The following is a 232,561-nucleotide window of genomic DNA, read 5'->3' on the forward strand; positions in this document are numbered from 1 at the left end:
AGAGTCTTCTCCAACACCACAGTTTGAATGCATCAATTCTTTGGTACTCAGCCTTCTTTATGGTCCAACTCTCACATCTGTATGTGATTACTGGAGAAATCTTAGCTTTGACTATACAGAACTTTGTCATCAACCACAAACAAGTTTCAATAAATTAAGAAGACTGAAGTCATATCAAGCATCTTTACTGACCACAACAGTATAAGACCAGACATCAGCTACAAGGAAAAAATTGGAAAAAAACACAAACACGTGGAGTGTAAACAACATGGTACTAAACAACCAATGGGTCACCGAAAAAATAAAAGAGAACATTTTAAAGTATCTGGAAACAAATGAAAATAAAAATTTGTTGTTGTTCAGTCGCTAAGTTGTGTCTGACTTTTGCAACCCTATGGACTGCAGCAGGCCAGGCTCCCGTCTTTCACTATCTCCCAGAGTTTGCTCAGACTCATGTCCATTGAGTTGGTGATGCTATTCAACCATCTCATCCTCTTTCGTGCCCTTCTCCTCCTGCCTTCAATCTTTCCCAGCACCAGGGTCTTTTCCAATGAGTCAGTTCTTCACATCAGGTGGCCAAAGTATTGGAGTTTCAGCTTTAGCATCGGTCCTTCCAATGAATATTCAGGACTGATTTCCTTTAGGATTGACTGGTTTGATCTCCTTGCAGTCCAAGGGACTCTCAACAGTCTTCTCCTGCACCACAATTAGAAAACATTGATTCTTCGGTGCTCAGCTTTCGTTATGGTCCAGCTCTCACATCTATACATGACTACTAGAAAAACCATAGCCTTGACTAGATGGACCTTTGTCAGCAAAGTGATGTCTCTGCTTTTAATATGTTGTCTAGTTTTGTCACAGTTTTTCTCCCAAGGAGCAAGTGTCTTTCAATTTCATGACTGCAGTCACCATCTGCAGTGATTTTGGAGCCCGAGAAAATAAAGTCTGTCACTGTTTCCACCTTTTCCCCTTCTATTTGCCATGAATTGATGGGACTGGATGCCATGATCTAATTTTTTTGAATGCTGAGTTTTAAAATGAAAATACAACGAAATACAATGATTCAAAAATTTATATCTACTTATCAGGAGTACGTCAAGGCTGTATATTGTCACCCTGCTTATTTAACTTATATGCAGAGTACATCATGAGAAATGCTGGGCTGGAAGAAGCACAAGCTGGCATCAAGATTGCCGGGAGAAATATCAATAACCTCAGATATGCAGATGACACCACCCTTATGGCAGAAAGTGAAGAGCTAAAAAGCCTCTTGATGAAAGTGAAAGAGGAGAGTGAACAAGTTGGCTTAAAGCTCAACATTCAGAAAACGAAGATCATGGCACCTGGTCCCATCACTTCATGGCAAATGGATGGGGAAACAGTGGAAACAGTGTTAGACTTTATTTTTGGGGGCTCCAAAATCACTGCAGATGGTGATTGCAGCCATGAAATTAAAAGATGCTTACTCCTTGGAAGGAAAGTTATGACCAACCTAGATAGCATATTCAAAAGCAGAGACATTACTTTGCCAACAAAGGTCCATCTGGTCAAGGCTATGGTTTTTCCAGTGGTCATGTATGGATGTGAGAGTTGGACTGTGAATAAAGCTGAGTGCCGAAGAATTGGTGCTTTTGAACTGTGGTGTTGGAGAAGACTCGAAGAATCCCTTGGACTGCAAGGAGATCCAACCAGTCCATTCTGAAGGAGATCAGTCCTGGGTGTTCTTTGGAAGGAATGATGCTAAAGCTGAAACTCCAGTACTTTGGCCACCTCATGTGAAGAGTTGACTCATTGGAAAAGACTCTGATGCTGGGAGGGATTGGGGGCAGGAGCAGAAGGGGATGACAGAGGATGAGATGGCTGGATGGCATCACCAACTCGATGGACGTGGGTTTGGGTGAACTCCGGGAGTTGGTGAGGGACAGGGAGGCCTGGCGTGCTTCGATGCATGGGGTCGCAAAGAGTCGGACACGACCGAGCGACTGAACTGAACTGATCTACTATATATCTACCCATCTTGCTTACTCTATATCTACTTACTTATCTACCTACAATGGAATATTACTCAGTCATAAAAAAGAATAAAATCTTGCCATTTTTCAACAACATGGATGGGTCCAAAGAGTAGTATGCTAAATGAAGTAAGTCAGACACAGAAAGGCACATACCTGATTTCACTCACATGTATAATCTAAAAAACAAAACAAATTAACAAATATAATGAAACAAAAGCAGACACAGATACAGAGAACAAACTGGTGGTTGCCAGAGGGGAGGTGGATAGGTGAACGAGTGTAATAGGTGAGGGGGATTAAAAAGTACAAACTTCCAGTTATAAAATTAATAAGTTTTGGGGGTGTAAAGTACAGCATAGGGAATATAGTTAATAATAATAATATTGTAATAACTTTACTAGTGACATGTGGAAATAATATTTATTATGGTGATCATTTTGTAATATATATTGAATCACTATGTTGCACACCTTATATTACTATAACATTGTAAATCAATTATATTAATACTTCAATTTTAATAAAGGATGCTTCCTGGGGCTATAGATATTTGAAAGCTTTAGTGAAGCAGGATGATCCTCTTCCTGGAAAGTGCGTTCACATGGCTATTGGCAAGAGATCTCTGATCCTCACTGGTTATTAGTGAAGAGCCTAAGTTCCTTACCATCTGGGTCTAACCTTTTGGGTACTTGAGTGTCCTCATGGCATGGTAGCTGGCTTCTTTCAGAGTGAGTAGACCAAGAGAGAAACTGTAATGCCTTTTAGACCTTGTCTTGGAAGTCACACATCATTACTTCTGTCATCATGTATTTGTCAGAAGCAAGAAACTAAGTTTATCTCACACACAAGGGCAGAGGAATTAGACTTCACTCTCTGAAGGGAGGAGTGTCAAAGAATTTGTGGACATATTTTGAAAACCATCACACCATGTGATATAGTCTAAAAAAACTGGTGACATTCGTGGCTTCTGGGCAAAAGCTTTAAGAGCCACTGAGTGGTTTGCCTGCTTCTTTTCCCTCATACATAAAACTGGCAATATTTCAGTTAGAAGACCTGGATCCTGGAGTAAAGATGATGTGAAGCAGAGCTTTTATTGCTCACTGTCAAGTATGTTAGGCATGGTACAAAGTACTTAACAAGTAGTATCACAATAATTATTTACAGCAATGGTAAATATTATTATCCACAATTTTAGAAGAAATAGCACTATCATATTTCAACTTTTCCTGATATTCTTGACATGATTCACTTTGCCATATCTATTTTTTTCTTTTACTGAAAGCACTTTTCACCTTCTAAGAAACTGTATTGTTTACAGTTTATATCATTTTGTTTATTGTCTGTCTTGCTGTTGTTGTTCAGTCGCTTAGTCATGTCCGACTCTTCGTGATCCCATAAGACTGCAGCACTCCAGGCTTCCCTATACTTCATTATCTCCCAGAGTTTTCTCAAACTCATATCCATTGAGTTGATGATGCTATTCAACCATCTCATCCTCTGTTGCCCCCTTCTCTTCCTCCCCTCAATCTTTCCCAGAATCAGGGTCTTTTCCAGTAAGTCAGTTCTTCACGTTAGGTGGCCAAAGTATTGGAGCTTCAGCATCAGTCCTTCCAATGAGTATTCAGGGTTGATTTCCTTTAGGATTGACTGATCTGATCTTCATCTTCTCCAGCACCACAGTTCTGTCTAGCCTTACAAAAATGTAAGTTCCACAAGGACAGGGAGGGGAATTCCCTGGTGGTCCAGTGGTTAGGACTCCACACTTGCACTGTAGGGGGCATCAGTTGGATCCCTGACTGGGGAACTAAGATCTCCTAAGACCAAAAAAACAAAACAAAAGAAAGAAACAAGGTCAGGGGTCTTTTTTTTGTTCACTGATGTATCCCAATGTAAAGAACAGTGCCTGAATATAAATACTTACTGAAGGTTGATCCTCAGTCCCAATTCTCTCCCTGGACACTGTTCTAGTTTGTCTACATATTTTCTAATGGTAATACTCCAATTGAGGTCTGATAAGCATAGGCTGTTTCTTACTAGTTGTGCTCTCAGAAGCTAACCATATTTCTAGGATCTCACTGAAGTCTCCAATAAATCTATTGATTATGATCAATATTCTCATGCTATTCTCTGCGATGGGTTTTAAGTTGTGACAAATGACCAAAGATAGGCTCATTCTACTGGAAATTTCTATATTATCTTGGGTCTCTCTTTATCACCCTTGTGTGTGTGTGTGTGTGTGTGTGTGAGCCACCCTTATCCCTTCAAAATCACAAAATATCTGTCCTATTTTTATTCCTCTAGTGTTCTAAAATGGCTTTTTGTGCATTTCTTCCTAGGTAACATTTGTGCATTTTAACAAACACCTTGATCCCAGATTGTTGAGCTAGTGGTCAGAAGTTTAGAAAACACGGCAAGTCAAATGAGGAAGTTATTAATGGGCAACCAGGCCACCGTGGAAGCGACAGAATTGTTGCTGCCTGGCATTCACAATCATTCTCAGGGAATGTGCAGTAAAAGTTTACAAACATGTTTCTAAATGTCATAAAACATACTTTTAAGAAATTCAATCTCTTTCACTCAATTAAAAAATTTAAACTAACAGAGAAACATTAAAAGCAAAACTTTTTGTTCTTAGCCCATAAAACTCAGGAACAGAATCTGTTCTTTCTCCAAAAACAAATGCAATAACTTAAATCTGTCTGCAAAAGGAACAAAAGGTAGAGAAACTGTGTTCTGTTCACTGACAGCCCTTAATAATTATTATGTGTGGGACAATCTTATGGTCTTACCTGAGGCTATACCAAGGAACAAAGCAACAGGAAAACAACATAGAAGTGAAGTCAATGTGGTGGCATAAAGAGAAGAAATGATCAGAAGATTGAAGAGCTTAAATCCTATTTCTTCTTTGCTACTATCTAAATCTATAATGTGTACAAACTGCTTCACTTCTCTGGATCTCAATTTATCTGTAAGATGTTAAGATTAGAAAAGATGGCTTAGAAAGTCTTCTGGCTTTTTAATACTAACAAAAAGAGGTATATACAAATTTTCTAGTATGGAAGAAAAGGACCAGTGGTGTGCTGGTAAATGCTGATAAAAAAACAAACATTTAATAATAACTGGCTCTCCAGTGGAAAAAAAAAAAACAACCCTTTGTTTCGTTATGCAACAGAACAGTGGTGGGAATACTTCTACCGTGGTCAGTTTTCAAGTTACCAATGGTTTATTAGCCTATTAGCAAAATTCCTAAAAATTTAATAATTAGCATTTAGAATCTAGTTAAGAGCAGCTCTAACACACCACTAATGTGAGAGTTGGACCATAAAGAAAGCTGAGCACCGAAGAACTGATGCTTTCAAACTGTGGTGCTGGAGAAGACTCAGCAAGGAGATCAAACCAGTCAATCCTAAAGGAAATCAACTCTGAATATTCATTGGAAGAACTGAAGCTGAAGCTTCAATACTTTGGCCACCTAACGCGAAGAGCCAACTCATTGGAAAAGAGCTGATGCTGAGAAAGATTGAGGGCAGGAGAAGGAGGCAACAGAGGATGAGATGGTTAGACAGCAACACCAATCTAACGGACATGAATTTGAGCAAACTCTGGGAGACAGTGAAGGAAAGGGAAGCCTGGAGTGCTGCACTTTACGGGGTTGCAAACAGCTGGATACAACTTAGCAACTGAACAACAACACAGGACTAAATAGGACTCAATTTATTCTTTTGCCTATTCATTCATTCAGCAACAATCACTGAGCATTTATTATGTGCAAGGCATTAAACTAAATGGAATACAAAGCTGTGTAAAATCTGGATCTCATCCCAAGAGGTTTAGATTCTAGTAAACAGGAAATGAACACAGACAACTGTATTGCTACAGAGAACATGACAAATAACATAAAGAAAGCAGGAATAAGTAAAGTACTACTAAGGGTCAGCAGAAAAAGAGACTATTCATATTGAGGTTATTGACTGGAAGAGACCTTGAGGAAGAAAAAGAGATTTCTCAAAAAGAAAAAAGACTATTTAAAGGTATTTTTTGTTTGTTTGTTCATTTAAAAGACTTTTATAGGGAATTCTCGTGGTTTCGAGGTTCCACTGCAGGGAAGTGGAACTAAGATCCCACATGCCACGCAGTACAGCCCGGGGTTGGGAAGTGGGGGAAGAGTTATCTAACAGAAGAGAAGTAACACTATGTTGGGAAATCAAGAACCAGATAAATCCTTAAAGGAAGCTAAAAATAAGAGTCTAAGAAGTGATTCTACATGTGGGAGGGCAATAAAAGCTACCAGGTCAGATGGCTCCACCAAGAGCAATCTTATGCTGGAATGAGTTTAACACCATCGAAAGGGAATTGGAGTACAATTTAGGAAGGGAGCTATTAAGAGAGCTTAGAATAATTTCAAAGGAATCCAACTTTTAAAGTTTTACAGTTTTATAAACTATGATTTTTCAGTTTAGAATTTCATTCTATAGTTCTTAAAAATGTACTGCCAGTAATCACCAGGAAATCAAGGACAGTAAGGAGTCTAGAGATAACTAAAGGCGGCCCAAACTTTACATGTAGGGAAAAGTGATTCCCAGAAATTATAGCCCAGTTAGTTAGACTTTAATTCTCTGCCGCATTCTAAAACTAAACAGATAATTTATGAACACCTGGAGAAAGGTAAACTAGAGTAATGAGCATGAGTTAACTAAAACAAGTCAGACCAAATGAGTTACATTTCTTGATATGGGTGGCAAACAATTAGATGAAGTATATCCTCCTATAGATATGATGCATCCTTATGTCAGGTTCATATTTGACAGATTATCTCATAGTAACAGTGGTGATACAAAGGAGAAATAATTGCTACCTAAGGATTAAAATTAGTTGAATTTGCAGTTGCCTGAACAGTTGTTGATGGAAGGATTGTGTGAACTTAAACAAAGGTCTATAGTAATGAACCACACTTGGCTTTTCTCCTTCAACATTTTTATCAACAAACTAGAGAAACACATATAATCTATGCCTACAAAATTAATGTATAACATGAAGACAGGAGATGCTACTAAAATGATGAATTACCGGAACCAGACTGGAAAAAAAATCTTCAAAGGCTGAAATAGCACTATGATACAACTACTATCAAAAGGGAGGGGGAGTTGTCATATTTAAAGGAGGTATAATATCTGGGAACTGATCAGCTCATACCTGGAAGTGATATTTAGTTACTTAATCTCTTTGAGCTCATTATCTCACTTGTAAAATGGGGCTAAGTACCTATTTCACAAGATTAGGAAAATAATATACTAAGGAGCTTAGAAGTGTTCAAAAGAAAGCATTCAATATATATTAGCTATAATATGTGTGCATCCTTAGATGCTCAGTCGTGTATGACTTTGTGACCCCCATGGACTGTAGTCCACCAGGCTCCTCTGTCCATGGGATTTTCTAGGCAAGAGTACTGAAGTGGGTTGCCATCTCTTCCTCCAGGGAAGGATCCCCTTTGATCCTCCAGGGATCAAACCCATGTTTCCTGCGGCTCCTGCATTGGCAGGTGGATTCTTTACCACTGAGACACCTAGGAAGCCAGTTAGCTATAATAATATAGCTTTAATTGAAAAAGTATGCTCAAAATTCTCCAAGCCATGCTTCAGCAGTACGTGAACCATGAACTTCCTGATGTTCAAGCTGGTTTTAGAAAAGGCAGAGGAACCAGAGATCAAATTGCCAACATCCACCGGATCATCAAAAAAGCAAGAGAGTTCCAGGAAAACATCTATTTCTGCTTTATTGACTATGCCAAAGCCTTTGACTGTGTAGATCACAATAAACTGTGGAAAATTCTTCAAGAGATGGGAATCCCAGACCACCTGACCTGCCTCTTGAGAAACCTATATGCAGGTCAGGAAGCAACAGTTAGAACTGGCCATGGACCAACAGACTGGTTCCAAATAGGAAAAGGAGTACGTCAAGGCTGTATATTGTCACCCTGCTTATTTAACTTCTATGCAGAATACATCATCAGAAACGCTGGGCTGGAAGAAGCACAAGCTGGAATCAAGATTGCCGGGAGAAATATCAATAACCTCAGATATGCAGATGACACCACCCTTATGGCAGAAAGTGAAGAGCTAAAAAGCCTCTTGATGAAAGTGAAAGAGGAGAGTGAAAAAGTTGGCTTAAAGCTCAACATTCAGAAAACGAAGATCATGGCACCTGGTCCCATCACTTCATGGCAAATAGATGGGGAAACAGTGGAAACAGTGGCAGACTATTTTTCTGGGCTCCAAAATCACTGCAGATGGTGACTGTAGCCATGAAATTAAAAGACGCTTACTCCTTGGAAGGAAAGTTATGACCAACCTAGATAGCATATTCAAAAGCAGAGATATTACTTTGCCAACAAAGGTCCGTCTAATCAAGGCTATGGTTTTTCCAGTGGTCATGTATGGATGTGAGAGTTGGACTGTGAATAAAGCTGAGTGCCAAAGAATTGATGCTTTTGAAGTGTGGTGTTGGAGAAGACTCTTGAGAGCCCCTTGGACTGCAAGGAGATCCAACCAGTCCATTCTGAAGGAGATCAGTCCTGGGTGTTCTTTGGAAGGAATGATGCTAAGGCTGAAACTCCAACAGTTTGGCCACCTCATGCGAAGAGTTGACTCATTGGAAAAGACCCTGATGCTGGGAGGGACTAGGGGCAGGAGGAGAAGGGGACGACAGAGGATGAGATGGCTGGATGGCATCACCAACTCGATGGACGTGGGTTTGGGTGAACTCCGGGAGTTGGTGAGGGACAGGGAGGCCTGGCGTGCTGCGATGCATGGGGTTGCAAAGAGTCGGACACGACTGAGCGACTGAACTGAAAACAGACAAATGGTTACTTTTATAAATTCAAGATCCATTATCTAGTGGGCATTTTTATTTTCCTAAAGTGTATTTTAATTTACCAAAGGTTAGCTAAAGTTCTAATATTTTAGGTATTATTGAACGATTGAGTCTCACTGTACTTTTCAAGATCATAAAGTCTTTTTATATCTCTCTCACTAGGCTTCATCTTTCTATGTTACAATTTTATTTGTCTAGATGAGTCAAAAATTGTTTTGTTAATACTCATAAGAACATGGATATGAGTAAGAACAGTAGTTAAGTTTGCCAAATCTTTGGGGGTACTCCAGTGTTTTAGTTAAAAATCTTTCCTTTTTATAAAAATACAAACCATTATGGGAATTCCTGGTGGTCCAGTGGTTAAGACTCCACGCTTTCAATGCAGGAGGCACGGGTTTGATCCCTGGTCAGGGAACTAAGATCCTACATGCCATCCCACATGATGTGCAGCATGGTCAAAAATTTAAAAAACAACAACAACAAAATACATATATATATATATCATTAAGGAACTCTTTCTTTGGAATAAGAAAAAAGACAGACTGTTCTGCTTTTACTTTATTGTTTAGGTCCAACTTAAGCCTAAATTTAACAATTAAAATATAATTTTCCTGAAATATATGGGACTTTTTGTCTTTTCTAAACAGGGAATTACAGGACGAACATTTAATGACAAACATTCTCCTCACAACACCAGTCAATAAATTTCTGACAACACTGATTTGGTGCCTATTAGAGGGAGAGAATAACAACAATAGAATGTGGGAAATTTCAGAAGCAAAAATATAGTTGGTACTTTTAAAGTTCTTATAATTTAATAGAGGAGACTGAATAATCCTTAATAAATACACTGGGGCATACTTACTATTAGAGGGATTTAACATGAAGTGATTCTTCTTGAACATTTTCCATTGTAATTTAGCTTTTGGAGTAAACAAAAGAAATGGGAGGGCTAGAAACAAGATATTCCTAGGGTCACAGAGCCAGCAAATCATAGAAAGGGGATTTAAACCTAGGTCTCCTAATTCCACACATGAGACAGTCTCACAGCATTAATCTTGAGGATACATCTTTTTGAAATGTTATATGACATTCATTTTCAGAATTAAAAAAAAAAAAAAAGCCAGTAAGACTGATTAGAACTCAGAGGATAGTAATGCTCCAGCATTCCACTTAATTTTTCTCATTTTGGGAGAAGGAAGCACCTGTGATGGAGAAGGCAATGGCACCCCACTCCAGTACTCTTGCCTGGAAAATCCCATGGACAGAGGAGCCTGGTAGGCTGCAGTCCATGGGGTCGCTAAGAGTTGGACACGGCTGAGCGACTTCACTTTCACTTTTCACTTTCATGCATTGGAGAAGGAAATGGCAACCCACTCCAGTGTTCTTGCCTGGAGAATCCCAGGGACGGGGGAGCCTGGTGGGTTGCTGTCTATAGTGTTGCACAGAGTCGGACACGACTGAAGTGACTTAGCAGCAGCAGCAGCAGCTCCTGTGACACCACAAACTAAAGGTGTGACACTTTTAAAAACTGGTCTAAATAATTAGGGTTTTATTCTTCTCAAATATCTGGGGTAATTACTTTCTAGTATTCTTCCAGGACTTCTCTATAAAGAAAATTCATAATGTCATTTCATATCATAGGTCTGGATAGACACTAAAGATTTTCTCTCTTTCCTTCTCTACCTTTGATATTTTTGATGTTTATCAAGGTAATACATGCAAATATTTTAAGTCTTTGGTTAAAAAGAAAAGTCTTGTGGAACTACAAGGCTCATAACAAAACACAACGGAGTATATTTTAACACACTTACAGTCTTAAAAAAGTGGTGGCCTCACCAAAGCTTGAGATACCCTCCCAAACTTATTTGCTGGCTTTTTTTTTTCCACGTTTACCAACATTTTCCCAAATTAAGTATTTTTACTGCTACTTCTTGATTTGTAAATTTTTAACAGTACCTAATAGAAAAGATAAAGATCTTAAAGATCCAACACTACGTTTTTCCTCCCTTCAGCCTCTCAATATTGTTATATCACAATATTTTAAATTAAATCAGTGTTTCATGTTAACCTTATTATGACTCTTGTGTGTTTTCCTTCTGGATCAATTAACTGGATTATAATTACATTTCCTTTCTTATGCAACTTTTTGTCTTACAATTAATAGTTGCCTCCGTTTTCTGTTTGACAAAATTTCTGCATCATTATCACTGTCTCAGACCCTCCAACAGAAAAGTAAAAATGAATTATTTTGAACTCAACCATGGAAAAACTCCCGTGGAGCACTCCTTCCTTCAGTCTGGACTATCTCTCACTAGGTCTGCTCTATACAATTGTCATCTTAGAATTTCCTTTTGTCTTTCCTAGGGTGATCCCCTTTCCTAAAACCTGTTATCTTTGTCATTGTTTCAGTAGAGCACATCCTCCAGTAGTGCCCCAGGAAAAGTGGGGGTTAGTAAATTTTTTATTGCATGCAAGAAAAGTATCTTTAATTGTCCCTCACATTTGATTAATAACATGATTTAGTATAGAATTTTAGGCTGAAAATAATTTTCTCTCAGAATTTTGAAAGTGCTGTTTCACTGTTTTCTAACTACTACTGTCAGTATTAAAAAATACACTATTCTCATTACCTGCTCTTTTATTATGAATAATCCATTCCCCTTTCCCCACTCCCTCTTTATCTCCTGTCAACAAGATTTTTGGATCTTCTCTTTAACCCTTGTGTTTAGAAATTTCATGACAATGTGACATAGTACTTTTGATTTTTTTTCCCTTCATTATGCTGGGCACTCAGCAGTCTCTGTCAATCTGGAAACTCACATCCTTCAGTTATCAGAGATGTTGTAATTTCTTTGATAATTTCCATCCCTTCATTTCTTCTCCATTCCTAAAACTCCAGTTAGCCTAGTGTTGGATTTTATGGATTCATTCTCCAATTGTTTTAATTTCTTTTTGTTCTATTTTTCTGAGAGATTTCCTCAATTTTATATATTAATACTTCTATTAATTATTTTTGCTACTTAAAAACTTTCCCAGAGCTATTATTCTCTGCTCCTTTTTAGGGGAGGAGCATCCTGTCTTTGCTTGATAGATGCGCTATTTTACACTATCAGAGGCAGAAGATGCCTATTGTTTTCAAAAAATATCCTTCTGCTTTCCATATTGCCTGTTTTCCATTTTGATTTGCTGCTCTTTCTTGGTGAAGGTTTATCTCAGCTATCTGGTGATCCTTTGCTGTCCTTTCATATTTAAAAGTGTGTCATTACAAAGGTATTGGGAAGGTCTATGTTAACTGGAAGAGTCTGTCAGTTGGTGGGTTTCATTGCAGGTTAATAAAGTAGGGATACATGTTTTGTTGGGAGACCCTCAAGTATCATTCTTCATAGATACTTCTTCTGGGATTATTCAATTTCAGGTTTCTCTCAAAACTAATTCTCAGCTATCCTGCCTGGAGAATATAAGCCTTGGTGTCAGCATCCTTGGAGTGAAATAGAGCAAGAGGGCTGGGCAAGTTTTATCATTCAGCATGTAGGTATCCCTCTGATCTCTGTTTTCAGTGTGGTATTCCTCCTGCCCCAGCCTCCTCAGCTGTGATCTTTAACCGCTATCCCGGTCTGGAGATTTTCAAACTCAATTTTTCACAGAATAAACCAGGGAGATAGAGGAGTAATTGCCTAACTGAGCAGGATGAGGAAGGGGCCTCATAGTCAAACTTCTTAAATAGACTTTCGGCCAATCCTCCACTTTTAGACCACTGCATGTCTCTGATGCTACAGTACCTTTCATTCCTGGTGTCTCAGTGTTCTGCAATGAGAACCTGCTTGCCTCTTGTTAGTATACCCCTCCCAAATATTTGGAATTCTGTTTCCTCAGCTCAACCTTCCAACTTCCAAAGTGCTGTTGATATCCCTCATCTGCTGTCATCTTTCTTATTCCCTTTCTTTGTGGACTGATAACATTAAAAATATTAACTCATCATTTTAGTGAATGGGGGAGAGAAAAGGGATGAAGACATGTTTAATCTGTTCTTGTACATTGAGAATTGCAGGACTGACAAGATGCTCACTCTTTTGCTCCCATAAAAAAATGTCAGAACCAGAAAACTCAGAGATAAAATTCTGCTCTCATGAAGGTGATACGGAAAAAATATGGGTCTGAGAACTGTAGTATCTATTCTCAAGTCCTGGTATTATTATTTATTGATTGGTTGATGTTGATGTTGGTTAAGTTACAAATGTTTCACCATCTATAAACTGGTGATAATCGTCCCTATTACAGCCTATCTTACTTGCAATGACTAAGGTAAGATAACTGATATAAATGGATGAATATACATCAAATATGTAACATTTATCATTAACTTGGCATAGTCAAATATATTTTGAGAGACAGGCAGTGTAACAGAGTAGAAAGAGTATGGGCTTCAGAGTCAATACAGACCTAGATTTGATTGCATCTCTGTCATTCATTGTGTGATCTTGGGTAAGTAACTTAACCTCTCAGCTTTGTTTTCCCTGTTTATAAAATGAGTATGATATTATGAACCTGACAACACTGTAATGAGGATTAAATGAGATAATGCATGTAACATGGGCTTCCCAGGTGGCACTAGTGGTAACGAACTTGCCTGCCAATGCAGGAGACGCAAGAGATGTGGGTTCAATCCCTGGGTTGGGAAGATCCTCTGGAGAAGGAAATGGCAACCCACTCCAGTATTCTTGCCTGGAGAAGTCCATGGACAGAGGAGCCTGGTGGGCTACAGTCCATGGGGTTGCAAAGAGTTGGACATGACTGAGCAACTAACACACAGTGCTAAACCACATTAGTAATTAGGATCTGAAGTCATCAATAGTCCTCATAAAAGCTTTTTATTTGCTTTTTTCCCAGGACCAAATTATCGGGTGAGCAGCCCAAGTTGAAAGAGCCCAGCATACATATTCTTTGAAGTGGCAATAGGTTATTACTGAGACCTCTTTAAGAATATTTTGTTATGAAGTAAGACATAAAATTTGTAATGAATATTAAAGGAGATCAGGGACTTTGGAACACTGGAACTACTACTCAAAAAATTATTTTAAGAGTTATAGTTTTTTTTCTTTCTATTTGATTCTGACATAAACCCAGAAGCTTGGAAGGCTTTATCATCCTGTTTAAAGATGAAAAAATCAAGGCATGAGTGAAAAAGCGACTTGCTCAAGGTTCATTAGTCATCAAAGAACAATCAGGAACTCCAACCTTGGACTTTTGACTCCCTACTCAGGGCTTTTTTAAAAAAGAAGTTCTAGTTAAATACACATAAAATTTACCATCTTAATATCTTTTGTGTACAATTAAGTACATTCACCTCTTTGTGCAACTAATCTCCGGAACTCTTTTCATCCTGCAAAACTGAAACTCTATACCCACTAAACAATTCCCATTCTCCCTCATTCCCCAGACTCTGGCAACCACCATTCTACTTTCTATGAATTTGACTACGCTAGGTGCTACATATAAATTTTTATCTTTTTGTGACTGGCTTATTTCACTTATATAATGTCCTCAAGGTTCATCCATGGTACAGCATGTCAGAATTTCCTTCTTTTTAAGGCTGAATAATATTCCATTACATGTATATACCACATTTTGTTTGTTTATTCATGAACGGACATCTAGGTTGCCTGGCTCTTTTGGCTATTGTGAATAATGCTGCTATTGATTCCTGGGTCCGGACGATTCCCTGGAGGAGGGCATGGCAACCCACTCCAGTATTCTTGCCTGGAGAATCCTATGAACAGAGGAGCCTGGCAGGCTACAGTCCATAGGTTACAAAGAGTTGGACACAACTGAAGCAATTGAGCACAGCACAGCACACACTGGAATACAAATATCTCTTTGTGACTCTGATTTCAATTATTTTGGATATATACCCACAATTGTATTGCTGTACCATATGATAATACTATTTTCGATTTCTTGAGGAACCACCATATTGTTTTGGAGAACAGCTATACATAGTGGCTACGCCATTTTACACTTTAACCAAAAGCACACAAGGGTTCCAATTTCTCCACATTCTTGTTAACACTCATCATTTTCTTTTTTTTTCCCCTAATTGCTATTCCAGTGGGTGCAAGGTGGTAAATCACTGTGGTTTTCGTAAGAGTTTTGAAGTCTTCTGTAGAGATGCCAACACACTAAGTAACCCCAAGTCACATTACAACCCAATTTACAGCATTAATATCCTACTAGATAGTGAAGAGGAACTCAAAAGCCTCTTGATGAAAGTGAAAGAGGAGAGTGAAAAAGTTGGCTTAAAGCTCAACATTCAGAAAACGAAGATCATGGCATCCGGTCCCACCACTTCATGGGAAATAGATGGGGAAACAGTGGAAACAGTGTCAGACTTTATTTTTCTGGGCTCCAAAATCACTACAGATGGTGACTGCAGCCATGATATTAAAGGACGCTTACTCCTTGGAAGGAAAGTTATGACCAACCTAGATAGTATATTCAAAAGCAGAGACATTACTTTGCCAACAAAGTTTCGTCTAGTCAAGGCTATGGTTTTTCCTGTGGTCATGTATGGATGTGAGAGTTGGACTGTGAAGAAGGCTGAGCGCCGAAGAATTGATGCTTCTGAAGTGTGGTGTTGGAGAAGATTCTTGAGAGTCCCTTGGACTGCAAGGAGATCCAACCAGTCCATTCTGAAGGAGATCAGCCCTGGGATTTCTTTGGAAGGAATGATGCTAAAGCTGAAACTCCAGTACTTTGGCCACCTCATGTGAAGGGTAGACTCATTGGAAAAGACTCTGATGCTGGGAGGGATTGGGGGCAGGAGGAGAAGGGGACGACAGAGGCTGAGATGGCTGGATGGCATCACTGACTCGATGGACGTGAGTCTGGGTGAACTCCAGAAGTTGGTGATGGACAGGGGCCTGGCATGCTGCGATTCATGGGGTCGCAAAGAGTAGGACATGACTGAGCGACTGATCTGATCTGAGATTTAAAACACTGTAGGAGGCAACAGTACAGTCATTGCCCTCAAGGATTTTATCATCTAGCTGGAAAGATTATAAAATTATTTATATGCAGTTAAAAATAAACAGCAGTGCAAACAGCACAGTCTACATGTGTGTGCTCAGTCGCTCTGTCATGTCTGCCCCTTTTGTGACCCCTTGAACTGTAACCTGCCAGGCTCCTTCTGTCAATGGAATTTTCAAGGCAAGAATACTGGAGTGGGCTGCCATTTCCTTTCTCCAGGGGACCTTTCCAACCCAGGGATTGAACCCACATCTCCTCTATCTCCTCCACTGGCAGGCAGATTTTTACCACGGTGCCACTTGGGAAGTCCATAGTCTATATGAGTATTATCATGAAAATAGAGAAGGGTAAAATTATAATAGGTTGGGGGGATTAGAAAAGGCTTTGAAGAGCACCTCAAACATTTTAAAACAGAGGGTTTAAATTATTTGAGAGATATTTTATATTATTATTTCATTTTTTAATTTATGCATTCTTTCAACAAACATTTATTGTGCTGCACAATAGGGCTATTGTGCAGGAATAGGTTTCCTTTAAAACACAACATCTAAGCTGAATCTTCGCTTCCCCAGTGGCTCAGTGGTAAGGAATTGCCTGCAATGCATGAGTTGTGGATTCGATCTCTAGGTCGGGGAGGTCCCCTGTAGAAAGGAAATGGCAACCTACCCCAGTATTCTTGCCTGGGAAATCCTAATCCATGGGGTTGCAAGAGAGTCAGACATGACTGGGCAACTAAACAAGTTGAATCTTAAAGGTTGGCAGGAGGAGTTAATCAGATGGGAAGAGAAGGGATGAACATTCCTAGTCAGGAGGACAGCATGTTCAAGGAACATTAAGGGATTTAGTGTAGCTGCACCTTAAAATACATGATTGCTATTGTTGTTCAGTTGCTAAGCCATGTCCCACTCTTTGCAATCCCATGGATTGCAGCATGCCAGACTTCCCTGTCCTTCACTATCTCCCTGAGTTTGCTCAAACCCATGTTTGTTGAGTTGGTGATGCCATCCAACCATTTCATCTTCTGTCACTCCCTCCTCCTCTTGCCCTCAATCTTTCCCAGCATCAGGGTCTTTTCCAATGAGTCAGCTCTTTGCATCAGGTGGCCAAAGTATTGAAACTTCAGCATCCGTTCTTCCACTGAATATTCGGAGTTGATCTTCTTTAGGATTGACAGGTTTAATCTCTTTGTTGTCCAAGGGACTCAAGAATCTCCTCCAACACCACAGTTTGAAAGCCTCAATTCTTCAACACTCAGCCTTCTTTATGATCCAACTCTCACAATTCATGATGAGGAATAGTAAGAAGGATAGTGAGTAGAGAGATGAGGGGAGCTGAATAGGTAGACTGTGAACAAATATTATACTGAAGGTAACAGAGAATTTACAGGTTTCTAGGAAGGGGAGAAGCATGATTAGTTTTTTTTTGTTTTTTTAAGGAAACTCTGAAAGCTTCCCTGGTGGGTCAGACCATAAAGAACCTGCCTGCAATGCAGGACACTGGGGTTTGACTCCTGGGTCGAGAAGATCCCTGGAGAAGGGAATGGCAACCCACTCCAGTGTCCTTGTTTGGAGAATCCCATAGACAGAGGAGCCTGTCAGACTACAATCCTTGGGTTCCCAAAGAGTTGGACACAACTGAGCAACTAACATTTTCACTTTCTGCAGGGTATTAGGTTGGTGCAAAGGTAATTGCGGTATTTGCATTGTTGAACTGTGCTGTTTGATATTGGAATACTTTCTTAAATAAATGTGGATATGTTATATATCATTTTAATGCACATATCTTGCTTTATGTTTTTTTGCTAATAAATTATTTGCTGTTTATTTTGTATTTATTTTAGACTAAGGAAATGATGTTAGACAAAAAGCTAATTCAACTGATTTTCTTATTCCAGTTCAAAATGGGTCATAAAGCAGCAGAGACAACTTGCAACATCAACAACACATTTGGCCAGGGAAGTGCTAATGAATGTACAGTGCAACGGTGGTTCAAGAAGTTTTGCAAAGGAGATGAGAGCCTTGAAGATGAGGAGTGTAGTGGCCAGCCATCAGAAATTGACAATGACAACTGAGAGCCATCACTGAAGCTAATCCTGACAACTACATGAGAAGCTGACGAAGAACTCAACATCAACCATTTTAATGTCATGCAGCTTTTGAAGCAAATTGGAAAGGTGAAAAAGCTCCCTAAATGTGAGCCTCAATGAGCTGACCAAAAATAAAAAAAATCATCATTTTGAAGTGTCATTTCCCCTTATTTTATGCAACAACAAATCATTTCTTGATTGGACTGTAACAGATGATGAGAAGTGGATTTTATACAACTGGCAATGACCAGCTCAGTGCCTGGACAGAGAAGCAGCTCCAAAGCACTTCCCAAAGCCAAACTAATACCAAAAAAAGGTAATGGTCACTGTTTGGTGGTCTGCTGCCCGTCTGATCCACTACAGCTTTCTGAATCCTGGCAAAACCATTACATCAGAAGTATGCTTAGCAAATCGAAGAGATGCACCAAAAACTGCAAGGCCTGCAGGTGGCTTTGACCAACAGAATGGGCCCAATTCTTCTCCATGACAACACCCAACCACACATTGCACAACCAATGCTTCAAAAGTTGAACAAATTGCGCTACAAAGTTTTGCCTCATCCACCATATTCACCTGACCTCTAGCCAACCAACTACTACTTCTTCAAGCATCTCAACAACTTTTTGCAGGGAAAATGCCTTCCAAGAGTTTGTCAAATCCCGAAGCATGGATTTTTATGCTACAGGAGTAGACAAACTTATTTCTCATTGGCAAAAATGTGTTTCAGACAATGAATTTTAAATCATTATAACTAGGCTCAAACACATCTTTATTAAACAAAATAGGAACCATTATAATCAACACATTTTATCCAACGAGAAATAAGTTTGTTTACTCCTGTAGTGTAAAAAATCCATGCTTCGGGATTCAACAAACACTTGGAAAGCATCTTACCTGCAAAAAGTTGAAGAGATGCTTGAAGTGATAGTAATTGGCTAGAGGTCAGATGAATATGGAGGGTGAGGAAAAACTTTGTTAAACACTGTTGTAGGTTTTGGGGACATAGCTGTGATGAACAATTTCCTGCCTCCACAGAGTTACATTCTAGCATGGAATATATTTTTTCAGGGACTAAAATATTTGTGTTTGCTGCCCAGAGCATTCCCTTCCCCGTATAAATGTTTTAGGGAATCTCTAAGTTGGTACTCAAAACATTGTGCATTCAATGATCAGAAAAAAAGAAGTGGATGGTTTTAAGGTACATTTCATTCAGGTGCCAGGTAAACCCTAAGAAGTTATCTATGCTCCAGAACAAGTGTACTTTAGAAAAGTATATTGACTAGCTTAACAATGTTCTTTGCACTTATAATTTCTCTATCCTGAACTTTGCTAGATGGAAAAACATGGCCAAATCCTGGCAGATTTCTTTTTCTGGATTCCAAGAGAACCATTTCAATTCTTATACATTCTTTCAGAGATATGGTAATATTATTGATTTTAATTATATAAGGTTCAGTCATTTTTACCATATATGATTAAATAAAGGCTCTAATTTCAACTATCTCACTGTAAAAATTGTGTTAAAATTTTGGATACTATTGGATTTTCATCCATAAATTCAATAAATATTCACCAAATATTTAAGTGCCCATAATGAACCTGGCACTCTGCTAAGTGCCAGGGATTTCAGAGTGAATTAGATTTTTTACCTACCTCAAGCACTACAATACTTATCTTTCACTACATTCTGGGAGCAAAGTGAGATTATTAAATCACAAGTAAAAAACCAACCAATAAATCAAACAAATTGTGGTAAGTGTTATGAAGGAAAAACGCAAGCTGCAATATCCAAGAAGAGATGACAATCACCCGTACCAGGCTAGTGGCAGTGGAGACAGAACTGGTTGACTCAGATTTTGGACACTGACTCAATAAGACTTGATAACGAATTGGATGAAGTGATGAAAGGAACTGAGTTAACTCCTGGGTTTCCAACTTAAGCAACTGGGTAGAGAGCAGTGCCTTGTTAATTGAAATGAGGAAGATTTGCAGTGGGAAATACTTAAGTTGTTATAAACACAGTAACTCTGAGACCTCTGTGAGACAAGCAAATGTAAAGAAATATGCACTTGGACCATGAGGCTAGAATTGAGAGGTTTGGGTTGGAAATAATGGATTTGAGAATCACTGACATAATGATGATATTTGGAGCCAGTATTTTCATTAGACTAGATTTCTAAATCTGTGACACAATATCTCATAAGTCATTTCTATGTATGATTAAATAATCAAGAATTCATTTCTGTTAGTGTAGTTCCTGAAGGATAAACTATGTAAGATTTCTTTGGGTGAGGGCACGGTGCTCACAATACCGTCTAATACATCAACCCCAAAATAGATTTGAGTTACTAAATGCTTTTCATTACTATCTCAGTGACTTTCTCTTTACTCATCAAAGCTAACTTGTAAAAGTCCCATGTAATGAATGAAAAGAACTGAATAGGTCTAGATTTCTCTATGGATTAGACTTTCTATCTTAATTATGTTTTCCGTAATTTAAACATCACCTACAAGGATATATGGGCTTACTTAAGAAGACAGAGTACTGAACTAAAGATCATGAGATCTGGGTTCTGTTCAAGTACTGTCGTGATTTAATTTTAAGTCATAGCCTCTATAGGCCTGCTATTTTATGGGTCAAGAGAAGAGACTAAGAAATATTTTAAAGCCTATGAAAACATAAATTTGGTATACAATTGAAGCCTTATCATCAATAGCTTACTACTGGGAAGTTGGAGATCTGGGGTGGTGCTGAGCATCAAGAATGGCTCAGAGTGAAGATTCCAGTAGGCTGTTCTGGATTTCTCACTACTTTTCTGTAGACTTCGTAATTTAGCTTCTGTATCTATAAAATGGAAGAATCATGATTTCCCTCACCATTATGACAGAAAAATTAATAAATGTCTATGTTTCACAATAAACTGTGGAAAATTCTGAAAGAGATGGGAATACTAGACCACCTGACCTGCCTCTTGAGAAATCTGTATGCAGGTCAGGAAGCAAAGGTTAGAACTGGACATGGACCAACAGACTGGTTCCAAATAGGAAAAGGAGTACGTCAAGGCTGTATATTGTCACCCTGCTTATTTAACTTTTATGCAGAGTACATCATGAGAAATGCTGGGCTGGAAGAAGCACAAGCTGGAATCAAGATTGCCAGTAGAAATATCAATAACCTCAGATAGGCAGATGACACAACCCTTATGGCAGAAAGTGAAGAAGAACTAAGGAGCCTCTTGATGAAAGTGAAAGAGGAGAGTGAAAAAGTTGGCTTAAAGCTCAACACTCAGAAAACGAAGATCATGGCATCTGGTCCCATCACTTCATGGGAAATAGATGGGGAAACAGTGTAAACAGTAGCTGACTTTATTTTGGGGGGCTCCAAAATCACTGCAGATGGTGATTGCAGCCATGAAATTAAAAGATGCTTACTCCTTAAAAGGAAAGTTATGACCAAGATAGATAGTATATTCAAAAGCAGAGACATTACTTTGCCAACAAAGGTCCATCTAGTCGAAGCTATGGTTTTTCCAGTGGTCATGTATGGATGTGAGTTGGACTATAAAGAAAGCTGAGTGCCGAAGAATAGATGCTTTTGAACTGTGGTGTTGGAGAAGACTCTTGAGAGTCCCTTGGACTGCAAGGAGATCCAACCAGTCCATCCTAAAGGAGATCAGTCCTGAGTGTTCATTGGAAGGACTGATGTTGAAGCTGAAACCCCAATCCTTCGGGCACCTCATGCGAAGAGCTGACTCCTTTGAAAAGACCCTGATGCTGGGAAAGATTGAGGGCAGGAGGAGAAGGGGACAACAAGATGAGATGGTTGGATGGCATCACCGACTCAATGGACATGGGTTTGGGTGAACTCCAGGAGTTGGTGATGGACATGGAGGCCTGGCGTGCTGCAATTCATGGGGTTGCAAAGAGTCAGACACGACTGAGCGACTGAAATGAACTGAACTGAACTGAAGTTTTACAGATTCCTGGATAAAAGAGGTTAGGAAAATACAAATTACTGTTGTGTTGATGTACTTTTTAGCTTAATCTAAGCAGGATCTATCTCTTGGAAAACCTGGAAACACTTAGCTATCACTGCTTTCTGACTTCTGCTTGCTTCCCAGGGATTCTTGACTTTCCCTAGAAAACAAACTATTACCTTGAGGGTAGCCTGAAATCTCTGAAGAAAGTCTCTTGCAAACAGCCAGTTCAGAGAGGTCATATCTGGTACCAGGCTGTAACAGAAAAATCTTTTCACAAAAATGGTCAACACTATTTGCTAAGCAGACCAGCATTTTCCAAACAGGGAACGGCAGTACAATAAGGGCTCATTAAAACTTTGTGCGCCTTTGTTAATGTGAACCAACTTCGTTGGCCAAACTAAGTAACTTAAGAGTGATTGCCTATGAGCTCCTCTCTACCTCTCCCTAATTTCTCTTATTTTTTCCCACTTGTCTTTTGTCTCAGATCTTCATTCTCCTACTTGAATGGACTTTTCAGAAACTTTGGTCTTCTCTATTGTTTCCTTCTCTCCTCTTCAAGGTCTGCTCGCTCAAAATGATTTGGGGACTGTCATGCCCCAAATATCTTTTACCTCTCAGAGACCAAGAGAATATAAATGGTATTCAACAATGGCTTTCAACCAGAGGTGATTTGGTAATGTCTAGAGACATTGTTCGGAGAAGGCGATGGCACCCCACTCCAGTACTTTTGCCTGGAAAATCCCATGGACGGAGGAGCCTGGTAGGCTGCAGTCCATGGGGTCGCTAAGAGTCGGACACGACTGAGTGACTTCACTTTGACTTTTCACTTTCATGCATTGGAGAAGGAAATGGCAACCCACTCACTCCAGTGTTCTTGCCTGGAGAATCCCAGGGACGGGGGAGCCTGGTGGGCTGCCGTCTATGGGGTCGCACAGAGTCGGACACGACTGAAGTGACTTAGCAGAGACATTGTTGGTTTTTACAATCATGGGAAGGGTGCCACTGGCATCTAGTAGACACTGGTCAGGGATACTGCTAAACATTCTACACTGCACAAAAAACAGCCCACAACAACAAAGAATGGCCTAACACACTGATGGTGTTGCTACTGAGAAATCCTGATATGCAGATTATCAGTAGCTGAAAAGGAAGAGGCAGTGCAGCCTCCTTAGGATACAGATTCTCAAGGTGGTAAAGCAACAGCCACTGACATCAGATTGCCTAGACTTGGATCATTCTCACTGATCCTTGGCTCCTTGGAGGCAGGAGCCTTATTTTACCTACCATGCTTAAATTACGGACTAGTATGCAATGGAGAGTGCTAACCAATTGTGGATTGTCTCACATAGTTGTTTTGAGGCCTCAAGAAGGGAACATATTCTAAGTGATATGAAGCACAGTGAGAGGGAGAAAAGCAGCTCCTGAATAGGGGGAGCTAGGCTAGTGTTATCAACTAGGATATGCTGCCCTATTGAAAACAATTTCAGAAAACACCAACATCAGACAAAGCCACTCTATGACCATGATGGATCAAGACAAAAACAAAACCACCTCCATAAACTTACTAACAAACGAACAAGAACAGTGACCCAACCACACACACCCACACCCACACCTCACACACACACACAAAGACCAAATATCCCCCTATCCTGGCTGAGGGACTGCAGCTTCTTAACCAATCACAGCTTTAGCCACTCTCGGTTCTTCTCCCTTTTTCAGGTAAGAATTACTAAAATACCCATCAGAATTACCTTCATCTCCTTCTTAACAGCATCCAATCCAAAGAGAAGGCCTGCTTCCTGGAACCCTCCCCGATTACCTAATACAAGCTCCAACCCTGTAAATTCTTTCCAGCACCCTCTTCCTGACATGCCCCCTGCACCTCAGGCTGTGCCTCCACTCCTTACAAGGAGACAATAAGCCCAGCTTTGTTCAACACGACGAGTGTTCTAGGTGGTCTTCGGCTAGGGAGCACTGACGATAGTGAGAGCCCCAAAGGCTAACTGCTTCTATTATGCCTCAAGGGGAATTGCACCCACGCATTGGAAGTCTTTACAAACAAGGATTTTGAGGTTTCCGGACAGAATGCCTCTTGCCAGGCCGTTTCTCCTCATGAGACGTCTCCTTTCCCGTCTACAGGGAGGAGGTTTTTGGTTTCCGACCTCCCAAAGTGAAATCCAGCCTGTTGGGTTAGATTTCTGAAGTAAAACCCCTCAGTGAGGTGAGCGCCTCCGCTTCCAACTTTGAATTACTCAAACACTAGCATACCCCACGGGGACACGGTGGAGGTGGTAGCAGAGAAATTAAAGCCCCAGAGAGTTCATATTACTGAATGCCTCACCCACCTCACTAACTCAGGAGAAACCGCCCCGAATTCAGCTTGGGTTCCCTGCTCCTCCAAAAGCGGAGGTAAGAACAGCCACCGGCAAAACCAAACCCTTCCGGGCCGGCTTCCTTAGCGTCGCGCACGCGCAGGGGCCGCTGGGCAATCGCCGCGCTAGCGCCTGCCTCTTCCGGGTGGACTACAAGTCCCAGCTTGCCGGCACACGGTGTCGCCTGGTAACTCGCGCCAGTCGGAGCGCGCTAGGTCGGCTTCTCCGCGCGCCTGCGCATTGGCGGTCTCTGCGCAGGCGCATTTATAACGCTTGGGCGGAGAGGGCGGGGTGTCGTTCCCTTTCGCTGATGCAAGAGCCTAGTGCGGTGTTGGGAGAAGTGTCGGCAGGAGCAGTACTGAAGCCGGGGCCTGGGGCTGACCCGTCAGAGTTTCGTCCGTGCCGAGCCCACTCGAGCCGCAGCCATGTCCGGGGACGAGGTGAGGGCCTGAGACTGGCACTATGTCTAGGGACCAAGGCAGCGAGCCAGACCCACCCCAGTATGGGAGACTGGGCCTGCGGCCTAGCGGCCGGCCGCCGCCATGTGGGGCAGCCGGGCCTAGGCGACCCGGAGCGGTAGAGCCGGCGAGGGCTCCGGAGCCCTGGCTTGGCGGTTTCCCGGCTCTCCTCAGGGCGGCGGCGCTGATGCCGGCGTCCTCCCGTGGCCGGCGTTTCCGGAATGGAGAGCACGTAGAGTTGCCCTCCAGAAGAGGGCTTGAATCCCCGGTTCATGCCCCAACTGAACGAGACTGGGGCCGGCGACTCCTGCATTCCTTTCGATTTGACTCTGCAGCTCCAACTCTCCCTCGCTGGGTGCTGGTGGTACTGAGAGGAGCGTCTCTCGGCTCTAGTAGAGCGACCGCGTTTCAAACTTTTGCAGGCTGGCTTGTCCTGCCCGGCATCCACTTTTGTTCTTATCTAGAGCTTTTTTTTTTTTTTAAGAGGGGAGAGGGGGGAGAAGGCAAGAAGAAAACATCCTTCAGTCTGAAAAAGTGATTAACCTGGGAAAGTTTTAGGGCGGGAGTCCCTGAGTCTGCCTTAGCATAGCTCTCAGCGACGTCAGCGGGAAGTCCGGGCTGCAAAGCTCCCTCGGTCTTTTCCCACTGTCTTGCTTGTACCTCAGCAAATTTCCTCAAGTCCCTTTTTGGTCATGTTTATCGCAGTTTATTTAAATCCAAACGGCCTAAAATGACATTTGACTTTTAAGTACGAGCCATAGGTATTGAACTTCCGCTGGAAAACTCCCTTAAGTTTTTGATTAATTTCTGTAAACATTCGAGTGATTGGCCAGCAGGGCCTTGGAGAGCAGAGAAAAATTCGAAGCTTTTTTGAGCTTTGTCATTTGAGGTGGGTCCTGAAAATGCTTTAAATTTCTTCAAGTAGTGGAAGGGATTCAGGGCAAGGACGTAGAATATTATCCAACTTGGTTAGAGTTAATTCCTTAAAATATAGGTAGTGGCTAGTTCATGGAGGAGTTTGAAGACAAATTAAGGGATTTGGGATTATATTCTGGAGGCGATTCCAAGCTCTTAGTTCTCAGAAATGAGAATACTGAGGCTTCTAGAGAGTTGTGTGATTGATGCCCGTGATCAAATAGTAAGTGACCGAGCCAGTAGTATTTAGAATTCCAAATCTCCGTTTGGTGCCTAGGAGACTCTGAGGAAGGAAACTGAGTCTGAGGGAAGTATGCGATTCCTGCTTTGGAGGTCATGGTTAGACGTTGCTGTCCACCATTGTCTTTCAAAAGTTCTGAGAGGCGTTGTGTCAGGTTTGTTTTGTTTCTACTCATTTTCTAAGCTTTCCATTACCTTTAACAAGTAAACATCTGTATAGCACAGAGTTCTCTGGGGTACTATTCTGTGTTTTATATGGTAAAGTGCTCACAAGTGTTGTAAGAGATCTACTACTAGTTGGTACAGGAGGTAGAAATAGAGCATTAACAGCAGTTTGGAGGGCTGGAGGGTTCAGTTTTAGCGGTGGGATTAGATGTTGAAAGAAGTGGAATATTACTGAAGGGTGAAAAGGATTTTGACAAGCAGAGATGGCAAAACCAGCATTCCAGCAGAGGACTTTGAAAGCCAATAAAGTATTTAAAAAGCTTTGCATTTCTCAGATCTACCAGTCCGTTTTGTAAACTGGAAATTACTGCCCAGGGAAGTTAAGTCGTCCAACATCACAGAGCAAGTTAGTGGAACTAGAATCCCACCTTTGCCTTCCACTCTGAAGGTATGTGCAGGTTCTGGTTCCTCTAATCCTGTTGGATAGAGAAGTTTTCCTAGGCCAATCCTTAACTTCTGGCTGCTTTACAGGCTTGTAAGGATCAAGTGAAAAATCGGTAGGTGGAAATGATAAACTGTTAGGGATGTCCTACAGCAGAAGTAGTCTTGCATGGTAGCCAGGATAGAGCATTGAAGAATCTACTAATAAAAAGTAATTTATTTCTTTTTTCACATTTCCTGTTTTTCTTTTAATTTTTTAATGTATAGTTGCCATAAACTGCACACTGCCTTTCAAACCTGGCAAGTAAGCCCAAAACTCAAATAGCATAATCTCTTTTATTTATTTTTTTTTTTCTGTTAAACAATGATTTTATTGCTTTAGTACAATACACAAATTTATGCAACCAGGGCAGAGGCTGTGGATGACTTGTATTTCCAATTAGGGGGTAGGACTCGTTTGGTCTTGTAGTATCGAGCCAACCGGTGAATACGGCTCTCAATCAGAATCAGACGGAATTTAGCATCTTTATCCTTTCTGTTCCTCTCAAGATGCTTCCGAACAGCAACAGCTTTCTTAATTAAATGATAGAGATCCTCAGGGAGATCAGGAGCAAGTCCTTTGGACTTAAGAATTCTCAAGATTTTGTTGCCTGTCACAAAACGTACTTGTGCAACACCATGAGAGTCTCTCAGGATCACACCGATCTGTGAGGGAGTCAGGCCCTTCTTGGCCAGTTTGTAGATCTGCTCCTTCACGTCGTCAGAAGTGAGCTTCAGCCAGGTGGGGACGCTGCGGCGGTAGGGCAGAGCCGACTGGGACAGGCCCTTCCCAGGAGCGTGCATGCGACCCATGATGGCGGCGGTGTGGTAGCAAAAGGGAGCATAATCTCTTTTAAACTGACCTCTGAAAAGCAGTATTCTAGAAATAGGAGTGCTGCCATGTGAGGAAAGTTCCCTGATCTGCAGGCATCAAAGTGCTGTCAGTAGCTAAGATTATTGCTTATTACTGGGCCCCATTCACAAAGTATCTGAATACTGGGTTTTCACACAACATGGTAAGGTGTTTTACAAAAGAAACTGAATGAAAAATGGAATGTGTATTGTATGAAGTATACAAAACACAGAAGAACAAAATACAAATAAAAATCTCCCAGAATCCTATCACCCAGAGATGACCACACAGCATTTGTTCTGCTCACCTTGCCTCTCGGGGTTCTTTTGCAGCTCCTACCTTCTTGCGGTGGTGCCTTCTAGGCCTTAAAATCTCCCAGAATCCTATCACCCAGAGATGACCACACAGCATTTGTTCTGCTCACCTTGCCTCTCTGGGTTCTTTTGCAGCTCCTACCTTCTTGCGGTGGTGCCTTCTAGGCCTTAAAGTTATCTTGAGTAAGGTATGATAGATGTGAGTAGGCTTCCAATTTGCTGAAGCACTTTAGTCTGTTGGTAATTTTTGCTGGTATCCCTTTTCCTCACCTTCGTCAACCCAACCCAGTATGGGAAGTTAAAAAGAGAAAACATTTGAAGACTTTATTGTAGACTTAAAAAGATATCTCAAAAGAGTCTGATTTTCGTTAAGCACGCTGTGAGCAACTATTTGCTTCTCAGATCCCAACTAGTCTCATAAAACATCTGGACTGTGATACTTTGTTAAATCAGATATAAAAGTCTTAAAAAAAAAACACACATATAAGTCAAGACTGACCTTGTGGTTTGAGGGAGGTCTACTTTGGGTACTGTTTAGGAATCCCTGGTTTCCATATTTTTAAACTCTAGTTTTGCTGAGTGGTGTGAATAAAATGAAGGGATGAGTATATGTCTTCAGCATCCAGAGACAGTAATTGGGAGAGATGTTAATTACGTCAGTGTATAATTCTTGAATATTTATAACCCTTTTCAAGGCTACAACCACAATGTTTCCCTGTGGACCTATATGAATGTTTTTCAAAGGATAACAGCAGTGGATGTCCCTCTTATCTTTGGTCTGTTTTACTGAATAATAGTTAAAAGATAATTAATATTCTAGGCAAACTTGATACTGAAAAAAAAAATGCAGTAAATGGCATGTAAGGCCTGCCAGACAACCGGATTTATCGTGCTTGGAGTGTTATCTGTCCTTTTGCCAAATCTCCATATTTCAGGAATGAGGATGAACTATAGCTTCTTCCTTGGAATGATTACAACACAGTATTTAGGGTGACCCAAGACCAAGTAGGTCAGCAGTGGGGAACTCCTTCCTCCTGACTCTTCTGTTTACTACTCTTTTAAGTTTGCCAAACTATGCTCCTCAGACTGACTGCTTTCTAGAATTAATCATTTATACAGTTAGAGCATTCTTAAGGTAGGAGGGGATAACTTTGAAATGAGGCTGTATCAATTTCCAAAACATCTTGCAGATCCTTCTTTATTGGGTGAGGATGATACTACACCACTCTCCCTTATTACAGACCATAGTTTGGTTTCAGTGTAGCTCAGTTTCCTTAATGTACTTGGGACATAAAGGATTTTAAGTTAATTACAATCAATTTGGGAAATTTTTTTGAGTTTCATGATATGTCTTAAAGATTAGATCACCCTGGGTTGATGGATTTTGGTGATAGGAAGCAAGACATACCATGCTTTGTCAACTCTAAAGCATTATATATAAATTGTATAACAATTGCTAACATTTATTGAGTACTTTTTTACCAGGTACTGTGCCAAGTGTTTTATGTATATTTACCTTTTTGTGCTGTGCTTAGTCGCTCAGTCATGTCTGACTTTTTGCCACCCCATGGACTGCCGCCTAAAGTGGCCCCTGTCCAAGAGATTCTCCAGGGAAAAATACTGGAGGGTGTTGCCATGCCCTCCTCCAGGGGATCTTCCCAACCCAGGTGGATTCTTTACCGTCTGAGCCCCCAGGGAAGCCTGTTTACCTTTTTAGGTTTGGTTTTGGTTCTGCTACTGATCTCCACTTTACAGTTGAGGTGTGGAGAGGGCAAGAACTTATCTGGGGTAACAAAAGAAAAAACCAGAATTAGGATTTGAATTCAGTCAGTTAGGTTCTGGACTTAACGCTTTTAAACATTTTCTTTTAATGTTCTAGAAGAACAAAGCAGAGTAAAAGGTTGTATAGAAGTTTCTTTCACTCAGATAGGGATTTGTTATATGAAGGATTGATGATGGATTTCTTTAAAAGTTTGAATTTCAGGATAAAAAAACATTTTTAAGTTTATTTTAAATTCAGGTCAGGTCTCCTGGTGTAGCAACCCAGGTTACCAAACTTAAAACATGTATGACTTGTCTGGGCTTTGGTTTTCTCATTCATAAAGCAAGGGACGAAGCTTAGGTTGTTATAACGCTAAGCTCCCTTTCCTAAATTCTATTATCTTGTGATAATTTATAAATTAAAAAACAGTACATGTGTTTTTTAAGAGTATGCCTTTTGAGACTGCAGCACGCTTGTTACATGAGCATCATTAAAAATAATCACATGGTCCCGGTTTCTTTTCTTCTTATCTTTTAATAAACAGATGATTTTTGATCCTACTATGAGCAAGAAGAAAAAGAAGAAGAAGAAGCCTTTTATGTTAGATGAGGAAGGGGATGCCCAGACAGAAGAAACCCAGCCCTCAGAAACAAAAGAAGTGGAGCCAGAGCCAACTGAGGACAAAGATGTAGAAGCTGATGAAGAAGACAGTAGGAAAAAAGGTAAGTGGTGAACATGAGAGAGTCAATATTGTTCTGAAAGACCTCGTTCTCTTCCATTGGTGTTTTGAATTTTGTGCACACGATGACCCTCGCAGCCTGAGAGGCTGTTACAGTGAGGCTGAGGCCATGAACAGTCTGGGCACATGGGACCTTGCCAGATTTCTTTTAGACTTGTTTCAGGGAAGATTCCACCAAATCCACAGGACAAAGATGATAAAACTTTGTCACTCCAAGGCTGGTTTTCCAATCTAGCCTGTCCAGAAGTCTCTTCCAGTTTTTTTTTTCCTGTCCCTCTTCCAGTTTTAACGGTGGTTGTATTTGAGTGTAGGCAGAAAGAAATAGGACCAAGATAGATAGTTTTATGTCTTAACAAGTTTGAAAATATATAGAAGACATTAAAATTACAGCCAGCATTAGTTACTCACTCTTGTGCTCTAACATAAACACCATTTAAATGATTTAGTAAACATGTTTATGTTTGTTGAATAGAAGACACTGTACTAGGGGTAGAGAAAACTGACATTTATTGAGCATCTGCCATGTGCTAAGCATCTTGTAAATGTTTAAAACAAAGTTGGAAGATAAATCATTCTTTTAATAAGAATTAATTATGAATTCATAAATAGCTCCTTGAAAAACTTTGTAATAGAGGTATTTAAAAATATTCCTAGTGTACAGTAGGGCAGAACAAATGGAAAACTTATTGAACCAAACCTATTTTTACTCATTAGTGGTGGATAAAATTTCATTTTGTTCATATTGTAGTCTCATTTTAATGAACGTGAAATACTTTATAAGGCCTTTTGTTGGTTGATTGAATAACTTGTTGGACTAGGCACAATAGGTGAGAAAGGCATAATCCCTTGGTATCTCATTGGGAGATAGACAAGCAGCAAGTAAACACCTCTATTGGAATGACAGAAGGTACTATTATCAAGCACCTACAGGATACCTAACCCAGTAAGGGGATAGGAAAGATAGGCTTAGAGAAGACTTCTTGGTGGAAGTAACTTCTAACAAAGATCCTGTGAGATGAAGGTAAGAGCTATGGGAGAGGGCCCATAGGAAGGCTTGAAGGTGAGAGAGCACACACACTGCACTAAGCAGGGGAGGTAGTTCGGTTGAGCTGGAACTAGGGATTAAGGTGGAATATGAGAGACTAGGCAGAAGTTGATTAAGCTGGAGAGCCTTGGAAAAGTATGTTAGAACCCTGACTTTGTTTTGGGAACAATGAGGCATCATATGGTCAGCTACTATATAAATAGTCCCTACATGGTCCCCGATTCGATCCCTGGATCTGGAAGATCCCCTGGAGTAGGAAATGACACCCTGCTGTAGTATTCTTGCCTGGAAAATTCCATGGGCAGAGGAGCCTGGCGGGCTGCAGTCCATGGCATCACAAAGAGTTAGATAAGACTAAGTGACTGAGCACAGTATATGGTCCCCTAGCCAGGTAATTTCCTACAAAGCTTTGAGTTGACCTGCCATTGCGTTTTTAGAACCATAACCTTTGTAGTTGTAGAGGAATTACTGTGCTAATTAATACCAGTCTCTCTAATTCTGGTGACTTGATTAATAGATAAACATTTGGTTTAACTCAACGCTCTGCCTTTGCTATTTGCTAATAATTGATAATCTCAATTATCTTTTAGATGCTTCTGATGATCTAGATGATTTGAATTTCTTTAATCAGAAGAAAAAGAAGAAAAAATCAAAAAAGATATTTGATATTGATGAAGCTGAAGAAGGTATAAAGGTAGTATTGCTTTCTTATTGAAGGTAAAATTTGACCTCTTGAAAGGTTGCTAATGGCTGATGTTTCTCCCTCTGTGTCTCATCTCTTACTAGTTTTGCTTTTTTAATTAAGGATTTAGTCACTACTGTTAAGGTCGTTTTCTTGGCATTGTGTCTGACTAGATATTTTAAAGGAATTATGGTTCAAAGGAATGTAAATTTAGCTTTTACACATTGTATTGTGTGCCATTAAGATGATTACAAAATGCCACTTATCATTAATCATACTGAGATTGGCTGAGGAGAGATATTTCTGTGAGATCCTGTAGAACAAATATCCCTATGATTTCTTCTGTTAAACTTTCGGTAGCATGTTGAGGATACACAGATTTATGTGTATACCTCTGAGCAGCAAAGAATGAACCCTGGCCTGTGGTGGCTGGTGGCTGATTTTATGGCCTGTTCTCCTACAGGAGATCCAGAGCAGTCAGGCTGGTTTTATGGAATTCTCTGATCTTGTGGGGACTTGAGGCCCTGTAGTTGCCTTATTACTGGATTGATTTCTAAAATAATTATCTCAGAGTTACTTTGAATAAGGAGTAGAAAGATGGGTGGCTAAGTAGGTGAATAGGAGGATGGGTGGAGGAAGGAGCTGAAAGTCTGTTCTTTAATGATTTGTTAATTTAGTAGATAAGTATTAGTGAAGACAGTGAGTCAGGTATTGTGTGCTAATTGTTAGGGTACTAAAACGAGTAAGATACTTTCCGTTTTCAGAGGTTCGGGGATAATTTGGAGTTCTTTAGAACAAGATGATTTTACCTGGATTTATCCTATTCTCTCCTTGTTTGGAGATTCTCTTCTTTTCCTACTACTGTAGGGAAATTGATAAAGAGAAATGTTCAGATTATACTGAATAAATGAAGTATAAATGTCCCGGGTAACCAGGTGACACGTTAGAGATATGCCACAGAAAGTCTTGGTTAACAAATTTCTCTAGTAACTTTTGTCCTGAAGAGTCACTTATAAGCTCTAATTTTAGTGCTTGGATACTTTTTACTCTGCTCTAAAGTCATAACAAGAAGTTTCAAGTATCCTTATCAGGCAAGACATGGACATTAACTTGAGGCTGAAGTGTTCTTAAGATTTGAATTTTCAGACCACCATGGGGCTTTTGAAAAATCTTGAAAAATACTTTGTGCTATTCTCTACCTTTCACTGGGTCTTAGCCTCCAGGTTAGAAATAGAGCTTACTGGGATAAAATTATTAATATAGGACTAGAAGCTGACTGGTGTGTGCTAACTTAGATTTAGCCTGTCTGAGTTTCTCATTTACTGATTGTCGTCTTACAGACTAGGTTAATACCTGGTTTCTTGTCTGGTGTATCCAGCTGATAAACATGGGCTGATTGGTCTTTGATGGTCAGATGTGGCACTGAGACAACACAGCTGGATTTGGCATTTTAAGGCTGCATTTTATTCCTGGCTATTTGAGCTTTTTTGCTCATTAGATTTCTAAAATTGCTATAGCAAGGTTTACAGAGTAGCACAAAAGTAGATATTGATAAGTAATGTTGACAGCACACTTCAGGTTGGATACACTGATATAAGTAGGTGAGATTAGAAGGCTGGAACTAAAACTAGCCCTTTCTGCTCTTCTAGGGTTTTTGTGTCTCATTTCAAGGTTGTGTCTGGTTTACAGGCACATGACTATAGCAGCTAATCTTGGGATCAAGCTTTACCTTCTCTCTGTCCATTCATCATGTGACCCTAATTCTCCATGGGTTCTGCCTTTTCCCTCTTTCATGATTTCATCTGTTGAAGTGTTGCCCAAAGACCTCCTTATACAGCCTAGTGCCAGGCTGGCAGTGGTATAAGAAAAAAAATATTTGGTCTTTTCCACTGGTCCTGGCATACAGTTCCTAAGACTCTTGGAATCTCTGGATCTGAGTTTGATCACCAAGAGCCAGTGATTTCATCAATGATGCCTACAGAATGAAGCCTCCATAAAAATCTCATGGGTGGGCTCAGTAAAAAAAATCCTTGGGGGACAGTTTTGGAGAGCTTCAGTGCTGGTGACCACATTGGGATGTTGAGAGTGGTATACCTGGAGAGAGCATGGAAGCACTACACTTCTGCCTCCCTGTTGTTGCTCTATGCATGTTCTCCATTTGGCTGTTTCCAGGTGTATCCTTTATATATTGTGTATATATGTGTCAAGTATAATAAGGTAAGTGTTTTCCTGAGTTGTTTGAGCCCTTCTAGCAAGTGATTGAGTTAGGGGTGTCTGGGAACCCCTGAACTTTAAGTAGGACATATGTGTGGGAAACTTGGGGACTCTGTACTTGAAATTGGCCTCCGAAATGAAACCAGTCTTATGGGACTGAGCCCTTAAATCCATGGAGTTTGTCACTAACTGGATAGTGTCAGAACTACATTGATTTGTATGTTATATAGTTAGTGTCAGAGTTGGAAAATTCGTGTGGAAAAACATCACATATTTGGTGTCAGGAGGAAAAGGCGCTCCTACTAACTGCATCAGAATACTTAGAAACTTACTTAAAATATTCCTGAACCCCATGCCTGCTGAAGATTGTCAGTGAGATATAAGATTCCTTGTTAAGTGTCTTAAAATTTTTCCAGTTTAAATGATACTCTGAACCAGTTTGGTTTACCTGTGAGAGAGATTTCTGATCTATAACTTCAGTTTTGAATATGTAATACTTTTTTCCCCCAAAGCCATGTCAGCCTGTATCATTTAAAAATAAAAATAATAATTCTAGTAGCAAAATGTTGACTCTTATCTCACTTTCTTAGGACCTTAAGATTGAAAGTGATGTTCAGGAACCAGCTGAACCAGAGGAAGATCTTGACATTATGCTTGGCAATAAAAAGAAGAAAAAGAAGGTTGTCAAGTTCCCTGATGAGGATGAAGTACTAGAGAAAGATGAAGGTAATATTGGTGAGCTTAACAGCTCATTTCTAGGTTCACACAAACCTTTGGCCTAGTCTCTTTCATGAATGGGTTCCTTATTTATTTTTTCTTGGCCCCTTATTTCCACTACCAAGTAATGGAAGCTAAAAGGAAACAGAATCTAACTTGATAATGAAAGTTTAAAAGATGTCATGGGGAAGAACTTGACAGTTGTGATTACATTATAACATACTGATTCAGACAATTACTGTAACTGGATTTAATTTTTTTTTTTTTTACTGTTTTGTTAAAAGTGCTGTTTATTAGCTTCGAAGTGCTATAACTACTTCAGAGAATTTAGTACAGTCAGCAGATGGGTTTTTATGGATGTGTTTGTTTCTTAAGTGCTTCAAAACAGACATTTTTTCCTCTAATTATCCTAGTGCATTATTTGGTTTGTTAAATCAAGAAACAGTTCAGTGTGTCTGTATTACCACAAATTCCTAATTAGAGAGGTCTTTATTAAGGATGATTTATGAAAGTTGTAACATCTCCCTAAGGAATATGGGGTTATTTGAGAGCCTCGATGCCTTTATGATTGAGACTGTTATGAATGCAGTTGTGGGAGGGAAGACAAATGTCCTAAAGCTTTCAGTTCTCTAGATCTGCTTCTCCCTTCCCCTTTTTGTTCTTGTATCAGGCCCTACCCCTCATTCTTACAGTCTTTGTTATCTGTAGCTTTAGAAGATGAAGACAGCAAAAAAGATGATGGTATCTCATTCAGTAACCAGACAGGCCCTGCTTGGGCAGGCTCAGAAAGAGACTACACATATGAAGAGGTAAGACAAATTCTGTTGTGAAAGGGGGCTAAACTGTTCACTAGAACTCAAAAGCAGGATAAATGTCCCCTGAATTGAAAGGGCCATTGAAGTACAGGTTGATAATGAAACAGACCCAGAGAGGTCACACAGCCAATGCACAGCACTGCCTGATGCCCACGTATGGGGCAGGCAGTCATTATAGTATCATCAGAATCCATGAACTTCTAAGATCATTGGAGCCCCCCTGGAGGGGGACAGTAGAGAAAGGAAGTGTTAAAAGGGGCCAAGCTAGTCTGGAGTTTGTTTGTTCTGGGTCGTCTGAATTTTACTTTTCCAGGTACCACATATTTTCTCACAGTAACAGTAGAATTAGTAGGAGCTTGTTCGTTCCTTTAACTTTGAATATGGAACTGTTGCGCTTTCATAACGGACCAGTTGCTGTTCAGGGTTGAGAATTATTTTCAGGGAGCTCCCAGAACATGTGATGAATGTGTACATTTGATAAGAAGTAAAGTTTGTTCTTAAAGGAAATGCACAAGTTACGCAAGTGGGAACTGTATACTCCTGCTATTAATAAGACTGTACATGAATACCACTTTATCTCTCTAGCTACTGAATCGAGTGTTCAACATCATGAGGGAAAAGAATCCAGATATGGTGGCTGGAGAGAAAAGGAAATTTGTCATGAAACCACCACAGGTCGTTCGAGTAGGAACCAAGAAAACTTCTTTTGTCAACTTTACAGACATCTGTAAACTGTAAGTTGGTTAATGTGGAGTCTCCATCCCAAATGCCAGGTTCTCAGTGGAGTGGATGTTAAATATCCTTAATGTGGACGTTATTGCCGGTAGGAGACAGTGCACAGGTCAGGGCTGGGTTGAGCAAGGTCACAGTTCAAGTCCGTCAGTTCTTTCAATTCATAGGTCTTAAGGCTTGATTTATTAGGCATCTAAAAGTAAGGGAAGGCAACTCATGCTGACTTATGAGATGATTCTAACCAGATGGAGTGAAGAGTCAGGAGACTGAGTGTAGTCCTTAGAAAGAAGCCTGGGAAGCCCAGGGAGATGGAAAAGCTCATCAGGCTGGAGTGGGCCTGCCAAGCAAGTACAAGCAGTGAGCTTTGGGAAGGCAGCTACATTTAATGTTCTGCTTCCTTGGTTATTGCCAAGACACAGGTGACGAGATTTCCACTTCATTAATTACCATCACATTCCATGCCTGTCATACCCCCATGTCACTGTCTGGGCCTGGCTCTTCTCAGACTTCCTCAGCTACACCTTTTTTGGCAGGTTCCTTAGGACAACTGACCTTATCTCCTGTTTGTTCTTTAATTTCGTAAGTAATATAGGCTTGTCAGTAAAAGGGAAAGAAAGTGAAGTTGCTTAGTCGTGTCCGACTCTTTGCAACCCCATGGACTGTAGCCCACCAGCTTCCTCCGTCCTTGGGATTTTCCAGGCAAGAGTACTGGAGTGGGGTGCCATTTCCTTCTCCAGGGAATCTTCTTGACCCAGGGATTGAACCCAGGTCTCCCACATTGTAGGCAGACACTTTACCATCTGAGCCACCAGGGAAGTCAAAATAAAGAAAATGTAATCACTAAAAATTCCCTGACCAGAGTAACCACTTGTTTTCGTTGCTTATAGGCATAACTTAAAAAGTTTTAGACTTTTTTTTTTTTGCTGGTGGTAATAGTATTTCTATCTATAGAAATTAGAAAATGAGAAAATACAGACCTGCCAAAGAAAATGAGAACTCATCTGTTTTAAGTCCATCATTAAGAGATAGGTAATCATAGTTTAGTATTTTTATGTTTAGCTACTTTTTTTTTCTTAATATTTATTTGGCTATACCAGCTCTTAGTTGCAGCACTTGGGATCTTTAGTTGCAGTGTGTGAACTCTTAGGTGTGGCATGTGGAATCTGCTTCTCTGACTAGGGATTGGATGTGGGCCCCCTGCATTGTGATGCAGAGTCTTAGCCACTGGATCACCAGGGAAGCCCCCTCTTTAGCTACTTTTAAGCATCTAAATATTTTTTAATAAATTGGTATCATACTGGTTTTTAACATATTTTTCTCAATATATAATGAACTTTTTACCCATATCATTAAATAATCTTTACAAATGTTTTTAAGAGTTATACAACATATTCTGACAGTTCCTTGGTTGAACATGGTTGCTCCCAATTTTTCAATATCAGGCAGAGCTTCACGGAACAATCCTGATATGAACAATCCTGATACGTGTATCTTGGCAGAACTCAGAATAGAGCCTTAGGGTGAAAATTCCCAAAGAGGAATTGCCTAGTCAAAAGGAATGGACACTGTTTATAGCAAACATTGGCAAGTTGCTTTCCAGCAAGTTTATACCAGTTTATACTCCCACTAGCAATATAGGTACCTACCAGTTTTATTATATTTCACCGACCCTTACTCATTACATTTGGAGGAAAAAGCTTTTTAAAATTACAATAGTAGTACCTAGTTATTGGAACAAACTCAAACAGTGCCAAGTGAATAGAATTAAAAAGTGTACTGAGTGGCATTACTCTGGTTTGCTTTTTTTCGCTTTATGTGCTTTTTCATTTTATGCTTTTTTATTATTTAGAGACCTATATTTTAAAAGCAGGATAGAATGGATGTACCATAATTTAACCACTTTCCAGTTGGTGACTATTTTAGCTGTTTTAAATTTCTGTTGTTGGGCTGCCATGAAATACTTCCCTTTTTAAAAATAAATTCCAAACAGGAAATATATAGGAATTTGCATAACAGACACCCAAGTATTCATTGCCTTGATTTGGTGTGTTTTGACCTCTTGATACTTTAACTTCAGATCCTTTTACTTCTTTAAAAAGAGGGCTTTACAATTACAATTTAAGGCCATCTTTATATATCTTTCTGATCTCTTTTACTTTCCTTCCTAGAAAAAGATCTTATCCTTTAAAGTTGGTATTTACCTTTCCTGTCCATGTCTATAGACATTTACCAGTGTGTATATACTTGTAAATAAAATGTAATATTGTTTTATGGGCTTTAAAATGTAAACAAATGGTATCATATATATCTTCATTTCAGAGTTTGATGAACTGTGCTAAAATTCACCTAACAGCTGAGTAATTACAAAACAGTGAAGAGAGTGAGGTTTTTAGAAGTTTTGTTAGATTTCCATGAAAGATACGGCTTATATTATTCCACTTTCTTTTTAGATTACATCGTCAGCCTAAACATCTCCTTGCATTTTTATTGGCTGAATTGGGTACAAGGTAAGAAACTATATTCACGTTTGTATACAGTTACTTACAGTATTAATGGACATTTTATAAGAACTTCTTTTAACTTGAAAAGATATGTAATACACTTAGGGAAAAAAACATCCACCTGATTGTCAGAAGAACTTTTAGGGCAGTGAAGGAGGGAAACTTGTTCATTTCTATGGGAGAGGTTGGCTACTTGGGAATAGGAAAACAGTCCACAGTGGCTCATATGTGAACAGGCCTGTTAGGTATACCAAAGTGAGTCGAATGTCCCTTTAAAAATAAGTAATGTAATAATGAATATGACTAACATGTTGAGCGTCCATTGTGTGCCAGACTCTTTTGGATACCGTCTCAATCTTTACAACAGTTCTGTGGACTGTTAGAAAGTAGTGTTACTCCATCTTAACACATTTGGAAACAGGTTTGGTGAAGTGAGGTTGTATAGGTGGTCACATAAAGAAAAAAGAAAAAGTGTTAGTCATTCAGTTATGCCCGACTCTTTGCAACCCACGAAGCCTGCCAGGCTCCTCTGTCCATGGGATTCTCCAGGCAAGAATACTGGAGTGCATTGCCATTTCCTTCTCCAGGGGATCTCCCTGATCCAGGGATTGAACCTGGGTCTCCTGCATTGCAGGCAGATTCTTTACCATCTGAGCCACTAGGTCACATAGCTAGTTAGTTGCAGTCAAGATGTAAACTCAGGTCTATGTTTCTTGGGAGCTTTTAACTCTTAAAAGCCTTAATCTTGTGCCTTGTTGGTAGTACAGAGGTAATTAAGGGGTTCTCGTCTCTTCCTATCTAGAAACTCATTTTGTTGGAACTGGCTGTATTTGCTATGGAGTTCAGGAGTAATTTGCTTGACCAGTGGTAGATATGTGGGCTGTGTTGTGGGAGAATTGTATTTTAAATGTAAATTTGTTACAAACTTAAAATTACATAAACTGATGGAGCAAAAGGTAGCAGTGTTTTTCCTACTTCTCAGAATAATTACAGTTTTTGTGGAGGTGAGGTAAATTATAACAAGTTGTAACCAGTGAATTTATAGTCAGTGAGCTAATTATAGGGCTATCAAGAAAACTGAATTTCTTTTGACAGTAAATGAAAAAGATTTTCTGTGTCAAGCACTAGAATCACCGTTGCCTGGAAATTAAGGGTTGCTGTTCATGGAGGATGATAATAAACTCTTACAGTTAGAGGAGAATCATAGGAGAGGTTCTTGGAAAAGTCAATTTAATAGTAAGATAAGGAATAGATTTAATGCTGCTTGGCTGAATTTTTGTTTACTTTCTGATTTGTAATTTCTTTTTTTCTTTTCACATTTTTGTATGGCTGAAATTCCAAAGCTTCTTAATTTTGATGAAACCCAATTATCAGTGTGTTTATTTGGTCACTTGTGCTTTTCAGTGTCATACTTAAGAAAATATTGACTAACAGATGGTCATGAAGATTTACGTCTGTGTTTTCTTCTAAGATGACTACAATTTTAGCTCTTATGTTTAGGTCAACGATTTATTTTGCAGCTGTTTTTTGGTATGTTAAAAGTTAAAAGTGTCAAAGTTGTTTCTTTTGCGTATAAATAGATAACCTAGTTGATCTCGCACCATTTGTTGAGAAAACTATCCTCTGTTCCAATGAATTACCTTGACACTACTTCAAAAATCAATTGACAATAAAATAAGGGTTTATTTTTGGACTCTTAATTTTTTTCATTGATGTACATGAGCACTGTGGCTTTGCAATATATTTCAATCTCAGAAAACATGAGTCCTCCAACTTTCTCCTTTTTCATCATTATTTTGGCTAGTCTCAGTCCTGTGCATTTCCATATAAATTTTTTTTTTTTTTTTACATCAACTTTTTTTTTAAATGATGTCTAGCCCAGAGCCTTGCTTTCTCAAAAGTATTACTTGTCAACAACTGCTTTAAAAAAAGTTTCTCTTTAAGCATCATTGATAATATGAGGCCTGTGATTTCAACTGTACTTTTGGGGGAGGGGTTGAAATTGCTTTATAGATACAACTCACACATTTTAAAATGTATAATCCAGTAGTTTCTAATTTGTTCACATAGTTAACCATCACCACAATTTTAGAACATCTTCATGAACTATATGCAACTGATCAAAAGATTTGGTCTTAGAATTTTTAAGGATATCTGTAGCTCTTTTCATAGTTTTTATATTTATAGTGCACCTTACTGCTTTGCATGTGGTATGCAGTCAACAAAAGTGTGATTGTCCTTTGTTGAGTGAATGGGTCATCACACAGTTAAGTTTGTTTTTGTTTTTTTTTTCCCTCCAATGGCTGAGTCCAGCTCTCTGTGACCCCATGGACTGCAGCATGCCAGGCTTCCCTGTCCATCACTATCTCCCAGAACTCAGTGTCCACTGAGTCAGTGATATTATCCAACCAATCTTATCCTCTGTCACTCCCTTCTCCTCCCCTCACTCTTTCCCAGCATCAGGGTCTTTTCCATTGCGTTGGCTTTGCACATCAGGTAGCCAAAGGATTGGAGCTTCAGCATTAGTCCTTCCAATGAATATTTGGGGTTGATTTCCTTTACGATTGGTGTGATCTCCTTGCAGTCCAAGGGACTCTCACGAGTCTTCTCCAGCACTACAATTTGAAAGTATCAATTCTTCAGCACTCAGCCTTCTTTATGGTATAACTGTCACATCCGTAACAAGATTACTGGAAAAACCATAGCTTTTAACTAGACAGACCTTTGTCTGCAAAGTGATGTATTTGCTTTTTAATATACTATCTAGGGTTGGTCATAGCTTTCCTTCCAGGGAACAAGCATCTTTTAATTTCATGGCTGCAGTCACTCTGCAGTAATTTTGGAGCCCAAAAAGATAAAATCTGTCCCTGTTTCCACTTTTACCCCATCTGTTTGCATGAAGTGATGGGGCCAGAGGCCGTATCATCTTACTTTTTTTCATGTTGAGTTCCATGCCAGCTTTTTCACTCTGCTTTTTGACCCTCATCAAGAGGCTTTTTAGTTCCTCTTCACTTTCTGCCATAAGGGTGGTGTCATGTGCATATCGGGAGAAGGCAATGGCAACCCACTCTAGTGTTCTTGCCTGGAGAATCCCAGGGACGGCGGGGCCTGGTGGGCTGTCGTCTATGGGGTTGCACAGAGTCAGACACGACTGAAGCGACTTAGCAGCAGCAGCAGCAGCATGTGCATGTCAGGCTATTGATACTTCTCCTGGCACTCTTGATTCCAGCTTGTGATTTATCCAGCCTGGCATTTCATATGATGTACTCTGCATGTAAGTTAAATAAGCAGAGTGACAACATATAGCCTTGACAATAGTCCTTTCCCAATTTTCAACCAGTCTGGTTTTAGACTTAATTACAAATCATTTGTTGCGGAAGATGTAATTAAAAATTGAATTTAATGTTAGGAAATAAGGGTAAGTCATTAGGCACCAACTACTTAAATTTTGAGAAACCAGGTAGTATTGCCCCTGTAACTTACCTGTGTCATTGAATATATTTTAGTATTTAAAATATTTGAATATTTAATATTATAAAAATATTTAAAATGTTTGATTGGTATTTGATTCCTTATAGGAAAAAGCAGTAATAGATACTTTTTGTTTTCTTTCATAGTGGTTCTATAGATGGTAATAATCAACTTGTAATTAAAGGAAGATTCCAACAGAAACAGATAGAAAATGTTTTGAGAAGATATATCAGTAAGTCTGTAATTTTTAACACATCACTCTGAAATGTTCCCATTGGGCTGAAATACTCTGGGTGACAGCCATTGGTTTTTAATGAAGCTAGACAGGCTGGCCTTAGAAGATAAGGGAAAATGATAGTGGTGGGGAACTGGGGTGGGAGGTGGCTCTTGGTAGCCAGTTGGGGGTCAGGGAGTGGGATTTGGATTTCCTTGATCAGACCCAGCTGATCAAGGCTGCTGGTTGGTTCTAGGCTGGAAGGCCAAGTCAAAGAAATCTATCTGCATTCAGACCTGATCTGACCTAGTTCTCTTACCTTCCTAATCACTTAAAATTGGCAGATCTGTTCCCACCTAAGAAAGCTATTAAGTTCTCTCGACTGAGTGCGTTTCCTATAGACAAAGCCAGGAGTAGGCATCTGGAACGTGTCACTGCTTCTTTGGACATGTGGAGCCTTTTTTCAACCCATGGTTAAGTTTGTGAACTATTACATCAGATAGCTTGTTTTTTTCTTACCTCTAGAATAGCTGGGTGTAGCTAAGATAAGCTTTCAGCTTGGGTTCCAATGTGGGATTGCAGAGTTCAGTAGAAGCATTTTAGAGGAAAGAAAACCTCAGGTAAAAAAAACCGGTGGCTACCAGGTAATTCTGTGTGTTGTTTCTCCTCAGAGGAATACGTCACCTGTCACACGTGCCGATCACCAGACACAATCCTGCAAAAGGACACCCGACTCTATTTCTTACAGTGCGAAACTTGTCATTCTCGATGCTCTGTTGCCAGCATCAAAACTGGCTTCCAGGCTGTCACAGGCAAGCGAGCACAGCTCCGTGCCAAAGCTAACTAATTTGCTAATCACCACTGATTTTGCAAAGTGTGTTGTGGAGATTTGGCTGGACAGGTTTACCATCAGAGTGGATATACCACTGTATTAAAAACAAGATAGAAAAGCTGCCAAGTTCTTTGGCGTGTGGCTGGTTGGTCTGAAATTCTTGCAAGATGCCGTTGCTGAAGCTGTTGACATACTCATTGCCTACTCTAACAACTGTCAGAGAAACATGATGGGGTAAGGCGGTGCTTTTTTAAAATCGTTCATAGACTTCTGTAAAATGCAAGATAAATTAAAGTTATTATAACAGTGATTCTTTCAATTTGGTTTGTCCTTCAGTTTTCTTTTCTATTAAAAAATTATGCTTAATGAATTCAGCACAACAAGTTTGTGCCTGGGCAGCTCTGGTGAGGTCTCTCTATGCTTGTCCTGAGAATCTTAAGCTGGGTAGTCATTTTCCTTCTCAGTTTCTTGGGATGCCTGAAGTAGACACAGCTTCACATGATGGTTGGAACATGAGATCTGGGAGGACAGTCTGTTTTTGGTGTCCAGGAAACAATTATATAGACTTGAATTCTTTTTCATTATGTGGGGATTGTTGCCACTACCTCACAGCTGAGTCCTCCGTCTGTTACCATATGAGGAAATACAGGGTGCTAAGTACCTTCCTTAGAATTTTCCTTATTGGCCACTAAGAGAATCTTAGAGATACAGCCTTTGAGTATGTCTTAGAACTTGCTGGCACACCAAGAATAACCCTAGTCGGGCATCTGTTGGTGAGAAAGTGGTGTGGCTTATGCAGTAGAGAGAACTCTTGACAGTCCAAACCATGATGCTAGAGGACACTTTTGTTTTTCCTCAACTTGGGCTCTGGATTTGAAAAATGGCCCACCACAAATGTTTTTTTCTATTTTCTGTATTAAAGTAGATTTTGAATGTGATCATGAGAAACCAAGAGGTGATTCTGATTGTGTTCCACTTCTGGGGCCTCCTTCTGGTTCTGCCTTCTGTGGTTTTGGCCAAAAAGGTATTTCCCCCTGAGCACAAGAGAAAAGATCCTCTTAAATACCTGCTGTGATCTGCCTTGCACTTGCTGAGGGTAAGGGCATAATGCTGCTCCTTCCTCTTTCTTATTGCCAGACTATTCCAGGAGCAGTCACTCAGCCTTGAGTGTCTTGACCATGTTGTGTTTAATCACTGTGACCCAAAGTATAGGCGAAGTGTTGTAAGGTGCCTTGGTCAAGAAGTGATAGAGGGGGCAGAGCACTCTCCCTCAACCCAGTAGGTCTTGAGGGGACTACACACTGGCTGAGCTGCCAACACTGCCCTGATGAACTCAACTGCTGTTTATTTCCTCTTCCTTCTTTTGTATCTATATCCACACAATTCCCAATGTCAGCTGTTATTGCGTGAATAAACCAAGGATCAGTGCCTCTCGTGTAATTAGCGCTTTTGTGCCTATGTATGTGTGTTTTGTTCTTTAGTTGGGAGACATGGGATTTTACAGTTTGGTGACAGATTGGCAGTTTTAACCCCAGTTCTCAAGTCCATTCTCCAAAACAGATTCTCCAGACAGATTGAGACTTCAAGATAGTCCTGTTGAGGTACTATTTGGTCAAAATTGGACTGACTGTAGCAAACCCATTCAAAATGACTAGTTACCCTAGGTTAGCATTCCCAGTAGCATCAGCCTGTCTTCTGTCTACTGTACTATCTCAGACCAGCCATAGCTCAGCTGGAAGGAATCTTCTATGGAGGGACAAAGCAAAGGCCATTGAGGGTTTCCGATCAAGAGCAATGTTCTAGTTTTAAGGGAATCAGACCACCATTTCCAAAGTGTCTTCAGAAACTGTTAAAGGGTGTTCCTAATTATGCTGGGGGTTGTGGGGGGGCGTTTTTTGAGACCAGATAAACATGTTCCATGACAAAAGTGAGTCTTTTGTATGTGGATGTGCATTTTCACAAGCATATAAATATGCAGTTACATCTCTTGAATTCATACCTGCCCGCAGTCCTATCTACAGAAAAGTTTAAACTTTCCCTAAGATCTCCTGGCTCTTCACAGGTCCCTGCCCACTTCAAGTAAACAACTGTTTTACCCTCAGGCCACCATAAGTGCTGAGAGCAGAGTTTACATGTTCCTTGATATATTCCCATACCTAGAGCAAGCAGGACTTAGATTGTGGGTAGTAAGTCAGGTTTTTTTAGCTCCCTTCCCCCCAAACATGTTGTAGACTAAGTGTTTAGAAAAAAATGCTGGGCTGGGCAGCCTGGAAGTATGAGGCCCCAGTTCTGACCTGGTCTCCGAAGTGCATATTTGAACAGAACATCAGACTTCACGGTGTGTTTTTATATGTCAGTCTTTATAGCATGTGGTAGTGTTTATCTAAGATGAATTTATAATTTCAGAGTTTTAATTCCCATAATCCTATCACCATAGAATCTTTTCATATCAAGAACATTTTCCAAGTTAGTACAGTATTTTTAAAAACTGCATTAAGAATCTATTCATGGTATGCCATAGTTTATTGTCAATACCCTAAATGTTAGGTTTTTATAATGCTGAGTACAGGCCTTGAACAGTCTGGACTGGCAGCCTTCTATCATTCATTATATCCTGTATTCTCATCTAGAAAATGAGAAAATGCCTACCTCAGAGATGATGAAATATTATATTTAAAGTGCTTAACCCAGGCCTGCCTGCCTTGCACTGTGCACGATCTTCCTTCTGTACTCCCCTCAGGCTGAATTACCCTGGTCAGAGGGGAGGAGACGCAATGGCTGATAGTACTTGTGAGCGATCCCCTTTCCTGAAGAGAGATGCTCTGCCTTTGCCCTGCCAAGTGTGCAAATCCTGAAGACTATAGGTATTACTTTCTTATTTTTATGGTGACAGTAGCCTTTGACCTTGTGAAAAACGGCTCTGCTTTGAGACAGGGTGGCTACCTGTCTCCAGGAGCATCACACTCTCCCAAAGGTTTGCAACAACAGAGGCATAGTCCTTCAAGCTTTGTCCCATTAATGGTGGTGCTCTCCAAAGAAAGGACCGAACACTTGCTGGGTCTCCTGTGATTGCTGTGGGTCCTATCCCTGCAAACCTTCCCTGGTAACAGATACTTAAGAACCTTCTAATTACTGCCCCTTGCTTTAAGCGTGGCTTCTGTTTTAAACAGTATTTGAAACCACTGGAGAACCAGCTGTTCTAAAGGATAAGTATTAACGGATATTCTTACTGAATGTCACCATTTTAATGGGCACTTTTAAAAATTATATTCATTGTACAGATTTTCATGAACTTTAAAATGAGCCAGGAACCGTTCAAATGGAAGCCAAAATATTACATGAGATATTAGCCGAACCTAATATGCTGGGAAACAACTTCACTATCATTAACTGTTTTGGCCTCAAGAGTTATGACTGCTTCACTTTTCAGTCCCAGCTAACTATGACAGATGTCTCTCAAAGGGCCCAGATCTGGGCTTTTTTTTTTTTTTTTCTTCTGCACTATACAGCTTGTGGGATTAGTTTCCTGACCAGAGACTAAACCTAGGTTTTAGCAGTGAAAGTGCCAAGTCCTAACCACTGGATTGCCAGGGAATTCCCTTTGTGTTCTTCCTAAATAATCATTTATGTAATACATAGATAGTACTGCCTAAGTACTATCCCTAATTTGTGTGAGGTCCTGTTCTAGGAACCTTTGAACTGTAGTGTTGAAGACTCTTGAGAGTCCCTTGGACTGCAAGGAGATCCAATCAGTCCATCCTAAAGGAGATCAGTCCTGGGTGTTTATTGGAAGAATTGATGTTGATGCTGAAGCTCCAATACTTTAGCCACCTTATGCGAAGAACTGACTTACTGGAAAAGACCCTGATGCTGGGAAAGATTGAAGGCAGGAGGAGAAGGGGGTGACAGAGGATGAGATGGTTGGATGGCATCACTGAAACAACGGACATGAATTTAAGCAAACTCAGGAGATAGTGATGGACAGGGAAGCCTGGTGTGCTGCAGTCCATGGGGTCATAAAAAGTCAGACATGACTGAATGATTGGACTGAACTGAAAGAGCAGACTGATGGAAAGTGAAAGACTAGTTAGGTTATTGTAAAAGTCTTTAAGAGATAAAAGGGGCTTTAACCTACTAAGGGAGTGGGACAAAAAACAAGTTAGAGCTAAGACATACCTTGGAAAAAACTAACACGATGCTGACATGAGCAACAGGGTAAACAAATACACCATTCTCCAAGATGCAGGATTCATGAAAATAAAGACGTCGTGTGTGTGTCTCAGTCATGTCCAACTTTGCAACCCCATGGACTATAATAGCCCGCCAGGCTCCTCTGTCCATGGAATTTTCCAGGCAACGATACTGGAGCAGGTTGGTTGCCATTTACCTACTCCAGGGATCTTCCCAACCCAAGAATGGAAACCTGAGTCTCTTGTGTCTCCTGCATTGGCAGGTGGATTCTTTACCACTGCACCACCTGGCAAGCCCAAAGATGGGGAGGGCAGGGCTCAACTGAGGTCCTTGTGGACATCAAAGTGCAGCTATCAGCTGGGTCTCTGTGTATGGCCCCCGGCACTCCTGGGGAAGATTGAGTTAAGAGGTAGAGATGGTGGAGGCATGAATGTAAAGTCTGAAGCCATGGGTTTGGTGAGCCAGGAACTCATACAGAAAAATGATGAACATGCCAGCGTAAGAGGAAGAGTCAATAAAGGAAATTGAGTATGTAGAGGAGGAGAGCTGGAAGAGGCTTGTCACATGAATCGGGAGAGGAATTTCAAAGTTCACACTACATCCACCTAAAAAGTGGCTGTGGAGATTAACTAAGGGTAAATGTGCCTTTTAGATTAATAACAGACCCTCAGAGTGGTTTACTGTTGTTATATAATAATTACTTATGAAGACTATGGCTACAGGTAGAGGGATTTTGATTTACCCAAAGCCAATCAATGGCCCAAATGGGATTCAAACTCAGAACAGCTGGCTCAGAATCTTTTGCTGTTCTATTTGGATTTTTGTGGTTTTATCAGATGGCCCACTGCATATACAGTGTCCTTATGGGGCTTCCCTGGTGGCTCAGACGGTAAAGAATCTGCCTGCAATGTGGGAGACCTGGGTTGGGAGGATCCCCTGGAAGAGGACATGGCAACCCACTCTTCTTGCCTGGAGATCCCCACGGACAGAGGAGCCTGGCGGGCTACAGCCTGTGGGGTCGCAAAGAGTCGGACACGACTGAGCGACCAGGCACAGCACATGGGACAAGATACGACCTGGCCGGGGTGGGCTAACACCTGACACTCACAGACCCATTCTTCAATTCCTTGCCCATAAAAAACATGACCAAACTATCATATTACTACTTCCTAATAGTCTTTAAAAACTCCTCCAAATCCTCATAAAGCACTCTAGCAGCTGCTACTGAATGTTTTGAATTGACAAGTGAAATGAAGCCTGAGGTAGGTTAAAAACAAATTACGGTCATAAAGAGGAATTTGGGTTTAGCCATACAATCTGTGTTAGCCAATGGAATGTTACAAGCATGACACAAGCAAGGAGCTTGATGAGCACCTACATATCAGTGCTTACCTGTCTTGCTGGCTAGATACTAGGAGTATGTGGCCCCCACTGTGCAACCACTTGACAAGTGTGTGGTTATCTGGGACCAATCAGTTTTCAGTAATCTGCCAGCTCACTTCAGCCACATGAGAGCCCAGATGAGATAGGCAGAACAATCACCCAGCTGGTTCAGAGCCCAAATCGCCAAGCTACAGAATCAGACGCAAATTAATGTTCACTAATCACCAACTCGATGGACATGAGTTTGAGTAAACTTCTGGAATTGGTGGTCAGGGAGGCCTAGCGTTCTGCGATTCATGGGGTCGCAGAGAGTCAGACACAACTGAGTGACTTGAACTTAACTGAAAGGTGCTAAATTTCAGAGTGGTTTGTTACACAAATGAAATAAGGCCCACTTACTGTCTAGGCCAACCCCTCACACAGATGAACAAACGGAGACCCGGCAAAGAAAAAGAAATGCTAGGGTCACAAATCTTACTGGCAGCAGTACAGTGGGGAGAGTCTTAGTTCCCAGTCCAGGAAACCCACTAGCAGTAGGAATCTACTAGGATCACAACTCATACTTTAAAATCTTGAAAATATCTAGAGAATGTCAGTCCTTTGGGCAGAATCAGGTATCACGTTTCTTCATGATCTTTTGTTTTTCAAAGGTTGGAAAGAAAAATGAAACCTACGGAGCTCTCCTGGTCCCAGACAGGGAAGGACAGGCCTGTGTGTGCAGGGTTTTGTGGATGCGAACCTCCGGACTCAAGGGCCCAAGTCTGGGCGTTTTTAGTGGCTGAAGTAGTTCTGGGGCTTTTCTGGGCTGCCAGGTTAGGGAATCCCATTCCCACTCATGTCCAGGGTATTTCCTGGTCCCAGGGTGATTAAACAGGGCCTCTGGGTAGGGAAGATGCTTCCAACCCTGCCAAGGGTTTTCTCTGCTTTTCTGGTGGCCTCTACACCTGGCATATTAAGCAAGCACGTGGCCCCTGCTGTTCTACCTGTCCCCCCAGCTCTGAAAAGTGAGTGCCTCAGTCTAGCATACTGAGTAGGCCCTGTGCAATCTAGAAGTGTTATATACAGTACAATGGACACACAGCACTAAGCTTTGGGGACACAGGAACATGGAGTCAGTCTTTGTGTCATGTTCACCAGGCACCAAAACCCCTTTAGACTCTGCCCAAGTCCCAGTCCAGGGCAGCACTTCCCTGCCTTGAACAGAGGGACATGTGCAGGGGGGTCAGCAAGAGCTGGGCTTGACCTTCTGGGTGCAAGGACAGACTGCAGGTTTAGGGACCGGAGTACTATGCTGCACCAAGGGCCCTTCAAGGGTAGAGGCGCTCCCTGCGACCCTTTCCTCTGGACACCCTCTTCATCTCTCCAGACTGACCAATTCCTCAGGGTTACTTCTCAGTCCAGGTTTGGATCTCTGACTCATAGCCTCAGCTACTATCCTCTCTCCTCTTGCTGCCCAAGATCCCTGTGAAAAATCAAGTGTCCTAAACCAGGACACAGAAGAGGAGAAAGGGGTGAACTGTAGAACCATTTTAGAGCTGGGAAAGACCAGACTTACTGAGACTGAGGCCTGAACCTACCACTGCCTGACCAAGAGGATCAAAAATCGTTTGGTACTTCAACCATGAAGGTGCTCTTGAGCGCACTGACACATTTGACCCTCCCCAACAACACTACTGGTCATTTTAATCCCCATTTTAGCCAGGGACACTACCACCCAGGAAGATCAGTATTTGGCACCCTGGACAATGCTCTCTGGCAGGGAGGAGTGAAGGGGAGAACAGAAGGGCATGTAGCAGACCTGCTTTCTGGTTGGACAGGAGGCCCAGGGTTCCTTCACAAAAAAACACAACCATCCCATCTCAGAGCAAGTTGGGATCCAATCTCTTTATTGTCAAGGTCCCCTCCCTGTGGGCCCCACCCCCCTCCAAACCTATAGAAAAACCCCAAGCCTGGGAATGTCCTGGGGAGGGGAGGCGAGTATAGGGAGACTGTGCTCTGCCCTCTGGCCTGGGCAGTACCAACAGGGAGGGTACGTGAGGAAGGGATGCTGATAACTCCACCTGCAGAGAATGCGCCACTGGCTGATACACGTGAGGGAGGTGGTGCCTGCTGCCAGCTCTCCTCTGGGACCCGCTGGGGGTGCTATCCAGGGGTGGGTGCCCAGCTTGAGGCCTGGTACAGTGTACGCCTTTCTCCTGCTGGTGGCCATCGCTCCTGTCAGACTGAGAGAGACAAGAGAGAACGAAGGCTGAGAGGAAGAGCCCCTTTGTGCTTTAGGTAACAAGGTCCGGGAAGACGAGAGAGTGCAATGGCGCTTGCTGTTTGCAGACACAGGTATGCCTGTGCCCTCGCTCTGGCTTCCTAACCTTCTGGCCATGAAACCTTGGGTGACTCTCCTCCTTCCCTAGGCCTCCATGTCCTCACATGAGTCCCCAGCACCTCTCCTTCAAACTGGTTGAACAAGGTACAACTTAGCCTCCCAGGTAAAACAAACCACGAAGACTGCCTAAACTTCAAGGTGTGGTGGAGCACATATAGACTCACAGCACGAGTGTGTCCTTCATAAAGATACCTACACATAGGGACTCACAGCACGAGTGTGTCCTGCATAAGGATACCTCTGTTGTTTAAGACCTTCCTCCACCCAAGTCTGTCATACCCTGGAAAGGGTCCCCAAAGGAATGGGGCAGAGCTGGTGTGGCCTGGCTTCCCTCTAGTGTGGGGCAAAGCAGGGTGATAAATACCAACCAGAGGGTGAGCTTTGAGGCCACACAGCAATAGGTTAGAATCTAGGCTCCACCAGTGACCACCTTGGGATCTTGTGGGCTATGGGCTTTGTCTCCCTGCCCTCTGCAGTGTCAGCTTCTACATCCATTACACTGGCACAGTCACAACCCTGTGGGGCTGGGACACACAGGACATTTCCTCCCGACAGGATCCAACCCCAGCCTCTAAGTCTGGCATAATCATCACCCTCTGAGGACGAGCAGCTCCCTGTCCCTACTGGGCGGAGTTGGGACTGCAGCTGCAGGAGACTGGCCTGCACACACCAAGGATGGCAGGCGTTCTGCCTCTGCTGAAGGTGCTCCCTTAGATGCTTTGCCCTCAGTCCTCAACAGGCTCGGCTACACATCACCTCTTCCACCGCACCCCTCTTTTGCCCCCTGCCTCTCCAGTCCCTGTCATTCTGCTCACACTGGGTGGTAACAGTCTGTTTTCCTCCACTAGACTCAGAGCGCTTATAAGTGGGGACAGGCAATGCGGCTGGGCATGTGCTGAGGGAACTCCTGTTGGGCAGACCTGGCTAGCCCAACCATGATTCCTGCTCCACAACCCACCAAGCCCCACCACAAATGGGCATGGCGGGATGGCGGGAGACCAGAGAGCCTTCATTGATGGACACAGTACTACCCTGCCAGGTCTACTTCATGGCAGGCCCTCTACTTCACCCTTCCCCACCAGGACCCCCATACCTGCTTACTGCAAGGCCCCATCCTCCACGTCTGTGTCCTGGCTGTGCTCCTGAAAGGAGGAGACAACAAGGACCACACATCACTCACGGCAAGTCTGTCCTGCCCTGGGGCCCAGAGCATATGTGGAGGCCACATTCGGAAAGGGGGAGGGGCAGTCAAAGGGAATAACTAGAGAACCAGTTTGAATAAATAAGGCTGCCTCGGGATTCCAACAGGACAGTCTTGAAGGCCCCTCAGGAGAGAAAGGACCAGTCAAGGAAGTTCTAGGCGTGGCAGGGGACACATTCTCCATAGAAAGATCTTCTCAGACTGGAGCAGACTGAAAGCCTAGTAGACTGCTGAGCTCCCCATCTTAGGAACATCTAAGCCTTCATTAGGACCTTTATGGAGACTATGCTTCAAAAGAGTAAAATGGGGTCTCTGGCTAGGTTCAAATAAGAAGAGACAGGCTGGGCACAAAGACCTTTCTCTCCACTGTTATGTCCACAAAACCCATCTATCCTCATACCAAGACCCAGCCACATGAAGACCCACTGACGTCCAGGCTCCAATCCTGGCTCCACCCTCATTAGTCACAAAGCCCTGGGACAAGCTACTTGACTCCTCTGAGTCTCAGCTTCTTCATGGGGTAAATGTAACAAGAGTAATACTTTGAACAGTTCAGGGCTACTGTTCAGGTCAAATGAAGTTAAAAACTGTGAACTACAGGGCCTGGTGTTCACTAAGTATGAGGTAGATGAGTAGCAGGCACACCTCGCCTTCAGAATCTGGGCGACCTTTCCACTTAAGATGAGCTCCTTGCCTCAATCTGAAGAATTCCAATACCAAACAGGAAGCTTGCTCGCCCTGTCTTGAGACAGCCTGTGTCAAGCTCAGGCAACAATGGCTTTTAGAAAATCCTCAGGTGGAGCAGACCCCTGCACTGCGTGTGGCTTCCCCAGGCAATCCCCCTTCTCCTGTTCCTGGAATTCTGCAGACCATGAGCCCTTGACTCTTCTCTTCTTCAACTCATGTGGAAGATGGAGTCTAGAATGGGCCTTGGGATAGAGAGAGGTCCACCACAGTCCTCTGTGGGGTTTCTCATTGACAGCTGAAAGAGCTAAGTACTCTCTGTTCATTTCCCCCCCTTTCTCACAGGATTAGAACCCCTGGCAAGGAAGGAGGGAGCTCACAGGGCAGCCAAGCAGTCAAGAGGTGCCCCCCCACTCCCTGCAGCCCTCCTGCAACCAGAGGTACACAAACCAGCCCCAGCCACCCCCCAAGGCAGGCCCTCACCAGCTCTTCCTCGCTGTGCGTTAGCAGCCCCTCCTCATCGCCATCGTCTCGAGCCTGCGCTTCTCCCTGGGGCGTGCCTGCCTCGGAAGCTGTGTCTTCCGGGGGGGCCGGCGGCCGGCTGCTGCCACCAGTACCGCTGCTGCCGCTGCCACCACCACTGCCGCTGCCACTGCTACTCTCGCCCTTTTTTTTGCCATCTTCAGGGGAAGGGATGAGGAAGGGAGAATAAAACTCAACCGGGGGCACCTGCCCAGGGTAGCACCTTGGTAGAACCAAGGCCTCAACAAGGTGGGTCCAGGTGGGATCAGAGGCCACAGCCCCTTCTCTGCCCCGTGCACCATCCTCCCCATCCTGCCCTGTGACCCTGCTCACTGATCTGGGCAAGGACCCTTGGAAGCTGACCTGGATTGGCCTTTTGCTCCTCGGCAATCTGCTCCAAGCGCCCCAGCAGGGCGTCAATGTTGGACTTGATCTGGGTCAGCTCTGTCTTGATGGTCTGCAGCTCACTGCTCTTTACTGAGAGTGGAGGGAAGTACAGGGATGTCAACTGAGGGCTGGGAGCTTGACGCTAACACTAGACCTTAGCCCCATTCTGTCAAGCAGGAAGATAGGCCAATGGCAGAAACAGTCCTCGTCCATGGTCTTTTTCTCGCCAGGGAGAGGCCAGAGCTGCCTGTGGCACCCTGAGACTTTCTGAAGGCCATTCCTACAGTGACCGGCCTGGATTTCCTCCCCACCCCCATGAAAGGGACAGGGATGGATAAAATGGAGGTGTGTGGTGTGTACCTCTGTGTGCACCTGAGCAAGAATGTTTCTCTGCTTATATTATAGGATGGTATCTGTCTTTCAAGGTGTATAAATGTGAGTGCTTTACAATCAGATTTCCTGAGTGCCTGACCACATGTGCACACCAGAATGACTGTGGAGTAGCGAGCCTGTGTGGACCTGTCCTTGTCCTGACTAAAAGATGACACCATTTCCTCACTGAACTGCAAGTCACAGCACTGGACACAGCCCCACCTCCACAAATGTCAGTCTTTTCCTCTTAGAAATGCATGAAAATACTCACTTGGTTGTATTAGAGCAGCAGAACTGTGGGAGATTTGTTCCTTTATCTATTTTCCAATGTAAAAAAATGCGATTCTATTATTTTTCTAATGACAAAATGAAAATTATCTAGGAAGAAGATAGAGTCACTCACACTTGATCTTGGCTGTGCCGGTGGTGATGGCTGTGGAGCGGGCAAAGAGCTTGACAGGTATGGTGGTTTTGACACGTCGGACCAAGGGGACGGTGACCCGGGGTCGCTTCACAGGGACTGCTCTGGGCACCGGCACTGGTGACAGGCGGCCCCGATAGTCGAAGAGCCTGTGAGAGCAAATGGGCCAGAGGCTGCAGCATGGCCTGTGGCCAGCAGGGGGCACTGTGGCCTTAGACCAACGCATGTAGGGCTGGTGAAGGGCTGGGCAGCCTGCACTGCATACCTTTGCCTGCTCCCAGTTAAGTCCTGAGGGTGAAAACAAGGCCTTTCTGGACCTCAACAGCTACTGGAATCCTTACGACATCCACCTTTCCTACCATCCAGGCTGAGTAAGGGTAGGGGAGGTGACAGGGGTTTACAGCCCCATTCAACAGAGGAACAAACTGAGAACTGCCCCCAGACAGACTTCCTAGATCACCCTAAGGCCTGCTCTACTACTTGACTTGCCTTCTGCTCAGTCAACTGCACCCTAAGCTCTGGTCACAGTTTGCAAATCTCCCTAAAGCAGTACAAATGCCCAGCTGGACAGAGGTGTAGGAGTGGGAGTCAATTCCTCAGCCTGCCCGAGCCTCAGTTCTCCCACATGCCTAGTGAGGATGACCACCCCAAATTCTGTCCTCCCACATCCCCACAAGACTGCTGTGAGGATAGAACATGACAGAACTTAGTTTAAAACACACATGTTAGAACGTGTGATAGGTGAAAGGCCATCGAGTGTCTATGACCTCAGAGGCATGAGGCTGGACTCCAAGCCCCTTTCCTCATTCTGGGCTTCAAATCACCATATCCTTCTCACTCCACTTAGGAGATGGAGGGGCTGGAGGCCCAAGGGAGTATCAAGGTTGAGCAGCTCAGTCAGACCCTCTGTCCCAGACAGTATGCCGCCCCCCAACGCCATCACCCAGCCCTTTCCAGGAGGAGCCTTTTCCAGCCTCAGAAGCTCCGTAGGCTGAGTAGGGGTTTCTCCCACCACTGCTGCTCCTACCACCTCCCTGCAGGATCACTGTTCTGATGACAGCCAGGAAACCTGCCGACAGGATGTAATGCAATGACCCATGTCTGGGTAACTCCTTTGTTTAGGGAGCTTCTGCCCTGGGGTGACAATGGCTGGAGATGGAGAGTCTCTGGGAATGGATCCAGTCCCAGACCCTGCATTTCTGCCCCTAAGGGGAGGGGGCGGCTCTGGCCTTGGTCAGAATCTCTGAACCACAGAATCCCAGAGCTGGAAGAGCCCTGAGGGATCACTTGATGCAAGCCCATTTCAGACTGGGAGGGGATGTGCCCAAAGTCATGTAATTCATTCAGTGGCAGAGCTGAGATTAGCACCCAGGTCTTCTGACTCCTAGGCAAGAGCACTTTCTACCACACTGCACTGTCTCCTGAATCCTCTCACAGGTGAGAAAAGTGAGGCTCAGAGAGGTTCTGTTCTTCCTGGACAGCCTGGGGAAGGCTGAGAGGGTGGGAGGGAGACAGAGAAGTGGAAGGAGAAGTTTGTGCCAGCCCCCACCATGATTTCAACAAGAATGTGGCTGGTGCCATGGAGGGTTGGGGTCTGGGTGGGTTTGGGGGTAGGTCTAGCCTACCAGGCACTAATTCAGAATTCCCAAGAAGGGCTGGCCTCCTGGGTATAAATACAAGGCTAAGTGGCTCAGGCTGAGTTCTGAGGTACCTTCAGCTGGCTGGGCACTCAGGGAGTTAATAAGGAAACTGCACAGCAGTGTGAGGGCTCAAATTCCCTGCACCTGGTTCTGTACTCCCACTTGCTACATTTATATGTCCCTTGGCTGTACAGTCCCATCAAGTCTCACCCCAGATCAGGAGGAGGAGGGGCAGTCAGAGGGCTAGGAGACAGCGTGGGCCGGGGAGAGCTCTGGCCTGGGCACCTACACAACTGGACCCTAGTCCCAGCTCTGCCACCAATTTGTGGAGCACCCCTGGGAAGATGACTATCCACAACTCTGGGCCTCAGTTCCCACTTGGAGGACTGAGTGGGCTGCACCAGCAATCTCTCAGAACCCTTCCAGCTTGGCTGCTTCATGCCTGGGCACGCCCCTCCCCCGCTCACCTGTCGTAGAAGTCGTCCCGGTAGTAATCATAGTCAAAGCTGTAGCCACTGGGGAGACAAAGGGGAGAGGGCCGGGGCTTAGAGATGGCCACTCAGCCCACTCTCCACAGGCCCTCATCTCCAAACACCTCCCCAAATTCTAGGCTTGGCATCCCATTACCACCAAATCTCCCTCTGTGGAAAGAGGGACCAATCCCACCTAGACAGAGACAGACAGACAAGACAGAGCGCCCCACCTGTATATGGCAGATGCTGCTCTCTTTAGTCCCTTGGGTCTGTTGGGCTTCGGTTCTCCAGCCATGTTGATGTCTGTATGGAGGGAAGAGGCAGAGTCAGATGCTGATATATTGTCAGTGCCCGTACACCCATCACCCCCATGGACATGTACACCAATATAAGTGTTTACACAAGATGCACATGGACTGTACTCCCTAACATGGACAACAGAGGTCTCCACAAATAGACTCATACATTACATACACATAACATGTTCATATACATTCAGACACATGCAGGCTTACAATCATACATGCATACACACAATGTACATCAAATTATATGCATTCCCAAGCTCTCTCACATAAGCACAGACACCACACACACACACCCTCACACATATGTTCACGTATCCAGGAAATAAGATCACACACTCAACTTCATTCACACTTGGCTCCAGCATCCCATATGTAACTGCCCATATGCAAATAAGCCGGTGCACATTCACACCAACCTTTCACTGAACATCTTTATGCCTAGAGTAGAGTTCAACAAATCTCAGGAACTCAATAAACACTTGGTAAATGAATATACGTACATCTGAACCACAGCAAAGAAGAACCACACCAAAGAGGTCACAGGGTAATTGCAAGTAATGTTTGCTCTAAAACAGTATCATATTATGTGCAGTCTGATCCAGACATGGACCATGGCTGTCTTTATTGGAATCAGCCATTTTTAAAAAGTGAGTTAAACCTCACTGAGCACTAAGGGTGGCATGCAATATTGAATAATTACAAGGCTCCACACTGAAGTACATTCTGATACTTGAAAAAAAGCTGGCTGGGCACTACATATATACCCGGAAAGTAAGGAGTGCGTCCACATATGTTCTCCACGTGACTAGTTGCATCCACAAACCACATATTCAGCAATACACATATACATATCCCTTCTCAAACATACACAAATACACAGAAGTAAGTGAACATATACAAACGCTATACATGCTTCCAATGTAGCCACATCACACGCTTGTAACACCAAGACCAAGCTTCACCTTATGCTCCCCTCCTCCTGGCTCTCAGAACAGGTTCTAACCCAAGCCAAAAGCAGCCCAATGTAAGAAGCTGTGCTAGTCCACTCTCCCCTTTCTCTGGAGAATCTGCATTTTTTAAGTGGAACCCTTTCACTGTGAAAACAGGGACAGAAGTGTTCACCTGAAACTTCTAAAATTCTCCATACAGGCACTGCCATAACTTAAATATAATTAATTTATTAACTATTTAAGTTAAAACATCTCAGACAGGGGTAGTGGGTTATGGGGGACAAGACAGAAAATGGGATAAGAGGGGAGCTAAAGAACGCGGGTCAGCACCTGCCCAGGAGAAATCCCGGGGCAGGGCCATGAAGAGATGCTTACCCAGGGTCTGGCCGGCCAGCACTCGCCCATTCTCTCCCACCACAGCTGCCCGGGCATGGCGCTCATTGGCATATTGGACAAAGGCATAGCCCTTGTGCACAGAACAGCCGGCCACACGGCCATACTTGGAGAAGATGGTCTCCACGTCTGACTTCTTCACCACAGCTGTGTTGAGGTTTCCAATGAAAACCCGAGAGTTGATGGATTTGGGGTCATTCTTATTGGTTACGTTGCTCGTCTGGATCTTCAAGGACATGTTGGCCACCTGAAGAAAGCAAGCCACTGTGAGGCTAGGATCTGAACTGGGTTCATGGGCTGCTCATGACCCACAACCTGGCTACACTGGATGGCTTTGTTCCTTCCTATGCACATGCCCCAGCACATCCAACCTCCCCATCTGTGCTTGTTTCACTGGCTGGTGACCTCATACAGGTGCTTTACCTATGTTCTATTATATGGTGCTGATGTGATGAGCAGAACCGGGACATTTTACATGGGAGGAAATGCAGTCAGGGGTCACAATGCCAGTGAATAACAGGACAGGAATTTGAACCCTGACTGCTTGACTCAATTCTTCTTTTTAAATTAAGGTTACACATTGGTTTATAACATTACAAAAATGTCATATTGACTTCAATTCTTTCAAACCCACTCCTTCTTTAAGGCTAATTTTGAATGTTGCCCCTTGCAGGATCTAAATTTGAAGATCTCCCACAGTTTTTCTTCTGTTCCTTCAATGCAGAACCACACCAAAGAGGTCACAGGGTAATTGCAAGTAATGTTTGCTCTAAAACAGTATCATATTATGTGCAGTCTGATCCAGACATGGACCATGGCTGTCTTTATTGGAATCAGCCATTTTTAAAAACAGAGTTAAACCTCACTGAGCACTAAGGGTGGCATGCAATATTGAATAATTACACAACTCCATAAGTGATATCATTATCATTCATATTTTACAAAAACAGACTCCAGCAAGTTCATTAACCTGCCAGGAATAGGCATTCAAACCTAGGTCACTGGTCCATAAAGTCCATCTGTATCAAATTTATCACTCTCCTTCCCAGTGTTAAATCCAAGTTAAATACAGTTGAACCAATTATGGGTTTCAACTGCATGGGTCCATTTTTATGTAAATGTTTTTCAATAGTAAATATTACAGTACTGCCCATGGCTCATGGTTCCCGTGGTTGGTTGAATCCACAGGTGTGGAAGAACTGTGGATATGGAGGAGGCAGACTGTAAATTATACACAAATTAAACCCTGTACTGTTTAAGGGTTGACTGTACTACAGTAAGTCGGCACATTTATCTGAGAATTGTTTTTAACAAATTAATTTTTGGAGTTATCCATTTTACACTTACTATTCAGATTCTGTTCTCTTTGCTTACAGATGATACTTTCTCTGCCCTTTGCTCTCTACACTCAGGCAATGTTTTTTATCCCAAAGGGTTGTACAAATCTCTCCTACTCCCCTTTCTGGACAGGTTAGAATCTAGGCACAGGCTCCAAAAGGGAAAAGGAGGTTCAGTTCCAGTAGGAAAGGCCTTGGCATTTATATTCCTGGCCCAGTGTTCTGCTCACTGGCATGGGTTGGTGCAACTCCCTTTTGGAACACTCCTATCTTGAATTTGACCCTAAAACTATTGGATAAAGTGCTGAGCCCCAGTAGCTGTTACCCAAGCTGGTGGGGATTCTTCTGTCCTTTCTCTTCTCTGTGCCAAGGATCAGACCAATGAAACTGTGAGCACCGGTCAGATATTTAGCAAATTTTCCGGCGGGCTATGAAGGGGATTCCTTGGCACATTTTTCCCACTGCTTTTTCCTCCTGCCCTTCAGCTCTCTCCCGGGACTCAAGCCCGGCCGAAACTCAGGCTCTGGTGTCTCATTGCAAAAATTCATTGAGAGACAAAGCGTAAGAGGTAGATTTGTTAGGATCCAGAGAGAAGCCACTCTTCAGGGTGTGAACCATTGCCGAGGGCAAGGGCTGGGGCCATGGTATTAGGCCTGGCTAGCAATGGCACCCCACTCCAGTACTCTTGCCTGGAAAATCCCATGGACGGAGGAGCCTGGTAGGCTGCAGTCCATGGGGTCGCTAAGAGTCAGACACGACTGAGCGACTTCACTTTCACTTTTCACTTTCATGCATTGGAGAAGGAAATGGCAACCCACTCCAGTGTTCTTGCCTGGAGAATCTCAGGGACGGGCGAGCCTGGTGGGCTGCTGTCTTTGGGGTCGCACAGAGTCGGACACGACTGAAGTGACTTAGCAGTAGCAGTAGCTAAAGAACCACCAACCAGTGTGCATAAGTCAGCTTAAACTAACCATAAACACCTGCCTATTTACTTAATATTTGGGGGGAAGAGGGAACTTCTTTTTAGTGAATTAGAGAGGCGCTGAGTATAAGCTGGGAGATCTGTATCTTTTGTCCCACTAGGGTAAAAAGGCCCTTTCTCCTTAATCCTCCCAGCTTAAAAGTTGGCACTTTCTGACCAGCAGATGGCACTGTTTGCAAGGAAACCGCAAGCTGGGCTTCAGAGATTCTGGAGAAGAACCTGCTCCTACAGTAGTTCTTAACAGTAGCAAGGATATGCTGGGGTCAAGAGTGCATCATCACAGGGAAAGATGATGGGCTGAGACGGCACTGCTACTGATGAAGAGCCTGGTGCCAGCTTTGGAACTAGCCTGGAAGGACAGACTCTTTTGTTACTCAGTTTGCCTTTGCATCCAATCATCAATATTTATCAACCTAACCAGTGAGGGACACATAAAGAGATTACCCACGAAAACACTTAACATACTGTTTGCATGAAGAAGGAAATGCTCAATGTATGTGGGTTCCACCTCACGGTTCTCTGACAATCCCTCTCCTACCTGGATGACAAGCCAGGTTCAAGGTTCAAAGGTTAACTCCTTGCGCATCCATGAGTATATAAGAACAAGGCTCCTCCGTGAGCATCAGATAACTCTCCTCGTTGGTTCAGCTCAAAGTCATGAAGTTTTGGTCCAGGGAGATGCCACCTGCTTTTGGCTGGAGGGAGCCAACCAGGTCAGGTGTTTGAACCAAGATAGAAAGAAAAGAAGCGGGGATGACAGTTCAGAGGTCTACTGGTGACTGCTGCTGCTGCCAGTTACCTGGCAGGGACATGACCATCACTGGGTCCCCTCGGACTTCTCCCTGTTCAGCAGTGTTAATGACCTCTACCGCTACTGAACAGGAAACACTGTTGCGCACCTGTGCTTGATGCTATAGCGGGATCAGCATTCATCCCTTGGCTGGTGAGCCAAGTCCTCTGGGTTTGGCTCTACCCGGTCTTTGCTCTCATCACCTAGGGTTTGGGACAATGTATACAGAAGGACTTTACAAACTCTGAAGTTCTTTATATGAAAAATTTACTCTGACTAGTTGGAACATCTCTGTTCTACTAACACAGCCATTTGGAGGCTCATCCTAGATGAGAGTCAAGGTCAGACTGGAACACATTCTGTACAATGCCAAGGAGAAGAGGTCAGAAGCAGTATCAAATGGGGGTCAGTTTTCTGATCCACACAGAAGAGACAGGGAATGTACATATGTGGCTGCTCTGCAAAGTCAAGGAGAAATGTCTGCCTGAAGCATGTTCCAGGCTGTATTCCCAATCTGCTTTCAAGGTCTGCACATTCTTCAGAGGGCAGGCTGTGCTGCTGTTGTGCATAATCTCAAGGGGCAGGTACCTTTGGAGGTTCAGAGGAATGGAGTTGGGGGTGCAAAATGAAAAAAAAGTGTGCTGAGACTAGCTCTCCTGGAACTGCTAGGTTCAGGTACAAAATCCCAAATTCAGATATGGTCTTCCAGGGTGTTATGAACATAGCAATTTGTTAACCTCATTTATAAGTTATAACCTTTGAATGTTTAGACACATCGTACGTGGATCTCCATCTGTACTCCTGTTCTACCTTTCAAATGTGAGAGGCAAGCCTGACAAAGTTGCACAGTAAATGCTCAATAAATGTTAGGAGGAAGCAGTGACGATGATATCCCAGAAGGTGGTGAGAAGGGCTCACGGTGGCCCTTAAACAGGGGCAAAGACGAGGGGGAGACTACATGAGGCTGAGGTTCTCAGGCACCTTTTTCTAGCCTAGGACATAAACACCCTGGTCCACACACCAATATCCCCAACTCAATCCTCTCCACACAATTCTATCTTGGCTCTTCCAGGCTTCCCACTAAGTTAAGAGTGGGAGCCCTAGAAAATACCGACATCCTATTCAGCAGAAGCTGCTTGACTTGATAAGCTATTTCACCCCCTGGGCCAAGCTCTGCTTCACAGATTAGCTGTGTAATTGAAAGCAAGGTGTTTGCAGTCCCAGAGGCCCCATGCTTAGCGATGAGCTAAGGAGAGGTGGGGAGAGGGATTGTTCTTGGAGGTGGGGGGGTGGGGGTCAGGTCGGAGGGGTTGGGGATGGATTCAAGAACCCACCTTGTTCCCAGAGACTTCTGCAATGTCAGATTAGCAGGGACTTTAATGAGCATGGAGCATATGCCCTTATTCTGAGGAAGAGAGGGGAATGGACTTGACCAGGATGCCACAGCCAGTGAGCAGCAGGGCCAAGAACCCCATGGGTCCCTCTGACTCTAAGTCTTGGGTTCTCATATTTCATTGTTCCTTCTGGGCTGCTGACAGACAAGCCCCCAGGATAATGAGGAGCTTGGAAGAGACAATATAGAAATGCTATGTTTGAGAAAACTGCAGACTGGCTCCCAAATAAACATCTTCACTTTACCTGCTGAAACAACTGCTGCATAAAAGCTGGGCCCTTAAGCTAATTAAAACCCACCAGGAACACAGGCTTTGAAATGCAATTTACAGCTCAAAGAGACGGGCTCACTCCTCTAGGCTAATAAGAATAGAGGAAATTTGGCAAAAAACAAATCGTTTTTCCCAGATGAAACATTTCAGATGGAAGCTGTATTGTGGAAGAGTCAAGCCTAAAGGTGGTAAAGTGCCAGAGCTTTCCAAAGGCAGAAGCCCTAAAAAGCACCTGCACCCCTGAACTCGTAACTGAGCCACCCAGAGGGGCATCACATTAAGAATAGCCTCTAATTACTGACTGCAAGCTGTCAAGAGACTTTACATATCTCACCTTACTTAACTCTCACAACAGCCCTATGAGGAGGTCATTTAGATAAGGAAAGGAAGCTCAGAGAGACAAAGTAACTGGTGAACAGAACAAAACCAGACCTGCACCCAGGTCTGACTCCAAAAAACCTGTGCAGAGAGATGTCTTGGGTACTGATTCCCATGGTGAGAATGTCACCCTGAGCCAGTCACTGTCTCCTTGGTCCTTACCCCTTTCCCTTTTCTACTACAATGCCTCCCCATCTGCATAGGATTTTAGTGAAGAAAGCTAGTTTCTATTCTTGGTCCTGACACTGTTAGTCCTACTTTATAGATGGAAAAGCTGAGGATCACCAAAGATACATGACTTACTTAAGTCCCCCTGTTGGTGAAGGGAGTAGCTAGAGACTTGAATCCAGGCTTCCTGTGACACTCTACCTGCCACTGTCTCTACTGGCCTAAGCACTCTCTGGCTCTGCCTTACTGAGCCTCTCAATGCTGCTTATCAGGACCTAGCCTTCAGCCGGACCTCTAAGGCACACAACCATAGGAACAGTCCCTTCCCCAACTCTATAAATCCTCCTCAGCACTGGATCTCCGCTGCTCGTGGTCCTTACCTCCGCCATACCCCCCCGACCCTCCTCCACTGCTCACCCCCATCCACCCAGTGCTACTTACAGCCTCTGTCTGGGCCAGTTCTGCTGGACAGCTCCAGCCTTATTCCCAAGCCTGGAGATGAGTGGTCACACCAGCCTGTGGCCAGACCTCTACCCTTAGATAAACCTGGAGACATCTGGGTGACTCTGGAGGAAAGCAGCTATCAGTGATGGGGAGACTATTTCTGGAGAAAGCCAAGCAATTGTACTGATCAGTACCCAGGACCTCCTTGGTCCAGAGCCTCCTTGGTTACCAGGCAGCTACGGATGACAGAACATCTATTAATCTCATTAAACTCACCAGGCCTCAGCTCATTATCACTGCCCAAATGATCATTACTGGCCAGACAGGACTAATTTTCCAAGGAGTGCTCTTTAGTTCCTGACTATTCCCACTCCCACGAGAAACCCTAGCTCCCATCAAGCTGAACACTGAGGGCTCCTGGGATGGGAGGGAGTGTAAGGGGTCTAGGTTACATGTCCACGAGGCTTGGCTCTGCTGCTCAGTCATGTAACCTGCAACAAGTCATGAGATTTCTCGGAACCTTGTCATCCTTATTCTAAAAACAGAAATAATCTTTTTCCTGATTACCTTTCAAATTCAATATGATGTGAAAGTTCTCTATTGCCTCTGTAACATACTGTAGACAAATAGGGGATTACACTTATTTCTATTATTACCAAACTCCTAACCCCTTCACTAGGTGCTGGGAAACAGTGCCCACCGGCCTTGTCCTCTACTTGCTTTTTAAGAAAAACTTCTCTCTAGGTACCTGTTCCTTGACCATTTCCTAAAACAAAACACTGCACACGAAACAGTAGAAACAGCACAGGCTCTGCAATCAGAGAGGACTGAGTTCCAACTGTAGCCTTACCACTTACAAGAGATAAACTTAGTGATGTCCTTTATCCTCCCTGGGCCTCAGATTCCTCAACTGCAAAATGGGAATTGTACCCATCTCCCAGGATTAGACCAATATGTGGCAAGTGCCCAGTATAACGGCTGTGACCAGGAGATATTTACATAAGAAATTCAAATGCCCAATGTCCTGTGCAGAGATGCATTAGCCTGGCAGTCTGGATCCTCCACATTCCAGCTCTAAAGCCTGATACCCACGTTGTCTCCCAATGCTCCAACTCTTAACATGCCTGAGAATAAGATAGTCAGAGGTAAAGGCCATGCTCGCTCCCCTGTCCTAGTATCTTGGACCAAACCTAGAAACTTTGTAAGAGTGCCCCCTTCCCTATGACTGCATGGGCCTGGGAGAGGAAAGAACACTGGTGGGAGGAGTTCCAGGCCTTGCTGAACCACTGACTCACCTCTGAGTCCCACCATGAGGTCTCTAGTCTTACACTCTGTATGAGCATCTCTTAGGCAGTGAAGGGAGACCTCAAAGCAGAAACAGAAGGTAGAGCTGGGGCTTCAGCCATCTCTCCCCACAGTGTGGTCTGAGTATGAACACCCCCCTCCCCCCATCTTGTACTCCCACCCCTGCCTATGGCCTTAGGCTGAGGTTTGGCATTTGAGACAAGCAGCTCTTACTTAGAGCTATGGAGAGAAAGGCAACAAAGAGTGGGGAGGCACAAACTTGGCCCCCCAATCCCGAGTTAAGAGTTGGGAAGCTACAAATGATTGTCAACTTTTTTACTTTTGCCAAAGAGGTCATTCTCTCCACCCCACAATAGGAAGACTGGCCCTGCCTTTGTGGCTGATGTGCCATATGACTGTGAGTTTGGGAGCATGTGACCACAAAGGGCCCTTCCATGGTTTATCATTACCAATATTTGCTGAGCACCTACCACATGCCAGGTATTGTACTCCGTCTTCTGCTGAGGTAGGTGGTGGCTTATATTGTGTCCATTTCACAAATGAGTAAGGGCTGGAGCTTGGCCCTTTACAAGCTAGGAAATGGCAGAGCTGAGACCGGTCTGTGTAAGACGAGAGCTAATGTTCTCAACCTTGGCCCAGAATGGCTTTCTGTAAGCGTGCACTGTACCTACCAAGACATCAGTTTCTATCACCTTCTGATCCTTTGGGGAGAAACTCATGAAGCCTTGTTGAGGATGCGCATACTCTCAAGTCCAAGAGCCAATAAGCACTCACTGTGAGCCTGGGGGATGGATTCCTCCCCCTCCTCACACCTTAGGGGCCGACTCCTCATAGTGATAATGTGGCAAGATTAGTCACTGCTTGCTGTTGGTTGATTATAGCTATTCTTTTCTGTAAATGAAGTTTAAAAGTCATCAAAGGGTTTGTCAGCTGTGACTTATGAGCCTCTTTCCCGCAGGGACGTCAGGCAGTGACAAATGCCCCTCTCATTCTGCCATCCATTACAAGGCGGAAGGTGCCATGTTCCAATTACTGGAGACCCCGACGAAGTCCATGGAAAACCCTGCTCCAGGCTGCAGCCATTACTCAGACCTGGCAGGACTGCCAGCATGGCTGCCCTAGGCCCAGACTTCACAGGCTAAGAATGGAAGAAGAGCAGGTTCCTGACTTTGTGAGTCAGCCCCCCTACTTCATACTTGTGTTACCCCTGGTGGGTTTATCCTAGACACATTTCAAAAAATCATGTGGGCTGTCTCAAAGTACCCAGAATCAAGACTGCCTGAGATAGACAGACATGAGGAAATAAGGTCATGCTGCTGGTGGAGTAGGTAGGAAATATGATGCTCAAGTGGAAGGGGACAAAACAGCTCTGATGTTCAGAGTAGAGACTAAAAAAACCTTTGAGATCATCTAATACAATCAATTGCCTCAGTACTCAATGCCCATTCTATGCTAAGTTCTGTTCAGCTAAATGCTGGGGAGCCAAAAATGAATAAAACATAGTCCCTACCACTGAGGGCTCAGTTCAGTTCAGTTGCTCAGTCATGTCCAAATCTTTGTGACCCCATGAATTGCAGCATGCCAGGCCTCCCCGTCCATCACCAACTCCCGGAGTCCACCCAAACCCATGTCCATCGAGTCAGTGATGCCATCCAACCATCTCATCCTCTGTTGTCCCCTTCTCCTCCTGCCCTCAATCTTTCCCAGCATCAGGGTCTTTTCAAATGATCTCCTTTAGGATGGACTGGTTGGATCTCCTTGCAGTCCAAGGGACTCCCGAGAGTCTTCTCCAACACCACAGTTCAAAAGCATCAATTCTTCGGCGCTCAGCTTTCTTTATAGTCCAACTCTCACATCCATACTTGACCACTGGAAAAACCATAGCCTTGACTAGACGGACCTTTGCTGGCTAAGTAATGTCTCTGCTTTTGAATATGCTGTCTAGGTTGGTCATAACTTTCCTTCCAAGGAGTAAGCGTCTTTTAATTTCATGGCTGCAATCACCATCTGCAGTGATTTTGGAGCCCAAAAAAATAAAGTCAGCCACTGTTTCCCTATCTATTTCCCATGAAGTGATGGGACCAGATGCCATGATCTTAGTTTTCTGAATGTTGAGCTTTAGACCAATTTGTTCACTCTCCTCTTTCACTTTCATCAAGAGGCTCTTTAGTTCTTCTTCACTTTCTGCCATAAGGGTGGTATCATCTGCCTATCTGAGGTTATTGATAGTTCTCCCAGCAATCTTGATTCCAGCTTATGCTTCCTCCAGCCCAGCATTTCTCATGATGTACTCTGCATATAAGTTAAATAAGTAGGGTGACGATATACAGCCTTGACGTACTCCCTACCACTGAGGGTAGATGAGATAATTAAGGTTTAAAGAAGTGACTTGACCAAGGTCACAAAATAAGTTAGCGTCAGTGATGGAATGAGAAAGCAGGTCTCCAGGGAAGTCGAGAAAGTGGAATGACAGGGCGCCCTCCTGCATGCCAGGCTCTTTGCATAGAACATGGCATAACAGTCAAGAGTGCTAGCTCCCATTCACATCCCAACTACACACTTACTACAGAGTTGGACTTCTGACAAGTCCTCAACCTATCCAAGTCCCAGAAAAATTAGGATGATAACAAAACTTAGCTGAGTGTTGTGGTGAGAATTAAGTAAGATAATCCATGTACAGTGCACAGTGGCAGGCACATAATAAGTATCCAAGATATTATTTAACGTCCAGTAGCTCAAAACAATTTGAGGTAGGCATTATTAATCTGATTTTACAGACAATTAGACTGAAGCTCTATTTCACTTTGACACACTAAGCCAGTACTTCTCAAAACTACTTGTGGTAAAGAATCTGTTTTCTGTTGTTTGGCTTTTTAAACTCCCAATCCATTACAGGCCAATACATTTGTAAAATACGACAAAAATGTCAAATTACTGTAAAGTCTCTAAGCACTTAGTCTCAATTTCTGTACTCATCACAAAGAGGTAAGTTTGCAAACTAGCATTCATCTATTCACTGGGCTACAATCTGAATAGCACAGCTCTAAGCCACGCTCTGCAGTCCATGGGGTCGCAGAGAGTCGGACACAACTGAGTGACTGAACTGAAGCTCACCCAGCTCTGTCAAACTCTATAAAAAGCAAACCAAAACAAAGTATAGTTTATTTCATTTTTTTTGAGTCCTTTACGCTGATTTCTTACAAAGTTTGGTGTTACGCTAATTTACAAAAAACTATTCTGATCTTTTTTTTCTTTTTTCTCAAGAGAGAAGAGGGTAAGCAGACCAGGGACGAGTTCAAGGATTTGCCACCAAATATTTCAGGAGGTGATTTATCTTGGTCATCTGCTCCAGGTCATACTATATCCTGCAAGCCAAGATGATCTAGGCTTACTGAGGACTAACACCCTTCCTGAAGCCTGGTGATCTGAAAGGCAGGTCTATTCCTGAAGAGACTAGTACTCTAAGACCCTCTTGCCCCACACTAGAGGACATGAAGAAACCAGCCAGGAAGCGGAAGCATGTTGTAACTCTTCTTTTTGGTACTTCTAGTTTTCAGTCTTTTATCATGGCTTCTCTCTCCTTCTAGGGAGTTTCTTGACAGCAAGATGGATATCAGGTTCACAGTTCACTCCCTGAGGATCCACATGATGTACTGAAGACCCTGAGTGCTGCAACTAAGACCCGATGCAGCCAGATAGACGTAACCAGACAGGACAGAAAACAGTGAAGTATACTTTTAAAAAAGTCATAGGGTATTATCAGTTTTTAAATGCTGCTTGCCTGTGGAGTCCCAGGTCCCCAAACCCACTTCCAATAGCTGTGTGAACTTGAGAAGGCCCGTCAGTTCTCTGAGGTTTAAGACTAATCGTCGTTAAAATGGGAATAAAACTTCTTGCCTTGCCCACCTGCAATCCAGGCTGTTTAGCAGGTCAAAAGAGATAACATATGGGAGGACACTGTTACCTGAGATTGTTACAAAAATGTGGACAGGAATATTACCTGGGATGGACAGTTCCTGCACATCTTCCTAGACGGAGGTATTCTGGCAGTGAGCCAGCTGGCTGGAAGCAGGCGGTGGATAGTGCACAATTTGGCACTGCAGCCAAGCACTGTGCCCCTCAGGTGTAAGGGCAGTTGATTAAAATCCTTTCATGTGGAATCAATATTTTTCTCATTACCACAATCCTTCTCCTTGAGAACACCTAATGCCATCCCTCACAGCCTCGCAAAGGCTTGATCCAGCCAATAGCGTATGCATTTGACATAATAAATATATATTATTTTCCCACATTCAGACAGGAAAAGAAAGCTGACCTCTCTCCAGGGTGCTGATCTAAACTTAACTCAGGGCTCTAAGCACCATCCCACAGTGCTTTATGTTTGACCCTAAAAGGACCACTGAGAATGATGCCACTCTGTCCCTCTGGTAACATTAATTTCATAAATATTACTAGGCTCTGCCTCTTAAGTGAACCACTGAGCAAGCCTGTCCCTGTCTGTTTAAGACCCTTCAGCAGCTTCCCACCACCAAGAATCAAGCCCAACTCCTTCAACGTGGTTTACAAGTCCCTTCACTAAAGGTTACGAAATCCATACACAACAATCCTCTAAGAGGTTATAAGCCACACCCACTTTACAAATGAGCAAACCCTAGTGCACAAAGACAAAAGCAGTTGCCTAAGGTGACATACTGAGCAAGATGGTATGAACTGACTTCTTCCCTAAGGGCTAGGTACCAGATTCCAAAGTATAGACTCGAATTCACAATCATCTTTTCTTGGACTAGTCTATGTGATGCAGTATGGGGATGGGACATTTATTGCCCAGGCAAACCCTTTCATTTCCGCTTCCTTTGTTGGAAAATGCCAATCTGAACTCTCACTCTCACAGCATGATTGATAAACTTGGCATAATGACCAAAATGTTCATTTTCTTGTAATATGGTACACATTTGCATAACTAAGTTCTGGAGGCCACGAGTATAAAAGTAAACCAACGGATCACAACATCTTGGGGGTCGGGATGGGGGAGGCCAGCCCTGCAACCAACAAGCATAACATGCCCAATACCTAATGAACTTCTTCTAATTTATTCAACTGATGACAGAAGCAGCTGTGGTGTCTATGGTTTTTTTCCCTCCATCACCCTCTTAGAATTCACTAACCCTTTCTGGCCCTCTTTCCCCTCACTAAACAAGTTTCTACACTGCAATAGCTAGTTTACAAAAAAAAAATTTCCCCAAAACTTTTGCAGATGTCTCAGCTGCAGGATCAACAGCAGGGGCTCTAGACAGAGACAGACAAGGATCACTTATTTACTTACTATGTACTATGCGACTTTGGACAAGTCATGAAACTCCTCGAGCCTATGTTCTTTATTTTTCACTAGGCGTATAATGGCATGTACTTCTTCCCTCCACATACTGAATCACTTCCTGATTCTCACATTAAAACCAAGCCCTGCTGATTTGGCCCCCTGAATATTTTAAAAATGCAGCCCTTCTCTGTCCATTCATATTAGCATTCAAATTCACCCTCCACACAGTCACAATATCACTACATGATTCCATTGCCTGAAATCAAAGTTTTGCTTTATTATTTCAAAATTTCTGGTCATTAATTTTGGTGTCTGTTCTTTATTTTTTGAATTATCATAAGTAAATCACCTAAACCCCAACTCCTCTATAGAACATAACTACTGTTAGCATCCAGGTATATTTCCTTCCAGTGCTTTTTCTTATGTATTATATTTGGATTACATAGTTAGGTCATTCATTCAGTTCTGTAACATAATTCTTTCAATTAGCATTATCACACATTATATATAACATATTTGCTTTACTGCTGCAGTTTTCAATAAGCACAATTTTTTAAATATTATCATTTTTAATAACCTACTATTTTCCCATGAGTGGATTTCTCATAGTTTAGACTGGTCATAGTTCAGGTGGTCATTTAAGCTTCTTCCAATTTCTCACTATTATAAATAACAGCATCTGAGGGAAAGTTCATTCTGTATATTGGATTATTTCCTAAGGACAGAGTCTCAGAAATGGAATTACTAGGTCAAAATGTACAAACATTTTTATGGTCCAAAGTGCTGTCCCAATTTACACTGCTATCACCAATGAATGCCACTTTCATGGCAACTTTACCAGAATCATACACTGTATTAGTGTGGGGGCGGGGGTGGTGGTGCAGGGAGCAGGTGGTAGTTAACAGGGAAAACAAATCTTCATTGTTGTTTTCATGTATACATAAAAATAACAGTCTCCCACGATTATTACACCAAGTTTTGAATCTACAGAATTTTGATTGCCCCAAAGAAGTTATTGTAGGTTCTTAAGCAGAGCAATAATATGCTGAAAATTTATTTACTCATTTATCAAAAAATCATTTACTGAGCACCTGTTTCTGTCAGACACTGTACAAAGTATAGAAATGAACAAAGTATAATCCCTGCCTCCAAATGAATTCACAGTCTACACAGTCCAGTGGTAAGGATATCAGGAAAACCAGAAACTATGTTTCATCTCTTTCATCTTCATAAGAGCTATGACAGGAATATGTGGGAACTCAGAGGCATGTAACTTACCAAAGGGACAGGGTGGAAGGAAAAGAAAGAAGTCATCAAAAAGTTCTGATCTCATCCACAGTCAAGTTGATGTTAGCCCGCAAGAGAAGACTCTACACACGGACATCACTAGATGCTCAACACCGAAATCAGATTGATTATATTCTTTGCAGCCAAAGATGGAGAAGCTCTATACAGTCAGTAAAAACAAGACCAGGAGCTGACTGTGGCTCAGATCATGAACTCCTTATTGCCAAATTCAGACTGAAATTGAAGAAAGTAGGGAAAACCACTAGACCATTCAGGTATGACCTAAATCAAATCCCTTACGATTATACGGTGGAAGTGAGAAATAGATTTAAGGGACTAGATCTGATAGATAGAGTGCCTGATGAACTATGGACGGAGCTTCGTGACATTGTACAGGAGACAGGGATCAAGACCATCCCCAAGAAAAAGAAATGCAGAAAAGCAAAATGGCTGTCTGGGGAGGCCTTTCAAGTAGCTGTGAAAAGCAGAGAAGCAAAAAGCAAAGGAGAAAAGGAAAGATATGAGCATATGAATGCAGAGTTCCAAAGAATAGCAAAAGGAGATAAGAAAGCCTTCTCAGTGATCAATGCAAAGAAATAGAGGAAAAAAACAGAATGGGAGAGACTAGAGATCTCTTCAAGAAAATTAGAGATACCAAGGGAACATTTCATGCAAAGATGGGCTCAATAAAGGACAGAAATGGTATGGACCTAACAGAAGCAGAAGGTATTAAGAAGAGGTGGCAAGAATACACAAAAGAACTGTACAAAAAAGATCTTCACGACCCAGATAATCACTATGGTGTGATCACTCAGAGCCAGACATCCCGGAATGTGAAGTCAAGTGGGCCTTAGAAAGCATCACTATGAACAAAGCTAGTGGAGATGATGGAATTCCAGTTGAGCTCTTTCAAATCCTGAAAGATGATGCTGTGAAAGTGCTGCACTCAACATGCCAACAAATGTGGAAAACTCAGCAGTGGCCACAGGACTGGAAAAGGTCAGTTTTCATTCCAATCCCAAAGAAAAACAATGCCAAAGAATGCTCAAACTACTGCACAATTGCACTCATCTCACACGCTAGTAAAATAATGCTCAAAATTCTACAAGCCAGGCTTCAGCAATACATGAACCATGAACTTGCAGATGTTCAAGCTGGTTTTAGAAAAGGCAGAGGAACCAGAGACCAAACTGCCAACATCCACCGGATCACGGAAAAAGCAAGAGAGTTCCAGAAAAACATCTATTTCTGATTTACTGACTATGCCAAAGCCTTTGACTATGTGAATCACAATAAACTATGGAAAATTCTTCAAGAGATGGGAATCCCAGACCACCTGACCTGCCTCTTGAGAAACCTATTTGCAGGTCAGGAAGCAACAGTTAGAACTGGACATAGACCAACAGACTGGTTCCAAATAGGAAAAGGAGTACGTCAAGGCTGTATATTGTCACCCTGCTTATGCAGAGTACATCATGAGAAACACTGGGCTGGAGGAAGCACAAGCTGGAATCAAGACTGCTGAGAGAAATATCAATAACCTCAGATATGCAGATGACACCACCCTTAACGGCAGAAAGTGAAGAGGAACTAAAAAGCCTCTTGATGAAAGTGAAAGAGGAGAGTGTACAAGTTGACTTAAAGCTCAACATTCAGAAAACTAAGATCATGGCATCTGGTCCCATCACTTCATGGGAAATAGATGGGGAAACAGTGGAAACAGTGTCAGACTTTATTTTCGGGGGCTCCAAAATCACTGCAGATGGTGATTGCAGCCATGAAATTAAAAGACGCTTACTCCTTGGAAGTTATGACCAACCTAGAAAGCATATTCAAAAGCAGAGACATTACTTTGCCAACAAAGGTCCACCTAGTCAAGGCTATGGTTTTTCCAGTGGTCATGTATGGATTTGAGAGTTGAACTGTGAAGAAAGCTGAGTGCCGAAGAATTGATGCTTTTGAACTGTGGTGTTGGAGAAGACTCTTGAGAGTCCCTTGGACTGCAAGGAGATCCAACCAGTCCATCCTAAAGGAGATCGGTCCTGAGTATTCATCGGAAGGACTGATGCTGAAGCTGAAACTCCAATATTTTGGCCACCTCATGCGAAGAGTTGACTCATTGGAAAAGACCCTGATGCTGGGAGGGATTGGGGGATGACAGAGGATGAGATGGCTGGATGGCATCACCAACTTGATGGACATGAGTTTGAGTACACTCCGGGTGTTGGTGATGGACAGGGAAGCCTGGCATGCTGCAATTCATGGGGTCGCAAAGAGTCGGACACGACTGAGCGACTGAACTGAACTGAAGATGAGAGAAAACAGAAAAGAGGAAATAGCATAAGCAAAGTTGTGGAAGCTGGACAGTGCTTCCATATGGAGTGAATAATAATATGCATCATGGTTTGGCTAGAGTGTAGAATCTAAGACTGGATGTTGCAAGAGGTGACAGCAGAGAACCTAGAAGAGGTCAGATCAGAAAGCCGTTGTGGGCTGTTGAGGAGCTTAGGCATCATGGTAGTCATGACCCAGTCCTATGGCACGTGTAGGAGAGTGCTCAATAAGAAGGCACTCTAAGTCCCCACAGGTATTGAGAGTCTGAACAACACAAGTCAACTCTTAATCAGAGCATCCCATCTCTGTTAACTCCTTTTGTCTCATATGTTTGTCTTCTCTTGCCAAGCAGTGCAGAACTTCTAGGGTATTTTTCACATCACCTGAGCACATTACATTGCTAGGCACATGGCAGGGCTCCAACAATGCTCACAGATCAACTCACTGGAGGCAGCTCGTGAAATAATATACATACTCATGAAACCCTTACTGCCCTGGCATAGCGCCTGCCAATCTCAGAAGCTCAGTCACTGCCTCTCCTGGCAGATGTACTGCCTCAGAAAGCTATCTCCCCTCTTCTTGCTCATTCTGCTAAAAAAAAAAAAAAAAAATGTGCCTGGGTACAAGAAACTATGGGCTTCCCTGGTGTCTCAGATGGCAAAGAATCTGCCTACAATGCAGGAGACCTGGGTTCCATCCCTGGGTTGGGAAGATCCCCTGGAGGAGGGTATGGCCACCCCCTCCAGTATTCTTGCCTAGAGAATCCCCATGGACAGAGGAGCCTGGTGGGCTACCCAGTGGGGTTTCAAAGAGTCAGACACAACTGAGCGACTAAGCACAGCATAAGAAACTACAGAGTATGTGATAACTAATGAGCATATTGGGTGGCCATCGGGGAGCTCTGAGGGACATAAATCCTTCCCCACAGTATATTCCTCAAGCCAAGGACTCCCTCAGCCCTACTGGCAGTCTAGGTGTGCTACCACAACCCCCCCACCACCATAAAAATAAAATAGGTTTTTCCAATTGAATGTGTTAGAAGTCTCCTTTGAATAGCTGCTGACTTTCTCTAAGGTGTTACTACTTTCTACATTAATAACATCTGCTTTAATGATGACAAGGATATTAACAGGATGATTATTTCAACAATTAATAAAATAGCCATTCATTCATGCCCTGCTCATAGTGGCATGAGCCAGGGGCAAGAGGGTCTGATGTGCTGCCTAAGATCCACCTGAGGAGGCAGTGTTTAAATCATCTGTTTCTGTGTCATCTTCCCTCCCAGGCTGTGAGTTCCTGCATGGCAGGAACCACAATCTATTTAATATCAGCATCCCTCTGGCCTTTCAGCATAGACCCTGGCCCAGAGTGGTTGCTCAGGGAATATCTGCTGATGGGAATTCCATGTACCACTGTACCCGTTCCCTTCCTCATTCATGCTTGTTAAGAAACAAAGAAACAGGCAGTACAGATAATGAAGACAGAAGACTTGGGAGACAGAAAGGAGACATCTTTGCAAAAGCCCAATCCACTCCAGCCTTTAGGAAAGGCTGTTTTACAATATAATAAATGATCATTATGATCTATTAATTGTTTATTTTTGTGGTAGATGCATTACTAAGTATTATACTTCTCATTCTTACAACCCTTTGAAGTAAGAATTTTTTTTTTTGAGGTAAGAATTTTATCAAGGTCCCAATGGCCCTTTCTGAACTTTTCTTTTAGAGCTCCTGGGTTCAAACCCCAGCTCTGCCATGTATCAGCAGTATCATGCTGGGTAACTGTCTTAATTCCTGTGCCTTAGCTTTCTCATTTATAAAATGGGAATAGTATCAAAGTACCTTCCCCATAGGGTTGTGAGAATTTGGTCAGGTAATATACCTGCAAGTGGAGCATTCAGGAATTTTCTAAATGAAATTACTGTTACCACTGGTCCCATTTAATAGATGGCTTCAAATATCACACTCTTAACATTTAGTGAGATTAAGAGAGAGAGACTACTTCATCAATAAAGCAGGACCAGAACCAATTTCTGATTTGGTGACGGAATCTGGGGCCAGAAGGGTTTTCTGTACACAAAGTCACTGGTGTCATGCCCTTGATGAAAACTCTTCAGGACAGCCTTTGTTTTCCATCCCCCCTCCTCTGTATCCTGATACGGACATTCTACAGACCTCTGTTGCAGCAACATTTGCTGCACCTTTGTATTTACCTTCCTGTCTTTCTCCATTAGACTCTGAACTCCTAGAAGGCAGAGACTCTGTTATTAATCTTTGCAATCCCAGCCTCCAGCACTACCCAGACAACCAGTAGATGCTCAGTGAATTTCTGCTAACAGGTGACAGAATCCTAGGTGGGCACTGCTTCAGTCAATGGTTTCCCAGTGTTCCTGACAAAGCAGCTCCTTAAGAGTGAACTGTGTATTTGATGTTCACAGGTCGAACCCAAGTCCCTCATCTGTCAGTAGGGCAGAAGGATAAGCAAAACAGTGATGAGACAGAAAACAAAGGAGGGACAGAGTGAGAAGCTGGGGACCAGAGGTGTCTTTGTTCAGCAGACTCCAAGGAGGGGTTCAAAAGAGAGGCTGAATCTCCGGGCCAGAAACTGCTGAAATTGAAGCTCTCTGGGGTGGGGAGGAGGCAGAGGGTCCTCACCAAGTACAGAGCAACAACAGCTAGAAACTGCCATCCTTGTCAGAAATCAACACAGCAAGGGAGACCCAGTCCACACTCTAAATTATCTGCTGACCCTGAGATGAGCCCAACCACTGGGCCCCACTAGGCTGGCTTCATGGAAAGACTACTGGGCAAAGAGTCTACTAATGTTTAATCCTTGGGAAAGTACTAATTTTTCTATTAATAAATATTTTAGGATCTACTATATGTCACGATTGCACTAGGCACCTGTAATACAATAAAGGTTTGTCACTAATTTGCTGTCAGACCCTGGACAAGTCACTACCCCTTTCTCTGAGCCTCAGTGTCCTCATTAGACATGTGGAAGATAACTTCTATATCAGATTGTTCTGAGTATCAGATGTGTTTTTGAAAAGTTTACTGCACAACTTTGCAAAGGTAAAGGTGGTATTTTTTACTAGAAGGCTTAGTAAATGCAAGGATAGCCCTCACCAAATAAATGCCAGACAACTCTTTCTGCCAGGTTCTGGACAGAAACTAGCAGCACATTCCTAACCACTGAATGCCATGGAAGATGGTGATGAAAGAACAGAAATTTGACACATTCTCTTCAAATTCCTCTCAGGATCTTTCCCATAATCACTGGTGTCAGTATTCATCACAGGGAACTACACTACGGGCCTCTTGGATAAGTCCCTTGGTTGCAACTGAAACTTAATAAAACAAGAACAGACTTAAAATTTTGTGGGTCGGCACCTTTCCAGACCCTGAGCTAAAATTACCTGATCTCTGGTCTTTCAACTGTTTGGAAACATTTGGCAGCCATTAAGCCTGTTGTTTCCGCATTTTCCTGCTTACTGGCACAAACACATCAAAACAGAAAGCTTGATGCTCTAACAATGCTCTGTGATTAGTGGTTTGCAGAATCCTCTGTAATTGTATGATTTGCTGGCTAGAAGAGGAAGAGCAATGGAGTACAAATGGTGGTGTGGCCCAAGAGAGGTTCAGGCACCCTGAACTCTAGTTTTGGTTCTACTGTGGACTGGCTCTGTAAACCTGGCTGAGACCTTAAGTGCCTGATCCAAAAAATGGAGAACCGAACCAGACTAGTGGTACACGAACTCTTTCATGAAAAACTAGTGCTCTTCAAGATGTTAAGGGCTCCCAGGTCAAATAAAAACAGGAAACTTAGCCTCCTCCATCCCTTCCTCCCCACCCACCCCAGTCACACGCACACTAAGGCTCTGAGAAGTCAAAAGTAAAGAAATGCACTTTGCATTATCCAGTCTGACTTTTCTGAGATTATTAACATATCTTCTGAGGAAGACACACCAGAACAGATCTCTAGGGTCTCTGTCAGCTCTAACCCACTGTGATTTGTATTAGAAGTACTCAGCCAGTGCCTGGAGCACCCCTGCTTCCCACTAATTCAGTTTTCTTAACCCAGTGAGGCACTTAAATGATACTCTGGCTTACAGAAATGTATTATATGTAGCTCATTTTACTGTCGAGTACTAATTTTCAATGATTCAGAATACAAGACACTTAAAACACTAAGATGGGAAACCTGCAGTTGCTAAGGTCCTAATACTTGTTCCATACTGTGTTGGCATTTTTCTATACATTATATATTTTAATTCTTAGGAGATAAATACTGTAAACCTGATAATATCCTCTTATCACAGAGAAGAAAACTGAGGCTCGAGGAAATTAAGGAGCTTGCACAAGATCATTCAGTTAGAATGTGATGAACACCAGATTTCAAACCTAGGACTACGTGGCTCCAAAATCTTGGTTCTGTTTGGGGCTCTGCCACCATGAGCACCAGGCAATTGACCACTAATCTTCCCTAACCTTCCCTGGTCACAACTGTCAAAGGAATCCTTGCACTGCTGCCCTCAAAGAGTTGCTCTAACACTCACAGGCAATAATAGATATGAAAGCACTCTGTAATATATAAAGATATTAATATATAAGGGGCAGGTGAAATATTGTGAACAAATGTTGATATTTCCTTTCATGATTTTCTGAGGTAATTGAGGTTCTTGCAGGCTTTCCATCATGAAGTCAATCGTCCTTACTCCACCTTATAGTCCTGCTCCCTCAAAATAGTGTTCCTTAGACTTTTCCAGTTAGGATTTCAGATAAACAGAAAACATGTCAATTTCTCAGTACTGATTACTCTTTAAGCTATTTGTCAGTCACACTAAGCAGCCAATCTGCTTAAGGAGCTGGAAGTAAAAACAGCAGAGAGGGTGGGGAGTGTTGGGAGATCTGTAGATAAAGGCGATGCCAGATTCCCCGTAAAACGTCAAACATGCCTGGGAAATAGGTCCAAAGAATCATTTGGGACAGATCATAGAATCCTTTGCATGAAATCTATCCAGAAGATCAGTAAGGATGTTGTACACAGAGGGAGGAAGGGGCAGGATTAGCCAGCTTCACTTGTTCTGGGATGGAAAATACCTTGGCAGGGACCTGAGCATAGACAGCAGTAGATGGGTGCAGGGCTCTTCACTCATCCTCTAGCCCAGAATGCGATCACACCCTTATAATCCACAATGCTGTGGCCATCTGCTCCCTTCAGCTTCTGGTGGAATAAGGCCAAAAACAACAGCAAAGCATTCTTGGAACCAGGCCTTGGCTGGGGACAGATAAATAAATAGCAAAAGTCCCTGCTCTTAGAGGAAGGCACTGCATCAAGATAGTTTGAGCCTAACCAGAGGTTCTCTCGTAAAATAAAATTTCTGGCTCATAGGGTATATTCAAGAATTGTGTGAAATGAATGAATCAGAGGAGCTTTCTTCTATGACTTAGGAGCACCTGTGGTGTCCATCCTCATTCTGGCATGAATAATTCAGTGACTCTGGGTAAAATGTTTCATTTCTGTGGGCCTCAGTTTACACACCTGTAAAGCAGGTTCTGTCTACCCCACAAATTGCCTTTTGTAGCCAATGACATAGTAGCTAAGACAGCACTCTGTAAATGGCATGAGATGGAATAGTGGGAGCCAATAAGAACATTGGAACATGTCATTTTAAAAGTTCAGAGCCCAATCTGAGGAAGACTTGAAATAAGCTCTTTTTCTTTCTTCCCAGCCAATTTAAGTCGCTTTTTCTCATAGTGAAGTCATTCTTTGCATTTCAAGTGAAGGGAAAGGGAAACCAGGCTTACAAGTATGGAACAGAAAAGCTGCCAATTTTCTACTGTTCAATATCTGTTCAGAGCCACTGTACTACAAAAGAGAGCACAAGATCTGGGTTTCTAATCCCTACCTTTTCTTAATCAAAAGCTATAAAACCATAAACAAGCCTCAACCTCTTTCAGCCTTAAGTTTTCTCATCTGTAAATTGCCGAGAAATTTCCCAAGTTATAAGGTTACGGTTAAGATTCAATTAATGATGAAAGAGTGTTTTGTAACTCACAAATACCACACAAACACCAGTCATTACAGAGCTGTCTTCCCATCAGCTCATTAGCAACACAGGACAATGGTTATCACTAAATTGACAGGTGAGATCATCAAACTCAGAGAAAATCCTGATGGTAACACAGCTCAACTCTGACTTCCTCCAACAAAGGTAATTACTCCTTTCATTTATTATAGGAGTTATTTATTAGTTTGTTAGCCTCATTAAACTAACAGATCTCAGGGGATACAGCTACATATATTTTATGCATTTTTGTATCTCAGTGTCCAACACTGGCACACCAAAAAGACGCTAAATAAATACTGGCAGCAGAAACACATCTAGAACATCCAGGACTCCTAATTCCAGGTATAGAGTTCTAAGAGAAAGTGACTCCAACCTCATAGGGTGACTCATCTTCTCATCCCTTCTTCAATTCCTCCACCCTAACAAGACTTTCCATTACTGAAGAGTCTCCCAGCCTCTGTAGGCAGTGATCCCTCAGGCTTGATTACTCTTCATATGTTTTTTTGCCAAGCTAATTCCTATTCACCCCTCAGATATGGAGGCCTTTCTAGTCACCCATAATACTGGTTCAGGTATTCCCTCTCCACCCCTCTTCCCACCCCCCATCTGTTTTATCATAGAATCCTGGCACATAATATGTATCTGTTGATGGCTGAATGAATGAAATACTGGATCTAGAAATCCAAAGGTGATGCAGGGGAAAGACTCCTGGCCTGGAAGTCAGGAGGATTGAGTGTTTCTAATTCTAGCTCCATCACTGCTGTGGTTCAGTGATTTCAGGCAAGCCCCTCTTCTTCTGTGGACCATCTATGAATGAGCTACTATCTATGAATGATCTCAAAAGGTCCTCTCAGAACTGACAATAGATGAGACTTAGACTCATGCTAGGTCCTAATGGTGAGAAACCTCTGAGGCCAGCTGTGTCCTCCAGAGTACGGGAGGCCCCATATCCACACCCCATGAGCAGCACCAGCAAAGTATATGAACTGTACTGTCAGCAGCCTCCCAGCCTGTTGGTTTACTTAATTCCTCCTGATGAAGTGCCAAGAATAAATCGTAGGTGAGCAGCAGAGCATTTTAATGAGTCCAGAGCCTAATGAATCTTTTCCTTCCTGTGTCAATTAGAATTTCAAAGCTAGGATCCCCAAGGACCAATTTATTGGGAACAGAGAGAAGCCTTTTGTTCATCAGCTGCTGCCTGAGCTACTTGCCCTGGCCCTGTATGTCTGCTGTGTAACAATCTTGCTTACTCATAGATATGCCACCTGGTGAGACAGACTGCCTCATATTTCTGGGGTCTGAACTTGAGGAAGGAAAGGAGAAGTCAAGTCGACTTCTGGGGGTGAGTGGGGAGGTAGTGAGGGAATCAGAGCAGCACTGACTTGAATGTCACATCCCAAGGATACTGGTCTTCAAAGAGCTAACAGCAGTAGATCAACTTGCTATTCATCCAACTAAGTATCAGGTATTGTGTGAGACCTATTTGTCTAAGGTATTTTTGAATCCTCACAACAACCCCCAAAGTAGGTATCAAAGGCACTATTTTCTTTTTCTGGCCATGCCGTGAGGCTTGTAGGATGGGATCTCAGCTCCCTGACCAGGGACTGAACCCAGGCCATGGCAGTGGAAGCCAAGAATCCTCACCACTAGGCAACCAAGGAATTCCCTCAACAACACTATTTTACAGACAGAGGCACTGGCTCTAAGAATTTTAAAGAACTATAGAACTAGTTGAAGAACTAGACAAGGAACACAATCAGTAGTTGGCAGACAGGGATTTGAACTCACATTTGTGCAAATCCGGAGACTGGGCTCTTTCTATCAAATCACAGCAACCTTGCCAGAGGGCTGGCAGGGCCAGCGGCTGATGTCCTGAATGGCAGAGATGGCCTGTGGGCAGCCAGTCAGGTCATGTTGGACACTTACCACCAACACACTTGTCTTTTTCCAGGGCACAAGCAAGAGTGCCTGTGCACTGCTGGTTCTTCCACTCAGTGGCGCTGGCAACCTCACTTATTCCCAGAACACAATCCAAATCAATTCACCATTGACACTAACCCCAGACTCCTATCCCAGAAATTTTTTTTTTTTTGGTCTGTGCTGGGTCTTTTTTGCTGCAGGGGGGTTTTCTCTAGTTGCTATGAGCAGGGTTTACTCTCTAGGTGCAGTGCAGTGGCTTCTCATTGCGGTAGCTTCTCTTGTTGCATAGCAGGGGCTTTACAGCGTTTGGGCTCAGTAGTTACAGCTCACAGGCTCGAGTAGTTGTGGCACATGGGTTTAGTTGTCCCATGGCAACTAAGTGCTTTGGCAGGCAGATTCTTAACCACTGGACCACCAGGGAAGTCCCCAGAAATCGTTTGACTTACGAGGAGTTGCCAATCCTTGATTTAATACCCTCCAGGTACCCAGTTGTCTTGCCTCTCATACTGTCCTCTTCAAATCACACAGGGCCAGCCCAGTTGCCACTGCAAGTCATCAACAGCAGCATACTCCAGGGTGAGAAAGTAAACAAGTCAAGTTTCCAAATGGTTATGAAATGGAATTTTAGGACTCTGGTGGGAAAAACACTTAAGAGTGAGGTCAAGACAGTTTGTCCAAATTTACACAGCTAGAAAATAGCAACAACTGTAACACAGGCATATACTGAAACTTAACGCGGTATCTGTATCTGCAAAGAGCAAGAATAATACAGAAAAAATGAGATCAGTGACTTAAAAATATTTTTAAAATTTTAATTTCAAGATAAACCCCCATTTTACAGATAAGAAAATTGCTCTCTGAGGTCAACTAACTTATCCAATAGAGAAAGAGCTAAATGAGGGAGAGGAGAATAAAGGAATTAAATGGGATCCAAGTTAACCTTGGATAAATAGCTGCAGGGGAGCAGGGAGGCAAGGGAAGGGAGGCTGTACCAGGAAAGTTACCATTCTGGCCTTGCTACTAACTTGCTACATGTCCCTGAATATTAGCCTCATTTTCCCATAGGCCAAATGGACCTCAGGGTCCTGTATCTGGCCTCAGCTGTCCCCTCTCCAACCTTACCCCTAAGGGGCCAAAAACCAAAACATCAAAGAGAAGCAATATTGTAACAAATTCAATAAAGACTTTAAAAAATGGTCCATATTCAAAAAAAAAATCTTAAATAAAAAAGTAGCAGGCACTTGTTGAATGGACCAATGTATGAACTACTGATCTCTAAGGTCTCTTTCAATCTTGGCACCCTATGATTAACTTATGAGCTTAGAGAACTCAGAAGCTCGAAATTCAAGCCTGGATGAACTTAAGTGTAACCTGTCCTTTTGGCTCCAATTTTTGATATCTGCTTTGCCTCACAGGGTCTTCAAAAATCATCTCCAAATGTAACAATCACATCCTAACACACAACTACACTCATGCACAGATAGACAACTATATGTCACTGAATTCAACAATGCTAGGTATGAAACACAGAATTTCCTTAATGTGGAAAATGAGGCCTTACAGTTTAGTCTCAACTTACTTTGATAACTTTAACCCTAACCACACTCCATTCCTGAAAGGCTATGCTCTGGCTACACTGGACTGATTACTCTTCTCTAAGACATACATGGAGGCTTCTATAACTTTGGCCCTCACTGGTCTCTTCGCTTGGAAGCTATAGACTACCCTTCTCAACTGCCAAATACTTCATCTTTCAAGATTATCAAATATCTCATCTTTGAAATGCAACTCAAATATCATCTCTTTTGTGAAGCCTTTCTTGATCAGGAGGGCAGGGCAGTTAGTCCCCATATTCCCAAAGCATTCCACACGCTTCCATTATAGTGATCATCACTGCCACCTACTTACTTTACCTACCTGTTCTCCTTGATCAGCTATGGGTTCCAAAGGTCTTGACCATGTTGTTTGCCTTCTCCTTATCCCTAAGGACCTATCCCTGTGCCTGGCACAAATGCTTATCATATTGAAGGCTAACATGGCACCAAAACTAACACTTCTTAACCTTCACTGGCAGACTGGATCAGGTCAGTCTTCCTTCATATTGTCCTGAAGTTGTGCAATACTTCCCTAATACTTCTACCCATTAATATGAACTCTTATGGGACTGGAGAAGAAGCTGAAAGGAAAGAAGAGAAATACTATTTAAAGAGCCTTGAATGTCATGCTAAGGAGACTGGATTTTATTTCAGAGGTTTTATGAGCAGGAAACTGATAGGAAAAAGATATGTATCTTAAAACCTATGGAGCAAAAAAGGAAGTTATATTTCAGGGGCCAACATTGGAGGTAGGTTACCCCCGGGGCCACTGGGATGCAAAGAGGTCACAGAGTTCCACCTGGAGGAAGTTTGTTTTGAGCAGAGTTTTACTCAGAAAAAGGAAGTTATATTTCACTAGCAAAGACAAGTTTGTTGTTGTTGAGTCGTTAAGTTGTATCCCACCCTTTTGTGACCACATGGACTGTAGCCCGCCAGGCTTCTCTGTCTGTGGGATATTCCAGGCAAGAACACTGGAGTGGGTTGCCATTTCCTTCTCCAGGGGAACTTTCTGACCCACGCAGTAGGTACCAAGTCTACTCCACTGGCAGGTGGATTCGTTACCACTGAGCCACGAGGGAACCCAGGGAGGCAAATTAGTTAACAATTAAAAAGTCAGTGAGAGAGGATTAAAATCTGGCCTTGGATGATAGCACTGGGGATGAGAAAAGCATAACAGCTGACACAAAAACTCATAATGAAAGCCGGTGCCTACTTTGCCCGAGTAAAACTCTGCTCAAAACAAACTTCCTCCGGGTGGAACTCCGTGACCTCTTTGCATCCAAGATGGTCCCAGGGGTAACCAGAAACAGGGAAAAAAGTCTCCATGACTGGGTGAAGGGGAAGAAGCAAGTCTAAGATTAGCAAAGGTCAAACTCCAAGCCAGTGACCAAGGTTGTAGGAGACAGGTTAAGGTCCTGCTGATGGCTGCCAGCTGCAGAAGCTTCAGGAAAGAAGTTGGGTCTGTGCCCTGAGCAGAAAGATGCCTTCCTGAGTTGGAAGAGCTCTGACCAGCTTTAATGCCAGAGACTCTGATCATGTTCAGCGGTGTTTTGTTAAGGAAAATTATTCAAAAACTGGAAGTAAGACAAAAAGAAAACTGTGTGACCCTTACAGTCATGTTAGGACTTCTTTTAGTATGCATCTGAGAGTCACACGATACTCTTGGAGAAGAGAATTTTGTTGGACTTACTGTTCACAAATAGGGCCCAATGCCAAGTTACAGGTTAATGTATAGAAAACTGAGAAAGTGCAATTTTTTTAAGTATAGAAGACAACATGAAATGTTACGTTTTCATTAGGACATTAATTTTGGATCTCATTTAGTAACCTCATTTTAATCCTTCTTCCACTACCAACATAAATCCAGTTTCTCAGCAATTCTCGTTCTGCTAGTTCCCACAATGAGTTAAAGACAACTTGACACACGCTCACCACGTGGATGAGAATTATGCCCTGACATGGTACACACATCCACAGGCCTGCCCACCTATCTCATAGGAATCAGATGCCAGGAGGCAAAAGACACCTGACATCTAGGTACAGAATGTTAGTGAAAGGGAACATGTGTTCACTTATGAAATGACATGAAGTTCAGTGTTGCAAAGAGGGCACAAGGCTGAGCGTAAGACCTGCCACTAATTCACTGTGTAACCTTGGGCCTATTACTGCCCTGTGCTGGGCCTCAATTTCACAATTATAAAATGGGAAAGCTGACCGAGGTCAGTGTTGTTTTATTGCAACCCTGCAGGTTGATGTCAGATGCCTAAGGCTGTTTCTGAGGAGGGTAAGGGGGAGGCTGGACCAGTGGCCTCTGGGGCCACCATTGCCACTTCTAACAGAGCAGCTCTGTTTGAGACATTGAACTATGTGTTTAAATAAAGGACTTCTCAAAAAAACTGGCAACTGTTAAGATCTCTTCCTACTGGCCATAAAATCCCATCATTTTATGGCAAATGATCTTGGGGAAAATATCTCCTGTCTTAGCCTACACTTAAAAACGTATCATTTAGAAGAGGGTCTCATTAAGAAGGCCCTAGCAGCTGAGTAGGAAGGAGTGAGGCAGGGGACCAGTGGGCAGAGGAGGGCTCTCAGAAAAGGGCAGAGACTAAAGACCTCCTCCTTTTGCAAATGAAGACTGATGGGGACCCAAGGCCACAGACAAGAACTCTTTCAGGAGGGCTTAGACTCACTGACCTTATCAAGACTAAGGATGTGGACTCTAGCCCCTGACTCTGCCAAATAAAGGAAGATGCCTTCAGTTTCCTTATACAAGGAAGGAAGGATCTCTATAAGTAAGGCACTTTGTAAACTGAAAAGTGATGACAGGTTTCAAGACCTATTAGAGCAATCTTCCTAACTCTTTTATATATGTATGCCTCTGCCTCCTCTCTTGCCAGGTCCCTGAAGGAAGCTCATCACACTTGAGATACTCACACCCCCTGCATTTCAGAGTTGGGCATACAAGGGGCTCATTACTTGAGTATTCCACTCATTCCACTTTGAAAATGACAAGGACACTTCTTACTAGAGAATCCACATTCCATGTTGAAGATGGAAACCTGGCCTCTCACTTAGTGATTGGACCTCTGGGCCACACACTTGGATCCTAGAGAACTTGGTAGAGTACCTTGCCTCTACCTGAGGCAAAGTAGAGCAGAAGAAATTAATGGGAAAATGCACTGAAGGCATGGAGATATTCCCAATTGCCAATTTCTAAAGCCACCGAATCCCCTTTTCTGGGCACTCATGAACACTTTACCCTCCTGGAAAGGCAGAGGCCAGAGGCAGTATGATACTCAGGAAAGAGCTTACTGTACTAAACGCATGGGGTCTATGGAGGCAGGAGGACCTGAGTTCAAACACCAGCTCTTTCACGGACTAGGTAGATGACCTCTGACAAGTTCATTTACTTCACTGAGCCTCAGCTTTTCCTTCTGGGGCTATTAATAACTTAAGGAGTTACTAAGATTAACAAAGATAGTTTTAATGTAAAGCACCTATCACAATACCTGGCACATAGTAGGCACTCAATACACATGACCTCCTTCAAGAGGGAAAGAACCAATAGCAAAAGATGACTGAAGAGATTCACATGACAGGTGGGGGTAGGGGGAACCTAGGGGCCAAACCCCAGCCAGCAGCAGATCAGAGCTGTGAGTGGCTCAGAATGGGAATGGGCTGATTTGGAGAGTCTGTTGTGCTATTCTAAGAGCATCTGGATCCTGTATCAGCCAAAGCAAATCAAACAGGAGTACTTGTGAAGAGCTTGTTTCTAAAACAAGTGCAGGCTGTGTTATTGACACACACCCCAGGGGAACTGAGAAGACTGTTGGCAGAGATGTTAAGAAAGCTGACATGCTTTCAGTTCCAATCTTTGCTACTACATACGTAGCTGACCTTGGCTCTAGAGGACAAGAAAACTCTGGACAAGAGACAGAGATTCTGGCCTGAGCTTGACTCTGAGCAGGTGATATCATCTCTCAGGCCTGTTTGTTTCTTTTCCAAATAATAACAATTCTTTATGTGCCTACTCTCTTATCACTATCCTCATTTTCAGATGCTGATACTATGGCTCAGAGAGATTAAGTTAATTACTGGCAGGAATTTGAAGTCAAAGTCTGCTGTCAAAGCCAGCATGCAGGATATCAGTTGCCCAACAAGAGATCAAACTCATGCCCCCTGCATTGGGAATGTGGCCTCTCAACCACTGAACTGTCAGGGAAGTCCCTTAGTAGTCTTTCTACTCTATTGCATCATCTTTCAGTGTTAAATGAGGGGGTCAGACCAGGTGGACCAAGGCATTTCTGGACTTGAAAGTTGTATGATTCATAGTGGCTTGAAACAGTGGTTTCAAGAGCATTCTAAATATTACTCTAGTGCTAGCCTGGCAAGTTAAGAAGCCTTCTGTAAATGAAATCCTCAACACCCAGGGCACAAGCTGGATACAAACTAACATGAGAGCCAGAAGAGAGCAGATGATGAAATTTTAGGAAGCCCTAAAAGGCCCTTGGAGAATACACCGCCTAATTCATTTTACAGATGGGGATATGGAGGCTAAAAAAAGAGAAACAGCTTCACGGCAACACCCAGAAAGCAGGTAACAGACCATAAGCTGGGCTCTGTGTCTCATGGTCTCTCTCATACTTGATAACAACTCAGTCTCCAACCTTCTAGGCCATTCTGATTTTATCATTGTTTTCTTCACCCTCCCCACTTCCCCCAAATGTTGAGAGATAGGCTACTGCCCCTGCAGGCAACTCCCAGACACTTCTCATCATACTCAGATAATGACTAACTGTCCCTGTTGAAGCCTTAAGCAGGACTGAAGGTGAGCCTCCCCTTTTGCCCCACCCCCGACTCCTTTTTTGAACCACAGACCAAGTGTCTTTGGAGGCACAGAACTGGAAGAGATACACCACCAATTATAGAACACCTTTCTGCTTTATTCCCTCTTTTTGGAGCTGAGGAAACTAAGGTACAGAGATATTAAATACTTCCCAAGGTTGAGTTAGTAGAAATATAAGAACCTGGGTCACAATACTCACTTTCTACTACAATATGACACAACACATAATATCAGAATGTATTTCAACCACCAGTGGCTTGAACACCAATCCAAGCCAGGCGTTTTTTTCATCATCTCCTATTAGCACCACAATAACTGTATAGGCATTCCTCCCATTTTGCAGAAGAGAAAACTACAGCTCAGAGAGGTTAGTCACATAGGAAATGAATGTCCCAGCAAATTCAAATCTTTGGCTTTATAGCTTCCTCTCTTTCCCCAGCAGCATGTAGCCTGAGATTTTCAGATTTACAATGGTGGGAAAGATGCAGTTAATTAAATTTCCTGAAGACCAGTTATAACGTAGATAACATTGTCTCTTGCCCTAAGCACTTAAGTAAAATAACTCTTGACATATTATGCTAACTGGGGGCATGGGGAGGGAGATGAAGGTAGAGGGTTAACAGTAGAGACCCAGATAACACAAAATAATGGATAGTTTAAAAGAAGCAATTTCTGCTTTTGTGTTAATGTGATCTTTTGTAGAATACTTTAGGGGCTTTTTTCCGCATCTGCCCCATTAAGTCGTAAGTCCCTTTTTTCCATGTCCTACTCATCTCATGATTCCGGCATCACATCTGCTGATGGACCTTGGCTTCCTGATTTATGATTTCCCAGCTTGAGTTTTTGATCTCTTGGCCTTATTTTTAAGCTCAGATCCTACCTCTCTGCCACAGTCAATGGCCTTAAAATTTCCCTCTAGTAGCTGCCAGTCCCTCCTCTGTCAAGTTTGTTGCTCCAGCGGGACAGAAAGATCCTCTTTAATCTTCATGAAAATTGGGGAAGGAGGGGAACACAGGGCCTAACGGGACCCAGAGTCTTTTGCATACTACTCCTTCCCTCTAAGTGAGCTTGACCTTCCTGTTTCCTATGACAGTAACCCTCAAGAAAGCCAGCTGCCTCTGGAACCAAAGTAATAAAATGTGGGCAAAATTCCTGAATGGGGAGAGAAGAGATATAGCTTCATCTAAGCTGAACTGCGCTCAGGGCTTCACTCAAGAGTTTCTCCACAGAAACCCCTGGAAGCCATTGGATAATTACACTGGCAGACAATGAACCCCCGCTTTACATTAAGCTGCAAAATCCACTTTGGTCAACTGTTCATGACCCACACCTTGAAGGGCAATAGTGTACTGCCACTGCTCCTGCCCCTTCTCAGACTGTTCCAGTCCCTAGGACCATAATTACTAACATTAACAGTCCCTTACATGCATATAGTATCTAACAGTTTCATACAGCACTTATTTGAAATGCATCTTTCACGGCTGCTGGATAGAAACTGTTATTTCATGTCTACAGATGAGGACGTGAGAAATAGATTCAAGGGATTGGATCTGATAGACAGAGTGCCTGATGAACTATGGATAGAGGTTCGTGACACTGTACAGGAGACAGGGATCAAGACCATCCCCAAGTAAAAGAAATGCAAAAAAGCAAAATAGCTGTCTGAAGAGGCGATACAAATAGCTGTGAAAAGAAGAGAAATGAAAAGCAAAGGAGAAAAGGAAAGATACACCCATTTGAATGCAGAGTTCCAAAGAATAATAGCAAGGAGAGATAAGAAAGCTTTCCTCAGTGATCAATGCAAAGAAATAGAAGAAAACAATAGAATGGGAATGACTAGAGATCTCTTCAAGAAAATAAGAGATACCAAGGGAACATTTCATGCAAAGATGGGCTCAATAAAGGACAGTAATAGTACAGACCTAACAGAAGCAGAAGATATTAAGAAGTGGCAAGAATACACAGAAGAACTGTACAAAAAACATCTTCCCAACCCAGATAATCATGATGGTATGATAACTCACCCAGAGTCAGACATCCTGGAATGCGAAGTCAAGTGGGCCTTAGGAAGCATCATTATGAACAAAGCTAGTGGAGGTGATGGAATTCCAGTTGAGCTGTTTCAAATCCTAAAAGACGATGCTATGATGCTGTGAAAATGCTGCACTCAATAATGCCAGCAAATTTAGAAAACTCAGCAGTGGCCACAAGACTGGAAAAGGTCAGTTTTCATTCCAATCCCAAAGAAAGGCAATGCCAAAGAATGCTCAAACTACCGCACAATTGTACTCATCTCATATGCTAGTTAAGTAATGCTCAAAATTCTCCAAGCAGGCTTCAACAATACGTGAACCGTGAACTTGCAGATGTTCAAGCTGGTTTCAGAAAAGGCAGAGGAACCAGAGATCAAATTGCCAACATCCACTGGATCATCAAAAAAGCAAGAGAGTTCCAGAAAAAACATCTATTTCTGCTTTATTGACTATGCCAAAGCCTTTGACTCTGTGGATCACCATAATCTGTGGAAAATTCTTCAAGAGATGGGAATCCCAGAACACCTGACCTTCCTCTTGAGAAATCTGCATGCAGGTCAGGAAGCAACAGTTAGGACTAGACATGAACCAACAGACTGGTTCCAAATAGGAAAAGGAGTATGTCAAGACTGTATATTGTCACCGTGCTTATTTAACTTATATGTAGAGTACATCATGAGAAACACTGAGCTGGAGGAAGCACAAGCTGGAATCAAGATTGCCGGGAGAAATATCAATAACCTCACATATGCAGATGACAGCACCCTTATGGCAGAAAGTGAAGAGAAACTAAAGAGCCTCTTGATCAAAGTCAAAGAGGAGAGTAAAAAAGTTGACTTAAAGCTCAACATTCAGAAAACGAAGATCATGGCATCTGGTCCCATCACTTCATGGGAAATAGATAGGGAAACAGTAGCTGACTTTATTTTTCTGGGCTCCAGAACCACTGCAGATGGTGACTGCAGCCATGAAATTAAAAGATGCTTACTCCTTGGAAGGAAAGTTATGACCAACCTGGACAGCATTAAAAAGCAAAGACACTACTTTGCCAACAAAGGTCCGTCTAGTCAAGGCTATGGTTTTTCCAGTAGTCACGTATGGATGTGCGAGTTGGACTATATAAAGAAAGCTGAGCACCAAAGAACTGATGCTTTTGAACTGTGGTGTTGGAGAAGACTCTTCAGAGTCCCTTGGACTGCAAGGAGATCTGACCAGTCAATCCTAAAGGAAATCAGTCCTGAGTATTCATTGGAAGAACTGACGTTGAAGCTGAAAACTCCAATACTTTGGCCACCTGATGTGAAAAAAACTGACTCATTTGAAAAGACCCTGATGCTGGGAAAAATTGAAGCCAGGAGGAGAAGGGGACGACAGAGGATGAGATGGTTGGATGGCATCACCGACTCAACAGACATGAGTTTGAGTAAACTCCGGGAGTTGGTGATGGACAGGGAAGCCTGGACCCCACTCCAGTACTCTTGCCTGGAAAATCCCATGGACAGAGGGGCCTGGAGGGCTGCAGTCCATGGGGTCGCTAGGAGTCGGACACAACTGAGCAACTTCACTTTGTTTTTTCACTTTCATGCACTGGAGAAGGAAATGGCAACCCACTCCAGTGTTCTTGCCTGGAGAATCCCAGGGACGGGGGAGCCTGGTGGGCTGCCATCTATGGGGTCGCACAGAGTCGGACAGGACTGAAGCAACTTAGCAGCAGCAGCAGGGAAGCCTGGCATGCTGCAGGCCATGGGGTCGCAAAGAGTTGGACACGACTGAGCGACTCAACTGAACTGAACTGGACATTGAGGAAACTTTTAAGGGCCACAAATAAGTACCCTCATTTTTAATCGTACTTATTTGGTATCTGCCTTTAAGCCTTGTATCTTTGATGCAATCAAATTTCTGCTTAGAATCTCAGTCATTAACAGAAACCTGGTAAGGCTTCCAAAGCCATCTGTCTCTGAAGTCTGTGAGGTGGGCCGTGGTCTCCTCTAGCTCTGTATCAGGCAAAATCTCCTAGGAAAGTGAAGAAAGCTTGGTTTTCCACGTATCACATCACTACCGAGTAAACTGTCCCCATCTAAGGCCTGCCCCAGCCAGCATGGGGGCACACACCCTTTGTATGAGGGTGAGGGATCTCAGGCCCACCCACACAAATCTCAGGTGGTGGTGGGGCACCTGGGGCAGGCAGGATCCAGGCTGCTGTGTGCTATGGGTCAAGCCCTAGACCCCTTCTTCCTACTGGTGGCGCAACACTGTGGACCACCTGTCTCCCCCACTGTGTCTGAGTCAGGCCCTCCCTGAAGCTCCAGATAGTTCTCCAGAGACTACTACTGAGGAGCATGTGACAGTCTGCAGGTCAGTCATGCCTGAAGAAGAGTTTCATTTCGGATGCGAGTGCCTTAAAAAAGTAACTTAAGACTTGAGAAACTAGAAAAAGAACAAACTAAATCCAAAGCAAGCTAAAGTTAGGAAAAACAAATATTAAAGTAAGAGATCAGTGGAACAGAAAAACAATGAAACCAAAAGCTGGTTCTTTGAAAACAATCAACAAAATTAAACCTTCAGTAAGGCTGACCAAGAGAAAAACAGAGAAAATACAAATTGCCAAAATCAGAAATGAAAAAAGGGTTATCACCTTCTAGAGTTAAAAAAGATTATAAGGCAATACTATGAACAACTTTAAGCCACAAAATTAAACAACTTAGATGAAGGGGACAAATTCCTAGACACACACAAATTATCGACACAAAAGAAAAAAAACAACAACAGTACATCTGAGTAGACCTATCATGAGAATTTTTGAATTAGTAATTAAGAATCTTCCAGCAGAGAAAAGTTCAGGTCCACATGGCTTATTCTATCAAACATTTAAAATCAAAGACTTCCCTGGTTGTTCAGTGGTTAAGAATCTGCCTGTCAATGCAGGGAACTTGAGTTCAGCACCTGGTTCAGAAAGATTCCACGTGCCTCAGGGCCACTAAGCCCATAAGCCTTAACTACTGAGCCCAGGTGCCTAGAGCCCGTGCTCCAGAAGGAGAGAAGCCCATGCACCACAACTAGAGAAAGACCAAGTGCAGCGACAAAGGTCCAGCGCAGCCGAGAATAATTAAAGTAAGAAATATGTTTCTAAAAAATTCAAACAAGAAATCACAATCCTTCACAAACTCTCCCAGAAAACAGAGGGAAGACTCTCCAGCCTAAGAGACCAGTATTACCCTGACACCAAAACCAAAGACATAACGAGAAAACCAGTGACCGACATCTCTCATGAATACAGGCAAAAATCTTCAACAAAATATTAGTAAACCAAATCAAGACCATACAAAAAGGATTATACACTATAGCCAAGTGGGATTCATTCCAGGAATGATGTTGGTTTAATATCCAAAAATCAATTATCATAGTGCCATGTTAGTAGAATAAAGGATAAAAAACCACACAAACAAAATTCAACATCCATCCATAATAAAACCTCTGAAAAAAGTAGAAATAGAGAACTTACTTAGCCTGATAAATAGAAGTCTACCAAAAAGCCCTTCAGCAAACATCATACTTACTGGTATCACACTTAAGTACTCAGAAAGACTGAATCCCTTCTCTTTAAAACTGGGAACAAGGTAAGAGTGTGTTTTCACCAATTCTGTTCAACAACATATTGGAGGTCCTGGCCGATACAATCATGCAGAGGGATTTTTTTTTTTTTTAATGGATGTTAGATTATGTCATTCACCTACTCAAAAATGTCCAGCAGCTTCCTGTTTCGCTGAGAATAAAGCCCCACGTGATCTGAGTCCTTGTCTACCCTTGTGACTTCTCCATAATCCACTCCTCCTATTGCTCAATTCATCTCTAGCTACACTGGCCTCCTTTGTTCCTCAAAACATTAAGCATGCTCCTGTTTCAGGGCCTCCAAACTTACTGAACTCTATGCCTGGCATGTTATTCCCCAAGATATACACACAGTTCACGCTACTGCATTTTGTACATATTTCTGTACAGATTTTATTTTCTCACGGAGGCCTTCTCTCATCACATGGTCCCTCCCTATTCCCTTTTCCTGCTTTATTTTTCTTCATACATATTCATTTGTTTATATTCCACTAGAATTTAGGCTACAGGAGAGAAAACTATTTTCTTCACTGCTACATTTCAAACACTTGAAACTGTGCCTGGCACATAGTGGACACTCAATAAATAGGCACTGAATGAATGGATATCTTTAAAAGGAAAAGACATTCATATTCAAGAGAATGAATAAAGGCAGGGTTGGGGCCGGGGGGTGGAGGGAACAACTGTCCCAAGAGGCTGGGAAGGACTGAGGTTTTAGGCCACGGCTGAAGAGTCAGTGCAGAATAATAGAAAAAACTTGGCTTTTTAGAACCAGATTCTTCTAAATTCTAAGTTTATTAGCTCTTCCAGTCACTGCCTGTGTGTCCCTCTCTGCTGCTGCTGCTAAGTCGCTTCAGTCGTGTCAGACTCTCTGCGACCCCACAGACGGCAGCCCACCAGGCTCCCCCGTCCCTGGGATTCTCCAGGCAAGAACACTGGAGTGGGTGTGTCCCTCTCTAAGTCTCTATAATTTATAAAATGAGAATATCACCACCTACCTTTCAAGGTGTGATGAAAACAAAATCAATTTATGTAGAGCATTCAATATAGCATCTGATACTATAGCAGACACTGCAAATAATTAAACATTCTTTGATACTACTGGCCTTCAAGAACTACCTTAAAAATTACCTAGCCCTACCTTACTGAAGTGTACAGATGTCTACAGGGCTATTGCCCTTAAAGTATGGCCTTCATACCCATTTTAACTTTTCTGCCTTATCATTCTTCTTTTATATCTCCCTTACAGTTGGCTTTCAGCTCTCACCTCTGCTGCTGCTAATATAGCAGCTCCTCCTCCCCTTTATATGCCCTGTACTTAATCTTCTGGGGGTTCAGAAACCAGATTGTTAAGCTTGTTACAACACATAAAAATAGGAATAAATTAGCACTGTGCAAGGTATGACACATGCTTTGCTACATTTTTTTTTTAGCTGGATTCTGGAAAATTGAGGATGTTAGATAAATAAGCTATTATATGTGTATTAGTATATTACACAGTTTTTTACATGGAACCATTCATATTTTCAGAGAAGGCAATGGCACCCCACTCCAGTACTCTTGCCTGGAAAATTCCATGGATGGAGGAGCCTGGAAGGCTGCAGTCCATGGGGTCGCTGAGGGTCGGACACGACTGAGCAACTTCACTTTCACTTTTCACTTTCATGCACTGGAGAAGGAAATGGCAACCCACTCCAGTGTTCTTGTCTGGAGGATCCCAGGGACGGGGGAGCCTGGTAGGTTGCCGTCTATGGGGTCGCACAGAGTCTGACACGACTGAAGCGACTTAGCAGCAGCATTCGTATTTTACAAGAATCAACAATGGAACTACTTCGCAGGGCAGCTGTCATAAGAACAATAAAATCCAAGCTTGATGCCCAGGCCATGTAAAGGCCAGAAGCTAAAGAACATTAGATTAACCAAGACAAAAAGAGATGACAGCAAGTGTCTGGAGATTTAGAAAAGGAGGGAAGGTTGGTCAAAGCAGATTTCCAGGAGCCTCAGGTGGGGGGCACAGATCCCTCTGTGCACCCTCAGGCGGGCAGCGGGAAGAAAAGAATGTCCCTTACTACAGAATACGAAGAGAGTATGAAGACCTCTATCACTGGCCAAGGACAAGAGAAATGGTGGGAAAAGTGAAATGATCACGGCCTCTGATAGGATATAAGGCTACAGTATACATGAGTTTTTCACTAACAGTAGTGAGGGGTGGCAGTAGGTGGGGAACCCAGGGCCAAAATAGGAATAGCCCTCCTGGTCTAAGATAACAGAAGGTAACAAAGCAACATCACAGTGGAAGCAGTCAGTGAATACAGACACATGCTGTGGATGGACTCCTGAAAACAACCATAATATCTGTACTGGCAGTGGACTTGGAGCCAGGCTGTGAGAGTGCATTTAAACCTGTACTCCGCAGACTACACACTGCAAATGATGGCTGCCAATGCTGCCTGGTTCTGTCTCTGTGCCCTGGAAAGACTGAATTTGTGGAACTTTTCAACTTTTTTCTGGTAGGGCATGCAGCAGGAGGAGAGGAAGAAAAGGGCATGGGAGAAAATTTACAGTGTGGATTTCCAAGGCAAAACCTTCCCTTTTGCCTTTGGGGAGCAGGGTGGCTAAAGGTCAGGGACTGAGATGCCAGAGACACCTGTAACGCTTTCTTCTCACTTCTCTCACTTCAGTTTTTACAATTCGCAAAGCTTTCCAACTTGCATTTCCCATTTGATTCTCTATAACACCCTATATGGTTGATATACACAAAATAAACATGTGAAGGTACATGGAGGCACTCTAACAACTTAAAAATAGGCAAACAGATTATCCAAAGGTTAACTATTGAGAGAGACAATAAATCCCCAGGTTTTCTAACTACAAGTCAGCTCACCAGGTCCCTGTCTATGCTAGCCCAAGTGCTCATGGGGTCCCAAGTGTTACAGATGTTTTCTTCTCCATCCACTCATATTTAAGCCTGGGTCTCCACCTGCTTGGAGGCTCTTCCTTCCAGCCTCTTGGCCCACCTCACTAAAAATGTCCTTGCTCAGAAGGGACCCCCACCTCTTGCCTGCCTTGCTGGGCCTTTCAAATAACTAGGCCTCCTTCCTGAACCCCTAAGAAGGTCTGTCTTCTTGAATTTTATAAGAAAAATCATGATTCCAAGGAAATTAGCAGTCCAAGGAAAGCATGCCAAGTCAGAGAGAATGGTATTCACAGACTGACCTGGATTCTAAGATCAGCTTTATGGATTTCCAGGCGTAAACCCTGTGTATATTACTTCAGTTTCCTAAGCCTCAATTTCCTCATCTATAAAATGGGATTTTATATAGTATAAATGAGATCCATAACACAACTGATTCTTAATATGTTGATTTCCCATCCTATTTCACCATCTGCAGTCTTCCTTCTAAATTTTGTTGGACTTTCCCTTCACAAAGCCCCACTCTAACTCTCCATCCCCAGCTCCACTGATGATCCATATTCTGCAGGACTGATAAAAACCACAGGATTTCCCAAAACCGAGTCTGGGCTTGGTAGGTCACACTCAAGACTGAAATCAGAAAAGTCTATGAAGGACTATGAAGTCATGTTAAGAGAGTTTGTGGGAGAATGGGTTTAGCCAGGTCCAGGATACCACGCAGCAGAAAGTAGCAGGCAGAAGCCAGAAGGAATTGAGCGTGCTTTTGCTTTATTCATGGCAAGTGATCCCAGACTGTCTGCCTATGACAGTCTCTTAGGCATGGAGTAGGAGAGTAATTACCTGTAAGTTATCTGTACTAAGGGTAAAAATAAGCCCCAAACTAGTCACTCTGTATCTTGGCCCAAGCTTGCCCAGGTACCCTCACTCACCAGTATCAAGGCTGAGCTCAGCCGGCAAGTTCTTCTTTTGTGTTACAGGGTCAGCACCAACTGCCTCAGGGAAGAGGGCTCACCTAGAACAGAGAGAAGTCAGTCAGGGTCTTGCTCAAAACAGGCCTGAGCTTAGGTCAATGCATGCATTTGAAGTTCCTGCCCTTACAGGTCTTGCAACCTAGCAAAAAACAGGTTAATAAACAGTTTTAGGTTGTGCTAAGGGCTATAAAGAAAAATAAAGCAGAGCAAGGAAAGAAAGAACGACTATGAGTGAAATGAGGTCTATTTTAGATAAAAGTCAAGGAAGACTTCTCCAAGAAGCAGTCACTAGACAGAGACCCAAGTAAGGGGGTGAGATCTGCAAAGATCAGAGGAAGAGAGCTTCAGAAAGGGGAAATAAACACAAAAGCCCTGAGGCAATAATGGGCAAGAGGAAGCTTGTTACACTACGAACAAGAAAGTCTACAGAACTAGAATGTAGTGATGGAAAGAAAGAGGTTCCCCTCCAGGCTTCCAAAACCTAGAACCCAGATGGGGGAAACTTCCAAGCACTATGAGGCTGACTTCAGTTTTCTCCACTTACCCCGTCCTCTGTTGGGACAGAGAAACTCCTATATATTACTTGGAATGTGGGGTAGAAATGACTGGGGTAAAGAGAATAGTAGCACAGTGCCAAGCCTTGTTGTAAACACTTTGGTTATATTAACTCATTAAATCTTTACAAACTCTTGTAAGGTTGGTGTGATATTACATTCTTCACTTTTTCTAAGGGAAAACAGATACAGAGATGATAAGTAAATTTGCCCCATGTCACACAGCTAATAGATGGCAGACTTGGGACTTCAACCTGAGTTCAACCTCCAGGGCTTGCCTTCTTAATCACACATTATACCACTTCTCAAAAAACAGAAGAAAAAAGACAGAAAACGCATGCTCTAGTCCTGGCTGACATGACTCAGAGCCCTCATTTATACCCGACCCTGGGATACTCTCCATTTACTTGCAGTCCAGGCTTTTTACTAAACACCAGTTGACTCCTGAGTCCTTCAGCCAGGTAGTTCCAGAGGATTCTGTGAGCACAAAGCTATGAAAATCACCACCACCACAACAGTCATTTAACTGCCATTAACATTTAACGCACACTTTGAAATCATCTAGGTACTGGGTTAAGCACTTTACATGTACTATTTTATTTCCAAGAAGGAATGACAGCCATTCCAAGAAGGATTGCTTCAGGATCTCATTATCTCCTGCCTGCACTGCTGGAATATTTCTTAGAATTTACTGACATTACAAGGACAGGCTGTTAAGAGTAGCCTCTTCCCTGGTCTCTCTTTCACTAGTCTTCCCCCACGCCTTCTACTCCGATCTATTGGAGCCCACACTTTCCCCTGCTCAAAAAAATGGCATGGCTCCCAATCACCTCAGCCTTGCTCTCTAGACTCTTACACCACGGGTCTGGTCATCATTTACGACTGTGGGCCTTCCAGTTACCATATTTTATCCATGTTGTTGTCTCACCTGGAATGACTCTCTTCATTTATTCATATTCAAATTCATCTTAATCTTCAAGGCCTATCAAGTAGGTGAAGTTATCCTGAACCCTTCCTCTCCTCTCTGTTGTGTTCTTGAAAATACCTCTGGCTGTGACTACAATCAAAGCTCTGTCCTCACCATCCACTAAGGCTTCAGAACAGTTCCTCTGTTTTTCTTCCGTGTAAACATTACTACTGCTTCTAGACGATGAAGACCTAGTCAGTTAAGATTTCTGTTCAAATTTCTACTACTCTTACTATGGATCTATCTCCTAACAAGAGACCTGAGTTTTAATCTGAGCCTCAGATTCCTTAATTACAAAATCGAGATACAATTCCCATCCTGTCTACAACACAAGGATTTAAGAATCAATGTGATACTGTAACAGGAGAGGAAAGGGGAAGAGTGAAGGTGGGAGACCCAGACAAATCTTTAACAGCTCTTTCTGTCAGCTGCAAATCCTCCCGTCTTCTATCCAATCAATCAAAAAACAATTCCTGGGTCTAGTCAGCCACAGTTTCAACTCTGGGTTGGAGATTATAGCAGATGCAGGGTTGAAAGAGAACAAATCTTATCCTTGGGCTCCTAGGAGTCCAGGGCAAGACTGTGTCAACTTCCTACAAATATACTAAGAATATTAGGCAGGCTATGGAAAACAGTATGCAGGTTCTTAAAAACTAAAACACAGTTACTGTATGATCCCACTCCTGGGCATATATCCAGAGAAAACTCTTAATTCAAAAAGATACACACTCCCCAATGTCCATAGCAGCACTATTTACAACAGCCAAGACATGAAAGGTGTGGCTTGTATACACACACACACACGGGAACTTTTTTTTATTTTTTGCTTTTCCTGTTATTTTTTTAAAAATCCAAAATAGGTCAAAAAGAACAATCATTAGAACTTCCCTGGTGACACACTGGGTAAGAATCCACCTGCCAATGCAGATGACACAGGCTAGATCCCTGGTCTGGGAAGATCCAACATGCCATGGAGCACCTAAGCCGGTGCACCACAACTACTGAGCCTGTGAGCTGCAACAAGAGAAGCCACCACAATGAGAAGCCCAGGCACCACAAAGAAGAGTAGCCCCTGCTCACTGCAACTAGAGAGTCTGCATGCAGCAACGAAGACACAGCACAATCAAAAAAAAAAAAAAAAAAAACCATCAAGGATACAGGTGCCAGACATAAGGCCAAAGGGTAGATAAGAAAGTATGCCTTCTTCAGAAAGTTTGGAAGACTTGTGTTTTAAAAGCTGGATCTAACATAAATAGCTAGCTGAGTTTTCCATTGATCCAGCTTCCACTGCCCTACCTCCCAACATGGCACAACTGACTTGCCTTGAAGGCCTCGGTTGAAGAACTCCATATACACACAGCCTAGTACAGCAGTACTCAGGTAACTGGAAAGATCTCATCCCACTATGGTCTCATTCCAGACCTGTCTTCATTGTGTGAGTTCTGTCACCTCTTGAAAATATGCCTATGTCACCACAAGACAACACTGAATCTTTACAATGATTAATAAAACCACAATAGAATATTCAGATCAGATCAGATCAGATCAGTCGCTCAGTCGGGTCCGACTCTTTGCGACCCCATGAATCTCGGCACACCCAGCCTCCCTGTCCATCACCAACTCCCGGAGTTCACCCAGACTCATGTCCATCGAGTCAGTGATGCCATCCAGCCATCTCATCCTCTGTCGTCCCCTTCTCCTCCTGACCCCAATCCCTCCCAGCATCAGTCTTTTCCAATGAGTCAACTCTTCGCATGAGGTGGCCAAAGTACTGGAGTTTCAGTTTTAGCATCATTCCTTCCAAACAAATCCCTGGGCTGATCTCCTTCAGAATGGACTGGTTGGATCTCCTTGCAGTCCAAGGGACTCTCAAGAGTCTTCTCCAACACCACAGTTCAAAAGCATCAATTCTTCGGCGCTCAGCCTTCTTCACAGTCCAACTCTCACATCCATACATGACCACTGGAAAAACCATAGCCTTGACTAGACGAACCTTTGTTGGCAAAGCAATGTCTCTGCTTTTGAATATGCTATCTAGGTTGGTCATAACTTTCCTTCCAAGGAGTAAGCGTCTTTTAATTTCATGGCTGCAGTCACCATCTGTAGTGATTTACTCAGCCATAAAAAAGAATGAAACAGTACCATCTGCAGCAACATGGATGAACCCAGATTATCATACTAGGTGAAATAAGCCAGAAAGAAAAATACTGTATGATACCACTTATATGTAGAATCTAAAATATGATGCAAATGAATATTTGCAAAATAGAAATAGATTCACAGACAAAGAAAACAAACTTATGGTTACCAAAGGGGAAGGGGGGATGTGAGAAGAATAGGAGTTTGGGATTAGCAGATACAAACTATATATAAAATAAACAAGGTCCTATTGTATAACATAGGAACCTATATTCAATATCCTACAATAAATCATATTGGAAAAGAATACAAAAAATACACATTCATATAACTGAATCACTTTGTTGTACAACAGAAACTAATACAAAATAACACAACCTTATAAATCAAATATAAATCAAATCTTTAAAAAAAAAAAAGAATATTACACACAACCTAACAGTTTCAAGAGTGCTATGTATTGTAAAAGTGGTGGGGGGCGGGGGGTGGTGTGGGAATCAGTCTGACTAGAAGTGGCCTCAGAAGCTTCATTTGAGCAACGGCTTAGGCCAGGCCTTGATGCAGGGTGACAGAAAGACCTGGGCTACTGCTGGACTAGGTGTTATGTTGGCAACCCTCCTGATCCTAATACCCTGTGAAACAAGTGATTCAAGTGAAGTAAGCACTTTATAGCAAAGGTAACTGAATATGGGTCTTCCCTGGTGGCTCAGTGGTAAAGAATCCGCCTGCCAGTGCAGGAGACACAGGTTCAACCCCTAGGTTAGGAAGATCCCCTGGAGAAGGAACCCACTCCAGTATTCTTGCCTTCTTGCCTGGGAGATCTCATGGACAGAGGAGCCTGGCAGGCTACAGGCCATGGGGTCACAAAAGAGCTAGACAAAATTTAGTGACTAAAACTGAAGATGGGTGAGGAGGCTAAGTGTACCATTCAGTCAAATAGCTGGTAAGCAGCAGAGCTAGGATTTGAACCTAGGTCTGCTTTACTTTACACCAAAGTCTATGTGCCTGCTTCATGATCTGCCTTACTCATGTAGCAACATGAAAGGAAGACCAGATAAACTCTGGAGCTCTTTCTACCTCAAAATCCAATGATTTGAATGGGGGTAGGGGGAGGGGAAGAACTATACAAAAAGATCTTCACAACCCAGATAATCACGATGGTGTGATCACTCACCTAGAGTCAAGCCATCCTGGAATGTGAAGTCAAATGGGCCTTAGGAAGCATCGCTACGAACAAAGCTAGTAGACGTGATGGAATTCCAGTGGAGCTATTTCAAATCCTGAAAGATGATGCTGTGAAAGTGCTGCACTCAATATGCCAGCAAATTTGGAAAACTCAGGAGTGGCCACAAGACTGGGAAAGGTCAGTCTTCATTCCAATCCCTAAGAAAAGCAATGCCAAAGAATGCTCAAACTACCGCACAATTGCACTCATCTCATATGCTTGTAAAGTAATGCTCAAAATTCTCCAGGCCAGGCTTCAGCAACATGTGAACCGTGAACTTGCAGATGTTCAAGCTGGTTTTAGAAAAGGCAGAGGAACCAGAGATCAAATTGACAACATCTGCTGCATCATCCGGAGAAGGCAATGGCACCCCACTCCAGTACTTTTGCCTGGAAAATCCCATGGATGGAGGGGCCTGGTAGGCTGCAGTCCATGGGGTCGCCAAGAGTCGGACACAACTAAGCGACTTCACTTTCACTTTTCACTTTCATGCTTTGGAGAATGGCAACCCACTCTAGTGTTCTTGCCTGGAGAATCCCAGGGACGGGGGAGCCTGGTGGGCTGCCGTCTATGGGGTCACATAGAGTCGGACACGACTGAAGTGACTTAGCAGCAGCAGCAGCAGCTGGATCAAGAGAGTTCCAGAAAAAACATCTATTTCTGCTTTATTGACTATGCCAAAGCCTTTGACTGGGTGGATCACCATAAACTGTGGAAAATTCTTCAAGAGATGGGAATACCAGACCACCTGACCTTCCTCTTGAGAAATCTGTACGCAGGTCAGGAAGCAACAGTTAGGACTGGACATGCAACAACAGACTGGTTCCAAATAGGGAAAGGAGTACATCAAGACTGTATATTGTCACCCTGCTTATTTAACTTACATGCAGAATAGTACATCATGAGAAACACTGGGCTGGAGGAAGCACAAGCTGAAATCAAGATTGCCGGGAGAAATACCAATAACCTCAGATATGCAGATACCACCACCCTTATGGCAGAAAGTGAAGAAGAACTAAAGAGCCTCTTGATGACAGTGAAAGAGGAGAGTGAAAAAGTTGGCTTAAAGCTCAACATTCAGAAAACTAAGATCATGGCATCTGGTCCCATCACCTCATGGCAAATAGATGGGGAAACAGCAGAAACAGTGGCTAACTTTATTTTAGGGGGACTCTAAAATCACTGCAGATGGTGACTGGAGCCATGAAATTAAAAGACGCTCACTCCTTGGAAGGAAAGTTATGACCAACCTAGACAGCATATTAAAAAGCAGAGACATTACTTCGCCAGCAAAGGTCCGTCTAGTTAAGGCTATGGTTTTTCCAGTGGTCATGTATGGATGTGAGAGTTGGACTGTGAAAAAAGCTGAGCGCCGAAGAATTGATGCTTTTGAACTGTGGTGTTGGAGAAGACTCTTGAGAGTCCCTTGGACTGCAAGGAGATCCGACCAGTCCATTCTGAAGGAGATCAGTCCTGGGTGTTCATTGGAAGGACTGATGTTGAAGCTGAAACTCCAATACTTTGGCCACCTGATGCGGGGAGCTAACTCATTTCAAAAGACCCCGATGCTGGGAAAGATTGAGGGTGGGAGGAGAAGGGAATGACAGAGAATGAGATGGTTGGATGACATCACCGACTCAATGGACATGGGTTTGGGTGGACTCCGGGAATTGGTGATGGACAAGGAGGCCTGGTGTGCTGTGGTTCATGGGGTCACAAAGAGTCGGACACGACTAAGCGACTGAACTGAACTGAACTGACCCCATGGACTGTAGCCTGCCAGGCTCCTCTGTCTGTGTAATTCTCCAGGCCAGAATACTGAAGGGAGCAGCCATTCCCTTCTCCAGGGTATCTCCCAGATCCAGAGATCAAACCCGGGTCTCTTGCACTGTCAGCAGATTCTTTACCGTCTAACCCACCAGAGAAGCCCCAATGATACATAATAAGTAATAGCAAAAGTACATTTTTCCTTTCTCTTAAGTCTTTTTTATTGTTTGATTCATCTTTTGTGGTACTTAGATGGAAAAAAAAATACCTATCATTGAGTCACTTATGCCAGGCCCAGTAGTCTTGTACAGGTGTGAGAGTTGGGCCATAAAGAAGGCTTGAGTGCCAAAGAATTAATGCTTTCAAGTTGTGGTGCTAGGGAAGACTCTTCAGAGTTCCTTGGACAGCAAGGAGATCAAACCAGTCAATCCTAAAGGAAATCAACCCTGAATATTCACTGAAAGGACTGATGCTAAAGCTGAAACTCCAATACTTCAGCCACCTGATGCAAAGAGCTGATTTATTGAAAAAGACCCTGATGCTGGGAAAGACTAAAGGCAGAAGGAGAAGGGGAGGGCAGAGAATGAGATAGTTAGATAGCATCATTGACTCAATGGACATGAATCTGAGCAAACTTTGGGAGACAGTGGACAGAGGAGCCTGGCATGCTGCAGTCCACAGGGCTGCAAAGAGTCAAACATGACTTAGTGACTGAACAACATCCCTACAGAATCCCTGCTGTTTAGAGTACAGCAAACTCCAGGGAATACAGGAAGACTGAAAAGGTGTTTCTGAAGTGACATCTTCCTCGGGATAGAGGAAGGAAAATGGAAGCTAGTTCTCTAGGCCTCCAGGGTGACAACCAAGGCACTAGTGAGCAGTCACAGGACACAATCATAGCGTAACAGCTCCAGGTCCAGTCAGGCAGGGCTCTCCTGTAGGGAGTCTCAGGCCCATTTCTGCTACCATCAGCACGTGAAGGTGCGCAGCTGCCCAGACAGCAAGGAGTATGAGACTGGCCACAGAGCAAACAGTTTTTGTCCCAGGAGCCACATCTGCCAATCTATTTTAGTTCTGTTCAGCCTGCTCCCTAACATCTTGGCCTCAAAACTCTAACTGCCTCAATCTTTGTGAGGTCAGCTCTTCCCAGCCTGGACCAAACCCCAAGGTCTTGCAGTTCCAAACTCCTTCCAAAGACAAGAATACCTGACCTTGACTCTGACTGGCTCTCTTGTGTGTTGCCTATGCCCCGGTATAATAAACCAACTGGCTGTGTTGCTGTGGGGGTTAAAAAGATGACCTCACAACATAATAAAAATGCAGCCAAGTCACAAAATGGCTCAGTAAAACCCTCTTCTACTCCCCAATAAAGACAGGTGTCAGGATGCACAGCATATCACAAAGAGAGGCCTGGGAGGGCAGCTGCTTTCTTAATGACAGGTGACGTTAGGGCTCTCGAGCCCAATTCATGTCCATGTATGAGAACACTATACATGCCATAAATAGATGAAACTCAATCCAGGCAGTCTCTAGGCTCCCTGGAGGAATGTCCAGAGAATACGACAGACATGCGAGACAATCATTCTTGCCTCTGCTTTTCTGGGCAGCTAACAGCATCTCTCCCTCCTCAGTCGAAGCTGTCTCCAGTTTTCCCCTTTTCCTTCCCCGAAAAACCAACCCTGCAGGAATCATCAAGGGAGGCACAAGTAATTACTGTTTTCTTTTCTCCATGCTAATGAGACAGTTGGATGGCTCCCCTTCCCCCTCCGGAGCTGGAAGCGAGAATCTAAGGCTTTACAATCTGTAACCGACAAACCAAAGCTGGGGCCAGAGAGTGCGCTGCAAATGAATGGTATAGAAGATGGCCTTTTGTCCCTGATGAGACCACAGCTGGAAGAGGCCCCACCATTTTACAGAAGGGGTGTTAAGACCAGAATGAGGAGAGAGCTGTCCAAAGTGGTGGAAGGCAAGCAGGCAGTGGCAAGCCCCAAATCAGTCTCCTTACTTCTAACCAGAGCACTTCCCACATCATTCGGACTTCCTATAGTCCGAATGTGGAACCTGGAAATGCACATTTCAAGTTCACACATAAGTTTCCAAATAGGTATTTAGAAAGCAATGACAATGCTCTGCAGAAGTGGATTCAGCCCCAGGACTGGGGCTCTGGGGTGGAAGGCCAGGACCTCAGAGACAATGCCAATTGTACCCCAAATCTTAAGCCACAAGTAGATGGTCAGGCAAAAACACAATCTGTGAATTTTAGTTGAGATTCAGTGTAGTTACATGAAGACTGCAGTTACATGAAGATACCAAGGATGGGGTCAGAACTAACTTTAAGAATGAATTTCAGGCCTGATGGATAAAGGACCACTTTAAAGGAACACTAGGACCTCAGTCAGCTAGTCCAATCCTCGTATTTGACAGATGAAGAAATCACATCTAGCACTATTGGAGGCATCACAGGCAAAGACCCAGGGTGAAGCAGCAGACTGAAAGATGCTATGGCTCAAAGCTAGCCATGACCTGCCTCCTAGCCATGGTCAGAAAAAAAGAAAGACAGGGCCTCCGGGGAAAAAGCCAGCATTCGCAAAGGCTGTGGTGAGAAGAAAATGGTTCAAGTTTTTAAACTGGAATAATCTACAAAATCGTAACAAAATTTTTAATTTTGTTTTTAACCTGAAGACAATCTCCTGTCAGTCTCTAAAACCTCTTCCCTTCTCTCTCACTTCTATCCTAGCTCTATCACCTCAGGTTGGATTCAGCAACTCAAATTCAGCCCTCAAATAATTCTGACTCCTGGCAAGAAATACTTAATTCCCATCCCCTACCCATAGGGCCTGGACATCAACCCTTCCTCCCTGCTCTCCTAGGCAGCATGGAAACAGCAAGCATACAGATCTGGGTTTGAGCCCTGGATCTGGCCATCTAAACTGGGTATCCTTAGGCGTTATTAGTTAACTGCCTTCCTGAGCTTTGATATCTGTTTTTTCCACCATTCTCCCCTACTTGGGGAGAGGGAATATTTAGGTATTCCTCTGTATCCTCAATAAGTCAGTCACTGTCTACTAAATGATCCTCTAAAACTCAGTTCCCACATCTGTAAAATGCTATCTGTGATAATATCACCTATCTCCGAGTTATGAAAAAGAACAACAACAAAAAATGTAAATTGCCTGGATCAGTGCCTTGCCCTTATTCCTCTACTCTATCAAGGATGTCAGGGCCAAATGTTTGCCTGTACTGAACTAGATGACCCATCCTCGAGACACCATGCCTCACTGAACCCTAGGGTCAGCTGGACCTGACCTCCAGTGTCTATTCCACTCCAGTAATTAGACTGAGTGCCAGTTACCGAAACTTTGTCAATAAACACAGCTAATGATATGACTATTCTCCTCATAGTCAAAGGCAGTGAATTTGAAGCAAATGAGGTGTGTACTTACACAAATACTCCAGACTGAAAGAAGGGTACACAGGATAAAAGGGAAAAAAAGGGAAAAGACTGTGATCCTAAGGTGGAGTCTTACAGAAGAAAGTCCAGATCCTAAGAGGTGGCTAAAGTCATCTGAAGGGCCAGAGACCAAAACAAATTGGCTGAGGTCACAGAGAAAGCCAAAGGGAGAAAGGAGTTTGGAACCCACCACTGCAGTCTCCCATCTAGTGATTTTTCCTGTCCTCCAGGGTAGACACACATAGTCCTAGGAAAAAGGGAGTGAGGCACTGGGGGCTCAGGGTAGTGGCAGGGAGAACATAAGAGATGCCAAGTGGTACTTATGTCGTTTCCTGCTTTGAAAGATGACTGACTAAGAAATAAATCAATTCAGCCTTTTGTTTTGCAGGGACCTAATATACTCTGGAAGTTGAAGGGTAGAAATATCTGGCCAGAACAAATGCCAGCAGTTAGGGAAGGGGAAGGGCACAGTATGCCCTCGAACTATCATGAGCCCCTCTCCCACAACCTCCGCCCACCTGTCCCCAACTTCACAACTCAAACTATAAACTATGTTCCAAGTTTTCTAGGATATCTGTCTTTCTCAGACATAACCTAGGGGGTGAAGCATAGATAAGTAGCAGAATAAGAGTTCTGTGTCATGAGGAAAAACCTGATTGGTTCTTTTGTTTCATTCAGCACATTCACCTAAACTTTTGGGAAAGTTAAGTGATTTGCCCAAGGTCACAGCTAATAAGGGCAAATCAGGACTTACTCATGTCCTGTGTCCTTTGTGACATCGTGACCTTCAGAAAATTTGACTCTTACAAAGTTGTGAGAGGTAGGTAGGGCAGGTGTTCTCTGTTAAATCATACTGTCTCAGCTTCTGCTGTCTCATTTGACACCTCCAATTCATTTCAGGCTTACTCCTGATATTTATCTCCTCTTACGAACTTTCATAATTACTTTCTAACTCAAAGATCAGCAAACTTTCTGTATAGGGCCAGCAGTCTCTGTAGTATTTGACTCTGCCACAAGGTAATATGAAAGCAGTCATAGATGAACAAATGAGTGTGGCTGTGTTCCAGTATAACTTCATGGAAAGAGGCAGCAGACTGATTCAGCCCATAGGCCATAGTTTACTTGACCTCTGTTCTAACTAATCTACTGTCTCCAATCACCCTCTCAATCCACCACACATACTCCTATCACAGTCCTATAGCCCCAACGGACTCCCTTTACCTACAGGATAGTTTAAACCCTAATCTCATACTCTTTCGTACCCTTCCCTGTTCACTATATTCCAATCACAGCAGACTGTCACCTAGCAACTTCCTATCTTCCATCACGCTATTCCCTAAAACCTGCAATGCCCCTCTCCATTCCTCTGCCAATATTACCTATTCGGGTCAAGTTCAAATGCTAACACCTGTGGGAAATCTTACCTTGTTCTGTCTTATGTAACTAGTCACTGTATGGCTGTCCTTCATCCACTACTGCCTCCCTACTCCCCCCACAATTCTAAGCTTCTCAGGGGGCACAGAGTGTGTCTTATTCAACTCTGTATCCTTTGCAGTACTTAACACCCAGTGTCCACTGACTGAACAGGCTTTCAGGCTACAAGAAAGTAACAGAACATGGGGATCTTTGGTCCTAATAGAACTGTGAGATTACTCACAGCATCAACAGAGCCTTCAGGCTGTTTCAAGGACTGTCTCCCTCCCTCCCCATGTTCCTTGTCTGTCCAGGTAACTAATCAAGACAGGGGTCAAGACCAGGCATTTCGCTAAGTTGCTTCTAGCCTATGCTGATACATGTGAAGAGAAGAGGAATCCTATTTTCAGAGCCCTTGTCCCTGACCTCAAACTGTAACCTTAATACCAGCCATCAACTGATCCCAGACACAGATGTAGCCCTAGATCAGCAGACAGCCCTCTAAAAAGTGCAGGTCCCCCACAGGCAGGGGATTTCACCCAGAGACAGGCTCAGGGCATGCAGACCAACCTCAACAGAAGTGAGAACTCAAAGGTATGTGGTAAGAATCATCAGGAGCAACACCTCTGAATGCAAAGGGACCGCTGTGGAAATTCAGGGGTCCTGTAGCCCACAAGACAGACTATCCTAGCTTGAGGAAGCTGTGAGGTCAAAGACTAATGGCCGATAGGGAAAAACAAAACAAATACACAGAAGAATTTTTCTCCTAAGCCCAGAACAGAACATTCCATCTAGGTAAGTAAGCTTGTCACAGGCATGGGGTACTTAGCATATCTGCCATTCCAGGATTACAGCTGTCAAGTTTTAATTAGGGTAATTAGAGTTAAAAATGTAATTTCATTTCAGGGGTATTCTGAACAGATTCCATTAATTTCTTTTTTTAAAAGAACACAGGAAGGAGGGGCAGGCATGCAGAGGATTTTGGCATCAGAGAAGTAAAGCCCTGTGCCTGGGTGGACAAGCTTTCAAACCACTGCCAAGAACCCCCAGCATCTCTGCAGGTTTGGCCCAGAGGGCAGAGGCTGCTGCTCTTCAGCTTTCTTCCCTAGTTTCGTCTCTAAAACTGTTTCAGTCAGCGCCTGCTAGTAAACCCACCCATCTTCTCCCCATCTGCTCCTGTGTTACTACCACTGAGTGGCTACTATGACAGTCCTAAGTCTCGTAAGGGGCAGGGCTGTCAATCTGACTGGCTACGTGTTGGGCACTACTCTAATGCCTACCCCCACCCCCCTTATCAACTGTTCCTGGACCCACCTTTGTGGTTTCCTTTGTGCTGTTCCCTGGTCTGGAGTGTTCTCCTTGTGCCCCTACTCTTACTCTTCCTTCAGAGCCAGATTAAAGTTATCTCCTTCGGAAAAAAACCTACCTTCATGCCTCTGTGATTCCAGAGTACCTTGGATACGCCTCTTTTTTTTTTTTTGGATACGCCTCTATTAAGGCACACAAAGAATATTGTGGTTTCTCTAACTCTGATGTTAGACTGTGAGGTCTTTCAGGGCAGAGACTGGGTCTTGATCTAGGAATCCTTAGCACTAGCACAAGCCCTGACACACAGGAGATACTTAACAAATATTTGTTGGATGACCAACTCCAGGGAGAGGGGAATTTGATCTGAGCACATTAGCAGCTGAGCATACTGAGCCCCTGGGTTCTACAATGCACAGGAATAGCTGGTCATGAGTCCCTTCTCCCTCTGTGCACAGGGCTAGTACAGAAACCTGACTCAGCCCTCCCACTGATCCCAAAGGATGATTGATCTCTCCCATTAGAGCCTACTCACTCTTTAGGGACCTTGGAAAGGCGATGAGAAAGTCAAAGCAAGCAGAGCATCTCCCCTTATCCTCCTCAACCCCTGGTTTTAAGCAATTTCCTCCACTGTTCGAAGGGTTTTGGCTTCCCTGGTGGCTCTGTGTTAAAGAACCCACTTGCCAAGCAGGAGATTTGGGTTCGATCTCTGGGTCGGAAGATCCCCAGGAGAAGGAAATGGCTACCCACTCCACTATTCTTCCCTGGATAGTGTCCATGGGATATACCATGGACAGAGGAGGCCTGGCAGGCTACAGTCCATGGCACTGCAAAAGATTCGCACACAACTTACTGACTAAACAACAATTGAAGGGTTTCAGGAAAAAGGTCTCAGCTCCAGTTCAGTTTACAGAAGGGTAAGGGACACCCCCCTGGTTTAAAAAAAAAAAGTCCATCAGCTTGGTTTAGGAAAAAAACTCCATCAACTTGGAATCAGTGCTACAGATGCTCAAAAATACTGTAGTGCAGTACAACAGAGAACATGTTATGTGACACAGGGTAGCCAAGTCACTTCACTTCTCTGAGCTCCAGTTTCCTTTTCAACCTATCCCGGCGAGTTAGGGGAAATGAACATACAAAGAGGCTTTATCAACATTAACACTAAATGATTTTTCCATCTGAGGAAGGGGCCTGTATTATGTACCTAGCACTATATTACATGAGTTTATACAGGTGAGGAAAATATATCAAAGGGGGATACACATTAAGCATTTCCCCATTTGCTCAGGACAGCCCTGCCTGCTGGTCCCTAGGGAAAAGGGCTATACCAGCAGGATCTTTGTGTCGACAAGCATAACCAGATCTACTTCACAGTAATCAGATTCTCCCCAGCTAGAACACTCCTCCAGCTTCCTCCCAGGCTCCGCAGGCCTGGCTGCAGGCCCATATCGATCCATTTCTAATTAGGATCTGTGTCAGAGCTTCTGACAGAAGGTCAGGACCTAGGCTGCCTCTGCTGGCCTCTAGCCAAAGCCCAAAATGCCCTGCAGGGTGGACAGAGAATGGACACTTTTGTGGTAGAAAAGTATCCCAGATTGAACTTATCATAAACCAGCAGGAAATTTTAGAGCTGAAAAGATCCTCTATGAGCATGAGCTTTGTTATATTACAGTTATATTACAGGCAAATGTCCAGAAAACATAACTTGTCCAAGGTGGTACAGAAAGGTAATGCAGATCTTCCTCTCTATCAGTTTCCCAGCCTAGCTGCACAACAGAAGGACTCTGGGGACTTATTAAAAATACAGTTCTCCCAGCCCCACCCTAGAAAGTCTAATTTGGAACATCTACAGTGACTCTGGCTCTTTTGCCAGTATATGATCACTTCCCAATAGAAGTGAACCCTGATATCACAGGATCCAGTTTGGAACTAGACTGAAATACACCTTGGCACATAACAGTATCATTTAGAAGCAATCCACTATTGTTTGATCCAGCCCTCCTCCACCCGCCATAGTAAGTTACTCTAGAGGGCTTAGTCAAAGCATGTCATAAATGGTTCTGACTTCCTAATGGTCTGCTAGTGTGGCTGTCAACAAAGACATTTCCTTTCAAAACTAGTCTGAAACTAACATGTCTCTTATAAAAATTAGAAATACTTACTGACAGAGATTTAAGAAATAGTGAGAAATGGTGTGGTGCTGAATGTGTGGCACTGGGGCATGGGCAGATGTCAGTGTGTACGCAGGGGAGTATTTGTGTGGATACATAAGGGAGAGGGCAGAGTCGTGTCTGTAAGACAGGTCTGCAGATATCTGCACAGCACACACAATTCTGGGTATCTAGGCAGGAAACAGTGGGACAAGGGTATGGGAGGACAAGTGTGTGGGTACATGACAGGAGGAGGAAGTAAGATGACCTCAAGGTATAAGGGAAGGTAAGTATGGATATGGACAGAAGAGAAGAAATATGTGCACCTTTGTAACTCAATTGTGTGTTTATGTGTTGCAAAGCATATAAACCTATAGGGATAGAAGGGAGCGTGTGTGTATCTGTGTGACCCAGACACCTGTATGCATGAATAAACAGATCCATGAGCGTTTCTGACTCATCTAGCCTGAGCTTTGCCTGAAGGCTCATACCACTCAAGGGCAGGCCTGTCTGCAGAAATCCTCATTAAAACTGACACTCTGACAACTACTAAAAAAGTAAAATGATAACACCACCCCCAGCATCGTGGGAGGTTAAAAAAAAAAAAATCAATGCCAATAAAACATAAGAGACAGATGAGACACAATTATGCCATGATTACTTCTCAGCTTCACAAGAGGAGGTGTTATTTGGAGTTAAACATTGTGTAGCTGATTCAGGTCTCAACCCAAAGGTCTGGATTTACTGGGTTGCCTGGGGAAGAGGGCAAGAAAGAAGAAAGTAGGTAGAAAAAGGTAACAGAGTTGAAAAAACAAAAGACTGGACAATTGGAAAGATGAAAGGGAAAGGATTGAGAAGAAACCAAAAGTAAAAGACAAGGGCATCTCGAGAGAGGGAGAAGGGAAGGAAGGAGAATAGAAAGAAAAAAAAGGTAGAAGAGGGCAGAAGAGAGTTTCCTTTTTAGGCTAGCCTGGAATTTTGGGCATGGGTAAATTAATAAGTGGGGTCTGACCTCTGCACTTCCTCATTGGTTTTCCTCTAACCATGTCCTCCATCTGGAATGTTCTTCCCACCATCTTTGCCAACTGATCTTCTAAATCTTCAAAGAAATAGTCAAATGCTACCAGCTTCTAGAGGCTTCCAAGATTTCTCTCAGAAGTTCTCTCTCAAGAACTCCCATAAACTGCCAGAGCACTTTGTCATATTGCACCTACAGCATTTAACGTTCAATCTTATACCACAGGAATCTGTGCACGCGTATTTCTGTCATTCATCCCGCAAGTACTATCTGTGCCAGGCCTGCTTCAGAGACACAAAGGAAACAGAGATAAATAGCACACTGTCCCTTGGCCCACAAGGTCTCAATTTCACGAATGAGAGTGGATTCAGGGGTCACACAGCACCGAAGGACAACTATGGAAGTACAAGCAAAGTACAGAAAAGATCAAAATTAACTCTGCTTATGGAGTAACCAGGCAAAGCTTCACTGAGGAGGCAGCATTTGAACTGGTATGAAAAAATGAGTAGGAATTTGTCAGGCAAAGAGGAGAAGGAGCTGAAGAGTTTCTACTGAGAGCAACAGTCAAAACAAAGTCATTCTACTGAACAGGCGTACAGGGAAACAGTGGGTGTCAAAACACTGTGCTGCTAACAGAAGGCAGCGTGAGGCGGCCCCAGACTATATGAGCCTTGTAGCCAAGCCCATAGTTGAAATGTAATCCTTTCCAACCTGGAGTGGAGGTGAAGAAGAAGAGGGGGTACTTTAAATACATATAATCTCCCTTATTTAGTTGCCCTACTTTAGAGCAAGTCCTCCCAAAACTCCTAAAAAACAAGTCCAATCCCTGGCTCTGCCTATTGCAGTGGCATCATAAGAACTTCCCATGGAGAAGGGCCAACAGTTGGAGAAAAAGAAAGCGGGTGCAGGAGGGAGGTAGTAGAGTGTGAAGTAGGGCTCAAGGAGGAACGAGCTGGAAGGGAAGAAAAAGAGGAAGAAGAGAAGGGGCAGCGAAGGCACAGATCTATCTTGGCATTGAGGCTCTTTGTTGCTGAGTTGTCCTCTCTTTCCAGGTAGAAAAAATAAGGTCAACATGATGCTAGTGACAGAAACAGACCCTCTGCACCACGATGCAGCTGAGCATATTACTAACTGCCACCTCAACCCTCCCTTTGCTTAGGATAGCACTGTACTAAGTAGGGGTGTTCACCCAGCTCTACCAACGATCCCAAAGTATGCGAGAAACCCCAAGCCCATGCTCTCAGAGAATGAGGCAGGAAGCACCAAACAAAGGTCTGCAGTTTGAAGAGGGGGCCTTGCTGCTTAGGATCCTAGCAGAAAGCTGTGTTACGTTCTCCAGATTTTAGTCTCATCAGAAAAACAAGGGGAGTAAACATGATGCTCTCCAAGGGCTAAGATATTACAGAAGCTGTTACCCACAGAGCATGATGCTTCATGTAGGAATTGTCCCAACCTAACTTGATAGTCTGAACTTCATTCTTTCTACTCCAAGCTATGACCAGTTTGAAGCCAAGAAGCCAGACTCAGAATGGCAGCAATCCCTGACAGTATCATCCATTCAGCCCTGTTCAAAGAGTAAACTCTAGGAGTTGGTGATGGACAGGGAGGCATGGCGTACTGCAGTCCATGGGGTCACAAAGAGTCAGACGCAACTGAACTGAACGGAAAGACTTGTTCCTGCCCAGACCTGTTTATCTCGTAGATCACAAAAAGATGCTTAGGCCCAAGAATTTGTTTTCTCTGACCCAAACAAGTTAAAAAAACAAAACAAAAAAAACAGAGTTAACTGCCAACATTTAAAATCAGATCTCTTTCTTTCTAATTAGATTTCTATCTTCTCTTAAAAATAACAAAGATCTAGCAAAATTAGACCCTCTGTGGTGAAGGTCAAAGGGCCTATTATAATCCTGTAATTTATTTAATGACTTCTCACTTAATCTAAAAAAATTATGCTAACTTATGATCCATTTAGGGCTTCCCTGGTGGCTCAGTGGTCAAGAATCCGCTTGCCAATATAGGAGACACAGGTTCAATCCCTGGATCAGGAAGATCCTCTGGAGAAAGAAATGGCAACACACTCCAGTATTCTTGCCTGGGAAATCCCACAAACAGAGGAGCCTAGCAGGCTACAGTCCACGGGGTCGCTAAAGTGTTGGACACTATTTAGCGACTAAACAACAACAATCATCCATTTCATAACAACATAAACTTTTAAACTACACGTAATAATATTTAAACTAATCCAACTACAAAAAAATATTTGAGCATACCGAAACTTATCCTGTGATTTCATGCGTCCCAGTCTGAGAACTCCAACACAGTACATTCATTCACTTAAAAAATACCTAGGTCCTGTGGTAAGTACTTCAGTTCAGTTCAGTCGCTCAGTCGTGTTCGACTCTTTGCGAGCCCATGAACCGCAGCACACCAGGCCTCCCTGTCCATCACCAACTCCCGGAGTTCACCCAAACCCATGTCCATCAAGTCGGTGATGCCATCCAACCATCTCATCCTCTGTCGTTCCCTTCTCCTCTTGCCCTCAATCTTTCCCAGCATCAGGGTCTTTTAAAATGAATCAGCTCTTTCCATCAGGTGGCCAAAGTACTGGAGTTTCAGCTTCAACCTCAGTCCTTCCAATGAACACCCAGGACTGATCTCCTTTAGGATGGACTGGTTGGATCTCCTTGCAGTCCAAAGAATCTCAAGAGTCTTCTCCAACACCACAGTTCAAAAGCATCAATATTCTTCGGTGCTCAGCTTTCTTTACAGTCCAACTCTCACATCCATACATGACCACTGGAAAAACCATAGCCTTGACTAGACAGACCTTTGTTGACAAAGTAATGTCTCTGCTTTTTAATATGCTTTCTAGGTTGGTCATAACTTTCCTTCCAAGGAGTAAGTGTCTTTTAATTTCACGGCTGTAATCACCATCTGCAGTGATTTTGGAGCCCACAAAAATAAAGTCAGCCACTGTTTCCCTATCTATTTCCCATGAAGTGATGGGACCAGATGCCATGATCTTCGTTTTCTGAATGTTGAACTTTAAGCCAACTTTTTCACTCTCCTCTTTCACTTTCATCAAGAGGCTCTTTAGTTCTTCACACTTTCTGCCGTAAGGGTGCTGTCATCTGCATATCTGAGGTTATTGATATTTCTCCCAGCAATCTTGATTCCAGCTTGTGCTTCCTCCAGCCCAGCGTTTCTCATGATGTACTCTGCATAGAAGTTAAATAAGCAGGGTGACAATATACAGTCTTGACATACTCCTTTTCCTATTTGGAACCAGTCTGTTGGTCCATGTCCAGTTCTAACCTTTGCTTCCTGACCTGCATACAGATTTCTCAAGAGGCAGGTCAGGTGCTCTGGTATTCCCATCTCTTGAAGAATTTTCCACAGTTTATCGTGATCCACACAAAGGCTTTGGCATAGTCAATAAAACAGAGATAGATGTTTTTCTGAAACTCTCTTGCTTTTTCGATGATCCAGCAGATGTTGGCAATTTGATCTCTGGTTCCTCTGCCTTTTCTAAAACCAGCTTGAACATCTGCAAGTTCACGGTTCACATATTGCTGAAGTCTGGCTTGGAGAATTTTGAGCATTACTTTACTAGCGTGTGAGATGAGTGCAATTGTAAGGTAGTTTGAGCATTCTTTGGCATTGCTTTTCTTAGTGATTGGAATGAAAACTGACCTTTTCCAGTCCTGTGGCCACTGCTGAGTTTTCCAAATGTGCTGGCATATTGAGTGCAGCACTTTCACAGCATCATCTTTCAGGATTTGAAAGAGCTCAACTGGAATTCCATCACCTCCACTAGCTTTGCTCGTAGTCTGGGAAAACATTAATTAACAAGATAGGTGTGGATCCTCCCTTCATGGAGCTCATGGCCCAGTGGTATATAATGGGATGAACCCATATAGAATAGGAGGCACAAAGAAACACTACACTGAGGATCTCAAGTATATTCCACAACCGAGGGACCCCTTAAGGCAAGTTGTTTAACTTCTCTAGACCTGTTTCTTTGTCTATAAATGGAGAAGTTTTAATTAGGCAGTTGCTGCTCAAAGTTCTTTCCAGCTCCAAATTCTACTAGCATCATAAAAACTTAGCCCAATACCCTTTTCAAATTCCTAACACTTATTAGCTTCCTCCCTTTATCTGGGAAATCATGATCAGTTGTCATGGAAATTACCATAGTGCTCCACATATTGGACGATGATGTTACAGTAATTACAAGAAACCAAAGGGAACCGGCAGCAAGAACAGGCACTTACTCAAAAAGTCACCTGCTTTCAACACATAGGAGCTGCTCTCATAGAAGCTAGCACGGTGTGTGTGGGGGGGGGGGGGGGGGGCGGGTGCAGGAACTAATTCATAAGCAAAACAGCGTTGCTTTGTATTTAGATGTTGTGGTTTCTTCCTTGAGACAACAGATTTCATGCCAGCTTGTGAGTTGTTAGATGCAAAAAAAAAAAAAAAAAAAGCCAATTTTACAAGGACAAGGTTCACTGGGCCTTGATTAGTTCGTTGTCCTTGTGAAATCCTAAAAGAACCCAGGAGACAAGACTTTCTAGGCATCAGGGGGACCAAAAGTTACTAGCAAAATGAAGATAATCCACCTAGTCCCATGGACTAAGACTGTAACTCGGTGAAGTTCCTTAAAAATTAGAGAATTGGCTGAGTTGGCCCAGAGGGACCAAGCAGGTAGCAAAAGTACAGCTGACCAAGTGTTTCAAAGAAAAAAGTGCTAGCCTTCTGACAAATGGCAACCAGCACTGCACTTGGGTAGCAAAGAAACAACAGGAAATGGTGTGGGCTTTGACAAACTTGAGAATTAATATTCTCTACCTAAGAGAGTCAGCCAGTAAGGAAGCAGAATGTGGAATGAGGGAGACAGAAACAAAGAACATGATTCTGTAAACTCAAGCATTCTGCCAAAATGGTATCTGGCCAATTATGACATAAGGAGCCTCTGGTGGAAGGCTCAGGGAGTGAAGCCTTGTAGAATAGCTGAGGACTCTTACCACTCGTGTGAACAGGAAAATGCTCCTGGTCAGCATCTGGGTCCAGCCCCTGCTACTTCCTCAAAAGTCCTACTCCCTCTTCAGGAGAAACCAGTCACATGCCAGGGCCTGTGATCTCATACACATTATCTCCACTGAAAGCCCTAATACTCCTAGGCTGGGTTCCACCTCAAAGTACGTACACTATAGGCTAGACACAGTCTAAGATGCTGCCAGTCTGCAAACTCTGATCCAAAAGGTAAGATCCTTTGAAAAGATCTAGAACAGAAAGGACTTAAGAGTCCTCTTTTTTTGCAAGGAGCTATCGAGGGTCCTAGATCACTTAGATCCTGAGCTTTAACAATTCATGACTTCAGAGCCTTCTCCTCTGGCTTGGGCACCCCTGGTGGATCAGACAGAAAAGAATCCACTTGCAATGCAGGAAACCACAGTTCAATCCCTGCGTTGCAAAGATCCCCTGGAGAAGAAATGGCTACCCCCTCTAAGTATTTTTGCCTGGAGAATTCCACGGACAGAGGAGCCTGGCAGGCTACAGTCCATGGGGTCCCAAAGAGTTGGACATGACTGAGTGACTAACACATATTCCTCTGGCTTGATCTAGTGTCAAAGTATTTTCTTTAAAGACTTAAAAAATATATTCAGTTCAGTTCACTCACTCAGTTGTGTCAGACTCTTTGTGACCCCATGGACTGCAGCATACCAGGCCACCCTGTCCATCGCCAACTCCCAGAGTTTACTCAAACTCATGTCCACCGAGTCGGTGATGTCATTCAACCATCTCATCCTCTATCATCCCCTTCTCCTCCTGCCCTCAATCTTTCCTAGCATCAGGATCTTTTCAAATGAGTCGGTTCTTCGCATCAGGTGGCCAAAGAACTGGAGCTTCAGCTTAAACTTCAGTCCTTCCAATGAATATTCAGGACTGATTTCAAGAGTCTTCTTCAACACCACAGTTCAAAAGCATCAATTCTTCGGTGCTCAACTTTCTTTATAGTCCAACTCTCACATCCATACATGACTACTGGAAAAACCATAGCCTTGACTAGACAGACCTTTGCTGGCAAAGTAGTGTCTCTGCTTTTTAATATGCTATCTAGGTTGGTCATAACTTTTCTCCCAAGGAGCAAGCATATTTTAATTTCATGGCTGCAGTCACCATCTGCAGTGATTTTGGAGTCCCCAAAAATAAAAGTCTGTTGCTATTTCCATTGTTTCCCCATCTATTTGCCATGAAGTGATGGGACTGGATGCCATGATCTTTGTTTTCTGAATGTTGAGTTTTAAGCCAACTTTTTCACTCTTCTCTTCCACTTTCATCAAGTGGCTCTTTAGTTCTTCTTCACTTTCTGCCATAAGGGTGCTGTCATCTGCATATCTGAGGTTATTGGTATTTCTCCCAGCAATCTTGATTCCAGCTTGTGCTTCCTCCAGCCCAGCGTTTCTCATGATGTACTCTGCATATCAGTAAATAAGCAGGGTGACAATATACAGTCTTGACGTACTCCTTTCCCTATTAGGAACCAGTCTGTTCCATGTCCAGTCCTAACTGATGCTTCTTGACCCGCATACAGATTTCTCAAGAGGCAGGTCAGGTGGTCTAGGATTCCCATCTCTTTCAGAATTTTCCACAGTTTGTGGTGATCCACACAGTCAAAGGCTTTGGTATAGTCAATAAAGCAAAATAGATGTTTTTTCTGGAACTCTCTTGCTTTTTTGATGATCCAGCGGATGTTGGCAATTTCATTTCTGGCTCCTCTGCCTTTTCTAAATACAGCTTGAACATCTGGAAGTTCACGGTTCACGTACTGTTGAAGCCTGCTTGGAGAATTTCGAGAATTATTTTACTAGTGTATGAGACGAGAGCAATTGTGCAGCAGTTTGAGCATTCTTTGGCATTGCCTCTCTTTGGGATTGGAATGAAAACTGACCTTTTCCAGTCCTGTGGCCACTGCTGAGTTTTCCAAATTTGCTGGCATCTTGAGTGCAGCACTTTCACAGCATCATCTTTCAGGATTTGAAAGAGCTCAACTGGAATTCTATCACCTCCACTAGCTTTGTTCATAATGATGCTTTCTAAGGCCCACTTGACTTCACATTCCAGGATGTCTGGCTCTAGGTTGGTGATCACACCATCATGATTATCTGGGTCATGAAGATCTTTTTTGTATAGTTCTTCTGTGTATTCTTGCCACCTCTTCTTAATATCTTCTGCTTCTGTCAGGTCTATACCATTTCTGACCTTTATCAAGCCCATCTTTGCATGAAATGTTCCCTTGGTATCTCTAATTTTCTTGAAGAGATCTCTAAAGTTTCCCATTCTATTGTTTTCCTCTATTTCTTTGCATGGATCACTGAGGAAGGCTTTCTTATCTCTCCTTGCTATTCTTTGGAACTCTGCATACAGATAGGCATAGCTTCCCTTTTCTCCTTTGCCTTTCGCTTCTCTTCTATTCATAGGAACCTGGAATGTCAGGTCCATGAATCAAGGCAAATTGGAAGTGGTCAAACAAGAGATGGCAAGAGTAAATGTCGACATTCTAGGAATCAGCGAGGACTGGAATGGGTGAATTTATAACTCAGATGACCATTATATCTACTACTGTGGGCAGGAATCCCTCAGAAGAAATGGAGTAGCCATCATGGATAACAAGAGAGTCCGAAATGCAGTACTTGGATGCAGTCTCAAAAATGACAGAATGATCTCTGTTCGTTTCCAAGGCAAACCATTCAATATCACAGTAATCCAAGTCTATGCCCCAACCAGTAACGCTGAAGAAGCTGAAGTTGAATGGTTCTATGAAGACCTACAAGACCTTTTAGAACTAACACCCAAAAAAGATGTCCTTTTCATTATAGGGGACTGGAATGCAAAAGTAGGAAGTCAAGAAACACCTGGAGCAACAGGCAAATTTGGCCTTGGAATACGGAATGAAGCAGGGCAAAGACTAATAGAGTTTTGCCAAGAAAATGCACTGGTCATAACAAACACCCTCTTCCAACAACACAAGAGAAGACTCTACACATGGACATCACCAGATGGTCAACACCGAAATTAGACTGATTATATTCTTTGCAGCCAAAGATGGAGAAGCTCTATACAGTCAGCAAAAACAAGACCAGGAGCTGATTGTAGCTCAGATCATGAACTCCTTATTACCAAATTCAGACTTAAATTGAAGAAAATAGGGAAAACCACTCAGGTATGACCTAAATCAAATCCCTTATGATTATACAGTGGAAGTGAGAAATAGATTTAAGGGACTAGATCTGATAGAGTGCCTGATGAACTATGGAATGAAGTTCATGACATTGTACAGGAGACAGGGATCAAGACCATCCCCATGGAAAAGAAATGCAAAAAAGCAAAATGGCTGTCTGGGGAGGCCTTACAAATAGCTGTGAAAAGAAGAGAAGCGAAAAGCAAAGGAGAAAAGGAAAGATATAAGCATCTGAAGGCAGAGTTCCAAAGAATAGCAAGAAGAGATAAGAAAGCCTTCATCAGCGATCAATGCAAAGAAATAGAGCAAAACAATAGAATGGGAAAGACTAGAGATCTCTTCAGGAAAATTAGATACCAAGGGAACATTTCAAGCAAAGATGGGCTCGATAAAGGACCCATCTTTATAACAGATGACAGAAATCATTCTGTCATCTGTTATAGACCTTTCTGTTAGGTCTATACTCTAAATGGTATAGACCTAACAGAAGCAGAAGATATTAAGAAGAGGTGGCAAGAATACACAGAAGAACTATACAAAAAAGATCTTCATGACCCAGATAATCACGATGGTGTGATCACTGACCTAGAGCCAGACATCCTGGAATGCGAAGTCAAGTGGGCCTTAGAAAGCATCACTACAAACAAAGCTAGTGGAGGTGATGGAATTCCAGTTGAGCTCTTTCAAATCCTGAAAGATGATGCTGTGAAAGTGCTGCACTCAATATGCCAGCACATTTGGAAAACTCAGCAGTGGCCACAGGACTGGAAAAGGTCAGTTTTCATTCCAATCCCAAAGAAAGGCAATGCCAAAGAATGCTCAAACTACCGCACAATTGCACTCAACTCACACGCTAGTAAAGTAATGCTCAAAATTCTCCAAGCCAGACTTCAGCAATATGTAAACCGTGAACTTCCTGATGTTCAAGCTGGTTTTAGAAAAGGCAGAGAAACCAGAGATCAAATTGCCAACATCCTCTGGATCATCGAAAAAGCAAGAGAGTTCCAGAAAAAACATCTATTTTGCTTTATTGACTATGCCAAAGCCTTTGACTGTGTGAATCACAATAAACTGTGGAAAATTCTGAAAGAGATGGGAATACCAGACCACCTGATCTGCCTCTTGAGAAAAGTTAGAACTGGACATGGAACAACAGACTGGTTCCAAATAGGAAAAGGAGTACGTCAAGGCTGTATATGGTCACCCTGCTTATTCAACTTATATGCAGAGTACATCATGAGAAACGCTGGGCTGGAGGAAGCACAAGCTGGAATCAAGATTGCCGGGAGAAATACCAATAACCTCAGATATGCAGATGACAGCACCCTTATGGCAGAAAGTGAAGAAGAACTAAAAAGCCACTTGATGAAAGTGGAAGAGAAGAGTGAAAAAGTTGGCTTAAAACTCAACATTCAGAAAACAAAGATCATGGCATCCAGTCCCATCACTTCATGGCAAATAGATGGGGAAACAATGGAAATAGCAACAGACTTTTATTTTTGGGGACTCCAAAATCACTGCAGATGGTGACTGTAGCCATGAAATTAAGAGGCTTACTCCTTGGAAGGAAAGTTATGACCAACCTAGACAGTATATTCAAAAGCAGAGACATTACTTTGCCAACAAAGGTTCGTCTAGTCAAGGCTATGGTTTTTCCTGTGGTCATGTATGGATGTGAGAGTTGAACTGTGAAGAAAACTGAGCACCGAAGAACTGATGCTTTTGAACTGTGGTGTTGGAGAAGACTCTTGAGAGTCCCTTGGACTGCAAGGAGATCCAACCAGTCCATTCTGAAGGAGATCAGCCCTGGGATTTCTTTGGAAGGAATGATGCTAAAGCTGAAACTCTGGTACTTTGGCCACCTCATGTGAAGAGTTGACTCATTGGAAAAGACTCTGATGCTGGGAGGGCTTGGGGGCAGGAGGAGACGGGGAAGACAGAGGATGAGATGGCTGGATGGCATCACTGACTCGATGGACGTGAATCTGGGTGAACTCCGGGAGTTGGTGATGGACAGCCTGGCGTGCTGTGATTCATGGAGTCGCAAAGAGTCAGACACGACTGAGCTACTGAACTGAACTCTCTTCTATTCACAGATATTTGTATGGCCTCCTCAGACAACCATTTTCCTTTTTACATTTGTTTTCCGTAGGGATGGTCTTGATCCCTGCCTCCTGTACAAGGTCAGGAACCTCCGTCCATAGTTCTTCAGGCACTCTATCAGATCTAATCCCAGGAATCTATTTCTCACTTCCACTGTATAATTCTAAGGTATCTGATTTAGGTCATACCTGAATGGTCTAGTGGTTTTCCCTACTTTCTTCAATTTCAGTCTGAATTCGGCAATAAGGAGTTCATGGTCTGTGCCACAGTCAGCTCCCAGTCTTATTTTTGCTGACTGTATAGAACTTCTCCATCTTTGGCTGCAAAGAATATAATCAATCTGATTTCGGTATTGACCATCTGGTGATGTCCATGTGCAGAGTCTTCTCTTGTGTTGTTGGAAGAGGGTGTTTGCTATGACCAGTACGTTCTCTTGCCAAAACTCTATTAGCCTTTGCCCTGCTTCATTCTGTACTCCAAGACCAAATTTGCCTGGGTAGCTATTATATTCAAGACACTCCAGTGATACAAAAGCCCTAAACTATACTTCTCCTGAAATCTGACTTTACTACCTATATTAGCTGTATATCAAACTGGACTCCTGTTCCATCTGCCTGCCACCGAAATTACTACAGACCCAAAACACTGCTCTGCTGGACTCTACTCCTATATATGACATTCATTTTAAAATGTGGTTAGCCAGTAAGATGAAGGTTCAGCAATGAGATGAAAGTATCTCAAGAGGATACCTTTAAGACTCTTCCTCTCTGGACTCCACAACTAGAAGTTCCTTTTCTTTGCAAAACAGCACTATTGCCCCATTACAGTCAGGTGTCCTTGGAAGTAAACAGTATAATGCTCAATGTATGCTCTCCTCTGAATCAGGATGGCATTCCCCAAGCTTCACTCCATCATTATTCTATCATCTCCAGATTCTATTTCCATAAAAGCAATAACACACCTTGGCCAAATAGAAAAGAAAAAAAGACTAACTGCCCTTGAAATAGTAATTCAATCCGAGGAGGGAAGGTTTATTGCTGGAAAAACTTTGTTTCTTATTTATCAGATCCCTCAAGCTGGATTTATGAGCAGGGAGAACACAACAAAAAATTTTTTTTAGGAAAACGCACCTGACAACAGAGACAAACATGGCTTAGAAAAGGGTAAGACAGGGTGCAGGGAAGTTAATTAGGAACCCTAAGGGGTATTAATGATCCTATAGCCCCACAATGGCCAAAACTGGCTCTATGTCTGAAACAGGTTATGGTGCTCAGTCTCTGGCTGACTATGTGCTCCTTGAAAACAAGGTTATTCATATGAATATCACCCACAGCATCCAGTATCATGCCATCAAATGGTGGGCACTAAAATTGTCATAGGAACATAGAATGCTACTCCTGTAAGGGCCCTCAGTGCACACAAAGAAACTAAAGGCTCAGAGAAGTGAAAATGATTTGCTCAAAGTCACAGAATGGGTGAACAGTGAAAAGGAAAGAGCAGAAGCTTTTAAGACAAGAAGGTCTGTTCAAATCCAAGGCTGTTGTGAGGCCTTGGGCAAATTACCCAACCTTTCTCAGTCTATTTTTGTAGGGCTGCTATGAGGATTCTAAGAGATACTGCCCTCTAGATATGAGAGGGTAACAGGCAGGAAGGCCAGGGGTCTCCAAATGGGAGGAAATAGCCTGCAAGTGTCAGACATTTTTATCTCTCTTAAGCGGCAGGAGGAAACACACTAGCAATATTTTTTTCCTTCTCTATACAAATTTAAAGAGAGGTTTCTCTTAAAATACTGTGTTGCCATAATGACACCTGGTTTCACCTGAAGTTAGCTATTCTTGAGCCTAGAGATAACCAATGCCTTTTTCTTATGGAAATGTTTGTCTTAAGCTATGCTAATGTACTACGCCTTTACCCCAAACTCGGTCTCCAAGTCGGTTCCGCCTCTTGGCCCAAAACCTACTTGACAAACCAGTATGTTATACTCAGATATTGTTCCCCTAATCTATGTAAATGAAACTATTTGTATGGTGGTCTGCCCTTCTTTAAGATTCAAGTTAATTATTTTATGGCCCAAGATAAACCGTTTGGTGCCAAGATTATCCCAAAATGCATCTTATGGGCGAGGGGCCTGGTGCTATTCTGAATTATAAGACATTCCTTTCTTTCATTAACAGACTGCTAGTGAGTATATAACATCCAGCTGAAGACTAGCAAGGGGGTACTCTTTCTGCCCCCTTCTGATGCCTATGTCAGAAGCTTTCTCTATCTCCTTTATACTTTAATAAAACTTTATTACACAAAAGCTCTGAGCGATCAAGCCTCGTCTCTGGCCCCAGATTGAATTCTCCTCCGGGGGCCAAGAATCCCGGTGTATTCGCGTGATTCAACAACAACCTTTCAGATACAACCACAAATCAACAGGAAATACAGAGTATAGAGACATATTAAACACACCACAGATAAGGCAATGAGCAAAATTTCTACAGGAAAAACAATCCAGTTCCTTCCACAAATAAAGTGGGGAGGGCTTCCCAGGTGGCTCAGTGGTAGAGAATACACCTGCCATGCAGGAGATAGGAGTTCGATCCCTGATTAGGGAAGATCCCACATGCTGCAGGGCAACTAAGTCCATGCATCTCAAGTATTGAGCCTGTGCCCTAGAGTCCATGCCCTGCAACAAGAGAAGCCACCACAATGAGAAGCCCGTGTGCTGCAACTGGAAAAAGTAGCCCCCGCTCTTTGCAACTAGAGAAAAGCCTGTGCAGTAATAAACACCCAGTACAGCCAAAGATATATAAATAAAATAAAGGGGGGAAAGTGAACTTATAAGTATCTGGAGTGGTGATGGCTATACAATGGTATGAACATACAGAATGCCACTGCACTGTATGGCTAAAGTGGTAACTTTTATATTGTATGTATTTTTTACCACAATAAAAAAAAGTTCAAAATTTTTTTAAAAAGGAATACATTGTGAAATACTTAAGGACAAAATATGATGATGGTAAAATTTCAAAGCACAGGATAAGGAAAAGAGATAAAGGCATAAATGAAATAATACTGACCATGAATAGATAACTCCTGAAGCTGAATGATGGGTACAACATGCTTCATTAACCTACTCTGTCTACTTTGCATATGTTTGAAATTTTCCATATTTAAAAATGAAGAAGATTCGGTTAGGTTTAAATCCTGGCAACTCCATTTAGTAGCACTGTGGCTGTGGGGCTTATTTCTTAACCTACTGATGTCTCAGTTTCTTATCTATATGATGAGGAACAATAGTACCTACTTCTAGAGTTGAGATGAGAATGATTTTTTTATATTTAGACATATTATAGCTAAAAATTATATACAATATATTAAAATCTTATATGTAAATATATTATATACATGAATTCTCTGAAGTTATATATAAATTTATATTAGCTAGGTAACACACACACAAAGGGCCCAGCACACAGTAACCTTCAGTAAGTATCAGTTCTATTAGTATGAACACAAGGTACTAATATGGTGTCTCAATACAATGGGCACCCAAATCATGGCAGCTGTTGTTAATATAAATGGCAGAGTTAGGTCTAGAACCCAGGCCAGATTTTTAATCAAGTATTTGACACATCTCCTTGATAGACCAGGTCAATGACCCACTGGCAACTCTAACATCCCCGGTGTCTCCTGACAAATACCAGAGAACCTAATACAGGATCAGGAGCTGACTAATGTTTAACATGCTTCTCTGGAAGCAGGCAGGGCCACCTTGTTCACCAAAACCAGGTATTTTATGATACATTTCCTAATATCTGCTGACAGAACAAAGAATAAAGGCTCTAGGACATGATCAATGTTCACACCAGCCTTCAAAGTGATTTGGTAAAACCTTAGAAAATAACACCCAGCTAAGGTGCACCATGCAGGATAAGAGCTGACAAAGAAATGGCAATTTTTCCCTGAGCAAATATACAAGTAACAGATGAGTGCTGAGAGACTAGCTCTTTAGGTCTTCGCACTCTCCTTCCTACCCCCTATATTTTAAGAGAAAACAAACTCTTTTTCAACATACTTCAAGTATGACTGTTTGCTGGATTAACTGCTTCCTTGAAACGATAAAATTATAGACAAAGAGCTCATTCTAATCCTTCTATCAATTTAAGTACAAATTGGCTTAGGAATATTATTACTTTTTCTACCTGCTCTAGGAGACTATGAGAGGGTATCACCCACTCCAAATTATGGGACATGTCCTCCCCACTCTGATCAACAGCAGGAATATGGATGCCACTTGATCTATGAGTAGTCACACATCTCCATTTCTGCTCAAGTCGCTCCCATTGCATACAGTATCCCCTCTCCATCTCCAGAGCCTAATTCACCTGTGACCATACTTTCTGGAAACAAAGGGGAAAAGGAGAGAAGTACCGCGTGAGAAAAGGTATCTGGGTGCTGCTTCTGGGTAATCTGGGAGATCTGGTCCAAACACAGAAACACTGATGTTTCATATTATAAGCACAACCAGAAGGAATATTAGAACTTAAGATGGTCCTGGATAATACACGGTCACTATCTTTGTCCTACAAGGCCCAGTATAAATGCTCGCTTCTCCAAAAATGTTCCCTAGGCACCACAAATGAAGCAATCCCTCCCTCCTCTGAACTTCCCTATCACTTTACCCCTTTACGGTACTGCTAAGAGTTCATACTGTGGTTCTTACAAGTCACTTGTGTAACTACACACCAACCAGAATAACAAAAAATGAAAAAGACAGATAATGCTAAGTGTTGACAAGGATATGGAACAAAAGGAATTTTCTCATGCACAACTGATGAGTGTGATCTGGTGTGCCTCTGAAAACTGTCAATAACCACTAAAGCTGAACTCTATGGACTTGAGTTATGTGGTTGGAAAACACTCACTGTTTCCCCTTAACAGTTCTGCCCACAGTCCTTTGCTCCATCACTGCCTCTGTCTAAAATGCTTCCAGCATTCTTTCCCCCAACCCAAGGCTGATCCAGACCACTCTTCCTGGTCACTCCAGCCCAAAGAGATCTCCTCTTCTATAGAAAACTCTGCTATTTACCTATTAACTCTGACAAACAAGTTGGGTTCTTCATATATAAACTGTATTATCTGGTTTTATAATGTAGTTTTAGTAACATCTAACCTGCTCCTCACAATACATTGTGAGGAAAGCAAGATATAGATTATTAACCCTGTTTTATAGATGCTTCTGAATTGTGGTGCTAGAAAAGGCTCTTGGGAGTCCCTCAGACAGCAAAAAGATCAAAGCAGTTAATCCTAAAAGAAATAAACCCTAAATATTCATCAATTGATGCTGAATACTTTAGCCACCTGATGCAAAGAGCTGACTCATTGGAAAAGACCTTGATACTGAAAGATTGAGGGCAGGAAGAGAAGGGGGCAACAGAGAATGAGATGGTTGGACAGCATCACCGACTCAATGGATGTGAGTTTGAGCAAGCTCCAGGAGACAGTGAAGGACAGGGAAGCCTGGCATGAAGCAGTCTATGGGGTCACAAAGAGTTGGACACGACTTGGCGACTGAACAACAATAGATGAGAAAATGAAGTTCCACAGAGGAGACAATGACTTATTCCAGTTTTTATGACCAAATTAGTTCCAGGAAACAAAAGATCTTAGTCTTCTAAACCAAACTGTCTTATCAGCTGCAACTTCATGATTACCTTATCTCCCCAGAGACCACAGGTTCCCTGAAGACAAGAGACTGTTTTACACATTTACATCCCTCACAGCACCAAGGGAGGCACTCAGTGAGCGCCATACAGTTTGGCCGATTGATTTCAATACTGTCCCCAAACTGTGAGACTGAACACAGGCATATTTCCTTTTCTTCCAGACCTCACGGACAATGCTAAATTGTTGGAAGAAATCATGAACAAAACACAGCATCCCAAATAACATTTCTTTTTTGAGGGAAGGGACAAGAGACGAGGAAGAGCCCTTCAAGACAGGGTAAGCTCAACATTTCCTCCATTTCGTAGGGTTCCATGCTGCTAAGTGTTCAAAGAAGGCTGGCAGAGGCAGTAGCAATGGGTTTCAAAAACCACCAATTAGTCGTAATTAACAAGTCAAACATCGATCAAATGGGAATTCCCTGACAGTCTGGTGGTGGGGACTCCGCACTGTCACTGCTGAAGGCCTGGGTTCAATACCTGGTTAGGGAACTAAGATCCCACAAGCTGCATGATGCAGCCAAAATCAACACAAAAAACAACTAATGCCGGAAACCACACCTCAATTCTACGCGAAAGCAAAACAGAGAGCTATCTTATTTTAAAACTGCATATAAAACTTAAAATAATTAAGTCTGAAACTTAATTTTCTTCATCCAGTCATGCCCGACTTTTTGTGACCCCATGGACTGCAGCCCACCAGGCTCCTCTGTCCATGAGATTTTCCAGGCAAGGATACTGGAGTGGGTTGCCATTTCCCTCTCCAGGGGATCTTCCCAACCCAGGGATCGAACCCGGATCTCCTGCACTGCAGGCAGATTCTTTACCAACTGAGCTACAAGGGAAGCCCTCAAATAAGAAGCTAGACATTATCAACTATGGAAACCAGTCAAAGAACTGATGTGAGAACAGGGCAAGCACTAGGCAGGCGTCTGCACCCCCAAGCCTGGAGGACAATTTCGCCTCTTACCCTAAGGTTCTTGACTTTACACAATGGCTGATAGACACCTCAGCAACAGAGGAGAAAATCTAGATAACAGGCAGAAAGGAAGAGAGGGAGGGAAGGTCAAAAACAAATTCAAACACTCAAAGTGAGATATCCAAATCGGCCTCCTGGCCTAATGCTACATCCATCAATTCTGCTATTTTCAGTTTGAACCCTCAACCAAAATATCCAGGCCAAGGTAGCAGAGGTAAGTATAAGCTAGGACCTGTTGTATTTATCTGAATGTAATTTGAAGGCAGCAATCATGTCCTGTTTGGTTTGTATGTTCTCCATAAGGAGAACTCATAGTTGGTACTCCAAATTCCTGGAACAAATAGTTGGACTTAGGGATGGAAAGCAGCTGACATAACCTTGCTACAGCAGCTAGGTAACCTATTTATCATGGTAACTCTACCCAAGACCCTAATTTTAGTAAAGTTATTTTTAATTGGTATGAAAATCAATTTAGGATGAGCCTTTAAGGTATGAAGAAAAGTTATTCTTGTGTTCAAGTGATTCAGGCACAGCTATCATTATTATATTGAGAGCACCATTTCTCAGAGCCAGCTTACTGCTATCTGGAAGAACAAAGTCTCAAGGCCTTTTAACATGGTCTGTGTTAAGCAGAGAACAACATTTGACTTCTCAGTGCAGCATGATCATACCTTCCAGAAAGGAAACCCAGATGTAGAGCAGACCTAGAGAAATAATGAGTTATGGAGACAATTCTTTTAAATCTACTACTGCATTTGCTTTCACTAGCATGAAGAATTGTGAAGGAAAACTAGACAAACAGATCAACAGACACTAGGCAAATACTACCTTTAACTAGGCTTAGTGAAATCCTTCATAAAACAAACAGACAGGAGATAGCTAAATATCAGATAAATGCCTCTAGAATGAAAACCTGGCCAACAACACTAAATCTGACCTTCCAAATGAAAATACTTACTTGGAATAAAGCAATGATTCTTACCTTGACAAATAAACAGAACTATTCAGTCTCTACAGATGGCATTTTAAGGGCCAGGTAACCTCAGCAGACGTTATCTCATAAAGCCAAAGCTCTAAGGAAATGCAAATTTCTGGTCCAGTGTTTTTCCAGTCCTAGTGGTGTTTGGGAATCTTACAGTGTTTTTTCAACTTTCCTTCTATTCTATGATTGTAAACAGCTTGCTACATTTTTGAATATAACTTTTTAGTCACGGGATTCAAGTTTGCCCCATGGGACAACAGCTTCAAGCTTATAGTGGAATTCAGTAGATAATTTGGTAAATTCATCTCACAAGCAATTTTTCAGCAATTTGTCACTCTAAAAAGCAATATCCATCTGTTTATACACTGAAAGTATCTATGAACCCAGAATTTAACCCTGTGAGATACTCTCAATATTCTCACAAAGCCCTTCCTCCTTTCAGAGATAAATTCTCAAGCTACTCCCATAAAACCAGACATTCAGACTGTTAAGAGGTAAAAGTATGATCCAAGATTGTCCAGTCCAACCCTTGTGTTTTATAGACAGGAAGACTAAGATCCAGGGAGTATTAGGTAATACTCAGTTAACGTGAGTTTGGCAAGTGTCGAAAGCTCACTGAATGCTATCCCTGCTCCCCCAGCGGAACAGCACTGGGCATGGTGGGAGAATAGTCAGATTTGCACTTCAGTCAGTGGAACACTCCAAATACATGTGTCTGAGCCTAAGAAAATCTGAATATTCAACCACAAACTCCCGACCCCTACCCCAACATAGAGAGCAGGAGAAGCAAACAGTTTGAATGGCTTCTTGGAGATGCAGACTAGAACCTAAGGATAATACTGAATCCTTCCTCCCCTCCTCCGGAGGCACAGCACATTTATTCACATGGAGGCCATTATGAAGTGACAGAAAGACTGAGGAAAATGGAAGGGCTGCAGAAACAAAAGAGATAACTAACAATACTTGAGCAGATGCCTGTCTCAGGTTATTTGATAGTTACTCTCCACTAAAAGAACGTCAAATCCTTTTTCTGTCACCAGGCCTCACCCTTCAGCCCTCTGATTATTTTATGAAGCAATAAGAAGGAAAGGGGCTTGGCCAATCCCATGCACTGAATGAGTAGCCAAGGACTAGACCAAACATCTTCAGGCCCACGACTAGACTCCCAGGTACCCCACTGCCCCTTCTTTCTCGTCCTCAAAGTCTGTGAGCTATATCCCACCATGGATCTGAAACTTTCCTTACAGTACCAAGGGGGCAGTTGTAAGGACAGCAGGCTAACACTACTGCTGCCATTTTCCTCCCTCCAGTTGTACATTTTCTATATAAAGCTAAAATTGAATTAAAACTAGGTTTTCAGTCACTCATGTGAAAATCCTATCTCCACCTCTACACCCCTACCACTGCCTAAGGAAAAAAGGGGAGGTAAGGGAAGACGGAGGGAAGAGAACGGAAGAAAGAAAACACCTCTCCAAAAGATACACTGGCTTAAAATTCAACATTCAAAAAACAAAGATCGTGGCATCCAGTCCCATCAACATCATGGCAAATATATGGAGAAACAATGGAAACAGTGAGAGATTTTATTTTCTTGGGCTCCAAAATCACTGCTGATGGTGACTGCAGCCATGAAATTAAAAGACACTTGCTCCTTGGAAGAAAAGCTATGACCAACCTAGACAGCATATTAAAAAGCAGAGACATCCCTTTGCCGACAAAGGTCCCTCTAGTCAAAGCTACGGTTTTTCCAATAGTCATGTACAGATGTGAGAGCTGGACCATAAAGAAAGCTGAGCACCAAAGAACTGATGCTTTTGAACTGTGGTGTTGCAGGACTACAAGAAGATCAAACCAGTCAATCCTAAAGGAAATCAGTCCTAAATACTCATTGGAAGGACTGACGCTAAAGCTCCAATACTTCAGTCACCTGATTCAAAGAACTGACTCATTAGAAAAGACCCTGATGTTGGGAAAGACTGAAGGCAGGAGTAGGGGATGACAGAGGATGAGATGATTGGATGGCATCACCCGACTCAATGAACATGAGTCTGAGCAAGCTCGGGGAGTTGATGATGGCCAGGGAAGCCTGGCATACGACAGTCCACGGGGTTGCAAAGAGTCTGACACGACTGAGTGACTGAACTGAAAACAGTCTTACCTGTCTCCTCCTCAGCTCCCCAGATTTCTCCTCCTGGCTTAGTCTTTTCTCTGAAGTCTAGGCTTAAACAATTTCTACAAGGAACTCCCACCCTTACCATCCACGGATGGGTTAGTTTCCTTCCTCCATTCTCTGACAGTGCTTGTTCCCGTCACAACACTTCTCACACTGCCTGTTTCTTTGTCTGTCTTCCCCGAGATACCCAAATTCCCAAGCTTAGTGCTATGTGTGGCAGATGCTTAATAACTGTTCTGTAAATGGAAAACTTTCCAATAATGAGGTTCCCAATGAAACAGAATCTCAACAGGTAGCCTACTCAAATGTTGGCCAGGTGGCCAGCTGGTCTATGACTTTAAGTCCCTTAACTATAAAAGATTCTCTCCAATAAACAATTCAGTACTTTCTGACTTTATTATCATACTCAGGGGTTTGGGCTTTAATATGTAAGCAATATTGGGCCATCAGATTTTTAAGGCAAGTGCAACATGATCAAATCTGTTTTTGTTGCCCTATTATCCATCTTTGGAACACCTCCCAACCTAACCCTCTGTTGGCTTCAAGACAAAATTCCAACTACACTTCACAAACATAAACACCACATGCTACCACCACACCCCCCAAAGCACACAAAGACACAGAAGCAGTCAAACCAAAGGGAATTTTGAAAAACTAAATGCAGCATTTAATTCCATCTTAACCACCTGCAAGCAACGAGGATCCATAAATACCCTCTGCTGCTGCTGCTGCTAAGTCGCTTCAGTCGTGTCCAACTCTGTGCAACACCATAGACGGCAGCCCACCAGGCTTCCCCGTCCCTGGGATTCTCCAGGCAAGAACATGGGAGTGGGTTGCCATTTCCTTCTCCAATGCATCAAAGTGAAAAGTGAAAGTGAAGTCACTCAGTCGTGTCCAACTCTAGCGACCCCATGGACTGCAGCCTAGCAGGCTCCTCTGTCCATGGGATTTCCCAGGCAAAAGTACTGGAGTGGGGTGCCACTGTCTTCTCTGTAAATACCCTAGAAACCCAAAAACTAATCCCTCTTGTGTGCCTTTATGGAAAGAGGAGGGCACGGAGAGGGAGCATTTCATAAAGGTAATCCATTTAATCATCCCGAGCAGTTCTGATCTGAGCTGCTGTCATAGCACTGCTATTCTTGATCACTGTAGCCCCATACGCCCAAACCCAGGATGGCCAGAAAGGAAGATGCAAACAAGGAGAAGCTGGGAAGTCCCCTGGGTTCTATCTCAAGAGCAGGAGTTCCCTTTAGAAGACACAGAAGGGGCAAGCAGAAATCTTCAAAAAAAGGCCTCAGTGATAAGGAACTTTAATCTGCCGAGTTGGGGGAAAGGGGTAGGGAAGCTTAACCAAAGGGGTATAAGCAGGCCTGGGTCCTTGTGGGGGAACTGCATGCCACACCCTACTGCAGATGAGGCCTAATCATCATTTTGCATTTACAGAGCACTCTGGGCTTAAGGGAGGCACTAAGAGTGCCTGCTTTGCCAGTCACAAAAGGACAAATATTGCATGATTCCATTTATATGAAGCACCAAGAGTAGTCAAATTCACAGAGACAGAAAATAGAATGATAGTTGCTAGGAGGGAGAAAGGAATGGAAAATAAGTGTTTATATGTAGTTTCAGTTGAAGAAGATGAAAAAGTTCTAGACACAAATGGTGATAGTTGCACAACAATGTAAATATATGCCATGACACAGAACTGTACATGTAAAAGTGGTTAAAATGGTAAAATTTTATCTTATGTGTACCTTTACAAAAAAAGCATACCAGCTTTAAAATTATATTGTCTGCAGTTATCAATTACATGACGCTGAGCACGTCATATAAACTTTCTTCTGCAAAACGGGTTTAATAATAGTACCTAATTCACACAGTAGCTCTTGAGAACTAAATGAGATACACCACACAAAGTCCTTAATCCAGTGACGGGTACATGGAAAGTACTTAATATGTGTTAGCCTACTGCCACAACGCACTTTCAGAGCCATTTCTCATAGGCCCCACACAACCCTGTGAGTGTTTACAGATAAAGAAACTGAGGCTCAGAGAATTACAATGAGTAGCCAAGTTAATGGTGCCACAGCAAATCAAATGCTATGCCCATGAGAGACGTCCTGTCCTCTCCACTTGTTAATTTGGTGATCTAAGGCAAGTGCCCTAAACCTTGCTATGTTTCAATTCTCAATTAGAGCTGTAAAAAAGGAAATATAAACCAAACACTGCAAGCTACCTCACAGAACTAGATGAGAAATGAAATCAGATAATGGTTACAAGAGAGAACTATAAAACGTAAACAAAGTACTATGCAACAAAAGTGGTAACTTATGAGAGTGCCTGCTTTGCCAGTCACAAAAGGACAAATATTGCATGATTTGTTTTGCAGCGCACAAAACCTGGCTTCCTTTTAATGCTGGGACTAAATAACTTCCTGGTGACTTCATTCACTCCGGAGTCTGGGTCTTAAGGCCTGAATAACTAGTTTAGTGTTCTTTCAAAAGGTGGCAAACTATGGTAGAAATAAAAATATTCAGAGTCAGAAGACTGAAATCCTAGTTCTGATTCTGTCACTAAAGCAGTCTGTGAATTTAGACAACTTACTTCCCCTTTCCGAGGTTAAGGGGAAAGAGGGAAAAGGCAGGGGAAAAAGTTAAGACTAGAGAGGACCCCTTGGCAGTCCTATGTACCACTACTCTTAAATCCACAATCTTGGAAAAGGGATCCTCCAGACTCCAGAGAACTACAGCAAATATCAGTAGACTCAAGACCTGGCCTAGGAACACCCCTGCCTGATCTTTACACACCAGGCATCAAACACACTGGAAAACTAGAACACTTGCCAAAGTTAATTTTAGTCCACTTTTACCCCTCTGGGCCTTATCTGAAAATAAGAAAATAAATCTCTAGTTGAAAGCAGGAAAGTCTAAGCCACTTTCTGCTCCCCCTCCCTTTAAACACTACAGAATAGACAAGATTTGGAGGAACATGCCATAAACAAACAAAAGATGGATCTCACTGCTTTAAATGACCTACGCCTTCCTTGAGCCAAAAACCCCAGGGAACTTAAGTGTGCTGGAAATCTGGAGTCCTCTGTATCCATCCACTTCTAAGGGGCAATATTAGCAAGAAATCTGTAATTACTTCCTTTCCCTCCGACCTCGCACAGATCCAGGATGGAATTTCATCCATAATGGACACTGGCCCGTGAACCAGAGAGGACGGAGATAGGTCTCTCATCTAATGATGGGACTCAAAATCCGTTCTGCACTAAGAGATTACACAAGCTCACACTAAGAAATAAATAACAGACACCAGCACTACGGCTTTACACTTCGGTGGCTACACACTGAGATTTGGAACACATTCTTTAACCTCTCGGAGCCCTGATTTCTCTTTTTGTAAATGGGGGTAACCTCAGAAGGCCGTCTTGAGCATTCTATGAAACAGGCTGCCGAAGTTCCTGCGTCAAGTCCGTTAAATGTTACCTGTTGGTATTAAACACTTCTCTCTCACACATCAGTTTCCTCCCTGAATCCACAAAATACCCTGCAAGGCGACTTTCTTTCTCCCGGTTCACTGAAAGGCAAACTGAGGCTCGGCCGAGAAAAGGCTGGGTTAAGTGCGGCGCGCGGCCCCAGCTCGAGGGCCTGCTGTTGTTCCTCTAAGAAGCCCAAGGTGTGCCAGGAGCCCAGGACCGGGAGAGGCGGGGACCGAGGAGGCGCTCAGGTCCTTAGGGAGCCAAGCGGGTCCAGTTTTGCGCGCCTCGGGGATCCCGCAGACCCAGCCCGGGAGGGAGAGTCGGAAAATGCCCCAGGTCTGGGCCGGAGCCGGGGCCCGGCCCGCCCGAGGCCTCCCCGGCGCGGCCTCCACTCCCCCCTCCTCCCCTCGGCGGGCGGGGCGGGGCGCGAGCACAAAAGACTCCAACTTCCGAGCGGGCGCGGGCCCACCCCGCCAACTCCTGGCCCAGGCCCGGCCCGCGGAGAGGAGGCGGGCAGGGAACGCCAGGGCGGCCGGGAGCGGGAGCTGGAGCGGGCGCGGGCTGGCCCGGCCGGCGACCCAAGGCGGCGGGGCCGAGTAGAGGGGAAGGTGCGGGGAAAGGGGGCTGGGAGTTACTCCGGCTCCCGAGACTCCCAGAAGGGCCGAAAAAAGAGTTTCTAAAAATAGGCAGCGGCCCGCGCGAAGAGATGGATGACCGAAAAGGAACCAGGAGCACCCCCTCCCCGAACCTTGAAGGAGACGCCCCGGCTCACGGCCCCCACTCACCCGCGCTTAGAGGTCTGGAGGAAGCCGCGCGGCGCGGAAGGAGGCGGTGCCGCCGCACTCGGGGGCGGAAGGGAGGGAGCGAGGGAGGGAGGAAGAAGGCGGCCCCGGCCGCAGCGTGAGGAGCTGAGTACACGCGCGGGAGTCGCCCCCGTCGCCCCCTCGGCTTCTCTCAGCTCAGCCCACCCTGCGCCCGCGCTGCTCGCGCACCCCGCCGCACTGACAGCGGTGCGAGCCCAGCAGCCGCGAGTCCTTCCCTTGGCCCGGACCACTGAGGCGCGCGGCGGCGGGGGTGCCCGGAGGGGCTTCTCTCAGCTCGGCCCCGCTCGACGCTCCGGCCTGGGCCCAGCCACCCCTTGCCCTCGCCTCGGTCTCCAGAGAAGAGCCCGGCGACGCTCGCGCGGCGTCCGCAGCCCCGCCCTAACAGCCTGGCTCCCTAGACGCAGCTGCTCTTCCCACCCCCTCAACCTAGCTTTGGAAAGATCCAGAGCTTCGGCGGGGAGAAGAGAAAGGAGAGGTCGGGGCGGGGCCTAACAGGGAGGAAGGCCTGAGGTGGGAGCCTAAGGAGGCGGGGCTAGGGCGGGATGAGACGCTCTCTTACACCAGTACGGCGCGTAAGGCGGGGCGGGGCCGAGAGGGTGCTAAGGCGAGAAGAGAGGCGCGCGAGACAAGTATGGAAGGCAGCGGCGGCCTCGCAGACCCGGGAAGGGCGAGCATGAAAAAGAGGAGGAGTGGGCGGGGCGGGGCCTACTCAGAGGAGGGGTCAAGAGGGAGGGAGGACTGGGCGAGCTTGGGGAAGTAGGGGCCCTTAGGGCATGGTGTTGGAGGCGGGGTCTGAAGAAAAGCCTAAAAGGGAGGAGAGATCGAAGCAGGACAGAAGGAGGCGGGCCCGGAAGCCGAACCGGGAGGAGGGAACCCAAAGGTGGCCACTTGAGGAGGAGCCGGAAGGAGGGCGATGGAGGAGGGGCAAGAGGAGGAAAGTAGTACTGGAGGTGGGCGGAGCCTGGAGAAGGGGTCCAAACAAGTTGCCAGTGGGCGGTGCCGGGAAGATGCGGAAGAGACGAAGTAGGAAGGAACGCCAGGCGCTTTCACTTTCAAGGGAGCCTGGTGCGCGGACAGGGCCAGGGTCCACGCTGTTGGTTGTGACTGGGCGGAGACTCCGCCGTGAGGGGCGGGAGGAGGTGCCACTTCCACCTGAAAAAAAAATGTTAAATTAGAGTGAACCTTTCCAAGGTGCAGGAAATGTTATAAGTAGATCTCCATCTGGATGTTTGTCTTGCCTCATGAATATTTCTCCTGTCAAAAACTCACCTAAATCAGTGGTGCAACCTCCACGGAGCAGCCGGGTGGGTTTCCAGAGCACGTGAGGACCGTAAGCCCTTCAGCTGTAGACTTCCCTGAAGGCTGGGAAGATAAGATTCTCCATGCATCGTCCGACTCATGATTCTGTGATTGTATTTTTCACATCCCAGTGAGAGACTTTATTTTGGGGGGCTCCAAAATCACTGCAGACAGTAACTGCAGCCATGAAATTAAAAAACACTTGCTCTTTGAAAGAAAAGCTATGACCAACCTAGACAGCATATTAAAAGGGACATTACTTTACCAGCAAAGGTCTGTCTAGTCAAAGCTATGGTTTTTTCAGTACTCATGTATGGATGTGAGAGTTGGACTATAAAGAAGGCTGAGCGCCGAAGAATTGATGCTTTTGAACTGTGGTGTTGGAGAAGACCCTTGAGAGTCTCTTGGTCTGCAAGGAGATCTAACCAGTCCATCCTAAAGGAAATCAGTCCTGAATATTCATTGGAAGGACTGATGCTGAAGTTCCAATACTTTGGCCACCTGATGCAAAGAACCCACTCATTGGAAAAGACCCTCATGCTGGAAAAGACTGAAGGCAGGAGGAGAAGGGGACAACAGAGGATGAGATGGTTGGATGGCATCACCGATGGGATGGATATGAGTTTGATTAGGCTCTGGGAATTGGTGATGGAAGCCTGGGAAGCCAGGGAAGCCTGGCGTGCTGCAGTCTGTGGGGTTGCAAAGAGCTGGACACAACTGAGCAACTGAACTGATTTTTCACATCACTTCTCCCAGAACCTGCCTAAGAGACTGGATTCCTGAGCACAGAGCAGAGTTTGAAATGAACCCTGCCTGAATCTGCCAGACCAGCAGTTAAAGCTACACTTGTGTTGTTTAATGATCTCTGTATCTTGCTTCAAAAGGAAGAGAAATCAAATTAGAGAGATGGTGATGACTGAGCCCAAGGCCAAGAGTGTTCTTCCCCCACCCCTTCTAACTTCTGGTTTCTTCTTATGCCTCAAGTCTCTGCTTAAATATCACCTCCTGGGAGTTCCCTGTTGGTCCAATGACTAAGACTCTGTGCTCCCAATGCAAGGGACCTGAGTTTGATCCCAAGTCAGGGAACTAAGTCCCACATGCTGCCACCAAAAGACCCCCCATGCAGTGACTAAGACCCAGCGCAGCCCCCACCCCCAAAAAAAAAAGTTTGGGGAAAAAACCTCAGAAAGATCTTCCCTGAACAGTCACCTTAAAGATGTTCTCTATTTTGACAAACCAGGCCTCTTGTTCATGTCTTTCACGGCATTTCTTAGTCTTGTCATTTATTGATCAGTTTACATGTTTTTGCCCATGTTCTGCACTGGAAGGTAAGTTCCATGAGGTCAGGAATCTTAGACTGTTGTGTATATCACTGTGTCACTAGATCTAGTGCATAAACCCAGTGTTCAAAAAACACTTGAGGGAATGAATGAGTCAATCAAAAACCAGTTAATGAATCTAGTCCCTGCCAATCTCCTCTGCTCTGTTTCTGGCTACCCCTTGGTGCCTCACTTCCCTCTCTGTGTATTAGCCTTACCATGTTTGTTTGAGTAGACCACAATCTCTTAGCTCTCTCTGATATAGCACATTCTCTACTTGAATTGCTCTTTCCTTTCTGCCCAGATGCCTCCTGTTCAACACTCAACTCAGGGATGACCTCCTCTGAGAGGTCCTCTCTGACCAGCCCCCACCAGGAAGGTTGAAGCACTCACCCCTTTCTATTCACGGCCTCAATTATAAAACTTCTCTGTGCTGGTGACATCATCTTCCCTCCTGGCATCCTGCTGGCACTGAGGATTATGATCATGGCCTATAAAGTTCTGTGTGATCTGCCCCCTCCTACTCTTCAGACCTCATCCCCTATTGTATTCCTCTCACCTCATCTCACTCTACTCCAGCCACACTGGTCTCCATCCTGTTCTCTGGCCATGCCAAACACACTGCTAATCTTAGGGCCTTTGCACTGGCTCTTGTGTCTGCCTCAAATGCTCTCTTCCCAGATACTGGCATGGCTGGCTTCTCCTTCAGGTCGCTGCTCAAATGTCACTTCCTTAGGGAAACCTGAGGAAATGACCCACATTTAAAATAGCAGCACTCTACTCCTCTGCACTTCCTCACACCCTTTTTTAGTGAATTCTTCTCTGTAGCAGTTATCACAACATGAAATATTACATTTATTGTCTCTCCCACCCCCTTACCTTTCACTGCAGTGTGATCTCCACAAGGATTTTGTCTGTTTTGTTCATTCCCCAGAACCTAAAACAGTAGGTCCTCATTTAATATTAGTTGAATGCATGGTTATGAATTCAACAAAGAAATGCTAGGAGTACTCTGCGTCATCCAGAAGAATCCCTGAAGATTAGCGTATAAAGGGAGATGTTTCTGAGGAAATATACTGGCAACACTAGCTAACACGGAGCATTTACTAGTTGCCAGGCAATCTGCTAAGTGCTTTTCAAGCTTGTTCCCACAACAGCCCTATGTTGAGTTCAGTTCAGTCGCTCAACTCAGCTCTTTGCAATCCCATGGACTGCAGCACGCCAGGCTTCCCTGTCCATCACCCGCTCCCGGAGCCTACTCAAACTCATGTCCATTGCCTCAGTGATGCCATCCAACCATCTCATCCTCTGTCGGCCCCTTCTCCCACCTTTAATCTTTCCCAGCACCAGGGTCTTTTCCAAAGAGTTGGTTCTTCACATCAGGTGGCCAAAGTATTGGAGTTTCAGCTTCAGCATCAGTCCTTCCTATGAGGTATTTACTATTATAATCCCTACTGTACAGAAACTGGCAAAAAGGTTAACTTTCCCAAGGTCACACAGTTAATAAGTGGTGGAGTCCAACTTTAGAACCTTCACACCGAGTCACTATACTGCCTACCTTCTGATTATTAAAGATCTACCACTGTTGGTCTAATAAAGGTGAAGCATGAAGATGAGATATACTTTTGCCTTCTGAACAGTGTGGTGCCTAGAGTTGTGGCAGAATTTTTTCTTAGCCACTATATTAGGGTTCTCCAAAGAAACAGAACCAATAGGATATGTTGAGATATATAGAAGAAGAGATTTATTACAGGAATTGATTCACAGTTATGTGGGCTTGAGAAGTCCCATGATCTGCCATCTGCAAGCTAGAGAACCAGGAAAGTCAATGGTATGATTCAGTCCAAGTCCAGAAGCCCAAGAGCCAAGAGCACCAATGTCCAGTGTCCTGGGCAAGAGAAAATGGATGTCTCAGCTCAAGCAGAGGAGCAAATTCATCCTTCCGTCTTTCTGTTCTATTCAGGCTTCAACAGATTGTAAGATGCCCACCCACATTGCCCTTCTTTACTTAGCCTACCAATTCAAATGCTAATCTCTTCCAGAAACACCCTCACAGTCACACCCAGAAATGTTTTACCAGCTATCTGGGCATAATTTAGCCCATCAAGTTAACACATAAAATTAACCATCACAGGGACTTCCCTGGTGGTCCAGTGGTCAAGACATCACCTTCCAATATAGGAGGTGTGGGTTTGATCCCTGGCCAGGGAACCAATAAGACCCCACCTGTCTTGCATCCAAAAAACAGAAGCAATATTGTAACAAATTCAGTAAAGGCTTTTTTTAAGTTTTTTAAAAAATTAACCATCACAGCCACCATGAGAGAAGCCAAATAGAGAACAAAACCCATCACACAGAAGAGGACAGGATGGAGAAAATATTGCTGGAAAAAATGAGCCAGAGACCTGATAAAGACATACCTGAAGCTTGACCTGCCTCTGGACTTTTCTGTGCACCAATGTATCGTTAGAGTTTGAATAATTTGAGTAGGAATTTTTTTTTAACTTAAAACAGAAAAAGATTTCCTAACAGAAGCAAATGAGTAGGGTTCAACAGGTGGAGGTATTAATGTCTCACTCCAGACAGAGGGAATAGCAAGTATGAAGGCAGGAATGTAAGAGCTTGAGGTTTCTGCAGCACAAGGTATAAACTGAGTTAGATTTCCCTGGTGGTCCAGTGGCTGAGACTATGAGCTCCCAATGCAGGCAGCCTGGGTTCACTGCCTGGTCAGGGAACTAGATGCCACATGCCACAAGATGCTAAAGATTCCATAGGCCGCAACTAAGACCTGGTGCAGCCAAATAAATAAATTTTAAAAAGAAGTAAGGTAGAACTAGTATTTGGAGGAACTGATTTCCCCACTCAACTTAGTAGGAGGTGGGAATAATTGAAAGGTTCTGAGCAGAAGTTGCTTTAAAATGGTGAAGTGTCAAGGTTGGAAGAACTTTTGAAAGCAATCTGATTTGACTCTAGGTTCTGTTTTTGTCCCCATCTCACAGACGAGGAAATGTGGCAGGCCGATGTCTCACAGATGGTAGGTGAAGGAACAAAGATTTGAACCCAGGGCCATCTGAGCCCCAACTCATGCTTTCAATGACCTCCTGTCTCCACCATTGGAATTAATTTCTGCCCTCTGAGCTCACCCAGAACGGGCGAATCCTTTTTCAGAGATTTGACAATGACATTGGTCGAGCTACCCAGATCTGAATTAAGAAGATGGATTCAAGGGGATGGAAGAGTAGAGGAACTCTGCCTTCGTGGGAGGCAAAGAAAAAGGCAGATGAGAAAAGCAGGCGAATGAAGAGGAGGGAGCAGATGACAGAGAAGTGATGAGGAGAGTCAGCAGGACCTGGAGAAGGAACAGATGGCAATGGAGGGATGTAAGAAGGAAGAAATTAAGGCAGAAACAGGCTTGTGTTTAGAACTGGGGTTGCCAGATCAGATACCTACAGGGCCAGGCAAGTACCATAAATAAGCAAAGTGGTCAGGTTTAAGATAACAGGGAGTCATGGGGTCTGTAGCAAGCCTGGAGTTCGTGCCCCTTCTAAAGGAGGTACCTACAACTCATGTAGGAGTATAAGCTCCCAGTGTGGGCAGTTGGAGGAGAAAAATAAGTTTTAAATTCAAATTCTTACACAAAATCTTTTGTTTTTTAAATGCTGGAAACTAATTCAAATTTTAAAGAGAAAAAAAGCATGGTGCTGGCCGAAAGACACATATCTTAAGGCTGAATTTGGCCTGTGGGCTGCCAGTTCATGCCTTCTAATCAGTTTGGATCCAACCCCCTGTTCACTACTTAACAATACTGTGTGCTCTCGAGGAAATTACTTCACCTCTCAAGTCCCAGGTTCTTTTTTCCCCTCTAATTTAATTGTTTTTAAGTTTAAGTATAGTTGATTTACAATGTTGTGTTAATTTCTGCTGTACAGCAAAGAGATTCAATTATACATATATAAGGTGTTCTTTGGAAGGAATGATGCTAAAGCTGAAACTCCAGTACTTTGGCCACCTCATGCGAAGAGTTGACTCATTGGAAAAGACTCTGATCTGGGAGGGATTGGGGGCAGGAGGAGAAGGGGACGACAGAGGATGAGATGGCTGGATGGCATCACCGACTCGATGGGCGTGAGTTTGAGTGAACTCCTGGAGTTGGTGATGGACAGGGAGGCCTGGCGTGCTGCAATTCATGGGGTCGCAAAGAGTTGGACATGACTGAGCAACTGAACTGACTGACTGATTCTTTTTCATACTATTTTTCATTGTGGTTTATCACAGAGTATTAAAAAGAGGTCCCTGTTCTATACTGTAGGACCTTGTTTATCCATCCTATATGTAATAGTTTGCATCTGCTATTCCCAAGTTCCCAATCTTTCCCTCCCCAACTCAACCCCCATTGGCAACCACAAGTCTGTTCTTTACATTTGTGAATCTGTTTCTCTTTTGTAAGTATGTTCATCTGTTTCATATTTTAAATTCTACATATAAACGATATCATATGGTACTTGTCTTTCTCTTTATGACTTACTTAGTATGATCATCTCTAGGTCCATCTATATTGCTGCAAATAGCATTATTTCATTCCTTTTTATGGCTGAGTAATATTCCTTCACATATATATATGTTGTTGTTGTTGTTCAGTCACTAAAGCATGTCTGACTCTGTGACTGCATGGACTGCAGCACACCAGGCTTCCCTGTCCTTCACTATGTACCAGAGTTAGCTCAGACTCATGTCCATTGAGTCAGTGATGCTATCTAACCATCTCATCCTCTGCTGCCCTCTTCTCCTTTTGCCTTCAGTCTTGCCCAGAATCAGGGTCTTCTCCAGTGGATCTTCACATCAGGTGGCCAAAGTATTGGAGCTTCACTTCAGCATCAATTCTTCCAATGAATATTCAGGATTGATTTTCTTTAAGATTGACTGGTTTGATCTCTTTGCTGTCCAAGGAACTCTCAAGAATCTTCTCCAGCATCACAATTCAAAGGTATCAGTTCTTCGGCACTCAGCCTTCTTTACGTCCCAAACTCACATCCATATATGACTACTGGAAAACCATTACTTTGACTAGACAGACCTTTGTCAGCAAAGTGATGCCTTTACTTTTTAATATATATAAAATCTCACATCTTCTTTATCCATTTATCTCTTAATGGACATTTAGTTTCTTTCCAGGTCTTGGCTATTGTGAATAGTGCTACTATGAACATAGGGGTGCATATAACTTTTCAAATTGTAGTTTTCTCTGGATATATGCCCAGGAGTGAGATTGCTGAATCATGTGGCAACCCTGTTTTTAGTTTTTTGAGGAAACTCCATACTGTTTTTCATAATGGCTGCACCAATAAGTCCCAGGGTCTTATCTGCAAAATGGGGATAATTAATTCCCTACATCCTGGACTTCCCTGGTGGTCCAGTGCCTAAGGCTCTGAGCTCCCAATGCAGGGGGCATGGATTCAATGCCTGATCAAGGAACAAAATCCTGCATGCTGCAACAAAGGTCAAAGATCCCACATGCTGCAATTAAGACCCAGTGCAGCCAAGTAAATAATTTTTTAAAATTCCCCACACTATAGGGTTGCTATACTGATTTTTTTTAAACAAGATAAATGTATGTAGAGCACTTAGCATTCAGTGCCTCACATAGAGCAAAACACCCAGAATGGTTTTATCATCAGTGTGAAAGTTATTCTTTCTCCTATAACTCATAAACTCACAAACTAGTAGAACAGGAAAGATCTCCAAAGACATCTTATCCAGGGGTCTTTAAACCTGTTAAGCTACAGAGCCCTCTGTTAAGCCAGACCTTTCACAGAAACGCAACGCATAAATGGATGAGAGAGGAGTTGGCTTTGTTTGAAGTTTGGGCAGGAAACCCAGAGTGCTGCCTTCTAGGCTTCCCCGCCCCAACCACCAACCGTCCTCCTTAAACAGTGGTTGCTCCACAGGGTGTTGCAGAACCAACTTTGAGAATCATCATTCTATGCCAGGTGGTGCTAGTGGTGAAGAACTTGCCAATGCAGGAGACATAAGAGGCATGGGTTCGAGCCCTGGGTCAGAAAGATCCCCTGGAGGAGGGCATGGCAACCTATTCCAGTATTCTTGCCTGGAGAATCCCATGGATAGAGGATCCTGGCAGGATGCAGTCCATAGCGTTGCACAGAGTCAGACACGACAAATGGCTTAGCACACACGTGCCTATTCTATGCCAGGTCCATTTCACAAAGAAGAAAACTGAAGTTCAGAAAGGTACAATGATTTGCCCAAGATTCAGTAACGGGGAGGGATTCCTGCTTCCCAGGCTAATGCACTTCTCAACTGGAATGACACTCTCCTTCTGGTCCACCTGCTTGAGAATGAACCCTCTCAGGTGAGGAGTAGCCCCACTCACATTGCCCCAGAGCCCCAGGATATAGCCAGGGTTCTCAGTTCTCAGGCTAACAGAAAGAGAAAACGAATTTATCAAGAGCGTATCAAGGAGCTCCCAGAACTGATGGGAAGGCTGGACAACCAAGCTCAGAGAATTGAAATGATGGGATCAGGGACTTGGATATTACTAGGACTCTTTCCTCAGTCCTTGTCTGTGTGTGAGCTTTCCTCCTCAAAGCTGGACAGTTGGCTGCAGCAGTTCTCAGCCCTCAGAACTCTCAGCTGCTCCACTAGTGAGACCAAAGCTTTCTGCTTCTGCTCTTGACAGGATTTTAAGCCTTCCTTAAGGGAAGGACTTGGATTGGTCCAACATGAATGGGTGCTCATCCCTTTACCAGTTATCTATGGGTGCAGGCAGAGAAGGGCAATGGCACCCCACTCCAGTACTCTTGCCTGGAGAATCCCATGGACGGAGGAGCCTGGTGGGCTGCAGTCCATGGGGTCACTAAGAGTTGGAGATGACTGAAGTGACTTAGCAGTAGCAGCAGCATGGGTGCAGGGCCAGGTACTATGACTGGCCCACCTTGAGCCAGGTGCCTACTCTTTAACCAATTATCATAAATAGGGAGGTGGCGTGAATAAGGAGATAGCAATGCCCGTTGGAACCATATGGTCAGAGAAGGGAAGAAGAATTTCCCTCCTCTAAGAAGCCTATCTTATCTCCTTTGCCAGATACACTTGCCGTTTGCTAAGCATAAACGAAATGATTCACTCTCCAACATTTGTTGCCCTTTCTTTATAACTATTAAAGCATGCGTTCTGCTTGGCTAGGGGATGGAGGCCTGTCTTGTCCACTTTTGCATCCTTCCAGCACAAACAAGAACCCCTAGTGAGCTGTCAGGTTAGGGTGGACTGAACTGACTTTTGGAGACATTTAGTCCCACTTGTCCATTTTACAGATAGGACAATAGGCTAGAGAGGGGACCGCACACATCACATACACTGAAAGAAGGAAAGTTGCCGAACTAGGGCTGGAGCCCTCTTACCTTGATTTCTACTCTAGTACAGGTTAAAACTGTGTAAGTTTAATCCTTGCCCATATGGGCGTCTGAGACCTGAAGAGAAGACATTTCTCATTTTGGATGCACCTGCTGGCAAATCTTAGGAGGCTGGACCTCCCAAGTATTCAGTCATCAGAACCAGAAATCTAATAATCAGGACTCAGTTCCAACCCCAAACCTGTCTCTTACTGAACAAGCTCCTGAAGCTAAATCCCAAATTGCACCTCTATAAAATGGGCATAAGTTATATTTACCTTGACACTTGCTGGGAAGACTAGAAATAATGTATATATTGTCCCCAACACATGGAAGTTCCTCAAGAAATGGTAATGTCTTCTAATGATTGTTATTGATGACAAAGAAAATGAGAAACAAGAGCCCTTCTTCTCAAAGGGAAGAGAATCATCCCTGAGGTTGGTCTCTTGGAAGACATGATTCCGTATCTTCTCTATCCAGAGCAAATTCCCTTTGGAAGGGAAAAAAGGAAATCCCTTTGTTAGGAAGAGAAAGAAGAAGAGTTGGCAGGCTGTGACTGTCTCTGCCTGTCCCTGAACCTTGCTCTGTTTCCCCTACTCCAGACTGCTCCAGCCCACTGCCCTGCTGAACTCAGGTCACACACACTGGTGTGAGACCACCAGCTTTGAGACATGCTAGCTGGGAGGGAAGGAAGCGCATGTGACAGAATGAGGAGACTCCCACGACAGTAGACGGCAGGTTTGGAACACCTGCTCCCGACAGCTCTAGGTTATGGAGGAAGCTCTCGAAGGTCACTGCAAGGTTGTATGTGTCTCCTTTCTCACTGGCTCAGCCCTCAGAGCCTTGTCTCTCCTCTCTACCTTACTACTTGGTCTCCAAACTAGGTTTTTAAAAAATGTTTATTTGGATGTGCTGAGTCTTAGTTGTGGCATGTGGGACCTTAGTCTTAGTCACTGGACCACCAGGGAAATCCCCAAATTAGTGTTTTTTGTTTTTGTTTTTGTTTTTAACAAAACAGTAGACAGGCTGGCCTCTTTAAAATATGGCCTTTAAGTAGGGAGTAAATCATTGCACATCTTCCCTCCCAGTGCCTTCCTTACCAGAGCCTGCCAGTCTTTGGCAGGTGATAGAGTTCTGGCTAATAATATGCAAGAGGGAGTCTCTTGATGTTACCTACCAGAAAAATTCTTCTTTTTTTTTTTTTAAAGAGACAGACTCAGCTGATATTCTTCAGCCTTTTGCACTTACCTTCATGTTCTGCCTGGAACACAGATGTGATGGACAGAGGCACAGCAGCCTTCTTGAAATCTTGGGAACAAAAATTGACTTGATAAGAATGTTAAAGAAGAAAGAGCCTGGATTCCTCCAGACTTCTTATGTGAGATGAAAAAAGTTCCATAAAAAGTATGCACCACTGTTAATTTTCATCTGTGCTACTTGCTGCCAAGCACATTTCTGACTCATACAATATAATATCTGTAATACTCAATAAATATTAGCTATTGTTATTTTGCCTGTGTTACTTTCCATAATCATAACCATGAGTGGGTGATTGTGCTGTGGGTGTTATCACCCTTAGTTTAGAAGTGGAGGAAGTCAAACTTCTTCCCAGAGTGGGTTGTAAAGTTTCAACGAGATGGGCAGCCATAATAACAGCAAACATTTATCCTTGCTAGCTATGTTGCTAGCACAGTTCTAAGTGTTTCACATATCTTAACTCAGTTACTTCTTACAGCAACCCTGGACAAAAACACTTTTATTCCCACTTAAAAGATGAGGAAACAGATTCAGAGAGGTGAAATGATTTACAAGGTCATATACCTAGAAAGCTCTAGATTCAGGACTTGAACTCTACAGTCTTGGGACTGTGTCTGGCATGTGTATGTGTGTTTAATTAAAAAAAAAAAAAAAAGGACTACAGGGACTTCTCTGGTTCAGTTCAGTTCAGTTGCTCAGTCATATCCGACTCTTTGTGACCCCATGAACCGCAGCACGCCATGCTTCTCTATCCATCACCAACTCCTGGAGTCCACCCAAACCCATGTCCATTGAGTCGGTGATGCCATCCAACCATCTTATCCTCTGTCATCCCCTTCTCCTCCTGCCCCCAATCCCTCCCAGCATCAGAGTCTTTTCCAATGAGTCAGCCCTTCGCATCAGGTGGCCAAAGTATTGGAGTTTCAGCTTCAATATCAGTCCTTCCAATGAACACCCAGGACTGATCTCCTTTAGGATGGACTGGTTGAATCTCCTTGCAGTCCAAGGGACTCTCAAGGGTCTTCTCCAACACCACAGTTCAAAAGCATCAATTCTTCGGCACTCAACTTTCTTTATAGTCCAACTCTCACATCCATACATGACCACTGGAAAAACCATAGCCTTGACTACACAGACCTTTGTTGGCAAAGTAATGTCTCTGCTTTTTAATATGCTGTCTAGGTTGGTCATAGCTTTTCTTCCAAGGAGCAAGCGTCTTTTAATTTCATGGCTGCAATCACCATCTGCAGTGATTTTGGAGCCCAGAAAAATAAAGTCTGACACTGTTTCCACTGTTTCCCTATCTATTTGCCATGAGGTGATGGGACCAGATGCCATGATCTTAGTTTTCTGAATGTTGAGCTGTAAGCCAACTTTTTCCACCCTCCTCTTTCACTCTCATCAAGAGGCTCTTCTCTAGTAGTCCGGGGCTTAAGAATCTGCCTAGGAATGCAGGCAATGGCAACCCACTCCAGTACTCTTACCTGGAAAATCCCATGGACAGAGGAGCCTGGTAGGCTGCAGTCCAAGGGGTCAAGAAGAGTTGGACACGACTGAGAGACTTCACTTTCACTTTTCACTTTCATGCATTGGAGAAGGAAGTGGCAACCCACTCCAGTGTTCTTACCTGGAGAATCCCATGGACGGGGGAGCCTGGTGGGCTGTCGTCTATGGGGTTGCACAGAGTCGGACACAACTGAAGCAACTTTGCAGCAGCAGCAGCAGGAATGCAGGGGATGCAATTTTGATACCTGGTCAGGTAACTAAGATTCCACATTGCAAGGAATAACGAAGTTTATGAGCTGAAATTATGAGCCCATGTGCCTCAACTAGAGAGTCCAGGCACTGTAAGAGAAGGTCCTGCATGATGCAACAAAGATCCCACGTGTTGCAACCAAGGCAGCCAAATAAATAAACAGTTTTTTAAACAAAGAAAAAAATGTGTGAGGTCATAGATGTGTAGCGACTTGTCTAAAGCCGTACAGCCAAGGGACTTCCCTGGCGGTCCAGTGGTTAAGACTTCGCCTTCCAGTGCAGGGAGTGGAGGTTCGATCTCTGGTCTAGGAGTTAAGATCCCACATGCCCCGTGGCCAAAAAGCTAAAACATAAAACAGAAGCCATGTTGTAACAAACTCAATGAAGACTTTAAAAAAAAAATGGTCCACATTAAAAAATCTTTAAAAAAAAAGGTTAAATAAAATAGCGATACAGCCAAAAAGAGGTGGTGAAATTGAACCCAGGATTTGGACCCAGGACTGGCTAACTCAAGACCCATATCATGAAGGGAATCCCTGTGGGTGAAGAAGTATGTGGCCTGCCATGTTGAAAAGTCACATGTGTTTCCACTGTGAGGCAAGGCTCTGCAGAGATAAAAGCCTAGAGTTATCCTCAAGGCTGCTGCCTTATCCAGATGAAGAATCTGAGGCTCAGAGAGGAAACACAACTCACCCAAGTTTGTCCAACTAAAAGAGGGCTGCAATGGGCCGGGAATCCCACTCTACTCCACCACAGTGGGGACATAAGTGGTTTGAGCAGCAATGTTCATCCCTGATTGCAATAAGCCTTAGAGACAGAAACATTTCAGCAGTGAAGGACAACCTAACCATTACTTATATTCATTAAGAGAACATTAAATTGAAGGGACACACGCCTGCCATCAGTTACCAGCTAGTAACTGAGGTACCTCACCACCCTCTGTGAATCCAGCCGGGCTTGTGGCGGGCACATAGAGCAGCCCCTCACTCCCTGGCTCTTTACTAAAATGCTTAATTGTCTGAGAGAAAACACCCAGCACTCCTGCCCGTCTCCGGGTGAAGCTGCAATAAACTAACTGAAACTAAATGGCTTGAATCTTTGCAGGGAAGGAGGCCACTCATAGGAAAATATAGAACATGTGTTCATTCAACAAATATTTGTTCAGCATCTTTTATGTGCCAGGCACAGTGCTATGAGCTATGAATATGACCACAACTAAAGCAGGTGAAAGGCCCTGTCCTCATGGAGATGGTATTTGTGGGAGGATGGAAATCTACCCTCTACAACTCACAGGCATAAAAAAAGTATAGGTTCTTTATTTTGTATATGACAGGTTTTTTTTTTCTTGTGCCTCATCTATTTATTAATAAGACAAAATACGAACCTGATTATTAATAGTAATTTAGTCTTCCAGTTTAAAAGTCTCAGATGAGTTAGTACTTAGTATTTTTTGAGTAAAACGTTCCTCTTTCTGTGCCTCTACCCCTTCCTTTATTCAAGACATTGTGTAGGTTTCGACCAGTCCACACATATGTATCCTTGTGCTGTCCTTGGACTGTGACCTCAGAGGTCACGGGACAGCACCTGGACCTATGTGGACCACCCTTCACACCCCTCATTGATTCAGCAGTAGGGTGGAAAACCCTAGGATATCTTGGTTTGGGGAAAGGAAAACCCAACTGCAGCCAGCTGGCAGAGCCCTAGCCATATATCCTCAGCACTCCAGCCATGCTCCAAGGATAATTACTGCAACTATAATCCAAAGGACCTGGCCACTGGAGCATGCTTGGCGCATGTGCTGTACAAGGCGATAGTACTGGTGATGTAATGCCCACAAAAATACCCTTCAACCAATGACCAGCCAGCATCTTCACCCATTGTATAGAATAACCCTGAGGGGTGTTCTTAATTGCCTCCCAGAGTTCCCCAGTGGAATTAGGCTCCAGCTGCCTCAGTGGTAATTATTTGACCACACATGATTTTATTGGCAGCCTTTCCTTCTCTGTCTCACTCCACACTCTACTATCAGCACTTCCTGGGATCATCCCCCACCCCCCACCAAATAAACTAATTGTCTCATATCTGGACCCAGGATCTGCATCTGAGGGAACCCTGAGACATCGTCCATTTAATATTTTTTTAAATGTCGTATGCATTATGTATTTTATTGGGAGATGATACATAATAAATATGATAGAAGCTCTTTTATCTCATGTTATCAAGAGAGATATTTGATCAGTGCATTAAAAATATTAGTTCAGGGACTTCCCTAGTGGTCTAGTGATAATCATAACATATGATGCATGCATATCTTAAACATTTTGTTGTTCTTGTTCGGTCACCAAGTCGTGTCCAACTCTTTGTGACACCATGGATTGAAGCACGCCAGGCTTCCCTGTCCTTCACTATCTCCCAGAGTTTGCTTAAACTCATGTCCATTGAGTCCAACTATCTCATGCTCTGTCGTCCCCTTCTCCTCCCACCTTCAATCTTTCCCAGTATCAGTGTCTTTTCCAGTGAGTCAGCTCTTCGCATCAAGTGGCCAAGGTTTGGAGCTTCAGCTTCAGCATCAGTCCTTCCAATGAATATTCAGGGTTGAAAACACTTTAGTCTAATTTACAATAAGTAAATGTACAGTTAGGTGACAATTTTTTGACACAGAGCTAATCTTCAGAAAATCCTGCATTGCTCACTAAGGCTTCTGAGCGCAGAAGTGAGTGCAGATATGCTTGGGGAGAGCTTGGAAAGGCAAGAAGCTGACAGAAGGGAATTGATCAGTGGCATAGCACAGCCAATTCTAGAACTCAAGGCTTTCAAGTCTGGAGGCTTGTAAGACCAAGGCATGTCAAAGGAGAATGCCCCACGCTTTAAATGGAGTCAAAATTGCAGTGAAACTGGCTAGTCACCAGCCTTTCCAGGAGTTCAGTCATGTTTCCCAGCAACACTACTCCAAAGAGGTGGACAACTGCTGTGTAGTGTCACATCGCAAGCCAGCTACTCTGGAGGAATTGAACCTGACTCACCCACTGACCCACAGAGACAAAATTCAGAGGGCTCCCAAAGAGGCGTGAGAGGGAGCTGCCTCCTGGAATAGTATGTTACTTTATGGCAGGGTCACAGGACATCTATGTGGGAGGTTTTGTCAGATCGCCCCACCTCCAGCCATTTTATGGATGGCCCTCCTATGGAGCAAAATGGAGAAAAGGCTTGGGACAAATTTTATATTTCTCATAAGGAGCATAAAGGGCTTTCCTGGTAGCTCAGTGGTAAAGAATCCACCTGCCAATGCAGGAGACATGGGTTCAATCCCTGAGTTGGGGAGATCCCCTGGAGAAAGAAATGGTAACCCATCCAGTATTCTTGCCTGGAAAATCCCATGGACATAGGAGGCTGGCAGGTTACAGTCCATGGGGCTGCAAAGTCAGACGTGACTTAGCTACTAAACAATAACAACTTAGTGATTAAACAACAATAACAACAAAAGGAGCACAATAATTCACACGACTTAAAGTGGTTTCATGGTTCCTAATGATTTTCCCCATGGCCCTTCTAGTGCTCCCCATCTTTATTCTGGAAATGGAGCCATGATTATGTGACTCAAGCCAGGCCAGTTAGTGATATCTGGAATTTTTCCTATCAGAGCTGAGAAATAGATGTTCTCTATCCTCCAGGAGCTACTAAAGCTGGAAGGCTATGATGCTGGAGTTGCCAGAGGCCACGTTCCCCTCCAAGTAGAGAAAGACCATCTGTGAGAGGCAGGAATGACTCCAACAAGCAAAGAGCAGCAGAGAGAAGAGAGAGAGAAAAGCCTGACAGTGTTTGCATGTCTAAATCCAGTCCTTGCTGGGGTCAGCTCCGCTCTGTACTGTCCATGGTTTGGTTACGTGAGCCAATACATACCCTTTTCATGCTCAAAGTAGTTAGAGTTGAGTTTCTATCGCTTCAAACAAAGAGTCTTTGACTAACACAGATATTCTCAGTGATAGCAAAGATGAGGCGCCTTCAAAAGGCCTCCAGGCAACAGATGTTCACAGGCAGGAGCTGGGACAAGAGAGGAAGAGCCACAGAGAGACTGCACATAGGAAATACCTTCTGGGGACTCCTAGGAAGACATATACCCCTGCTTAATTCTTTTCACACACACACACACAAAGATACACCAGGAATAAAGGGGAAAAGGCCTTGAGGAAAAGATAGTTATAACACAACACTCTTAAGTCAGGTACTTTTTTTTTTTTTCAACTGTTTTCTTTCTTTTTATCTATATCCATTTTCTCTAATGACAGTCATTTTTTGTCTCTAGCTGTTTTTTTTTGGGGGGGGGTGGGTGTCTTGCTGGGTCTTCGTTTCAGTGTGCAGGCTGTTTATTGCAGCATGCCCTAGCTGTGACGGCTGAGCTTAGCTGCCCTGTGGCATGTGGGATCTTAGTTCCCCAAAGAGGGATCGAACCTGTATCCCCTGCATTAGAAGGCAGATTCTTAACTACAGAACCTCCAGGGAAGTCCTTGAATCAGGTACTTATTATTTAACCTCCTTGTAATGCCCAGCCCCTCAGTGTATTCTCTCTCACTCTATAAGGCAGCAAAGAAAATATACACTTTAGCTATTATTCTGACTCTTACTCTCTCTCTCTTTCCTGAATCATTTCTAAATTAATTTATTACCTTTTATAACCTTATATAACCATAAAAGCTAGAACAGATCCATTCTCTATGAGGAATGGCACAATTCGTATCTCTTCTCAAACAGAAGGCCTCATGTGCATGTAAAAGCTGGAACATAAAGCACAGGGGTTATTTGTCAATCCAAGAGTAGGCCTCAGCCTGCTGGGAAGAGGAGGGAGCTTAGAAAAATGAACTTGGGATCCATGTTTTATTTCTTTTTTATTCTTGGGAAGAAATGTTAGTTAATTGAGAAAAATGAGTGTAAGTTTTTCTAAAGCCCTGTTCTTGGAGCAAGGGGAGGAGTTCATTGTGTGAAGAGTCATCATTTGAGGCCTAACTGTTCTTCAACACTTTGGGATTGAAGGGAAAATACAGAGGAGGCTTTGTAAAGAGGGCTTGAGGTCTTGTATGAGTAAAAAATGCTGAGAAGAGACACCATGGGCTTTTGATAAATGAAAAGATTAGCTTGTTTTCAGGAGTATATCTTCCCTTCCCCTCTACCTCCATGGATGGAGTATACTTCCTTGCCCCTTGGCTTTGGGCTTGGCCATGAGACTTGCTGTGGCCAAAGGGTTTGAGGTGTACTTGTGCAGCTGGATACCCTCTCTTACAATTCAGCCATCATCAGGAGAAAATCCTGTTCTGGTTAGCCCACTGGTTCAAGGAGGAGAATGATGAAAACATGGAGCAGAGTCACCCAGTTACCAAGAAACTCATAACCCCAAACCAAATGCTGTTGCATCATGCCTAGAGTTTGAGGTTGATAGTTTTGTGGTATAACCAGCACAGTAGCTAATGGATATAACGCATTAGTGTGATTTCCCTTGAACTGGAAAACTAGTGAAGACTGGCAACTTTTGGGTTATTTTACTAACAAAAGTTAAACTCCTGACATGAGTGACCCTTTTACCTTTTATTATTACTGGTGGAAGTGGAGTCAGGGGTTGGGGAGAGAATGATGGAGTTTTAGCCCTGTGACCTCACAACACAATTTCACCTATCTGACCCAGGTCATGGAGTTTGAAGCCAGCATATCCATGGATGTGGTTTGTTGGGAGAGGCAACCCACAGTTGGCCCTATGCTTCCATGCATATTCTTGCTGGATATGCGAAGAATGCAAGGCGCTGACTGCCCTCTAACCAGGCCATTTCTCAGGATTGTGTTTGTAGGAAGCAACCTTACAGAGTGAAATAATATCTTCCCCAGACAAAGAGTTGACTCATTACTGTTGACGATAAAAGTGGTAGATTCTCCAAGCTCAGTAGTCTCCCCTGTGAAAGAACTTATCTGTGTGTGCAGGCCCACCTGTGTCACTTCCTTGGGCCTTGGGAGACATGGGGAATCAGAGTAAAGCCTGACTGTCTGGCTACACTTTCTCTGGAAGTACAGCAGTCCCGGCTGTGCCTGAGGACTCTGTTTTTAGCACCTAGGAAGGAGTCTAGCTTCACTGCTTGTAGGTAGGGTAAATTCGCAGACCCTTCACAGCTCCTGACTTGAGTCATCTCTCATAAATGTTAATTGTCCCAAAGCTCTACACAGGAATAAAGTTTGTGAACTCCTTCAGAGAGCAGGATCCCTCCCACCCAGGACAACTTTTCAGCACCAACTTGGGAAAGAGAACTTCATAAATTCTCAAATGCAAAAGTTAGAAGGGACCATTGTGATCAGCAAAAAAGCTTAGCGCAATGATTTCCAGAAGGTAGGATGTACCCTTGTGGATCACGAGATAATTTTAGATGATATGTGAAAGAGCGTGATTTTAAATTTCAGAAGCACTTGTTTATAAAATGCATAAGAAAAACACTTCAAAGTATTCCTCTTGAAAGACATATTTAAACTAAAAAATAGATTAACAGAAATATAAGTTTTTGTTCAGTCATTAATTTGTGTCTGACTCTTTGTGACTCCATGCACTATAGCACACCAGGCTTCCCTGTCCTTTACTATCTTCTGGAGTATGCTAAAATTTATGTCCATTGAGTCAGTGATGTTATATAACTATCTCATCCTCTGCTACCCTCTTCTTTTGCCTTCAATTTTTCCCAGCACCAGGGATAGGCAAGGCTAAAAGTATGTTTAGGTTAGGCTGGAATTATTTAAAGGCTGGAATCAGTAAGGACTCTTGACCAGAGCACCTACACATAGCTCCTCTATGTTGCTTGGGCTTCCTTATAGAGTGGCAGATTCAGGGTAGTCAAACATCTTGCACAGTGGCTCAGGGCTTCAAGAGCAACCCCTAGGAGAGGTCATTAAGATAAATCCTAATTCAATATAACTGAAGTCCTTACAAGAAGAGGAGATTAGGACACAGGCTCACATATGTGAAGACACAAGAAGCCCATCTATGAGCCAAGAAGAAAATCCTCAAAAGAAATGAATCCTACCAACACCTTGATCTCATACCTTTAGCCTCCGGAATTATGAATAAATTTCTATTGTTTAAACCACTCAGTCTGTGACACTTTGCTGTGACAGCCCTACCAAACTAATACAGGAGTCTAGAGCAAAGCAAAGAGATCTTAGATGTGACGCTAACAGCATGATCCATAAAAGGTAAAATAGATAAATTGGACTTAAAACCTTGCTCTGGGAAAGACCTTGTTAAGAGGATGAAGGCACAAGCTACAGACTGGGAGAAAATTGTTGCAATTCACATATCTGACAAGGGACTATGCAGAATACATAAGAATTTCAATAACTCAACAGTGAAAAAAAATCCAATAAGGAAATGGGCAAAAAACATGAATAGACGTTTCACCGAAGAAGGTAAACCGACGGCAAATAAGCACGTGAAAGATGTTCAACATCATTAGCCATGGGGAATTGTAAGTCAAAACTGTAATAAGACATGCCTGTCAGAATAGCTAAAATGAAAAATAGTGGACTTCCCTGGGTGGTCCAGTGGTTAAGAATCTGCCAGCCAAAAAAAAAAAAAAAGAATCTGCCAGCCAATGATGCAGGTTCAATCCCTGGTCTGGGAAGATTCCACATGCTGCAGGGGAACTAAGCCCATGGGTCACAACTACTGAGCCCACAACTACTGAAGTCCATGCGCCCAGAGCCTGTGCTCCGTAGTAAGAGAAGCCACTGCAATGAGAAGTCTGCATGCTGCAACTAGAAAGTAGTCCCCACTCACTGCAGCTAGAAAAAGCCCACACATAGTGATGAAGACCCAGCAGAGCCAAAAATAAAAACTGAAAAAAAAAAGATTAAAAAAAAGAAAAGTGACAATGGCAAATTCTGGTTAGGGTGCAGAGAAATCAGATCAGCGTTGTTGGTAGAAATGTAAAATGGTACAACTACTCTGAAATTATTTTGGTAGTTGCTTACAAAACTAAATATACAATTATCATACAATCCACACTGTTTGGAAGAGCCCCACACTAGAAACAGCCCAGATGTCTTTCAGTGGGTGAATAGTCAAAAAAAAAGAAGCTGTGGTGTGTCCATGTCATGGCATACTAGTCAGCGAAGGAACAGACTGTTGATGCGCGCAACAACCAGGATGAACCTCTGGGAATTAGGCTGAGTTAAAAGGTCAGCCCGAAAAGGTTACATACTGTATGATTCTATTTGTATAGCATTCTTCAGATGACAAAATTATAGATGTGTGAAACAGAATAGTGGTTGCCAGGAGCAAGGAAAGACAAGGAGGGGGAGGTGGTGTGGTTGTAAAGGGCAACACACAAGATCCTTGTGGAGATGGAACTGTTCTGCACATTGACTGCGTCAATGTCCATATGCTGGCGGTGGCTTCACACCACAGCTTTGCAAGATGTTACCATTTGGGGAAACTGGATAAATGGTACATGGAATCTTTCAGTATTATTTCTTATACTTGCATGTAAATCTATGAATGTTTTGTGTTAAACGAGAGAGAGAATGGAAACATTTTCTTTACTGTTGTAATAAGATCTCCCTGTTAAGCAAAAGAAAAAAAAAGGATCAGAAGAGAGTGTTTGCTTGCATAGAGAAATCTGGGAGGATACGTACAAAACTAATTCAAGTGATTCCCTGAGGAATCCCCAAGGGTGGGGAGAGGTGGATGCTGAAGGGAGCAGGTAGGAGAATGATATCCATTTTGATAATGTTCGCCCTTTTAGCTTCTGAGCCATGTGAAAAACTAGAAAAACAACAAAAAAAGATTCTTCTAACTGCCGTGTGGAGAGTAGATTTAGAGAGACCACGGGGAGACTTGAAAAAGCCAGAAAGACTTCACCTAGCTAGAGAATAGCAGAGTTCTTCAATCGCACACTCTTCAATGCAGCATAATCTGACTTTTGTGGGTTTTTCTTTTTTTTAATTTTATTTATTTATCTATTTTTGGTTGTGCTGGGTCTTCGTTGTGGTCCGTGGGCTTCTTATTTATAGTGGTTTCTCTTGTTGCGGAGCATGGGCTCCAGGGTGCGAAGGCTTCAGTATTTGCAGCCCTTGGGCTCAGTAACTGTGGCACACAGGCTTAGTTTCCCCATGGTATGTGTGATCTTCCCGGACTACGGATCGAACCCATGTCCCCTGCATTGACAGGCAGATTCTTATACACTAGATCTCCAGGGAAGTCCCTATGGGCTTTTTTTTTTTTTTTTTTTAAATCTTTTGGCTGCACAGCATGGCATGTGAGGTTTTATTTCCCCGACCAGGGATTGCACCTACACTCTCTACATTGGAAGCTCTGGAAGCTCAGAGTCTTAACCACTGGACCACCAGGGAAGTCCCATAACCTACCTTTTAAAACAAATCTGTTGGCCCCCGCTTAGAAAGGTTTTTCACCCACAGGATTAGGAACAGCAGCCCAGCATGACACTGAAGACATTTCACAATGTGATTCCCAGCTGATCTTCCCAGGCTCATCCTCTCCCACCACCCCTTGAATCATGATGTTCTTTTTATCTGAATACTGGAAGTACTGTCACACCTCTGTGCCTTTGCCCATGCTGTTCCTTCTGCCTGGAATGGCCTTCCGGTATACATCATCCGTACCATCTCCAACTCCTTAAGACCAAATTCAAGGTTCTCTGCCCTTGGAGGCTTTTCTGACCCATCCATCTCCTAAAGTTCCATACGCAATTAATTGCTCTCTGTTGACTAACTGCCATTTTATCCCTTGTGACATTGGCATACACTCAGGTGTGAGTTTAATTAATTGTTTTTAAATAATTAATTGAGTGGTCATTTGCTTAATAACTTTCTCCCCAGCTAGACTGCCAATTCCAGGAGGATAGGGACCAGGTCTGTCAAATAATCTTACTGACTGAGGCAGTGTCTAGGACCCTGGAGCTTACAGCTAAGGGGTTCTCAGAAAGGCTTGGGATCTTGAGCCTCCATTTTCTCTCTTTTTTTTTTTCAGCTGTGCCACCAGACATGTGGATCTTAGTTCCCAAACCAGGGATCGAACCTGTGACCCCTGCAGTGGAAGCACACAGTGCTAACCACTGAACTTCCAGGGAACTCCCTTGAGCCCCCATTCTCTTAAAGGAGCAGCATTCTGAATGGTGATGCCCACAGCATGTTCTAATTGGCACTGGAAAGGACTGAACTGTCACTTCCTTGTTTGGCTCATAGGCTCCAATCAAGCCTATGATTGGACTTCTATCTGCTGCTGCTGCTGCTAAGTCGCTCCAGTCGGGTCCGACTCTGTGCGACCCCAGAGACAGCAGCCCACCAGGCTCCCCCATCCCTGGGATTCTCCAGGCAAGAACACTGGAGTGGGTTGCCATTTCCTTCTCCAATGCATGAAAGTGAAAGTGCAAGTGAAGTTGCTCAGTTGTGTCCAACTCCTAGCGACCCCATGGACTGAAGCCTACCAGGCTCCTCCGTCCATGGGATTTTCCAGGCAAGGGTACTGGAGTGGGTTGCCATTGCCTTCTCCGGGACTCCTATCTAGCAAGCCACTAATCTCCCTGTGCTTCTAACAGATGTAAGGGGTTAAACCCCTCTAGCACGACTGAGAGTAGGTGGGAGAGCCTAGAACCGCATGTCCCACACAGTAGCCTCTAGCCGCAAATGAGTAAATTTAAACTAATTAAAATTAAATTCAATTAAAATTCAGATCTTTAATCAAGCTAGCCACATTTCATATGCTCAACAGCCGTCTGTGGCTAGTGGCCACTGTATCCGACACCACAGAATTAGAAAATATTTCCATCATCATAGGAAGATCTACTGAGGGTCACAGTCTAGAGAATTACATTCCCCCTACTTTTCTTTTCTTTTTTTTTCTTGACCACACAGCTTGCAGGATCTTACTTCCTTGACCAGGGATTGAACCCATGGCCACGGCAGTGAAAGTGCCAAGTCCTAACCACTTGGACTACCACGGAACTCTCAAGAATCACCCTTTACTCCGTGCTTCACACAAAACAGAGCACTGTGTTAAAGCATCTCAAAGGGTGTGCTTAGGGGCCAGACTGCCTGGGTTTGAATCCTACTAGCTGTGTGGCCTTGAGCAAGTTATTTCACCTCTCTGAGCTTCATTTTCTTCAACTGTAAATTGGAAGTCATACTAGTATCTACCTCATGAGGTTGCTGTGAGGATTCAACGAGATCATACACGTAATACACTTGAAATATTACTGGTCCACAGTATTAACTGGCCCAGAGCATTAGCTCAGCACTTGGTTGGTTTATTGTCATTTATTGTTTTTATTTAAATCTCACAACAATCCTATTAAATAAGTGCTATTATGATTCCCATTTGCAAAGGGGGAAATTGAGGCTCAAAGAGCTGAAGCCACTTATGAAAATTCACACGGTGAGATAGTGGCAGAGCTGGTTTTGAACCCCCAAGCCCCTCAGTTTTCTAGGCTTCTTCCTTTTTGAGGGGTGGGGATGGATGTGCCCCGAGCTCCAACTGTAATTTGGTCTAGTTCCACAGTCCTCCTTGCCAAGAAGAGCTCCTGCCAACCTTCCTACGGGCTCCAAGCACTTGACTGATGCCCCAGCCCCATCAGCGGGGGGCCTCTGCCATCAGCTGGCATCCATCAGAAAGCCTTCTCCTTCCTGCTGCCCTCGATGAGATGCTGGACCCAGAGCACTGTGCAAATAGAACATGAATTCTGCTGACAGGGTAATAACAAGGCTCCTAAATCAGCACTTGGACTTTTTGCTTTACATATATTACTCAAATTACATGTCAGGGATTAATATACATTATAAACCAGATGCGCCAGTTACATATTTCTCTCTGGAATGTCTCTTGGGTGCCTCCTGAAACTGCTACTGGTGTTAATCACACATTCTTCCCACCATGCCTGGGCCCTGGCGGGGCCACACCGACAGCAGGAGGGCCAAGGAGGGGTCAGGAAGGATGGGAGGCCTAGAGGAGCTATGAGGAACCAGAGGCTGATTTTCATACTTTGGAACCAGCCCAGCTGTGCTGGGTTTCACAACCACTTTTGTAGCTTTCTGCCGTGCAGGCTGTGGCAATCAGCCTGTTGTGCCCAGTGCTCAGCCAAGGTCTGGTCCATAGTACCTATTCTGAGGAGGTGGCAGAGGTTGCTGATTGCCTACCCAAGGTCTATTTTCTCCTTGTTTCCAATGAACAGAACCCTGATATTGTTTGGGGCTGCAATATATCAAGCTAAAAATATTCACCTTCATAATATCTTTGTGGCTAGATAACAGGTATATGAGTCAGTTCTGGCCAACGAGACGGAAGAAGAAATATGCTGGGCATTTGTGGGAAATCCTTACATAAGGGCTGTCCCTCACTTCTTGACTCCTTTTCTCTCTGCCTGGAACACAGTCATAATGGTTACAGCTGCAGCCATCTTGCAGCCATGAGGTAACAGGCTTCAAAATGAAAGCCTACAAGCTGAGATGGAGGTATGGAAAGGTGGAAGAAATCTGGAATCATGTGGCTGTATCTGAGCCTTTCTACCAGCCTTATTCTGCTTCTTTTAGACACATTTTTACATAAGATAAATAAGCTACCATCTTATTTGCAGTCTACCAAACTTATTTGCAGTCACTGGGGTTTATCATGTTTCTGATACATTTGCCTTCAGTGTCTCTGTCATCCACAGAGAAGCAGCTCTTAGGGAATATCCTCAGTCCTTGCTTCTCTTCTCTGAAATGTGCTCATCACCACATGCTTGCCCACACCTGCTTCTCAGAGAGTTCTCACCACATTCCCTGCTGGGTAAGCAGTGGACCATGGCCAGAGTTGATGGAGTCAGTGGACTAAACCCAACCCAACCAGATTCTCTTCCTGAGAATTTCAACTGAGCCCAGAGATTTGTATATAGAACACACACTGGCATCAACAGCCCATAATGACCCTGGGGTGGTTTTATTTTTCCTGTGTAGCATTTTTGTCCTGTGCTTTCCAGGTAGTGCCAGTGGTAAAGAACCCGCATGCAAATGCAGGAGACATAAGAGACTTGGGTTCATTCCTTGGGTCAGGAAGATCCCCTGGAGGAGGGCATGGTAACCCACTCCAGTATTCTTGCCTGGAGAATCCCCATGGATGGAGGATCCTGGTGGGCTATAGTCTATGGGGTCGCAAGGAGTTGGACACGACTGAAGCGACATAGCACACATAGTGTTTTTGTTTTTTGATATTAGAAACATCGTTTCCAATAAAAATCTGGATCTCTGGCTTCTCTTGAAATAGTGGAAGTTTGGCCTCACTGGGTTCACATTCCATGGAGTAATAAATGGCTGCTGGTGAGAAGTGGCAATTCCCTCCATATGGACACATGCTCTTCCATATTCCCTAGTCCTCACTTTGCCCCAATGTGTTACTCCACATCCATGCCACTTATTCCTGTTGCCTGCCTGGCTCCTTTTGGCACTGGAGTTTACAACATCTGCTCTAACTAGTCACCATAAGGCCTTCGAATCATGATAATGATAATAATGCTGCTGGTGAAGATAACAATAGCAACAATTATTGGTGACTATTATGAGCCAAGTAGTTTAGGGCGGGCTCTGCATATATTATCTTATTTGGTCCTCAAAACAAGAAGACCCCTACTATGATCACCGTGTGTGTGTGTGTTCAGTCGCTCTGAGGTGTCCAGTTCTTTGACTGTGCAGACTGTAGCCCTCCAGACTTCTCTGTCCATGGAATTGTCCAGGCAAGAATACTGGAGTGGGTTACCATTTCTTACTCCAGAGGATCTTCCCTGTACAGAAGAGGAAAGAGGTGCAATAACTTGACCAAAGCCTCACAGTTAGAAAGCAATATATCTGGGATTCAAATCCAAGCATTCTGGCCTCAAAGTGGGTGCTTCCCAACCAATAGATTATAGCTACCTTCTCATGAATTAAGACAAAGAGACGGAGAAGGATACAGCATATGTGCAGACAGAGTGGAAAAAACAGATATCAGAGTGGGAGGCAGAGAATGGCCGCTGTGGACCCTGGCTGTTTTCTGGTTCCTTGTGAAGCTTGGATGCACTCCACACAAAGAAACTTCCACCAGTTGGAATTCATATATGCAAGCAACAGAAACAAACTGGTAGATTTCAACAGAAGAGGAATCAGTGAAATAGACATTGGAGAGTTTTCAGAATTGCTGGGAAGGCTGGAGAACAAGAATGGCCATCAGGGTGGCAGAAGCACAGGGCTAGTCTGGTAAGGACCCTGATGACCCAACCACAGAATGTCAGACCCTTCAGCCTCCCCTTTAACCCTGCTAAAACTTCACACCTGATGCTAGGCACAGCCACTGGCCCTCTGGCCTGGGCTGCCCCAGAGACTGAATATTGCTATCTCTATGGCCACTAACCGGAGAAGGCAATGGCACCCCACTCCAGTACTTTTGCCTGGAAAATCCCATGGACAGAGGAGCCTGGTAGGCTGCAGTCCATGGGGTCGCTAAGAGTCAGACACGACTGAGTGACTTCACTTTCACTTTTCACTTTCCTGCATTGGAGAAGGAAATGGCAACCCACTCCAGTGTTCTTGCCTGGAGAATCCCAGGGATGGGGGAGCCTGGTGGGCTGCCGTCTATGGAGTTGCACAGAGTCGGACACGACTGAAGCTACTTAGCAGCAGCAGCAGCAGTAGCATGTGGAATCTTAGGTCTCTGATCAGGGATCAACCTATACCACCGGCATTGGAAGGTGAATTCTTAACCACTGGACCACCAGGGAAGTCCCCAAAGTCAATGCCTTTTGTTTCCAAAATGTAGAGTCTTTTCTGTATGGTCACAGGGATTCTCCTTTGCTGCAGGTGGAAACAATTCTCTATGCTACTCCCCAAATCCTGAGTTGGTGACTCCTCTGTAATTTCTCCACATGGAGCCACTGGTCTAAGTTATAAAACGTCTGCCCAGATCTCAATAGCTGCCTGGTTGGAGCTGTTTCTTTATCCTTTAGTGCCTCTCACATTCCCATCTTCCTCTCATAACTTGATCCTCCAGCAAATTCCCATCCTGGCTTCCCACCTTCTCTTCAAGTGCTTGTTTCTCTGTGATCCAGATTTTAGCCTCTCTCTCCTGCTCCTGCAAAGAACAACATCACATCTCTACCTTAATTACATTTTAGTGATTCCATTGCCAGCATGGTTTTAAACTGTTCTTGCCTATGTTTCTGGTGGCAAAAGTCAAGTTTGTCCTTATTCTTTAAAGTTTTGAGTGGATGACCTAGACAAGTGAGCAATGACACTATGAAGACTGAGCTGAAACAAGTGATGTTTAGCACTGTGATCATATAAAATCTGGGCACAGTTAAGACAACACAGTAAATACATGATTACAAATGTTTAATGTACACAATAACAAGCGACAATCATATTATTAAAAAAAAATTAGCGCCACAATTCTTGGGGAGATGTGGCCGTGTTGTGAACTCTGATATTCCACACAGACAGCCCAACCACCTTGAGGAATGAAGGACTTGTTCCACCAGCTACTGCAAGTACTGGTGGCAGGTGACCCTTAGCTGTGAGCCTTCTATGAGAATTTCCTTGGCAGCTGTCTTTTTGAGGCAGCCTGCATACAATGAATGACCCACTTGAGAGGGAAGAGACCTGATCCCCTTGAAGATTTATCCCAGCTTTAGTGCAAAAGAGTTAGTTGCTCACTCATGTCCAACTCTTGCAACCCCATGGACTGTAGTCCGCCAGGTTCCTCTGTCCATGGAGTTCTCCAGGCAAGAATACTGGAGTGGATACCCATTCCCTCCTCCAGGAGATCGTCCCTCTGGTATTGAACCTGAGTGTCTTGCATTGCAGGCGGATTCTTTACCGTCTTAGAGTCTGCCATGGAATCAGAGGCTTTTGTTCTGACATTGTGGTTTGACTTCTCCCTCCTATTCTTTCCTCTTTCTTCCACAAAGCACTCCCCAAATAATTTCCTGCATGCTAATCTCCATCTTGGAGTTTACTTCCCAGAGAACTCAACCTGCAATCCTCCACGCACACACACAAACACACCCCTGTGTCCACGCTCATTGGAATGTGATTTTGCAGCTTCTCCATTCAAGAGATAGGGTCTGTTTCTCCCCTCCTTGAATCTAGACTGGCCTCGTAACTTGTTTCAGTCAATAGAATGAGGCCGAAGGTATACTGTACCAGTTCTGAGCTGGAGCCTCCAGAAGCCTTGCCTGCTTCTGCTCTCATTCTTGGAGCCTGCCACTACCATAAGAAGAAGCCTGGGCTTCCCTTGTGGCTCAGTGGTAGAGAATCTGCCTGTCAATGCCGGAGACATGGGTTCGATCCCTGGTCTGGGAGGATCCCACAGCCAAGGAGCAACTAAGCCCATACACCACAACTGTTGAGCCTGTGCTGTAGAGCCCATGCTCTGCAACAGAAGAGAAGCCGCGGCAATGAGAAGCCTGTGTACCACAACTATGAGTAGTCCCCGCTAGCTGCAACTAGAGAAAGCCCAAGTGCAGCAATGAAGACTCAGCACAGCCAAAAATAAGTAAATAAATAAAAGTATATTTAAAAAGAATAAACATAAGCTAGCTTGCTTGTGCTAGCTAAAAGACATGTGGCCAAATTGCAGCTATTCCTCAGCTAACAGCCAACCATCTTCCTGAAGCAAAGCTACCTAGCTGACCACAATGTATGAATGAACTTAGCCAAGACTAGACATACTGCCTAGCTGAGCCTAGCCCAAACTGTTGACACAGAAAACCATGAGCTAATCAATAATGTTGTTTTAAGCCAGTTAAATGTTGGGTAGTTTTGTAGCAATTCCTAATGGCTACAGGAGAGAACTGTATTTGAGAAACTGTCTTGAAAAGATAGAAAGTAAAACTGGGGCAAGAGCATCAGGGCCCAAGTGACGCAAGAGATGATTGAGCAAATTTCCATGAAAAAATGGAAGGAATTTATTTTTTGCCCCAGTGAACTGGGTAGAGAGATGAGACTAGGGGTGGAGGCATAAAAAGTAAGTAAGGAGGAGGAGAGAGTTGTTTGCATGAAGGTATGTGACTGGGAACAATATGGGTTGAAGCAGCAGGTGGAATCCTCTAATGGGCGTGGGTCTGTACGCATGGAGATGAGATGGCAGAAGGACATTTAAGCACAGATGAGCCTAATAGTTATTTTGAATTTCTTTGCATTTCATTGATGTAATCACTTCTCTGTTTATTTGCAACCCATCTGATCTTCAGAAAAATCTTATACAAAACAGAGATTCTTCCACTTTGCTGGTGGAAAAGCAGGACACCCACTTTGGAAAGCAATTGGTGGTATTTATCTAGTGCAGTCCAAAATGCACATGCTCTTTGATGAGCAATTCCACTTCTAGATTTTTTTTCTTTTTTTTTTTGACTTTTTGGCTGCCCCATGCAGTATATGGGATCCAGGTTGCCTGACCATGGCTCCTGCTTTGGGAGCTTAGAGTCTTAACCACTGGACTGCCAGGGAAGTCCCTCCACTCCTAGATTTTTATAGAGAAATCCTCGTGCATGTGCATCAGGAAACGTGTACAAGAATGTTGCATTGTCTGTAATAGAGGAAATTTGGAAAAGCTTTAATTGTCTACAAGTAGAGCTTTAGATAGATAAATTTGTAAATATTCATATGATAAAACACCAAATAAGTTATTATGGAGGCTTCCCTGGTGGCTCAGACGGTAAAGCGTCTGCCTGCAATGCAGGAGACCCGGGTTCAATCCCTGGGTTGGGAAGATCCCCTGGAGAAGGAAATGGCAACCCACTCCAGTACTCTTGCCTGGAAAATTCCATGGATGAACTACATGTGTATTTATATCTAGCTATATATATCATCAAAGACAGATCAAAAAATACATGATTGCATGAAAAAGCAAGTTGCAGAAAATAAAATATGATACCATTTTTGTACATCTTAAAATTACACTAAATAGTGTTACAAGCATTTATGAATACAGTATATGCAGTGAAAATATGAAAACCATTTGGAAGGGCAGACACCAGATTCCTGATGGTGAATTCTTCTGGAGAAGAAAATATACATGGGAGATTTCACTTTTAACCTTACTAGATTTATAAAATCAGGGGCAAAAATCTATAAAATAATAGCATTAAATTCTGACAGTTGGAGGACATGGGTATTTGTTAGATTACTCTCTCCTCTGTTCTGTATTTTAAAATTTTATCAACTGAGAAAGAAATTTAATTTTACCCACGAATGCTTTTTGAGATTTGGGTAGTTTATTTATCTGTGTGTGAGTTTCACATCTGGGTCACAGATCCATGCCAGAACCAGTCCCTGGAGGCGGATGTTACTGAGCCTATGGACCCCTGGAGTGCCGGATTCTTGAAGAGTGCTTTGTGGATGTATATAGACCGTGGACCTGGAATGTGACTCCATCTTACTGAGATCACTCACAGCGAGAAACACAAGAGTACATCTGGTTACACGTATTAATTGTTACCCTGACAATAAGACCAGTGGTAAGCTGGTCCTATTGTATAAATTACATGAGCAGTGAAAAAATGCTCTTCACTTTGCTAATGAGGGTTCCAATTTCTCCCCATTCACCCCAACACTTATTAGCCATTTTTTCCCTTTCTTTGATAGCCCTTCTCGTAAGCATGAAGTCGTTTCTCACTGTGGTTTTGCTTTGTGTTTCCTAATAGCTAATGGTGTTGAGCATCTTTTCACATGCTTCTTAGTAATTTGTGTTTCTTCTTTGGAGAAATGTTCATTCAAATACTTTGTCTGTTTTTTAATTAGGCTTTTAAAATTGCTGAGTTATAAGAATTCTTTGCTGTTGTTGGGCTTCCCTGGTGGCTAAGCAGTAAAGAATCTGCCTGCCAAGGCAGGAGATGGAGGTTTGATCCCTGGGTCGGGAAGATCCTCTGGAGAAGGAAATGGCAACCCACTCCAGCATTCTTGCCTGGAGAATCCAAAGTACAGAGGAGCCTGGCGGGCTACAGCCCATGGGGTAGCAAAGAATTGGAGACAACTCAGTGACTAAACAACAACAACAAGAATTCTTTATATATTCTGGCTATTAGACTCAACGGATGTATGATTTACAAATATTTTCTTCCATTCTGTAGGTTGTTTTTTCCCTATGGTGGCACAAAAGTTTTAAAATCTGAACTAAGTCCAAGTTATCTACTTTTCCTTTTCTTGTTTGTGCTTTTGATGTTATGTGTAGAAACTACTGCTGAAATAAAAGTTACAAAGATTTTCACCTGTTTCCTTTCTAGGAGTTTTATACTTATTAGCTCTTATGTTTAGATAATAATACACTGCTTGATACTTTTTTTTTTAAGGACACTGAAACTATTCTGTATGATATTATAATGATAGATATAAGTGATTAAGTGAAAGTTGCTCAGTCATGTCTGATTCTTTGTGACCCCATGAACTATACAGTCCATGGATTTCTCCAGGCCAGAATACTGGAGTGGGTAGCCTTTCCTTTCTCCAGAGGATCTTCCCAACTCAGAGATTGAACCCAGGTCTCCTGCATTGCAGGTGGATTCTTTACCAGCTGAGCCACCAGGGAAGCCCTTGATACATTTTGAGTTAATTTTTGTACCTGATGTGAGATAGGATCTAACTTCATTCTTGTGCACAGGGATGGTTGGTTGTCCCCTCACCATTTGTTCCAGGCGTCTCTCCTGGCTGTCTTCTACCTCTGTCTCTTCATCTGGTCTTCCCTCTATGCTTGTCTCTGTATCAAATTTCCCTTATTTATTGGATTGCCCCAAAAGTTTGTTCGTGTTTTTCCATACAATGGTTCAGAAAAATCTGAACCAACTTTTTGGCCAACCCAATATAAGGATGTCGATCAGTAGTGGTTTGGGCTACCCTAGTTGCTTCGTTTTAACTTGATTACCTCTGCAAAGACCCTATCTCCAAATAAGGTCACATTCTGAAGTCCTAGGGGTTAGACCTTCAACATATGAATTTTGTGAGTCACAATTCAACTTTTTAACAGTTATTGGTTTTGTTTAGTTTGTCAGGTTGTGGTTTGGCCTTTTTTCCCTGCTTTTATTATTTCTTGCCCATATGCTTAGGTATAAAGAAAGGACAAACTATTAGGACATTTCAATATCCTTTCAATATCCTTTCTTAACTAGAAGTTTCTAGTTTCCTTTGAAACTCTTGAATCAGAAAGTGTTCACCCCACACCTTGGATTCATTGCCTTTAGGAAGAACTATATCTGTACTGTCCAATTTGTAGCCACTTGTTACATGGGGCTATTGAGCACTTGAGATGTATCTAGAGTGAACTGAGATGTACTATAAGTTAAGATAGCTCTCCGGGTGGCACAATGGTAAAGAATCCCCCTACCAAGCCACAAGAGATGCGAGTTTGATCAGGAAGATCCCCCTGGAGTAGGAAATGGCAACCCATTCCAGTGTTCTTGCTGGGAAAATTTCATGGACGGAGAAGCCTGGTAGGCTACAGGTCATGGGGTTACGAAGAACTGGACACAACTAAGTGAGTAAGCTGGAGAAGGAAATGCAACCCGCTCCAGTGTTCTTGCCTGGAGAATCCCAGGGACGGGGGAGCCTGGTGGGCTGCCGTCTCTGGGGTCGCACAGAGTCGGACACGACTGAAGTGACACAGCGGCAGCAGCAGCAAGTGAGTAAGCATGCACACATTAGCTAAAATACACATTGGATTCGAAGACAGTACAAAATAAGAAATCATACAAATGAAAATAAGAGATGGGGGAAGGAAAAATTAAGGGTATGAGTTTAACAGACACAAACTAATATATATAAAATAGATAAGCAACAAGGATTTACTGTATAATCAATAACCTGTAATAAAATATAATCTGCAAAAAACCTGAATCACTATGCTGTACACCTGAAACTAACACAGTATTGTAAGTCAACTATATTTGAGTTAAAATAGTAAATAAAAATAAATTTAAGATTTTAAATGTACATTTACATTTAATAATATTATATTGATAACATGCTGAAATTATGTTTTTATATAAGGTCAAATAAAACATATTATTAAATTAATATCACCTATTCCTTTGTATTTTTTTAAATGTGGTTACCGGAAGTTTTTTGTTTGTTTTGTTTTGGCCACACCACACAGCTTGCAGGATCTTAGTTCCTCGACCGGGGATCAAAACCATGCTCCCTGCAATGGAGTAATGGTGTCCTAACCACTGGACCACCAAGGAATTCCCTAGAAAAATTTTAATTATATATATGGCCTGCATTTGTGGTTTATGTTATGTTTCTACTTACTCTATATATTTCTAGAAATGTATTTTACATTTCCAGTGTTGACCTAGACTTTAGAAACCCAAAAGGCCTGATACTCACCTGGCAGCGACAGTGTTTAGGGGATTACTTCTTTCGCCTTCCCAAGGACACAGTGATTTGCTGGTAAATGTTTTATTGACAGAAAACACACAAATTAAGTCCCCACCAGGTCACTGTGCTAGGTAAATCTTCTGTGGGGCATGTCAGTATATATCAACAAGTTCAAGGTATCAATTATCCTCATGACCTGATGTGTTCCTCGCCTCTCCTGATTTCATCTCTTTTTGGAACAAGGTCCCCAAGCTCTAGTACCTCCTGGCTGGGTCTGCAGCTTCACTCTTAGGCAGCCTGCATCTGAGTAATAATTTATTCCCTGAACTGGCTCGTCAATCTTTGCAAAGGATGTGCCAAATGCATCTCAAGATAAAGTCAGTTTCTCCTACCCCTTTGTCCTTCCCTTCTATCATTTTAGAATTTGTAAGATGATATAAGTTTCTCTTCCTCTTGTCCGAGATGAAAGTGTAAATGAATAATATGCACCGAAAAATGTAAATCTTGAGGAACTCAAAGCTCCTATTTGAGAAAAACTTCAAATATCTATTCCAGATCACACACAGGCCACCCAGAGGGAGGCATCCATTGTGAAATTCAATTACCAGACCCCAGTTCAGCTGCTCCCTGGAAGACCAATTAATTCCCCCCTCTTTTCTACATGTGGAGGCCCTTTATAAAGCTGCAATTAAGGATTTTCCAGAGGCAGAGCATGTTTTCCCTTTTAGGTAAATATAATGAACCAGCAACGGACCTTTATTCTTTTGGTATGGCAAGGGCTTCCAGGGGCAGAAACCAGCCCATACCCCGTGGACAGAACCCTTCTTCCAAGTCTCTACCAAGCAGGTTTCCTGGGTTAACCAGGCGAGTGGAAATTCTGACATGCTTTCTTTTTTGTAGAGGATCTCCTCTGACCAGACGCTGGGGAAGCCACGGAGAACAAAGTCCCTGGAAGCAGCAGCGAAACAAGGGCTAACAACACATTAGCATCATGGGATTCTGTGAGGGTAAGGGAGAGCTGTGTGATAGCAGTCAGATACCTCATCTGATTGTCCCTTTTTTTTTCCCTTTTATTTCATTGTAGTTTCTTTCCTTACAATTTTTTGCTACAGAACCCTTTCCGTGAAGCAAATCTCATGAGGGAGAAGGATAAGTTGTAAAAGAGACATCAGTGAAACTGCTCAGATGGAAGCGGGGATGGGTACAGCAAACCTCACAGAATAAAGCCGCCCCTTTCTGCCTAAGGCAGACCTTGAACTTCCATCAGGCACAGTTTAAAAACCATTGGGTTGACAGGACTTGCCTGGTGGTTAAGTGGTTAAGAATACTCCTTCCAATGCAGGGGATGTGGGTTCAATCCCTGGTTGGGGAGCTAAGATCCCACATGCTGCAGGGCAACGATGTCCGCATGCTGGAACCACCAAGCCCAAACACCACAGTAAGAGAGAGTGGTGTGTGGCAAGGAAAGATCTCGCTTGACACAGCAGAGATCCGGAATGCTATGCCGCAACTAAGACCCCAACACAGCCAAATAAATAAATATAAAAAGTATAAAGTAACAAAAGAATCTGCCTACCAATGTGGGGGATGCAGGTCCTAATACCTGCAGGGAACTAAGATTCCACATGCCTTAGGGAAACTAAGCCTGTGGCACAACTAGAGAAGCCCAAGAACCGCAACCACTGTCTAGCTCCAAAGCAAGCTCCCTTAGCCTCCTAAAATCCAAAGTACCTTCAAGGTGAGGAGGCTGCTGGTGCCTAATGCCAGGAGGAAGGAAGGAAGCCAGTTTTTTCCAAGAGTTTGTCAGATTAATGAGGCAGTCACTGGCTCATCCAAGCAGCTAAATGCCATCCAAACATGTTACAGAAGCACTTAACAGAGGCTTCAGAGACGGTTCCCCCGAGTCTGGAGTCTAGCATTCACAAAGAGTGACAGGGCATGACGGGAAAGCTGTGAATTGTTCATGGCACACAGCTTTCCCAACTAATAAACAACCTCTGCTAACTTCTTCTAAGTTCTGTGCTCAGGTGTTGACAAATACAGCCACGGGAATGAAAGGGCTTGGGGACTGGCCTGAAATAAACTCATGTTTCATTCCCAAGTTTAAAAGCCACAGTCTATCAGGAAACATCCAAGGTCTCGGCATGAGCTCCCAGAAAGGCCAGGTGGTCACAGGCTAAGCAATCCTCTACAGGAGGACAGCTCTACTAAGGCCAGTGGGTCTGTTTCCAAGATGGCTCACCTGTGTGACTGGCAAGTTGGTGCTGGTTTCTTGCTCTTCTCCAGGTACGACTCTTCTCAAAGCTGCTTGGGCTTCCTCACAGCATGGCAGCAGGGTTTCAAGAAAGAGATTTCCAAGAGACAGAAAGTGGAGCCTGCTAGTTTCTTAAGGCCTGTGCCTGGAAACTGGTACAACATCATTTCTACCATATTCAGTGGTTAAGTATTCACAGAGCCCAGACAAAACGGAAGGGGACATAGATCCCATCATTCACTAGCAGGAGAAGCAAAGACTCTTAGGGCTATATTTTTTAAACTGCCAGTATGAGAACTTTCTCTTGTATCCTATTATCATAGGAAAAGCGTGGCAGAAAGTTTATTTGGGGAGCTTCCCTAGTGATCCAGTGGTAAAGAATCTGCCTTGCAATGCAGGGGAGACCACTTTGATCCCTGGTCTGGGAAGATCCCTGCAGAGCAACTAAGCCAATGTGCCACAACTACTGAAGCCCGTGTGCCTGCGACCCATGCTCTGCAACAAGGGAAGCCACGGCAACACTGAAGCCCACTCGCCACAACAAGAGAAAAACACACACAGCAATGAAGACTCAACACAGCCCCCAAAATTTAAAAATCCAAAAATAAATAAAAATTTTAAAATATTATTTTTGTCTTCCTTGGGAGCTAGCTAGACTACTGTACTGAGGATTCAGACACTGTCTTTAGCTTCAGTAGGAAAGGAAGAAGGTGTGATTGATCACTGACTCTGTGGACAAAGGGTGGAGAGCGGAAGCATACGTGCCAAGCGTTTGCCAATCATCTCTCAAGTGGTGGGTCCAGATTCTGTCTCTGGAAAACCTTTCTCTGTCTTGTCTCTCCATTGCTTCAGAAACTTATTTCATTTACTCATGCATGCGTGCATACATTTCTTCATTCTCACATGGATTTAAGCTACATTTATTAAGTCGCTCTTCTGCTCTAAATACAGTATTGATGAATAAAAAGATATGGAAACTGCACCCATGGAATGTATGTTCCATGGAGGAGTCAGACAATGAGTAGGTATACAAACACATATGTAATTAAAATGTGATAAAATGGGGATTTCCCTGGCGGTCCAGTGGCTAAGACTCTGCACACCCGCTGCAGGATCTTGGGTTTGATCCCTGGTCAGGAAACTAGATCCCACAAGCTGCAACGAAGATGGGAGATCCCTTAGGTCACAACTAAGACCTAGTGCAGCCAAATAGATAAATGTTTTAAAAATAATAAGATAAAATGTGAGCAAATGCTACAAAGGAGCCCAAAGGGGGCGCTACTGTGACTGTGCAGGAACTCAGCAAAAACACTCATCAGCTATGGACAAGCATCCAGGGGACTACGCAGACTCATTCTTCAACAGACACACTAGGTGCTAGTGAGGAGCAATGGCTATAGCGAACTGATCACACTTCTTTCTAGTTCCTTCAACAGATGGCATTGGAACCCTACTGAAGCCTTAAAACCAAATTGTCCCCTAGGCTTTGAAAATCTAGGCATCAGGGGAGGCCTAAAAATGGAAGATTTGGGCCCTTTTATAAATATGGGCTTCCCTTGTGGCTCAGCTGGTAAAGAATCCACCTGCAATGTGGGAGACCTGGGTTCTACCCCTGGGTTGGGAAGATCCCCTGGAAAAGGGAAAAACTACCCACTCCAGTATTCTGGCCTGGAGAATTCCATGGACTGTGTAGTCCATGGTGTTGCAAAGAGTTGGACACGACTGAGTGACTGTTTCACTTTTATAAATATTGGCATGTGAGGACTCAAATGAGTAAAAAAAATTTATAAAGTAGTCATATTGTGCCACAAGCTGGAAAAGTGTGTCATTCTGATGATTCCAGTTTAAAAAATCTCAGGCACATGACTTGAACTGAGACCTTAGAGCTCGGTGAGTAGGGTTATACGCTGAAAAAGCTGAGTAGGCTATGGGATGGGAAAGAATGTGATGAGTGATGAGTTTCACCCCCAAAATGGAGGTTGATTTCAGTTTCATCAGATTCCTTGTGGACTATGGGACAGAATGTTCTCTCTGAGGAAACTGGGGTCTGAATACTAGAAGAAGGATGAATGGATGTGGGGTCCATCTGTGAGCTCCAGGAAGACACTGTATCTGGAAGTGGAAACAGGACTGTCCTTAGGGGGCATAGGCCCTTGATCAATATGTTTCGGGGAGCGCCTTACCTATGTAAGGGCTTTGTAGGTGGTGCTAGTGGTAGAGAACCCACCTGCCAATGCAGGAGACACAAGAGACAATCCTTGAGTTGGTAAGATCCCCTGACAGAGGGCAGAGCAACCTACACCAGGATTCTTGCCTGGAGAATCCTATGGACAAGGGAGCCTGGAGAGGACTATGGTCCATAGGGTCGCAAATAGTCAGACATGACTGAAGTGACTTAGCATGCATGCACTGCCTATGTAAACAATTTAATTAGAATTATAGAATTCCTGGGCCTATGTGAGGTATAAGGATTTATTGAGAAGATTTAGAGTAATGGGTACAGAAGAGGTGCTTGTGTGTTTATTGCTCAATCAGCACACATGAAGATTCCTTGTGGTATCCATCACTTCCTGTACTTTATGGTCTAATGTGCTGTTCTGGGCTAATGTCCTATCTCCCACTCCGAGAAAAAGGCAGTAACACTTTCTTGTTTACAATGCCATGTTTCTCACGCTCTGTTTATATTGAAACAATATACATCTGCCTCTGCCTTTCTCTAAGACCATTTATTTAATGCTGCCTATACCATTAGTCATAAGGCTGCATGATCTATCGTGCTGCCAGTGAATATTGGCTTCTGTTAACCCTCAAAAGTCATGCTTCCTTGATGATGACCACTGAAAGAGGTCTATAAAGAAAGCTGAGCACCGAAGAATTGATGCTTTTGAACTGTGGTGTTAGAGAAGACTCTTGAGAGTTTCTTGGACTGCAAGGAGATCCAACCAGTCCATCCTAAAGGAAATCAGCCCTGACTATTCATTGGAAGGACTGATGCTGAAGCTGAAACTCCAACACTTTGGCCACCTGATGTGAAGAACTGACTCATTGGAAAAGATCCTGATGCTGGGAAAGATTGAAGGCAGGAGGAGAAGGGGAGGACAGAGGATGAGATGGTTGAATGGCATCACCAATTCAATGGACATGAGTTTGAGTAAACTCTGGGAGTTGGTGATGGACAGGGAGGCCTGGCATGCTGCAGTCCATGGGACTGCAAAGAGTCAGACAAGACTGAGCGATTGAACTGAACTGAGAGAGGTCTTACCCAGAGTATGGAGAACCTGTGAATGATCATTCATTTTCGGATCATGTTAAGTTTATCATTGGAATTTTTAATGTAAATATAGAACAACATGAGCTTCCCTGTTGCCTCAGATGGTAAGGAATCTGCCTGCAATGTGAGAGACCCGGGTTCAATCCCTGGTCAGGAAGATTGCCTGAAGAAGGGAATGGCTACCCAGTCCAGTATTCTTGCCTGGAGAATGTCATGGACAGAGGAGCCTGGCAGGCTACAACCCATGGGGTCACAAAGAGTCAGACACAACTAAGCCACTAACACACACACACATCTTCTAACCATGTCTTCTCTTGAACACTTTGGGCCCCCATCACTGCATTCCTAAAATGGGATCTGTTTGAATGCTGACCTCATTCCTGCCTACTATACCCCACGACCAGTGGGGAGCATAGGTGAGGAGCCATTGGAGCAAGAACAGTTCCGTACACGCAGAGATTGTCTGTCCCCATCCAGCATGGGCTTCCCTGATAGCTCAGTTGGTAAAGAATACACCTGCAATGCAGGAGACCCTGGTTCAATTCCTGGGTCAGGAAGATCCACTGGAAAAGGGATAGGCTACCCACTCCAGTATTCTTGGGCTTCCCTTGTGGCTCAGCTGGTAAAGAATCCACCCACAACGCAGGAGACCTGGGTTGGGAAGATCCTCTGGAGAAGGGAAAGGTGATCCACTCCAGTATTAGTGGAGTATTCATCAAGCATATTCCAGTGTTCATATCCAGTATTCATCTAGCATAGCTTAAGGCCAGAAGAGCAGGACGTGCTTTATCACTCAGAGGTAAGAAAGAGCACTGATAGGCTTGAGGGCACAGCAGAACAATGAGTAGACACAGCCGTCTCTAGAGGACGGACACCTGAACCAAGCCTTGCAGAGGGGTCGAGGTCCAATGGCAGAAAATGCACAGGGAAAGAACACCTGTTGCCACCCAGCAGCCATGGGCAGTGCAGACCGGAGGTGGCACTATGGTCTGAACACAGACAGGTGAGGGCCACCCCAAGCCCAAGTATATGGATCAAGCCCAAGTGTCAGTGGTAGGCCATTAATGGACCAGAGCTCCAAATCCCTCCTGTGTCTGCTGTTAGTCACTCAAAATCTGTGTGTGAGCATCATTCTAGTAACTCAGTCTCAAGCACTACCACAAAAGTAATGCCAGACCAGCCAGAGGCTGGTTTTCTGCTCCTGTGACACCCTCCTGAAGCAGATCCCACTGCAAGGTCACAGGACTACCCTACAGGCATGATCCTGGAGCTCCTCAGATCATCCATTCGACTCCACACATCAGGGAGAGGGTTAGAGACCACTTTCAAATGAGAGAAGTAGGAACAGGAACCCACATGGACCCCAGTTCAGGCTCAGGGAGCCCCAAACAGATGGCACTACCCACCCTAGCCAGTCCTAGCCCCAGGAGAAATTCTTAGAAAATGTTCTGGTATATTTCTGGCAACTGGGACTTAATATAGAACCGGGTCTGGGACTTCCCTGGTGGTATAGTAAAAAAGAATCCACCTACCAGTGCAGGGGACATGGATTCAATCCCTGGTCTAGGAAGACCCCACATGCCATAGAGAAACTAAGCTGTGCACCACAGCTACTGAAACCCATGTGCCCTAAAGCCTGTACTCCACAACAAGAGATCAGATCAGTCGCTCAGTCGTATCCAACTCTTTGTGACCCTATGAATCGCAGCACGCCAGGCCTTCTTGTCCAACACCAACTCCCGGAGTTCACTGAGACTCACGTCCATCAAGTCAGTGATGCCATCCAGCCATCTCATCCTCTGTCGTCCCCTTCTCCTCCTGCCCCCAATCCCTCCCAGCATCAGAGTCTTTTCCAATGAGTCAACTCTTCGCATGAGGTGGCCAAAGTACTGGAGTTTCAGCTTTAGCATCATTCCTTCCAAAGAAATCCCAGGGCTGATCTCCTTCAGAATGGACTGGTTGGATCTCCTTGCAGTCCAAGGGACTCTCAAGAGTCTTCTCCAACACCACAGTTCAAAAGCATCAACTCTTCAGCCACAACAAGAGGAGTCACGGCAATGAGAAGCCCACACAATTACAACTAGAGAGCAGCCCCTGCTCACCGCAACCAGAGAAAGCTCACGCAGCGCAGCAACGAAGATTCAACACAATCAAAAACAAACAAATAATTAAAAAACAACAATGAAAAAAATGTTTAAGGTTTAAATGAAACAAAACACACAACCAGATCTGGGCTTATGGCATCAGGCCTGAATATTACTGCCAGCTCCATATGGTCTCAGACCCCAAAGGAGGCTTCCTTTGAGAAAGGCCCTCCAAAGTGCAGGGCCCCTGAGGTGTGAGCCTGGAGCAGGGCTTGCCTGGGTCTCAGGGCAGTACTGAGTGGGAAGTAGCCAAGAAACCAGATTCACAGTTCAGCTTGACACGTTCCCATTCACAGAGCCCCTGCTAAGGGCCAGGTACTGGGTGGAGACAGATTGGAAATCTGAGAGGCCATGGTACATTGCCTGTTAAGGTGCTCCTAGAGTAATTACTCCCAGATTGCATGGCATCACTCCACTCCTTTCCAACAGATTCCAGATCACCTGAGATGGAGAGCAGCCCCCTGCATCCCAGGGCCTGTTTATACCTCACTGCATCCACTATTTCATTCCATTCCAAAAGTATTAAATAACAGGAAACACCCCGGTTTATTCTGTGTATTTCACATTTGTTTATACCTTGTTAGTTTCTAGATAGAGCTCCTGGGTGAGGGGTGGGGAGTATGGAGACAGAGAGAAGCTCAAAGAGATGCCTCCAGAGGAGCCCACCCAAGACTGGGGATTGTCAGTAGAGACCATTCTCTTTCTATTCTCCTTCCTCTCCAGATCCTTTCATACCTCATGTGTTAAGAAAGACTGTTGATTATAAGGGACAGAAAACAACTTAAAAAATGAGACTCACAAGGGCTCCTGTGAGGCGGCAAAGATAATCTCTAGTCAGATAACTATGGCACTTATGTTCAGCTGAGAAGAGGCTGAATAGGTTGAAAGATGGGGAAATTCTCTTGAAATTCAGAGAATTATTGAGGAAGAGAAGGAAAGTTACAGGTGCAGTGTGGGAGGGTAGACACCAGGAATTCTCATTAGCACTTGTTCTGTGATGTAAGAGGCAACTCTCTTCTCTGTCTCCCGTGAAATCTTCAGTAAAACATCCTTCTCATTAATGTCCTGTGCCTTTCCAAAGCTCCTTCATTTCCAAAGCTCTACCAATGCAAGGCTGTTGGAGACTGTATTTCTTCCCTAGGGTTACCATAGAAAAATCACCATCAACTTGGTGCCTTAAAACAACAGAAATTTATTCTGTCACAGGCCCAGAGGCCAGAAGTCCAAAACCAAGGTGTCATCAGGACCTTACTCCTCCTAAAGGCTGTAGGGGAGCATCCTTCCTTACCTCTTCTGGCTTCTGGTGGCCACAGGTGTTCTTGGCTTGTGGCCACATCACTCCAATCTCTGCCTCCATCTCCATCTCCATCTTCTTGCCTTCTCCCCTATGTTGTCTCTTCTGTTTCTGATAAAGATACTAATCATTGGATTTAGGTCTCGCCCCAATGATCCAGGATAATCTCACGCAAAATCCTTAATTGTACCTGCAAAAACCTTTTTCCCACTAGGTCACATGCACAGGGGCTGTGGATTAGAAAGTGAACATGTCTTTTTAGGTGAGCCACAGTTCAACTCTCTTGCAGGGGTAACAACTGATACTGAAGATTTGGGAACTGTTTAAAAAAACAAAATTGAACTGAGTAAATTTTGAAGGTCTTATTGGCTTTCTTTCATGGTTCATGAATCGGGCAGCATCCAATCTAACAGAAAGGAACTCCGAGGAGCTGTACAAAATGAAAGAATTTTATAGGCAGAGTGAGCAGGAGCAAGAAAGTTATAAGAGGCTGGGGCTTTCCTGGTGGCTCAATGGTGAAGAATCTGCCTGCTGATGCAGGGATGTGTGCATGCTCATTTGCTTCAACTGTGTCCAACTCTTTGCGACCCTATGGATTGTAGCCCGCCAGACTCCTCTGTCCATGGGATTCTCCAGGCAAAAATACTGGAGTGGGTTGCCATGCCCTGATACAGGGGATACAGGTTCAATTCCTAATCTGGGAAGATCCCACAGGCCGCGGAACAACTAAGCCCGTGCTGTAAAGAGAAGCCACTGCATTGAGAAGCCCAAGTACTGCAACGAAGAGCAGCCTCCACTTTCTGCAACTAGAGAAAGCCTGAGCACAGCAACAAAGACCCAGCACAGCCAAAAATAAACAAATAAATAATTTTTAAAAGAAACAAAGTTATATGAGGCAAACAATGGGTTGATTATGGCAAGGTCACTGTGGTTTATAGGATGGCAGGCATCTATCAGGCAGGTTACCCAACTAGTGCTGATCAGGTGATTCTTAATTGACTCGGTTCAAAGATTTCGTTCCTGGGAGAGTCAAAACTCTAGGTTAACTCTTGTTTTAACTCTTAGGTACTTGGGGCTTAGCATAAGCGACTCCATTTTGTGTTCTTTTTTGTTTTTTTGTTTTTGTTTGTTTGGGTGTTTTTCAGGCTGTGTCTTGCAGCTTAGTTCCCTGCTGCTGCTGCTGCTGCTAAGTTGCTTCAGTTGTGTCCGACTCTGTGCGACTCCATAGACGGCAGCCCACCAGGCTCCCCCGTCCCTGGGATTCTCCAGGCAAGAACACTGGAGTGGGTTGCCATTTCCTTCTCCAATGCATGAAAGTGAAAAGTGAAAGTGAAGTCGCTCAGTCATGCCCGACTCTTAGCGATCCCATGGACTGCAGCCCACCAGGCTCCTCCGTCCATGGGATTTTCCAGGCAAGAGTACTGGAGTGGGTTGCCATTGCCTTCTCCGCTTAGTTCCCTGACCAGGGACCAAATCTGTGTCCCCTGCAGTGGAAGTGTGGATTCCTAACCACTGGACCACCAAGGAATTCCCTGTTGTCTTGTTTTTTACCAAAACAAAGAAAAGGAGATGTCATCACAGAATGAACAATGTGTTTAAGTCAAGCATTAGTTCCCCACCTGGGCACATCTTACTGGGTGCCTGACTCTGTTCGTCCTGGCCTGTTGCCAAGTTATCTCTTCCCCCATCTCCCCTTTGTATATTACTACAAAAATCTGTTAAAACAGTGCTAAATAAAGGTTGATGATAAGGGAAAGATAAGAGGCAAATACAAAAGACAATACTTAGATAAAAGTGCAAATCCCTGTTGCTTAATCACAAACAGCAGAACAAGGCTGGACTCTCAGCAGGAGTCCTTTGCATAATCAATAGGTCTCTTGAAATACTTTCCCAAGGAGAAGAGCAATTCTCTTTCAAGGAAGAACTCTAACATCTGTATGTAGAGAACATAAGCACAGACTCCTTATAAAATAACAAGTTTTCTCCCAGCACCTGAAAAACTTGAAACTGGCTCCTTCAGTTTCCTGTGATCTGATCAGACAGAGAACTTGGGCTTCCCTGGCTCCTTGTTCTGGAAGAGATATTGCAGAGATCAGGAGCATTCTCCATCCAGAGATTGTTCAGCTAGGCCTTGCCCATCTGTGTTTACTCTTGAGGCTTCCAAGTTCCAAAGAGCAAAGCAACCCTGTCCTCTTTATGTCAGTTATTTCTGAGAGTAGGGTTACATGGGGAAGGGACATCCCCTCTCTGGGCTCTTTTTTTCTGTCACTAACTGTGACATTGTGATTTATAATAAGAAATATATATTTGGTTTTCATCCCTATTTCTGGCACAGAGCTCCTAAAACCTGAGGAATTTCCTAGTGATAACAGCTATAAAAGTGAAGGGAGCATCTTCTGATATTCATAACAAACCCCTCTGAACCACACCCAAGTTGAATTTTTTTAGTTGTTTTTTTTTTTTTTTTTTTTTGGATGTGCTGTGTCTTGCAGGATCTTAGTTTCCAGACCAGGGATCAAACTCGTACCCCCTATAGTGGAAACACAGAGTCTTAAGCACTGGACTGCCAGGGAATTCCCAATCTTTTAAATTTAATATTTATAACTGTTTTCCCAAATACAGGAAACATATCAATGGTGGTAAATGAGATCATTTTAGGAAGGACAAAAAGTAACTGTGTTTTATTTTTAATAGTTATGTGTTTATCACAAGTATTTATGGTTTTAATTTTTAGTGGTATATACAGTAATCTTTTATAATACAAGTTTTTAGGTTTATAAAATAGGAGTTGACTTACAGTAAAATATTAAGTAAATTAGTCGTGGTGATACACACACAGCAAATGTGAAAATAGCTCCCAAATGCCTGAGTCTGGGAAACGTTTGCTTTGGAAATCCTTTGATTCTTTCCGATCATGAAATACTGCACAGTTTTCGTATGCCTGGAGAATCCACTCAGGGTTGTAAATAGAATGTTGATGGCGCTGTGCATAAGCCCCTCTGGGTCCATCGACCAGTGTGGTGCTGCCGTGAGGAGCTCACAGAGCCGGAGGCAGCATCCCACCGACCCCTGAGACCCAGCCAGTGGCTCATCACCCCAGAATAGGACCCCACTCCCCGCACCCTAACAGTGATGATTTTGCAAAAATGGAAGTTCTGTTTGTTTATCCATTGAGAGCTGGGGGGCCCATGTCGTGATATTTCTCATCCTGGCTACTTCCCTTATGGAAAATAAGTCCTTTTTTTTTTCTGGCCTCGCTGATGGCAACAAAAGAAAGAGTTTCCCTGGGTGACCATCTGCTGGTAAGGGTGGGTGCCCAGGGTTCCCCCAGTGGCCTGGGCCCCCCTTGCCCATGGTCAGCTTCCTGCTGATGAATATGCTCTTTGTATTGTTTTAGGAAAACAGAGTGTTTTGTAAATAAAACAAATGCATGTTTGTGTCACACACACACACAAATTAGTAAATTATTACTGGTAGCTTATTTCATAAGGTAATTTTTTTCCTGAAAAATACATCTCACATTCCCTAATTTAAAAAATGAGAAGATTGGAACCAAATTCTGACACTGATTTTGCAAGCTACCTTTTAAAAATGCATCCCTGTGAAGTCTACCTGAACATGACTATCCCCTCCGCACCCCACCTCTCCTACTCTCATGGAGCTATGCCCTGCTACTATTTCAATACGTGCACCCTGAAGTTTAACATGTTATCTTCCTGTCTATCTCCCCTTTGACCTGTGAACTCTTTGAAGTCTGGGAGTATGTCTGAATTCTCCGGGGCCAAATGGGGCTTAATTCAAGGTTTAGGTACAATCAGTCTTTAATGACTAACCAATGAACTTGGGCTTGGAGTTTGATGGGCAGGGCAACAGGACAGCCCTGGCAAGTGGCCAGCATCAGGGTGTCCAACATGTGTGTCTATAGGGGTCCTGAAGTTGACAAGGTAGAGTTTTTGCAACATCCAAAATGGCAGGTGGAGGGCAGACTTAAATCCTAGAAAGATTAGTGTCTCAAATACCTATCATTATTTCACAAGCCACTGCACACCTCTGTGGCTTAAAACAATTTACTATTTCTTATGATTTCAAGGGATGACCAGACACACCTGGGCAATTCTTCCATGGCATGTTTGCTGGGGTCACTCATGAATTCTGCTGGGGCTGGAACATTCAAGATGGCAGCTGCGGTGGCTGGGCCTTACTCTTCAGTAGGTTAGTTCCTCTTTAGTAGGTTCTTTCTCAGTGGCTCAGTGCTCCAAGAGAACAGAAGCTGTCAGGTCCCTTAAGGGCTAGGCCAGAAATTGACACAGCAGGAGGTCAAAGCCAAGTTGCAAGGCCAGCCCAGATTCCAGGAAGGAGGCATAGCACCGCCTCTTTACAGGAAGAACAGCGCCCATGTCTAAGGCTAGGAGGCATTGTTAGCAGCTGTCTTTTGTCCCACTTTTGCAAAGAAATTCTGGACCTCTTCTTTCAGGTGCCAGAGTTTATAGTCACTTTATCTAGAGCTTAGGTAGGAGACAGATGGGAGAAGATGGATGATTTGTGATGCCTATGGGAGAGGATCAATGTTTGTAGGGAAAAATCTAGAGTGGTCAAGAACTGCCTAGGCCATCAAAAGGTGGGGGTGGGGGGATGGGGGGCTGTGCACAGTTGAAGGGAATATAGAGCCATGGCAACAGTAGGAGGGTCAAGGCTGAGGTTCAGGACCAGGCCCTGGATGGTGGAGGAGTTCTCCTTACATGTGTCAGAGGTGAGCTGGCGCCTGTCATGTCAGAATCAACATCCACAATCTGATTTTAGTTGGGGGAGGGGAGAAGCAGCATTTGGGGACTTTGGGCCCCCCCCTCCCCCATTCTGACCTGTCACAGAACTCACCCTTCCCAAGGATGGCTCTGGTCCACTAACCATCCCTAGCCCCCAACTCCCCGCCCTGACATCATTTCTGAGCCCACCTCCCCCATGATGTAAGGACAAGATACTTCCTAAAGTTTCAGTTGACCTCAGTCATAGAATAAAGACATCTGTCCAGTCTCTCCTGCTAATAAATATTTGACCAGCGGTTTGTTCATTTTTCTTACTCTCTGGGACAGAGATTAATTGTTATTTTACATTACACTCAACTTCTATTAGTTTAGGATTTACTTCCTCAGTGATAATGCTGGCATTGGGCTTGAATAAAACACTTTAACCTAGACAAGCTCATTAAATTTTTGAAGGTGAGTGGACAGAGGGGAGGGAGAATCCGGCCTGGTTTTGCAGTTTTGAGGGTATCAATTTAAATCCACCTGGGGAGGAACGTAAATCCTTAGAGCTTTCATCACACGAAAAAAATCTTTTGTTTATCTTTTCCATTAAAAAATCTACATGAGATAATGAATGTGAACTAAGCTTGTTGTAGCAATCATTTCACAATATATGTTAATTAAATCATTATGCTCTACACCTTAAAATTATACAGTGCCTTACATGAATTATGTCTTGGAAAACTGGGAAAAAATTTTTTGAAATACATAATGATTCAAGAAAGTTGATGATAAAAATAACAACACTTAAAACTTAAAATACTAGAGCATCTATAGTCAATATGATAAGATATGAATGAAAGTGTCATTTACATAAAAATAATTGATTTTGATGGAAATAACTTCAGTGAATTAAAAGCAAAAGTGGATAAACTAGATTTTTCTTCACTCTGCTATCTTAAAAAAATTGACCAAGGAATTAAAAAGTCTTATTATTACCTCTGAAAAATAAGTTCTCAAAAAATATTTTTACTCTTTCATATATTTCTGATTTCAAGGATTTACTAGGCAGAGATTCAGACTATTTTTGCAGTTAAAAAAATAGCTGAACCAAAGTCTCAGGTTAAATGACTGAGACGAAATAGCAAGGTCAAAATAGAAGAGCAAAAAGAAAAAAATAGAGTCAAAGTTGCAAGACCAAATTTCCCTCTGTTCATTTCTTTGCATTTGTACTTTTTCAATAAAAATACTTTTTACTGATGTCAAAAAAAAAAAGTAAATAAATCCATCTAGGGAGTGTCAAGTAGGGTAGAGGCCAGGACGTACTGGATGGTGAAGAATGGAAGCCACTTTGAAGGACAATCCTGCTGGGTCCTTTTAGCCTCAGGCCACCAGAACAAGCCCTTTCTCAGAGGTACCCCACTTCCAAGTTGGCTTCTGACATCCTCAAAGTGTTCACAGGCTTGGTGCCAAACAGCTCATCCTGCCCCAAATAGGACTCCATTTCTCACTCTATCATCCTACTTTCTGCCCATTGAATCATATTTCTCAGGGTCTGATGTTATTCTTTGGACCTGATATTACACCCTGGTGAGAGCTGTGAAGTTTCCTCACCTATAAACAGGAGATGTAATGCCAATGGTCCCATTCACCATCAGAGTCACTGTATTTATTACGCTGTCCCTGACCCAAGGGCCAGATCCTGCTTTTGAGACTTCCCTCATCGCCTGGGGCACACTTCCTTTGTGGCTCTAATATTGAGAACCCCTTGAGCACAGAAGCCAACTGCTCCCACCCACTTCTTTCAGATTCCAGACCCTACCCCTACTAGCTTCTATTCCTCTCTCTCTCGCTCTGCATGCAATGTAGTATAAACCCCACATACTCATCCCACCAAATGTTGAGAAGTCTAGTGAATTTCTACGAAAGTGAAGTGAAAAGTATCAGTCGCTCAGTCATGTCCGACTCTTTGCGCCCTGTGGACTGTAGCCCGCCAGGTTCCTCAGTCCATGGGATTCTCCAGGCAACCCACCAATACCCAATGGTGGGTTGCCATTCCCTTCTCCAGGGGATCTTCCCAACCCAGGGATTGAACCTGGATCTCCAGCATTGCAGGTGGATTCTTTGCCATCTGAGCCACCAGGGAGAAGGCCAGTGAATTTCTAAAGGCAGGTCCTAAGCCAAGGGGAAAATATGGGAACTGGTCTTTTCATTTTAAAGATCAAAAACTAAGCACCTCCCTAACATCAGCTTTTAACTGTGCTAGAAAAAGTGCTCGTGTTGAAGACAAGTTACCAGCGCACACTCCCTTCACAGTTATGGCCATTTTTTCTGTGTCTCTTTATGTCATTTCTTTCAGGAATTTCAACTGGACTTCTCCGAGTCAACCAGAAAAGTTGTGACCATGCTTTATCTCAGAAGGAAAGGCTGCAGGAGTCTTGATTCCTGGCCCTCCACGTAGCTCTGGCTCACATGCAAGTCTGCCCAATTCATCCCCAGCTTCAGCTCTGAAAATCAAGGGTCTACTTGGAGGCACATGTTGATGAAGCCATGGAACATACCCTGTGACACCTTTCCCAGGGGCAATAGGTATCAATTCTCCATATTATTGCACATTTCAGAGGGAAGTTTCCAGAAGAGTTCAAGAGAATCTGCTGCATCTGGATAGGGAAATGGCTAAATGATTTTGTGTTCCAGAACACCCAACGTCCTAATTTACAAGGACAGTAAGGAGATCAAACCAGTCCAATCTAAAGGAAATCAACCCTGAATATTCATTGGAAGGACTGATGCTGAAACTGAAGCTCCAATACTTTGACCACCTGGTGTGAAGAGGAAAAGATTCTGATGCTGGGAAAGATTGAGGGCAAGAGGAGAAGGGGCCACAAGAGGATGAGGTGGTTGGATGACATCACGGACTCAATGGACATGATTTTGAGCAAACTCTGGGAGACAGTGACGGACAGGGAAGCCTGGTGTGCTGCAGTTTATGGGGTCACAAAGTGTTGGACATGACTTAGTGAATGAGCAACAGCGACTTGGAGAGCTATGGGCGAGAAATCCAGGACAGCGCTCCCAGGCACGGAACTAGAGCCTATAAAGTACAGGAACCCTTTCCCTCTCTTAGGACCCAATGTTTCTCTCTCCCCAGCTTCCTCTGCTTCTTTTCCCACATTAAGTCTGCATGCCACCTAACTTTGGGTTCCCTCAGAAGCAGACCTGGAGACACAGATTCAAATGCAATTAGTTTATTTAGGAGTTAATCCCTGAAAATACTGATCGGTGAGTGGGACAGGCCAAGGAAAGGAATGGTGCCAGTTACCACTGAGCCTTCCAAAGAGCACCAGAGACAGTGTAGAACATGGGTCAGAGTTATCCCAGGGTTAGGGATTCCCAGATGGCGCTAGTGGTAAAGAATCTGCCTACCAACACAAGAGATGCAAGACACATGGGTTCGATCTCTGGGTCAGCAAGATGCTCTGGAGAAGGAGATGTCAACACACTCCAGCATTCTTGCCTGGAAAATTCTATGGACAGAGGAGCCTGGCAGGCTACAGTCTATGGGGTTGCAAAGGGTTGGACACAACTGAGCGTTTACACACACACACACAGAATTATCCCACCCAATGGGTTAGAGAGCTGGGATAGTCATTCCCCCTCCCTGCGACTTCCATCAGTCGTTGATGGAGGGAGGGCTGCTCCCCGGGTATTAACCCTCTTTGATGTTTAGTCACAAAGTTGTGTCCGACTCTTTTGTGACCTCATGGTCTGTAGCCCACCAGGCTCTGTCCATGGGATTTTCCAGGCAAGAATACTGGAGTGGGTTGCCATTTCCTACTCCAGGGGATCTTACCAACCCAGGGGCTGAACCCACATCTCTTGTGTATCCTGCAATGCAGGCAGATTCTTTAACGCTGGGCCACCACTAACCCTCTAACACTCTAGCGTTCCTTGTGTGCAGGTGACTGTGCCCCCAGCAGAAAGTGGACAGATAAAAGTCCTCAGGTGGAAGGTGGCAGGTCCCAGGTGTTTTTAGTAAACAGTGTTCAGAGTGTCCAGCAGAGGGCCTCACAGTTACGGGTGGTGCACTGGCCCTGGCTGCCTCCTTACCCCAGCCCAGATGCTGTTCAAGTTTTCATCACAAGTTCTTGCCCTTTGCTTTTTTTTTTTTTTTTTTGGCCACAGCACACAGGATCTTCCCCGATGAGGGAATCAAACCTGTGTCCCCTGAAGTGGAAGCAGAAGTCTTAACCACTGGGCTGCCAGGAAAGTCTGTTCTTCCCCTTTTGTTATGGGCTGAAAGTCTTCCCACAATTGGTATGTTGCAGCCTAACTGCCAGTACCTCCAAAAGACACTATTTGAAGATATGGTCTTTAAAGAGGTGATTAAGTTAAAATGAGGCTTTTAGGGTGAGCCCTAATCCAATCTGATTGCCATCCTTACTAGAAGGGGACATTGGACACGCAGAGAGACTCCAGGGATGCTCACACACAGAGAAAAGACCATATGAGGACGCAGTGAAGAGGCAACCATCTACAAACCAACCATCTGCAAACCAAGGAGCTAAAATCTCAGGAGGAACCAACCCTGCTAGCACCTTGATCTTAGACTTTTAGCCACCAGAATCTTGAGAAGTAAATTTCTGTTGGTTGAACTACCGGGTCTGTGGTACTTTGTTATGGTAGATGTAGTAAAGTAATACACTCTTCTAAGGATCTGTTTCTCCATCCCCAGTTGGCCCAGCCAAGTTGCCTCTGGTTGACCCAGCTCATCTTTTTGAGCCAGGCCATGTGCAGGGCATCACCAGCTTGATGAACGTGAGTTGGAGCAAGCTCTGGGAATTGGTGAAGGGCAGGGAAGCTTGGTGTGCTGCAGTCCATGGGGTAGCAGAGAGTCAGACCTGACTGAGCTACTGAACTGTCTGATGGGTCAGAAATGACTGAAACATCCCTGGGTCAGGTGTCCATCTGAGTCCATCTAGCCATTAGGGGGAGCAGGATTGCACAGCAAGGACTGTGAATGAGAAAGGGAACAGCATTGGAGGAGGCACCAAATGTGCCTTGGCCTTCTGGAATGGCGCTAGGTTGATGTGGCCAGTCATCCACATACTTACTTTAGTCTGGGTCATCTTCAAACTACTGTGTCTTTGTCCTAGAAAAAGAACATTGGGGAAAATAAATCAACAGAAGGCTGAGCATCTAGACACTGCCTCGGACAATCCAAACCTCAGATCACAGGTTGGCTAGTTTCTTGGCATGGAGATCCTGACTGTGAAAGCCTGCAGCCCTGTCCACCGGGGCCGAATCAGAAGCTAAGAGGCGCAGCTCGCCTTGTCTGGAAACCAGCAGGATGCGAGGCTGACAGTTAATTAGATTAATTAGGAAACCATGCCTTAAAATGTAATGTTGTTTTCATGAGCTCTTAAAGCCGATCAAAATGTTTGCTGAGCTTTATGGCTGGTAATTAACAGTCTTGTAAAAATACACAAGGAAACAAGGAGATGTCAGGGAGCTAATGAACGTGACAGCTGCCAGACACACAGACCAAGCCTGGTTCCAGCCTTAACATCAGCTGCTTTGAATCCCAACGCTGCTTCAGTTTGCTGTGGCCTCAGACAAGTCCCTCACCCTCGCAGGTCTTTTACAGTCATCTGCCTAGATGATGACCTCTAAGCCTGGATAACCTCTAAGCCCTGGCCCAGCTGCATTTCTCAGATGTTCCCTTTCTGCTCCCTCTCAAAAGCTCCATCCTCTTGCAGCTCCACTGCTCTGAGGGCTATTCAACCCTCAAGAATTCTTAGGTCAATTGGAGAAGGAAATGGCAACCCACTCCAGTATTCTTGCCTGGAAAAGTCCATGGACAGAGGAGCCTGGCTGGCTGCAGTCCATGGGGTTACATGACTGAGCATGTGTGCATGAGGGTGGAGGGTCACGGGTTGGTAGCAATAAACTGGTAGAACTAAAAAAAAAAAAAAAAAACAGAATTCTTAGGTCAAGGCCTAACTCTTCTACCATAGGGAGACCCTCAGCATACCACTCCTTGGAAGTGGACGTACAAAGCTTTCGTGGCTAAAGATCCACTCAGCCTTCTTTGGCAACAAGTTTTTCCTTTAGGAGCGCTCTCGCTCCTGGTTCTCAGTCCCTGTGCTGTAGTCAGAATTGATTCCTTGGTGCTACAATGGGCTTGTGTCTCAGCTATAGTAATCAGAGCATCTTAGTCCCCTGACCACAGTGATTTGTTCAGGGATGGTCACCTGACACAATTAGAGCCAATGAGACACAACAGAGAGAGAGACTCTCCATTCAGTTCCACTAGGATGACTTAGGCCCAGGATTGCAGGCAGCTCTTTTGGCACCGTGCTCAGTGTGAATGCTCTAGCGTGGAGCAAGGCTGAGCTAGATGATGGAGAGAGACCAAGCATGGGTACCAGTTGTTTGGGCCCCTGAGTTCAGTGACATCTTAAATTTATCCTTGGAGTTTTCAATCACATGAACCAAAAAGTTTCCTTTATTAGTTTAAGCCATTTTGAGGTGAGTTTTCTGTCATTTGCAAACAAGACTACTACTTGACCTTCCTCTGTTTAAAGCTTGGGGAGATGAGAAGGAATCAGTGAAAGAAGACTGAGCAGTGGCTAGTGATACAGGAGAAAAATCAAGAAAATAAAATGTCCTGGAAGTCAAATGAGGAAGGGATTTTAAGGAGATGAGAGCGGTTGGTCATCTATGTGCAGTTACATGCTGTGTTTGTGAATACAGGGGTGTGAGAAAGAGAGGGAGAGAAACTCATAAAGGCAGAGAAAAAAGAGAAATCACTTTATAGTGAAAGTACATGCCACAATTAGTACATGCTGTTTCCTATGCATGAAAAAGTCATTTGTCCTCTTTTTCCCTTAGAGAATTTTTTGTTTATCTTCTCAAAGCCCACCTCAAGGGCATCTCCTCTTTCCCAAGTCCCAAGGCAGAGTTAGTCACTCCTTTCCCAATGCCCCCTTGGCGTGTTGACCTGTGAAGCTTCTCTACACACATTTCACTCTGAGCCCCTTCATAACTGGACTGGAATGGATACATAAGGTTGCCACTTGTTCACGGGTTAAACTGTCAGAAGGAAAAGAAGAAAATACCTGCAATTGCTGTTGACAAGATTCATTGTTTACCCAATGCCTTCTTGGTAAGAACTCACATTAAGAATTCCCAGGAAAAAAAGATGGGGTGTCTTAAACAACTGGTAGATTGCCTCCTGGAAGATAACGAGAATTATTGAGTATATTGAGTCTCCTTTTTGTTTTCACCTCCAAGGCTCTCAAAGCTAATCAAATGCTTTTGTCAACATCACCAGTGACCTCCATGTTGCTAAAGCAAGTGATCAGTCCTCAGTTCTCACCTTATTTATCCCATTAGCATCACTGCACATAGATGACCGCTCTCTTCTCCTTAATATCCTTTCTTCATTTGGCTTCCAGGACATTTTTTTTCTTGATTTTTCTCCTATATCACTGGCCACTGCTCAGTCTTCTTTCACTGATTCCTTCTCACCTCCTCAACCTTTAAACACAGGAAGGTCATAGGGTCTGGTCTCTTGTCATGTTCATCTCTATCACATCACCTCCACTGGCAATCTCATATCACCTCATGACTTTAAATACCATCTCTCTGACGATGATGCCCAGATTTTTATCTGTATCCCAGACAGATTTGTATCTTGTAGCCTCCCTGATCTTGGGCTCATATGTCCAACGCCAATTTCATCTCTCTCTCTTTTTTGACTGCACAGTGCAGCATGTGGGATCTTCCCCGACCAGAGATCAAACCCATGTTCCCAGCACTGGCAGGCACATTCTTAACTACTGAACTACCAGGGAAGTCCCCCCACGTCTCTTTTTAGACATCCATATTAGTCAACTCAAGCTGCCATAACAAGATGCCACAGAGTGGGTGGCTAAAACAACAGACATTTATTTTCTTACAGTTCTGGAGGCTGAAAGTCCAAGATCAAGGTGCCTGCAGGGTTGGTTTCTGGTGAGGTCTCTCTTCCTGGTTGTTGATAGTCACTCACTATGTTCCCACATGGCCTTTCATCTGTGTGTACCTAGAGAGAGAGATCTCTGGGTGTTTCTTCCTATAACAACAGCGAACTATCAGATTAGGGTCCCATTTTTTCTGTCTCATTTAACCTTAATTGCCTCCTTAGCAATCCTAACTCCAGTACTGTCACACTGGGGGTTAAGGCCTCAACACATGGATTTTAAGGGGACACAATTCAATCCATAACATTATATCCAACAGGCTTCTCAAACTAAACATATTTGAGATTAAATCTGTTCTCCCCAAGCCTGCTCCACCCACAATCTTTCTTGTCTCAGGAAATGAAAACTCATACCTTTTAGTTGCTCAAGACAAAAACCTTGGGGACATCCTTGATTCCTTTCTCTTTTTTCATACCCACCTCCAATCCATAAGCAAATCCTACCATCTCCACCTTTAAAATATATCCTGGGGAACTGCCTGGTGGTCCAGTGTTTGGGACTCAGCACTTCCACTGCTGAAGGCCCAGGTTCAATCCCTGGTCAGGGAACTAGGATCCCAAAAGCTGTGCAATGCAGCCCAAAAAAGAAGGGAAAAAAATTAAAATAGATCCTGTACCAGATCACTTCTCACCTACTCTCTGCTTCTACTCTATCCCAAACTGTAATTGTCTCTTGCCTGGATTATGACAATAGTCTTCTAAATGGTTTTCCTGCTTCTGCCCTATCACCCTCCAGTCAATTTCAATCACAACCTCCAAAGATATTTCTTTCAAGCCATAGGTCCTATCACACCTTCCTCTTCTCCTGCAATGGCACCATTATGCTTAGAGTAAAAGCCAAAGTACACACATGGCCTCCACAGTCTTTACAAAGGACCATCATGGTCAGTCCTCTTGTTTTCTCTTTGACTTTCTCTCCTATTGAGTGACTTCTCAATTGACACACCAGTATCAATTGACAATCAGTATCCTATTGACACACCTTGGTGCAAAGATGATGACTAGTTATCTCAGGAGCGGTGAGGTCACTCAGGGTAAGGGTGTTCAGAGAGAAGGGGGGAAAGGGGGCTTCCCTGGTGGTCCAGTGGTTGATCCACCTGTCAATGCAGGGTACATGGGTTTGACCCCTGGGCCAGAAAGATCTCACATGCCCAGGAGCAACTAAACCCACATGCTACAACCTCTGAGCCCGACTGAACTCACACAGCTTGGACCTGTGTTCCAAACTAAGAGAAGCCATTGTAATGAGAAGCCCGTGCACCACAATGAAGAGTGGCCCCCACTCACTGCAACTAGAGAAAGCCAGAGCATAGCAATGGAGACCCAGCGCAACTAAAAACAATAAATGAAGAGGGGAAGGGAGGGGAGAGGAAGAGGAAGAATGGAGGAAGAAAGGAAGGGACTCAGGGAAGAGGTTGAAGAAAAACAGTGAGTCTGAGAAGCTGCAGCCAGAGGACTAAGCTAGGAGCCAGCAGAGATGGGTCCACCACAGCCCACGAGAGAGATGTCTGCAAGAGGAGTGATCTCTCACGAAGGGTCCACAGGGCTGAGCATCCCATCTTCAATTACCCTTTCGTGCTGTTAAAAAATTTTAAACCTTTTTAAATGATGAGCAATTTGTCAGGGAAGTGCTTGGCAGCCAAGCCGGGTAAGGAGAAAAAATATTAGCATCTTTCGACTGGTCATTTTTTTCCCCTTTTCAGCATAAGCAGGCCAGAATCAGTATCCATTATTAATAGATGCATGTTTTATTAAAGGTATAAAGACCAAAGATTTGTAACTTTAATAATCCAGATTCTTATTTCAAATTCTCTAACATTATTATTTATTGATTGGTGGGGATGTTTCTTTTGCCATCACCGATCTGCCAATTCCTGGAGGGGAAATAGAAGTGGTGGAATTGGGGGAACCACGCACAGAGTCAGACACGACTGAAGCGACACAGCAGCAGCAGCAGCAGCAGCATCGACACCGACTTACTGGAGGGTGTGTGACGAAACGCCCACGAAATGAACTCCAGCTCTGTGCCAGGCCCTGGGCCACACATGGTGCAGCAAAGGCAGGATGACAAAGGCACAACCCTCCCCTAACAGGGGAAGCAGAAAAACAAACAATATATTGACAATGCAGTAATTTGGTTGTATAAGGGGAGAGGATCTGAGTGGTTAAAAGCTTTCCTCTGGAATTAGGAAGGTATAACTCTCAGTGCCACAACTTAATGATCGTGGGCATGATACTTTCCCTCTCTGAGATCAGTTTCCTCGTCTGTAAAATGGGGATAATAGAGGGTTATCAAAAGATTAACTGAGACACTGATGCATAGAGCTGTTTTGGCCCAATGCTCAGCACACATTAAGCACTTGTTTAATAGTAGCTCAGGGGTTGCCGGTGGTGATGTTAAAAGTGTCTGGGGCACACACTCTGAGCATCATTCTTTTGGAGAGGGAATGAGAAGCTTTCACAGAAGGGGATACTTTTGAGCTGGATCTTGAAGGATGATTAGAATCTCAAAAGGCTGACAGCTGAAAGGAAGGACAGTCCAGGCAGAGAAAACAGCCAGGGAGAAACAGCTTGGTGAGCAAGCATGAGCTTTGGGGAAAGCTGGAGAGCTTGTTGGGGGCAGAGAATACAGCAGGGATGGGTAGGAGGTGGCTACAAAGGAGGGTCGGATGATGGTGCAGAGATCCAGGAGACCAGGCAAAAGGGTTTGGCTTCACCCAAAACGCTATGGGGAGCCTTGAAAGTTCTTGTTGTTGTTTCACTAGTGGCAGGAAAAGACCCATGAAGCATAAAATTTACCATCTTAACTACTTTTAACCATATAGTTTGGTGATGTTAAATATATGCACGTTGTTGTGCAAAAAAAAACCTCTAAAACGTTTTCTTCTTGCAAAACTGAAACTTTATATCCATCAAACAACAAATTCCCGTTTTCCTCTCACTAGAACACCAGGTAACCCTCACTCGATTCTGTTTCTATGAGTCTGACAACTTGAGAGGCCTCGTATAAGTGGAATCATACAGCATTTGTCCTTCTGAAACTATTGGTGTGGTTTCCATGGGGGCTCCAAAGAGCTCTCCTACCACACTTGTTTATGTCTGTGCGGAGATGAGCTGAGTGAGAGCAAAGTAGTAGATAAGAAGTGATTTATCAGGATAGGATGCTGTGAGACATGTGGGCGGGTGAGAAATACCACACCCTGAGAACAAGTGGACTACAGCTTTATAATCAAAGGAAAAGGTGGGAGGGGGAGAAGACCTTCCTTGTCTTTCCTGAGTAGATGTCATGTTTTTATTGTAGCCATGCGTTCCGGGAAACAAACTCAACTCAGAAGGACAATGCAGCTAGTGGAGTGCAGTTTATTACACGGACGGGCGCAAGGCAGAGTCTCCTCTTAGCCAAGGACCCTGACGAGTTTTTGTAGAAACCTTATATACCCTAAGTGTATAAGGTTCCCTGAAACTAGTCTAAACAAAGGAAAAAGAAAGATACAATCAAAGTTAACCTGCGATCATATGCCTTAAGCCTAGGTAGTTAACAGTGGACAATTATCAATAGGCCTGTGGTCATACCCCAATAAGCATAACAGAATGTATGATTCGATTCTTCTAGGCAACAGAGAGCCCTGGGGCTCTTCCTTCTGGGGGCCTGGTTTTCCAGTTGGGATGTCGTTTCCATAGATACTGGGCATCTAGCTCAAAGTCCACAGTCCGGCCCAAGACAGAGTCCTGCTTTCAAGATACGAGCCTGTTCTGTTTCCTCCTTCATTTTCATCCTGTTTCTCCTCCAGGTTGAGCAGGGGAGTTTTCTTGTGTCTGCGTGGTCAAGTTACGTCCACAAAGTATTGTTTTCTACGTGTGCAGGGAGCACGTCTTAGGGAGCCTTGATTTACTGAGTTCACGGGGCAGGATGTGGGGCTAATGCCACCATTGTTTTATTGTTGTGGGTCATGTCCCATGCTTCAGTTGCATGGCTTTGTTGCTAAGCAAACCTGCTTGGGTTTTGTGGTTAAGAAAACCTGCTTTCTTGAGTAATCATTAACTTACAGGGGTCTCCCATATATATATATATATATATATATATATACATTTTTTTTACTTACAATACCCTAGTTGGATTAACTATTTTATCACCTATTTTGTCCCTTCATTCTGTACCTATTACTTTTGTGACTGGCTTATTTCACTCAAGCTTTATCTGTACTCTCTCAGGTGACAGGTATTTCTTCCTTTTGAAGGCTGAACAATATCCCATTGTATGTATATACTGCATTTTCTTTACTCAAGCATACATTGGAGGGTTTTAAGGATGGTGACCCAATTTGGTCTGTGATTCAGAACAAAGATCGGTGTTGGGTGATTCTAGAATGGTATGGTGAGCAGCAAGTGGCATCAGGGAGACCAGGGCGGCAGTGGTACAGATGTCCAGGCATAAGAGGAGAGTAGCCTAGTCCCAGATGTGGCCCAGGGCTTGGATTCCAGAGATGTTCTAGAGGAAGAATTGGAGGGATCTAGTAATGGTGACAAGATATGAGCTGTAATTTTAGAAATCCAGAGATGGCTCAGATCTTACCAGCTCTCCCATCACAAAAAGGTAGGAAAAGCTGGTCCCCTTCAAGGGTGAGAAGGAGGACAGGGGAATGCTGTGGTGGGTGCAAGACGAATGCCCGCTCTCAGCTCTGTAAACCTTCAGAAGACTCCTTCCCTGAAGACTATAGCCACCACCTCCACCCCCAGAGTGTGACCGGGTTCTTACAGGATGTAAGGGAATACAAATAATCCTAAGAAAAAGATACTCAACCTCTCTAGTAACCCAGGAAATGAGAATTAAAGCAACAAGGAGATGCCTTGGAAGGTTCTCAAGAAGGGACCAATGTGGTCAGATACCTCCAACTAAACTCGTCCCTCCTCGATTTGGAATTTGAATGTACTCGAACACTGTGCAGGCGTGCTCAGTCGCTAAGTCCTGTCCGGCTCTTTGCGACCCCATGGAGCAAACTCTCTGTCCATGGGATTTTCCAGGCAAGAATGCTGGAGAGTTGCCATTTCCTCCTCCAGGGGATCTTTCCAACCCAAGGATCGAACCTACAACTCCTGCATTTGCAGGTGGATTCTTACTACTTGAGCCACCTGGAAAGTCCACTCAAACACTCAAGAATTAAATTATTCCGCTTTTTCTTAAGGGAGTGGGAGTGCACACTATCATATTAGTACTAGATCCCCAGATATCCTGGCATTTGGTTATTTTTTGAAAGGACAGCATACTATCAAACTAAATACCAACAAACAGTTCACTAACCACTTTTCACCATTTTTAACCTAAAGAAGAGCTCAGAAACACTTCTATATGTACACAGGATAAATCTCATAGACAAAGCAGATGAGTGAAAGAGGCCAGACAGGAAAAAACTTTAGACACCAGGTGATTGCATTTATATGAAATTCAAGAACAAAATTAACCTGTGGTGATAAAAGTCAGAATAATGGTTATCTTTGAAGGGTATTGACTAAGAGGGAAACTTCCGAGGGGCTGGAAATATCCTGCGTCTTGACCTAGATGGGGATTAAGGGGATGGACACAAAGTAAAGACTCATTGGGTTATGCATTTATAATGTATTCACTTTACTGTGTATAACTCAAACCTTAATACAAATGTTTTGAAGAGTTAGATTGTTGTTTCTTCCTGGTAATCCATGTCTTTCACTAAAGTTCAGATGGTGAATCAGTACTGACTGAGGGCCTACAGTGTACACAGCCACGCATATGAGAGAAGTAGCAGAAGTAAAGGAAGGTTAGGGATTGACTTTCTATCCCCAAGGAGCTGGCACATGGCTCTGCAGTTAGAGCAAGGCTCATTGCTACCCAGGACCAATTGTATCTGATGCCATTGAGAACCTCACTCCCACACACACATGCCTAAGAAGCCACGACCAGGCCTGGGCAGCCTGCTCCATCAGGCAACAGGACCAATCAGAAGGTAGCCAGATGCTGGAGGCCAGGATGACTTAGGGTCACTTTTTTTTTTCTGGTCACACCACACAGTGTGTGGCATCCCAGTTCCCCAACTACGGACCAAATCCACACCTCCTGCAGTAGAAGCATGGAGCCCCAGCCACTGGACCACCAGAGAAGACCAAGGGTCACTTAGGATGGGAATAGGTGAAGCGTTAGTCAACAGATGCTCTGGCCACAGGGACCTTTCTGGATCAAAGACAATAATGGGTCAGTCCCAGTTGGCAATGGTGAGGCCAGAGCAGGCAGGAGAGTTAGAAAGAACATCAGGTCAAGTTGCACAACAGCTCAGAGATAATAGGATTCTCCTCTCCTATTGGGACCACAGGCCAGGAGGCAAGGGAGGCAGTTGGTTGGATGGAAGATGCTCAGTTCGCCCAGATAGAGACCAGAAACATCCCGTCCTGCTCAAGCTTACACAGCAAGTGAGGGACCAACCCAGGCTAAGACTCCACACATTCTGTACCCTATGGGCTTCTCCGAATCACCCTAGCAATACCCCAAGATCATTTCTATTTGACCATTTGGGTGTTCTACATTCTACATACGCTGTGTTTTCAGCTTTAAAAAAACCAAAAAGGCTTACTTCCTGATTCATATAACAACTTACATCTTGAAAGTGGCAGAGAAAACTATCCTACACCACCCACTTTTAATACAGATCTTTGCCATATTGAGAAGTATAAGCAAACCTAAAGAGCAATAATTAGCTCTAAACTCAGGCGAGGTTTATGGAACGTGAACCGTTTGGGTAATTGGTTGGGGTGGTGTCATGAAGTGGTAATTAATTTGCTTTTTTCCTTAAAATGTTTTACTTAATTAAGGGAGGAGCTGATTTATATACACCCGTCCCCTGGGGATGGTTTGTAAGGCAAGAGAAAATTCCAACTGTCTCCTTGCCATGTTTCTCATCGAATTATTTCATTACATTCAGATACACTTTTGCAACACTGATTGTGACATATCCTGGAGTTATGAGCTCATAAATACTGGGGGGGCGGGGAGCTGGAGAAGCACACTTAATGGAAAATGTTCTCATAATCAAAAGAATATTTCAAGCTGTGACAATGCAGGCCAAGAGGGGGAGAGGGAGCCACTTTTTCTTCAAAGAATAACGGGATGCAGAAATCAACCCAACACCTGCATCTCTGTCTCTTTCCAAGTCTGCGGGCTTCAGAATCTCAGGTTGCAGATGGTGGAAGTCAGGAGCATTTGGATCTAGTCCTAGCTCCACCGTAACTTACTTAAAATTTTGTTTTAAATTTATTATTTACTCCTTTTTGGCTATTCCGGGTCTTCATTGCAGTGCACAGGCTTTCTCTAGTTGCAGCGAGTGGGGGCTTCTCTCTAGTTGCAGGGCACATGCTTCTCCTTGCAGTGTCTTCTCTTGTTGCAGAGCACAGGCTCTAGAGCCCACAGGGTTCAATGGTTGTGATACTTGGCATGTGATAGTTGTCCCTTGGCATGTGGAATCTGCCTGAACCAGGGATCAAACCCACGTCCCCTGCATTGGCAGGTGAACTCCCAACCACTGGACCACCAGGGAAGTCCAGCCATTACTTACTTTGAGCTGATAGTAGCTTAGGTTTGTTCTTTCATTTATTCAACAGATTTTGATCGAGCACCTACAATGTGCCAAGCAATGTGCTACACGCTGGGAATAGAATGGTGAATAAGACAGGCTGTTCCTACCTTCCAGAACTTAGAGTCTAATGGGAGAAAAATAATACAAACAAGTAAAAGAGTAAATAGCTGATAAGCATATTCTTAGTTTATGATCTAGCAATTCCACTCCCAGGCATAACCCAAGAGACACGAGTGCATATCTCCCAAAAGATATGCATAAACATTTTCATAGCAGCGCTTGTTACTCAGTAGTTCCAAAGCAGGAACAACTGTCAGATCTGCCATCGGCAGAATGGGTAAATAAAATGTGGTCTACTTACATAATGGAATAGAAAAAGAAAAGTAACAGTGAACATCGCTCAATTGTGTCTGACTCTTTGCTACCCCATGGAATATACAGTCCATTGAATTCTCCAGGCCAGAATACAGGAGTGGGTAGCCTTTCCCTTCTCCAGGGGATCTTCCCGACCCAGGGATTGAACCCAGTTCTCCTGCATTGCAGGCGGATTCTTTACCAGCTGAGCCACAAGAGAAGCCTAATGGAATACTTTATAGCAATAAAAAACAGCAAACTACCATTGTGTGCATCCATGTACAAAAACATGGATAAATCTCACAGAGATGAATGAAAGAATTTGGACACAAAGAGTGCAAACATCTGATTCCATTAATATGAATTTCAAAACAGACAAAACTTATCTATGATAAATCAGATAGAAATTAGAATAGTGGTTACCTTTAGGGAGAAGAGGCAGAAGGAACTATCTAGAGTGTTGGAAATAAGCTGTGCCCTGATACAGGAAGGGGTTATTTGTATAACATTTGTAAAAATTCATTGAGCTGTACACTTGAGATGTGTATGCTTTACCATGTGCATATCATGCATCAACTAAGACAAACTTTTAAAAGAGAGAATGAGAGAAGAGAAAGAATTTAAATGATAGTTTCAATTAATTTCACATAACAACGAGAGACATGAAGAAAATAAAACCAGATAACACGGAGAATTACTTGAAGGTGGGAGTAAGGTGTGAGCAATAATGGGTGCAGAGACCAGAGGGGGCTTAAATCTGAGACCAGAATGTCAGCAAGGAGGCTGCCCTTGAAAATCTGAGGAAAGAACATTTCAGAAGAGCATTCCAGCAAGAGTGGAAGGCCCTGAGGTGGGGGGAGGGGGCGTCATGGGAAGTTTCAGGAAAAGCATGGAGGGGCCTGGAATGGCTGGAGAGAGAGGGCAATGGAAGCAGGGGCCAGAGGGGCGGTCAGGAGCTGGTCAGGAAGTGCCCTGGAGGCCGAGGAAGGTTTGGGTTTTATCCTAGGTGTGATATGAGCCGCTGGAGGGTTTAAGTAGAGGAATGACATGACCTTATTTTAAAAATTGAGACCACACACCTAGCAGAATTGGAAAACAAAAAACAAACCCTGATACTACCAAGTTGGTGAGGATTTCGAGCAATAGGAGCTCACACACATCGCTGACAGCAATGTAAAGCGTTGGAGCCTCTGGAGAACACTTGGACCATTTCTGACAAAAATACACACTTATCAGGCTACCCAGAAATCCCTCTCTTTGGTATTTACCCAAATGAAATGAAAGACTACTTTAAAGCAAAGACCCGTATGCAAATGTGTCTATTAGCTTTATTTACAATCATGAAAAAACTAGAGGCAACCTAAATACCTAAATGTCCTCAGCTGACGAATGGATAAACAAACTGTGGTATATAGCCACACAATAGACTCAGCACTAAGAAGCAACAAGCAATTCATACCTGCAACAACTTGGATGGATCTCAAATGTACTGTGTTAAGTGAAAGAAAAGACGCGGATAACCTATTGTGTGATCCCATTTGTAAGACATTCTGGAAAAGGCAAATAGACTCTGGTGATGAAAAACAGTGGTTGTCAGGGGTTTCGGGGAGGGGGAGGTTTTGACTACAAGGGGGCAGCTGAGAGAATTGAGGGAGCATAATGGAACTGTTCTGTATCTTGACTGTGGTAGTAGTTGCCAATTGTATATACTTTAAAAAATTCTAAGAGGGACTTCTCTGGTGGTCCAATGGTTAAGACTGTGCTTCCAATGCAGGGGGTACAGGTTCAAACCCTGGTCAAGGAACTAAGATTCCACGTCACGTAGTGCAGCCAAAAAATTTTTAAATAAATAAAATAAAAATTAAAAATAAATTTAAAAAGTCTGTGTAAAGTTTTAAAACACAAACAAGCAAATAAATCAGTTCTAAGGATGACATCACCGACTCAATGGACGTGAGTTTGAGTGAACTCCAGGAGTTGGTGATAGACAGGGAGGCCTGGCGTGCTGCAGTCCATGAGGTCGCAAAGAGTTGGACACGACTGAGCGACTGAACTGAACTGAAGAATTATATACCAAAAAGAGTGAGTCTAACTTTATGTAAGTTTTTACATAATTTTTAGTTTTATGCGTTTATTATTTTTGGCTGTGTTGGGTCGTTGTTGCTGCAAGGGCTTTTCTCTAGCTGCAGCGAGCAGGCACTCTCTGGGTGTGGTGCACAGGTTTCTCACTGCAGTGGCTTCTCTTGGTGCGGAGCACAGGCTCTAGTAGCTGCGGCCCATGGGTTCAGCTGTGTCCCAGCTCTAGAGTACAGGCTCAATAGTTGCGGCACACGGGTTCATTCGCTCCGCAGCATGTGGGATCTTCCTGGATCAGGGATTGAACCCATGTCTCCTGCACTGGCAGGCAGATTCTTTACCACTGAGCCACCAGGGAAGCCCTAACATAATTTTTAAATGTAAAAAGTAAATAATACATTGGGTTATACTTTCCTATTGAACATAAAGACTATCTGAAAAGTTGAAGCCATATTGATTTAGGGCATCCATCCAAGAGTGGGGGGCGGGGAATCTAGGCTCCCCAAAGCATGAGCTGAAGAAAGAATCAGACACTAACACCCTACTTTGCTTCTGGATGTTAAATGTTGCTACAGCCACTGACCCCTTCATAGAGGACTGTCTTAGAAACAGCTCCAAAGACAAGGATTCCCTGCAAGTAGCTTTTTAAAGAAGTGCTCCTATAGGAGCTGGATAGGTGATGTGGAAGGAAAGAAGGGAGGAGAAAATGGCAAGCAAGAGTGGGATTTCAGGGGAGTCTCAGCATCAGCCTAATCTCACAGGAGCCAAGGAATGTGAGTTACACCTCAGGGTTTGCACCTGGAGGCATGGGAGCTGGGCTTTCACACTCCTGCACCAGGTGGTCTAAGGCCAAGGGCCACCCAGAGGAAAAACCCCCAGACACTTCTAGATCCCTCCAGGTGAGAAAGTCTTGATTACCCTGGAGATCCAGAGGTTGAGACTCCATTGTAGAGGGCACGGGTTCAATCCCTGATTGGGGAACTAAGATTCCACGTGTCTTGCAGTGGCACAGCAAAAAAAAAAAAGAAAGAAAGAAAAGAAAGTCTCACAGTCTTTCTTCTGTCAGAAGAAAGCCCCCAGAAGTTAGGGATGGGTGTGCAGAAATGGGCAAGTCAGACCTGGGGGCGTTTGGTGGGATACCAACAGTGCCCACTCTGCTAACTGTGCAGCACCCATGAGATATTTGCTCCCAATAATTGCTTGCTAGAAAATATCAAGCCTGAGAGGATAGCTCTGGAATAAGTAGCCAAACAATCTGGGTTGTAATCCTGGATCGGATTAGCTGTGTCACTTTAGGCAAGTTCCTTTACCGCTCTGAGCCTCAGCTTTTCATTTGTAGCATGGGGACGACAATAAATCTCCTTCTCTGGGTTCCTAGAAGAAGGCTTGAAAAGTATCTGGCTTGAGTTTTCCTTCTGTTTTTCAGAAATTATTTGTTCCTCTGCTGGTCCCTACACCTTCAGAGACACAAGAAATCACGGGAACTTGTCGCATGGGTAATGAAGCTGGCACAAGTACTCCAAACCATCTGTGTGTGATTAATTGGCTTACCATTTGGAAAAAAATTTTAATGATCCTCTTAGATCCTCTCCTCAAAAAATATACAAAAAAAAAAAAATTCCAGGTAGGATACAATTAATCCACAGTCAAACATTTAAAACCTAGGAGAAAATAGAAATAGATATTCATCAAATGGGGAAAGACATCCTAAATTCGAAAGCAGTTCGGGGTGGGTGGGAAATCACAAAGGTAAAGACTGATAGATTTGATTCAGGAAAAACCGCCTTCACAGAAACTCTCAAGTGAAACATACAGGCAAACAACAGATTGGGATGTTGGTGGTAGAAACATCCTTGGTAATTAGAGAGAGTTCTTACAAATCACAAGTAAAACACCAAGACTCCAACAGATACACGGACAAAGAGCATTCACAGTGGATACAAGAAAAAATATAAATGACCAATAAGTAGTGTGTGCATGCTTCATCGTGTCTGACTCTTTGTTAACCCTATGGACTGTAGCCCACCAGGCCCTTTTGTCCATAGGCTTCTCTAGGCAAGAATACTAGAGTGGGTTGTTATTTCCTCCTCCAAGGGATCTTCCCAACCCAGGAATTGAGCCTGAATCTCCTGTCTCCTGCACTGCATTGCAGGCAGATTCTTTACCAATGAGCCATCAAGAAAGCATGACCAATAAATATTAGATTTAAAATGTCCAGTCCTACTAAAACATAAGAAATTTGAAGAAAATAAAAAATGTAATAATCCTTTTTACCCATCAAGTTAGCAAATATTTCAAATAAATAACAAAATGTTGGAAAAGGTACATATAATGGACGTTCTAATACAATGTTAGCGTGAGTAAAAATTGATTTTTAAAAAGTGGATTGCTTGTATAGATTTTTTGACCTTCCCCTCTGTTCTTTATGGGACACCTCAGTCCTAGATGCTACCCTTGGGGTCTCTACAGCTGTTATGTGACTAGTAATAAGTGATGTTATGGTATGGGCTCTTTGTAAAAAAAATTGAAAACAAATGCAAAAATTTATAAAAGGAGGCAGTCCAGTGGTTAGGACTCCATGCTTTCACTGGGAGTTTGATACCTGGTTGGGCAACTAAGATCCCATAAATGGTGAAGCCAAAAGAAAAAAAAATTATAAATAGACACTGCATACATCATTATAGCCTGGCTATCAGTCTGACATGTTGAGGTCAATATACTTATCAATCTGCATTTATCATTTCATCAAAAAATTTAATGTCTTCATAAATAGGAGCTATTATCTCTAAAATGTTTACAACCCTTGGACCCAGTAGTTACACTTCTAGGATGTGAGTCTAAGGAAATAATTTGAAATACAGCAAAAAACACTTTACACACAAGGTTTGTTTTAATCACAGCATTGTGATGCAATGGTAAAAAATGTAAAACAACCCAAATGTCTAATTGGGAATGAATGATCAATACATTTCTTAGACAATGGTGTATTACCCAATCATTACAAGTAAAAATCATGTTTGCAAGGAGCTTTTTTAATAGTGTGGGAATATTATATATTCACTCTGCACTCAATTATGGGGAAAAAATGAATAGGAAAGACAGAAGTAAAAGTTAATAGTGGTTGTTTCTAGGAAGAGGAATTATAGGTAATTCTTATCTTCTTTCTACTCTGCTATACATTTCCAAAACCTTCCATAATGTATACGGATTACTTTTCTACTTTTAAAAAGAAGGCATATTTTTAAAAGGGAATTTAAAAAAAAGAAATGACAGATACCCTGTCCTACATAAGGAACAAATTTATTCTTGTGGGAGGAACAGATCCCTTCTGGATGATTCCTGGGAGCAGATCAAGGACTGATGTGGCGGGATGGGGGGAGAAGCTGGGAGGGGACCTCCGAGAGACAGATGACAGCTGATTGTTAGGAGGCACCCCAGAGGGACAGAGTTGTCCTCAGGTGGAGCAAGCTGTCCCAGGAGCAAAGGAGCACCTAGTGGCTGGGGCATTCAAGCAGAGACTGGATGATTCCTTGTCAGTGATGTCATAGAAGAGATTCAAGTATCTGAAAGAGGATTAGAACAGATGAGGAATGTCTCCAACCTGAGAAGGTGGGCAGGTGTGAGTGACAGTGGTAGAATCTCAGGCAGCAGGGCAAGGTGCCCAAGGAGATGTTTTTGCTCAGATTGGGAAACTTGAAGGGTCAGGGTCCTTCCAGCCTGGGAGCAGGAATGACCTGGGATGCCCAGGTGCTTTAGGCTTTCCATCCTGGAGTCTCTTCTGGCGAGGGGAGGGGCCCTGAGTGTGGGCTCTTAAACTTACTGAGCAGGTTTAGTAGCAGGTATTTTTTAGGGTAAGCGGCATGACTCTATCCTGCCTCAACTTCCCCATGTGCAGAGGGTCTGTTCATCTGAAGCCCAGGCCTCAGGGACAGGATGAATATGGCTGTCTTTGGGCTCCGTAAGAAGAAGTGTGTGTGTTAAGTTGCTCAGTCATATAAGACGCTTGGTGACCCTGTGGACTGTAGCCCACCAGGCTCCTCTGTCCATGGGACTTTCCAGACAAGGATACTGGAGTGGGTTACCATTTCTTCCTCCAAGAGATCTTCCTGACCCAGGGATTGAACCCAGGTCTTCCATATTGCAGGCAGGCTCTTTACTGTCTGAGCCACCAGGGAAGCCCATAAGGAGAAGGTCCCAGCAAATAGGCACAGCACACTACGGTTTAGCTAGCAGCACCCCTCACCCCCTTCCTTAGGACCTCACATTCCCCCTCAGCCATAGCCAGTAATGTAAGCAGAGAGGGTAGGGGGTCCCCAGAGAAAGAGAAGTAAGCTTTTTTTTTTTTTTTTACTTTGGCTCTGCTGGGTCTTCTTTGTGGCACACAGGGGCTTCTCTAGTTGTGTTGCACAGGTTTAGTTGCTCCTTGACCTATGGGATAAGTTCCCTGACCAGGGATCGAACCCGCACCTCCTGCATTGGAAGGTGGATTCTTAACCACTGGACCACTAGGGAAATTCCAGGCATGGCTTTCTTGGCATAACAGAAGCCCCCCCCCCCCACTTTTTTTGGCCATTTAAACCATTTTGTAATCTAAGCCTGGCCACAACGCTTGCCCTTGAACAGATCTCAGTAATTACTGATCTTAAGGGAAGTAAGGGAATGCAGGAACAAACAGAAAACTGTCATGAATCAATAGCTCAGCACAAAACAGTTCCTCCTCTTGGGATAAGCATAACAATCTGATACAGTCTTTGAGTTCTGCAGGAACAAAGGCCCCCAGCCAGGTGGAGGATGGAATGATGATATTGACCCTCAGTGACTTCAATCAACTAAAGCTTGGACTCTGTTGACCTTGGCCCCAATTCTGTGATGAATTCTCTTCTGATCAAGCTTGTTCATGAATATGCATGTATACTTAGCTTAAAACTTCCCCAATTTTGCTGTTCAGGGAGACACAGCTTTGAGAAAGATCCCCTATGTTCTCCTTACTTGCTGCAAGTAATAAGTCCTTCCTTCCTTCTTTCACTCTTTGCCTTGATTATATTTTTTGGCACAGCAGCCACCAAGAGGCAAACCAGTTTTTTTGGTAACAGTATGTTTATCACCCAGAAAAATCAACAGTCAAGACTGGCTATGACAGTGAGTTTTATGTGTCAGCTTTATTGGACTGGGGCTTCCCTTATAGCTCAGGTGGTAAAGAATCCTCCTGCAATGCAGGAGATGCCAGTTCAATTCCTGGGTCTGGAAGATCGCCTGGAGAAGGGATAGGCTACCCACTCCAGTATTCTTGGGTTTCCCTTGTGGCTCAATCAGTAAAGAATCTGCCTGCAATGCAGGAGACCTGGGTTTGATCCCTGGGTTGGGAAGATCCCCTGGAGAAGGGAAAGGCTACCCACTCCAGTATTCTGGCCTGGAGAATTCCATGGACTGCATAGTCCATGGGGTCACAAAGAGTCGAACACGACTGAGTGACTTTCACTTTCTTGGACTAGGGGATGCCCAGATAACTGATAAAACAGCTTCTGGGGAATTCCCTGGAGGCTCAGTGAGTAGGGCTCCACATTTCCATTGCAGAGGGCATGTGTTAGATCCATGGTCAGGAAACTAAGATCCCAAAAGCCACATTAAGTAGCCAAAAAAGAAAAGAAAAGAAAAAAAAATATATTGTTGGGGATTCTCTGGCAGTCCAGTGGTTAGGGCTCTGCTTTTACTGATGAGGGAGAAGGTTCAAACGCTGAACCAGAGTTCAATCCCTGGTTGGGTCCCACAAGACACCTGGTAGGGCCAAAATAAAGAAATTAATTAAAATAAAAGAAAAACACTGTTTCTGGGTGTGTCTATCAGAGTGTTTCTGGAGGTGATTAGCATTTGAACTGGTAAACTGAGTAGAGCAGACAGTGCTTCCCAAAGAGGAGGGGGGCGGGGCAGGGCATCACCCAATCTGTTGAGGGCCTGGATAAAACAAAAAGGGGGAGGAAGGGTAAATTTCTCTGCTGGAACTGAGACCTGTCCTCACACATCACCACTCTTGGTTCTTAGGCATTCAGACATGTTGGGACTCAGACCATCAGCCACCCCCTCAGTTCTCAGGCCTTGAGATTTCACATGGAATTACACCAACAGCTTTCCGCGTTGCTGGGACTTCTTCGCTACCACGCTGTGGGAACCAGGATTGGGTTCTGAAACAGGAGGGAAGGGGACAGGGCACGACCTTTAAAAGAATGATATAGCCCAAGGATGCAACATAAACTTGTTGTCAATCAGTCCCTAAGTCACATTGGACTCTTTGCAACCCCATGGACTGCAGCACACCAGGCTCCTCTGTCCTCCAGCATCTCCCAGAGTTTGCTCAAATTCATGTCATTGAGTCAGTGATGCCATCTAACCATCTCATCCTCTGCTGCTCCCTTCTCCTTTTGCCTTCAATCTTTTCCATCATCAGGGTCTTTTCCAATGAGTTGGCTCTTTGCATCAACTGGCCAAAGTATTGGAGCTTCAGCTTCAGCATCAGTCCTTCCAATGAATATTCAGGGTTGATTTCCTTTGGGGTGGACTGGTTTTCTCTCCTTGAAGTCCAAAGGACTCTCAAGAGTCTTCTCCAACACCACAGTTTGAAAGCATTAATTGTTCGCCACTCAGCCTTCCTTATGGTCCAACTCTCACATCCATACATGACTACTGGAAAAACCATAGCTTTGACTAGACGGACCTTTGTTGGCAAAGTGATGTCTCTGTTTTCTAATACACTGTCTAGATTTGTCATTCCAAGGTTTCCTTCCAAGGAGCAAGCGTCTTTTAATTTCACGGCTGCAGCCTCCGTTTGCAAGACTGTGGGCAAAGTCTAAATCTGAGGGTAGAGCAAGATCATTGAGGAAAACACCACCCAGCAACCCAGCTCCCATCCTAATGTCAGAGGAACGGGAAGCCTGTAGTGCACTGAAGAGAACTATGGTCCCAACAAAACCTAAACCCAGCTCAACTACTGCCCACATAGATCAAACCCTCTATGTTAAAAACTTGGCAAAAGAAAAAGCACAATCATCTCCAGGCATGAATACTACTTCCTTCAGCCTCTACTGTACTACATATGATGTCTGCTACTGCTGCTGCCGCTAAGTCGCTTCAGTCATGTCCGACTCTGTGCGACCCCAGAGACGGCAGCCCACCAGGCTCCCCCGTCCCTGGGATTCTCCAGGCAAGAACACTGGAGTGGGTTGCCATTTCCTTCTCCAATGCATGAAAGTGAAAAGTGGAAGTGAAGTCGCTCAGTAGTGTCTGACTCTTCGCAACCCCATGGATGGCAGCCCACCAGGCTCCTCCGTCCATGGGGTTTTCCCGGCAAGAGTACTGGAGTGGGGTGCCATCACCTTCTCCAACATATGATGTCTAACTTACAGCAAAAAATTAGAAGACACAGGAAACAAGAGAAAATAACCTACAGTCAAGAGATGAAATAGTCAACAATCAGACTTAGATACCACACAGATATTGGAACTAATTACACAAGGATAAACAATTATGATTAAATAACTATGATTACTATGTTCAAGTCTCCAGTGGAAAATGTAGGTAATATGCATGAACAGACAGGAAATTTCCACAGAGAGGCAGAAACTATAACAAAAGTGTCTAATGGAAATGCTCCAAGTAAAAGGCACAGTAACAGAAATTATCTTCAATGGGCACATTAGTAGATTTAATATAGAAAGGAAAGAATCAGTGGACTTGAAGACAGGCCAGTAGGAATTACCCAAATTAAAACACAAAAGGGATGGGAGGTGTGAGGGAGGTTCAAGAGGGAGGGGACATAGGTACACCTATGGCTGATTCATGTTGACTTTTGGCAGAAACAAATACAAAATTATAAAGCAATTATTCTTCAATTAAAAATAAATATATTTAATTATAAAAAATTAAAACACAAAAAGAAAAGAGTTGGGGAAAAAACTAAAGCAGGATATCCAAAAGGTGTGGGATAATATTATGGAATATGGAACAATATAACATACATATACTCTGAATCCCAATAAGAGAAGAGAAAGAATGGGACAGAAGAAATATTTGAAGAGATTAATGGTGGAGAATCTTCCAAAATTAATGATGGACACCTAACCACAGATCCAAGAAGTTCAGAGAACAATAAACAAAACTAAAAAGGAAGAAAAGAAGGAAGGAAGGGGGAAGAAAGTAGACAAACAAAAAACGCACAACCCTGAACACATCATATTCAAGCCGATGAAAGCCAAAATAAAGAGAAAATCTTGAAATCTTGAAGGCAGCCAAAGGAAAAAAGGTACCTCACAGTCAGAGGAATAAAAGTAAGAATTGCAGCAGACTTCTTGTCAGAAACTATGCAGAGCAAGTATCTTTCTTTATTTTTGGCTGCTTCAGGTCTTAGTTTTGGCACACACGCTCCATTGCCCTTTGGCTTGTGGGATCTTAGTTCCTTGACCAGGGGTCAAATCCATGTCCCCAGCACTGGAAGGTGGATTCTTAACCATTGGACCACCAGGGAAGTCCCAGAACAGGTATCTTTAAAGTGCTGAAGAAACTTTCATTTTTTAAGTTTGGAGTGGAGTGGCATCTTTAAAAAGCTGAAAGAAAAAACAATAAACCCATGAACCCCAAATACTATGCCCAAGAAAAATATCTTTCAGATGTGAGAGAGAGGGAGTTCTCTGGTGGCCTAATAGTTAGGATTATGGGCTTTCACTGGCATGGCCCAGGTTCAATCCCTGGTTGGGGAAATGCAATTAACTGAGATGAAGTCACAGTGGAGTAGCATGGACTCCTCATCCAATGTGACCGTGTCCCTGGGAGCCCAGAGCGCTAGCTTTGCTCAAAGTGTTCTCAGTCTCCTGCAGGGCCGCTGGGCCTGTGACTTGAGGATGCAAGGTGTTCTCAGTCTCCTGCAGGGCCGCTGGGTCTGTGACTTGAGGATGCATTGCCCAAAGCTACCATTTATGTAAAAAGGTGTGTGGGGGATAGACAAATATGACTACTTATTTGGTAGTCATATGTAAAAATGTAAAGAAACCAAATGTTTTTACATTTACATGAAGAAACTCTGGAAAGAGACACAAGAAACTGAGCAATACAGTGGGTGATGAGAGCTGGGTAGTTAGAGATGTGGGAGTGAGAATTTTTTTCACTGTGCCCTTTTTAATTTGATTTGTGAAATCTGTAATTGTATGTCTCTGGAGTGTTTTTCCAGTATCACCTAGCGATTCTCCAATTCTCAGTGGGCACTGGCCAGTGTCTTACAATTTAGCTCAACTCTGACACTGTCTACCTAGAGATGGCATCAGACCCCACAGGTTAAGAGCTCAGTCATACAAACTGCCCCCACGTTAGTCACCAGCCTCAAGTTCAGGTTGTCATCTGTGCTTCTGACCAGCTGGCGGTAAAATGGAGGGTCCCATGACTCCCTCCTCAGGTTCCATTAATCTGCTAGAGAAATTGGCTCAGGGAAACATTTACTTGTATTTGCCAGCTTATTATGAAAGATATTAGAAGGGATACACAGAGCGAGGTCCAGGAGGGCGCTGAGCATAGGAGCTTCTGTCCCCATGGAGCTGACCTTCCTCCAGGTATATGAATGCACTCACCAACCTGGAAGATCATCAAATCCTGTGCGAGCATTTTCAGAGAGCTTAACTTCTGGCTCCATCCACTTCCCAGAGGTCGGTGGGGTGGAGCTGAAAGTTCCAACCCTCTAATCACTTGGCCTTCTGTGACCAGCTCATCCTATGGGACTTTCCAAGTCACCTCATTAATGTAATAAACTCAGGTGTGGTTGAAAGGGGCTTGTTAAAAACAGCAAAAAACACTTTCATTGAGCTTATCACTTAGAAAATTTCAAGAGTTTTAGGAGCTCTGTGCCAGGAATAGTATAAAGACCAAGGAGCTCTGTGCCAAGAACAGGATAAAGACCAAAGATGTATTTCATAACATCACAATAACCCTTTCCAAAAAGTTGAACAGCAAACAGAGCAAAAGTACAGAGAATGAGGGACAAGAGCTGAGGTCAGCAGGGCTGAGTTTACTGTTTTTTATGCAGGCAATAGGGAGCCATCAGTTCAGTTCATTTCAGTGGCTCAGTCGTATCTGACTCTGCAAGCCCATGGACTGCAGCACGCCAGACCTCCCTGTCCATCACCAACTCCCGGAGTTTACTCAAGCTCATGCCCATTGAGTCAGTGATGCCCTCCAACCATCTCATCCTCTGTTGTCCCCTTCTCCTTCTGCCTTCAATCTTTCCCAGCATCAGGGTCTTTTCCAATGAGTCAGTTCTTCACATCAGGTGGCCAAAGTACTGGAGTTTCAGCTTCAACATCAGTCCTTCCAATGAATATTCAGGACTGATTTCCTTTAGGATGGACTGGTTGGATCTCCTTGCAGTCCAAGGGACTCTCAAGAGTCTTTTCCGATACCACAGTTCAAAAGCATCAATTCTTCAGCACTCAGCTTTCTTTATAGTCCAACTCTCACAACCATACATGACTACTGGAAAAACAATAGCCTTGACTAGATGGACCTTTGTTGGCAAAATAATGTTTCTGCTTTTTAATATGCTGTCTAGGTTGGTCATAACTTTTCTGGGAGCCATAGAAGGATGTATAAAAGGAGGAGGAAATGAGTGTGATCCAACCAGACTTGGAAGGGTCAGCCCAGAAGGTGGTTGACAGAGAGCTAGGGGACTTCCCTGGTGGTCCAGTGGTTGAGAATCCATCTTGCAATGCAGGGAACATGGGTTCAATCCCTAGTCCGGAAACTAAGATCTTACATGCTGTGGGACAATGGGGCCTGTGCCAAACAATGACTGAGCCCTTGCTCTAGAGCCTGCGAGCCACAACTGCTGAAGCCCTCACACCCTAGAGCCTATGCTCCACAATGAGAGAAGCCACCACAGTGAGAAGCCTGCGCACCACAATAGAGAGTAACCCCTGCTCACTGCAGCTAAAGAGAGCCTGCAAGCAGCTAGGAAGAGCCTACACATCACAGCGACGACTCAGCACAGCCAAAAAAAAAAAAAGACCAGAGCTGGAAGATCGGTGCATGGCCACTGATCCAGGGCAGAGATCCAGGGCAGGCAAGGGAGTCCAAGCAGAGAGGGACAATCGGAGAGAAACAGGTTGGGCGGGGAGGAACACATGGTAGAAAAACCAAAAGGCGAAGTTAAGGAGGCCTCCCCTGTGGGCCAGGGAGGTGTCAGCCAGCTCCTTCCCTCTCAGAAGAGATGTGAATGTCAAACCCCGAGCTCCCTACAACTGTACTGGCCCCCGATAAACACCCATTCCCTCCCCAGTGGCCAGCATTTCTCATCCCCTGTGCGACCCCCTCATTGCTGAGAGATGAAGTGACTGAAGCTGCCCTCTTGTCATGTGACAGATGCCTGTCTGAGCAAGAGCTGGGGGAGGGAGGGAACAGGACAGATGGGGTCCGGTTCAGCTCTCCTTCACCCAGATCCCCGGACCCTGCTGCTCCTGTGGGCTTTGGAAACCAAAAAAAAAAAAAAATCAAACCTGTGTTTAATGAGGCTGCCTGGCCATCCATCATGCATAGTCAGTACATTGTGACCACGGAAAACCCAGCAGCCAAGATCCAGACCAGGATCTCTGAGTCAGAGCAGGGTGAGAGTGGGGAGGACTCAGAGAAAGACAAAGGGCCCATAACAGTGAATCTGGACTGTGGACATCACACCTCTCTCACCTAAACGAGGATAACATTCTCTGTGGCAGACGTTACAAGTTAGCCACTCCATACCCACTTGCTCTACCACCTTCCTAAGAGAACCACAATTGTTGCATGGTGGGAAGGAAAGGTACTTACTCCTTCAGCTCCCCTTGCAGATAGAGGTCACCATGTGACCCAGTTCTGGACAGTGAGGTGAGAATCCACGGGGGCATTTCGAAGATGGATGCCTGGAAGACAAGAGGGGAAAACACCATCCTCTGAGGTGATGGAGTGGGAAAATCTACAGTGAACAAGGGGCTTCCCTTGTGGTCCAGTGGTTGAGAATCTACCTGCCAATCAGGGGACATGAGTTTTATCCCTGGTCTGGGAAGATCCCACACGTCTCAGCGCAACTAAACCCACAAGCTACAACTACTGGAGCTTGAGTTCCCAGAGCCTGTGCTCCACTAGAGAAGCCACCACAATGAGAAACCCCTCACACCACAACGAACAGTAGCCCGGTTCACTGCAGCTGGAGAAAGCCCAAGCACAGCAACAAAGACTCAGGGCAGTCAGAAACAAATAAATAAAGTTAATTATTTTTTAAAAAGGTGAATGAGTTCCAGCAGCTTCATGGAACTGAAGACCACACAAGACCAGGGCTGCCATATCTGGACTTCCAATTGGAAAGCGTTGGGGTTTTAGGGTTTTAAGGTTTCCACCTCTGTAAGGGTGGAAGATGATGAAAGTCTAGGAATGATGGAAATCTGTGAAAGTCTAGGAGCTGGAACTAGGCTTCCCATATAAAGTAGAAGTTGGAAATTAAATTTCTTCCTTGAATAATGACTGGATAAAAACTGCCCAATAGCTCTGCATGAACTGTGGTGTTGGAGAGAGTTCCTCAGACTGCAAGGAGATCCAACCAGTCCATCCTAGAGGAAATCTGTTCTGAATATTCATTGGAAGGACTGATGCTGAAGCTGAAGCTCCAATACTTTGGCCACCTGATGCAAAGAACTGACTCATTTGAAAAGACCCTGATGCTGAGAATGATTGAAGGTGGGAGGAGAAGGGGACGACAGAGGATGATGGTTCAATGGCATCACCGACTCGATGGAGATGAGTTTGAGTAAGCTCCGGGAGTTAGTGATGAACAGGGAAGCCTGGAGTACTACAGTCCACGGGGTCTCAGAGAGTTAGACACGACTGAGCGACTAAACCGAACAGCCTAGAAACAAATTTCCTACCCTGAACCATGGAAGGAAAAAAGTCATCTAAGATAAATTGCAATTAAAGTAAACTTCATAGATGAGTTTGACAGTAGCTTGGGCACAGCTGTTATTTAGATCTAGGTACACTCAGGCTACTGCCCAGAATAAAACACACCGAAGAATAAAGAGATATGGAAAATAAAAGATAAGTTAAGGGAATTCCCTGATGGTCCAGCTGTTAGGACTTGGCACTTTCACTTCAACCCACTCCAGTGTTCTTGCCTGGGGAATCCCAGGGATGGGGGAGCCTGGTGGGCTGCCGTCTATGGGGTCGCACAGAGTCAGACATGACTGAAGTGACTTAGCAGCAGCAGAGCCTAACTGAAGTCTAGGTTTTAAGGATTTGAGCTAGTTGATTATTTCCAGCTCCAGATTCTGTGATTCCACAGAATGCTAAGTGCTCTCCATAGTAGAATCTGGAAATGATTACAGACAGTGATTAATGATAGCTAGTGGGATAAATTGGAGAAGGAAATGGCAACCCACTCCAGTGTTCTTGCCTGGAGAATCCCAGGGACGGGAACCTGGTGGGCCGCCGTCTATGGGGTCGCACAGAGTTGGACACGACTGACGTGACTTAGCAATAGCAGGGACCTAAGATGCCACACGCTGTGAGGAAATTCAATGTGAAAAAGACCAGCAAAGAAAAAGCAAGTCCCTCAGCCAACAGCTTCAATCAAACTCCCAGCCAGCGGCGAACACAATTGCCAGTCATGTTAGGGTTAGAGAGGCTTTTTTGGATCCTTTTGTTGTCTCAATACCTCAGTCACCTGAAGCAGAAGAATTGATAATAAATTGTTGTTTTAAGCCACTCATGTGGGATGACTTATGCTGCAAAGGATACCTGAAACAATAAAAATAATACATATGTATATAAACAACTTCCAAACAAATAGACGAAAACAGCTAAAGAAAACTTGATTAATCCAGAAGGAAGCTCTGAAGAAGAAAATTTAAAGAAGCAGAGAACGGGGACTTCCCTGCTGGTCCAGCGGTTAAGACTTAGCCTTCCATCACTGGGGGTACAGGTTTGCTCCCTGGTCAGGAAGCTAAGATCCCACATGCTTCTTGGTCAAAAAAACAAAACATAAAACAAAAGCAACAGTGTAACAAATTCAACAAAGACAAAAAATGGTCCACATTAAAAAAAAAAGTTGAGGCTTAAAAAAAAAAAAAGCAGAGAACAGAAACTTTTTACTGGTCCATGTTACCCCTCATAAACATCCTTCCTGAAAAACAGTGAAGACTGGGGATTTACTCTGATTGGGGTTTTCAGGGAGGCAGGGCCTGGCTGTGAGGATGGCGTTGGAAGAGTGAGGATTTGTGTCCTTTCTCTGCGACTTTCTAGGCTCCCAGCTGCTGGCCACAGCTCTGCCAGCAGAGCCACGAAAACCCTCTGGCCTAATTAAAAAATAAAATCAAAGAGAGAAAGAAAACTTTTTATTACACTTCCCTAATGGTGGAAAATAGTTTCAGGCATAAAAAAGCATTCAGCTGGCATCAAAAATTAACAGCCACTACATTTTATTCTGAGGAATTAATGGAAAATTTTACATGGTGGTGTAAAATGTAGGGGACAAGATGAAGGACAGGATTCTTCATTGAAGAGCTCACTCCCTCACTTGCAGCAAAACACGGGTTGGCCACCAGCTCTCAGTAGGAGTTGTAGGTTCACAGAGGACCAAGTGGGTGATGTGGGGCCTTGCCGTGATGGCGGGGTGTGTGTGGGGGGCGCTGCGGGGGCAGGGGAAGGGGCAGTGACAGGACCAATGGGAAGGTTCCAAAAGCCTCGTTGCACAACATTCGAACACTGGCCCTGTCAAACTGGCATCTTTCCTGCCTTCCAGCCACTTGCTCTGTGCCATTCAGTCCATCTTCTGCCAAGTGATAGCTGGTGGTGAGCACATCAGACTCGGGGGCAACAGACCTGACTTCTACTGTCCTTTCTGCTGTGGACTTGCTGGGTAACTACTCTCAGGGCCTCAGTCTCTCCACCTGTGAAATGGGCACAAGAGTTCTGGGATCCCTCTGGATTCACCCAGTGTAAAACAAACTTGGTCTTTATCTTCACCTACGAATATGGGTAAGAACCTGGGCTCTGGAGCCAGGCAGTGCCAGCTTTGAATCCCAGATCAGACACTTTTTAGCTTCATGGCCTTAGGCAACTCACTGCTCTGAGCCTCAGTCTCTACCTCCGTACAATGGAAACAACAATACATGGCCCCCAGAGTGACTGTGTATTCTAGATGTCAGGCTGCATCATCTTCTTGGCTCTGGGATCCAAACCCCCGTACCCCACCCAGGCGAACTACCAGTGCACAGGCCCAGGCTCCTCTTCTTTTTCCACAAATGTGTTTTTTGTTTGTTTTTTTGGCCATGCCAGGCAGCATGAGGGATTGAACCCCATGCTCAGCAGTGGGAGTGCAGAGTCCCAGGGAAGCCCTCCACAAAAGCGTTTACTCTAAAACATCACTGTGAGCAGTGAGACCTCCACGAGGTGGGGAAGGGAGCTTTTATATCACCCACACCACAGCAAACAACTGAAAATCCCCTTTGGAGCAAATGCTGTTTACTCTCTGGGGAGCGGGATGGAGGTGGTAGGAGCAGCACAGAGAAGGTTTTTTGTTCGTTTTCATTTAAATATATTTGGGGAAAAAACAACACATAACTGACTGTTATATCGTGTCCTTGTTCTTTATTTGAAATGTTTCTTAATCAAATTTTAAAATTTCAAATATGTTTATCTTAAAAATAAATATTTCTATTTTCAGTAATGTTGATGATTGATTTATCAGAGGAGCAGTAACCCTGAGGCAAAGCCACTCGCCTCCTGGGGTTCTGTCTGCCTCCCACACAGGGGGCCACATCTGCTCCCATTGTCTACGCCCAACACCAGATGCAAGGGCCCAGATCCTGGGGGCTCCTGACTTCCCCTTCTACTCTGACAATTCCAACCACATTGATTCTACCTCTGGAACCGTGCTGGAGTCTGTCCCCTGCTATCTAGGTCTGCTGCCCTCACCGGAGTTCAGGCTCCATCATGGCTCATCCCCTCCCTGGTTGTTGCCCAGCTGGAGTGAGCTTTCTAGACACAACATCTGATCCACCCCACCTCCTGCCGCTGAAACACTTTCACTGGCTCTGAGGACCCCAGGACAATATCCACCTGAACACCAACATCAACACTCTCAGACCCCGAGATCCTGGGTCTCTCCAGACCCCTCACTCATGACTCCAAGCCTGGACATAACATAGGGCTTCCCTGGTAGCTCAGAGGTAAAGAATCCGCCTGCCAGTGCAGGAGACACAGGTTCGTTTCCTGATCAGGGGAGATCCCATAGGCCCTGGGGCAACTATGCCCATGTGTCACAACTACTGAACCTGTGCTCTAGAGCCTGGGAACCGCAACGACTGAGCCCATGTGCCTCAGCTACTGAAGTCTGCGTGCCTAGAGCCTGTGCTCCACAAGAGAAGCCACAACAGCGAGAAGCCTACATCCTGCAACTGGAGAGTAGCCCCTGCTTGCCACAACTAAAGTCCAAACAGCAACAAAGACCAAGCACAGTCAAAAATAAAGAAATAAAATTATTTAAAAAAATACAAAAAAACCCACCTAACGTAGCCAAAGAAATCAAAGAAGGCTTCCTGGGAGAGGTGAGCTTTGAGTCAGGCCTAGAAGAGGGAGGTGTTCAGCCAGCAGAGCCGGAAGGGACAGCATGATGGGCAGAGAGCACAGCCTCCAAAAAGTCCTGGGGGCCTTACGAGATCCTCTCCCGTGGCTCCTTTGCTGTAACTTGGGCTGGGAGTGTTTCCAGGTCTTCGGAGCACTGCCAAGAGGAAAGAACTCTCTGGGGACAGAGATTTATTTATTTGGTTGTAAAGTAAAAGCCAGGTTGGGGTTGGGCATAAAGAGGAGAGAAGGGATAATAAAGAGGCAGGCAGAGGACGGGCATCCTCCAGCCCCAGGGACCTGGGCCAGCAGCTCCGTGACTTGATGCTCCTCCAAAAAGGTGCTGCCTACAAGCACGCAGTGAGCGCTTACTGTTTACCAGCCCTGTGCCCAGCGCTTGGCTGCAGCTGAGTATGAGGGGTAAACAAGTCAACAAAGTCTGCGCTGTCAGCCAGAGACAGACACATCCCAGGCAGGGACAGGCCAGAGGGGCTGGTGCTGAGACCCCTGGGGGTCCCAGCCTGGTGGGTATAGGGGAAGGGAGAGAGCAAACAGAGACAGCTTCTGGGGGCAGAACGCCAGGAAGAGGAAGAGTGAGTGCAAAGATGCTCCCCAGCCAGGTGCTGGTCCCTGCAGGGGCAGGGCTGCAGGCCTCGGGGATACTGACGTGGGACGTGGCTTTGGCCCCTTCTGCCCCCCAGCTCCCTGCCAGCCTCTCTCAGACTGCCCAATGCCCCTTGAGTCCTGTCCCAGCAGACAGCTCCAGCCACCCACTCAGGGTCTGCAGTCTGGCCACAGCCTCCTCTGTACAGACCTTCCCTACCTGCCTGTATCTTGTCCAGAGTGGAGAAGCCATGTGAATGTCTAGGCAGAAGCCATCCACACCCCCTAACATGGCACAGGATGCCTGCCTGCCCTTCTGATGGGCCCCCCTCTCTGCAAGTGCTCCCTTAGAGATCCCCTCCCCACCTCCCCCAGAGAGAACCTGCGAACCCCCCACCCCCAGGGCTGACAATTTACAATCCAATAATTCTTTTCTCTGTCTCTTGCTAATTTTGTGCTTATACAGATGGGACAAGGCAGTAGGGGCTGGCGGGGTGGAGAGTCAAGATAACAGAACTTGCTGGACTATAGCTTTTATAAGCCCTGAAGGTTATATCTGGCCCCAATTTTAACTGCACTCTTGTTGTTGTTGTTATTTTTTTTTTTTCTTATTTATTTTAAGCTGCACTCTTTATTTATTATTATTATTATTGGCCATGCCATGCGGCATGTGGGATCTTATTTCCCGACCAGAGATCAAACCTGCACCCCTTGCACTGGAAGCTCGGAGTCTTAACCACTGGACCACCAGGGAAGTCCCTAAGTGCACTCTTTCTTAAAATGTATTTATTTGGTTGCACCGGGTCTTAGTTGTGGCACGTGAACTCTTAGTTGCAGCATGAGGGACCTAGTTCCCTGCCCAGGGATCGAACCCAGGCCCCCTACATTGGGACCATGGAGTCAACCACTAGACCACCAGGGAAGTCCCTTAACTGCACTCTTGAGGATGTATGAGACTTGCTGCCTTTGTCTGTAGCTGTAGTTTCAGTTGGGCGCCCCTAGTGGCTCAGATGGGAAAGAATCTGCCTGCAGTGCACGAGACCCAGGTTCAATCCCTGGGTCAGGAAGATCCCCTAGAGGAGGGCACAGCAACCCACTCCAATATTCTTGTCTGGAGAATCCCATGGATAGAGGAGCCTAGCAAGCTATCATCCTTAGGGTTGCAAAGAGTCGACATGACTGAAACAACCTAGCACGCATGTTGGTCTCAGTCGTCATTGTTGGGCCAACAGGAAACCCTGTTCCATGCCTCATACTGGCGCATGTGCAAAAGCATTCACTGCACCATTGCCGGCAGTTATAAAAACTGGCAACAACTCCAGCAACTATCAGTAGGGGAGGGTCATAAGCACAACAAGAGCAGGGGCAACACCTGCCTAACCCTCAGCTGTTATACCCTCAGTGCCTAATGTGGTGCCTGGCACATAGTAGGTGCTCAGGAAACATTTGTGAGAGGAGGAAAGGAAGGAGAGAGTGAGGGGAGCAAAGCGTTCAAAGGGTCTTGCAGGATCCCAGAAAGCAAACCCTTCTCCCCTTCAGCCGGGTGAGAAAGACACACTTTGGGGGCTGTTATTGTTCATTTTAAAAACTTCCATCAAATGACTTCAGAATTCAATTCCCTCTTGAATGTTTCTCTTTTCTCATTTTCATCATCTCCCGTCTTTTTAATACTCGTTGTTGAGTTCCCGTTTGCAGCGGTTGATTGAATTGAGGCTCTGGGGACTTGCGACAGTCACTTTAGACACTTAGAGTTCCAATCACGCTGTTCCATGCTGCCCCCGCCTTTAGCACCCAGGAAACCATCTCTTATGAGAGCCGAGAATATCTTTACAGCCCAGAACGCCACACTCTAAAATACAGACGGTAAAAGTCAGAATGCTCCGTGACTAATGTGTGTCCAATGAAAGTATTAAAATGCCCATTTAATGGGAGAAGGCTGATTGAAAAAAAATCCATGTGCTGGTGAAGTTCTGTGACTGATGTCATATGGGGTCCAAGCCTGGAAAAGACACGGAGCTCATCAGTCCAGGGGCCAAGCTGTCCAATGTCTCCAGTTCCAGGAGATACCCATAGTCCCCCTCCCACAGGGAGTGGCACCCCATGGAGGCAGACAGAGAGAGGCACTCACGTCAGCTGGTCACTTCCTGGGACTTGCCTGGTGCTCCCGTGGTTAAGAATCCACCTTCAAAGGCAGGGGACTCAGGTTTAATCCCTGGTCGGGGAGTTAAGATCCCACATGCCTTGGGGAACTAAGCCTGTGTGCCGCAACTGCTGAGCCCAAGTACTCTAGAGCCTGTGCTCCACAACGAGAGAAGCCCCTGTTTGCCACAATTAGAGAAAGCCTGTAGGCCACAACAAAGACCCAACACATAGCCAAAAAAACCCACAAAACACAAACAAAACAAACCACAAAAAACAAACAGGCAAAACTGGGGCATTTCCTGTGTGCCGGGTCTTGTGCAAGGCATAACCTCATGGACTCCTGAGAACAACTCTGAGAGGTGAGATTTATTATCACACTCTTGCAAAGGGCACTTCCTGTGAGGTCTCAAAGGTGGAAGAGGAGTTAGCTAGAAGAGGAAGACCCTGGAAAGGAATTACCCAGAGGAAACAGTACGTGCAAAGGCAAGAGGCAGTATATAAAAAGAAAAGCAGTTTGGTATTGCTGAGGCTTAAAGTGCCAACAATGAGAGGAAAAGGATGAGGCTAGAGTTGTGGGTGGGAACAGATGACAGTTTCATGGACCTTGCTGGATGGGGCAGGGACTGGGAGGCAGGAGCCAGAAGCTGGGAGACTCTGGAGTGGCTGTCAGAGTCATCAAGGCAAGAGATGAGGGAATTAGAGAAACTCACGGAGGCATAGATAGCAGGACTGGGTGGCTGATTGGACTGGATACCCAAGGAGGCTGAGGGGAGGAGAGGACCCAAGGATGATGTCCAGATTTCTGTCTGCAGAGCTGATGGTGGGGCTGCCTGACTCAGGGACCCAAGGCAGACCTGGGGGATAATGCAGCAATGCACCGTGGACATGCTCAACTCTTGGCAATCAAAAGACAAGCGCCCAAGAGGAGAGGGTCTGGCCTACGTGTGGCCTGGGCCCAACTCAGAGGCATAGCTGTTGACTGTCAGCTTGGCAATGATCCCTGAAGCCACAGAGCAGCAGGGCTCACCTAGTTCAGTTTGATCTGCACTGTGTTTAAAATATGAGTCCATGTTTAGAAAACAAGGCATGCTCAGTTAAAACACAAACATTTGTCTTCTCTTGGAAAATCAGAAGATTTGGCCACATGGGCTAGAATCGCATGAGGGCAACCATTGCTGAGAAGTAGCTAAGAAGTTGGGCTTCCCTGTGGCTCAGTGGTAAAGAATCTGCCTGCCAATGCAGGAGACGCAGGTTCAATCCCTGGGTCGAGAAGATCTCCCTGAAGAAGGAAATGGCAACCCACTCCAGTATTCTTGCCTAGGAAATCCCATGGACAGAGAAGCATGGTGGGCTATAGTCTGTGTGGTCTAAGACAGGACTTAGTGACTACACAACAACAAAGATAAGAAGTTGGATAGCTAACAGGACTTCGCTGGTGTTCCAGTGGCTAAGACTCTGCTCTCTCAATGCAGGGGGCCCGGGTTCAATCCCTGATCAGAGAACTAGATCCCACATGTCACAACTAAGAGTTTGCATGCTGCAAGATCCTACATACTGCAACTGAAAGTACCCTGTATGCTGCAACAAAGATCCCATGTGCCACAACCATGACCTGGTGCAGCCAGATTAATAAAAATAAATATTAAAAGAAAAGGAGTAGTTCAGAACTAAGTAGTTAAGTCAGAATACATGCTCTTCCATTCACCACAGTCCCCACCATTCCCTATTGTCTCATAGAATCCGAGGCTAAGTAGTTCCGTTGTCAGTTACTGCATTGCAATGACTTCAACATCCCACACTTTTATCATAAAGGATAGTCTCAGAGAGTTAAAGTGCAGTGTTCCAAGTAAAACAGGAGCACATATATCTTTGCAGACACCAAGACAATTCCTTTGCCTTTAATATGCAGAAACGAGTCTGTGTCAAAAGCCTAAGCCAGGCCAGACGCTCTTCTCTCATCCACAGGTCTTGCTAGCAATCCGTGGCCTAGAGGGAAAAGAGAAGAGGGACACAGGGAGAGAGTAATCAGACAGGGAGGGCAACAGGGGGCATCACCAGGAAACAGACTTTTAAGGAGAGAGTGATCGGCAATATCCAGTGCTGACGGAGGTTGAGTTAGACAGGCATGACTCGTTTGTGACGAGAGTTTGTGCACACAAGGCCACACATGCATCCACATGTAAAAACGAGTGCACACGCCCATGTGCACACAGGCACATGTATACACACACATACACAAGAGCAAGCACGCAGGCCATTTACACTCCCAGTATGCCTGCCTCTGCACACACAGAGACACATGTTCAGTTAGTTGCTCAGTTGTGTCTGACTCTGTGACCCCATGGACTGCAGCACACCAGGCTTCCCTGTCCATCACCAAGAGTTCCCCAAATTTTGTCAGAACTCTCCACCATGACCCATCGTCTTGGGTGCTACACAGTATGGCTCATAGTTTCATTGAGGTAGACGAGGCTGTGGTCCATGTGATCAGATTGGCTAGTTTTCCATGATTGTGATTTTCATTCTGTCTGCCCTCTGATGGAGAAGGATAAGAGGCTTACGGAAGCTTCCAGGTGGGAGAGACTGACTGAGGGGGAAATGGGTCTTGTTCTGAAGGGCAGGGCTATGCTCAGTAAATCTTTAATCCAATTTTCTGTTGATGGGTAGGGCTGTGTTCCTGCCTTGTTTGACCTGAGGCCAAACTATGGTGGAGGTAGTGAAGATAATGGGGACCTCCTTCAAAAGGTCCCATGCAGGCACTGCTGCACTCAGTGCTTCCAACCCTGCAGCAGGCCACCGCCGACCCACGCCTCTGTCAGAGACCCCTGGACACTCATGGCAAGTCTGGGTCAGTCTCTTGCGGAGTCACTGCTCCTTTCTCTTGGGTCCTGGTGTGCACAAGGTTTTGTTTGTGCCCTCCAAGAGTCTGTTTCCCCAGTCCTGTGTAAGTTCTGGTGGCTGTATGATGGGGTTAATGGCAACCTCCTCCACAAGGGCTTATGCCATACCCAGGTCTACTGTACCCAGAGCCCTGCCCCTGCAGCAGGCCACTATAGACCTGTACCTCCACAGTTTAGTCAGTTCAGTCGCTCAGTCATGTTCAGCTCTTCACAACTCCATGAATCGCAGCACTCCAGGTCTTCCTGTCCATCACCAACTCCCGGAGTTCACTGAGACTCACGTCCACAGAGTCAGTGATGCCATCCAGCCATCTCATCCTCTGTCGTCCCCTTTTCCTCCTGCCCCCAATCCCTCCCAGCATCAGAGTCTTTTCCAATGAGTCAACTCTTCGCATGAGGTGGCCAAAGTACTGGAGTTTCAGCCTTAGCATCATTCCTTCCAAAGAAATCCCAGGGCTGATCTCCTTCAGAATGGACTGGTTGGATCTCCTTGCAGTCCAAGGGACTCTCAAAAGTCCAACACCACAGTTCAAAAGCATCAATTCTTCGGCACTCAGCTTTCTTCACAATCCAACTCTCACATCCATACATGACCACAGGAAAAACCATAGCCTTGACCAGACAGACATTTGTTGCCAAAGTAATGTCTCTGCTTTTCAATATGTTATCTAGGTTGGTCATAACTTTTCTTCCAAGGAGTAAGCGTCTTTTAATCTCATGCTGCAGTCACCATCTGCAGTGATTTTGGAACCTGGAACGTCAGGTCCATGAATCAAGGCAAATTGGAAGTGGTCAAACATGAGATGGCAAGAGTGAATGTCGACATTCTAGGAATCAGCGAACTAAAATGGACTGGAATGGGTGAATTTAACTCAGATGACCATTATATCTACTACTGCGGGCAGGAATCCCTTAGGAGAAATGGAGTAGCCATCATGGTCAACAAAAGAGTCCGGAATGTAGTACTTGGATGCAATCTCAAAAACGACAGAATGATCTCTATTCGTTTCCAAGGCAAACCATTCAATATCACAGTAATCCAAGTCTATGCCCCAGCCAGTAATGCTGAAGAAGCTGAAGTTGAACGGTTCTATGAAGACCTACAAGACCTTCTAGAGCTAACACCCAAAAAAGATATCCTTTTCATTATAGGGGACTGAAATGCAAAAGTAGGAAGTCAAGAAACACCTGGAGTAACAGGCAAATTTGGCCTTGGAATACGGAATGAAGCAGGGCAAAGACTAATAGAGTTTTGCCAAGAAAATGCACTGGTCATAGCAAACACCCTCTTCCAACAACACAAGAGAAGACTCTACACATGGACATCACCAGATGGTCAACACCTAAATCAGATTGATTATATTCTTTGCAGCCAAAGATGGAGAAGCTCTATACAGTCAACAAAAACAAGACCAGGAGCTGACTGTGGCTCAGATCATGAACTCCTTATTGCCAAATTCAGACTGAAATTGAAGAAAGTAGGAAAACCACTAGACCATTCAGGTATGACCTAAATCAAATCCCTTATGATTATACAGTAGACGTGAGAAATAGATTTAAGGGACTAGATCTGATACATAGAGTGCCTGATGAATTATGGACTGAGGTTCGTGACATTGTACAGGAGACAGGGATCAAGACCACCCCCATGGAAAAGAAATGCAAAAAAGCAAAATGGCTGTCTGAGGAGGCCTTACAAATAGCTGTGAAAAGAAGAGAAGCGAAAAGCAAAGGAGAAAAGGAAAGACATAAGCATCTGAATGCAGAGTTCCAAAGAATAGCAAGAAGAGATAAGAAAGCCTTCCTCAGCCATCAGTGCAAAGAAATAGAGGAAAGCAACAGAATGGGAAAGACTAGAGATCTCTTCAAGAAAATTAGAGATACCAAGGGAACATTTCATGCAAAGATGGGCTCGATAAAGGACAGAAATGGTATGGACCTAACAGAAGCAGAAGATATTAAGAAGAGGTGGCAAGAATACACAGAAGAACTGTACAAAAAAGATCTTCACGACCCAGATAATCACGATGGTGTGATCACTGACCTAGAGCCAGACATCCTGGAATGTGAAGTCAAGCGGGCCTTAGAAAGCATACTACGAACAAAGCTAGTGGAGGTGATGGAATTCCAGTGGAGCTATTTCAAATCCTGAAAGATGATGCTGTGAAAGTGCTGCACTCAAGATGCCAGCAAATTTGGAAAACTCAGCAGTGGCCACAGGACTGGAAAAGGTCAGTTTTCATTCCAATCCCAAAGAAAGGCAATAACAAAGAATGCTCAAACTACCTTACCTCCACAGGAGACACTGAAATACAGTTCTGGCTCAGTCTCTGTGGGGTCTCTGGGTCCTTTTGCACACAAAGTTTGTTTGAGCTCTCTGAGCATCTCTGGTGGGTATGGGGTTTGACTCTAAATGCGATTTCACCCCCCACTACCATTTTGCTGGGGCTCAGTGGCAACCCACTCCAGTACTCTTGCCTGGAAAATCCCATGGACGGAGGAATCTGATAGGCTGCAGTCCATAGGGTCGCTAAGAGTCGCAGATGATTGAGTGACTTCACTTTCACTTTTCACTTTCATGCATTGGAGAAGGAAATGGCAACCCACTCCAGTGTTCTTGCCTGGAGAATCCCAGCGACGGAGGAGCCTGGTGGGCTGCCATCTATGGGGTCGCACAGAGTCGGACACGACTGAAGTGACTTAGCAGCAGCAGCAGCATCCTTTGCCCTTGGACCTCCAAGATGGCGGAGTAGAAGGACATGGGCTCATCCTCTTCTGCGAGAACTCCAAAATTACAACTCGCTGCTGAACAACTGTTAACAGGGGAATGTTGGATCCCACCAAAAAAAGATACCCCATGTCCAAGGGCAAAGAGACACATATGCACACACACCAAGAAGAATGTGATGAAGAGGTGTGCACACACAAGTGGGCATGCAAACACACACGTATGCGTGTGGACACACCTACTCAGGCACAAAGACGTAGCGTCTGCACAGACGCAGGCCCACCTACATCCCCACCGCCGCCCGACTCTGGGCACCCTCCCGGGGATCCACGCTCACACCTAATGAAGCCCTGCCAGTTCCAAACCAGCAACTCGTAACTAAATAAATATGATAAACAACTCCCCTCCAGATGGCTCCGCACGCACACCCACTCCTCCCGCTTGGAGGGATGGCACATTCTATGCCAATAAATCCTCCTGTTTGAAAACATTTGCCTTCTTAATTGGCGCGTTTACGGGTAAAATATGTTTCTGGGTAGTGCTCTGCCAGAACGGGGTGCAGAGATGCCCCACCCTGCCTGGGGCTCAGCCAGGAGACAGGCCTTGGAGCTGCAGGTGCACCTCTGCCCCCGCCCAGGAGGACAAGCTTGACCCCTGCCGAGATAAGGCTGAGAGGAAAGGCTCTCCCCATGGCTTTTTTCCTCCCTGTGTCTTGAGTTTTCTTTGGGCTCACATTTATTGAGCTTGCTGCATCCAGCACTGCCACCAGAGACACCCTCTTCTCTCCATGTTTGTGTTTCTGGCCAGGTGCCTGTGAGGTGTGCTGACTGGGATGACCCCCATAGTGGGGTGAAGGGTGATTCCCCCAAAGATATACCCACATCCAAATCCCCAGAACCTGTGAATGTGACCTTTGGAAAAAGGATCTTTGCTGGTGTAATTAAATGAAAAACCTTAAGATGATATCCTAGATTACCCAAGTGGGCCCTAAATCCAGTGTCTTACAAGAGATCACAGATGACACATGTGGAGAGGAAGGTGATAAAGGGCTGGTCTGTGGCTCAGCAGCCCGGGTCAGAGTGGGTAGATTGTTTGATTCACCCACTGTGTGACCTTGGCCAAGTCACTCCCTACCTCTGAGACTCCATCTTCTCATCTGTGAAATGGGGGACATAGTAACAGCCACTCCTAGGGTTATTGAGAGGACTGATGGAAATAAAACCCTCAAAAGCACTCCAATAAATAATATAAAATAAAACAAAGTGAATAATGGTTGAAAATGAATGAATAATGGTTGAAAAAAACCCTCACAGAGCCCTAAGCAGTACACTGACTACTTAGTAAGTGCTGGCTGGTGTTAGGGGGAGCTTAGAGGCCAGAGAGAGGGCGCACATAGCCTCTGGCCACGGAAGGTCACTTTATGGCCAATGTGTGGCCAGGATGACAGCCTAGTGGGCCAAGGCAGGCTGGTCCCCTGACAGATGGGGCCGTGGCTGTGAGCCTGTGCTCACCATGAGCATCCTCCCCAGAGCACACCCAGTCCTCTGCTCATGACAGCCCAGCCGCTGTGCTGAGAGCTGAGAGGTGGCCAAGGAGGGTCTGCATGGCCAGGGACAGGGAGAAGGCAGGCTCCCCGCACTGACACCAGCCCATCTTCCCTGGCAGTGTGCAGTAGGCGCTCAGAAGAGGCAGCCTCAGTGACTTCCTCTCCGTCTTCATGGGAACATCACCTAGATTTACAACCAATGTGACAGCTAAGTGTTCAGAGTCTGGCCAATATAAACAAACCTTAATGTTAACCATGAAGGGTTGGCTAAGGTTAAATGCAGGAAGAAAAGGGAAGTGACAACATTGTCACCAAACCAGATCCATTGAATTATCATTGTTCTGCAGAGACTTGATCATGTAGGGTCCAAGGTCAGGGCTCTGGTCCTCCCTGCAGGCTGTTTTGATGAAAGCAAATGTCCACGGTTAATTTGATGAAATTATCCTTTTCCTCAAATAATTCATTTCTTCAGCTAGCACGTACTGAGCACCTCTAAGTGCAGGTACACAGGGGTGCTGAGCACAGGAATACAATAGCCTCTGCTGTCATGGAATTTAGGGCCAGGAGAGAGAAACAAACATCCGACAAGGAAATGGAGGGCCTCTAAGGTGATGAGAATGAGACAGGGCTA

At 44.0% G+C, this 232,561-nt stretch overlaps 3 protein-coding genes and 2 long non-coding RNA genes across 7 annotated transcripts; 2 read left to right on the forward strand and 3 right to left on the reverse strand.

Annotated features, from left to right (window-relative positions):
* Positions 1 to 24,640: 24,640 nt before the first annotated feature.
* On the forward strand, positions 24,641 to 43,811 carry EIF2S2 (eukaryotic translation initiation factor 2 subunit beta). The gene is made up of 9 exons (XM_006075742.3): positions 24,641 to 24,792; positions 30,084 to 30,261; positions 31,914 to 32,017; positions 34,810 to 34,945; positions 35,645 to 35,745; positions 36,337 to 36,485; positions 38,934 to 38,990; positions 42,602 to 42,687; positions 43,341 to 43,811. The coding sequence occupies exons 1-9, from the start codon at positions 24,778 to 24,780 to the stop codon at positions 43,514 to 43,516; spliced, it is 1,002 nt and encodes a 333-aa protein (XP_006075804.1). The 5' UTR covers positions 24,641 to 24,777; the 3' UTR covers positions 43,517 to 43,811.
* LOC102411041 (40S ribosomal protein S13) lies at positions 26,915 to 27,438 on the reverse strand. Its single transcript, XM_044927724.1, has one exon. The coding sequence runs from the start codon at positions 27,421 to 27,423 to the stop codon at positions 26,968 to 26,970; it is 456 nt and encodes a 151-aa protein (XP_044783659.1). The 5' UTR covers positions 27,424 to 27,438; the 3' UTR covers positions 26,915 to 26,967.
* Positions 43,812 to 50,944: 7,133 nt separating the features above from the next.
* RALY (RALY heterogeneous nuclear ribonucleoprotein) lies at positions 50,945 to 139,349 on the reverse strand. 3 transcript variants are annotated; one of them, XM_006075743.3, is made up of 10 exons: positions 139,216 to 139,349; positions 98,732 to 98,814; positions 58,789 to 59,053; positions 57,386 to 57,458; positions 57,150 to 57,197; positions 55,025 to 55,191; positions 54,226 to 54,339; positions 53,824 to 54,020; positions 52,549 to 52,597; positions 50,945 to 51,297 (listed from the first exon to the last, which is right to left on the reverse strand). In XM_006075743.3, exons 3-9 carry the CDS (start codon positions 59,042 to 59,044, stop codon positions 52,553 to 52,555), a joined length of 900 nt encoding a protein of 299 aa, XP_006075805.1. In that variant the 5' UTR covers positions 59,045 to 59,053; positions 98,732 to 98,814; positions 139,216 to 139,349; the 3' UTR covers positions 50,945 to 51,297; positions 52,549 to 52,552. The 3 variants fall into 3 exon arrangements, with proteins under 3 accessions (XP_006075805.1, XP_006075806.1, XP_044783660.1); XM_006075744.3 differs by lacking the exon at positions 57,150 to 57,197; XM_044927725.1 differs by lacking the exon at positions 98,732 to 98,814 and having other exon boundaries at positions 139,216 to 139,348.
* LOC123329181 lies at positions 51,297 to 55,009 on the forward strand. The gene is made up of 2 exons (XR_006544438.1): positions 51,297 to 53,780; positions 54,655 to 55,009. It is a non-coding gene; the product is annotated as an uncharacterized LOC123329181 (long non-coding RNA).
* Positions 139,350 to 140,270: 921 nt separating the features above from the next.
* Positions 140,271 to 152,604, reverse strand: LOC123329182. Its single transcript, XR_006544439.1, has 4 exons — positions 152,160 to 152,604; positions 150,524 to 150,583; positions 140,524 to 140,616; positions 140,271 to 140,406 (listed from the first exon to the last, which is right to left on the reverse strand). It is a non-coding gene; the product is annotated as an uncharacterized LOC123329182 (long non-coding RNA).
* Between the last annotated feature and the right edge of the window lie 79,957 nt (positions 152,605 to 232,561).

Source organism: Bubalus bubalis, chromosome 14 (genome assembly GCF_019923935.1).
Source record: "Bubalus bubalis isolate 160015118507 breed Murrah chromosome 14, NDDB_SH_1, whole genome shotgun sequence".
NCBI classification, from domain to species: domain Eukaryota; kingdom Metazoa; phylum Chordata; class Mammalia; order Artiodactyla; family Bovidae; genus Bubalus; species Bubalus bubalis.

What these genes read in the sequence shown, in the direction of transcription:
- EIF2S2 (XM_006075742.3), top strand. An exon ending in AAGCTGAAGAAGGTATAAAG is followed by an intron (nt 32,018 to 34,809) that starts GTAGTATTGCTT and finishes TCACTTTCTTAG; the next exon opens with GACCTTAAGATTGAAAGTGA. An exon ending in AGTACTAGAGAAAGATGAAG is followed by an intron (nt 34,946 to 35,644) that starts GTAATATTGGTG and finishes TGTTATCTGTAG; the next exon opens with CTTTAGAAGATGAAGACAGC.
- LOC102411041 (XM_044927724.1), bottom strand. Translation starts at nt 27,423, where the DNA reads ATGGGTCGCATGCACGCTCCTGGGAAGGGCCTGTCCCAGTCGGCTCTG.
- RALY (XM_006075743.3), bottom strand. Translation starts at nt 59,044, where the DNA reads ATGTCCTTGAAGATCCAGACGAGCAACGTAACCAATAAGAATGACCCC. An exon ending in GCAGCATCTGCCATATACAG is followed by an intron (nt 57,198 to 57,385) that starts GTGGGGCGCTCT and finishes TTGTCTCCCCAG; the next exon opens with TGGCTACAGCTTTGACTATG. An exon ending in CGGCACAGCCAAGATCAAGT is followed by an intron (nt 54,340 to 55,024) that starts GTGAGTGACTCT and finishes CTCCACTCTCAG; the next exon opens with TAAAGAGCAGTGAGCTGCAG.